The sequence below is a fragment of the Hydra viridissima genome, unplaced genomic scaffold, assembly GCF_058129835.1.
Source record: "Hydra viridissima isolate aposymbiotic clone 2 unplaced genomic scaffold, HvirCarnegie_v1 scaffold_15, whole genome shotgun sequence".
NCBI classification, from domain to species: Eukaryota; Metazoa; Cnidaria; class Hydrozoa; order Anthoathecata; family Hydridae; genus Hydra; species Hydra viridissima.
This window is the reverse complement of record NW_028324314.1, coordinates 7,971,925-8,241,599: the sequence shown is the minus strand read 5'-3', so window position 1 is coordinate 8,241,599 and position 269,675 is coordinate 7,971,925. Positions and strand designations below refer to the sequence as shown.

The window sequence follows — 269,675 nt, the reverse complement described above, 5'->3', positions numbered from 1 at the left end:
TATGTTTCATAGAATTCAATAAAAACCAAAGTTTTTTAGGGGGAGTTGAAAGTCAATATATCATAACTAAACCTTGAAGGCATTTTTTTGTTGAGCATTTATTTTTAAATGTAGGTATGAAGCGTGTAACCCAAAAAAAAGATGTGAAAGAAGAAAAACTACTAAAAAAGAGTATACATTAAATTTTCTTAAAACCAATTGTTAATTCCAATTCATCAATACGTAAAGATGAAATTTTTGAAGGAAAATTATTTATTCCTATGAAGTTATTATTCAATCATAAATACTTGATGCTTTTTTCCATGAAGTTTGCAAATCTCTGATGTTTCTGCAAAGTTTATTCGTTTTTTTCATTTTTCGTTTAATGATTACCTGGTACTTTTGAATAAGTCTCAATTTTGGGCTGTTGGAGCAATATCTGTTTTACCACAAAGTTCACATCCTTTTCTTCATACCATTGCATGACCAGTTTACTATGACATGAAGCCTAGTCAGACCAGAACACAACGTCCATTATCATGTGATCTAGAGAAAGGTAAAAGACGTTTTTGTCACTCTTTAACATATATTTGAATAGTAAGTTTGGACTCACTAATAAAAGGGGCTGCTTTTTTGCCACAACTGCGTATCGCTTCCCAAATCAAGACTTTTTGAGCACACTTATCATGTTTTGTTTATTTGAACATTTGCTTCTCTTCTACATTTGGAAATATCTACTTCTCTTCTACATTTGGATTTAACAGACAGCCCCAGGAAGTTATTGATAATTGTACTTGAGCTTTGGAATGGTTTTTCACGTTTTGTGATAAAAACGAATGAAGACCACATTTGTTTCGAACTTTGGCAACAAAAGTACGAGAAAATACTGTTAGGTTTTGCGCATTTTTTAAATGAGAGGCCATGTTGAATATTGAAAACAACAAGTTTTTTTATCAGTTTTTTATCTTCAAACCCTCCTTATTTTGCTTTCTTACGCTTTCTTAAAAATTGGTTAAAATATGAGTAAGTCTCGACCTAATGGCTAAGATCAAGTGTAGTATTTACCAAAGCGGTAAACCAATGTGATGAGCCGGTGGTACTAGCTAAATTATTTAGCTCAGGTAGAGAATCTGGGTTTTTATTTCTTGTCGCTTTATTTGCCTTCGTTATCTCGTTTTTTTTTCAATAACCCAGAGTTTCTCAAGACAGATCCGTCGTGGATAAAGATTTTATCTGTCACCAAGACGTTAAACTGGGTGATGTTGGAAAGCATCAAACATCCCACCCTTTGCTTTGGCATTTTAGCTGAGGGGAAGTAAAACTAAGTAAAAAAAAAAAGTCTGAATAAGTATGATCTGCCCATAAAGTCAGTTATTTTTCCCATAAATTTTAGACTTTTTTAATTCTACTTTATATTTTTTTAGATCAATACGCCAAGTTCTTGAAAGCCAATTCCAAAGAAACTAAATTCAGTCTCCAGTATTTGGCCTAAAAGGAGCTTTCAAAGAGTTTTTGTTAAATTTGTTCAGTAAAAGTGGGAAAGAAGACTCTGAGATTGAACCATTCCCTGTCAACGACAGCCTTCAACACTCACAACTTTGAAGCTTTTCTTTGAGCTTTATCCATTCAAAGAAGCTGAAGAAGAGCGCAATTGGATTGAAAATAGAACTTTTTGACAATAAAATTGATGTTCAGACAGTTCTACATGGATGGGAAAGCCAATGCAGTTCTGGGTGATAAAAAGAAACGTCTATCCATTTCTTTCCAAGACTGCCTTTGCTATCCTGAGCATTCCTGCAAGTTCAGCTTCCTCAGAGCGCTTGTTTAGCCCCAAAGAAGGAAAGAAATCGCATGGATCCTCTGAAAACTAAAAAACTGCTCTTGATAAAGAGTAACTATTCTCAGTTTGAGAGAAAAATGCTGCTCAAATTCTGCTCAGAAACCAAAAGCTCTTCATCAATTCCAAATGAGGAACCAAATGATGACATAGAGGAACCCCTGTTGATGCAATTAAAATTATGGACATGTATGGACATCGAAGAAGACAAAAAATTTGTCGAAAATGATGTTTAAACCTTGGTTTGGATTTCTTTCAATTTATTTCATGCTAAAAAATTCATGAAAAAACATTACATCTCCAAATTTTAAATGTTTATTTGGTAATTCATGTTAGGTAAAAATTCAAAGGTGAAAATGCTATATTAACCAGTGTTTTATTTCAATGATGACTAAGGCAAGTAATGTGTTTAGAAAGTTAAGTTTTGATACCAAAACTGCGTTTATTTTCATATCATTTAACTTGTTTCATTTATTCGTGTTGTTTAACTTACTGTGGGCTCGATCTGTTTAATTAGATCTTTAAATAACTCACATCTTTAATTAACTCACAGCTTAAATAAGTTTAATTTAGTACGTTTTTTAAATTTTATTTATACATTTCGCAGACTTCCAAAAATGCAAAAATTACCGTGAGCAATAACTCGCAGCAAATATTAGTGACTTTTAGCGATTTTTGCAAATTTTAAAAATCTTTTACTCATTTTCGGGACCCGAACCATGATAAAGCCAAAAACCAAACTGGGTTGGGTTTTCGGTTATCAAAAAATTCAATACTCGAACGGGTACCCAATAATTTATCGGATTTGGTTCCTTAACTGTCATTGGTCATTAATCATTTTGACCATTGTTCCGGGTTATCGGGCTACTGGACATTTAACGGGTCTAATCCCAAACGGGGCTTCGGATCCAAAAAACGGACCCGATGACATTTCCTACTAAGGAAACTTTTTTATATTTATGTTTTGATAAAGTTCAGTATCTTGTGGAAAATACAAACAATATACGGGAAAATACAAGGGCTTTGATCCAAGTTTTCTTTTGATTTTTGATAAAATTGTCTATTTTTTGAAAATATTACCAAATTAACGAAATAGTAAATAGATTTGTTTTATGAAAAAAAAAAAAATTGGAAGCAATAATTTTTCTTAAAGATTAGTAAACTTTAAAGGTGATTTGAAATATTGAAAGATTGAAAAAGTTGAGTTTTTTTTTTTTTTTACATACAAGTTATCAAATGATGATTTTCAGTGGAATACGATTTTTTTTCAGTGGAATACCTGAAAATACCTGAAAGACACAGAGGTGACTCTCCTGCAATGTGAAAACAACAAGACACACCAACCTTTAAATGCAGAGATTGCTAGGAAGTGGCTCTACGTTCCAGCAGCATCAAGTAGCAGTGAGAGGTTGTTCTCACAAAGTAACAAGATTGTAAACTCCAAAAATCAAAACTTGGACCCTAAAACTTTCATTTGACTCTAATAAAACATGAGCTAGTGAAGAAAAGGAACGAAAGTCAAAGCGCTGAAAAACAAATAGAAGATGTGGATGAAGAAATTGCAGAACAGGAAGAGCAAGAAAAAGAGAAAGAAGCAAGTACAAAACACTCTGTGGAAGCATCAATATCCTGCAAACATATTTGCACGTACAACGTCTGCAAAAAGAAGAAAACTTTTTGGTCTCAGCAAAATAAAGGAAGAGTTTCTAAAGGTTTTATTTGGTCTAAGGACCTTTTCCAAACTCAATCCGAGGCAACGGATAATCAAGACAATTATGGTTGCATATCTTCACAATTATGGTTACAATGGCTATGCATTTTGAACTCATGCTTATCATCAGGGGACTGGGACTTAAATTTTACTAAGGTATAACCAAAAATAACTAATGTTGTTGTATCCGTTTAGATAAAGATAGTTTATATATAATTCAATTGACCAAGTTGTAAGTTAAGCTTGATTACTAAAAGAATTTGTCTTAAAAAGTTGCACTGTTTCTAATCATACAGTTGATAAATGGATGCCTGATTGACTTGAAGTACATACAGATGATCTACAAATTGATTATAAATTTTCAAAGCTATTTATTCAACATTTTTTAGAAAATGTATAAAAGATAAATTATATTTTATGTTCCAACTTGTGATACGCAAAAAAGACAAGACTTTTGATTTGATGTTGTTGCGCGCAATCGCGCAGTCATTCAAGCCTCTCACGCTTCCTTCACGCTTTTAGTTGTTATATAAAAAAGAGCATTGTTACTTTTCTCTCTCTTACAAGAAATAAAGACCGCTCTTGCACTCTTAGTTATAAATAAAATTCCTTACATCGTATACAAGTACTACGACTTGGAGCCCACGGAGAGATGTTTTTGAATAAAGCACGGATGACTAAGATAAAAAAGGATAAGTTACGTTTATTTTTATTTTTCCTTTTTTTTTAAGAACCGTTTGGGATTTAAGATAATTTGTGAACAGTGCTCTACTTGATTGATTTTTTAATTACATCTAACATCGCTTCGATTAAAAGATAGTTTGAATTATTTTACAGTGATTTATTCGTAGCGCCAAAAACAGAAAAAAAAGGAAAAAATTTAAAGCATTAAGGCGACATTTTTACGTAATTAAATAACCATTATAAGTCATTTGATTTCCTATTACACAGTTAAAGAGCCATTTCGATTTGCAATTGCTCATGATTAATTATTAAATTCATATCACGCTCCAATCAGTTTAGATACTAGATTATTATTATTATCGAGTTATAAAGTTTGTTAATTTTGCCAAAATGTCAAACCTGCAATTAAAACGTAGACTTAGAACGATTAATATAAAATTATTAAATAAACTTTTTGAAAAATCATCCGAAATTCTATCTAATAACAATGACGAAAACCAATATCAAATTTTAATCGGTATTCGCGACACTATTAATGAGAAATTCACTAAGGTTATTCAATTGGATGAAGAAATTTCCTTGCTTATTGAAGATGATGATGAACTACAGCAGGACGCAGAATCATCTACAGAATTTACACTCTTATGTAAGAACGAGCTTTCAATTATTAACAGGCATTTAAAAAAACACGATCCCAAGATCGATTCTTTAAGTTTATCAAGCAATTCTAAAAATACAACAATCAAACTTCCTATATTAAAACTAGAACCATTTGATGGCAGACCAAAAAACTTGGTAACTTTTATAGAGAATTCTAATTGTGCAATCGATCTTAATGATGATTTATCTGACATCCAAAAAATGACTTACGCAACTTACTTAAGGGACCTGCCCTAGCCTCTTTAACCGGTCTCGCCTTGACTAACGAAAATTACAAGGCTGCATTAGAAATACTTAAACAAAGATATGGCAATAAGCAAGCTCTTGTATCATCACATATGCGTAAACTCTTGTCATTAGAGAAAATTCAAAGTATTAGTAAAATTGAAAAGTTAAGACAATTTTTTGACAACTTAGAAATACAAGTAAGAAGTCTCGAGAATCTGAGTATTAATAGTAATATGTACGGACCTCTCCTTATCCCAGTAATTTTGGAAAAGATACAGAAGAACTAACATTAATTGTCAACCGTCAATTTAATAACAATGACAGCTGGGATGTTAAATTAGTAGTTGATCTTCTAAAGACTGAACTGCGTGCGCGAGAACAAGCATTAATTAACTCATTAGATAAATCAGACAGGTTTATTACTACAGAAACATTTCACACTCGTGCAAATAATAGAGAATCAAATCGAATTCATTCATCTAATTCGTTTAACAGGATACCACATCGGTACAATTCCTATTCAAATAATACAGGTCAAGCTTCCTATTTTGAAAGGAACAATCCAAGAGATCTCCAAAAACTAAATAAATGTTTATTTTGTGACCAGCCACATAAATCACATTGATGTCGATCAGTTACGAATATTCAATTAAGAAAGAAAATCATCAGTGATAAAAAACTTTGCTTCAAATGTTTAGGAAGTGGTCACATACAGTGATATTTAAGTTCTAAATATAATTTCAATTTCCATTTTTACTTCGTTCTTGTAGCATTGATTTAATTTCTAATTTTAATTTTACTTCTTTTGAATCAGTTCTGATGAAATTAATTTCAGTTCAGTTCTTATGATTTTAATCATTTTAGTTCTTATTTCAGTTACTAAATCAGTTCATATTTTACTTCTATCAAATTTTACAGCAATTAGTAGTCCTAACGACATTTTTTTGAAAAAATTAAAGTGTAGTCTTGAAGTCTATGAATTTGGGTAACTTGTACTAGTTACATTCATTAAAAAAAAAATCCTATGGCTCCTTCCTGGGCCTTAAAAAAAGAAAAACTTGCCCCACCCCGGGGTAAGTTGGTGCAAACTATAAAAAAGATTGTTAACGTATTAGTGAGTAAAAATGTATAAAAATTATTTATTATTTCTATGAGCTAGTAGCAGTTAGTAGTTTGAGTATGAAGCCAAAACAACACCCCACCTTTGTTCCTGGTAACAAAACAACACCCCACCTTTATTCCTGGTAACAAAACAACACCCCACCTTTGTTCCTGGTAACAAAACAACATCCCACCTTTATTCCTGGTAACAAAACAACACCCCACCTTTGTTCCTGGTAACAAAATCCTCTTAAAAATTTTTTTGTAAAAAAATTTAAAAATATTTTTTTTGTAAAAATAAATTTTTTCAATATTGTTAGAAACAAAAATTTAAAAAAAAATAAATTTTATAAAGATATTTTTTGTTTTCCAGCTTCCCCTGTGAAAATTTTGCCAATAAACCCCAAAAGCTTTTCAATAAACTGCCTAAAGATCCTGAAAAACAATAACTACTAAAACAGCCTGACTGATAATAGTAAATCAATTGTGACTGGAATGTTTATAGCAGTTTTATTCATAGGACCCAAGATGAAATAGTCAATTAGGAAAGTTCCCTGAGATTTCTGATACTTTTTGATAAAAAAACTCTGCAGAAAAACGCAATTCGTCAACTTACTCCTGCTGACAACTAGTTCCGGTCTCCCCTATCATTATTTCAAAAAAAATGTAATACAAAAATTTCAAGAAAATTATTTAAACAATTTTTTAACTTAGTTACCATAGTAACCACCTTAGTGATTTTTTCATTCGATTGCGGCGACCAACAGTTAAAATTCCTTAAAGTGAAAATATCCTTTCTACAAACGCCTGTGATGCTGGGGCGGACAGTAAATCTTCAGCCAAAATTGCAATCTTGCTATACTTGCTTTTGTTTTGTTTCCAAAAGAGCAGGCCGTTACTTGGCAGCGCTTCATCACCGCTTATGTCTACCAAATATCTTGACAGCTGACTTGAAACAGTGAGGTTGTCTTGGTTATAAATTTTTCTTTCTTTTGTAAAGATTTTTTTTGACAAGGACTTAAAGCGCTTTATGGCAGCAAATTCACATTCAGATCCATTTGACTCAGCAGCAGCTTGTAATTCTTGTTCTACTCCACAAACTTTTATTATATACATCTTTTCTGTATGGAGCAAGGTGCCCATTTCCGGTGTGAGGATAAAGACAGCAACGGTTGGATCTAACAAACATGCAGCAGACGGAAGAGGATTAAACGTATCTGAGTCCGGCTGCAGAATTGATTGAAACTGTTGACGTAGATCTACAAGAAGATTCGCTGTCAAAGACTTGTTGGTAGGATATTCTTGTAAATGGCATTCCAAATTGAGTATAGATGGTAGAACCTGTGAAAGAGACTGGGCATCGGTCTGAAGTATATCTGTTTGTACTGCAAAGGGTTCCAAAAGTGAAGAAATGTTTTGAAGACGAACCCATTCACTTGCTTTGAATGTGTCGATTCCTAAATTTAAGTAAACCGTCTGAAATTAAAGTTTACTAATAACAATTGTAATAACTAACAATTATTATTGATATACGTCTCTTTTTTCCATACTGCTGTAATGTGATTTAAAAGGCAGGGTAAAGTATTTCCGTGTTATTAGTAAACCTAATTTAAAGACTATATACCCTGTCTTGTTTTTTAATGATAATGACTAATGAACTTTTTACAATTTATTACCATTTTCGTTTTTTTAGTTTGAATAAGGTAAGACACAATTTTGTAGACTTAATAAAATTCCGAAAATAATTTATACACACTAATAACATTAATAATAAAATAATATGTACCAATTTCTGTAAGAACTTCATTCACCGATGTCTTTATTTTAAACAGCCGGTCAATCATCTGATATGTACAGTTCCATCTTGAGGTGCAGTCAGTTATCACAGACTTCCCACACTTGTCAATAAGTTTCTCAATTGCCACACTTGATTTCCTAATTCTTGATACAACTTGTTTCTAAGATGGTTGCACTATAATGTTCATAAACTGGTTTTATGAGAAGCTGGAGTGTGTGAGCCATACAGGGCATTCGACGATATGGAATATGATCTGGCAGAAATAAATCAGTTTGTTCTGACTGAGACTGGATCTCTTCCTCATCAGTTTCATGTTCAGACTCGTCAGATTCAAACTCATAAGATTCAGATTCGTCAGATTTCTTAGCTGCATGCACTTCCTGTAAGAGCCTGATGGCTTTAATCATATTAGACCCGTTGTCTGAAACAATCAACATAACTTGATTTTCTCTAATACCCCACTTGTCAAGACATTTCTTTAAACATTCGGCAAGCATCTCACCCTTGTGGGGATGTTGGAGTTCCATTAAATTTAGGAAAGCATGTCGTGCTTTATCAATGGTGGTGTCATAGAAACAAGCAGATATTCCAGGGAACGATGGTGTGAGACGCTTCTTCGTCCAACCATCAAGACAAATTGTTACTTTGCGTGTACGATTCATCAAGTCTTTCAGTTGTGCAGATTGCAGAAGAAAACGCTCGTTTATCCGCTTGTTCAGTGTTGCAGACCCTGCAATATAAAATTTAAATCAGTTAAAATTTAATGCACATCAGTTTGTGTTTTTAGTTACTATAGCGTTACTTTAATGATACTATAATTACAGGCAAACATTTAAAAATTGTTTGGCATTGAATGAATTTAAAACAATAATTTAAAAATTTAGTTGTGTTAATTATAACCTGGCAATTTAAATTTTGGGTCAAGCGTTTTTATCATCTTTCAAAACGACGGCTGATCTAGCAATACAATTGGATAGCTGGTATTAACAATCATTTCAATCACGCTATCCTGACGCACTTAATATTCACTTGATTCCGTTGGCCACGCGGTGATTCAGTGTTCAAAGCACTCTCTTATTGTCTGAGTTTTTGTCTTTCCACTATTTCGGGAAGATATAGAATTGCTGTCATCAATTTTACGTTTCAAAAATAATTTTTTCTGCATTTCGTTTTTTCTTTTCATCCGTGTAACATTTGTGTGTGTCTTTATGTATTCTCTGAATGTGCGCCACCAAGTTACTGGAATTTTTTCCGGCAAGAGATGCGCCACATACGCTCTCATTATTTATGTCCTGTACTAGACACGTGGATTTGTCGTTTTTTTTATCGTAAACGAAGAATTTCCATACAGGACTGTTACGCTTCCTACCAGCCAACAACCTTGATAAACTCATTATTCTGTTATTAATTTGCAACTCTTAAGAATCTTTAGATGTTTATTTTATTTTACAACAAAAGATTGAACGCATTGAATTTATAATTAAGGTAATGACAAGTACGTTTTGTGGTCCATTGATACATTCTATAATCATTCCAAATATCATCGTTATGGTCAAACATGTGTGCCAATTTTAAAACAAGTATGCAAAATTTGTAAATTAATTGTCAAAAAAAACTAATTAGTGTATCGAAATTTCTTTTAATATTCAATAATTTTCGTTCGGTAATAATTCCTAATTCTATTCCTATTTTCGTTTTTTGATGCTTATATTCAATTCTATTTCAGTTTTCGTTCTTCAGATATATCCTAATTTTAATTTTTTCTTCACATTAACGAAATCAATTATTTTTACTTCTAATTTTACTTCACGTTAATGAAAATATCACTAGTCACATAAGTAAACAGTGTTTATCTCAAATAAAATGTTTTAAATGTGGACGTCATCATCAAGTTGCATTATGTATCAATACACAGAATTCTAACCTACAAAATCAATCTCATCATAATCAATCTGAAGGACAATTGACTTCAGTTGCAAAAGCTATCTTTGAAGGTCAGCCATCTGTTTTGCTGCAAACTGCATCAACTCAAGTTTCGGACAACGATGGCAATTTACATGATTGCAGAATACTTTTCGACAATTGCTCTCAGTTAAGTTATATATCACCCGAGTTACATTCAAAGTTAAAAGTCAAAACATTAGGTACGAAAGAAATATGTATAAAAACATTTGGTAACTACAATACAACAGAAATCTTAGAAAAAGTTGAGTTACGAATTAAATGTCTACTCGGCCGCACCATACGAGTAGTTTGCTACGTAAAAGATATATGTTCTCCTCTTAACGGAAAATATATAAATCTTGCTAGTGAAAAGTATAGACACTTACATAATCTTAAGTTAGCAGAAAGTAATTTGAGAAATGGTAGTATGAAAGTAGATGTTCTGATTGGAGCTGAATTTTATTGGTCATTTGTAGAAAATACAACCATTAGAGGCTTCCACAATGATCCTATTGCTTTAAAATCTAAACTAGGTTTTTTACTAAGTGGTCCAATTTTTGTTAAAAAAGTATTTGAAAATAGTGAGTCAGGTAGTTGTGTTAACACTGCACATTTCATGTTAGTAGAATCATCTCCTCCAGAGTCTTTAGTGAAACAAACCATTGTTGATGATTTCCGTTTCTCTCAAAACATCGTTATTCCAAGGTGGTACATTAATCATTCTAATAGTTCAGTTCTGAACATTTCATTACATGGGTTTAGTGATGCCAGTCTTAATGCTAACGGCTGTTGTCTCTTTTTGTTATATTCTTTTATTGATAAACGATACCACTGTTCACTAATTACAGCAAAATCTAGAATTGCTCAAGTTAAGAAAAGTACTATTCCTCGTCTAGAATTAAGGGTTGTTACTAGCAGAAACTATGTCTATTACTTTAAAAGAACGTTCTCCAATTTTTAATTTTAAAGAAGTTGTTTGCTGAACTGATTTTACTATTGTTTTGCATTGGATTAAACAGTAAAAAAAGTCACCCCTTTATTTAAAAACGTGTACAAAAAATTCGAAATACTTTTGACATTTCATACTGGAAATATGTTGACTCTGAAAGCAACCCGGCAGATATACTATCAAGAGGTACAACTCTAGCAAAGTTACATAATTACAAGCTTTGGTTTAATGGACCTTCATTTTTACATAATGATCCTAAAGATTGGCCGAAATTTGAGTTAACAAATCAACCTATGATTATGTTAGACGAATATTTAACCAATGTAATTACAAACGACATTCCTATTAATTTAGATATTATTGACATCAAAAGGTTTAACAATTATTTAAGTTTATTACGTACTACAGCTTTAGAAATGAGATTTATAAAGAACCTAAGGAAGAAGAAATCAAAAGAAGATTTAAATTTATCTACTTTAGATTCGACAGAAATTGAAGCCGTGCTAAAAATTTGGATTCAATATACACAAAAAACCTTGGCAAATACAAAAAATTATAAACAACTTCAACACGATCTAAATTCAAAAAATGTTGATGATGTTATACGATGTTATGAATGACTAAAAAATGCACCGATTACGTCAGATATGAAACATCCTATCCTCTTACCGCGTGATTCAGAATTTACGGACTATTTACTATCATCACTCATTAGTCATGCATAATGGAGTTAAAGAAACTTTAAACCAACTACGCAGTATGTTTTGGGTACCGAAAGCTAGAAATTATATTAAAAAACTTATTCGAAGATGCCATTTGTGCAAGCGTTTCGAAGGACTACCTTACTCTTACCCTGAAGCCCCCCCCCCCCCCCTTTGCCTTTAAGCAGACTTAATAATGTTATCGCCTTTTAAATTTACAGGCGTTGACTACGCAGGCCCATTATACGTTAAGAATATTTTTAAAGGCAATAATTTATATAAAGTTTGGATTTTTTTTTTTACTTGCTGTTCTACACGCTCTTTGTTTTTAGACCTCGTTCCAGATTTTTCAGCTGAATCTTGTGTACGAAGTTTACAACGGTTTATAGCGAAAGGAGGCGCGCCTACTAAAATCATTTCCGATAACGGCTCACAATTCATATCTAAAATTACTCAAGATTTCATTCATCTCGTGGTATATCATGGCATTTCAACGCTGCCGCTGCGCCCTGGTGGGGAGGATTTTTCGAAAGACTTGTTGCTTCGACCAAACGTTGCCTCCACAAAATAATTGCACATGCCCGCCTTACATACGAAGAGCTTCTGACCATATTAGCCGAAGTTGAAGCCGTTATTAATAATCGCCCATTTACATTTACATACGAAATGCCTGGACACCCCATTAACACCGAATCACATGTTATATGGTAGAACAATAAACTTTAAAACAATTAAGGAAGACCTAATAGAGTACAATTAAATACACATAGTAAATATATTGAGAGTGTACTAAATCATTATTGGAAGCGCTGGTGAGAAGAGTACATCACAGAGCTAAGAGAACATCACAAACATAGAAAAAGTAATGGCACAAATCAAACTGCATTTAATGACTTTGTATTAATTCATGACCCAAATGCTAAACGCGGTTTGTGGAAAACTGGAATAGTACAGAAATTAATCAAATCACATGACAAGCAAACTCGAGCAGCAGAAGTTAGGTACGTTGATAATGGAAAACCAATTGTCATCAAACGACCTATAAACAAGCTATATTTATTGGAAGCCTCAAATAAAACCATGGACAAAAAGGTTATTCAAGTGAAATTTTGCGATGAAGATGACATTGAACTTTTAATTAAAAATTAATGTTGGGCGAGGAATGTTGCGCGCAATCGCGCAGTTATTTCAGCCTCTCACGCTTCCTTTTAGTTGTTATATAAAAAAACGAGCCTAATGTTACTTTTCTCTCTCTTACAAGAAATAAAGACCGCTCTAGCACGCTTATTTATAAATAAAATTCTTTACATCGTATACAAGTCCTATGACAGATGTCATTCTTTTCAAAAACACGTGTTTTTCGTTCTTTGGAAGTTAAATGTTTTATTTTAAAACTTGTAATTAAATTAGCTTCTGTCAAGAAACAAGAACAGCAAAGAAAGCTTGAAACAATATAACAAGTTATGGCTGGTATTGCTTTTTTTTTTCTTTTTTCTTTTTATGTCAATTTATACTTGCTTTTCAAAATTCGAATTTTAATGGACTGACAGAAGCTTGTACTTTATTCGTTACTAGGGGAAAGGTGCCTTTGATGGCATAGCGCCTATGATGGCATACTGGTCATATTTCCAAAAATATTAGTTTTGGTGCATAAGTGATTAGACCAACATGTGTATATTAGTAATTCATTACTTCTAATAATAATTCGTCCCTCAGACATAAATAATGCTTTTGTAATCAACAAACATAAATTTTCGCATGTGGTGTTGTAGTTTTAATGCCATCATAGAAAGTCTGCAAAATGAATTTTAAAAAAATGCCTGAAATAAATTTTTATGCTCATAAAAAAGGTGATCAGACTAAGACATAGATGAATTACAAGAGTTTGAGAAACCAACACATTTGGAAATGAGATCTCCCTCATCAGAAGCTTCCATATGCATTGGATCTTCTGTTTCAACGAAAGGATAAGATCTAGTATATAAAAGTTGTGTCCGGTGCCTTTAGCAACCCCTAAAATTGAATTGAAAAGGGGATGAAAACGTGGAAAAACTGAACCTCTGAATACCACACCGGATATTCAAGAATTAAAAGATAAGGCAAAAGAAAAAGATAACAAAGAAAAGGAAAAATTAGTCAGAAAAACAAAAAGAATCACGGCTATTGAAGAAAAATACTGCAATGAGAAGATTAAAGGAAGTAATAATAAAATGAATTTCGAATCTAATACAGCAAATTTGTATTGGTATGAACTTTATTCACTGTCTTGCTCTAAAGAATCATGAATTTGTTGTCAAAAATGCAGATCTTGGTGTCATTGTTTATGTGCAGGCATATAGAGAAGTAGAAAAAAATTTATATGTGAACTATGCTTATAGACCAAATATTTATTATTAATTTTGTTTTCTTGATAATTTGTGTTTCCATTAATAAAAAACAAAAAAAAATTCTTGTTTGTCTATTTTTTTTAAAGTGTGCCATCATAGGAGCAGTTAGTTGCCTATGATGGCATACTTGTATTTTTTTTTAATAAAAATTCTGAGTAAAAATTCTGAGGCTCATTATTATTCTGTATGCTAGAGAGAATACACCCATGTCAAAAATTATTTTTTATGTTTTCAGGTAATGACTCAGAGAAATGTTAAAGTTAAGTATGCCATTATAGGCACCTTTCCCCTATTTATCAAAAACCAAGAAGTAAAACGCCGATGCTTAATTTAAATTGCAAAGCTGCTAAATAGCCAACAAATTTGCAAAAAACGGAAAAGATGAAAATTGCGAAAAACACGGAAAACTCGGTTTTTGTTTTCGTTTACTTTTTTTTTTTATTATATTTTTTTTTTTCAGCGAAAAGCTTTTAATAGAAAGTTTAAGACCATTTTTTCCGTGGTTTGTTTTTTCAAAAATTTTATGAGAAAAATACTTTTTCTTTTAGAAGATTTTTAACCACTCATTTGGTTCTGTATATTTTCATTAAATTACGTTTAACTGCCGCTAAATAAGTGTTTATTGTTTTCTACATCATACGTTGTATTTCTTTACAGCTAACAATAACCGCTTGAAAAAAAAAAAGCAAATATGTTTGCACTAAATTATGAACGTTTTTTCTGAAACGCTCTTAAAATAAAAGACTTAAAATCTCATGTTCGGATGTCAAAAGTCTGTCAAAAGAAATGAAAGACCAAACCAAAAGTTTATGCCGTATTTTATTTTGTACAGTTTTGTTGGGTTGTATATATTTCTTTTTGCAATACCTAACAACTTATAATCCGTTATCATCATTTACTCATAAAAAACTACCAAAAAGACTTATCTAGAATTAAAAAACTAGAGCTCGAAGAATTTACACCAGTTAATGAGAGCAGAGTTTGCAAAAGCTTCGTCTATGATGTGTCTGAGTGGACGTTGCAATATCGAAAGTTAAACGAGACCGTTGAAGACGAAAAGTGCAAAAAGATTTCTGAAGAGTTGTTAAAAGGTGGGACACTCAACATTTATTGAAACGTTTTAATTGCTACAAAGCTTTGTTATTAAAAAACCTCTTGCATCTATTGCTTAGGTAACACTGTTAAGCGTATCATACATATAAACGACACAATCGAAAACCGTGGGTGCACTAAACATACAGTTCAATGCAACGAAAGCGCACACTTCAACTTCATCGTCAATAAAAGAGTGAACACTCCACCCTGTTGCAGAGAAAAGCTGCTAGAGTTGTTAAATCACTTCTCACAAGAGTTGCAAAGACTGCATGTGTCCCATATGTTGGCATTCGGATCTGTGTTAGGATGGGTGCGAAACGGCAAAATGATACCTTACAATCGAAACGAAATACGAACCGAAAATACGAAACGAAAAAATGATATCTTACGATCGAGACATTGATTTGATTGTTGATATAGAGTTTTGGAATACTACATTATTTTTTAAGATTTTAAAAGAACTGGAAATAAGATACGAGCACAAATCAGTTTTCATGGATAATGGTAAAAAGTTATGGATAAGTTATAGCACAATCAATCAAAACACCATTAATGCATGGCCCTTCGAAGTTATAAGAAGAAGTGGAATAAGTCCGGCGGTAAGCATACCATATTCGGAATGGAACTGCAACCGTTAGAAAATCTTTTTCCAGAGCGCTATGTGAGCTTTGATAACTTGTGGACTTACGTACCCCGAGATCCTAACAGCTACTTGAACATTTTGTATAAAAATTGGGAAGGTGAGCTAAATTACTTGTATATAGAAGAAGGAAAATGCAGCGAAATGCCTTATAAAGTGCCTGAGCTCAGATTTGTAAACCGTTCTATGATAGTGATTGTGGTCACATTTTTTGTGGTGCTACATTTATTGACTTGTTTATGGTTAGCTTCACAAGTATGTCCACATTTGCTATAATCTTATTGATTTCGAGAAGTCATTTAATCAAGTTGTTGTTTTTTTAAAAAGACGTTGTCAGAGAGGGAAGTACAAATGAGGGAAGCAACTATAAGGCAGCTTTGGCAACTTTTAAAACTTTTTAAACCAGCTTTTTTATATAAAGCTTGCTGACTTTTTAAGCAAGTAATGCTTACTAAAAGATTAATCAATTAACACTCATATAAATGAACTAAAAAAAGTTTACGTTAGTTAAAAGTAATACAACAAAAAATATAAAGTTTTTGAATTTAAACAAATGTTACGTTTAGACTGCAGTATGGGCAGAATAGATTTACTCATTTTATCAGAATAACTCTCCTAAAGGAATATAATAACATGAATAGCTAGATAATCAGCCCCATGTAAGCTGAATGGTTCAGCCAATAGCTTTCTTTTTATCAATAAGTCGCTTAAGGATGGCTTGATACATGTTTCAATGAAAAGCCGAACCAGTTATTCAGTTTATAAAAAAGAAACTGCTTTGGGGAACTGTTTAACCCATCTAAAGGCAGATTTGTTTCTTCGCTCTGTGTTTAACGCATGGTAAATTGTTAAATACTTGTTACAAATGGACTGTCTGGCAGACCACTTTAGCCGTAGATGATGATCCATACCAGAGAAATGGCATCTGCTCTTATGAATGGGTTTGTTTGATTAGCACAGGGTGATGCAGTTATAGTTACACCGATTTGTTTGCTAACCACAAGAGAATGACAATGAGTAACAAACCTTTGTTAAAAATACAAGAACAACATAGTGCATGAATAAGTTAAAGCATGTGTTCCATCATACCATCTTTTTCTTAAACCAATAAATTCAATCTCTTTGAAAATGAGTCAACACACACCGATACGATGACGTCTTGATTAAGGTTTTTTACGATGACGTCTTGATTAAGGTCTTTTTCCTCAATGAGTTTTCTATTTCCTAAATGGTGAAAAATCCTCTAATCAGTCAAAACGACATACTTTGAATTGAAACTTGCGTGCCAAGCTTGAAGGAATTCTGCTCGTCGGAGTCTTTCTTGAGGATCACTTCTGCATAACGTTTATTCTTTCGACATTTGAATATTGATATAAGTAGATTATATTTAATATTGCAGTAGATTAGTAGTTTGTACCATATTTTGTTCACAGACTTCCGCTCAGAACAGTTAGATTCGGAGGAGTCTTCTCCGTAATCAACTTGATTGCCTTTATTTTAGTCTCTAGAGCACAAGAAGTTCCCCTCTTTTTTCTTTCGATAGATCTGGTTAATATTGGACATTTGTTTGGAGGTAATTACTCATTATTTCGCACTTATCTTCAGCTAAAATTAGTACAAGATTAACGTGTTTTTTTGCACATTTTCCAAGATGAAGTTAATCAAAACGTATATTCACTCAACAATGACACAGGATAGAATGGATGGTCTGGCAATATCAGTAGAACAAGCAATTGCAAAAGAATTGGACTTAGAAGATATGATTAAATCATTTGCTATTGTAAAAGCAAGAAAGGTTAAATTGTAAATAGATATTGAAAGTTCACCATGAATGTCCATAATAAGATTTATTTTTTTTATACGGAGGGGGGGGGGCAATTGATAAATGGCCACAGGTGCCATATACCCTTGAGCCGGCCCTGACTAGGAGGTAAATCATCCTGGCCAAAGTACAACTTGGTTTGTTAAAATTTTCTGATGATTTTTCAAGGTTTCATGGATTGAATCAGTTATGACATAAAGGTACATTAACACCATTAACCATAGCAGTTAATAATGGTTTTGCTGTCGGGCAAGCTTACACCACTCGAGGTTCTGATCCAAAGGGTGTGTTTAGTTTGAAAATACCTTTACTTAATATCTTTTGGATTATTTAATAATTGTAATAAAGTTGTATATGTTATTAAACATACTCTAACACCAACAAGAAAGTCTGATGATGGTGCTGTAGTAAGAAACAATGCAGCAGCTACTGGAAAAGCAACACTGAATAGAATTTAATGATGGATACCAGAGGTGACACCTTCATCCAAAGAAAACTTTACATTTTTAAAAACAATAGTACCCAAATTGACCTTACCTATTGCTTATAGGATGAGACAGTGTGAACAACTGGATGTACCTTCTTCAGCTAATTTTACTTGAAGAGTCTCTGTAGAGTCATCACCAAAGATATCTAGATTTGCTTTGGTTGGATTTAAAATTGGTGAAGATAATGATCAGCTTTAGAATCCTACCATACCTAATCAAGTGAGCTTGACAAATATTTTCGACTAAATTCTGCTGAACATTCTGCTGCTGATTATGACATTAGTTTTACACAACAAAAATTTGGTCATTATGACATGAATTTTACACAACAAATTCAAATGTTGGCCATGTTTAAATAAAAAAGAAATGATCGACTTGGTAATAAATCAAAATTTGTTAGACCCATTGGAACAATCGAGCGGAGTTCTATTGCTCTCAGCGTCACGGTGCAGAGCACTAGAGGTGCAAGAACACAATTCAGATTTTTTAGAAATTTTGACAAAGTTTTATCCATGGCTTAGTTATAGAAGAAAAAATCAAAAATCCTTCTCATTAAAGTCTGTAGAAACTGGAGAAGAATTTAGTTTTCCTTGTTCAAAGTTTTTAAATTTGTAAGTAAGAAAAATATATTAAAAGAACTTAAATCCGAATATTCCATTTAAATACACTTAATGAAAAATGATTTAAGAAACTTTGTTGCTTATAAAAATAACATTTACAAAATAAAAATCCCAACGGTAAAAGAATTGCAAATTGTTTTATAAAGTTTAGGTCTTAGTGAATATTCATAACTAAGGAAGGCTGAGCTTGAATTTATATGAAAAATGCGCTTCATAAATGAGCTGAGATTGAATTTATAGATGGTGTTAGCTCAATAAGAGCCAAAAAAACGGCCAATTATAAAAGTACTAAAAAATTTCATTAAAAATTAGGTGTAACAAAGTTATTCAAACTTAAAAAAGGCTGAGGTGATTAAACTTATATCAAATGCAAATGTTTTTCTAAATAATGAGGTATGTGATTTGATTGTTTTTGATGATGAACCTGTGATACCTTAAGCGGTACCTTCAGTGACTAAACCTCAGATAATAAACACTCGAACTGACTGGGGTAAGTAGCTAGACGATGTTGATCAGGAAATTAAAAAAGCAAAGAGAAAAAACCATGATTTTCAATTTCAAAAACAAATTAAAGAAATACACAAAAAACAAGTCAGACTAGAGAGAAATTCATGAATGCTATCAATCAAAAATGAAAACTCTGCTTTGAAAAAGTTTGCAAATATTTTTATTATTGATACCGATGCAGTACAAAGAATTAATGGTGAAATAGATAAGGATCTGCAATCTTTTCTCAAAAGTGTAAGATCAATAGCAAAAGATTGTCTGTTCCAAAAAGGCTGTAATCAACATGAAAAAGGAGAATAAAAAAGCCTTCGTTTGGTTTGTAAAAAGAGCCAAATACTCTAAAGATCATGATAATGAACGAGCTTCTTAAAAGCCATGAAAATGAAATAAATTGAGCATCTGTTATTGAGTAGACTGGGATTGATTATCCTGCAAATGTTAAATCTTTAGACAAGTTTGAAAAACAAAATCCAAAAATATCAGTGTGTATGATAAAGAAGGATAGGAGTTATTAGAACAAATAAAATATATGATGCTGACGTTAACATCTGATGCGTGTTCATTTTTTATTCACCTCAGAAGAAGTTAACGACGCAAAGATATCAAAGAAAAATCACTATTGTCAGATTACTGATATGAGTAACCTAATATCATCACAAACAACAAAAAAGAATTGTAAAAATATCTGTCTTAGATGTTTAAACCCACTTCATTTACAAGAATCATTAGATTAAAAGAGTTATACAAACCTTATAGTACCTTCTAGCTTTTGTTATTAAATAAAGTGTTTTGATGATAGTTTAGCGCTTTTAGAGCATCGCTCCGTAGATCCTTTGGATCTAGCGCCATTGTGTGGAGCACTATAGTTTAGCGAATCTAATGTTACTTATACTGCAACAGATGATGATGAAGATGCAGCACAAAATTTTGTTGAAATGTTGGAGCAAAATATTTAATTTATATGCAGTATTAAACAAAAAGAGCGTTACTTGTTTATAAAAGCGCGTTTAAAAAGTTTGAAAAGTTGCCAAAGCTACATTGCAGTTGCTTTTCTTTTTTTGTACCTTTCTCTCTGAAAAGTTTTAACTCTAGGCTCAGGATCTATAAAAGGTCTTTTACTGCATTTTCCTTCTTTTATATAGGAACAATCCAGCTCAGGTTTCCAATTCTTATACAAAATGTTCAAGTAGCTCTTGGGATCTCGAGGTACGTAAGTCCATACGTCATCAAAACTCACATAGCGCTCTGGAAAAAGATTTTCTAACGGTTGCAATTTCCATTCGAAATGTGGAATGCTTACCGCTAACCTTTTTGGCCTACTTTTAATAACTTTGAAGCTACTTCTAATAACTTTGAAGGGCCATACATCAATTGTGTTTTGATTGATTGCGCTATAACTTATCCACAGCTTTTTGCCATCGTCCCTGAAAACTGATTTGTGCCCATGTCTTACTTCCAGTTCTTTTAAAATAGCATGGAATGATGAAGTATTCCAAAACACTTCATCAACAATCAAATCAATATCTCGATCGTAAGGTATCATTTTACCGTTTCGTGCCCATCCTAACACAGATCCGAATGCCAACATATGGGACACATGCAGTCTTTGCAACTCTTGTGAGAAGTGATTTAACAACTCTAGCAGCTTTTCTCTGCAACAGGGTGGAGTGTTCACTCTTTTATTGATGATGAAGTTGAAGTGTGCACTTTCGTTGCATTGAACTGTATGTTTAGTGCACCCACGGTTTTCGATTGTGTCGTTTATATGTATGATACGCTTAACAGTGTTACCTAAGCAATAAATGCAAGAGGTTTTTTAATAACAAAGCTTTATAGCAATTAAAACGTTTCAATAAATGTTGAGCGTCCCACCTTTTAACAACTCTTCAGAAATCTTTTTGCACTTTTCGTCTTCAACGGTCTCGTTTAACTTTCGATATTGCAACGTCCATTCAGACACATCATAGACGAAGCTTTTACAAACTCTGCTCTCATCAGCTGGTGTAAATTCTTTAAGCTCTGGTTTTTGAATTCTAGACAAAGGCCGTTCTTGTAGTTTTCCATGAGTAAATAAAGCTAGTGAATTAAAAGTTATTAGGTATTGCAAAAAAAGATGCATACAACCCAATAAAAGTGTACAAAATAAAACTTGAGATAAATTTTTTGGTTTGACTTTCATTTTTTTGGCAAACGAAATTCCAATCATTAATTAGATTTTCATTACAAAAAAAGATCTTAAAATAAGATTTGGTGTGTAGATAGTTGTTTTTTGCATGCAAATTTATTTGCTATAATGAATTTTATTGTGTGATGGAGTAAACAGTAAATAAACATTTGCCAGCGGTTATATGTGTTTTAATAAAAATATTCTGAACAAAATGAGTGTTTGAAAAACGTGTTCTGAAAAAAAATAGTGCTTTTCTCATATAATTTTTGAAAAGCCTTCCTATAATTGAAAAATAATGCTTTAAAACTTTTCATTAAAAGTTTTTTGTAGAAAAGATATTATTGGTAAGGATAGTTGAAAAAAAAATTCTCAAAACGGAAGCTGCTTTTTCCGCGTTTTTCGTCTTTAACATTCTTTGCAACTTTTTTGGCTTTTTAGCATAAAATTCGATTTAAACCGTTAAAATGTTGTTTAATAAAAAATTTTAAAATTGCAAACTTAACTTAAAAAAAATGAAAAACAATTATTTTTGAAAGGAATAACACATCAAATTCATATTCATGTCTTTTGCGCACTACACTGGCCCTTTTTTTGGCCATAGTTGAAGAATTTTAGTAGAGTTTTTGAATATGTCCGTTTTCGAAATAAACTAGTAAATTGTTGAAAAAATCAGAAGAATGCGAAACAAAAAAGAGAACTCGATTAATACAATTATGTTTAACTCGATGAATACAATTATGAAGAATCAAAATGTAAAGATAGAATATTTTAGAAAAATTAATTTATTCCTATGATTCAATCATAAGTACTTGATGCTTTTTTCTATGAAGTTTGCAAATCTCTGATGTTTCTGCAAAGTTTATCTGTTTTTTTCATTTTTCGTTTAATGATTACCTGGTACTTTTGAATAACTCTCAATTTTGGGCAGTTGGAGCTGTTTTATGCACAAAGTTCACATCTTTTTCTTCATACCATTGCATAACCAGTTTACTACAGGGTGGGCCAAAGAAGAACTGCTAATTTTAAACATAGATAACTTTTGAAATAATCATTTATTTTGGTTAATTTTTTTTTATACATTAATTATATTTTATAGAAATTATGTGTTAAATATGACATCAGACAAATGTCCACCATTTTTCTCGATACAGAGATTGGCTCTTTTTAACTCGTTTTCCATTACAACACATAATGTTTCTGGTTGAAGGCTCAGTATTTCGTCTCGAATATTTTGCTTCAGCTGTCTAATAGTCTCTGGTTTATTAACATACACTTTGTCTTTTAAATATTCCCATAAAAAATAGTCGGGCGCAGTCAAATCTGGTAAACGAGGTGGTCGAGGGAAATCTGATTTTTTTTAAATCAGACGTTCGCCAAAAATTTCACGCAGCAGGTCTATAGTTTGTCTAGCAGTATGCGGAGTTGCTCCATCTTGTTGAAACCACAAATTAGGATTCTGCTCCACCATTGGCCGCAAAAGGTTTTCAATTATTGTTCTGTAAGAAGCTCCTGAAATCGATTCCGGCGTTCCATCCTCATTCTTGAAGAAATATGGGCCGATAACTCTAGTGGCCATAACACCGCACCAGACAGTACATTTAGATGGGTGCAATTGATGCTGGTGTATTGCCTTTGGATTTTTAGAGCCCCAAAAATTACAGTTTTGTTTCTTGACATAACCATTTAAATGGAAATGCACTTCATCCGACATCAAAACATTATTTAAAAAATCAATTTGTGTGGCTAATTGTGTAAAACGAATAGCGTATTGTAGTCGTTGTTAGTGATCTTGCGGTAGTAGTGTTTGCACAATTTGAATTTTGTATGGGTACATCTTCAGATCCAACTTTAAAATTCTACGCAATCTTGTTCTGGAAATGCCCAATCGGTTATAACGACGGCGAATAGAGACAGATGGATCATCTGCAAAACTCTGCCGCACAGTTTCCATGTTATCTTCAGAACGAATATTACGATGGGCACCTCGTCCAGGACGGTCGGCCACTGAACCCAGTTCCTCAAAACGACCAACTAAACTCCTAATCATGAAGGCTATGGGAGTTTTTCTGGAATTAAAATGTTGCCGATATTTACGCTGCGTCAAAACAATCGATCGTTGACAAGAATAGAAAAACTCGATAATTTTAACGCGCTATTTTGTTTCGTTGTATGGTTCCATAATGAATCTCCAAGAATTCAATTACAACCTAAAAAAAAGAGAAAAATAAATATATCAAAAAATTAAAAAGTTATTTCGGTTTTACATTAGTAGGTCTTCTTTGGCCCACCCTGTATGACATGAAGTCTAGTCAGACCAGAGCACAACCTCCATTATCATGTGATTTAGAGAAAGGTAAAAGACGTTTTTGTCACTCTTTAACATATATTTGAATTGTAAGTATGGACTCACTAATAAAAGGGGCTGCTTTTTTGCCACAACTACGTATAGCTTCCCAAATTAAGACTTTTTTAAATGAGAAGCCATGTTGAATATTGAAAACAACAAGTTTTCTTATCAGTTTTTTAGTGGCGTAAGAAAGGAGGGTTCGAAACCCTCCTTTCTTACGCCACTAGACTTTCGTTTAATTAATTTTGCTTAAGAGAACCGTTAAATGAAATAATTAATGGGATGTGTTTGCAATTCTTTTGCTAATCAATGTGGCTTCTATTTAGGTTTTTCCAATCCTTATGCATTATTTTTACCAAACATATTTTTTCTTTTGTGGTTTTAAAATTTTTTTATTTAATGGAAAGCTAAACATATTCTTTGAAACCACAATTTTTTAAGCATGTAGTAAACAAAATACCAATACAATTAAAAATTCATGAATACATTCACAGAAAAAAAAAAAGACTTATTTACTATTTCACATTTACTTTTTTCATACGCTTTTTTATAATTGTAAAACCCGTGTGTTTTTTCACTTATTTGTGTTATTGAACACAATCAAAATGCTTAATCAAATGTAAATGAAATTAAAATTATGGTCCTAAAGAAGTAAAGTATAGTAAAGTTTAATAAAAGTTTGGCCATGGTCAACTAAGTTAAGCATTGTCAGAGAACTTTCTTGTTTCATCGGCTTTGTTTTATTTTTTTGCTACAAAAAGTTAATTTCACTTTTAAAAATGTTTTATTTTTTTACGATAAATTAGTTTTCGCTCAAAAATGTGTAATTTTAAAAATGAATCCTGCAGTCCAGGATATCGCATAAAGTCATAATTATGCATGTCCTTCTAAATTATGCATATCATTCTATTTTAGGATCTCATAGTGACGAATTACTTTGTTTTTAGATCCTTAAAATAAAGTTCTTTGTTTAAAAAAATCAAGATGCCAAAATCTAACAATGTCCTTTGGGGTTTTTTTTGACGAAGAAGTTGTGCCAGAGTCTAATTATTCTCTGGCTGTGTGCAGAAATGTGGTCAAAAATGCAACAGTCATCAACATCTAAAGCTAGGTATCACCTAAACACCCAACACCACCTGGAAATGATTTATTTCAACATTAAGTTCAGTGAGGGACTTAAGTTCTGTTTTCAATAAAATGCGTTTCATTTTGGAAAGTTTCAATAAAAACTTAAAGATTAATTTCTTTTTTTTTTAATTTTAAGTTCAGCCTTTGAAATGGCAAATCCCCCAGCCTTTAAATTGACTCATCTCTCAGCCTTCAAGAGTTTTGTGGAGCTTTTTAATCAAAAGGCTTCAGTCAATGACCCTGCAACCTTCAAGAAGTTGATGGACGATGCTATCATGGGTATCAAGTCTGAACCTGATAAAAAATCTTCTAGATTGCTGGACGTCTATATTTGAGGATCTTTTGATTAAGGGGTGCAAATTGTTACCCTACTTTTCTTAGTATAAAAAACTCACATTTTTTAAGGACAACTTGGGAGAGACAACTGGTTTACATTTTTTTACAACAATTGTTGGCGAACTTTTTGAATTAACGTCTTATATATATATATATATATATATATATATATATATATATATATATATATATATATATATATATATATATATATATATATATATATATGTATATATATATATATAAATATATATATATATATATATTTATATATAATATATATTTATATGTATGTATGTATGTATGTTTGTATGTATGTATGTATGTATGTATGTATGTATGTATGTATGTATGTATGTATGTATGTATGTATGTATGTATGTATGTATGTATGTATGTATGTATGTATGTATGTATGTATGTATGTATGTATGTATGTATGTATGTATGTATGTATGTATGTATGTATGTATGTATGTATGTATGTATGTATGTATGTATGTATATCGTTTGCAACAACATGTGAGGAATTCATTGAAGTCATAGGTAAGATATTTAAAAATCTGTAGTTGCTGGTATGAAGACTTGTCGGATTATTAGTAATGCTCACAACTACCGACAATCTTGGTATTCAGGATTTTCGGTAGTTGTGAGTATTACTTTTTCAGTTGGGAGATTTTTTAGAGTAAGCTGTGGGTGCCGACTTCTTAAATGTGAAGTCCGCTAAGTGATTGAAGTTTTGGATTAGACAACAAAAACACCGAAATCTTATAAAAGTTTCGGTTCATTTCAGTAGTAGTTTGAACCGAAATTTCGGCCGAAACAGGAAAAGTAAAAAATTGTTGAAGCAGAAATTTCGGCTTCGGCCGAAATTTCGGTTTCGGCCGAAACTTCGGCCGAAGCCGAAAGTTTCCGTTCACTAATTGAGTTCATTAAGTTTGGTTATGTTCACCTCAGCCTGACGGGGGTGTTTAGTACCTTTTTTAGATTTTACAATGGTACACAAACGAGCATTTGAACTTTTTTTGAACATGAGCAAACTATTCTAACTAAGTTGGTGTTACGTCTTACATGGGTGTATGAGCTAACTTTTAATACATCAGCAAAAAAACTTGTAACACCATCGCCCAAAAATTTTTTGAAAATAAATGTTTTTTTTTAAAAAAAGAGCATTTGAAAATGTCTGTGCCCCAGCCGATTCAATTGCAACTGATGATCCGTTATGATTTATTTGGCAGCGACAGATAAATTCCAAATGGTTGTAAACAGAATTGTTTTTTTTGCATACCGTCATTCTGAAATCATAACATTCTCATGATATTATTTTCATATTAGCACATTTATCTGATATTGTAACACAGATCAACCCAATCAAACGCAAACTATCATGCTTTTGCAGTTGCTCTTGTTGTATACAATCAAAAGATAAAACGGCTCGCAAATCATAACATTTAATAAAAAGCATATATAATTGCTATGGCGCTGCTATATAAAAAACAATATTCTTATTAAAGATTTTTATAAAACTTTCAGAAAAAAGCCATGCCCTGTGCGATTGCATCATAAAACAACCCGTTAATGAAACCATATTGTTAGAGTAGCCACTGACACATTCGAGACTTCTATTTAAACAATGTTTCTCTGTCACTAATTCTATAGTTTTATTCCTGTTGATAAGAGTAATGAGATTTTGTACAAATATTGTGCTTTGATATTTGATGCTGCGAATATAATACTAGATCTTATTATGCATTTCATGTTACAGTTTGAAAATTCAAACGAGGAAACGTTGTTCGAAAAAAAAAAAATAATTTTGGTGTTATTTTTACAAGGATAAATGGTTTATAGTTCTATATTAGAAATGAAATACCAAACCAAAAGTTTATACCGTATTTTATTTTGTACACTTTTATTGGGTTGTATACTTTATTTTTTGCAACTTCTAACAACTTATAATCCAGTCTTAACATTTTCTCATGCAAAAATACAAGAACGGCCTTTGTCTAGAATTCAAAAACTAGAGCTCGAAGAATTTACACCAGTTAATGAGAGCAGAGTTTGCAAAAGCTTCGTCTATGATGTGTCTGAGTGGACGTTGCAATATCGAAAGTTAAACGAGACCATTGAAGACGAAAAGTGCAAAAAGATTTCTGAAGAGTTGTTAAAAGGTGGGACAATTAAGATTTTTTTGAGACGTGTTTTTCTTATTAATTGCTATTAAGCTTTTGTTATTAAAAAAACTTTTTGCATCTATTGCTTAGGTAACACTGTTAAGCGTATCATACATATAAACGACACAATCGAAAACCGTGGGTGCACTAAACATACAGTTCAATGCAACGAAAGCGCACACTTCAACTTCATCGTCAATAAAAGAGTGAACACTCCACCCTGTTGCAGAGAAAAGCTGCTAGAGTTGTTAAATCACTTCTCACAAGAGTTGCAAAGACTACATGTGTCCCATATGTTGGCATTCGGAGCCGTCTTAGGATGGGCGCGAAACGGTAAAATGATACCTTACGATCGAGACATTGATGTGATTGTTGATGCAGTGTTTTGGAATACTTCATCATTCCATACTATTTTAAAAGAACTGGAAGTAAGACATGGGCACAAATCAGTTTTCATGGATAATGGTAAAAATCTATGGATAAGTTATAGCGCAATCAATCAAAATACTATTGATGTATGGCCCTTCGAAGTTATAAGAAGAAGCGGAACAAGTCCTGTAGTAAGCATACCACATTCGGAATGGAAATTTCAACCGTTAGAAAATCTTTTTCCAGAGCGCTATGTGAGCTTTGATAACGTGTGGACTTACGTGCCCCGAGATCCCAAGAGCTACTTGAACATTTTGTATAAGAATTGGAAAAGTGAGCTAAATTGTTCTTACATAAAAGAAGGAAAATGTAGTGACATAGCTGTCAGAGAAAGGGTTTTAAGCGAACATGATCCTGTAAATCATTATCCGATAGTAATTATAGTCTTATTTATTATGTTGATTATAATGACCTGTTTATGGTTAGCTTCACAAGCATGCTCTCATTTAGTATATAGTTAATGGAGTTAGAGAAATCATTTAATGGAGTAGTCGTTTTTTAAAAACTCAGAGAGGGAAGTACAAAACTTTTTAAACGTGATTTTTAAACAAGCTTATTAAAAGATAAATCAATTAATATAAAGATAAATCTCAATCAATTTTTATTCATTTAAATAAAAACAATTTAAATTAGTTAAAAGTTAAAAAACACAATAAATAATAATAAAACACAATAAGTAATAATAAAACACAATAAGTAATAATAAAACACAATAAATAATAAAACACAATAAATAATAAAACACAATAAGTAATAGAAAAGCTAATTAAAACTAAAAGAAAACAATGCTGATTAAAATCACTAGAGCAAGTTCACGGCAATAACTTGTTAAGTGAATTCATTTTGTCTTTTAAAAGAGTCCCACAAAAATATTTTTTAAATTGTTATCTAAAGTTTTTGAATTTAAACAAATGTTACGGTTAGACTGCGGTATAGATTTACTCATTTTATCAAAATAACTCTCCTAAAGGAATATAATAACAGGAATAGCTAGATAATCAGCCCCATGTAACATGAATGGTTCAGCCAATAGCTTTCTTTTTATCAATAAGTCGCTTAAGGATGGTTTGATGTATGTTTCAATGAATAGCCGAACCAGTTATTCAGTTTATAACAAAGAAACTGCTTTGGAGAACTGTTTAGGCGATCTAGAGGCACGTTTGTTTCTTCACTCTGTGTTTATTGCATTGCAAACTGTTAAATACTTGTTGCAAATGGACTGTCTGGCAGACCACTTTAGCCGTAGATGATGATCGATGCCAGAGAAATGGCATCTGTTCTTATGGATGGGTTTAATTGATTAGCACAGGGTGATGCAGTTATAGTTACACCGACTTTTTTGCTAACCACAAGAGAATGACAATGAGTAACAAACCTTTGTTAAAAATACAAGAACAATATAGTGCATGAATAAGTCAAAGCATGCGTTCCATCATACCATCTTTTTCTTAAACCAATAAATTCAATCTCTTTGAAAATGAGCCAACACACACCGATACGATGACGTCTTGATTAAGGTTTTGCCACGAACGCAATATAGCAGTCTTCAACAATTGAAATTCTTTGAAGTATGTAAGTTGCTTTAACCATACTTATAAAAGAAAATTGCAGGAACTAATGTCTGGAGATGCAGCTGGCCATTCTTTCTTAGATACGAAATCATGAAAATTCCTTTTGCAGAAGGTCTTGGTGCCCCTTGCAGTGTGGCTGGCGGCACCATCCTGCTTGAAAAAGTATTATTCATTTTCAAATGTTGCTTTTGCCAACGGGAAGGCTGTATCATAAAAAATTTTTCCCCGCTAGAAATGCTGATTAGTTTTCCCATTTGAATTAACAAATTTTAGAACACAGACTTCACTTGATTCCGCCATACCTGATACTTTAAATAATTTTTGAAAATTAAAAGAAGATCTGCAATGTATGGCTTTTTTTTTTGTACTAATAAACATCTTTACTCTACCTTCCCCTGCCTCATCTAACTGGAGTTGGTTTATATAATGATCAACTCGCACCAAATTTAAAAATAGGCTAAATAACGGCAGAATTCAAAAGCTGGTTGCAGTTAAGAGATTTTAAAGGGTTATTAAAGTGTCAAGGCCAGGGCTGTGGAGCCGCTGTTCCGACTCCGACTTCGACTTCTTGATTTTATCATGGATCGACTCCAACTCCGACTCCCGACTCCTTCATAAGTAACTAATTTGAAACAACAAATTTACTGTTGTTAAATGTTAACATTGGCTATTTCATCTCTATGATACAAATAATCCAACCACTTAGTGCTTTAAACAATATTTATTAGAAAACAATTTCTGAACAAACAACTTTTTTGAACTTTTGTTATGCAATAAACATGTTTGAAACATTGTCAGTCGGACAGAAAGAATTTCTTCTTCTTTAAGTTCATATTCTTGAAGAAAATTTTCCACCAAGACCTGGATAAATTCGCTGGTGTAATTAGTTTTATTGTCTTTTACTGCCAATGTCAAGGTAACTAATTCATTTTTTTCAAAAACAAATCGGACATTGATTGCAGAATAGTTCACTCTGTTAAGACATACAGAGCGTCCCTTGAGAGATTCTTAAAATCTTTTTTTTGTTTAACAGCTTTTTCATTCACTAATTTTTTAATGCTCTCTCTCTCTCCGGAGAAACAAAGTTAATTGAATACTTACAGTCTTTCGGTTTTGTGAAGTAGCTCTTTTGTGCTTGGTGGTGGCACGCCTAGCTTTCTACTAAGAATATACATTACAGTGTCAGTGATGTTTAAGCAGGGGATTGGGGCATCATGAAGTTATCTAGTCTAAGGAATGGTAGAGGAGAGCACAGCGGAGGTGATTTATTATTCTCAGTGATAAGCAGCAAAATACCCTCTTATCACTGTTTTAAAGGCCTTAAACTAACATGTCAAACTCCTTGCCATCCAGTTGTTTCAAAGTACAATTCCCATTATATCTGGATATCCTACAACTATCAGAGCATCATGGGACTTGTAGTTTTGTTGCAACTGGGAGGGCTAGAGTTTGACACTTGTGCTTTAGACTGACAGAACATAAAATATTTTAATGAGTAACATCTGTAAAATCCAAATGAAAATTATGAAACTTTGAAAGATTTTTTTTAAGCTGGAGTCGGAATCGGTACAATTTTTTGACTCTAACTCCAGGCAAAATGAGCTCCGAATCCGACTCCGCAGCCCTGGTCAAGACAGCTCTTAAAGTAATAGCGGATAACAGGGATGAATGTTTGGATTCTGATTTCCACGGAAGATGTGGTTTGAAACAAAAACAAAAATGACAAAATTTTTTTACTTTACTTTTGCATTTTTTTTTAAGTGAATTTAATTCTCCCAACCAAAAAACAGCAGTGAAAATTTTTTCTTTTCCCTTTTTTCATTAAAATGAAGTTATAAGTGAAACTTCTAGTTGAAATGTATACTTGTTGATTTTTGTTCAATTTATGAATATTTTTCAAATTCAATAAATTCCAAAGCACTGACAGTTATTGCTGAAGCCATCACTAACATTTTAGCATGCACTAAATTAAAGGTGCAGAAAAAGCAACCTTAAAGGCCAAGGAGAGTTTTTTGAGGTCGGGTCAGCTGGTCAAAAAACTTCCTATCTCTCTATTAAGCAAATTAAGTGATGACAATGGAAAAAATATAATACCTATTTATTGTTTTATACTTTAGGACTGTAACACAGTTAAGTGCAGAAACAAAATAATAGTTTATTGCAATATTCCAGGGTCAAGTTTTATTATGCTTTTTGCATTTAATTTTTTGATAAAGACTTTTTTATTGATATAGTAGATTTCAATAATAAAGAAGCACTCAATCATACAGTGTCCGACAAAAAAAAAGCTTAGGTAAACTCTCAAAAAATTACAACAAAAAAGAATGACAATCAAATATTCTTTACAATATATATATTTTTTAATACTATTTCAGGAAGAAATAATTCATTTCAATAGTGTATCTTTAGTATTCTAGGAATATCTTTGGGCAAACTACAACCACATGTTTACGTCATTTTACTATTTGTCAATTAGAGCTTGACATATCGAATTCCTGACAAATTTTTGGCGAGTTGTGAAAAAAAATATTTATTGTGAGCGAAAACGTAATCCTAAATTATTTTTCTTGCTTCAATTGTCGCTTTTTCTATCAAAGCACCCAAGTCAAACAATGCGCCAGACAACTTAAAAAAAGATAAGAAAACAACTCACTGAGTTTGAAAAGGGCCAAATTGCGGCATGGCATGAAAGTGGATACACTGATCATGAAATTGGAAAAAAATTGAATCGATGGTGCACTACAATTCGAAGATTTTTTTTGTTCAAGTATTATTTGACGGGAAGTTTTAAACGCAAAGAAGGGAGCGGAAGAAGGCGTAAAACAACTGCCAGAGAGGGCAGGTATATACCTGCTCTAGGGTGGCCTGGACGTCAGTTAACATTTAGCCTCCGTTCGGTACGCACTAAACAAGCGGACACGTAGAAAAATTCTTGCCTGTTTTAAAGTGTTGTTAAACTGAAGAAACTATTTCAATTGGAATTCGGCAAAATGGAATCACTTTCTGGAGGCAAGTAGAATATATTGTTACGCACTGTTATTGCTAATTTCAATTTTTTTCATATTTAAATCGCGCGACAATTAAACATAAAAAATTGTAAATTTTTTATCTAAAATCGATTTTCTAATGTCGTTTTAAAAATTTAACCGCGGTTATCCACCTTCTTTTGACAAGGAACTGATAGTGTATAGTGTTAAATATAACATATTAAAAAACTGGCTGCCATTGAGTGCCATTTTAATAGTGAGACTAGTTTTTATGGAGGAATGCGTGGTACGACATTAATCTATTAACATAGATTAATGTCTGAAAATGGTCATGGAAATTAGTGAATTAACATTATTTAATGACACTAATTAGATTTTAATGCAATAATTTTTTATTTTAAATATATGCTTTACAAGTTACTTCTCATTCCGTTTTATGATAATCTCAACGTTTTATAAAATTGTCCTCAAAGAACTCTCAGCAGTTATAACTGTTTTTTTTACAGTGTCTTCCAAATCTTCAAATATGGAATTTTCAAGAAAAGATATATTCTTTATGGTGAAAGACAGTTTAAAATATATTCATAAAATATAATTTATATTCATCAATGATGAATATAAATTCATCATTGATGTTTTGACAGATACAACTTTCAAAAAACGGAACATGTGATACAAGTAAGCGAGGATGAAATGTCATTATTACGGTTATTTTCAAATTTTCGATCGAGATGGAGAGCAGCAGGAAGATGGGAAAATTTTTTTTCTGAAAAAAAATGAAGAATGGTTGAATGGCACCGTACAATTTTCAAAATTATCCAATACTGAATGCACAACACCTGAGAAGATTGTAAAGAATGATAATAAAAAAGGAAAATGTGGGCGACCTTCGCAATCCTTTGCTTCATCTAGTGAAAGATCAAAGAGGTGAAAGACTCAAGAAGTACGTTCTACTTTTTCTACAGAAGAATTGGCATATGCTGCTCAAATGAGTTTAAGGACTTTCGGTTAAGTACATGCTGCTCAAGTTGTTAAAGATGTCACGTTAACAACCCCAACAAGAGCCTCAAAATATATATCCGCTGTTAGTTCACAAAATGAAGTACCTTTAACCCCAGATGAAGCACTTTCTTTAGTGATCGAGAAAGGAAAATCAAAGCACTCTTATCAACTATCAAGAAATGTAGCTAGAGCACATAAATACAAATTATACCCATCATACCTTGAAGTAGAAAAAACAAAAAAACTTTGTTATCCATCAGTTGTGTACACAACTGTTAGTGAGTCGTGCGCACAAATTGAACTACAGGCTTTACTTGATCATACCACATCTAGAATTATACAACTTCAGGCTGATGTCATTAATACTCTAAATCCAGAAATTCTGCAAAAATTAGTACTTTACTGTAAATGGGGATGTGATGGAAGCGGCGGTCAAAGTGTTTATAAACAAAAACTTACTGAGACTGGAAAATTTGATGAAAGCATTTTTTATACTTTTCTTGTACCTTTACAATTAATACACAACAACCACGAGACGGGTGAAGCAACTATTGTGTGGAAAAATCCTAGACCATCATCTCCGCGATTCTGCAGACCAATATGGTTGCAGTTTGTACATAAGATGTATAGTCAACATTGAAAGAAGTTACCGACATTGAACTGCAGATTGAGGGTCTTGCACCATATGCTAATGAACAAAATGGAAAATCAATTTCAGTAACTTATTGTATGTCGTTTACGATGATAGACGGTAAAGTCTGTATTGCTGTAACTGGTACCACTTCTGCACAACGTTGCTTCCTGTGCAAAGCTTTCTCTAAAGAATTTAATGACATCAACAACGTTATAAAGATGGACATTACTACAGATAATTTAAGATTTGGTATATCTACATTGCATGCATGGATTCGTTTTTTCGAGTGCTGTTTGTATCTGTCGTATAAGCTAACAACTAAAAAGTGGCAAGCTCTTCGAGTGGAAGATAAAAAGAATGTGAAAATACGTAAGGAAGAAATGCAGACTCAATTTACGATAAAACTGGGGTTTATCGTTGATCGTTAGAGCTTCCATATCCAAAGTCTAGGTATGGAAGCTCTAACGATGGAAATACAGCGCGCCGCTTTTTTCAAAATGCTGCTATATCTGCTGAAATAAACGGAGTCGATGAAAAATTAATTCACCGATTTCATGTTATTTTACAGGTACTTTTGAGCGGGTTTGATAGAGATGATGAAAAATTCAAAAACTATTGTGTAAATACTGCCCATTTATTTGTTGCTTTATATCCGTGGTATTACATGCCTACATCTGTACATAAATTGCTGATCCATGGAGCAGATATTGTAAAATATGCCCTTTTACCGATTGGACAAATTTTTGAAGATGCCCAAGAGTCACGCAATAACGACATTAAAAACTTCAGATTACATCATTCAAGAAAATGCTCAAGAGAATCGAATATGAGAGACATTTTTAATAGGCTCTTATTAACATCAGATCAATTTATCTCGAGCATCAGGAAATTGCCCCAGAGACCGGTAAAATCTCTACATCAAGAAGCTATACAATTCTTAAAACAACCTGAAGTCACCAGACAAGAGACAAGGAACGATTTCGATTTAGATACAAGTGGTTCAACATCAGATTCCGAATCGAATAATTCGAACATTGATGAATATGACATACGTGATTTTTGTTACTAGGATTAAAGAAACAATTTTTTTACATATATGTGACTTAATCTTTTACCAATTTAAAAAAAAAAATAAAACTAAAATTACAAATTTTTGTTTTTTTATTAATAGTATAAATTTGGAAATAATTTTACAATATTTTTGCTCTAATTTAACTCCTGAATCATTAGCAATGACTTCGAAAACCAAACTACATGAGATTTCATATTTTCAACGTATGAACAGTTTTGGCCGCCATATTGGAGCCGCTATTTTGAATTTTTTAAATCTGACTTCAGATTCGTAATCAGCGACCTCGAAAACCCTTATGTAGGTAATTTGGAAATTTTGGCCACAAAATCAGGATTTCGTCCCACTGTGGGACGGTTCTTCGAAGGATCCATTCTATAGGGAAATTTAAATCTTACTGGAACGTTAAAAAACCATTTATTTCTGAAAGTAACCGGAAAAAAAGACTTCGATGGGCAAAGCAATATCAGAATTGAACAATCGAACAATGGAAAAATGTTTTATGGAGTGATGAGTCACCATTTTGTATGCGCTTCAGTGGACGGTCGCGTGTTTGGCGGTTACATAATGAACGTTACGATCCATTAGTAACACAGCCAACAGTAAAGCACGATAAAAAAGTGAATGTATGGGGATGTTTTACTTCATCGGGTGTTGGTCGTTTGTATAAAATTCCTGGTATTATGGACAGTAAAATGTACAAACAAATCTTAATTCATCAACTGATACCTAGTGCAAATGAGCTCTTTAAAGATAAAAGTTGGGCCTTTCAGCAAGATAATGACCCGAAACATACGGCAAACAATGTGAAAAATTATTTGAAGAACAAAAAATTAGTGGTTCTTTCTTGGCCAGCTCAAAGTCCTGATCTGAACCCTATCGAGAAACTCTCGAGTATATTGGATCATGGAATCAAGACAAGAGTTCCAAAAAATGAAGAAGAGTTGTTTCAAATTCTTCAAAATCAATGGAAGAACATTTCTGGGGAACTCTTACAATCACTTGTTGAGAGTATGCCTCTTCGGTGCAAGGCAGTGATCAAAAGCCGTGGCTTCACCACAAAGTATTAGTTTGTGGTGAAGCCACGGCTTTTGATCACAAAGTATTATTTCGTTATTTCAATAAAAATTCTCAAATTTTCGTCATCTAAGAATCAATGCACCAAATAAAAATTTTTTGTTTATTTTTTTCTATATCAGTTGTAGAAATTTAGTTGAGTTCTCTTGAATGTCTATCTAAGCTTTTTTTTTGTCGGACACTAAGCTTACACAATGAACAGTTATTTTTACCATAAGTTATTTTTCATTCCATTAATGTGTGATAAGAAAAACACCAATCATAATTTATAACACAGAAATATAAATCTCCACGGTGTTTTTCAATTTTACGATATAAGTACAGTGATGGTCCTTGCAAAAAAAAAAAAAGAAAAGAAAAGCAAACATCATTCACCAATTCCTTAAAATCTTAAGAAAGTTTTTCAATTTCCACCCAATCGGTTTCCTCCTCCTGGAAACATGGGACCACCACCATTACCACCATTTTCATTTCTGCGACCCATAGGTGCCTGTCCGAAACCAGCAACCCCACCTCGGCGATTGGGCAAGTACTTATAACTAAGATGAAAAAAAAAAAAGAACATATTCAGTATCAACAAGATTTTTAAGGTAATAAATTTCGTTGAAAAAAAAATAATAGTAGTGTACAAAGTAATTATATCTGTCAAGAAATTAATTAGTATCAACATTCATATTCTCATTACCGATTTTTACCATAAAATTTTTGTCACTTACAATAAAGAGGGTGTAGTAATAAACCTTCTTCCTCCGAAATCTTGCGGGTATTTAAACATGAGAAAAAAATACAAATGGCCGACAAAGATTCCAATGATTTCCATAAGACCCCTATTTGGAGAAAATATTGGAGAAAAATAAAAATAAAAAACAAAATATCAAAACAAATCTAAATAAAAATTTAGTAGCATTACCCTTGACCGAGAATCATATTAAATGCTGCTAAAACCCAAGGTAAGTACATGGCCTAAACAAATAAAAAGTATTCAATATTTAATGTTGTCAATCACAGCAAAGTAGCAAAGATGGCAGTCTCATCAATAACTTTTAAAACAATCTATAACTCACACTGCCACTTAACTTATTTGAGAAACAAATTAAATTAAACCTTGAATTGAGTTCCAAACCAAAAAGAAACAATTGTGTCTTTGTTAATTTGGCACCATATATAAAGCACACTTAAAATTAGTGCATCCATCAACAGCTGGAAAAAAAAAAAATATTTCAGTTCTTTCTGAAAAGTTCTTTCTGAAAAGTTCTTTCTGTAAGAACATCAAATGAAACACTTATTCAATATCGATTAATTAACAAGTGCTTCTATACCACAGCTACTTACCGTATGCAGCTGCAAATTTCGTAAAAAAACTAGTTTGTTGTCAAGAAATAATGCAGAATGAAAACTTGAAGCCAAAAAAACGTTTAATAAAAAGTGTTTAGAATTACAATTAACACATTTTCATTTAACATGTCCTCCCTCAGCATCAATTACAGCTTAAATTCGACTCCTGAACTTGGAACAGGTGGTCTGGATAAAGTCCTTGGGCATCTTGTCCTACTCCTTCTTGATAGCAGCCTTCAGAGAGTTGACACTGTTGTGGGGATGTTAACAACCCTTGATTCCACATATGCCCAGATTGAATAATCAAGGTAACAAATCTGGAGATCCAGAAGGCCAGAAATCTTTTGACCAGTGTTTTGATAGGTTCTCCTGGAGCCACCTCTGGGTCTTCTGGGATGCATGTGGATGTCCTGCTCACAGTTGATATTTTTGGGGATAGCGCCCTTCTAGCTAACCCGAAAAAGCCACCTATATGGGGTGATCATGGACACATGTAGGTGTCCAGAAATGGGAGTTTTGAAATCCATCTATTATGTCCGAGAAAAAAAAATCAATTTTAAGTTGAAACTTTCCCAATTTCTTTACTGTTTCGATTATTTACTAAACAAGCCATAAAATTGAAATGGGTCATTGGAACTTCATGAAATTTTATGCTGTTGTACTTATATAGTATGGCTATCAATGTATAAAATTTCATGCAGATATCTTGCTTGGTTATAAAGTTATAGGCCAAAACGTTTTGCAAAACCATACATTTTCACAGTGTTGGTACCAAAAGTTTTTAGTTTTGGTAAAAAAATTTTGCCCTGAATTTTTGTATGTATACTCTATAGGCAATAGGCAACAACTTTTGTTATTAGAGTTTCGGAATTAGACCATTAGCTAAAAAACTGTGGCTACAAAATCATTTCGAGCCCCAAAATTTCCTTATAAAATAGGCAAATCAATTTTCAATGAAAATGACAAACTGAGGTGTCCATTTTGCATTTTTTGCTACCCTGAGCACCAATCAATATAAAAAATTATAGAGCCTATTGAAAAATAACAAAAAATTGCAACTTTTAGGTCAGTTTTTAGATTTTTAAAAAATAGGCCTTTTTTGTGTACATTTTCTATGCATTAGTATAGGTTCAAAATGGAAAAGCTATAAGTAACCATGGCTTTTTTTGCATGAAAAACTAAAAAATAAAGTTAGATTGTAAAATATAATGGAATTCATGCACACATAACACAAATTGAAGGGGTTTTGCCCAATAAGTTAATTTTAAGGCTTCCTCTTCATGCACCTTGGGTCTTTAGTAAAGGTTCAAAGCTGAAAAAAACTTTTAGATGCAATAAAACTTGAATTTTAATCAGGTAAGTCACCTGAAATAGTTAATGCCACATTTTATAATTTTAGAATTATAAAATGTGGCATTTTTGGCAGAGTAAGACTATTAAAGGTGCTTGCTGCTGTAGTCCACAAGGTTGTTTTTAAGTCTAAGGGCGTATTCTGGATGAGATGGGAGTCGTTTGTATTGTTACCAATGATGAGAAAAGTCTTGATGAGCTGCTTCAAATAACTATTCGTTGTAAATTCCAAGTGGTGACATGTGGCGGTTCACAAAGTCTTTGATGTGGTGAAATACCATATGGATCTGGGGTGTGACAATAGCATTCGGGATGGCAAGATATGAGTCTTGAAATTGTTGGATTTTGTCAAAAAAGTCATCCTCAAGGTCTGATTCAAAGCAGCTTTTCACTAAAGCATCAAACTTCCTAAGCGCTTCGATGAATCTAAAAACTTGGAAAGCCGACTCAGCTTCTGCCAACTGTTGAAGCCTATCCACATTCCGAAGAAGTTTGCGACAATCGTTTATTTCAAACATCCCTCCATTTTAATGTTTCATGGGCTCAGTTTCATGTTAAGAGAAGTTGGCCATTTTTCGGCATTGGGCCGTACACTTTTCATCTTCTGAAAAATGTGGTTAACAACTCCAAGCAAAAGATGCAATTCCAGTGGAGGCAAAATGTCTGTAATGAGAGTATCATCGGCTTCAATGAGGATAGGTGGACGGACAACATTTCCGGTGTGTTTTGCCTTGGCAAGAATGCTCTTTGCACTCAAGAACTTTTATAGCTCTCTCTGAGTGACCCAAGTATTCTTAAGGCTCCAGCCTTCTCTAGATTTGTGAAATCAACGCTACACCAAGAGCAAGGGTGAGAGCTTGAGTGATCTTGAAGCCCACAGAGAATGTTGGCCAGTTTCAAGTCACAAGCAACAATGGCCTTCACTCTATCAACTTGAATGAGCAACCAAATTTGGCGGACATTTTCATAAGTCTCGGGAAGCTCATCTGCAACTGTCACAAGCATCTGGCACTTTACACCTGTATCTTTTGCAAGCCTGTCAGTCAAGAGACGCTTTTGAGGTAGGGACTCTTTTGTGGCTCTGTCGATGGCTCCCAAACAAAACTTCAGAAATCCCTTGCCACCATTGATTCTGATTTTTATAATTCGCTTAGTTGAAACATTTCGAGATGTGCTGATTGTGCGGATAAGGTCAGTGATGTTTTTACAGTGGGCAACAGTGTAATCTGAACAAGTTTCATCTTTTGCATTTTTATATTTGAGTGGGTAAAAAAATCACTCAGTTTTCGACCGGCAGCCAGAAAATGTTTGTTGAAATTCGGCTCAACAAGCTTTGTGCCTGAAGTCTGGTTTACTACTCTTGTCAATTTCATCATTCCCACATTAGATAAACCAGTGTTGAGCTGAACATTGACCATGTCTTGTGTCTTCAAAGCAGGAGAGATGGTTTTTGGTCTATCTCCACTTAGCCCTGTCATTACAAATTGGCTTACAAAACATTTTTCCAATTACTAAATTATTGAGGAGAAAAATGCTTCTTGAATAAAAATATTTGTCGTGTCAATTTAACATTACTTGAGGTATTCATTATTAAATAAAGTACCAGGAGTCACAGGAAGAGGTGGTCCTCCAGATGGTTTTGATAGCCTTACAGTGCCTTTTGGTGAAGCTGTTTTGCTTGCAATCATTTCAACAACTTCTTTGCCTTCATCTCGCTTCTTCATGATTGTCCGGCATGTATCACATACTCCTTGAGACACTCTTCCATCACCCAAGTCTAAGTTGATGCCATAGATTTTTGACAAACGCTCCGCTTGGAATGAAGTTATTTGCCTGGTATACTTTTTAAGGCAGGTTGAACAATTTTTCTGTTCTCCTCGTGACCTCTTGCATGATTTGGCATTGTGAGAAATTGCTTAGTCTCCTGTAAATGCAACAGTATTCAAATAGTTTTATCAGTCTTGAAATTTAAACTATCTCTTAGTTGTGCAAATGGAAAGAATAAAAAAAAAAAAAAAAAAAAACAGGCAAAAGTTTGTAGACTTATAAGCCAAAATATAATTGATGTTATTGACAATATATGCAATTGAAACGAATCAAAACTTTATCTGTATGCAGAAATATGGACGGTCACAAAAGTGAGGGTGAACCTTTTATTTGAAGATTGGTCTAAAATTAAAATATATTTATTAGGATTAAAATAGTTTTGATATAAAAGCAAACTATTTTCATATCTACTCTCCCTTTAGTTCATTTACCCACTTGTCATCTTACAGTATTTATATAGTATAGTTTGCATGAGTATAGTGCACACTCAACTTTTTTAACAATAAATATGGAATACATCTGTCAAATAAATATCATTTTTAAAGTGTGCACCTTTTTCTTTGATATTTTTTTGTAATAAATGTTCGCACTATACTCAATAAAATACAATACTTTTTACCACTTCCTACTTTTTCCGCTGAAAAACATTTCCATTTTAAACATCATAGACCAAAAACTTTCCTCAGAAGTTGAAAATGTAAAAAAAGAATCTTACCTTGATAATTGTAGTTTTGTTGAAGAAAGAAATTAATTCCAAATGCAATAAAATACAAGTTTTCAAAACAACAACAAGTGATATTTTTATGGATTACCTGTAAAATCCGCTTAAACCAAAAAGTAGGGAATGCCTTTTTTTTTGAATGTCTTTTTTCGGTAAAAGTTGTCTCTGTCAAAAACTACCCGTCAGATTTCAACCAAAATTTACAGGAATGCTTCTTAGTCTATTGCTCACATTGGGTTCAATTTATTACTCCATAGCTCAATTTTTACGGCCTCTGTAATGCTTTTTCTGAATGAAATTCATACGGACATAATGAAAGGAGCAAATTACTTAAAAAATCCACTATTTTAAAATCTACTTATTTTGCTAAACCCCCCAAACTGTTATGTGTACATGCATTTCATTATATTTTACATAGAGAACTGCTCAGGGTAGCAAATACTTCAAAAATTTCACTCAAAAATCAAATAATCCATATTATGAGGAGATTTTGTGGTTTTAAATGATTTTGTGGCCACAGTTTTTCAGGAATGGTCCTAATTCCAAAACAATGTAATAAAACTTGTTACTTATAACCTGTAGAGTATGCACACAAAAATTCAGGGCAATCAGACAAAATTTTTTTACCAAAACTAAAAACTTTTGGTACCAACACTGTGAAAATGTATGGTTTTGCAAAACGTTTTGGCCTATAACTTTATAACCAAGCAAGATATCTGCATGAAATTTTATACATTGATAGCCATACTATATAGGTACAACAGCATAAAATTTCATGAAGTTCCAATGACCCATTTCAATTTTATGGCTTGTTTAGTAAATAATCGAAACAGTAAAGAAATTGGGAAAATTTCAACTTAAAATTGATTTTTTTTTCTCGGACATAATAGATGGATTTCAAAACTCCCATTTCTGGACACCTACATGTGTCCACGATCACCCCATATAGGTGGCTTTTTCGGGTTAGCTAGAAGGGCGCTATCCCCAAAAATATCAACTATGTGCTGGAACACAACATTGTCATCTGGAGAGTAGTGAGGATCAATCCAGGGTTTGACATGGTTCTCCAGGATTTAAATGTACTCATTAGTGTCAACTTTCTGACCAGATTTAATGAAGACCAGAAGTATTTTGATGCCATTAGAAGAAATGAGCCAAACATCATAACTGAAGCCAGATGTTTGGTCTTAAATGTATGCTTTAGATGCTCTGGGACTGCCTAGACTGTTTGATGACTAATAAAATGATTGGTTCTGCTGTGTGAGACAGAATCAACAGTAAACAACTTCTCATCTGAGATGAGGATGATAATTAGTCTCTTCAAGATGTTCAGAAGTTTGTTTTGATCTTTCAAACTTTTTTCTTTGTCACTTGGGAAAACCAAGTGTTTCTTAATCCTGGCTCTTGACTTTGCCTTAAGATCCTGACCACATTTCTGATGGTGTGCTTACTGATAGATAGCTCTTTAGCCATATTGACTGTACTGGATTCCAAGAAATTTGACCCTTGACTGCCTTGATCTGCTTAGGAGCTTGAACTGATATCTTCAAACTACTACCAGGCTTCTACTCAATACACCAGTCATTTGAAAACATTTAAACAATACTTTGAGATGGTGCCATTGATGGCAAGGTTATTAATGGGATTATTCTTTCTACTCATCTTCACTTTTCGGCTGTTTTTTTCATTTATTTTTATTTTCAAAGATTTTTGTGTCAACAAAAACAAGCTACGTGTGTAAAAATAATAACAGAATATTTTTTTTGAAATCACCAAACTTATTATGAAAATTGTGGTCACATGGTATAGCACCGTGACATTTAAGTATAATACCATTAAAAAGAAAAAACAAAAAAACACTTACCATTAATTTCATGGCAAATCCAAGAAGCTGAAGCTTTTTTAAAGAAAAAAAAATAACTGTTTTATTTTACTAATTTAACTAAATACTAGTGTGACTGCATCCTCAAAAAATCAACTGCATGCAAGTATGATCACATTCTGTTTAAAATTAAGCGAAAAATTTTTAAAGTAAGAAGTTATACCTTAAAGTAAAAACAAAGTGGGGGAAAATCTTTGATATTTTTAGTACAAAAGATTTGATAATATGTAAAGAGCCAACAATACTGTTAATATGTAAAATAGAAGTTCAAACAAAATTTCATTCAGATTCAAATATACACATAAAGTAGATCTCTACTTAAGACAATAAAAAGAACTTTAACATAAGCATTTGACATTCAAAGGGTATGAAGCATATACTAATTAAAAAAATCAGACGAGTCTAAATTTACATCAGCAATGTATAAGTAATGTATAACTAAGTAATGTATATATAAGTAATGTATATATAAGTAATGTATGTATAAGTAATGTATATACAAAAACTGTATATATAAAAAATGTATAAGTAATGTATAACTAAGTAATCAATCCATATAATAGTCTAACCTAACCATTTATTTATCATCAGTGAAAAGATACAATTAAAGCTATGCTGTTAAATACTAAGAGAAAAAGATAGTCTGCTGGCTTCCCATCAAACAATCCTAAAGAGATTTTAAATACAATTTTAAAACCAATTATGCCATTGAAATTGTAAGACTTTGATAAAATTTACATAATTAAATTTGTGAATATCCTGTAATACTTTTCAAACTTTTACACAAATTTGACTAAAGCCAGAAATTTATTACATATTTTGAACTAAAGAGATCATCGTTTATTACAAAGTAACTTTACTCAACTTCTTGAAACTTCAACTTTTTCATAAAATAAAATTGTGTAAATAACAACAATGCATACTAACAACAATAACAAACAATTATTATGATACCTGTTTCAAGTCTTGTTGAATAACTGTATAAGAAAAACAGATTTATTAGGTAATGAAAACCACTCTGTGGACTCAGAGGGAAAAAAACAAAGGATGTAAACAACCTCCAAATCTAAAAAATGAAGAAAAGTAACTTTTATGAAGATTTGTTCAGAATTCTTACTATTTACTTAAATAAGTTCTTTAGTTAAAATAATTCTTTAGTTTCTGCAGTTATAAAAGGATTGACAGAAAAGAAAGATTTGCTCACTAATATTCATAAAACAACAGTTGTTTGAATTATTTGTTAATTTAGACTTAAACTGCAGTCAAATAGAATTTCATAATAAACATTAAATAGTGGTCATTTTAAGTACCATTTAATATTATAATCCTATTAGCAAAATTTATGATCATAAATTACAAAATTTACTGCCATTTTAATTTAAACAGCCTTTTGAAATGACTTTATGCTCTACAACTTTCTATATATACTTTGTGGAATAATATTCCTAAAAATTGCCACAATAAGAGGCATTAAAAAAAACAAGACCATTTTTATTGCTAAGTTTGTTTTAACAAAGAAAAGTTATTAAAAGTATGAAACCAACACAAATCAATTTTTTTTAAAACAAACAAAAAAAAAAAAAAAAAAAAGGAAATAAAACTCCACTGTCAACAAATATATTTTAAACTACAAAAAAATTTAGTGAGAAATTAAATATGAAAAATAATGATTGCTAAAAACTAAAGTCTTTCGTGCTCTGCTTGTGCTAAAAGTGCTACCCATATTGTTTGAGGATTGTCAAATTTTTTTAAAGGAACTCAAACTAATGTTACTAAAGAATCTGCAAGTGCTTCATTTGACAAAGCAAGTATATTGGTTCTTATGAAGGCTGGTGTATCTGTAAAAATTTTTCCTTCTCTGTGTTTTTCAGATTTTTATACTTACCATTTAACTGAACATGGCTTTGCTGTACAACAGAAATATAAACTTGAGTAAATCTCTAAGCATATAAATCATTAGTGAATAATAGACGTTGCTATTTGTTTTGCTTAATTAACTATGCTGTTGGTGTAAATAAAATACCAATTGGAGGTATGTCACTCGAGAACAATTATCAACTCTAACAATTCTAAGTAGTCATCATGAGGTTGAAATTCATGCATAATCTTCAGTGCATGTAATAATCCTCTTGGGAAAACTTCTGTTTTCCTAGGTGGCAACTTTTATTCAAAGGAGCTGATCAATTTTGAATACCGAAATCCAGGTTTGTAAATTAATAACTATTTCTCTTCTGTTGATACCTCTAAGCATTTATCCTAGTAAATGTTGACAGGAATTATTGGCTATTATTCACTTCTCAATTTTTTACCATCATTTATTTCTTTCTGAATCTATTCTGTCAGGCAATAATCAGGCAACTGATGCATAATAAAGTAAAATGCTGTAACAGTGCTACAATATGCAATAGAAGTTATCCAAAGGCATTTTATCTTATAAAAACAATTCAACAAACAATTTTTTTTTTTTTTTTTGCATGTATGAAAGAGTGAGAGGGCAACACCCAAATTAAAACTTGTGGTTCATTGATATATTGAACCACAAGTTTTAATTTGGGTGTTGAAAAAGTCTACTCATTTGCTGAAAAAGTCTACTAATTAAGGCAATCAGCTAATTATACTGCTTTATATTTTTCCTATATTTTGAGCGCTGAAATATAAGCAGTTAAAACCTCAGGAAATATGAGTTTAAATGGCTACTGGAACAACAAACTGTATCAAATAAAGTACTCACTTGAAACTTATAAACAACTAAATCAAAACTAAGAATCATGTAGTATGCAGACAAAATGCCAACTCTTCCAAGAAGAGGAAAAATTATTGATAGGACAAACCACCATCTTGATATAATCGGAATTGATCTGAACCAATCACCAATATCATTTTCAGCCATTTTAACAATATATAGCTAATAGCTATGGTATATTTATGTACATAAAAGATTTGACCTTTGAAGTAAGAAGCATTATTATTATTAATATCACCATGAAAACTGTTTAACAGATACAAATTTTTAAAGTAAATCATTAACACCTATATGTTTAAGGCTACAAAGCATTTTGTATTGTAATTATGTACAAGTCATATGCTTATAAACAACGTTACCGAGAAAATGTTTCAAAATGCCGTCACCGACACTTTTTTATTTTAACCGGAAAATCTTTACGGAACAATCAACCTATTTCTTGGAAGTAAAGACGAAAAAAAAACACAATGTAATTGTTTATTCTAACATTACTTTTTTCAGGCAACCATTTTATACTATTGATAAAATTTTATATCAAATTTCTATTCATTATTTTTACAAAAACAACGTTTTAGGTCCACGGGATTGCAATTTTTGAATTACTGAACAGTTTTTTAATTAAAATAAACAGAAATTCAAAAATATTAGTGGCCATTGGCTTTTTTCAAGGTTTTTTTTTTTTAATTTTTCTTAATTGATACCTAGCATGATATCGATCATATTAAGCATTTAATTTTTCCGTTAACAACAAATAAAGTACAAACGTCAATCAGTTGTTTGAAATAAAAATCGAGTTTAAAATAAGTTATTTATATCTAGATATGTGAAATTGTAAGATTCAAAATAAAATTTGCGATACCTCACGTGCATTATATTACTTTGTTTCAGCCCTTCAAAGCATTGCAGAATTGTTATTCAATCAAATCAATTAAACTTATTATTCAAAAATAACAAATTATGTATGAATATAAGTTTATGTCACCAAAATTTTTTTCTATTTTAAACGTATTATGAGTTTTTTTGATAAACTTTAGAAAACTCGATTTATCTTAAAAACTGATAAAGAAATTGTTGTTCATTCATTATTAACGAAAAAAACTAAACGTCGATGCTTAAATTATATAAATCTTATTGCTAAATTATAAATTACAATTAACAACTTAATGCCCAAAATTAAATAACTTCCTGGATTTTGTAGCAATCTTTTTTTTTTTTATCTAATTGTACACTCTACAAAAGTGTAGTTACATAATTTAACATTACAAAAGTCTTAGCAATCAATAGCCAGCGGACCTGCATTTTTTTTTTTACCGTTTATGCGCGGTACCACTATCAACAAAAATAATTTTATCAATTTTATTTGGTAATTATCAGTAAATCTTTAAATCCTTGCCTTTCCTAGACTTTCTTATAAAATACTTCAAAAAAAAAAAAAAAAGCAATTGTCTGAATAGAATTTAGGTTGCTGAACTCCTGCGTTCCAACAAAATTTAATGTTATAATATTATAAAACAAAAAGTATAAAAAAGAAAAAGATTTGGTGTTGCTTTTTACACAGTTACATTTAGAAGAACCTTGAAGCTTTAAAAAACATTAAATAAAAAGGTAGTATACAGTGCACCTTTAAAACTAAAAAAACACAGTTCAAAATTCTCATTGAAAGATTAATTTGTACAATATTTCATTTTCTTCACAGGCTTCAATAACGTTTGGAGAGATGCGAGAGGTTATCGCTTCAGAGAACTTTAACTCGTAACTTCCTTTTTAAAGAAGATAAAACTACAGAAAAAAATCTTCAAAAGCTACTCCATCAAAGCATCCACTTTTAGTGCAGAAGTATCTTGCTCCTTTCGGACCTTCTACACACCAAGTTGACGACAGTTTAGTACCCTTATAAACAACAAAAAGGTGGTAAAATCTCATTTGCTGCATTACCTGATATAATTACAGAAAATTTTTTTTTGAAGCCATTTGGATAGGTCATCCTCTGTATAGCCTTTGTATTTTCTGGTCTTAGCTCTTTTTTGCAATGACTTGACACCTGGAAAGAAAAAAAATTACTTTTAATTTGACCTTGAGATTCTCAAGAAATGAATTAAAACTACAAAAAGGTATGAATTAGCTCTGCTTATGTATAATTTTAGCATGGAGTTTTAGAAAGTATTGCTGTTGGATAACCAACGATATTGGTGGTAACTTTGCCCAATGTGTACAATGTGCAAAGTTACGTCAATTTTGCATAATGTGCACAATTTACAAAGTTCACGTCAATTTCTACCAAAAAAATACTTTATTTACAAGATTGTTAATCTTTTTTTTTTTTATATTTTAAAAAATGAGTTTTTTTTTTATATTTCAAACCAATGCCATAATAAACACTTTAAGCAATTTATTCACCTTTGAGTTAAATTTTGATCTGCTGCACAGAGAAAAGTTGCAAGAAATAATTTTTTTTCTATTTCTATGTTTAAACAAAATGACTTGTGTTGCCAGAAACCACGTTTTTAAAACTATTTTACACGAGTTTTGTATTGACACTAGAACAAACCGGTCGGATTCTAAAGTGATTTGCATTTGTTGTTCAAATTTTTAGCTTCAAGAGAGTAAAACATCTTTGGCAATCGTTGTACAAATTTACCAACGATTGTACAAAGTTACCAACGATTGTACAAAGTTACCAACAATTGTACAAAGTTACCAACGGTTGTGCAAAGTTACCAACGATTGTGCAAAGTAAGGCACATTTACGGTTATTTTCATTATCAGAGCGGTAACTTAATAATGAAAATTCCTCCTCTATAGATGATAGTTGAATGACTTCCTGGTTAAGAAGTTTACTCTTGCAAGGATCAGTTGGTGATTTAGATAGCAATGAATAAAACGAGTTTGAAGATAGAATAAACAACTAAAAAATCTCTCATTGTTTGTTAGCAAGAAAATTTAATGTTGAAAATTTTTATTCGAGTTTTAAGAGCTTCCTTTAACTACACCCTAATTGGAAGAACGGTCTTTCTAACTGCCAGTGCCATTACATAATATTTAATGAAGGCTGAAGAGATATTGCAAAATCTTTTTATAAAAGACGACGCAAAATTTTTCATTTCTTAAAAAAATCAAGCATTTATGGCAGTTTTATGATATTTACTAAAATCCTATTTGAGTTTTTTTCGTTCATTGACATTTTGCCACTTCTTAATCGTAAGACGATGAGATATGTGCATTAGAGCTTCGAAGCATCTTATTCATGCGTGTAAATTCGATAAACCAAAATGAGGTTTGGGAACGAATTTGGAAACGTATTCTATATAATTTATTAGGTTTAGGAGTCGCCTCCCAAATACAGCAAGTTTGCAATGACATTTCTAGCTTTAAACTTTATTTTTGTTAATTTTTATTTCCAAACTTTTATCTCCATTTCAAAATTAATTTCTTATTTTTCGATTAGAACTCTAGCATGCTGTTTTGAAAAAATTAGCAGTTTAAAATCAATATAGGCTAGTTTAGAAAAATTTCAAAAAGACTTTTCGTAGGAACTTTTAAAGAGTTGCTTGCAGCAAAATTACGATCCGACATTACATAAGGAAGTTGTAAAAGCACAATGCTCTCTAACCTTTTAAAACTTTGAACCAAATCTAGAAATGAAAGGGCCAGGTGGACCAAACAAACTTCATACTTTTAGTCAAAAATTTGGATATTGCAGAATTTATATATATATATATATATATATATATATATATATATATATATATATATATATATATATATATATATATATATATATATATATTAAAGTTAATGCAAATAACAAACAACTTTTTAAAGCATTTCAGCTTCACGATCAACTTTCAAGACTTTTTTAGCCAACTAGGGTTGATTGGAAAGCAGAAACAAATGTCATAAGGGATAAAATTTTCCTAAGGTATCCAACATTTTTAAAACGATTTTTCAACTGCGTTTGAAAATAAAATTAGTCACTTGGTGTTTGAGAAAACATTAGCTTGACATCACAAATCTCAATTAAGGATTACTTATGAAATTGAATGATTACTTTTTAAAATCAAAAATTTTTTTAAGATGTCTGAGTTTTTTACGTTTTGGTAAAATCAAATACGGGAGTTCAAACTTAACAACCCGCCACAATGTCTGCATCACGAATATTAAATTGCTGAAATGCTCGACATTTGATTGCGTGCTTAAATATTCTGCAATTGGTTCGAGCGAAAATGTACTTAAGTTAAATGTTGACTACTGACCAATTAAAAACGGCAAATGATACCAGAAAATAAGAATTAATTGAACGAAACACAGCTTTATAAAAATAAGTAAACGGTCAAAGTAAAAACCATGTAGTTACTAACAAAAAGTATCCTGAAGTTCTTCCTTCAAACGCTTGGTTTAACTTGAATGCTGTAAAACAATGGTAGTAATTCGCCAATTCAACGTTTATGAAATTGTGTTTAGTTTAATTACATTTTTGCACGCATGAGTAGATTTTAGAGTCCATCTGCAAGATTCGTGCAGAAACATCTGAGGTAGCTTGCAAAGTTGTCTTTTTAAAGATGAAGGTTTAAATACTCGTACTAAGGTATGAAGCTGTATCTTATATGATGTGTCAATATTACAAATTTTAACAAGGACCGGAGAAAATTGCGTTTTATAAAGCTGTAAATCTATTTAGATGATCTATTAATCAACGTAAGTCGATCGTAGATATTCGTAAAAGAAAATTTAAGATACGAGTTGTTAAAAAGTAAATTGTGCAAAATGATAGATGAGGTTTTGTTATGTTTTCAAATCAATATTTGTTTTTTTTACACATCTCTCTTATCTTAACTTTTGGAAATCAAAATATCAAACTGAACTTCAAAAGAGAATGAAAAGTTTTTCTTGCATTATTAAAAACCGACCTTATTAATATTATTATTACTATCACAGGCAAAGAAGCCAAGCATTCGGGTTAAATTTAAGAAACTATAATTTTTTGAACTACTTGAAATACTTTTGAAAGTTTAGACCGATTCAAAAAGGATATTAGAAAATTTTTTCTTTTGAGGTAATTGTCTCGAAGTCCTAATAAAAGGTATTGAAAAATAGTTAAGTATTTTTATGAGCAGGTAAAATAAATTTCTCTCAATACATTGCTTTTATGAAGCACAACGTTTTCTGAAGAACGATGGCTCTTGACGAGGATTACAATTTAAAAAATATGAGGGATAAGAAAACGGAGTAAAATGGTTGTAAAATGTTTCATTTTGTTTAAAAAAAAATTCATTTCGGTGATTTTGTCTCCCAATCAATTTTTGTTGCATTAACCTTAGTCCTAAATCGAATATTAATCAAGTTTTTAACTGTGGGGGTGAACCTGGTGGGACCTGGTGGGACCTGGTGGGACCTAGTGGGACCTGGGGTAAATCACTGCAACAAATGCGTGAGAATTTTATTGTTTTAATTGTTTCATACTTTGTGCTCTTTTGACAGCTTTTTTTTTTCCATTTTTAAAGCCAATCTCAACCAATCATTCTAGCGAACATTAAATCCCAGCCAATCATTCTCAGCGACTGGTACTTAAAAAATTATCATTAATAAAAAACATTATATGAAATTTAAAAACAAAATACCCTCATTTATTAGTAGTATTCTTTATTTTTACTGCTCATTTTTAGAATGGGTTCTTTCAAGATCCTTGTATTTTACATCTTTTTGGCAGCAACGGTAAGTTTTGATGATTTTGTAATCAGAAGGTTTTCTCAGGTTTTCATCATCATCATCATCATCATCATCATCATCATCATCATCATCATCATCATCATCATCATCATCATCATCATCATCATCATCATCATCATCATCAGTCTTCACTCATCAGTATATTTATAAAACTTCTCTTCCATGTAACATAAGCATAACCTTTAGTAATGATTATCATAAAACAATTTTAAAAAGAGTTATTCATAGTTAAAAAGTTAAAAATATTATCACTTGGAACGTTAATCTGTTAATGATGGCTCTCTATGATGATTTTTTACAGAACTTATGCAAAACAGAAGAATTAAATCTCGAAACAATCCTCAAACTTATTACACCCGACCCGGCAGATAATTCTCAACAAGTACCCACGGGTGAGTTCGCTCGTTTCCGTAGAAGTCGAATTTTGTCAGCTGACGAAGAAAAATTTCTTATTCATGACGACAAAAGAAATGATAAACGCGATGCAGACGAAGGTGACTTAAAAACATTTTCTGCCATAAAGTTGCCGGATTCAGCATCAAATGATAGACAAAATCACCCAGAAGCAAAATTACAGAAAAAAGGTGCTATTCAAGTATCTGGTTCACGACAAAATAAATCGATTGAGATAAGAGATGCTGCTGCGAAACTTAACATAAAACCATCTGAAAACTCTATAGCGACTGAACTTAAAAGCAGGAAAAGTACAATGTACAATGTAAAAGAATATCCAAAACAGCATGCTAGAATTCTAATCGAGCCCAACAGCTCGTTAAACTCTACTTCAAGAACAGCAAAAGAGATCAAGAAAGCAACTAAAAAGTCTAAACTAAACCGCCGATTTAAAGTACCAAACGAACAATCTGGATCGGGATCTGGAAGTGGCGAAGATGAGATCTCTGATGAAATAAGCATATCTGGAAGTGGAGAGGAAATAAATAAGAAATCTGTAGTTGTCAGCAATTTTGTTTTTAAAAATGAAACGAATGGCAACGAGCTAACTTTAAATGAAGCAGCTTTTCTTTCAAATCTAGCTGAAACTGGAAGTTTATCTGGCAGCGGTTCTGGATCTGGCGATATAGATGATATGAGCGGAGGTGAGGCAGGTAGTACAAGCTTAAAAGAAATTGTTCAAGAGAACGACGATTCTATCAAAAGATCTTCAACTACCAATCCAACAGCAAGTTACATTGATAGTCAAAATGCGAGCAATAGAGCATTGAAAACGTTTAGCAACCAATCTACTCCAACCATTGACGACAACGAGAAGCAAATAAACGTAACTCAAAACTTAAAAAATGTGTCAACAAATTCAAATTTCAAAGAAAAGACTGTAAATGTTGTTGATTCGAAAGACAATAATACCTCAAAACCTGTGATAATAACTAAAATTTATGACGTCGCACATTTAAGTGGTATGAAACGTCTGAACCAATCAAATTCTTCTATTAGCATTTTGGATCCTGTAAAGAAAGACTTTATAAGTAAACCTGATAATAACCGTTTGAAAGAACCTCAGCTTGTAAACTTTGAAATACCCGATGATGAAACGCCATCTTCAGAAAAAAAGACTCTATTACCCAAAAGCCAAAAAAATGTAACAAATGAAAATGATGACGATCTTCCCGGGAGCCGAGGTGCAGATTTTAGTGAGGATGATATACAAAAGCTTCAAGGAAGTATAGAGAGCGAAGATTTAGATCTTATGTCAAATAGCAATCCAAAAAAGAAAGATTCTTTACTTCAATCGCCGTCAATAACGGCTCCTAGCAACTCTACAGAGTTAGCTAATTCTACCCAAAGTACTGAGACAAACGAAGTTGAAGAGAAACCTTGGAAAACTATATACAATGACCAAGACCTACCTGGAAGTGTTGGTGAACTAAAAATGTCTGAGATTACTCCTGTTAACGAAGATGCAAAAGATTCTAGTATTTCAAACAACAAAGATGTTGAAATGAAAATAGCCAGCTCAATTGTTTCTTCCTTTGACGCAAGTATGAAAAAATCTGCAAAAAATGACACAAACAACGATGTTTTGCCAGGTGATTATGGCGATGAGACCCCATTAGAAGATTCTGATATATCTGGTATGTTCGGGACTGAATCATCTGGTAGTGAATCAGTGGGATCAGGTAGTGGATCAGGGGATCTAAGTGAAAAAATGGTTCATCAAATGCTTACTAAAGTGGCTCAAAATTCCCTTAATAGACAGCCATTAAAAATTTCTTTAGATAAACAGACCCCTGCTCTTTCATCCAATCAAACCATCACAGAAACAACTAAGGCTCTTGAAAAAATAAAACCTCTTGAAAAAATTCAACCTCTTGAAGCTTTAAAAACTCCAGTAAACCATACGCAAGTTTTAGATGTGAATCAGCAACCAGAAACTACAAAAGTTAGCATCTCTGAACAGTCTGGAGATTCAGTATCAGGTTCAGGTTTATCAGAAGAAAATGAACTTTCATCAGGATCAAGTGGATCAGGCGAAAATGATGTAGCTGCTTCATCCAAAATTGCCCCAGCCAAACAGGAAAAAATAGATTCCTCAACACCGTTAAAAACAGATATTGAGAAATCGGCTGATGCTACAAATATAAAAAATGTAGTTTCTCCGAAAATGTTTCATGCGAATCTAACTGTACCGTTTCAGTCATCAATTCACCCAGTTGAAGGAGATGCAACTTATTTAACTCCTGAAGAGGAAATATCGGATGCAGAAAGTGGAGAAGTACCTTCCATAGATAATGAAAGTGGAAGTGGGAGTGGAAGTGGAGTTGCAAACGCTCCCATTGCCCCTAAAAAGATTATTTCAAAAAAAGTACCATCTTTGAGCGTACATGACATAAAACCAGATGCCACATTGGAAGCAGAATATGATGCCAAACATGGTTATTCACCTATTAAAGAAGCTGATAATAAAATTAATCCAGTTTCTCAAAGTGAAAAAAACGCGAAAGCTTCTCAAAGGACACAAACCTCTGAAGCTGACGCATCCATTACTAGCAAATTTGACGAAGATAGCGTAAAAGGTATTTTTATCTCTTAACTGTAGAAACTTATCATACAATTAAAGTCATTTCTACCATTTTATCTAAAAACAATGAAAAAGTTTAATAAAAACTCAAATAAATACACTTTAAAACATTTTCAGAAGCTGAAGAAGCTGTTGTTGAGGATGTTCATGCGGGAATTGAATCAAATGAAGAAGAAAAAAAAACCCACAAACAACACCATCACCACCACCACCACCACCATCATGCTTCCAAACATGGAATGGTTGAAGGTACAATAGAAGAATCAGTGTGCACTAATAAACAGTTTTGTCCAACAGCGCCCATGTCATCTCCAACTCGTCATAACAAGTACACTGTAAGTTAATGTTTTAATTTTTTATATTTGCTTTATTTAGTTATAATTTAGATTATTGTTATAAATAACAGGCTTATAAGTTGTTTGTTACGTTATTTATCATATTATTCTATAGGACCCCAGAGTGATGCCATATGAAGGCGACATCGTCACTGAGGCTTTCCTTGAACATTTAATGGTTAGTCAGCTGCTGGAGCAGAATCTCAACCTTTTCTACACAAACATGGCTGGTCGACCAGGAGAGCAAGGTGATCCAGGAACTAAAGGTCCACCTGGACCACCAGGACAGCCTGGTTTAAACGGATATCCAGGACCGCCAGGAGATCCGGGATCAATTGGTAAATTTATCTTTGAATTGTATTATAACTTGCATCACTAAAATTGTCCACAAAAAATTAACATAAAATTAACTACAGATTTTTCTCAATTTTTATTTTAGGTTCCCCAGGAAAACCTGGTCCAAAAGGACCAATAGGTTTACCAGGTTTACCTGGTATGCGCGGTGAGATAGGGCAGTTAGGAGAACCTGGTTTAAGTGGCCCACCGGGAACTCCCGGACCACCAGGGCCACCTGGAATGAGAGGCTATGCTGGTGAACCAGAAACGTTTCCTGTAAGATGCTACTACAATCGTCTTTTAAAAAAATCTTCAATTGCTCAAAATGAATTTTAAAAAATTGAAATGATTTCAAATCGAAAACAAAAATTTGCAATTTTTTGTTTAGAACTGTAGTTACGTATGCGAAGGAGAGAAGGCATGGCTTCAATGTAAACAATACGAACAGATTAAAATACTAAGAGTATTTTGGGGGCGTGAAGAGGATCAAGTTGGTAAAAAAGCAGTAATATGCCCAAAACCTCCAGCTGGTCTCAGTTTGAAAGCACCATGCGAGAGTAATGCACAAAATGCTCTCAAAAAAGTCAACGGGCAATGCAATTTACAATCAGGTAAAGAAAAGCATGTATTACACGTCAAAAGTTCCTTTAACGACTTCTAATTAAGCTATGGTCTTTTAATTGCAGTAATAGAACTTCTGACCTTTAACAAACGAAAATTTTGATTTATCAGAGGCTTCATAATTTTTGGATGCCAAAAAGATACAAATAGATAATAATAGTCTCAAGTTATTTTTTAAGGGTGTATTGAAATTAAGCTCTTAGTTTGTGATTTAATTAGGTTGTGAGGTTGTTGCGTCCAACATTTTTTTTGACGATAATACGTGTGGGAACACCTACAAGTATCTAAAGATCTGCTACGAATGTATGCCAGATGAATCTAACGCAGTTGACGTGCTGTTAGAGAAAAGAAAACGAAGGAAAAGAAAAGTCAAACGAGGTATATAGCCTCAACTTTTTTAAACCATACACATCAACAAAAATAGAAGCGTATGAATTGCAATTTGTAGAGAAGTGGTGTGAATGGAAAACTCTCTGGATTTTTTTGTCAGTTGGGGTTTTTTATATGTTTTAAAAATGATTCCTAACCATTAGTCAAACTCACTAGTTTTAAATGGTTCTAAATACATTATATTTTAAGTTGTCGAGAGCAGTTACATACCTTTTTAGAAAATGAAAACTATTTTTGATTTTAAAACTTCAAACCACGTAAAAAGAGTTGAAGTGGATTTAAAATGAAATTTGGCCTGCATGCGCAAGTGTAAATAAATAGTCATTATACCGATATTAGTTAACTATAAAAGAATTTTTCCATAAAAAAACTTTCCATAAAAAAGAAGACCTTATTTTTAACTTTTTTAACTCGGCAGGTACTTTTTATTTTAGGCAGTGGCGATCTTTTAATAGATGAGCGAAGAAAAAGATCTTTATGGGACGACGATGAAATAACGAATGTACCAAGAGCAATATGGAAAAACCCATCACATCAATTGCAGCAAGCTCACAACAGCTAAGAGAAACCATCTTGATCAACTAATAATTCGAGAAGGTAGCTAGCTAAAGGCTCGGTTTTACATATAAAGACAGAATTTGAAGCGCGTGTTTCTTAATTCACGAATTCATTTCGAATCGCCACAAAATATCTGAGAAATCGAAAATATCAGCAAAACAAAAAAACAAAAAAAACAAGAAACAATTTAAATTAACGATTAAATTGCATCACCTTTTTACCCAAATCAGATGAAAGAACGATGTTGGAAAAGTTGTGAAGTGCGAGAATCAAATAAACATTTATCTTATATGCCAAAACGACACTAAAAACGATAAGTTTTCATTTGTGTAGTTTGTTAACGGAAACCGATATATTTTGCTAAGTGTTCAGTGTATTATTTTGTTGTTACTAATGGCAAAAAGATTGTGGAAACAACTTTTTTTGCGATCTTTCAAAAAAAAAAAAAAAAAAGTAATTCTAAATTTACTTTTACTCTTTATGTGGAGAAATGTCATAGAATGTATTTTTGTATGCAGCTTTTATATTGTAAATAATACGCTTTTAATAAAACTTCATCATACAGATGATTTTCTTCATTCACTTTGCAGAATGTCTAACGTTGCAGTAAGTTCGCATAGGGTTTGAAGAACAAATGACTGAAAATTGAACGCATCAGTGTTTTGAACTATCGCTCGTACGGTTTCTTTTTAAAATATTTTTCTTGTTGGCGCAAAACTTCTTTTCGATTAAGAACAGGGTGACGCTTAACCACTTCATAATCGCTTTTAGCTAGGCTGTTCAATTTTTTTTCCAAAGCTTTGATTTGTGACCCCCTGCATTAAAGCAAAATTCTTTCATTTGAAAGACAAAACTGATTTTAAGAGTTTTTCAAGCAACCAATAAATTTTTTCAGCAATAAATAAGATTTAGAACAAAAACCAAAATAAGAGGAGTGATTTACCTATCAACGGTGCTTAAAACCACACTCGACGAGGAGCACTTTTAAGATAAAAAGAATTGAAGTATTAGTGTTAAAATAAATATCTAACAATTTTATTGTTAAATATTATTTATCATTGGTTGATAAAAAAAAAAAAATAACATTTAGGCAATAAACAAAAAGAAAAAGCAAACATACTTCACGTTGCTCTTCCTGTTCGTTATCTTTAGCCCAGTCAACTTTTAAAGAAGACTTTAGCAACTGAAGACCGTTTAATTTTGCAAGGGCACGATTGGCTTCCTATTACAGAAAGAAAAAAAAAAGGTCTGTAATTCGTTAGGAAAATAAAAGTTACAAAATGTACTGGAGAAATAAATGGAAAATGTAAAAATGCTGGAGAAACAAAGGAAAAACGTACTGGCTGGGGAGAAAGAGAAAAAATGTATCACCTATAGAGAAAGAAGAAAATTTGAAAATATCCGAAGTGTTAGAGGAAAAAGAAGAATAAACTTTTTTTTGTTTAAAAAAAAACATTTCTCAATCAGAGTTTGGAGCTAAGAATTGTTACTCCATAAAATATTAATTATACTTTTATTATTCTTTGAAAAAAAAAAAAAAAAAAAACGTACAGCATCTTTTTCGAATTGAACAAAGCAAAAGCCCCTTGGTTCCCCTTTTAAAGGTCCTGTTGTGTGATAAACAAAATCAAAAAGCTTGACAACGCCGCAAGACTTTACCAGCTGTAGAAGTTGGTACCTCGTAAAACAAAATCAGAGTTTGAAAAAAACAATTACTAAGGATTAAAATTTAACTTTAAAAAAATTCATTGTAAACTCAAGTTTCACAAACGCAAGTCTATCCATTGAAAAAACTAGTACTTAAGGGGTTTAAAAGTGAAGGAAACCATTAACTTACTGAGTGACTTCTTTATCAATATTTCCGATCCACAACTTTCGACTTGCTCCCATACATATAATTTATTACTTCAATATAATATTAACAAACTTTATATACGAACAAGCAAAACAGCAATAGTATAAAATAATAAAAAAATTTGCGGAATATAGAATGGAAAGCTCATTATATTGTGACCTCAGCATTCAAACAGGTATATATATACTAATTAGCTGTGTGCAAATTTAAATGCTTATATTATCTGGAAAATAAAGTTATGCAAAATAACTCGTAATGCCAAAGAAAATAATAAATAAAAAAACGATTTTTTTAAAACTCTGATCAGAGAAAAAACTTCGATTTTGAAAGTTTTGAGAATTATTTATTTATAAAGGTATTACACTGTATAAATAACATATATCATTTATTTCTCTTTGCTCCAAAAAGATTTTTCAACTCTTCTACCGTGTGATCTGGAGAAGTAAAAGAAATGTTAGCAAATCCATCTTTAGCACACTTAAAACGATTATCATTTATTAGATAAACATTGATAGCAGATAACCAAATACCAAGAGACACATCCTCTCCCTACAAATATCAAAGCAAAGTAAAATTAGATAAGTGAACCAAAGGATCCACATTCAGAGCTTATGTCTTGTAAATAATTTGAGAAGAATAATAAGGTCATTTTTTTTGGAAATAACTGTTTAAAAAAGCAAAACCTTAAACTATGTCAAACTAAAAAATTGTATTAAAAGAAGAAAAATTTTGAATAACTTAACTGATAAATCTTGAGATAAAACTTGTTATTAGATATCCAATCAACAATATCTTTTGACAACAGATATCCAGATCCACAGGGAAATGGTGGATAGGTCAATGACACAAAATCTCGCTCAGCCCACTTCCCATGCTGATCCAAAGCAAAGTTCTGTCTGAAACTTAAAAATGTAATAATTTTTTTAACAAGATTTTTTTAATTTTTGATTTTGATAGATTTTAAGTATTACATAATTTTACCTTCCGATTACAACATTGTTCTTGCCATTTCTTAAGGTATCTTGGAGCATCTTTAAAATTGAAAGTGTGATTTTTTATGATAAAAAATAAATAAAACAGCAAACTAATTCAAGAGTTAACATTCAAAAGGGTCCACCTGTAAAATTGCTGTTACATTAATGAAGCAATCGTCATCAGTTTTTAAAACAAAATGAAATTCTTTTGTTGACAACCTAAAAAATGTAATTCAAGGAATTTTTAATTGAAATGATTGTTTTTACCATTGCTTAACACTGTAACACAGTAACACTGCATGCACAAATTTATTTTCAAAACCTATCACCACAAAAGAAAAAGCTGTTATGACCTAAATGAATAAACAGTAATGCCATGAAATTTTTTAAAATTTATGTTAAGTAAAAACTTATTCAAAGTTTCATTATTATGATGTTCAAAACAGAGATTAAATATTCTATTGCAAACATAATTGGAAAATCAAAAAAAAGGCACAAACAAAAGTTTTTCAGGCAAACTTAACAAATGCATAGTTGATGCATAGTTACATAGTGAATTTGAACCAACCAAGAATAAAACTCCAACATTTTCATTGGTAGCATGCGATAACTTTCAACCACATCAACAAACAAGATATCCCTATGTTCCAAATACTCTGTTTGCAATTCTCTTTCTTCTTCCTGCATTTTCTCTCCATATGTTCTATATCGCTTGATCTGCTCAAGACCACTTTCATCTGTTTCATTTATATCTATAACATCACCCACACATACAAAAATATTATTATATCTTTTAATCAAGATCTTTCAATAAGTACACAAATACAATAAAATAATATAAAATAGTTTTAGATTGTTAGCGATATTGAATATAGAACAAACCATATGAAGAATATTTAAAGGAAGGTCCAGCAATAAAGCAAGAAGTGTTATAATAATGGTTTTGAAATCCAGGGAAAATTTTATCAGTTGCACATTCACTGCGGTAAAGCTAAACAATGAAAAAACAACATTTAACTCTAGTAAAAAATTTCAGTAATAAAAAATAGACTTAACAAAACTTTTATTTATATATATATATTAGTGTGATAACAAAAAAACTTTTTTTATGAAACCACTTGCAATCAAGGAAAGTTTATGAGTAATTAAAGAATATAAATTGAATTTTTTTTTAAAAAAACGACATGTGTTTTTTGCTTTATTCAAAAGAGTATTAGTAATAACTAAGCAACTTTTATTAACAAATAAGATACAGAACAGCTAGCAATATGTCCAAAATGTACAAAAAATGTTTAAAAAATAGTTTTTGCTATGAACTTCAGGTTCAAAAATTCAATTTTTCTTGATTTCGCATGAAGTTCCTCCATCAGTTTTACAGCACGTTCAGCAATTTGGTTAGATCTGGGAATGTCAATTAATGACTCTTCGACTGACCAATGTGTCTTCAAACACTTAACTGCTTTCTTGCATTTTATCTTCATGAGTGACGTAAACAGTTCATTGAATGACGCTTCATTGTAGTGTTGCGAATGGAACCAAGCATTTGCCCATTCGTAGCAGATGAAGTCGCATGCTGGAGTGAGGATATTGCACCACTCTGGTATCAGTAATAATGCTATAACAGCATATATCGCACGTGAGTTCCACCTAGCCTGGTGTAAATTTGGGAGTTTCTTCCAGCTGATTATAGGCCAACGTGAAGTTGTTTTGTAATGACGATATGCCTGACATAGTTCAAATAAGAACTTAAAATCATCTCGCCATCCAGGGTTCTCGCCTGTGTTAACATCATCTGTAGCAACGAGGTGGTAATCAGCCTGAAGAGAGACATAGTTTTCTGTTAATTTGTTAATGAAGGAATAGTTGAGTTCTGGTTTGGTTGTTGGCTCTTGAATAAGAAAATCCATGACATGCTTCAGAAGGAGTTCAAGCACATGGTGCTGACAGCCAATATATTGTGGCTTCTGAAACCCCTTGCTCAAGACATCATCCTGTATGAGCTTTACAATCCCATGCAAACGACCAGTATTTACTGCGGTCGTGTCGCAGATTATCATGCGAATATTTTCCCAAGCATCGTATTCATCAATTAGCTGATGAAGTTCCTTGTGAATGGCCGCGGCAGAACCACTCTCACATTTAAGAATACCGAGTTTGATTTCGGTTGTAAAATTTTTCAGCAGAACAACTTGATACTCTTCCCCTTGCATTCTTTTACCATCAAACTGGAGACAATAGGGATCATTGCTTTGAAGTTTTTGAACAATTTTGGTTTTCATTTTCTGTCCTTCAGAGATTACTCGTTTCCAGACACCCGCCTGACTTGGAACCGGCACATCATGACCATGTTCAGTAATGGTTGCAAGAACGTCATGTGCTTTATGTGTAGAAATGTTGTTTTTCAGTACTAGTAAACCCACTGTTGTAGTGCTTGATCTTTGGTATTTTGGTTTGCATTCAGGAGAAGATGACGTGGAAGAAGAGGTTGGCGACTCGGGTGAAGAATCAGAGGTTTCAGAATCCAAAGATTCTGAGTCACTTTCATGTGTTTGTGTGGGTTGGGATTGAGAAGAGCTGGCTTGAGGTTGATTTGTTGATAGTCGGATTTGTTTTCTTGGGTGGATTGATTCCAAAGGGGCTTGTTTGATCATTGAATAACCAATCTTTCCTCCACTCTCAGCTTGCCTCTGGTAGAGCTCTTTATCCTCCGTGCTTTTCCATTCTCCATTAACGTTAGTGACATCAAATAACTGAGAAAGTGTTGCAGTGAATTTATCAGACAGTTTCTTTTTGTTTTTGTCATATAGATCAATCAGATTATTGAGCTTCTTTCTGATGAGTGTGCTGGATAATAGTGGAAAGTCTAGAATTTCCCTCCAGAGCAATTCTATATCCGTAATCATAATTTTGATTCAATTCAGTCGCCGTTTTTTGCTGTTGAACAGAAAAGTGAAGTTTCCAAGAATTTGACGGTTTGTCGGCATCCGTGTGAGATTGGTTAGCTTTTCAACAGATGGAATACTTGGATCTCTTTTATGTTTAGAAAAAGAGGGTAGATTCTTCATCCAAATATACCTGTTTGACTTTACACTGTTGCTGGAATTTCTATAAGACATTTTATTGACAATCTTGCACTGAAAACAAAAATATTCAAACGAGTTCACACTTCACACGGTATAGCAAAATACCGTGTGAAGTGTGTAAGTGAATATATTCAAAACAAAGATAATAAACAACATCTATCAACAAACTACTAAACTAACAACCATCTCTAAATGTCTAGTTTATAAACAAATGGAAACAGCTGACTGGAATGTGCTTAAAAGCAGTATAGAACGTCATATAAAAAGTCAGTGTGAAATTGAAACCGATAGTCAAACTGTGCAATGTGCGCACAAAAAAAAATAAAAAGGTGGGGGAACTTTTTTCAATTTTTTTAAAAACTGATGTTGCTACTGTCATCTACCTACAATTGTTCCTCTAATGTAAAGGGTTTCAGTTTCGTAATGAAAAATAATGATAATAGTTATTACCCCAATATATATATATATATATATATATATATATATATATATATATATATATATATATATATATATATATATATATATATATATATATATATACATATATAAGTTTTATATAACATTTTAAATTAATTAAAAACCTTTTTATACATAATCAAACCACCACCACTATCAACTATACAATCAGCATTTCCTAAAATTGGATCATCTCTTGAAACACCTTGCACAACAAGTGAACCATAAAAACCCTGAAATTTTCAATTTAAAGCATCAAGAAATAAAAGTAAGAGAGAACATTTTTGAGATTCTTTTTTTACCTCAGTCAATCAAAGTTTAAAAATGAATAAATAATCAAAGGCAGAAAATCAACAAGGTTTTAGAAGACATAATTTTTTACACTAGGTCATTAATTGCTGATTAAACAAAAGCTAAAAGCTTTTTTAAATTCCAAAGTTATTTTAGAAATATGAAAAATCTAGGAACTGACTTTTGGTAAAATATACTTCTTAGTTGGTTTATAGCGATAGAACCCATCTTTTTCACCAGAACTAAATGACATGAAGGCAGCCTCAGTGACAACATCCTATAGCAATTAATTAAAATTTTTAACTTTCAAGCAAAAAGATCTTTCTTACTGGTATACTTTTAACTGGTATTTCTAAAGTAAAAAAAAAAAAAGCAAACTGCAAATGAGAACTTTGAATTGAGAATTACAAAATTAATTTCTTTCATTTGCAACATTTTACATTTTAATTAAAAGTCCACAGCATAAAATATGAAGTCAAAAATCATAAATGTTAAAATTGTAAATGGTTAAAAAAACTTGTTGAAAAAGTTTTAAGACTTAAAAATATTTTTGTAATATGATTAATTACCTTGGTAGCATAGTTATATAAAATAACTTTAAGCAATCCTTTAATGCCATTTTGATCATGGTCATATACACCTAGCTCATGTATAATAATTGGATGATTGACCTAAAATACAAGAGTAAGAAATACTAAGACAAAAGCACATTGTGATCAATAGCATAATCAGAAAACCCTCAAGAAGTAAGAAGTACAAGTTTTATTGTTTGAACATTGACAGAGCTCAAGCAGAGAATTGCCAATTTCATTTAAACATACAAAATGCGAAGAATTAGGGAGTTTTATAAAAGAGAATTTGGCAATATTACTAAAAAATTATTAGTTTATATAATACAGTAGAATCCCGTTAACTCGGACTCTGAAGGGGTATATATTTTTTGTCCGACTTAGCGAATGTCTGAATTAAGCAAAGCTCTCGTTAAGTCGGACTCTTTGAAAATGTCAGACTTATTGAGATTTTGAGACTTATCAAATGTTCCTCGATATATAAATATTATATGCATATATATTGAACAATATAATCTTATGTGAAATATATATTTTTATATATATAATATCTACTATAAACGAAAAAAATCCAAAATTGATGTTCGTTCCACTAACTCGCACAATTCTTCTTCAAACAGCTTTGATGCATTCAAAGCTATTTGAAACGACGCAAAAGTAATTAATTTTCGAACGTTCTAAGTTTTGAATTTTAATCAATATTTTTAAATTTTTAATGTAATAGTTAATAACAAATAGAATTTAATTGAAGCTTAACTAAATCGAAAGCTCTCTGTGAAAATGTTCAGTTACGTTTAATTATATTTGACGCAAAAGTATTTTATTTTCGAGCGTTTAGAGTTTGGAATTTTGATTGAAGTATCGGAAGTTTTGTTATTACACGCACTTATATGCAAATTCAAAATAAAAGTCCTAGTTAAGCGAAGTTTTTTGCCGAAGGGACCCCAAAAAACAGTACTAGTTAGCGAATGGTCCGACTTAACCAAGGTACAACTTAAGCAGATGATTTTACAGTAAGTTGACAGAGAATGTGCAAGGGGAATTGAAATTCCATCCAACTTAATAAAAGTCCGACTAATCCAGGGTCCGAGTTAATGGGATTCAACTGTATTAATTTTCATATTAAATCTGAAGAGGTGTTTTTGTTTCCATATTTCAAATTTTCATCAACAATAATTTCTTGAAATCTTTTTCAAATACAAAATAAGAATAGAAAAACACAACAACAACAAGAAACAGCACAAAACAGTTTATAAAACTTTATAGTTTAAACTTATTACAAATCAGTCACCTAAAAATTTATTATTATAAGGAGGGAGAACTAAATTAAAAACAACGATCAGAAAAGGCATACACAAGATGACTCGTCAACTCTTCCTATAAATAAATGATAAAGCAAAAAGAATGGAGTTAAAAACAACAACTGAGAAAAGACTTACACACTGATAATTATTCAACCTGCCATATAAATAAATGATAAGAAGAAACGTTAAAAAAATAACTGGGAAAGACAAAAACACAAAGACTGGTAAACGATAAAGTGAAAAGAAGAAAAGTTAAAAACAACAACCTAGAGAGGACTTACACACGATGATTCATCAACATATCACATAGGTAAATGACAAAATGGAAAGAAGGAAAGTTAAAAACAACTGGGAAAAGATGTAAACATGAAGAATCATCAAATAGATGATGCCATATAAATAAATGATAAATAGGGATTACAAAGGAAAACAACAAAAATTATAAAAGCTCAAAAACTGTTTTACAAGAGTTCTAAAGAGAAGTAAATCAGAGTTTTTAAGAAAATATTTAAGAAGAATTTTAAAGAGAAAGAATTTTTGTGATTGAAAAATATTGGGATACACAAGAAGTTTTATAAGTGAATAAAAGAGAAAAAGAACAAGAAATTTTTGATAATCAGAAGAATGAAGAATTAAATAGAAATCAAAAGAAATACCAATTAAAGAAGAATAACCAGAAGCTTCAAATAAAGAAGAGATATTTGTATAGAAAAAGAAGAACAAAAAGAGGAGTAATTGATAAAAACAGTATCAAACACTACAAATAGAGTAAGAGAAAATTTATATTACATAAACATAATGAACAAAAGAGTACTAACCATTACGCTTTAATAGAATGTTTATTGAGATATATTGTATAATAGAATATACTGAGGACAGTAAACACAACCTTAACCCTTTAATGATTAAACCTTGTCCATTCCTAACCAACTTATCCCAATAACCTTGCCCTTTCCTAACCAAGTACTCCCCAGACCCTCAACCTTGATCCCAACCTACCATATACCTTTCCACATAGACCTAGAGCCCAAAGCTCCCTAATCCCTTACCTCATCACACTACAAACAACTAACAAACATAAACATTAATTATTATTTATTAAAAACGCCTTTCCTCATAACAGGTTGATCTTTTTCCTCATAACATGTTGATCTTTTTCCTTATAACATGTTGAAATATTCTTATTGATTTAAAAAACTCATCAAAACTGAAGCAAACTTGAGGAGATTTGAGGAAGATAAATGGTTTTGAAGGAGTTCACTAAGTTTTCAGGGGGGAAAGGCAATTCTAACAGAAGCTAAATAGATGTTATCATTTTGATGTTGCTAAATGTAAATTTTGAAACCTGATTTATAATTACCAGGTTTAGGCTATTAAAGGGAATACAAAAAGAAAGAAAATGTTAAAAAACAAAATTTTATAACATCTATAAAAACAGAAAATAAGAAAGCTTTCACTCAATGCTGCTCCAAATAACTGCTATTGAAATATTATTTCTTAAAAACAGTAATTTCTTTTAGATCATTTAAGAGCTCAATTTTATTGAAAATTGAATTAAAAAGATGATTTAGGTTACTAAAATTTTGTAAAATTATTAGTAAAACTCATTGACATTTTGAGGATGGAGTTTAACAAGACAATAGATGAACAGCATTTTTTTTTTTTTTTACATTTAAAAAAAATTTACTTATACAGAACAACAAGAAATTATACCTGAAAATCAAGTCCATACTGGCCAGAAATAATCAGATCAAAATTTTTTGGAGTGCTTTGTAAACAATGTGATGTAAATATTTCTATGATGATGCAGTATAAGTAAACAATCAGAAATTTTACATACAACTCTAATCCATACAAATTAATTTTTGTGTTATATCTAAATTATACACTTTTAATGTATTATATACCTTTAAACAATTCATTAAAAAACAAAATAAATATAACAGAGAAAACAAAAATGTGCTCTATGAAATGATTTCTAAGATTCTAGTAACTATATTAATCTGACAGATTGCCAAAATAAAATATAGTGAAGATGTGTGATTAAGCAAAGAGCTCAAATGTTTCCAGTCTTTTCAAATTTTCATTCATGCAAATGAAAGAAGCATTATGAAAAATACTTCTTTTTTTTTTCAATAAAGTGAATACCAAGCCTTAGTTGCTCATGTTTTATTTGTAATACATCATCTCTTTTATCAACTAACGCAAAAGCACCTTTTAAACCATACAGATCTCACAAAGTTACTGTAAGTACAAGGTAACTGCACTTAAAAACAAATATTTTAAGATGTATCACCATGAAAATGTTGTTTCTACTGAAAAAAAGACGAACAACTTTTGTTTTACTTGAGAAATTTTATTAAAGAAGGAAATTTATAACAAAGAATTCACACAAAAAATTTTATCGTTCAAAAAAGTTAAAGGAGACCTTTTACAAAAAAACTCTTACAAAAAAAACTCTTCTCTAATTTTAATCTAAAACTAAATGATTATTTTTTGTTCTAAAATTTTTCATTAAATTTTTTTTACCAGCATTAGCTTTTGAATAAGAATTAGCTTCACATCTGAACTCATCTAACCGATCTTCCACAGGAATGTTACATGGAATCTTGCTTACAATAAACTTTAGTAAAACACTAAAAAAAGTACAAAAAAAAATTAAATCCTCCCCATACTCTTAACCAACCAAAATAATGATAGTTAACCATAATAACCATTAACATTCATATTATTTATACATTATTATTAGCAATAACAATGAAACATGATAAACATAATCCAAACTAATTATAATTAATTATAACTAATCATAAATTACATTTACACTTAATCAAAATAAAAAAATTCTTACTTTGAGATGAGGGCTGCATCTTTAAATTCATTACGGATAATTTTTCTATACTCAAAATGATCACGAGAAGACAATACTCCAATTACTAATTCATGGCTACCCCCTATGAGATAATATCTATGCATTTGTGGTACAGCATCACAAATTACTATGCAAATGTATGAATACAGGGAAATTTGGTAAAAAAATATTTACTTTAGAGCTAAACAAAAGTTGAAACACTTGTCTTGTCAAAGGTGTCCTATTTTTACTTTTCGGCCAATGTCTTATTCTAAACTGCATGGTTTTTTTTCACATTAGAAAACATGAAAACATAATATGGTGAGAAGTCAGAAATCCTACTAAACAAACTCAATTTTTATTCTACAAACTCAAGTCTAAGCACTAAATCAAAAATTATTATAGAGAAAAAAATAAAAGGAAAATGGTATACCAAACAACAAGGCATATTTTTGCCAAGCAATCAAAATTGCAACAATTGCAAACAGAGCTGCTACACACCACCTCTTCATTGAGAGCCATATAATGTCTAAGAACTTTTTAGAACCAATAAAGCTATTAATATAATAGAACAATACCTTTCAAATGAAACAGAATTTAAAACTTGAACCATTTTTACAAAATGGGCAAAACAACTTACCATTTAAAACTTTACAATCAGATTATATAAAAAATTTGATCATAAAATTTAAAAGAATCAGTCTTAAAAAAAATCATTAAACTCACAATTAATTAATATCAAGATAAACATTATAAGAAATTTATTTTGTCAAAATAAATAAGTCCATTTGATTCTTGGGTTTTATCAAATAGTGTATATATAGAAATACAAATAAACTTCTTTTGCTAAAAATTATGCCTACTTTGAGTAAATAAGTATTCACAATAAACACTTGACATTTGAAGCAACTAAAAAAATCATCAGATGAAATACTCACTAGGGCCATTAGATCATCAGATGAAATTCTTACTAGGGTCATAGCAAAATAACAAAAAATTCTCTCAAAAACCTTCCTTTTTAATTTGAATTTTACATGAATAATCATTGGTAAATAAATAAATATTCTTGCAATAAAATATTCAAAAGGTTTCATTATTTCAAGTAACCAATCAAACTAAGATTCTAATTAAAAAGAGGGGATCATTATAGTTTTCAAGAAAAAAAACATTTTTTTTTTCTTATTTCTTTTTTATATTACTTTTAGTGATCCTTAGTGATTCCAGTTTCAATTCATCATGATTTCCATTTGAACAAGACGAGCATTAGAATCACCAGGCATACGATATGGTAATAAACCAGCAAAGGTTACCAAAGAACGTGCTTCATTACGTATACTTCTCAAGTACTAAGTAAAATTTTTAAAAATTATTATTTAATTTAATTAATTTGTAAGTAAAAGGTAAAGAAAAATTGGAAAACAAAAGCAAAAATGACTTGATTGTAAACACCATGAACCCTTACAGCATCTTCTTTGTCTTTAGAGACTCCCATAATATTAGCTTGAGATGCCATTCTTAAATTAAATAATTAAGCAATAAAAGCAACTAGGATTTCCTGATATCATTGTTTGATGTAATTATAATCTTTTTAGAAAGTATTTCCACATGGTATTTGGAAAAATATATATATATATATTTATATGTAAATGGAAAAGTCAATTTCTCTAAGAGAATCAGTAGTTATTGTTACAAACTTTTCCTTTGCACTTAAAAAACTAAGGTTTAGAGAAAGTGGGGATAAAGATAGAAAATGTATCAATTCATGAACATGTTATAGAAAGAAATTTCTAAGAAGAGCTGAATGAACAAGTTCATTTCTAGGTAGAACTTCTAGGTAGAATTTCTAGGTAGGAAATGAACTTGTTCATTTCAGCTCTACTTAGAAATTCTGAAATTTTCTCATGGCTGGTACTACAAATCATATTTTCTGACTTTCAATGTGCTCTACCTAATTGAAAACAGCATGATCTACTTTAACTTCACATTTTAACCTAAATGCAATATAATTTCTTTTTTGTACTCACATTTTTTATTACAAAAAATTTGTTTCAAGAAAAGTGTTTCTTAGTATTTAAACATTTTCCATATAAGAACAACTTTGTGGAACTTGCTTTATTAGAGATAGTAATCCTGACAACTGACATAATATGGTTTACATATGACAATATTAATGTACTATTAATGTAATACTGAAGTACACATGTACTAGAGTATTAGATTAATAGCACATTGAGTGTTCAACTTGATTGGTTACATGTGGAAAAGGTAGAATAAATTTTAAGAACACTTTCTGTGAAGTCAACCAAAAACTACTTACTTGCTTTTTTTATATTTACCATATAAAATACTCATAGTGGCTAATAAAACATCAGGCAAGCATTGACGCACCTTTTGAAGTAAAATAAAACAAAAATTATACACTTTATGTAACTAAATAAAACTATGTAACTTAGCAAGACAAAAGAAAGATAAATAAAAAGTGAGTAAAAATAAAAAACTTGATCAAACAATAAAACAAAAGGTTTCAAAGTTTTAAATGTTCTAAAAAACATGAGCATTTGCTGACATTTTATAGGTTTTATGAAAATGGTAAATTTACTAACATTTTTACAATTTTCCACATGTCTAACAACTTGAGGATTGCTTATAACTTTTTGTACACAAAAATTGTAATTGGATGGTATATAATTTATTAAATATCAGAAACATTCATGAATATAAAGATTTTTATAAATATTCATAATATAGTAGCTCAATTAGTAATATTTGAATAAAATCTTTTTAAAAAAGTTGTAAAAACTAAAAAAAAAACTCACTTCATCACTGTATTGCTTAAAAGAAGTAACTTTCTGTTCAACCTCTTCTGGTTTTAATGGTATTAACTTTATCTTCTGGATTGTCTGTAAAGAATTTAAAAAGATACAAAATAAATTATATATACATACGTATATATATATATATATATATATATATATATATATATATATATATATATATATATATATATATATATATATATATATATATATATATTCAAAAAATTACTTTTATGCAAATATTCTATAATTATTCTTCTTAATAAAGATTTTAAGTTCAATTTCATTTTCAAATAATAAAAATTTTATTGTTGATTGTAATACTATTCTATATAATTGTGTTAAAAAAGATTAACTTAATTTGAAAAGATTTATGCAAACATAGACTTTAAACAAGTTCCACCCACCCCTCCACCTATTTATTTAAAAAACTTAATATCCATATAAAATATTTATATTTGCAGAATGTATGATTCAATATCAAATGACAAGCTTGTATTGTCCTTAGAGCATCCCGCCATCAGAAATTGCATAAATGCGTAAATTCCGATGTGAGAAATAGTTTATAAAGGTGACTCCGATGTGATGCGATGGTGAGGAATGGTATCACATCAGAGGTGCAATGTAGCTGAGGCCGATGGGGAGAATTTCACGCACTCTCCGATATATTTCGAGATTTATGCATTATCGTACGATATTTTCACGTAATTTCACAATAAATCATATTTAAAGTGTAAACTTGTAATATTGTGGTATTTCTGATGTATTTATCTATAATTACCACAAACCATCGGAAAATAAAAAGGTTAAGTCACATCGGAGTCACCTTTATAAACTATTTCTCACATCAGAATTTATGCATTTACGCAATTTCCGATGGTGGGATGCTCTAATTGTCTATATCAAATGCCAAGTCATGGGCATGCAAACCTTTTCGAGTCTATGCCAAGATGTTTTGAATCTATGTCAAAAACGATTGGGGTCATATTTCATATTGGAATATTTTCATTGAAAATATTGCATAGGTGCATTTAAACTTTATTTAACTTTTTTCTTAGTAATTTTTTAATTACTTATGTTTAATATATAATATCAGAAAATGTTTTGTGTTTTTTTTATTCATTAATTATTGACTAAGAAAAAAAATTAAATAAGCTAATTGCATTTAAACTTGTAAGAGGCTTTCTAGTTTAAACTTTCTGTGTAAAAAACAATTTTCTCATTTCAGTTAGAATATAAATGTACTTACATCTAATGCTGTATCAAACTGTTGTTCGTGGTATAAATCAAAAAAATACATTAAGTCAATGAGTAGATAAAAAGTTGAACTTCTAGAGCGGCTTCCATTATGTCCTCGAGTCTTATAACGTTCAGCCACAGAGCGTGCTAATATTTGAATTCGCTCACGAGATGATTGAGGACTGTTAGCAAGTGGAACAAGCTTAAGAAGAAATAAAAAAGCTTTTAAACGTCCATTTTTTAAAAGTATTCATGCGAAGTAAAGCTTTAATGTAAATATGAGGTGGAAATTAGCTGAGGTGGAAAAAATGGTTAAAACCTCACAGAGAACAGAAGCACTTGATTACCTGAGAGAGAAGAGTTGTTAACAGTTCAAGAACCTTTTCATGATTCTAAAAACAAAAATTCACATGCACAAAAAAAGATTTTAACTAGCTAATATTTTTCAAACATAAGAAAATAGTGGCTTTCTATTATTTAGTAGTATATTAGAAAATATCAAAGGAGTAAAAAAAAACATACATCTGCTAAATCATAAAGCATTGTTGCATCTTCGAATTGTCCTTTACTCTCAGCATCTTTTGCAACAGTGCTCACAATATTGCTCACATCAAGTTTAAACTTTGAGATACAGCCAGACTAAATAAAAAATCATAATTAAAAGCTATGTAATAAACTAAATTAAATACAAAAATACAAAAATTTGTTAAAAAAATTTTTACATCATTAAAAGTGTTTGCAAAATTTTACAGATCATAAATTTTTGCATGATTATCTGAAAAAATGCTATATAATTAACTTATCAAACAAACATATTGTCACAACATAAGAATAGCAAGTTCAGATAACTCAACTTGTATTTTTATTACTTATTATAAAGTACATACTAATTATATAACTATTATTCTGTTACCAATTACTGAACTATTGACACTATTTATTCAAATATTGGAAACTATTATTTAAAAAGAACCAGTGTAAAACGAACCTTTTTTGTACCATCTGCTTTGATACAACCTAAAATTGTCTCAAACTGAAAAAGAAAATTATAAAAAAAGAAACCTTTAAACTTCATTTAATAATTGAAAATTTAGTTTAAATTTGTAAACAACCCCACATGAAGGAAGTCACAACAAAATGAGGCATAAAGTTCTAAACTAGAAAAAAAAACTCAATATATTTATAAAATGGGACTTTTAAAGCACATATTCCTATTAAACAGAAGGCCCACCTCTCTTGTTTCAAGGGCTAACTCACTAACACAAGATGCAAACAGGTTTTGACCATTAGGTCCAGTGAAACCCCTAAATTAAATAACATTTAAATACTTTCAAAATTTTTGAAATTATTTTTAAATTCTTACAAAAAAATTTGCAAAATTTACAGATAAATGTAGTAAATATATCAAATAAATACCTCAGAAGAAAAAAGTACTCAAGTGCCTCACGAGGATCAGTAATTTCAAATTTACGAGTGTAAATTGTTATTAATCTTGCATAATTCAAACGTTTTAAAGGAACTGCATCTAATGGGTCAACAGATACTATGAGGGAAAAAAAATCAGTTTTACTCAAAACTTTTTACAATGAGCAGAATGTAGATTTTACTAAGGGTAGTATTTTTAAGGTAATTTCTGATTTTCAAAATAAGCAACATTAAGAGTTAACATTATTTTATCTAAAAGGGTAAAGCTTTTTTAAAAAATCAATATTTCATATAAAACTTTTTTTTAAAAAATCAATATTTCATATAAAACTTTTTTTTAAAAAATCAATATTTCATATAAAACTTTATATGGACAAATCCTGCTTACAAAGTTGCATATGAATTAGGTCAGGCAACAAAAGTAGGTTACAGTTTTGCAACACAATAGACAAATGAACAGCATGGCATCGGCAATGGTCAATTCTTGAGAGAAATTCAATACCCTAAATAAATGGTTTAAAAATGTAAAGAAAGTTTCTAACTAAGTTATTAAAATGGAAATTTAAATATCAAAGTGCTTACTGCTTCAAACTGACCAGTGAGAAACAACACTTGACAGTAAAGGTAAGGCTGATCATAAGCCTTGAAATGGTTTTCACCTGAATAAAAAAGTATACATTTTAAAGTTAACATAAGAAAATTCAGTTAAAATGCATAACACATGGTGCATGAAACTTGGGAAGGTTTTACCATAATCTTCAAGCAAAAGTTTCTGAAGATTTTGCAGTGTAACTGACTCTTGATGTTGCAATGAGTCTTCAAATTGTACTTGATTGAGCTTAAGCCAAAGATAATCTTCTGTCTTCTTTATAACTTCAGGATGACTTTCTGTGTTATCACATTGTCCAATAATACAAAACAAAATTCTTTTAAATGGATCTGAACTGGTTCTAATACTTCGCTTGTATTGAAGTCGAAGTTTTGCTTCATTGTTGGGATGTAATCGACAATCAGGACTTGCTAAAAATTCCTTGAGAAAAGTCTTGAAGTCAGAGTACTGGGGAGGTAGAGCTTCTGCTGCTTGTTCTGTAGCTTTCACATCTCCACAGCGCAAACAAAAATAAACTAAAGGCCAAACAGGTACTCCATTTATTGTCCCATCCTCAAACCCTGATAGGTTTGTAGACAATTTAATCTTTAAATAACTCAAAACTAAATTATAAAGTCCAGGCAATCCACCAAGACATGCTTGCTGTAAATTATCAAACACACATTTTTCTATAAAAACTCTATACCGATCTTCCAAAAATTTTTTTGAAGATTTAACAAGCATTGCTTGAAAAATATTGGACTGACGGAATTTTCTTACATTTTGTTCATTTGAAGGAATGTCATTAACCAACTGGTCTAAAAGTAGCCATAGATTTTTAGCATTTTGATCTTCACATTTCTGACCAACTTGCTTAAAAGCATCTAAGAAAGAGCTGTTCTGCTTTTGTATAGTTGTTTCATTACATACAAAAAGTTGACGTGCAAATGACATTTCAAGAGCTGTTAATGAACTTCTCCCTTTTGTAAATATCAATTCTTCAAATCTATTGCTATCCAGTGGAAACAGCATGGTTTCTTTACCAGCAGTCAACAAAGAGTTCAAAATTTTTTGTTTCTCTCTCTCCCATTCATCTTCCAGACTGTTCCAAAAGTTTTTCTCTGCATTCTCAAATGTTTTTCTTTTTGTTTCTTCAATTGTGGCTAAGATAGCATTTTCACGCTCATTTTTAAGGAAACTGTGAACATCAGTTTCCACAATTGGCTCAATTGGTTCAAATGTTTTTGTAGCATCAAGAGATTCCAACCTCTGAGATAATTTAGGGAGTTCAACACCTCTGGAACTTAGAAGTAAGGAACTAAAATGAATAATTTAACATATAATAAAAAACAAACTAAAAAAATTTTTTTAAATTATGTAAAGAATTTTTATTATTGAAACTAGTAGTTCATCAATGTCTTTATGTCATAGATCTCTTTGTCATAGGTCTTATAGGTTGCTTATGTCATAGCCTCAAAACTGTTTTAACTAAAATCTTAACTGTTAATTCTTAGAAAGCATTATATTTTTAAGTTGTTGTGGTGTCCTAAAACATTTGTATTATACATATTGTATAAGTAGACAGGACTAGGAAAAACTAAAGACAGACTGATATCCAGCTCATCCCCTTATCATTTTTGTGTATAAAAATCATTTTTTTCAATATTGACTACAGGTACCTGAAGTAAAGTTTTAGTACATCTTGACACTGAAAAGATAAATAGGCAGATCAAAGAATATACTAGTGATCAATATGACTTATTAAGCAGTGTTTACACAAAGGGAATAATTTTCCTCAAGTTTTTATTTTGTTAAATATTTGGGTGCAAACAAGTTTGGCTGGTTTATAATTCCATAATAGTGTGAATTGTTATATAAACACTAGAACACTGAGTTGTAAAACAAGAAACAATATAAGCTTAAAGGAGTCTTCAATCTATAATAAAATACAAAACTTTAACATTCACAGAGATTTAACTTTTTTTACTTCACAAATACATTAAGCAGTTTTGAGGCCTCTGATAAGTAGATAATAAGACTTATTATTAGATTTGATTGACATTTTTAAGTCTTACACTAGGAAATTAAGAAATACCTAGTTTCATATAATCAATCATCAGAATAGTCTATAAAAAACATTTCAACACTGAATTTAGTAATAAAATAAAAAATGATAAAACAGAAATAATAAAATTGAAATGAGTTATTAAACATTATGTTACACTATGCAATCTCAATGTAATAAAGGATAGTTCTTACGCTTTAACATTTGAGGCTTCATCAAGATTGCCCCATGTTTTAGACAAAAGCCTGTTAGAAGCTTCAGCTAACTGTGGAAAGTTGCGTTCTATTCTTGGTAATTCACTACCAGTTTCCATATCAGCAGTTAGCTGTTCAGCTCGACGTAGAAGATCAGAAAATGAGACGTCCATTTTTTTATTAGTAGCTTGTATCCTATTGGAATAAATTTAAATTTTTTTCATTTAAACTTTTAAATAAAAATTTAGTTTAACATTAACTGTAATATGTTTGTGCAAAAAAAAAATAAATAAATGTAAATAAAAAACATTATTTTGAAGTTAGAAGCAATGGATCTACCTCTGTTATGTTTATTTATTAGTCACCATAAATGTTTATAAATGTTATAGATACCCTACTAAATCACAATTGAGTTTTAACACTTAAAGGAATTTATGATCTGCTGATTTTTTAGATGCTGTATAGTAATATTAATATTATCACCGCAGCATCCAAAATGGCAATAGTTGCCTGTTCTTGGGTTGCTACAGGTGTTATCAAACAAATGTAGATTACAACATCTTAAAAAAACCTAATCTATAAGATTGAGACCATCATCTGTCTTAATCTGTTCAAACCTGTTCTGTCTCAAACATTAGGGGAACCATTATTATAGACATTTTGGACTTAGGACATTACCAAAATGGAGTAGTCCTTCGTAAAACTCTTTCAGAGTTTATATCACCTTCATATTTGGAGCTGAAGAAAAGTTAATGTTAGTTGTCATCAATAAAATTAAGTTAATTTAGAAAATTTTTTGATTTAAATAACCTTTAAATACTGTAAAATTTGTGAATGTGCAAGTGTGTGAGTGTTTATTTGTAATACAAGTATTTCAAAAACAAATTCTTTACAAGAGCTGTTTGAATAAAACACCAGTTGCTATATGTTTACTGAACTTCAAACACAGTTAAATGTAGCAAAGAAACCTTAAATTTTGGTGATAATTCCTCCGATTGGGTTACTTAAATGAAAAGGATGGGAAAGGAAGTAGGCACATATGGTGTATAGTATATTTGTTGACGTTATGTTTTTTTAATTAAACTTACTATAGTAGCGGATGCAAGAAACTCTTTCATATTGATTTAAAAAACAACTATACATATCTAATTATATTAGGTTTATTTGCAATTCTATTAATTCTTAAAAGGTGAGCTACAAATGTTTTATCGATTTTTTTTTTTTTTTTTTTTTGTTTGTTTTTTTGTTTTTACTTTTCATTTTTCATTTTACGGTTAAAAATGATATTATTTCAGCGCGGTAAGTTGTTCTGCAATAGGTCCAAGGTGGTAAGTATTACAGACGGACTGAGAGAAGACAGAAATAAATCTTAATGTACCCTGTATCGTTTTCTAAAGACATTAAAAAGAGAAACAAAATAAGGTTTATTTTTAAGAGGCAAGAGTTGCTGCATAAATGCTGATACAGTCCTAAAAAAAAGTCTGGACTTAATATGTTTACAATAAAGCAAACAATTCTATAACTCGGATACGACATCGTAGATAAGTATATAATGATATTTACTAATCATCGGCACTAATCGAAATTAATTTTTTCAATGTGTCGATAATTTTTAAAAACATTAAATTTTTGTTTGAATTTAAATTAACTTAATACCAAAATATAAAAGTTTTATGAAATATAAAATTGAAATATAAACAATTTAAATAAAAATAAAAATCAATCATTATATTACTTCAAAGTTGTCTACCAAAGAGACTAAAACAATAGCAAATATTATAGCTAATTTTTGTACGTGTTTAAGATCATTTAGTATTGGTGTAAAAATTTTATCAAAAAAAATGGTGCTTATTTAAGAAGATATGCACTTTTACGTTTATTTTTGAAGAACAATGATTTTAACGATACTCTTGATATAGAAATTAAATATCGTCGCGGTCACCGAATCACAATCAAAGTCATTTTTTTCATGCTTTGAGAAAAATTAAAAAAACTAAATAACATCATTATTATTTCCGGTGTTTCACTTTGCTAATTTTTGCTAAAAAATAAAAAAAAAACTAGTTTCTGATTAGTTCATGATTGAGGCATTTGTGTCACAATATAGAAAAATCTATTAACTATAGATTACAACTACTAATTCAAAACCCCCCTAAAATGACTTAGGCGATTATGATTTGATGCTGATACATTGATCTGAACTCTCTTTTTAAACTGTGAGTTATTGTACGTTTCCAACTACAAGTAGGTGGTATTAGATTTTGAAACAAAAATAAAGGTCTTCCAAAAACGAGCTTTTGTGACTTATCCACAGAGAATAAACCAAGGAGATTAAATAAGAAGTCAAGAAGTAAAGAAGAGCTGTGTCCCGCAGCTTCCATGAAACTGCATTCTGAAGGGAACCGGAGTGCAGCATCACTTGTCCTAGACAATTTACGTCATCCGATTACGAAAGCCCACTGTATTAAAAACAGTAATTTACAAGAAAATAACCTTTCTTATTCTCGTGAGGAAAACTTGTCGATATTCTATGAATTAAAACTTGAGGGCATTGCAATTGAGGGGATCTGCTTTGGGGGCATCTGCAATTCGCATAAACTTAAGATACTTGTTTTGTTTTCCTTTATCTCAAATCCTCGATTCCCATAACTAAAAATTTTGTTTTTCTAAGTATTCACAATTGATCTGTGGGACTTGATTTTTTGGGTTTTTACACACTTGTTGCCGACAACGAGTAATATACACGTAAGTTCTTATAATATACACGTAAGTGCTTGTAATATACACGTAAGTGCTAATCCCAAAACTGCTGACACAGGTATACGTATCGCAAAAACAACCGTACCTCAAAAACCGCACTATTGGTTTAAATGACTAAGGATGTGGTAAGAGATTGAAGATACCAGAACTTTCATTATGGTAGCAAATCTTGTGAATAAAAGCGAATGGAATTGCAAATAACGAATACTTATGAATTAAAGTTGTTTTAAAACTTTTTCATGAACCAAAAGTTCAGTTAATCGCAATAAAGTGCAAACTTTACCAAAGAAACGTTGTACTTGTTTTTGTTTTGTAGAAGCCTAAAAGCGTATCAGAGATTAAGTTAGCAAAATATTGCTTTTCTATCACCTATGAATTATGAGTAAATGTAGAAAAAAGCTTTTTTCCGTCAAGGGGTCACTACCATAAAACTCATTCCGATCGGTATTCACGACCATTTCATGTGAAACCAACTGAAATGAGCGGATTGAAACTATAAACATATTTTTTCGTAATTTCCGCTAATTTAAGCGTAAAAACCCGATAAAAATTTACGCGATCTTTGTGTAGCGGAAATCGTAAATCCGATCATTTGAGCTAGCTTTTTTTTTTTTAACAGTTTCTTGTTTTGAAAACTAAAACAGAAATCAAAATCAATCTCAAACATTTCTCATTGACAAAATTAGAATAATAAGTTCCACATTTCGTTTTTCACTTACTTCTGTGGAAAAGCTGGATGTTTTAAGAGAAAATCTGGAAAAACTTTCATCAGTTGAGATTATCGTTCATCAGGTAAATATTTTAGGTCAAGCATTTTACCGATAATCTGGAGACTTATTTTCGCAGGTTTAGGTCTCGAGAATTTCTGTTTAAATTTAACGAGTAGTAAAATGGTTCAATACATGATATAGCATAATAGGTGTCTTTTGATTCAGCTTATTCAAATTCGAATTTTAGAATTAAGCGTTTGTAAAAACAGCTGTGTGTTGTAGGAAACTTTTATGCAAGGGCAGTTTTAACTCAAATATAACCCTTATTATGATGTCATGTTTATATTTGATAACACTTGCTGTTTTTTTCCTTTTTCTGGTTCACTTTGGATCACCGAGGTCGAAAAGATAATGCAATTGAAAAAAATGTACCTACATTAACTATGTACACCTTTATTATAAAATCAAGCCATTTGAAAACCATTAATAGTTTTGTCTAAGATACCACTAAGATTTGGTTAAATTTGTATTATGATGATTCAGATAAATCCAGCTATTGATACCCCCAGTAAGGGAAAATACCCCCCAGCTAGGTAAAATAAGTAACGATTTCCTGATGTTTTTAAAAAATTACTCTCAAAACTAAAAATAAATATTTTTTAAAAAAACTTGAAAAAAAGTAAGAAAGCAACTTTATAGTGATGTTGGTAAAGCACTACCTCGATGTACCTTAAAATAATATATTGATGTTGACGGTTTAAAGTACAATTAAGCTCTCTTTTGTTTGTTTAAAGCAAAAAATCTCTTGCACGGAGTGAAGAAAAACTTTAAATCGATGTTTGTTTTGTTTAGAAAATATACGTCAAAATGGCAGTTCAGAAAAAACGTGTATATTTTACATTTCAACTGTAACTTCTCACTTAAAATCTCTCCAATACTTAAAGATACTATAGATGTATTATTCAGAAGGTTACTTACCATTAAGAAAATGTCCTGAACATATTTTCGCATTTGTCTCTTAATTTAAATATTTATTTTGTAACATTCTGGCCTACTTTCTGAAAGAAATGGAATCAGGCATATTTTGTTATTGCAGTTCTTTGTTAAGTTTAAGAAAAGATAGATAAAATAACTGTATAAGCTCACTAATTAAGTGGAGTTATTTTCACGAAGAAAGTAACTGAGGTTGGGAATTTTCTCAGTCATTTCTTAGACGTGTGTAAAAATACAAACAAGGATTTTTTAAAGAATTAAAACAATTATAACAACCTTCATATAACCAGTTTTTAGGCGGGGATTTTTTTTAATAATGGCTATTTAGTCTTATCTTATAAAATATCATCGCAATTATTAGTTATGCTGAAAAGCTTAGCCGAATTTAAGACGTCCATTGTTATACAATAGATACACTAAATATACATTTTTCTACGTAATAAATCATCAATTTAAAGCTGATTCTACCAACTTGATTAACACATCGGCTCTTCTTTGTACCTGATTCAGTAAAAGACCATGAGCTTAGTCTGTAGGATCGGCAAAAAGGAATAAATAATATAGAAATAAGTATAGAAGTAAATATAGAAATAAATATATTTAATAAATCATTACTTAATCCTATTTTTCATAATATATCAAATATATATATAAGAAACTGTTCATTAAGATTACAAAATGTAAAAAATCTACACCATCTTTTGAACATCTGTTTGATAATTAATTTAAATGTACGCATAGATCAAGCTAAATCATTTTTTTTTTTTAAATAACTGATACGACGAAGAAAAAATGATACCCACTTTTCTAGATAAACAACTCAGGAGATGAGTTTTTTTTCTCCCTAAAAAGATTCAGTGCTAGTATCATTATCTAAAGCATAGAGAACCGCGGAAGCTGATTGGGCTCTCTTGTGGCCTTTTTTATTTATCTTGTCGCTATTAACTAAATTTTCTTTGGATAATAATTTATACTTTTTACTATCAAAAATACCACTTGAAACTTTTAGCAAGTCGCGTTTGGACACTGGCGTAGATAGATCGTCTAATGTTTTTTCATAATCAGTTGGTAAGCAGGCTTTATTGAGCTCATACCTTGCACGCCGTATAACATACCACATCAGAAAACCGCTAATACCAACTTGAATAGCAAAGATAAAATACCCGCCTGGTGAATTGTGATGTACTACATCTTCTATTGTTCGTAGTGAAGACCCCATGTACGTATTGAGTGCTTGCGTAGGTAACAGACCGGTAAAAGAAGCGAGAAGGCACCTGGTTAGGTCCATATTTGTAATCTAAAAGTATGAATAAAAAATAATTGATTTTATGAACGAACAAAAAAAGGTTTTGACGGCTTAAACTAAAAAAACTTACTGCAAAAAGACCATTCTGTAAACCAAACGGTATAGGCGTCAACCGTGTCAGAAATACAACTTTAAAACCGCGTCTACTTTCAACAACTCTTATAATAGCTTTTAAATGTTCAGATTCTAATTGAGATTGCAGGAAGTCTCTAATAAAAATTCTGCAGATTATTAAAGAAGTTGTAACACCGACGAGAACGGAAAAAGTGACTGTGGCAAGACCAATGAAAAAACCGTATAGATAGCCGGCAGCTACATTAAGTAGAATATATCCCCAAGTCATTGGAAAAGAAACGATTGTGAACATCAGCACAAATATGAGACCGCTAACCCAACCGTCTACACGTTGAAGCCACTCTAACAGTTCGTTTAAATACCTTCTGAAAAAAAATACTATCACGATGCCGCTTATACATATAAATAAAAATGTTCCGGAAAGATGAAGGCATTTTGAGCGTAAACAAACGCAACGACTGTCTAACACACGTTCAACTTCAGACCGTTCCCCAAAGCACTTCTGGCCAGGAGACGAGTTGTTGACTTCCGAGAGGTCTATTGATATATGACCATTCTTTTTACCCGAGTATATACTAACTTGCGGCAACAACCGATCGGATAAATTATTATCAATACTGACATTGTTCATGATGGCTAAACTTCACTGTTTAAATAAACATGACGACAAGCTTTTGAGTTGGCGATATTTTTATTGTTGTAAGTCTTTAGGAATTTTTAAATCCCCTGCAACAATAGAGTTTATGAAATTTAGATAAAATCGCACTAAGAATACAAGAATTTATATTAATTGCTTGTAACAAAAGTCAGTTGAAAAATAACATTGTTTAACGTACTTGTCTAATTTTATAAAACAGCAATCTATTAGACAATAGAAAGTACAGTTAAGTGTGAAAAATTACCTCTATTATCAAGATTTGTATTAAACTACGGAAATTATTATTTTGTAATACTTACAGTTGATATTTCCCGAAGCAACCAATAGAAAAAAAATCCTTTGAAAATGTTTTTATCTTTTTCTCAATCAAATATTTATAATTTAAGGTGAATTTGTATCTAGCCGAAACTATTTATTTTTGAGCAACCAGAAAATATAAACACTTAAACGAATTCTTGTTAAGTTTTAAAAAACAAATCTTAAAAACAATTTTTTATTCTATCAACGCATATTTTAAATTACATTAATACTTATAAATAAATAATAACAACTCCTGGTTAAAAAAAAAAAAAAAAAAAATTGTTCAGAAATTTCTTTCTGAGGACTCTAGTCAGGTATGCTATTGACAAAAAAAGCATGGTAAAAAGGTTCTATCATTCACCAGATAAAGACAATTTCTTTAAATTTATCTTTAATAAATCAGGAATACAAATGGAAAAAGTCTAAGCTATGAGTTGTGTTATGTACTTTTATTGTAAAATAAATTCAATGCTGAAAATAACAATAAAAAAGGATTTAATAATATATGATAAACATTTCATCTTTGTTCATATTTTAAAAAATACACATCAAAACAAATTTAAATAAGCTGTTACATTACAAAATATTGAACTTAGATATATATCAGTAAGGTATGCTAAAAAAGAGAAAGGACATATTCAGGCTGGGTAGATGGCATTAAATACTGGAAAAACAACATTTTAGAGTATCTTTTTAATAACTTCAACTGCTTTCTTTATTCAGGATTTAAAATTTTTTTTCCATTTTTCTCAGCTGTCCAAAATTTATCTCCTGATATTACTTTTTTATTGGGGGGCAATTTTTACATTAAATCAACAATTTTTTAGTAAGTTATTGTTTGTTTTAGTAACAAAACTTTTTCACACACTTACTTCACACTTTTCATCACTTACTTCACATACTTATTTATTAGTTATTTCATAAAGTTATCATTTAAAAAATTTATAATGAAAGTTGGAAAATTGGAAAAAAGAGCATTACACCGTGTTAGTTGCTTATATCATGATAGTTGTGACAACCTTATATATTTTATTTCTATTGCTCTCATTGGCATATGCTGATTACTTTAATTTAGTAATCAGCAAAAATCTTTGCTAATACAAGAAAACAAAAAAAAAAAAAAAAAAATGTGAAAAGATTACCATTAAAAATGAGTTATTACTAAATGATGCCTGAACTACAATAAGTAAATTACAAATTATTTGAAATTTAATTTATGCAAGATTTATGGCAAGACAAAAAGCAGCATTTATATTAGGATTTCACTTTATTTACAACAACAAATAAGAAATAACAAACATTTTAAAAGAAACTTTATTGATGGAAGAAAAAAGATATTTTTTTTTATTGCTTAATTTATAAAAGCTTGATTTATACTGATATATTTAAAAAAAAGTATTATCAGAAAAAAGTTGCGAGTTGCAAAAAATCTTTTTAATAAAAAAATTTTCTTCAATTATAAAAACATAAACACTGGGCGTTTCAAATAAAATGTTACGCCTAGGACATATAATACATAATTGAGAGCCTTTTACTCCTCCCTTCCTGATATGACTTCAATACATACATACATACATACATACATACATATATACATACATACATACATACATACATACATACATACATACATACATACATACATACATACATACATACATACATACATACATACATACATACATACATATATACATACATACATATATACATACATACACATACATCCATACATTACATTACATTACATTACATTACATTACATTACATTACATTACATTACATTACCTACCTACCTACCTACCTACCTACCTACCTACCTACATACATACATACATACATACATACATACATACATACATACATACATACATACATACATACATACATACAGTAACATTTCAGTAAAAGAAGAAACTGTCAACTAAAAACACTGCAATTTCGGTTATGAAAAAAAAATAAAAAAATGATCAATTTTATAAAATTTAAATCTTATATTTTAATTTTTTAGTTAAATAACACTTATTGTAGTGGTTACTTAGAAAAGAAGCGAGAAAATGTAAAAGTAGCTCAAGCATACCGAGTACTGATAGCTGCATTATATTTACAACTCTGGTAAATGCAAACGTACCTTAAAATTATGCATCTATTACTTTTTAGCACTATACATATGCAGTTAGAAAAAGCATTTGTTTACTGAGGAACTGATAAGTATTTAAAAACAAACTTGAGTGTGCAAATGTTTGTTTACTTTTAAAGCCGAAATTGTTTTTTAAGCACATACCTAGCTATCTATTCCTAACTTTAAACAACTCACTCGTAAATATCAGTATATAATCCCATTCTAGATTTTAGTATGAAATACGGATAAAAAGTCTAAATTTGTTTTTATGTAAAGTTTCTAATAAATAATGTATAGTCGTACCTTTGATTAGTGATAATGTTAATGATACGTAATGGTTATAAACATACGACCAAATTTGACCTTCAATCTCCGTCTTTAAAACAAGTTTGAATAAACGAGTTTTTAACCATATGTGCGCGCAAAATTCCAAAATCTTTACGGCGTTGTATCTGAACAAGCCAACTGCTTCTCTTTGAAATAAGATATAACAATACTATCATTATGACTTCTAAACTATATTGTTAATAAAATATTCTTTTAATATAATCACATTCGCTGTTACTAAACTAATAACTTGTCGAATGAGATATCAGTTGCAGTTTCTCACCATTTCTTTTCACAAATAGTCAAAAAAAAAAAAAGCAAATAAGTTTAGTAAAAACTGAAAACTAAAAAAAACTTAAAAAAAACAAAACAAAACATTAATTTTAATTTCCTGGGGATTCCTTAAAATCTGATAAAACAAGAATAATATCTTTGTTATTCTTCAAATGAATCTTTCATTTTTCAGTAAATAAAAGTAAATTTTATCATCAATTTATTTATATACATAGCAACTTAACAAACAACGTCACGATAAACGCAAAATATTGTGCGCAATGATATCGAACGCAATTTTGATTTAAATATTATAACCCACAGATCTTTGTCAATAAATAAATGCCTTTAAATGTTATTTTTGATAGCTCTTTATAAATATTATTTGCAGGTTTTAAAGATTGGAGGAGAAAAAATTATAATAGGGCATATTGAAAGTTCCGATGGAGTTTTTAATGAGCTACATTTTTAACTAATTTTTTTTTAAAAAAAGTACCAAGTATATTGAGATCATTTGGTTTCTAAATCAGAATAAAATATTCAATTATAAATTATGCAATTTGCATTACTTTTGAGACAAAAGAAACTTCCGTGAGTAAAATTACTGTTAACCAAAAAAAAGGACATATTTCAGTTGGTAACTCTGCCTTCCAATTACGACAATCCTGTTTTGCGTATAAATGCCTTACGAACTTACCTTAACGTGGCAATTTTTTCTGATAAAATTTCACTTTTCTTTGCCTTCGTTTAGTTATGCAATTTGACGTTCGTGAGACAAACCTTTAAACTACTACCACAGTTTTACTTTTGTTTAGAGAAAACAAAATTCTTCTTCTTTTTTTTTTTTTTTTTTTTTTTTTACACTAGTGCATGACGTTTATTACTGCAGTTGTTTTCATTGCAATTTCAACAGAAATTTTATTTAATAAATTTACTTCTGTTTTAGGTTTACCAAAGAGAAATTGAAATTTGGGCTTACAATATTCTGGCTGGCAATAGACATTGTAGAAACGTCTTATTGATTGGGATAAGGTTTCTGTTTTGTAAAATCAAAGATTGATCGACTTTAAGAGATGCACAAATTTAAACTAAACGAGGTTTATTGAAGCTGAATAAAAATTAAATTTAAATCAAACAACGTTAACAAAATATAGTCATAGTTAAACGAACAGAATTATTGTACCTAACAAAAATTATTGTATCTAACAAAAATTATTGTATCTAACAAAAATTTCATTATCTTGATTAACTAATAAACATTTAAAAAAGCAGTCTTGTGAATTAATTATATTAATTGAAAAACGAACAAAAAATATTTTTCATGATGAACCAGCTTATCTGGCAATGTTTGTTTAAAACTGTAACTGATATTATTTTTATAATCACAGAAATCAAAGTGCAAAGCTCTGTTGAAAACACGTCAACTCAAATATATCAAACATGGCACCTCATACACTCTTACTATATGTTTGATAAAGTTTGAATTAATTTTTTTGCATCTTGTCAAACAATGAAGTTAACGTTAAGCTTCAAAACAAAAATCCATAAGCTGTTGAACAACTACACAGTGGTCAAAAATGGCTCGTACGAATAACCTGGACAAAAAAAAATTTTTTTAGATGATAAATTTAGGAATTTTTGTTTACAAAATTTAAAAGGTCAAGCAACAGTTTACATTTTGATTTGACCTCAGTTTCGAACAGATCAACAACAAGTTAAAAGTTTATGCCAAAGTTTTTTTTAGTAAATTTGACACTGTTAAAAATAATAAAGTTTTTAATTAGTAAATGATTAAGAAAAAAGTTATCCCCAACAAAAAACTGCTAAAAATTGTAAACATTTATTACAAACAAAGTAAATAAGACCATTTTTTAAATTTTCCGAATAATTTAAGTAGTTAAAAAAAGGCTCAGTTTTTTAATGAGAAACTTTTAATTTTCTCGAAGATCAATCAAAGTCAATCAAAGATTCAAAAAAAAAATTGCAAAATTCAGTATGTGCAATCACATTAAAGTTATTTTTAGTAGCTTAAATTAGTGCTTTCACTCAAAAAACGATTTATGAAAAAACGGATTTTTTTCTTTCAAAAATTATATTGAAAAAAAGGTAATAATGATATCCAAGCACTTCTACTCTACACAAAATCTTGAAGCCTGGTCGTGAAATAATTGCAAATTTTGTGCTACATATTGGTCTTACCAATGAAGAGGCTGGAGAAGGAAACAACAAAATTTTGAGACATGTACGATTGTTTCGCCAACAAAAATCTTTAATGTTGTATAGCATGTCTGATTTCTTTCATAGACTTCATAGGATATCAGTGACCCAGTGACCCCCCTCGAAGTTTCATACAAAAAGAAACAGCTATATGAAAACGTAAACCATTGGCTACAACAATATTTTTGATCTTGAAGTAACCAATAAAATTTCACTACCAGAGATTGAAACAGAAAGTGATGAGACGGACATTGAAGATTCAGATGTTTAAAAAAACTAAAAAACAAATAAACAAATTTTTTTATAACTTTTTTTTATGCTTTTTGCAAATAAATACTTTTTTTATTTTGGTATGTTAAAGTGATGAGATGGACATTGAAGATTCAGATGTTTGAAAAAACTCAAATAGTAATTAAATTTTAATATAACTTTATTTATGCTTTCTGCAACTAAATATTAGCTTTATTTTTATATGTAAGATTGTGTTACTATACCGTCTCTGGTTTTTTTCACATTTCTCAACCAAAATTGATTACAGTGGTCAATTTGTTGCTGATTTATTCGAAATTGAGGCTAAATTGATATAAGTTATAAAATTTGACTTTTTAATCTTTAAAATCTTGTAAAAAAAAAATAATTTCCTTAGTTTGCCATTTAAAAAAAAAAAATTATTTGTGTAAGTTTGCCGTCTTTTGACCTCGGCCGTTTTTTCCCATCTTAAAATTATTATTTTTTTTTTTGATATGGCAAACTTAGAGATTTTTTTTTCATCTTAAAATAATTTTTCAGCCCGCAGCCAGAACAACCTAATCATTCACATGCATTCAAAAATATTTATCAGTTAAATTCTAGACTAAGTTTGAGGTAAGAAAAATTTTGTTTCTATCATTCTGAATTTTTCAGGGTGTGGGCTGCATTGTCAAGCAGCATTGGTTTTTGTTGTGTTTATTTACTTTTTTTTACCGTTATTTCCCCTTTTATTTTTCTATTTTTGCTGCTTGTGTAAGTTCATTTTCTAATTGTTTTTGTTTTTTTTTATCTATTTCCTTATTTCTAGTTGTTCAATTTTTCGTATTTCTTTTATTTTTCGTGTGCAACCAAGTTTTTTTTTTTTTTTTTGCTTTTTATGAAAATGCTTCTTACATCCTTGAGTAATTCTTTAAAAGACTTTTTTCAAGATTTGGCAATCGGATAAGGTAGTATGTCACTATCTGAATATTCAAGGTTGTACGAAATGTGAAAAAGAAATTTCAACTCCTTATTCAACAAGTCAACCTAAGTAACGTTTAAGAGCAACAGGCAGCAAAAGTCGGTTGCTCTTTTTGAGATATGAAATTCCTACAGAAGTTGTTAAAGCCAACGATTTATCCCCTTTTACAGCTGACTATAGTTGTTTTGCAGGTGTAAGCAAACATGTTTGGTTGGAAACAGCTAAATCTCTAGGAAATTTCCACGGCATTGGAATATGTAAATGATGCATATATTGCTATGACAATATATGCATCATTTAAATGCAATTCGCTAGTAGTAGACAACAAACCATTCACTGCTAGACATGATCGTGCATTTTATCAGCAACAAATTTAAGATTATTAGACACCTAGTTTAGATATATTGTATTGTAGGAATCTCATTTACTACTTCACCGTTTAAACCCACTTTTATGTTTTTTCATTTTTTTCGTAGACATTTTAGTTTCTTAAAAAAGCAGATCGTTCCCAGTTGTGTCAAGCAACTCCTTGTTTGCCAGCAAGAATTTCGCATTAAAAACAAAATTTGGTAAATATGCATTTTTGGGAAAAGCAGAACTATGTTAATTAATCAAAATATCCTTAGTTTTTTAAATGCCATTCCTTAATCATTCATACTCCAAATACAGGGTGATGTAATGATGCAGAATGACTTAATGATACAAGATGGCAAAATTTTTAAACATTTACCTGATTCAAACAGTAAGGTTACAAAGAAAGTTGCAATCTTAACCGGACCCATACACTTGTGTCGTATAGTAGAGGAGTCTTCACGCTTCACAGTGATAAATGGGGATTTTCATTATTATAAAGCAAGTTCCACTTTAAATTAAAACCAAACAAGTGCTGCACTGTACATTAAAAACCATTGTTTACAAAAAATTAGGCAATATCTGTTCAATTCATTCCTTCTTCTTTTTCTAGCAACTGCTTTCTACTAAGTTGTGCCCCTATTAAGTAAGTTTTTTTTATCAAGATATCCCGTACAAGTTTGAATACTCGAATAAACATTCAGCCGTTTATTCGGACCTTCTAAGTTGTACGTGGCATCTTGATAAAAACCTTTTTTACTAAAAAAAGTATTAATAGAAGCTCTGCTTGTTTATACTTTTTGTGTTGCTAGAAGATAAGAAAAGGTTAACTATAAATGAATAAGTTTTTATTAATAGGAAAGACACTTTTTTTTGAAATTATAAATTATTTTTTTTTATTTTCACCAGTTACTTACAATTTCATGTTTAACTATGAAGAATACTAAAATAACATTTTTTGATTTTCCAAAAGTTTACCATTTCTTTTTTAACGAAAGCCGATTTAAATATATGTTAACTATCTAAAACAACTGCCCTCGTCTACGTAATTTTTGAGCGGACTTGCACTTAATATATTCAGAAGAAAAAAAATAAAAAAAAAAAAAAGCGCAAAAAAAAACAACTTCAAGCCAAAACATCTAATTCGATAATTCGATAATTAAAACTGACAGATTGAATCAAAGTATTCAGAGAACTGACAGATTGAATCAAAGTATGCGATGAGTTACGTTAAAAAATAAAATACAGATTGTAATTGTTAAAATAGTTAGTTAAGATGACTTTTAAAAAGTTTATTTTACAATTCAACTTTTACGGCAAAACGAGAAATCGCAAAAAAAGGTACCTTGCTCAGTCATTTTATTAAATCTTAAAAAAAAGTTTATCAATAATATTAACATCTTGCTACCATTTCTGTTATCAAATACAAAGATTTATAAAACTTTGTATTATAAAAACTCAAGTGATCATGACCAACCAATCATTTCATTTTAGGTAACTAGGCTTCTAAAATGGAACAGTGAGTTTTTCAAGATAAAGTAGTTTTGATTTTAAGGTGTATATTATTTTAAGACTAACTGATAATTGCTGTGAATTACAATGAATTTACAGTGAATTTCAGTAAATTTACAGACAAATTTTGACCACAGATATTTTAATTTTAATGTATTTGATTATAAATTTTTAAATTAGTCATAATACGAATTAAAATGATCATTTTTAGACTTTTTAAATAACAACTTTTTAACATTTTAAGTTGTTGATGTAAAATTGTGCGTTGGGCTAATCTTATTTGTTATTACTTACTATTGTGTTACGAAACCCTGATAATGTAAATTGTTAAACTCGTGTCACGCTGTAGTTTAGACTCTAAAGTCTCAATTTGCCGGTAAAATAAAATTCTCTATTCTCTTTCCTACCACGAAATTCAGAATAGAGTGCCATTTTACAGGGAAATTCGTATACGAATTTCCCTGTAAAATGGCACTTTTTTAATTAAATTCTGATTTTCATTTAATTCATTTAACTTTTTTGATTAAATTCTAATTTTCATTTAATTGATTTCACTTTTTTAATTAAATTCTAATTTTCATTTAATTGTCAAAACTAAAAACAAGCAAAAATCGATATATCGATTTTTGTTTGTTTTTAGTTTTGACAATTAAATGAAAATTAAGATAAACTTATCGTTTTATAATTATGATTAAACTGCTAATTGTTACTGAGTTTCTTTAAAGAAAAAAAAATTAGGACTCAAACTGGGAATATATTGTGTGAGAAGAAAAACTCTACGATTATTTTACGGTTACCTTTACATGAATTGCCTTTAGAGTTTAAATAGTGGAAAGATAAAAAACTGAGATTTAAGTGCACAAAAACTAATTGTTTAATTTTGTTCTAACTTTCAATTCGAAATAATAAAAAATAATAACAAAAAATAATAACAGATAATTTCAAAAAATAACAAAAAATAGTTATAAAAAAATAATAATAAAAAATGTTATTAAAAAATAATGATAATAAATAACAATAAAAAATAAGAAGAAATAAAATACTAATAAAAAATAATGATAAAAACCAATAAATAATAATAATAATAATAATAATAATAATAATAATAATAATAATAATAATAATAATAATAATAATAATAATAATAATAATAATAAAATAATAATAAAAAGTAAAAGTAGTTTGTCCAGGAGGTACGACTAATTGTAATTTTCAGTGTTTTGACTTTGTTTTCTATTTAACTGCAGTCTTTTATATAAATAAAATAAACACTAACTAAAGAGGTCTTAGAAAGATCGCCGAAAATATATTGAGCAAGTTTTCAATATTTGAAATTGCTATCATTTATGCTATATTTTCCTAAAATGTGCGAGAATGTCGCTGCTCTGTAAACGCGCAAAAACATCACAATTTAGAAAAAACATGTAAGAATATCACAGCTCAGTAAACGCGCAAAAACATCACAACTTAGAAAAAACATGTAAGAATATCATAGCTCTGTAAACGCGCAAGAACATCACAATTTAAAAAAGACATACTAGAGAACTATAGCTTTTAAAACGCGCACTAACGTCACAACTAAAAATGAAATATTCACTTACATTTTTCGGATTTTTTTCTTCAAAGTTTCAACATCAATTTTTTTTTAGTTTCTTCAAAACGAAAAAAATAAAATAAAATGAAAGCAACAAATTGATTAAAAATTCTTCAACAATATTTTCAAAATTTTCAAATTGATTAAAAATTTTTCAGCAATACTAAGAGATTTACATGTAAATTTAATCAAGCAAATATGTAACAGGCCTCAAAGTATTTTTGCACAGAGCTTTCGTATAAAGTAAACTATTTCATCCTATCAACTGACGCAATCATAAATCACATGTTCTATACAAGTTGATTTTTTCCTTTTTAAACTTTTATAAACTAAGAAACGCCGAAATACAAAACTAGTAAACTTTGTTTGAGAACTAAAAATATTTACGTTAAAACGTGCTTTTCATAAATTCTCTTGTGAAGAGTAAAATAAGCGTTAAAAATAAACTTGCAAAGTTGACGCTGTGTGAAGTTTCCTCTTGGTCGGGGCTTTTTTTTATCTCAAAAGTTTATTTACATTTTTTTAATGATAAATGCATCCTTTGAATACTATTTCCTGCTTTTGTTTTTTCACAAATTGTTTTGATATCTTCAAAAACTTTTCAGATTTTATGTGCAAGAAAAGTTCGATTGATTGATCTAGCTTAAAAAAACCTTCATCAAAACATTAAACAGTACAATCAAAACGCAGATGATACAGTTAAAATGCTCTCTATTAACGAGATACATAGATGACCATCTTTGTGCACTTGTACATTAAGACCCTGGTATTTAGCGTTTACATATTTTTTATAATTGAATATGAATTTATGGTATTTAATTTTACATATTTTCTATAATTGAACATTAGTTTACGACGTAATTATTTTTTCACTCTAACTTTTAGATCAATTAAATGTAGAAAAACTTACATAACAATGTTTTTTTTTTTTGTTTTTTTTTTTTACATAATTTTTTTTATATAAAAAGAAAATTACCTTAAGTCAAATTTTTCTATATTATATAATATTTTGCTTATTAAAAACATTATGAGTTTAATAGCTTTTAATTTCATATATTATGTTCAAAATAGTTCATAGGTCGATGCACTGAGTAAAAAATGGCTAAAACTGTTTTTCTAATTTGAAATATGAATTTTGTAAAACTTTTAGAAACTTAGCTGACAGTAATTGCATTTTTATTCAAGAGACACTTCACGTTACATTTTTAAAGTACCGTACACACTCCGAAGACTGAGTAGAGTTTGTAAAAGATTGGAGGTAAACATTCTTAGAGAGTGACTTGTATCAGAATCTAAATACTGATCCTTACATAACCTGAATGCTGATTGAGGCATGGTAGACCGAAATAATCTTGGCCAGGTTCTTCGGCAAGAATAAAAGTGATAGATATTTCAGAGTAATTTACAAATCAGTGATAAAAGGGATGATTATCACTGATAATTACTTTTTGTTAAAGCTACTGATACTTAATAAAGTTATTTTAAAAAGTCTACACAAAACTAGAAAAAGTATTTTTTCAATATGGACTTCAAATATATAGATTACTTAGAGGTAGCTCCCTACACAGTTCCCTTAATAAACTGTTAAACGTTTCTTAATTTAGACCTCTACGTTGTTGCTTAGCAATTTTTGACCTGATTTTCCTCCTGTTCACTATTTTAAGTTTATTAAATCAAGACGTAGTTTGGATTACTCCGAAAATTCCCTCTCTTGGTTAGGAAAGGATCGAATAAGTATGAACGAACCAACTATCTAAAATCTACAAAGGAATCAGAAAGCTTTGCTTCAGCCAACAAACGGAACTTTTTGATTTCTTTGTAGTTTTTTAAACTTAAAAATGATAAATTTTAAGCTAGGATAAAAAGAGTCTTTCATTTGTGATTGGGGTAGCAAAGATTCACAACTGGAATAAATATGATCGGCCACTGAAGGAATATTTGACGGTATGAGAAAGAAATTGAGAAAAAACCAAGGGAAGAGAGAATACTTCAATAATAAACTGGGCTTAATGAAACAGTTTGATTAAGCAGTCGACAAGGATGGTCTTCGTTTCAAAATACAGTTTTTTTCTAATCTAAGTATTGAAAAATTTATTAGCTTATTGAAAAGTTAAAAGCCATTTAAGTGATTGATCACTGACAGCAATTTCACCAGAACATTAAGGTAACTTAGGAGAGATACCAAGGGATATTAAAATGCCTGAGCTGCTGAAATTTTAATTAATTTAAACAATTTTCACTCGAGACAAATACGGTACCAAACACTTCTATAAAAAAAAGCGAACCTGTTACTTCTGTATCAAAATCAACGTCAAACCCGCATGTTCATGACTAAATATTTAGCCTCTATATTTAATGGAATCTATTTCTTTTATAAAAAACATTCTTATTCAATAAAAAAGACCAAAAGTTTTTTTAAACTACCAATAAATGTGACTACACATATATGAAAACAACAAAAATAGATACCAGGCCACGTTCTAATAAAAATAAAGAAAAGTTGTCATTAATAAAAATCTATGTAAACACAACAATTCACTTTAGTGACTGTTTGTATTTCACACAGAGGTTTTAAAGTAACATCAAGATTGCATACTAACCACATTAATCCGGGCACAAATAAAAAAATAAGAACTATGCCACAATTATGTGGAAAAATATATCACGTCAAAAGATTCAAAAATCAGTAAACAACATACAAAATAGATTTTAGCACCTGGTATAATTTAATAATGCATATTATTTCTTTTACAATCTCAGATTTTACCATTAATTGCTAAAAAGAAAGCTTAATGTAACAAAGAATGGTATTTTGCAAGTCAATCTCAAATTAAACTGATAAGCTAATAACCTTCTCCATCATCTCTTTATTTACTTTGCCAATTGTTATTTTGATCTGCTTTACACGACTCAGTTCATACATACTCTCATATAACCCTTTTGAGTAATCTTCATTGATACTTTGCAAAACAGAGTACCATAACAAAGGTTCACAAACCTGTCGAACTAGAAGGTTCTTTATACTTCCAACACTTTCATAGGGTTTTCCGGTTACATTTGAATACAGTTTGATATCTGTTGTTGGATAGAATGTTACTTTCTGCAGAACCTCATTTAGTTGATCCTGTGCAGGTTGCATGTATGGAGTGTGAAATGCTCCATTAACATGTACTTTTGCAATCTTTACTTTGCTATTTTTCAGCTGTTAGTAAAGATTATATATGCATTATTTATTAGGTAAACATTTAGTTAACACCCCTTAATATAAATGATTCTTATAGGGACCTTTTACTTGTAGAAATGTGATCCCTAGAAAATTCATTCGTTCTTAGAAAAATATGTGGGACCATTTATTTATACACACAAACACAAGAACACACACACATAAAAGCTTAACTAACCAAAGCATGATCTTTATTCATTATCATATCTAGCAGATCAAGACTCCCTCCAACAGTTACACCTTGTTCAAACAGCTGGGTTGCCAAAAACAAACAATTCGAACTCCTCTTTGATAGATCAGCACATAGACAATTTACTTCATTTACAGTCAGCCCTTCTAAAGAAATCATTCCAGTTGGTGTTAAATTAGCAGCCATTTCCATTGCAGAGGCACGCACTTTGACAATCTTAAAAACTAAAACAATACAACAAGAACATTACAATACATACACTACTGAAAAAAAAAAAAAGGCAGTATAGCAATATAACCTTTAACTAATATTATTTAAAATTGCACTTAGCAACTTCATTTATGATAAAACACTATTTAAAAGAAATGTATCACTCTTAACTTTTGTCACACAAAAAAAGTTAAGAGTGATAGCTTAAACAAATCATGCACCCAAAGTTATAAATGGAACAAAAGTGAAAAACTTTTGAAAAGAATAATTTCTTTTAAAACATGAGTAAAAATTATACTTTTTTAACAAGAGATGCAAAAAGTGTTAATTATCTCACTATCATCATATTGTATGCAACCAGCAGCAGCCAATGCAGAGAGCTCACCAAGACTATAACCAACAATAGATTTCCACTACTTGAAAATAAGTTAATACTAAATATTTCAAAATAAATTTTATATCAATGAATATAAACTTCTTCTTCTTCTTACAATATTCCTTCATTTTACATTTAAAACTTAATTAATTTTAGATTAAGATCATTAAATATAAAATCCATCCCCCTTCCCCTTTGTTTTTCACCACAACTTGTCTTAATAATACAGAATAAATTATACAAACTGTTTTATCTAATCATTATATCAAAAGAAGATTTTAAAAAAAATACAAAATCAATGTTTAACTGTTTTGTACCTTGATGTTTTTGTCCAGCTTTAGATTTTCAGCTATAAGCAAAGTGGATAGCATTATTGCTGGTTGACTGTACAATGTTCTGGAAAATCAGATTAAAACAATCAATAAGAGAAATATAACAATATTTTTATGGATACAAGTTTAGTTTTTTTTTAAAGTTTATTAAAATGTCTACTTAAAAAAATTAATTTATTCGTTATTAGTTTAAAAATGAGTGATTTAAAAAATTCATTCTAATTTTTAAGTTCTATAAAGATGTTTATATAAGAGATGCTAAAAAAAATCCTTTAAAAGTTAAATCAACTTTAAGGTTAACAGTTACCTAGTTAGCAATTCTTTTGGTCCGTGCTGACATTTTTCTAGCAAACTATATCCTAGAATATCTTCACTTAAGTTGATTAAAGAGCTGTAAACAGGATTATTTCTGTTTGCTTTTGACAGCATCCCCACGAATTGGGTTCCTTGCGACGGACACAATAACAAGGCATTCTTTTGTTTCAAAGAAGTGCAGGTATGAAGACTAAAGTTTCTATTCAGCGCCTGTTTACTATTTGTATAAAAATTCCTTAAATATAATGCAGATTTCATCCCTTTATGAACACATTTAATAAGCCAAATAAATACGCTATCAACTTTGTTGATATTTTTACGTACGGGTCCTCGAAATCACGGTTACGACGTTCTACGTTAACGACAGCAATATCGAAAGAAATTTTTTTTTTATTAAAATCTTTCTATTTTTAACTTAAAAACTCCGATAAACTGGGGTGTCTTTGGCTCTGGTGGTGAATTTGGATAAAACAAGGTTTTTTCATTGCACTCGAAAAGCTCACTGCGTTCTTGCACGCGGTATTATGTTTGATGCTAGACAATTCCTTAGATAGTTGTTTAAACATTTCAGCATTTTATGAGTCGCTGAGTTATTCTGGCAAAAAGGACTTTATAAAAAGCACCCAAAATCAAATTTTTTGAAGTCGTGCAAAATTTTACATTGATAGCAGTCGCAATTGAAGGTAGGGGAAAACCTCAATGAATGGGAAGGTTTTTGCAAAATGCTTTTTAAACGTAGATAAAGTTGTTTAATATATACATGTTGTTAAATATATATATGTATATTTGAATATGTTTGATAACCACCGACTCTTGCTCAATGATATAGTAAAACAAAAAAATTGGATTTGCATTTGGCTATTGGTAAAAAGAGAGTTTTATTGGAGAATGACAATTGTCCCATTCATTAAGTATGTCTCAATGAATGGGACAAACATAAAAGAATTAAAAATAAACGTATTCAATTCAATCATTTTTCAAATTAGTTTATTAATTGTAAATGTAGCTAAATATACAGATACAAACATAAAGACCACACAAAAAATTTTTTTAACTTTAAACATTTTAGTTCTAGTTAAATTTCAATCAAAGCAGAACTTTCTCATTTTCGAATATTATATTTAGTTATTTTTATTTAAGTAAAATATTGCAGTATAAAAGTGTGCAAATAATACCCATTACCCATGGGGATAAAAGTAAGGGACTGCAGCATCCCTCTGCTGAGCTGTAAATAATACTTTGTTAAATTCATTCAATAGGTAGTATTTTGTCCCATTCAATATGCGCATCACTTTATCCAAAAATGATTAGTCACATCAAAAACAATTTTAATAATTAAGCTTGAATGTTTTACTCACAGTTGTACTAGAGACTGCTATCTATTTAGGCATGGTGTTTTATTTTCCATAACTTCAAAAGTTACTGGAAAATCAGAAAAAAATTACTTTTTACATTCGAAAACACAATAACATCCATTGTCATTACGGTCATAGAGCAATAGGATGGATGAGTCGTTCAGTTGAGTTCTTGTTTCTATCACTCTTTGTTACAGGAGTTTGAATATCCTTACATCGATGCTTCTATAAGAATTTGAGTTTGTCCCATTCAATAATTTTCCCATTGATTAAGGTTCTCCCCAAACTCAGAAAAATACTTTTAATCTTCATTCAATGGTGTTTAATCTTGCTAATTTTGGAAACCTATCAGTTTAGAATGTTTTTGTTATTAAGTACAAGAAGTTTAGGGTGTTTTCATGCCTCTGTTTAAGTCAAGAACAAGAACATAGTTATTTTCATTTTTTTTTACTTAGTATTTACACTTTGTCGTTTTTACAGATCAAAGTCAATTCTTTCTTATCAAGCTGATGTAAAAGCTGCATCAAAGCCACTCTAACAAGTAAAGATGGTTTTAGTCTAACTTTAAAAATTATAATCTTGAGAGCAAACTATAAAATGTGTGATTGATTATGATAATTATTACTACCATGCATATAAAAAAAAGCCACTATTTCAGGAAATAAGTTTTGTTCTTTTAGTTCATTCAAATTATGTTAATATTTTGTTATTACAGTGAGAAACGGGTAATAACAACGTTTTGTGGTACTTAATAAAGTGTTCAAACTAAGTAGTCAGAAGAGTAATATACAACTTATTGCTATTATTTTAAAAGTCCAAATCACCGATATTGATTCGGACTTTTTAAACAAAAGCAATAACTCAGTTGTTGAGTACAGCTGAAATGCATAGAATACCTCATTTTCTAGAGTTACAAAATGATTTGACGTTTCATACCGGACCAAACTTATTGGACTAATTTCTCTTACAGCCATCTTTCGGTTACTAAGTACATCTGAATAGTATAGCAACAGTTGTGTATTTATAAAATATTTTGTAATGATGTTTTGTATGTCACCGAAATTATCAAACCAGAACTAAGTAACTTATTTGCTAAATACATTAGAAACAGAAATTTATAATTAGGAGCAGTTCAGAAACACTTTCTGGTTACATTTTGATTGGTTATTTGTTGTTGTTGATCTCCTCAAGATACCGATAAGTTCAGACGAGCAGAAAAATGTTTTGCTCCACAAGCATAGTCGGCCTTTCTACAACTGAATTTCCGAGTAAAATTTTAAAAATATTTTTAAACCGATTAGGCTATTTTAAACGGACTCTCTAAATCCGTACAGGTGTTAGTCAGAAGACGTTTTTTTGCATTCCAGACACCTGAAACCATTATCACCTGTTGTCTCATTTTAGATGGATTTCCTGGTAAAACTTTATATTGAAGGAGAAAACAACTGTTTCGAAGCCTTCTGACTTTAGATCATCCCCTTATCCTTGACACAAACGAGAAGCACTATCTAAAATTCTTTGCAACTTTGTATCTGTTGAATAATCATCTTCTACTACCCTATGCGCGCATTACTGGTGATTTACTACTGCTCAGTGGTGATGGAGTGACGATCATTAGTGATCGCCACTCAATCACCTCTGGATCGCCGCGAATACATAAAGCTCAAACATTTAGATAAGATTTTGTCAGAGATTACTCAATGCGCATTTAATAGTGATTGTTTTGTTTGATCAATAATACGAAGTTTGAATTAAATATGGCGGAAAACTAGAGCAAGAACTATTTGATAAATTACATGAGAGGTTGTGGAAGTTTTGAAAAATTATTTAATACTAATGAGGTTTATCTTGAAAATGATACCGACTCCGTTTCTTTTTTGTCTTGCGTACGATCATCGTACATACCATTGCGAACTAAGCGTATGGATAACCTTTAATATTTTGAAGAAGATGAAGAAGATGATGAGAATGTCATTAGAAATCTTTAATAAGCAAGGTTTACAGATAACCAGTAAATAAGTACTCAATTACAACTATCAATCGCAACTAAATCACTAGTGAACTGCTTATAGAATCTTGAAAGTGATTTATTTAGCTAAAGATGTTATAAATATCAAACCAATGCGATACTTATCAACGTTAAAGGTTATTACTCAAATAAAAATAAGCTTCTTCAACATATTTACACTTAACAACAAGAAGCTGTAAAAATAGTCTACGCAAATAAGTTCCTGGAGGATACAACACTGCTGTTAAATCAACGGTGGTTATCACTGCTTATCCACGAGTCACCACTCAATCCCTGGTAATCAAAATTTTACAGATACACTAGTGAATAAGTACTAAATCGCTATGAATCACTACTAAATTATCAGTAACGCCCTCATAAGGTATGAATTCTTTTAATGACAAGCAAAGCTTTTTCTCTTCTCTCATAGCAATTTCTTCTCAATAACAGTTTCTTATTTTGGGCTGACCTAGTATCATTGCAATATGCGTAAGACAACAGTCAATTACTTTAATGCTGAGAATGTCAATTTTGTAACTAAGAAAAACAATCCAGCATTTTTGTACAGATTCTCACGCAATTGAAAAGTTATTTGAAGGGGAATTTTTTGAAAAAATAGTCGTACGGAAGTTAGGAATACATCCACTAAAAATGGCTTGTCAGAAAAAAATTGTGAATTACGATACTTTTTATTCCAATTTAATGAATTGTTTTTCCTTTTCTTTTTTTTCTTTTTTTTTTTAAATCCTTTTACGTCTTCTGCTCAGGATTTACACAAATCTCATTTTTCTGTGGTCACACGTCATCAAGTTTTCTTTATTTTTTGTAAAAGAACACAAAGCTCCTTTTTTATGTTTATCTACCAAAGCAGCCACAAAAGCATTTATGTTAAGTTATCTTAATTATTAGTTCACAAAGATCCTTCTTCCTTGAGTAATATTTTTCAGAGCATTTAAAAAACATACATGTAAGTCACGTGGAAAATGTGTAAAAAAAAAAAAAAAAAAATCAGTAATATAAATGGCTATAAAACTTAACTAATATCTCGCAATTCTTAACAATGTTTTTTCGTTTGTATTTAAAATTTTATGCCGAATGGGAACCACACCAAACATTTTTTGAGTGTCGTCTGAAATTATCCCTTGCAACACAAAAATTTATAGTGCTGACGATTTTAAGATTGCTGGTTGCTCCCAGAAAATCTTAGATCTTTTTCATGTTAAATTAGACGCAGTCGTCCATTTCTTCGTCTGCACGTACGCTTCACAATGAAAAGCAAAAAGCAGGAGATGCAGGTGATTGCACCATAAAATTTCACCTCTCCGATCACGTATTTCATCGGATGTGGATTTGCGAAAGGAATTGTAGAAGTACTTATATAGGAGCCCTAAACAGAAAAGCTACCGATTTTCTATGCAATTTCAAGTTTAAATCTATGCTAATGTAAAAATTATTAGGCTTGAAGCTATTGACACCTGTGATTTTTTTTTTAAAAGACAAAGTTTTTCTTACCGTTACTTTTTTCATTACTCTTGCGGTAAAATAAAATCACATTTTTTAGCAACAAAAGGAATAACCTTTAAGTAACTTACGTCATCGGTAAGGCTTTTGGAAAAAAGTTATCAGGTGCTAAACCCTTTCGAGGTAACGGAACACTCCATTTTATTGAAGGGCAACTTGGAAGTGTTTTTTGGAGTATCACATCGCTAACTTGATCGATAACTTTCGAATACAGGTGTAACTTGTTGCCTTAATAAATTATTTGTTAAGTAAAATTTTATTTTATTGACACTACGTTATTGTAACTATGCATTATATATACTATTGGATATTTGCTTTTATCATTGTTCAAACATAAAGTATCAAGTAAAATCAGAAAATTTTTAAAAAGAAATTAATGTTCTTGTACCTGGGAGACGAGAAGGCAACGTGTGCGGCTCAGTAATTTGCGCACCTTGCATGCTTAGTATTGACTTAGATATTTCCCCACCTTTTGTTGTATAATTTAACATTTCGTCGAACAGCCAGAAACAATCTAAAAAAAAAAAAAAAAAAGTTTTAAAGCTGGATGACTTTTTCATACAAATCTCATCCATATGCTAAAAAATATTCAAAAAAATAGCAAAAAGACAAAAAAAAGTTTTGTTCACACAAAAGTATCACCCTGTTACTAAAGGAATTCTTTTGAAAGTTTACCTGTTGTCATATGTGCGGAGTCCAAACAGTTTGAGTCACCGTACACAATTATTCGACCCGAGCTTCGATGAAGATTACTCGGATCATAAAACCCCATGATAGGCACATCAGAATCTGCTTTTATATCACCAAACAAAATCTCAGCAACTTGATCATCAAGTTTATTAGCTCTTATTAAATATCCTTCTTTAGGAAACTCCCCAATACTAGTACCAGATGAATAAGGGACTATGTATATAAGTAAAGTTATACTTTTCAAAGAAATTCTAGAACATTTATTTTATAAGATTTTCCAAAATAAAACACAAAACCTTAAATATACCTGGTTTATTTCCAATACTTAACTCTCCAGAATAAACATGATCAGTCAGTGATATTCCCCAGGGTTTCATTAGCTCATTCAGAGCAGGAATGTTTGCACCACCTGTAACTGGCATCCACCATTGTCTAGTATTTTCGTCATAGAATTGTATTTTTTCCATCACTTTAGTATTGTACCATTCCCCTAAAATGATTCATTTTACCATTGTAGCTATGACTTATCAGCTTTTATATGAATATATTAGACACCAGTTTTTTAAAAAACTTGAATAATCAGTTGTTTTTTTTTTTAAACAAATTATATGATATACCTACTACAATGACTGAGAGTTTATTTTGGAAAATATCTTTTGCTAACTTAATAATTTCTTCAGTGAAGAATTCTTCTTCAAGATCTATTAGCAATAGTACCCCTAAAAACATTTTAGCAAGATGAACCAGGCTGTTAATACAATCAAAAATGTTACAATGCAATTGAGTCATGTGAACTTATGGATTTTTTTCATGTAAAATCCAATACTGGTAAAAAAAATACAATGAAAAATGTTACAACGCAATTGAGTTGTGTGAACCTATGGAATTTTCCTGGTAAAAAAAACTGGTAAAAAAAAAGATACCTTTCAGAAACAGTTTTCAAACCACAGTTTTTTAAGGTCATAATTTGCTTCTCTAAAAGTCTTTTAAACAGGATAGTTGTAGCTGTGAAGCCTTTTGATGGGAAATGGGACTTTCAAGTGAAAATATCTCTTGAATCATGAGTTTAGAGTTCTAGATCTTGAAGTGACTTAGGAAATTTTACATGTTGATAAAATTTAGTAAGAAATAAGAATTAGCAACATTTACCAATATCTGATGATGTTTAAAATCACAAAGTTTTCAAAATTCAGCTATTAGTTTTAGAAAATTAGTGAGCATCACGAAACATGAAAAAAAAAAAAAACAATACACGAAACTAATTACATTACTTGAATATGAAAATTTACTTTTTTACTATTTATTACTAAAAACACATTTTAAAATAGTTGCGGTTTAAAAACAAAAATCATTTAAATCTAAAAAAGAAAGCAAAATAAGTTTTTTCATTGTTTAAAAAGTCTGATGAAGTCTCAATGCAACCTTAATGTTTTTGTTTTATGAGTTATTTTTTTATTTCACCTGGATCATTGGTTCTAATATCAAAGTGTAAGACTTGCATAAATATATAATGCATAAATCCAGAAATATTTTCATTTTAAAATATTATTTCTCATTAAAAAGCTGTCCAGCTTTAGCATACTAATCCAACTTCAAACTTTTTTTTTTACTTAGTATTTTAAATTTATAAGGCAGCCTTTTTTTTCCTGTTGAAATTTTGCAGATACAATTTTTTTCCCACTGAAACCTGATACTACACAGTTCTCATAACTTGTGCAACAACAAATATTGAATAAATGAGAAAATCACACACAAAAAAAAGACACACCGTAATCTTCGGCATCAAAGCATGTGAATGGTGAGCCTAAAAGTTTAGACAGTTCATTTAAATTTTTCCTATTGAAATGTAAAATTGTGAAACTATGTGATAGAATACACTGATTAAAAAACAAACAAACTGTATGATCAGCATAGAAAAACAACATTTAAAAGAAAATCAGCTCAAAAAAACATATAATTTAATACTATAATATAAATTATAAGATCATTTATAATATTATGATGTAAACAACATCACTCACCAAGCACTTCAACAAAATAGTCTTCTGATCGCAAATGTGTATAAAGATCTTTATAGTTAGTATGGATATGGTCTGCATTCCTATAAAAACAATTTAAATACAGCTATGCACAAAAGTTTAATTCAAATAAAGTTTTTCTTAAAAAAAAATATACATTTTTTTTTATATTAAACTTTAACAGAAATATATTTTAAGTTTCTTTTTGTTTGTTTTTTGCTATTTATGTTTGTATTGATAAAATATAGCAGGAAAAAAAAAATCACATCATCATCATCATCATCATCATCATCATCATCATCATCATCATCATCATCATCATCATCATCATCATCATCATCATCATCATCATCATCATCATCATCATCATCATCATCATCATCATCATCATCATCATCATCATCATCATCATCATCATCATCATCATCATCATCATCATCATCATCATCATCATCATCATCATCATCATCATCATCATCATCATCATCATCATCATCATCATCATCATCATCATCATCATCATCATCATCATCATCATCATCATCATCATCATCATCATCATCATCATCATCATCATCATCATCATCATCATCATCATCATCATCATCATCATCATCATCATCATCATCATCATCATCATCATCATCATCATCATCATCATCATCATCATCATCATCATCATCATCATCATCATCATCATCATCATCATCATCATCATCATCATCATCATCATCATCATCATCATCATCATCATCATCATCATCATCATCATCATCATCATCATCATCATCATCATCATCATCATCATCATCATCATCATCATCATCATCATCATCATCATCATCATCATCATCATCATCATCATCATCATCATCATCATCATCATCATCATCATCATCATCATCATCATCATCATCATCATCATTTATCATCATTTATCATCATTTATTATCATTATTATCATTATTATTATGTAAATACATAACTAAATAATATGTTATATATATGGAATCAAAATGTTTAAATAACATGTTAACAATTAAATATACCAGTCCAATGGATCCATTTTCATGTTAAGATTATCACGTGGAAAATAACCAGATGGATACCTTAAATTGTGATATTGATCCCAAAGAATACGTTTGCTTAAAGAAAAATATTTAATACTATTAACAATAAGGTTAAGAAGTTTTAAACATAATACAAAAAACACAATACACTAGTATATAAAAACCATAATACACTAGTATATAAAAAACATAATACATTATTATATAAAAAGCTTTCCAAAAAATAGAGTTTTTTAACAACCTGTCAAAATAAAGCAACATTTTTATTGATAATCAGTTGTTTTACTGAATTGCAGTTAGTGTTGAATGATGATTCTATCTTAGCTAAACAAGACTTTATTGAATCAAAATACTCAATTCTATTCCTATTAAAATCTAAGTTGACAAATAGTTACAAAATATCTTAAGATCATAAAATATAGAAGTTAATCTAACATTCAAGTGTCTTTTGAAACTCTAGATATCTGTTTCTGCTGTTACCCTGCAACTGAATCAAAGCTCTTTCAAGACCAGAAGAATTCAGCACTAGAAATGTAGCCCGGTAATCTCAGATAATACTTGCATACTCAACAACAACATGAACACTCAATAAAAACAAACTTCATTTGAAACTACATTTTATAACTATTTGGATAAAATGCACAAAACTCCTTACTTCCTTGGTGGTGTTGGTACAATATTTACTTTGACTGGAATTACAATCTTAGAAGATTGTTCTTGTTCACCTTCAGACTAAAAATCAATGACAGTTTATTTAAAAAGAAGTTTGAACTATTACACTGTTTTATTATAAAAACCAATGACTTTAAGTAATTATCAAAAATATTATTTTTTTACAAATATTAAGATAGGAAACAAACCTTAGGATATGATGTCACATTTAGTGTTATTACACCTTGAACAATTCCAGTCCAAGCCTCTCCCTCCTTAGATACAGTAAAATAAACAGCAAGGTAACCAGACCAAGGCCACAAGTTCTCTGAATATGCAAAAGCAACCTGAAAATTTTTTTACCATTAAAAACTGTATCTAATATTTAATATATTTGCAAAATATTCTTAATGTACGATAAAGTTTACTATTAATTTTTAAATCCTTTCAAATAATCTGAATTTGACTGCTATTTTGCAGAAAATATTCAAAAATTAAAAAAACCTTAACCAACCTCAAGTAAATGTCCATGATTGCCTATGAATGGCTCCCATTGTGGCTAAATTAATGTTAGATGAAAATACTGTTTATCTAATAACCTGGTTAAAGTTTTATCACATCTATCAACTCAACAAATTACTGAAATATCTTCTAAAAAGAGAATATTTTAAGAAGATTTAATTATATAACCAAAGAATATGTATCAGAATATGTATCAAAATAATCATTATACAATCAGAGCCCCAAAAATTAAACTTAAAAAAGTCAAATTGTTTCTTATAGGGTCATCATAACACAAACAAAACATGAATTGTAGCAAATGCAGACTTAAAAAAATAAAATATTTTGTCATTCTGCAGTAATGATTAGATCATCAAGAAACCATGGCTGAGATTTACTTCAAAACAATTATTCTTTAACATTTTATACTAGAACAGTTTTTTTTGTTATGTATATTTGATTGAAGTTGTGTATGTTATTGTTATGTATACTTGATTGAAGCCAGTTTGATAGGAAGAGTACCAACAAAGTTTTCATTTATTTTTGTACACACACACACACAGACACAGACACACACACACAGACACACACACACACACACACACACACACACACACACACACACACACACACACACACACACACACACACACACACACATACAGAACAGTAATTTTAAATACACCACAAGTACCTTTTCCTGTATCTTTCCTGTAACTCCCATTCCATTAAGAACAGTCATCTGATAGATAAAAAGTATAACTTGTAAATAGCTATAAATGAGCACGTACCATGCATTAGCAAATGTTCACTACAAAGTAATATTAACTAAAATGTATAAATAGTAAGTCAAACGCAAAGAATACAATCAAAATAGCTTACATTTACAACAACAGGCATTCCACCATGGTATAAGGGCTGGGAACAGTATGGCCACATATAAGGACAATCAGTAAAGTCAAGAGTATTAGGACTCACACTACAACAAAATCATTTTACAATGTATATATAAGAACTCATCAAACTTCTGATTAAAAAGCATAACAAAATATACTGAAGGCATGTTGATCTTTTAACACACCCTCTCTCCCCTAGATGATAATCATACCTGGCATGTGGTGTGTATTTACTCAAAACCTTGTAAGCTTTGATTAGATCTAACTTCCCATGACCTTAGCACAAAAAAGTTCTAATTGATAAGTATGATTTTTCATAATCATTCAAGTATAAATTATTTGTTTTTAGATAAAATACCTTGCTCAAACATATTAGCATCTGGAATTCTTGTAGCAGACTCAATTATTGTCTGTTTCACACTGGCAGGGTTTTTAACAACATTTTTTGATGCTACAGAACTAAATCATATAAATAAATCTGTTAGAAATTTGATCATTTTAAAATTCTAACTAATTACATTATCTTAAGGGAATAAAATACCTTAATAATAGAGCTAAAGCTCCAGCTACAACAGGTGATGCAACACTTGTTCCTGACAATGAACGGCATCCACCACTAGAATTAAAGTGCAGATATAACTTAAACTTCTTTCATAAAAATTAAAAATTATAAAACTAAAATGAAAAGTAGATTAAAAAATTTCATATTTTTCAAAACATTTTGTTTCAGTTTTAATGGCAATAATTTCAATAATATATTTTACATATAAAGACAAATTCAAACTATTATTACAAAAATAATATTAGATTTTTTACTTGAGATTTGAGCCTGTAACACTAGCTCCATAAGTAACAATATCAGGTTTTATGCGCCCATATCCATAAGGTAACTCCTATAGCAGGTTTGAGACAGTATATAAAATTACCAATGAAATGTTTTCTATGCATACTACCAATTCACAAACTCACAAACATTCTTCAAGGTTTATGAGTAATTATAATAACTAACAAGATTTCTAGTAATTACAATAACAAATAAAATCATTTCTGCAATTAAAATTAAAAGAACTGATGTTATTTACATGAGTAGTCATTCCTCTGGAGGAAAAACTGGCAATCTTGTCATCAAAACTAATTCCACCAACACCAATAACATCCATCTGGTCAGCAGGATTATTCAAAGTCCTGATAAAGAAAACAAAAAGAATTTTGTTAAAGATCTTTAAACAAAATTTTAAAAATATTTTCTGTTGTTTTAAATAGCTAAAATTAGATCAAAGAAACCTGATTTGCATCATCAAATAAAAAAAATCTACAATTAAACTACTAACTTATTAGTAGTTTGATGAGTATCTTACTTGTTTTAGAAATTTACAATAAAGAGAAGCCATTAAGGAGATATAAGAAATACAGTACAATCTCTTTAATTCGAATCGCCTTAATTCGAAAACCTCCGTAATTCAATTAAATGTAAAGTCACAGTGAAATGCGCTTAAGAAACTCTTTTATTTAACTTTCTATAATTTGAATCTCTATAATTCAAAAACCTCCATAATTCGATTGGATTATTTGGACCCTTTAGTGAGAATCTCTCTGTAAATCGATTTTTTTATTTTCTGACGTGTAAAAAGCTTGTTAACCATTGAGTTTTTTTTTAAATTTTAAATGTTATGAGTTTTTGAAAAACGATTAATGTGAATTATTATCTTTTGTTTAAAAAACATCATGGCATCAAAGAGACTGCATAAAGAAACTAATTTAAAGCGGAAACACGATGTTCTACTGGAATTGGAGAAAGGAAAAACAAATAGAGGTTTCGAAAATATTTGATATTCCACCTAACATTCTTTTAACCTGGAAAAAGAATAAAGGTAAAATCTTTGATGCTTTTTGCCAAGGAAATTTGGCTAAACGAGTGAAGATTAATATGTATTATCATGTCAACAAAGCTTTTTGTTGTTTTTTTATAAAATTTTCAATGCAAATAAATCTAATTAAAAAAAGTAAACTCGCAAATTTTTTGTATTACAGAGTTTGCTACATTTAGAACCATAGGAAAATATTTTTCATAATACAGAGTTTGCTACATATAGGAAAATATTTCAGAATCAGATTTTTTAGCTATCTCAAAATATACTTCTTTTAGTACAGGACATAAAAAAAACTGAGAAAATTGTTACATTATTTTAAAACTGAATTGTTTAATATAAACTTTCTGTTAATGGTGATTCAATCATCATTTTTTAATTTTATACCCTAAAAATAGTAAGGCACAAATTTTCATTTTAGACACTAAATGTTGCAGTGAATTTTTTTTTCATGAATTTAAGTTTGTGTATCAAAAATCATTAAAATTTAAGATAGTATCGTGTGAAGTTAAATTAACCTGACTCATAACTAGAATAAAACAATTTTAAACACTAAAAAAAACTAAGTGAAAAAATAAAACAATAAAGCAAAAAAAAAAAAAAAAAAAAAGGTAAATAAAAGATAACAAAAATGAAATTTTTTTCTTTAATTAAATCAAGATTAATACTTTTAGAATTCTTATTTACAGAAAGGTTGCTCTAGAAATGTAAGCTATTTTTACACTATCAAACTATGGACTTAAAATTTTCACAAATAATGAAACCTTATAAAGAAGCTTATACCCATATAAAGGACCATCATTGCCAATAGCAGACACCATAATGACATTATTTGCTGTGAGCTCCCAAACCTGATGAAAACAAAATAGTCAATTTTAAAATACCACTATCAGCCATTATATAAATTTGAAGCATACTTATATTCAATTCAGCAAATATATCTAATAAATTAATATATACTTCATTTATATTTATTTAACATGCAATTATATTTATTTGAATTTACATTTAATTAATATCTATTTATTTAATATTCATATAAATTTGTTCATCTAAACTTATTTAGCTAATACTTATTTAGTTAACATTTATTTAACTAATATTTATTCAAAACTTATTTAATTATTTATAATTTAATCAATACTTTTTGGATATTGGCTAACTATTCCTATATATATATATATATATATATATATATATATATATATATATATATATATATATATATATATATATATATATATATAATTGAACAAAAAGTAAATTTAATAAAGAAAAATTTTCTAATCATTATAAAAAAAAAACTAAAAGGAATACAAGAATAAACCTTATCAACAAAAGGTTTATCCATAAAATCTGGACCGCCAATGCTAAGATTCAGAATATCAATATTTTTCAAGATGGCATAGTTGAATGCATCAAGGAACCATGAAGTATATGACACCTACAAATATTTGTCAAGCATAGGAAACTTTCTAATAAAGTGCATGTTTTAACTAAAACTATAAAATAAAATTATAAAAGAAAATTATAAAATGAAATTGTAAAATAAAATTATAAAAGAAAATTATAAAAGAAAATTATAAAAGAAAATTATAAAAGAAAATTATAAAAGAAAATTATAAAAGAAAATTATAAAAGAAAACTATAAAATAAAGTTATAAAAATTTAAATACAACTTAGAAATATAATTTATTTGTTGATAAAAAAAAATAACCTTACTCTTATAAACAGAAAAAGACAACTTTACCTGCTTATTTGTAAATACCCTAAATATGTATAAATCTGCATCAGGAGCAAACCCGTAACAGTCTCGATCACTTGCAATAACACCAGCAACAAATGTTCCATGACCAACCTCTGAAAATTATGCAAAAAATCTATAAAAATATTCATTTCAACATTTGAACATCTATTTGTAAGATTTTAAATAAAAAGTAACAGAGCACAATCCCATCTTTTGAAATCAAAAGTAAAGATTCTTATTAATCCTACCATCATTTACATTTTTTTCTTCTGTCCAATCTGTTCGATCTTTAATATTCTTGAAGTGAGGGTGTGATTTAGGAAGACCAGTATCAAAAATTGCCACTTTAACATCTTTGCCTGGTCAAACAAGATTTAGTTTAAAATTATGCCAGGACTCAGATTTTGTAAGGAATTTTACAAATTATAGAAAATTTAAAAGGAAATAAGGTCTGATTATGTATTATTAATTTCTATGAGAGAATATATAATTAATAAAAAAAATTCATGAGTTAAGTAGAAAATTGATAAAAAAAATCAAGATTCTTTTACATAGAAAATATTTACATTTAAAATTAGTTTTACAATTCTTACCTCTATGCCCAAGTCCCCATAATATATTTGCTTGTAATACATGAGATATCTATATATAGTAATAGTTATCCATAAAAATTAACTAAAAACCTTTTTTTTTTCTACAGAAAAAAAGTATTATCCATGCTGTTAAAGTACCTGTCTTGGAATAGCTCTTAATAAAGTACCTGTCTTGCAATAGCTCTTAACAAAGTACCTGTCTTGGAATAGCTCTTAATATTTTTCGTGATTTAACAGAATCTTCATCAACAGACTGCAATAAAAACAAAGCTGCTATACACATTTTTTGGACATAAATAAGTTTAAAATTTAAAAAAAATCATAGAAATAATGTGATAAGTAAGAGTTAAATAATTTCATATTAAGATAAAAACAAAGGTTCAATAAAAAAAGTACTAGAGACATGAAACAGAATGCACAAAATTCTTACTGAATCATAACTTGATCTTTTCAGTTTTCTGAAACAAAAGTTAAACTTAAATATAAATAAATCAAAATAGAAAAAAAAAGAAAAAATTGATTGATACTTGATTTAGAAATTATGGTTAGAAGTGAAGCAGAATACGCAACTTACAAGTAAAAATAAAAAAATAAAATAAAAACATAATAAAAACAGTTACAAAATTTCTTTTGTAAAGAAAAATTGACAGAAATTGAATTTTTTAGTTTTATTCACTAATGTTTAAATTGATTATAAATAAATAAAATAACTTCCAAATTATACAATTATTAATTACATTAAATAATTCTAATTAACCTTGGAACCCAAGGATCAGCATCCATATGATAAGGATTGACATTTTTTAACACTCGTGCAATCTTGCGCTGCTCAGTCACCCCTTTGATTAAAAAATGCTTTTTTAATGTCAAAACTTTTGCTTCAATATCATCATAAATCTAAAAAAAAAAAAAATCTTGTAAATCTAAAAAGAAAAAATATCATCATAAATACAAAAAAAAAATCTTGATGTTCTTAAAAATGAAAGTCAATAAATTGATCAAGTTAAACACAACTTGACAGAACATCAAGTCAATTAAAATACAACACCATTAAACAAAACATTTTTAGAAAACCAGTATTAGATCTTGATTTAAATAAAACATTTCATAAAAAGTGTGATCATATGTTTGTTATTTTTATTTTATTTTAGTGTATAATACTTATATTATGAGTAATACATAAACATAAATATCTACAGGTTTAAAATTGTCCTCTTCAGTTTTAAACTAATAAGTTCCTTATATCTGCCTAATACAATTTTTTTAGCTTTATAATTATATCATAAATCTAAAAAGGCATTAGATATTAATCCAACTAAGACTCTAGCTTTAAATATAGATTTATAGTTAACCTGATTTTCCATTTGGAATCCTAAAACCAATCAGCTTTTCCTCAGAAACATAGTTTTACACCATATTTTTACTGTTTATACCAAAATAGACTTTTTAGTATTAGCAAAATACTATGTCCAGCATATAAGTAGCAGGTAGAAGTAGTTAAGGAGGGCAGCAATTGCAGATTGTCAAGATCATAGTTCTGGTTTGTACAAAATCCCTTCAAATTCTATCTGGATGAATTTTTCTAAATTCATTAACAACATTTGATCTTTTACAACCCAACAATTTTTCAAGATTTTTTTAACTTTTGTGGTGCTGTGCACAAAACTTCTTTTTAAAGATTTCAAGACAAAAATAGACTGTGCAATAGTAATTTTGCAAGAAAATATAATATAACTACAAAACTTATTTGCTACACATATCTGCATCAATGAGCTTTTTTATGTATATTTAGTAATACTGGTTATTTCCTTTCCAGCAAAAAATATTTTCTAAGATTTGCAACTACCTTTATCTGTAAATATCTTATGCATTAATTTCTTCTGCATTCAATTTTGTTTTTCATAAAATAATAAATTCATTGTGAGTAGAAAATAAGAGTTCCATGTCATTCATACTAAAACTATGCCATGGTAGTCCACTCTGCATTAAAATCATTTTTAACAGGAAACTATTGGTGTGTCAATGCTGTCTCTCTTAGGAAGAAGAGAGTAGCAAAAGATGTGATATATATATATATATATATATATATATATATATATATATATATATATATATATATATATATATATATATATATATATATATATATATATATATATATATATATATATATATATATATATATATATATATATATAATATACCATTCATTTTTGGATATTATGCACCAATAAGTATGCTAAATAGTTTAACCTACTTCATAGAGTAAAAAACTTTGAGTTAAGTTGAGTTGTTTCATTTAGAAAAAGTACTTTTAGGTGATAGGCATATTTTACACTCTATGTGTAGAACTCTATGTGTAGAACTCTATGTGTAGAATGTGCCTATTACTTAAAAGTACTTTTTCTTGATGAAACATGTAAGTAAAAAACTGAAAAAGTAGACAGGTATGATTTATCTATAAAATTTAGACAAATTTTTGGTTTCAAAATAAAAGAATCGGAAACTATTTTTTTATTTTTACCTGTAATAGTGAAAAGTCACTATGATACTGTGAAGCTGAGTTTTTCCTTTGTAGTTCTTTCCAAGAGGCTTCGTCAAAATTTTGCAATGCTTCAAGCAGTATTTCATTACGTTTTGAAAAATTATGATAGCCACTGAAGGATACAATGAACTCTATAATCAGAGGTAGTTTAAGAAAAGACACAGCTTCATTTTGTTTCCAAATATCAAAAATTATATTAAATATAACTTTATATTGTTTACCATTTGGTACTATACTGGAGCTATAGTCAAACTCCTCATTATAATCATCTGATAGGTGGCAAGGTTGTAATAACATTAAAAAAATTATGATAAAAACTAAGGTCATAATCCCAGTCATATTTATTTTCCAATATGAATTTTTAAATAAATAATCTAATTTTTTGTTTGTTTTTTTTTGTTTTGTTCTTTTGTTTTTTCAGACTTTTCTAAAGCAAAAAATATATATGTACTCTAGCTCTTCTAGTATCATTAGATAATAAACCAATATAATATTCAAAATAAGTAGCAAAGAATGAATTTCTATGTTTAGAACAGACACAACTGAAGAAGATAGCTGGTTAAGTAATCTTTATATCTAAAAGGCGTCAGGTTGTGAAATAAAGTTTAATTTAGATGATATAACAATTACATATTTAAGTTCAAATTTCTAAATTTTCAATTCAGTTTTTATTAAAAAGTTGATAAATTTTAGATTAAAAGTTAGTAATCATGTTAAAAATCATTTTGAGCGTGAAAATTGTGTGAAGTCTTCCTATATTGCGAAAGTCAAAGGTTAAAATTCTTGTTATGGATTTTAGTTTCTTTTTTAGCTTCTGTGGTCTCATGATAAATTTAACTTGATATAATGTTTTATGCTCATACATATAGTATGCGAGACCACGGCTTGTAAGACCAGGTGATAAGTCTTTTTTACAAATAAAAAATTTTCTTTCCAAATTTTTATCTCTACCACTGAAGACGATGGTAACTAATGGGCTCTGTCCATTTAACCCTAACGGTTTTTCGCTTTGTTTTCAAGGCAAACTAAAATATGAGTTATCTCTTTAATTTGCGTGTGTTTTTATTTTGCTGCTTTAAACACTCAAGGAGATAACTCTGACTAATAAAGCAGCGCTTACTTGATATCTTCAGTAGGTGGTTAGATAAAACTTGGAAAGAATCGTTGTCATGAGATTTGCCTCTCAACTTTTTTATCTTGCAAATTTCTCACATGACGTAGCTTGCTACATTCTTGTGATAGGAGTATGACTCTGTTGTTATTTGCATGATTCGAAAAAATTTTAATGTTGTTTTTGGCAATCTCTGCACATACATTAATGAGGTGTTTTTTTTTGAAGTGTCGACTAAGTATAAGATTTCTTCAAAATATAATCCCACATTTTTTGCACAGTTGACTGTCTTAGATAATAGTCTTTCGCTTAAAAGGTAAGAATGAAGAGTTATTGCTTTTAAGCCTAAAAGATTGATCCTGGTGTAAACATGTCAGCTGCTGTACACTTTATTTTTTTAAATAATTTTTTTTAAAAATTCGTTGAATTTTATTAGAATGAGATAAGTTATATAAGTCATAATACTTAAATGTATTTACTTTTGTTTAGTTAAATTAAAGTGATTAGCTAGAAGCAGATTTAATTCTCCTTCACTTTACAAAACCCACATGTAGAATATAATCAGTTGTCACAGTATACTTGTGTGCCATGCACTCGCAATATTCAAATGAAGGTAACTCAACTGACTCCCCACCTTTATATGATGCAGTAGTTAAAAAAGAAAATGTCATGAGTGGAAGTATCTCTCCATTATATCAACTGCCATCATATTCAGAAGTTGTAGTATTATCAGATCCTCCTCCAAGCTATCATTCAATATTTACAGATGCAATTATGACAGTTTTTGATTCTCAATCAAGTGGTGAATATATAGAAACACCTGCTATTAATAGATTTGTATCACGGAATAAAATACTAACAGCTGTGATAAATGGATCTTTGTTTTTTCTCTTATTGACTTTCATACTGTTCCTTCCATTAGCAATGATCATTATAGGTTTTTTATATATGCAGGAATGTCCAATTCAAAAAAAAATTCCTTTGTATCTTATTCTGCTGGGATTTTTTCAAATAATGGAATGTTTTGGTCGAATTGGATATAAGATATTTCACTCAAAGTATCATTCTCATACAAATTCTTTGCAAGAAAGATGTCACAAAAAAGATCCCTTAGTTTATATTGTTATTATTTGGTTCATTGTGGGAAGTATGTGGGTTTATCAGACAAATCCTGGATGTCAGTACTGTTACACTGGACTGAAATCTTTAAATCTTAATAATTCTTCAGTATCTGGTCCATATTTGTACTGCAATAAAGTTGTATACAACTTTTCTTTCGGAGTAATAACTTTTTATTACGGATTGATTGCAGTTTTTTGTTTTTTATTTTTACTTGACATTGTTTTGCGTGCTATTCGTAAGTGCTGTTGTACCCGACATATTGTTTAAAAAATGCAAACTCAGTTTTTAAGATAAACATATAAGATATATATACAAATAAGTTATTCTTAGTTAATTTTTTAACATTGATTTTGGGAGTTTGGTGAAAATCTTTGGTCCCTTTCTTTTAAAATTCTTAATAAAAATTGGGTAATCCAAACAGAGTTTATCTAAATTTTTGTATCTGAAGCTTATATGTAAAAAAAATAACGTTATAAAAATGTTTATAAATTTATTGCAATCTTTGTTATTAACTGTTTACATTAATTTTAATAAGATATTTATGTGTAATATATTATTTAAAGTTTAATATAGTTTGCTAAACGTTGTATTATTTCGATAACGAAGACGTTAGACAACGTGTCTGTAGTTAATTCTTTTTTTTTTAATACTAGCATTGAAATAATTTAAAAACTACCTATTGTCGTGTGTACTAATATTTCGTGAAGTTCTGAAAATCGTATTTTGTGGTCAGAATTGGCTATTTTGTGAGGGAGCAAAATCACGAAACGTCATCACAAAAAAATGTTTTAGTAGTTACCTTAAGTAAATAAAACATAAGAAAAAATCAATGCTGAATAATTTAATTCAAGAGACCAAATGAAACTTGGAAAAATGTCAAAAGCTGCATTTGCTCAAGTTTTAACTGGTTTACACAATCATTTTTATGACACGCTTTATGATTGTTTTTTTTTTCTACAAATATTATTTGATGGATATTTAAGAAGAGAAAAAGGCCAACATCTTCTAAATTAGTTTCCACTATTTTTCCCAATTCAACTGTTTTAAAACTACTAATTATTTAATGCTACTATCTGATACTTCTACTAATGTTAGCTTAATTTTTATTGAAGGTTGCATAAGGTTTTAAATAATGTAGTCTAAGATTTATTTTTGAGATTTTGAGAACTTAAAAGCTCAGATAGAAATGGTTCAAAAAAACAATTAGGGAAGCAACAAAATGCTAGTTAATAGATAAAAAGATTGATAAATTGGCTTGAATTGGAATGAAGCTGCCACTTTAAAATAAGCATACTCTCAAATTATATGTATAATGTCAATCGCGGAGTTTGCTGTGTGGTTCGTAGCCCATCCTGCTGGAGTTACTTTTCGTTTACAAGCATATCGTTTAATTCGGGTCAAAAGGAACTGATTATCATAGAGCTCACCCTTGACGGTAATGCCTCACCAAAGTCTTTTTTGAAGAAGTGTAGGCCAATGACACCACCACACAGTGAGTCAAAATTCAAAAAAACTGGCTAAAAACCCCCAAAAAAACAAATGCTAGGAACTAATAAATTGAGTTATAATGTAACTAAGACCAACAGAAAACTGGAATTAATTGCTTTTTGGTTAATTTCTAAGGATTCACTAACTTTTACACCTTTTCCCAAGTCACATTATTTTATTTTTTATTGCGACATTCGCGCACAAAATGTTCGCTTTAGTATCACTCTCTTAAGGTTGATACGGGTAAACACAGTTCAAAATTTAATTTGAAGGCATATGTTTAAGATAATTGGTAACAATAAACAATATTCTTGGCATTGCATTTTGATTTTAGATTGTCATTCCTAAGATCTTAAAAAAGTGCCCATATTGATTTTTTGTTGTTCTTGTTTAATCATGAATTTGGATGAAAAAGTAAGAGATCCCACGAGAATCCATGGCAGTTTTAACATTTTCCCATTGATAGGCATATATGAAAGCAGAAAATAAAAAATTCTGTCGCCCGAACTTGCCAAAATTCAATATACAACAAAAGTAAAATAAAAAATTTTATGTTAGTTATTTTCACACATTTTTCACACATTTTTCACACATTTTTCACACATTTTTCACACTTCATCAGCACTACAGAGGTAATTTTTCAAAGCTCAAAAGCTAACATTCAAATACTCATGCTCAAACAAATCATTTTAAATTTCAAACCTCAAAAACCAAAAGTTGCATGATCTGACTGCCTACTGCTTGAATTAAACGTTTAAAAATAAAACTTTCATACAAAATAACGAATAATAATTCATGGCTTACATTCATCATGAAAATACATTTAGCTCCTACCATTCAAGAGTTAGGAATTAATCATGAAAATTTGCTTGAGTCTCTTTTACTTGAGTTTCGTAGATTGGAAGATATAGACCGTGGAGGTATTGATTAACTTGAAATGATAAATCTCAAAAAAGATCTATCAATATTTAATTGAAAATTCAAATCTAAGTAACTGAAAAACTCAAGACTTCTGGAACATGAGCAAACCTGGTTGGATAAAGAAAAAACAGTTAACAGAGACGTTGCTGCAGGTCCAGGTAGAAAGAACAAGGGCTGGGAAGATTTAAGTGAGGGAAACAAAAGATTTAAGTAATAAATCAATTAAATTCAAACCAATTCAAAAAGTAATTTACTCACCTAAATACTTAATATCATCTTGTTTATGGTTACCAAGTTGGCTGAACATCCTGCTGAAGTATTGGCATTAACTTCAATAAGAAAAGACTCTGGAGATCTTACCAAGAAATATTTTGTTTTTGTCATAAAAAATATTACAAATCTTGGCAAAGTTAAAACTATGAAGGTTAATTTTGCAATAAAAATGAAGATTGAAGTTGCCTTAAGCTCAGTGTGATATTTCCGATGAACAGTATCAAATGATCAGAAATTCATCCATAATACAAAATGCTGATATTTATCCTTTACTTCATGAAATTAAGAATAAAAGACAGAAATATTATCCTGAGGGTGTAGCTCTGACAGAAATACCTGCTTCAACTTCTCTACGGAGTATGTTTAACAATACTCTGAAAAGTATACTAACTTACTGAATGTCAAAACTCAATGAGAATATTTGCTGAGAGTGGGGGAAAGTTTTAAGGTGTACTTCACTTTAAAGGGGGTTTTGATGGTGTTTCAAAGATGTGTATAAACAAATACATACCGATAGAAATATTGGCGAGGCCCAAGTTAATGAGCAAAGTCATTTTCATACAGCTATTGTTCCACTTAAATTAACCATCATGAAGGAAACAGTAGAGTTGAATAAGAAGCCCTCTAGTACACATTACTGTAAACCCCTGCATCTCTAATATCAAAGCAACACGCGTGTGTTGTACGCGCCTTAGATCACGTAAAATCTATTTTAAAAATACGTGGTATAGAGTTTATACGTGGTATTATATGGTATTTGAGATGGAGGGATCCAAACTTTTTAACTAAATCATTATTTGCGCGCATAAATGGGACCAAAACGCGTACACCCGCGTAACACGCGTCTAAAGTATGCGTAAGATTTATTTCTAGTAACAAATTTAGCTTTTCTGACCCAAAAGTACTAGTATTGATGTATCACATGTTTATATTTGAAGGTTATATAATTTTTGCCGTTTTTTTACCTTTCTGACTTTGCGCCAGCCCAAAATCTGCTCTAAACACTAACTTTTTGTTGATGAATTTTCACCTGGTGAGTTGATGTCGTCCCATATACGGAACTTCAGCTTGTTACCATTTAACTTTAACCAATCTTTGTTGGAAAACCCTTTAAAATAAGAAACGTTTTTGAAAAAAAATTGCTATATATGCAAAACCGATAATGATAACCAGAGAAAGACTTATAAGATTAATCTTTGTCTCTTTTGGACTGCCTTAATTTTCATCGAGTAGGTTTGTGTAATATCTATACTGAATATAGTATCTATACTGGTTGAGATGCATAGCTTGAAAAAACGCAGTTGGGAAATACTTTAATTACTAGTTATGGTTACTGTTAAAGCGGCAACTTTGATAGTAGTTTTTATTAATTCATTATTGGATTCAATAATGTTAAACGAGTTTAGTCAACTTAAAAGGTAATCTTATATAATTGAAAACATAAAAAAAGCATTTGCGAAAATTGGCAAGCAGTTCACATCTGCGTTTTAAGTCATGAAAGAAGTTCTGGTTCAATGGAGTAAAAAAAAATTATCAAAGATCTATAAGTACCAGAAAATAATTATATATTATGTAGGTGTTGGTGATAGTAAAGTTTCTTAAAGTCGTGAAAATAATCCTTGTCCTGAATCAAAAGTAAAGAAACAAAAATGTGTTGTTTATCTGCGGAAAATAATGGGAACACAATTACATGCAATAAACAGTTTCTGTTGAAGGAAAAACTCTTGCCGATGGAAAAAATATACCCGGACGTAAACGCCCTCCTGATCGAGTTAAAATTTCAATTCAGAACCATTAGAGCCAACAAATGAAACTTGAATGGTATGAAAATGGAAATGAAATTGTACAGTGGCACGAAGTCGAAAGGTTTATTTGGCTACAATTATTCATCACTGCTCCAAAAACGGTCCACATGAAGAACGTTAGAAGTATTGTTCATCAAATTCAACATGTAAGTACAAAACTGATATTGAAAATTAAAGTAATTAATTTATAAGTAAAGTTAAAATTCCTCTTGCTTTAAAAATAGAAATAAAAGATATCTTCAGTTATAAAGACCTAGGTAAAGATGCACTGCTTAACACATATCTTGATGGCGAAACGCAGAACCTTTATGGAGTGTTGAATAGTTTAGAAGCGGTGCCTTAAAGAAGTTTTTGTTGGAAAATTATTCATTGATATTACAGTAACGTCTGCATTGATATGTTTCAATCAAAGTGGGTGTGGTTTGTTGAGTGTTCATAAAAATTGTTTTGCAACCTAGAGTGTTTATGAATTGGTTTGCAACCTAAAGTGTTTTTGTGTAAATGGTTTCGGTTATTATGATATGGAACATGTAAAATGGTCTGACAAAAAGATAAGTTTTATTTATAAAAAGCCTAGAAAAAAAATCAAAGCAATAAAAAGGGTAATGTTAAGTATTGTTTTTGTTTTATGTCTTTAAATGAGTTTTTCTCAATTAATGTTTATTTTTAACTTTAATCTGGAATTGCTGATGATCCTTTTTGTCAAATTTTTTGAATCTTACTGGGTTCATTCTTTACTTACAGATCTATGTTTAAAGCTAAAAAAAAAAATAGTTTTTTTTACAACTTTTTCAGGGGGTAAAATTCTCTCTTAAAATTATAAACAACTTTAAATTACATTTTAGAATTATATTTGAGACTAGAAATATATTTGAGAATTTTATTTAGTAGATAGTGATATAGTCTCTTATAAAAAAGATTAGGAGAAAGTGGGCTTGAAAAAAGCCCGGAGAAAGTCCCTTTTTATTATGACTTCTTTTTTTTTCAACTTCGTTTAAAGATTTCTTAAACTTTTGAATAATAGAAACAAATTAACAACATACCGGCAAAGTTATCGACCATCCGCATGAACACCAGGTGAAGAACTGACATCAGCACATGCTCTGCAGAAATTTGGCCATTGGATTAGTGAAATGGAATACAAAGCCGTCAAATTGGTTGTAACAGATTTACTAGAATGTAATCCTGCAGTTAAGGACAACTTTTCTAGAATCCACTAGCGTTACTAGGTTGTTTTTAAAAATCCGCACAAACTAGAGGCTTAAAATCCACAAATGCGAAATGAACTAGTGAGCAATAGGTGAATATTTACCTCAGCTGTTTATAATGGTTTACATTTGTACAATACTTGATGAAATGGTGGTCTTGCCAGCCTTAGATACACATTCTACTTCTTATGGATGGAGTCAGCACAGCACAATAATCATTAATGAATGCATTAAGACCGTGCTTGCAGAAGTGAACATGTTTGTTAGTTTTCAATACTGAGAAGGTGGTGATAAATCTTTTAGCGGTGGTTTTCTTTAAGATGCTGTTTACTAGGGTTTTCAATGTTTTAAAAACCGGTTTTCCGGTTTTCTAGTGTATCTTTTTATTATGTATATTTCAGGGGAACAACAGCAGCAAAAACATAAATATATATAGCAACAATTTCATATACGTACATTGAATACAATTGAGCAGCAAACAAATAAGTCTTTTTAATGGTTAATTTTACGTTTCTTTAGACAATAAGCACGTAAAAAACATAAAGCATTGAGTGTTTCATCATTTAACCTTGACCTTAGTTTAGTGACAAATAGACTACTTGCAGAAAATGACCTTTCAGCCTCCACACTTGTTAGGGGACGTCCATTAAGTACGTACGCAGTAAAACCAATGCTTTTGGACCCCCCCTCCCCCCTTGTACGCACTTGTACGCTTTTAATACCCCCTCCCCCTCTGCGTACGTACGCGTTATTTATTTAAAAAGTATGACCTCCCCCCCCCCACCCAAAAAAAAAAAAGTTTTCAAATCATTAAATACAAAAAAGATCAATTTAGCTATTTATATTTCCACAAATGGTGACTTAAATAAATTGAAAATGTTATGGAAAACAGGCATGACTCTGCTTCTAATATTTCATTAGTAATCTCCTCACTGACTTCTTCACTTTCACTTAAATCACTCTCCATATCAATCTTTATTTTTTGTTTTTTATGTGCTTTCTTGTGCCGTTTCATTGCTGCCTCGCTCGGCCAGTATTTATTGCATTTGTCGCAAATTCCGTTTAAAAGCTTTTTTTCCAATGAAGGACAATACAGATCAAATGGTATAATTTTGTACTTTAAGCCTTCTGTAGGTATATCTTGTAGCAAAAGCCTATGCGTCAGAGGTGCAAAGTTTGAATGGTTTGATATGTTTTTAAAATATCGAGACGGTTCCATCGCTTTGTAACCATTCTCGCAGTACTCGTAGATGGCCGGAAATGGAATGAAACGTAGGGGGATGGTATTCAGCCAACTTGTTTCAAACGATGAACAACATAACTTGTCCTGGCATTTCAAAATTTTTAGACGGTATCGCGATTGCTGGCAATGTTTCTCTACCCAAACAGGATCAGGATTCGGCGGTTTATATGCTTTTCCAACTGGTACTGCCCGGCAATTAACAAGGTAACCGTCGATGACGGCTTTCTCCCAAACTTGGGGTAAAACGTCAGCCGCTTTTTGGAAATTTTCTACCTCCAGTTCTTTGTCTTTCCAGAAGAATCAAGGTGATCGCCAAAATAATCATGGGGAAGAACTATTCCAGCCAAATCACGAGAAAGAGATGCAATTCTTCTTTCAATGGGGTTGAAGGCTGAAAGCCCAGCTGCATTCACACCGTGAAGCAAGACATCTAAATCCAGCAAGCGGAAGAGACCAACAGCAGTTGCTAACGTTTTAGGGAAGCGTGGTGCCTCATCTTGAGCTCCATCAGTCTCCATTAACATAATTGGTTTACGTCTAACCATCTTGGTTTCAAAAAGCTCCCTAACATCAAAAGCATGTGTAAAAGCATTCGATGTATCGTGTTTCCCACTTCTTATGCGTATGAAAGTGTCTCCACTGTAGGATACATTTCCATTATTGTTAACTTCGCATTTGCCATACACCGATGGGATTAACTTGTGCTGTGGGCCAACGACAAAGTCATGATCCATAAGTTTGACCTTGTATTCCATATGCATCAGCAACGGCGCTTGAAGGCTTGCAGCAGTAAGACCCAACGGTACCCTGGCTTTATCATCATTGGACATGAAAAGCACAGCATTTGGTCCAAACAATTTGCAAACTTCAAACAGTCATCAATAAAAGATTTGGCAAACATTCTATCATCATTTCTTTTTCGCAGTGAATTTTCTGGACGTAGTAGCTTCACAGGAACTGTTTTTACATACTTTTTTCCATCATGAGTGTTTTCACGTCGTGGTAAAAGACGAAGGTACAAACCACTTCTACTCAAGTTGAACCCTATTTTTGTCAGCTCTTTCTGAAGATCATCCAAAGTGGAGACACTGCGAAGACATTCTGTTCTTCGACGCTTATCTGCTGCTGATGAATTTTGCACAATTTTTATGATTGTTGATAAAAGTTCTGGTTGATCAATTTCGAGCCGTGGTCGTCCAGGATGGTTTCGCATAAACTGTTACAAAGCACTTGATACTTCAGGGTTGTATTGACAAACTGTTTTGATGCCCTCTTTAAGTTTTTGTCTCCGTTTTCTTTGTCGTGCCGATTCACGAATCAATCTGAAAACAAAATATTACACAAATCTTTGATTCCGTTATAAAACCTTCTATACTTAAGGTTTCCTGGATTCTGCGAACTTTGTAAATCCTCAATTAGAAGTTCTTATTGAAAATTTGAAAAAAAAAATTTTGAAAGTTAAAAAAATTTTGAAAGTTACTGCCTGCTTAAAAGTTTGGTTTTTATGGCCAAGAAGTCTGTCTATACTTTTTAGCTCTATTCGATATATCTCTTAACATTTACCTGTCCAAGTTTGTTTTTTCTCTTCTTATGCTTTCTTTCACATTGACTAATTGTTTCCTCGTTACAGTAGACAAACCAGAATCGCGTAAGATTATCAAGGATGAAAGCTTTGATTTAAGATCTGAGATTTTCTTCCGACTTTTAACTTGCGCCGGATTTGCTCTTTCCTTCTCGTTTGATGTTAAATCTAAATTAGGAAATACCCAAAAATAAACTATTATAAATTCTTGACAGTTATAGAGATTGGATGTAGAGAAAATGGTCAAGTTGTCCAATTATGATGAATAAAACTATGCAATTGCAATATAGTCGTACAATGTAGTTTAATTACCAATTCGGTTGAATTCAATATATAGAAAATCACGAGAGAAAAAGTTTGTAAATTATTACAAAAAATGGCTTACTAAGTTCAATCCTTTCAGGTTCTGTCGTAGTTGCGTTCGGAAAACTTTGTATTTTATTTGACGAAGACGGCACTGGATGAATATCTTTTTTCTTTTTGCTAGGCGGTGATAAAGCATTTCCCCAGAATGACATGATTGATCCTTTTGACTTTTTTGCTTTCACTTTTAATTCGTTTACTTTTTTTTTCATACAAAGACTGATCATATTTTACTATTTTCCACACCTCCTGTGCGTGCTGATACTGCTTTAGTTTTTCAAGTGTTGAATATGCTTTCTTATATAACTCAAGGAGTTGAAGATACTTTTTCTCGTTCCCAACAAATTCGTTCGACATCTTGGGAGTAAGCAGTTTTTTTTTGTTGCAACGTTTTCAGTTATTCGATTAGAAAGATAAAAGTTTTTTGTTTATTTGGAAATAAACGATTTAATCATAAGATTCAGTGTCGTTAAAGCGAAGAACGTAAAAAAATAACCCGACTCAAATTAATTGGAGTTACATTTCGCAATGAAAGGTGTTGGTCTCTATTAGCATTAAAATTGTTTTTTTTTTAAATAATTGTTTTTTATAATCAGAAAAAATACATTTAAACTTTAATAAAAGTTTGAAGTAGTACATTGTTAATAAAAAGTTAATAATAAAATATTAATTTAAAATAATAAAAAATTAACTTGTTGTAATGTTTTAATTGAAAAGATAAAAACCAGGTTGCGTAATATAAAAAAAAGATTTTTTACATTCGAAAAGTTCATTGCTTTTTATACAGATCAAGTTTTAAAAATAATTCCTGAGAAAGATAGTCAAACCGCGTACTCGGGTGATTTAAGGCATGTCTCGTTTTTATGAGTGTTCGGTTGCACCACCAAACATTTCTTTTGAGCATAACTTTTTTTGGCAAACAATTCACTAAAATGAACATTACCAGGCAAAAGCTGTTAAAAATTAAAATATTAATTTTTTACGACGTTATGGGTTATGACGGATTTTGTCTTTTCTGAAAAAGAAGAATATCTTTAAAAATTAACAAAATGATCTCTATGCACATCTATTCCAGTAATTTTCAATCTAGTACACTTCGATAATTGTTATTATCCACTTATACAATTAGTGATTGATGGTACGATCAGAAAATCCGACGTTTTTTATAATCTTCCGGCGTCGTCCCTAACACTACTAAAAGAAGCAATCATCGTTAACGGCACTTAGAGCAATAAAGTCGATAAGAATAATTAAGATTTTTTTTGTCGGCTGAAACCATGTGACCAAATTTACATTTTATTAGACATGAAGTTTTAGATTTTTAAATATTTTGCAGCTGTTTCAAGCAAAACAAAAATCATTTTCTAGTTTGAAAGTTTTACATGAAAATATGTTAAACCAGTTGTTTTGTTGCTATGTTTATCTTTTTGTTATTGGTTTTTACTTGAAAATGAATTTAATGTTTCACCTAATCTTTTCTAATTTTTATGATTCATTTTCTGTGTAATATACTTGGTATATGTAGGAAGTACATACATGCATACATACATACATACATACATACATACATACATACATACATACATACATACATACATACATACATACATACATACATACATACATACATACATACATACATACATACATACATACATACATACATACATACATACATACATACATACATACATACATACATACATACATACATACATACATACATACATACATGCATTCATACATACATCTAATTTGTTAATTTTTCAATTACTACTACAAGTTTTGTGAAATTTTCATTTTTCAGCAAATGTAATAATGATAAAAAACAAGACAAGTTTTGAAAGTACAAGGAAAAGTTGCAAAATCCAAATGTTTTTCATCAATTATTTGTCTTTAGTCAACCTTGAAGCTTTTATTGGTGGTGGGTCTAAATAAAACCTATACAAATATAAAAGAGAAATTTTTTAAATTTCTTCCTTGAATTCCATTACACTTTTTTTTCTTTCATTATATGATAACTACATTATAATGTGTATAAAATACAAGGTGCTGGATTAATATTGACAATTTTTTAATCCTTGTTTCTCATATGACAATGAAAAATAAATATCAAGAACTCTTCAAAATGCAATGTATGGGAATGAGATCATAGTGTTAAGCAGATTTTTTCATCGCAAAGGTAAGAAATGATAAAGTTAAATACTAATTAATCTTTTTTTTTTACCAATAATTGATCACTTTAAATAATTGTATTAAATCTCACAATAGGGTTTTGCTAAATTTCATTCTTTCATCCAGCTTCTTTATTGTTAATTTTTAGAAAATACTTTGGAAAACTTTTGTAAGTTGACAAAGGCTGATATATCCAAGGTTATGTAAAGCATATGGTGGATCAGACTGATGGCAGGGCCAGTAAACCTAATTTTAATGCAATTTAAAAGACAATCTTTAACTGTATTTTGTTTTAGAAAGAAAATATTTTACTACCTTATGTTTATCTATAAGTTTTTATTTCCTAAACTCAAGTAAGTTATTATCTCCTGATTTGTTTGAGTCAAATGTTAAGATGTAGCCTGTGCTTGGGGTAATGAAAAGTGAAAAAATAAAATTATCAGGAAAAATATACACCAGCGTCAACCTTTAGCCTTTTTGTATTATAGGCAAGTGACAAATACCCTTTAAAAAGTCAAAAGACTTTTAGGGGGTATTTTACTACATTTTTCCTATTTCTACCATGCAAATTTTCAATTTCGCAAAAAAAAAAAAAAAGTGTACAAAGTTGAATAGGTTTGGAACATTTAAATTTGAACCTAAGAACATAGCTAAACTCTATAAGTGTTTTTATATGGAAGCTAAAATTTTAGGAGGCCTAAAAGAAATTCATCATTCTCAAAAAAAAAGTATGAAAATTTTTCAGTGCCAGTTTCTTCACATTCGTATCGAAGAAAGATCTAGTAAATTGTCCTATTTTTTCCTTTAAAAAAAATTTGGTTGAACCAATAAAGGCATTTCTGAGCAGTATTCTCAAAAAGGATGTAATATTTTGGAACCTCAAGTTCAGTAAGAACTTACACTTTAAATAGGTAAATATAATCATTTATATTTAATAAAAATAAAAAACTATTTTTTGTTAAATATGAATGTATAGATTTGATAGATGTATATTTTTATCTATTATCGGCTGTTTCTATAAAAACAATATCGGCCTTTAATAACGGTATATTTAACGTCTCACTCTTAATGAGATCAATCCCGCGAGGTGAAAACACGTCACACGCGTTTAAACAAAAATAACACGAAAATAAAACGAAAATTTCTCAGACTGGCCTTAAATCACCCGAGTACGTACTCGCTGTCTTGAACACTCCCCCTCCCCTTGTACGCATTTGAACGTTTTTTGGTAACCCCCTCCCCCCATACCTGCGTACGTACTTTATGGATGCCCCTTACTTGGATTGACTTCAAAGCCGTGTACAACAAATCTAAGTTGCTTGTTCGTTTTTTTGTTAGGTCAAATACTGCCATTTCTTTGAGCATTAGTTTGGAAGTTGATTCTACTTTTTGTTTCTTTGGTGAAACCCCTTGACTGTCTCTCTAATGGAGAACTCGAGCTCTTCTGACAAGGGAGTAAATTACTGTACTTGTTCCTGACTAGTTTCATTATCTGACAAGTTTTCCTCATCTATAAACTCACTTCTCTTTTGCTCAAACAAACGATTAAACAAACTTGATGCAGTAGTAGCAATTGCATTTCTCTTTGGCATGGAATTTTTAAAAATCTCATGAGTTACTCCATTAATGACATCAGGATTATTCAGATATTTAACTAAGTTTACTAATATAGCATTCCTCCTCTCAGTGACTCTTTTAGTAAATGAGTCAACTAGTTCTTGACTAAAGGTGTTTTCCTGGCTTTTTAGCTGCTTGAAAATGAACTTCAGAATGCCATCAGATGAGAGCAAGTTCGAATCTCTTCTGAAAAGTGCTTCAGCACCAACTTTGATTGGTTCTAAAGCATTTACTAGATTTTGTAGGGTGGTAAATTCAGACTCAGAAATCATAATGTCGCTTGATAACTCAATCAGTGACATTTGAATACATTTGTTAAGGGTAACAAATCTTGAAATCATATCTAGTAAGCTGTTCCAACGTGTCTTAGAGTCTAAGATTAGCTGCAGCTCCTTTCCAAACTCAGACTGGACATGCTTTTGCAGAATCATGTCATTTTTAACTGGAGACTTTCGAAACAATTTGACACATTTTCTGACCTTGTTGATGAGTTCTGTGAAAACCTCCCTGATCATTGGAAGAGCTGATGCACCTACTTCTGCTGAAACTTCTAATCCTCCTTCCTAATCGCTGTCATCATCTTCTTGGTCCTCTTCTAGAATAGTGACTTGCTCAGGTGTGCTATTATCTTCTTTCCTAGATTGTCTATATAGAACATCACAGACAGCCAAGTGGATTCCATGTCCGAGGCAGAGCTGATGGTCTGGTAAAATTGAGCTATCAAATTTTTTCATTACAACAGCTCCGTCTGTGGTTACTGCAACAATATCACAGGCAAAACGTAGCCCAAATTCTTTTAGCTTCTCGTCAACAATTACATAAAATTTCTCTGCTGGCATAGACCCATGTACCCTGATCATTCCAAGGTTCCAATAATCACCTTCCATATGAACATTTATGTTCATATATCTTCTGTTTCTGGATGAAGTATACTCATCAAGGGTTAAGCTAAATTTGTGACTAACAAGCTTCTTTTCTACAAACTGCTGCTGATATGTTTTCTTGATATCTTCATAATATTTCATTAGCAGAGCCTTAATCGATTTAGCATCTTTGGGTAATTTGTATACTTGTGTCTCTAGAGCTATTCTCAAACGTTGACTAGTTGAGAAAACACGAAAGGGCAGCCCAATACATGAAATAAGCTCAGCAAAAACAACATCAACAGGGTCCTTTGCCTTAAAAAATGAATCAATGGGTTTGATGACTTCGAGTTTCCTCTCAGGAGTAACAACTACAGCAAATGTGATGTTGTGCTTTGTCCTCAAATGGTTTCTCTTGGAGTTTGTGGTTCCTCCTTTGCACTTAATTTCTTGGCCGCAGAGCTTGCACTTGGCCAATTCAAGTTCTTTTGAGTGCAAAAAGTGCTTCCAAATTGATGTGTTATCCTTGTGGACTTCAGAAAACGACATTTTCGTTTTTGTGAAAATTTGTTTCACTTTTTTACATCACAAATTGCAGTAAAATTACTGTTAAAGTTCAAGTGGAAGCAAATTTAATGTTTTCATTTATTTTCTTGAGCAACTTCACATCAAGAAAAGTGGTTTAGAATTGCCAAATAACCAAGTAAATTTTGTACAAAAGATATACAGTATAATCTCTCTAGTTCGAATCTCTTTAGTTCGAAAATCTCCATAATTCGATTAAATGTAAAGTCACCTTGAAATGCGCAAAAGAAAAGTCAACTTTCTATAATTCGAAAATCTCTCTAATTCGAACTTTTATTTTTTCCCATAAAGTTCGAATTAGAGAGATTGTACTGTATATCCAAAACCGGTTTTGAAAGTAACATTTTCGGTTTTCACTTTCCAAAAATTTCAGGAAACCGGAAACCGGCTTTCCTTTCCCTAGTAGCAATATACTAACTTCCAAATCGTAATCTATAAGATAATAATTCCTATTCTTTCTCGGATTTTATAATAGCAAGTAAATAGTCCTTTATATTTAACTCAAATATATTCTAAAATTTTAAAAATACAAATGGTAATGTGCAATCAAACGTCGTTTAGAAAATCTTCTCTCTTACCACCTTTGAGATTCGTACCAAAGTGTCTATACTACTAGAATTATTCTCACCATACGAATCTTCTCTTTTTCTTTGAAAATGTTCGTTTTTTTCTGTTTTTTTTTCTTTACCTCTTCTTTCTGCTATAAAAAATCTCTTTTCTCTCTAAAATCTCTTAAAAATCTCTCTTTCAAAAATCCTAAAATCTCTTTTCTATTTCCCGAAATCTGCTAAATTTTATCAACTCTTCTTTTTCTTTTTCAATCAGCAAATATTTCTTAAATAAAGTGTTGATCTAACATAGACAATCAACTTTATCTTAACGTTAGTTCAGTGTTTTTATTTCGACTTCTGTGTCATGGTTCTCTGAAAAAGGTTTTCGCCAGTTCACTTTTATTTCAGCTGTCTCACACTTTTTATCCTTCAAATAAGTTTTATATGTTTGGGCCATTCATTTTCCCTCCTCACAATAAAACTAGTAAAAGCGAAAACGTCTGACGATGTTTAATGAACAGACGCGCTGTTGCATTTGATTGAAATGGTGCGTTCTCATGTCAATTACTATTGTTGCTTTTGCAAGAGCTATTCACTTGCTGAAACCAGAGGTATTTTTCTAAATAACCATGCCAAAGTGATTTTAGAAAAATTATCGGCTTCAGAAACGTCAACAAATCCCATTCCCACAGTAAATAAGAATTTTCATTTGTTGTTTCTGACTAATTCTGGAATAGATTTCACACCATCATTAATGTTTATAGCAACATCTATAAGCAAAAGAGATTTAAAAGAAACTACGTTTTTGCAAAACATCTCACCAACTGGAACAAATGAAGAAAAAAGCTATCAAAAATTAATCACAAGTATGAACTATTACAAAACTTTAAAAATGGTTTACGATTCTTTTCCGATATGATGATTGCTTTTTGTTTTTACCTTTACTAATAATGCTTTTGTTAGAAAGATGACAAAAACTGGTAGAAGTAAAGTAATGCCCATGTTTCCCGTATTAAAGGGTTTAATAACCACGATAGGTAGTAAATGTCTAAATCGAACTCTGATATTACAGGAACAAGTGTCTATTGTTTCTGTAACCTGCGACGTTTTGCTTAAAAAGTATCAAAGCCTGTTTTTATAAATATTGTGTCAAAAAAAAGATTTATTTAGATATTTACATTTACTTTTTAAAGTTAGAATTTTTCTCAGCAAATTAATATTAATTAACTATTAGTTAGACATTTATTTTGTGCTATTGAATTCGTACCAGGCATGGCCATCTCTACTTTGCCATGAAGATCCGAGAAATCCAATACTTGTAAATAGTTGCAAAAGCAATTATGCATGTGTCAGTGGTAACATTGAATAAAAAATTACAATAAGTTTCACTTACAGTGCTTTACCTTATAATATTTGTTTTTTGTTCTCCTATTACTTGTTATTCAAGAAAACATATAGCCAAAAACAGGTTGCTTATCAACCAAATTAAGCTTTTATGCACAGTGGGACAATAAAAAGTAGGTCTCGAGGAGTTACGAAAATCTCGTTTCATGTTTTAACATTTTAGGTTTTTTTACATCTTTTTCGATCTTTTTTGAAGAATATGAAATGTAGGTACCTTAAATTTTTAAGACTTGCTTCTAAAAATCTCTTATCTTTTGCACCATATTTCGCATTTTTGAATTTTTTTCTTTATGTAAACTGCTTATGTTAAATTTGTGTGTAATCTTTAGCAACTTTGCGGAGCGCATGTATTTCCAAGTTTTCGATATTTTTAAAGTCTCACCTTCAGCTCTACTTACGCTGTGCTCGACGGGAGTTTGCTCAATGTTCAACAAGTAAAAATGGTCTAACTTAAAAGACTTTTTTTTGGAGAAAAAATGAAAGTTCTATCTTTGTTGCTCTTGTTTTGCTTACAAAATACCCTTTGTCTCGTGCGAAAAACAAGAGAAGCATGTGTAAACAGAGTAGCTCATGAAATAGATATAGTCCAAATAATATCAGAAACTAGTAAAGTTCTGATTTGTAATAACGGCATTGAAGAATGGCTGATGAAAACAGATTGTAAGTTTCAATATCATACCCTTTTTTAAATCTACGAGATGTTTTTTGATATTCCAAAAATGTGTAAGGTTTAAGAAACTCAAAGATATTTGAAGTTTGTTGTTCTGATATCCAGAATTTATAAATAGCTTATTGAATATAGATACCATCGATTCCCCATGTGCAAAAGATGTAGTTCCATCCGCTGAATATCGTTCTATATATGCCGTTTGCGTTCAAAATGTTCCGACTGTATGTTACAAAGGGGACGGGTTAACACTAATCAACTGGCTTCATCATCCACATCAGCCATCAATGAGCGTGAGATCTCTGTTCCCTCATTCCTATAACAAATTGAATAAAGTAGAAAAAACCATTGATGACAAAGTTTAAAACTTATTTGTCGAAATAAAGAAACCATCACAATCCGATGAGAGCGTGTTATAATGCTAAGTTAATGTTTTTAATTATCTTACAATTGAAGCAAAACATAAGCTTGTGATGAAAGTTTTCCCTTTAAGTAAAAAAAGAAAACCCCTGCACCATTTATAAGAATTCAAACAAGTTTACAAATTAAATCTGCAATTTTAAAGTAACGAGTATAAATTATAAAATTAAATTATGTATATTGCATACGTTTAAATTTTTTAATAAATTTTTAAAGACTTAATGAGCTATCAAATTCCCAATATAAGTTATCTGAGGTCGCTAAAAGATTTAATCTGATAGTTTTTCAAAGCTTCAAGATAGTTTTTATAAGAAGTTGATTCAACAAAATAAAGGCTGCTAAAAGGACATTAATAAAGTTTCTCAATATTCTAATCACCTAATTGTTTAAAATGTTCTTTCGCAGTTGGATGCAGAAAGGTTGTTGTTGAAATGAGAATCAACTTAATGTTGTGGGAAGATAAAAGTTCTTAAATCGTATGCATTAATTTTTATTGAACTTAATAGTCTTAAATAGACCTTCGGAAACCGCAAAAAAAAACCCTAGACTTTATTTGAACTTAAGTTATTCCCTTTAATTTGACTAGCGTTAAGAAAATTAAGAATACTTCGTATCAAATACACGAAATAGAAAATGACTTTTGAAGAAAACGATACAAAACGAACTTTTTTTTTTTTTATTTTTGTTACTTAATAAAGCAGTGTTAAAAAAGGATGATGGGAATTATGCCTTTGCTTTGAGGGAATTTTATCAAACCCAATCAACAACTAACAATTGTTTTAGGTCCAAATAAATTCCATTCCTGGAAAATGCAGCAAGGGAATTAAATATACAATTCCGGTGATTTGTGCTGCTTTAGCAGGACTGTACAGTAGTCTAGTAATATAAAAATACTAACAGTAGATACCGTGGTCTGACCTAACAAAGTCCTCTGCTTTAAGAAAGTCCTAATTTAAGAAATGACAAATTTCGTATACATAAAAGAAATATTTGCGGAAAATAACTTTGTTGTTTTAACTAGATATCTAGTTAGATAAAATATCAAATTTTTTTTTCTCTAAATGTCTATTTTATGTATACGAAATTTCTCATTTCTTAAATTAGGACTTTCTTAAAGCATAGGACTTTGTTAGGTCACACCAAGGTTCTTCGACCATAAAAATGCCAAAATGTTATCTTTTATGTAATAAAACTCTAAGTAACGTCACGAAAAAGTACCGCCTATCAAGAAAGGAATTTCTAGATCATTAAGTTCATCATTAACTATATCAAGTTCATTCTTAGTTTAAAATGTTTGAAAATGAATGTGACCTAATCTTTTCTCATTCTTGTTTAATTCACTAAGTGTCCAGTAATTTGAATTAAAACTCAAGTAAAAAAACTACACTTTTTTCGATTACTTCCATGTAACTCTGAGAAAAAACGGTAATCTTGTCGAACTTTGATAAATAGACTTTTTAAACTTCAAAAAATTCTAAGTCCATCCGTATCAAAAAAAAAAAATCCGCTAAAAAAACTGTTGTTCCATGCTTACTTGTAAGCATCACAGCTTCGGTATGGAAAGTATAGTGTAGTCACTAAACCAGTCATTTTTTCCGGTACAAATACCGATACAGAATTGGCATCGGTCTCGGAAGGATTGATTTTTCCGATACCAACTTCGAAGTATCGTTGATGGTATCGTACATACGAGACTTCCGAGACACTGATACTTACTTATTTGTGCTATAGCTTGGATTATATAAGAACTCTCTTGAGTTCGTGAAATTGTTTTTGATCAGCTATTATCATATAAATGGTCAAAACCAAGTTGTTTTCAAAAAGATCACTTAAACTTTGAAGCGCGTTTTGCGTACGTCGTATAAACGAAAGAACTTACATCGGTATTATATTCCGCACTCAAATAGAAGCAAGTATTTGCATCATGGGCTACAAAGTATGAAACACTATTAATTTTAGCTTATTTCTTTAAGTATATAGATTTACAAACTATATATTCATACATATGAATATGCATTTACGTACATATACATATGGTAAGTTTGTTACAACCATTGGAAAGAATCAAAATTAGCAAGCAAAAAATTAAACTTAAAATTTATTCAAGTTGTTCTATTCGCTGTCTAAAGCTCTTCAATTCGTCCCATAACTCAGTTGGAAGATCATTAAGAAATTCATCTTCATAATATTTTTGAAGATCATTGAGCTGTGCAATCCAATATGCTTTAGGAGTTGACATTAATTCTTTCATATTGATATCCCCAAGTCCACTAATGTCAATACTTCCTTCTTTTGGTATTAAACCAACAGGAGACTCAACTGCAACATCTTTGTTGTTTACTCTGTCAAAAACCCACTGTAATACACGTATATTGTCACCAAATCCTTAAATATGAAAAAATGATTAATGTAAAAACAGAATAACCCCAAAAAAGTTTATATTTACACAAATATATTTAGATTAAATACCTGGCCATAAGAAATGTCCAGCTGCATCTTTTCTAAACCAGTTGACATGGAAAATCTTTGGAAGCTTGCGACCTTCTTTATTCATGCTTAACCAGTGTTTAAAATAATTACCTGCATTATAGCCAAAGAAAGGTCTCATTGCAAATGGGTCACGCATAATAGTTTTTCCAGAATGTTCAGCAGCAGATGTAGCCTCAGAGCACATTGAACTTGCAATGAAAACACCATGTTGCCAACTAAAAGCTTCATAAATTAAAGGCACACCTTCTGGTCGGCGTCCTCCGAACAATATAGCAGAAATAGGAACACCTTTAGGATCTTCCCAATTTGGATCCATCATTGGGCAATTTCTAGAAGGTGAACAAAAACGAGAATTTGGATGAGCAGCAGGTTTATTACTACCAGGAGTCCAAGGTTGACCCAGCCAATCTGTGACAGTTAAACCAGTCAAATCTATCTCTTCCTCCAAACCTTGAAAAGTGAAGGTTATTAAAAACCAAATATCAATCAAGAACAAATTAAAAAATAACAAAGTTAATAATCAAATCTAACAGTAACTATAACATCCCAATACCTTCCCAGTAGTAGCCACCATCACTAGTTGTTGCAATATTTGTAAATACAGTATCATGTGCGCAACACTCTTCAGCTACTCGGTTTGTCTTCTTAGAAGTACCTGGAGCAACCCCAAAAAATCCATATTCAGGATTAATAGCTCTTAAAACACCTTCTTCATCAAACTTCATCCATGCAATATCATCACCAACACATTCTGCTTTCCAGCCAGGAAATGATGGAGTAATCATAGCAAGATTGGTTTTACCACATTGGCTGGGGAATGCTGCAGCAATATATTTTTTCTCACCTTCAGGACTTGTAAGACTCAAAATCTATATTTAAAATTGTTTTTCAACTTATGCATGTTTTAAAAAAAACTTCTTTAAAGTTTTACTTTCAAACAAGTGTAAAGGCAAAAAAAAAACAAACTTTTTTACCATCATATGCTCTGCCAACCACCCTTCATCTCTTGCAATAACAGATCCAATTCTCAATGCAAAACACTTTTTTCCCAGTAATGAATTTCCTCCATAACCAGATCCAAATGACATGATTTCACGACGTTCTGGAAAATGTGCAATAACTGTTTGCTCAGGATTACAGGGCCAATGATAAGGATCTGTTGAAACTGGTAAAGGTTGTCCAACTGAATGTAGGCACTTAATGAAATCACCTTCTCCAAGAGAAACAAGAACATTGCTACCTAATCGGGTCATAATACGCATGCATAGAGCAACATAAGGAGAATCAGTTAACTGAATTCCTGGCTTAGACAAAGGTGATCCTAATGGTCCCATACTGAAAGGTAGTAGATACATAGTTCGACCTAGGTAAAAAAAATTTCATACTTTTAATAAAACAATTGTATTTAATACAACTAATTTAACAGCAAACTAATATAGTAATTAATTTTACTTAACAGTAAATTGTTTATTTTAAGAAGTAAACACCTTTTAATGCAACTTTAATGCAACCTTTTAGTGAAACTCGTACCTTTCATACAGCCATTAAAGAGTTTTTGCAGCTTTACATCTTCCTCATCTGTATCTGCCCAATATCCTAAATGGCCTTCAACACCCTCTTTGTGAGAAGGAAGTGTATCATGCATATTTTTTGTACAAATTATTGTTCGTGACTCAACTCGAGCTACATCTGCTGGGTTTGTTCGAACAGCATAACTTTAAATAATCACATACATAACATATATTTATATGTGTGAGTGTATGTATTTATGTATGTATGTATGTATGTATGTATGTATGTATGTATGTATGTATGTATGTATGTATGTATGTATGTATGTATGTATGTATGTATGTATGTATATATATATATATATATATATATATATATATATATATATATATATATATATATATATATAAGCAGTATTTATACAATAGTGCAAAAATTAACATAAAAAAATTAGCTATTTAAGATCTACCAGTTTTTAAACTTTTCTAGTTTTACAGCAGTGCCTTCTTCAACCAATAAGTTTATTAAAAAATCCCCATCTTCACTTGAACCATCACAAATGTGAAGAGATACAGGCTGACATAACTTTACTTTCTCAACCACAAAAACTTTCACTTTCTCTGGAAGATCCTCAAACTTCCCCCAGGTAACTGTAACATTATCAGGAAGTACTGCCATGCTTCAGATACTATAACTTTGGTGACTATTAAAAAAATAAAAAATATGCTTATAGTTTCATAACTTCCACCAAGTTGAGCTGAATCATGTTCGGGTAAAAAAAAAATTGTCGTTCAGTTTAAGAGGTATTACATTAGCATATCATTATTGAATTAACAGCTGAGAAGATATTTTAGATAAGTTAGTTCCTAAAAAAAGGAAATTTTAAACATAACAACGTATATAAACAGCTATCTTATAGAAGATAGCTTCAAAAAAACAAGCTAAAAGCATTTTAAAATGCTAAAAGCATTTAAAAATACTTTTAGCTTGTTTTTTATTAATCAAAAGTCTCCATAACCTACAGGGCGTCGCCTGCTCTCTCAGCAACATTTTTTTCGAATGTCTAACCAAAACTAAGGTTCTTGAAATAAACAGAAAGCTGTATCTTATTAAATAATTAATAGCTTCTTTTAAATGAAAATAAACCTTTATTTACTCTACTTTCGGTTGGCACAACCCAATAAAATATTAATAAAATTTTTATCAAGTAATTCCATCTAAATTTTAAAACAAAAACGTTATGTTATACTTGACGTACAAAAGTTTGATGTCTTTGACGTCATTGGCTTTTATTACGAAGCCCAGATAATCTTAGAACTATTCTCTGAAGCGTGAAATAAAGCACGAATGTAAGAAAACGTGCTTACGTAAAAGATACTCCCACAGGATCTTGTAATATTTGTTTATAAACATTAACTTAAGTTCTGCTTATAAGGGAATTGGAGTACTTTGTAACGGTTGACAAGACACTAGATTGTAAAGCTTTTTACGAATTTAATATTAACTTCTAACGGGACGCAACGACGATTTTTCGTGAACATTACTTTCTCTCTAAGCCCGATGCTATTTTACAAACTTATAAGATCAGAATCTAAAAAAAAATATTTGCAATTTTCTCAGGAATTAGCTTGTAAACGAATTATTAGAAATCAAACCAATAATGTCCTTGACCACACTGCCATGTCCGCCTTAAAGTACTACTTTCGGTTCGTTCCTCCCAAATTATATTTTTAAATAGACATTTTTTTAACAGACTCATGGAAATATTAAATGAAAAAAAAACGCATGGGTTTTATATCGTACTTTCGTCAGACATTCTAAAATACTAAATACAAGTTAAGAACTTATTGTTTATATTTCAAAATTTTCAAACCAAAATGCATAAATTTATATTTTATACACTGAAAAGCAGCATTCGGACTTTTTAAAGTAAAACTGTAAAATACCGAAAACATTTTCCTCTTTTTTTTTTTTTTTAATGTAAATTACCAAAAAAAAAAAACGTTGAAAAGAAAATCCGCACTTTTAATTTTATAGTATAGTGAAAAACGTCTGAAAAATCCGCACACAAGTTTAATTGAGAAAATAAAGTCTTTCGTTGTTTTTTTTCTTCACGTTTTTATTTTGCGGTAAAACTAATCAAGGAATCCTTAGTAAAGGCCGGTTTACGGTGCGTTAACAATATTACAAAATAATTTTAGGTTCTCGGACGTCCGAATTTAAAAAGGAGAGCGCAAAGCAAATAGTAAATTTAAAACAGGTTTTTATTGCGATAATATTACATCAAATTGGGACGTCCGAGAATATGGTTCTGCCTATGAAAGTGATTGTTGCATGGCGTTTCTCTTTTGATTTAAAATGCATATTTTTGTTGAGCGTTATGCTTAAAATTTCCATAAACTTAAGGATAATATATAAGCCTCTATACAAATGAAAAACTGATTGCATTTTAAAGCAGCGTTATTCAAAAACAAACAGACATTTTTTATTATTTACGTTAATAAGGTAACGTCACTTCTATTCATTAATGTAAATGCGATATTCTAAAGTTATTTTCTTTAAAAATCTCTTTCTGCAAGTTCTAGTTTCTTATTTTGCAAGTTCCAGTGGCTTAGCGACGGGGTTAAGGAGTGGTTAACAATAAATGTAAAAGCAGTTACCTCGTGAGCCATCACTGGCAGCAGTTCATTTAGATTTTTAAGTAATAGATAAATAGTGATATGAGAAAGAGTGAAGGGACATCACATTGATCAGCAACATCACATGTAACAAGATTGATTTTGCTTTCTTTTTAAGATATTTTATCTCAGAAGGATAATAGGAGTCCAACTTGAACAAATTTACAATGTGCATACTATTATAATTTATAGTCTGAGAGAAATGTATATCGCTAAAAGTCTGGAGGGGTAAGTGTAATAGCGACGTAATTTTTTTTCAAAGCAAAAAACTAAAACCATACAAAAAAAAAAAAAAAAAAAGATCAGTAATTATTTGTTACTGAAACAACGCAAGTATTTCAATTGCTGCACAAACCGTTCCAAAAACGACTTTACAATTTTTAATCTCGATTTATTGTTGATTATAAGAAAACGACGCAAACTTTAGTTGTTTGTAAACGGCAAATATAATCTCGTGAATGCATTGATTATCGAACTTCGGCGAGTTAACAGCCAAGTAAACAAATTTTAAAGTTGGAAATAGAATTTTAAATTCACAAATGTAATTGTCAGGACCAAAAACATAGTTTCATTTCACTGTGAAAAATGAAAGAGACTGCGTAAACTTTTTATTTGCTAATATTATTTTTTCACTTCTACTATGTAAATAATCATAAAAAGTTATACCACGCCAATATCCACGCCTCGGAAATCCTTTTAAAGATCAGTTTAGCTATTCTTTGATCATTTTAAAAATAGATGATGTGATATTTTGCGCTAAATTAAAATTAAATTATTTTATTAAAATTATTTCTAAATAACTTCGTGATTTTTTTAACTTAAACTTGCAACTGCTGAGATTTTTCTGCTAAAACTCCTCTTTACACGTTTGTACAACTTTACACGTTTGTTCTCTTTGTTTATATCCTTTTGATGCTGTAGCAGTTACGGGTACAACTCTGAACTTCTTATTTATCTTTACAGTTGAGACCCCATAAAATGTAAATTTAATATTAACTTTCGGAAGTTTTCGTATGTTGAGACAGAATCTTTTGTTAACTGCGTCACATTTTTATCACATTGCATCATGATCATCCAATCACATCATCATAACACCCCATAATTATCATCTTTGGTTTCACGATTTAATACTAATTCGTTTTGTGGAAATAGATTATCAAGGATGATCTATGTTGAAACGTATGATGTGTGATGATTGATAAACCTATATCGTTAATAGATGCTCCATCAACCATAATACCACCTTAATTGTTTGCCCATCCTATTGCTCAAACTTTTCAATCATTTTACGTGCAGATTATGATTTTATATACGTGCAAAAACTTAAAAATACAATAATGTTGATGTATTTAGAATAATTTACTAATTGTAAAATAACTTTTGTTTTAAAAAGAAGATTAAAGAGTGATTTCGGTTTTTCATATGGAAAATTACTCGGATTAAATTTCTAGACGGGAAGCAAGAACTATAAAACTAATGCAAATGCAAAAGAAATAAACTAGTAAAAATACTATTCTGTCTTACGGTTTGAGGCTTTTGTAATATTAACAATGCGCTAAGCTTTGTTAATGATTTGCGCTGTTTTTTAAGTTTACCACATAAGAACCTTTGTAAGTTAATGCATGCGGTTTTATAAGTTAATATCTTAAACTATGTTTATGTGAGATTTTGTATGCTTACAACGTGTTCGGCTTTACAAATTAAAAACGTGCGCATCTCTTAAAATAATATTAATAAAAACAACGACGTCAACAATATAAACATAATAATAAAATTAAAATCTTGATCAACAAAAAACTTGACTTTAGTTTTGTAGTCACAAAAGAAAAAAAAGTAAAGAATTATACTAAAAACGACAACATTTACAATGCCGTGAGAAAATAATAATAAAAAAAAAACCCAAAGTAAACTTTTTTTGAGAAAGAAAAAAACTGATGATTTATTTACAAAATTATTTCTTTAAATTAATGTTGCATTTATATCATTTTAGTTTATTCTTGTATTTGTTACTTATTTTTTGGAACCATTATTTGTGATTTACGAGTTTAATCAAAACTTATTTTGGTTATTCAAAAGACAAACAATAAGATAAAAAAAAAAATTTACCCTAAAAACCCTGTTTTGTAAAAAAACATTTTGAAATACAGTTTATCATTTCATCGAGCTTGCTTTCGTCAACACTTTTCTGCTATAGTAACGCAGGTATGACTGAAAAATCGGCCGAATAAGTTGCGTGATGATAACGCAGCTCCTTTTTGATTCGACAGTTTTCACCAAAAGAATAACGTGATCTACAATGTTCTCTTGTTGATATTGAATATCGCATGTATCTGGCTGTGCTCATTCAGTTGGACATCTTGCTTATAAAAAACATTCAAAATTTGTGGTATAACAGTAAAATAGGACCAATCACCAGAATTTTTTCGATCAGGTAATAATTCTTCTATTACAAATTGCAGTGTTTCATGGCGTCAATCAGACTCCTCTACAAGAATCTTTCGTCCTGTATGTCTGCGTATTGAACTAAAGCCCAATCACACTGCTGCTACTAAATTTTGCTAGCAAACTTCTCTCATAAAGTTTTAATTGCCACTAATTTGTGTTTATCTACATATTACTAGACAGAGAGATCATCATTGAACTCTGCAATTATAGAAAATAATGTTTATAACGTTTTATTTACAACAGATATTATAATTTCTCTTGCACGTAAGACATTATATATGTAATCAACTCTTACTTGGTGTTGTTTTACTGGGCATCATTGAAAGTAATGTATCTGGCGTAGAAATAAAAGATCGATTTCAAAGAAGATAAATTTTGACAATCGCTGTAAGTTAGAATAAATTTACGTGACAAAACTGCACGATCAGTAGAGGCACTTGCAGTCCTTAAACCACTTGCAGTCCTTAAACCACTTGCAATTAGATTGTCAAGCATATGCCCCAAAGCCATAGTTTAAACTTTATGGGTGATACTGTTTAGCAGAATAATCAGATAAATACCACATATAACTCTATTGGTTGTTTCAGCGTTTTCTCCCGTCTTTTACATTTATTAAGAATATGTTTTATATCGAAAACCTCGATTTAAAAACAGTTCTTGATATCAATTAAGTCACTTGTTGCTGAGTTAGAGCAAATCAAATGTTTTCTTTTCGTTTGTCTAGTGAAGCCATACTTGCTAGCAACCTCCCTATACGACACTTTAAAAGTATTTACTGGGCATCCTGCAACTGATTTTCAGTTAATTGTGTTCATTAATTTCCATTTGGTGTTTTTATTCTGATGTTACAACTGAATAAATCAAGAATGAACTAAATTAATTTTCTTAACAACGTTAAATACGCTCAAGTAGCAATCACCTAAATATGTCATCTAAAACTGGTCTCTGAAATAGATACACAAGAAGAGGTTTTTTTTCATATTACATGTAAGAAGCATAAGATCTGAATTATATTCCTCTGAAAATAACAAGGTGTTGTATATCCCGATTTTTAGGTATAAAGAAAAGAATGAGCAGTCGTCAAATATCAACAAAAATGGTTGCAGCTAATAAAAAATAAAAAACATTCCCAAAGGTTGTGAGGTAGACTGATGTAAAACTTTAAATTGAATAAAAGGGGGAAAGCACTGGTGGTCCGAAAAAAGGGAAGCCGTAATCCTTGAACAGGAAGGGAAATGGTTTAAATAATTCTTTTGTAAGATTTTCTAATCAAAGAAATTATAAATGAGAGGAAAGCTTAAAAAAACTAGACTTTCTATAAAGTATTTTTGTTTTGTAGTAAAAACTCACTTTACAGGACAACAAAACTTTGCGCATTTTTTTTATTAAGTATTTTCTAGCTTACGCGATATAGGCAATCTGCTTGAATTCTGCTTGAATTCTTGCGATAAAGTAATAAAAGCATTTTCGCGAAAAACAATAATTTTCCAGAATAATACAATAAGGTGTGACGAGAAGTCTGACACCTTTAATCGGACAAGCGCATTACTGGAAAGTCAACTACTTGAGGGTATATTAGGTGATATTCAATGGAAATACTGAGCTCTGATTGAACGCCATATTCATTCTGTACCCAAAAGTCAGTAACTAAATATTCTCTCGCTAAACAAAGTAAAAGAATCATTTAAAACTTTATCATCAAGCATTGTATTAAATGTCCTTTTATTTCAACTGAAATAACGATAATAATAATAATGATGATAATAATAACAGAAGAGAGAAAAGATGTTTTTAAACTGACTAGTCAACCATTTTTTATGATTTTAAATTTACACTTCAGTTTATTTAAGTTTATCAGTTTATATGATTACATGATTTTACCAAGTTGACATGATTTTTTTAACATTGGTTGTGAAAGATACCTATTGATGGAGTTCTTCCTGGTAGTATGATTCATTAGGCCATGCATGTTCCTTTGCTGGGTTTTTAAAGTTTATCACATTTTTCGTCATGTAACCCAAAACTCAAATGGATTAGATTGGCCGTAATTTCTGAACGGATTGGAATACAGACGCTATTTTCTGCAGGACTTAGTTATAATATATATCTCTTTAAATGATTTTAGCACAGCAAACTTACACTGTACTTAAACTATACTTATACTTCAATGTACCACGAAAGCCACGTCATAGGTATCCTAGAAACCACGTGGGTTTTGTAAAGATATTAAATAAAAAAGAAAAATTAAAATTTTTACAGAAGTACTCTAGATGTTTATTGTCCATAAAAATAACTAAACATAGCAACGTATAAGCAAAAGATGAATAGGTTAAAAAGGTTTAACAACTTTTTTTTTTACATTTAGATTTTAGAATTTATTTTTAGAATGAATATTATGAAAACATGATAGGAGAGACATGTTCAAAAAAGTTTAGGAATGTATAAAACCTGAAGCATCAAAACCAACCTGAAGTATTAGAACCATCATGTCCACCAGGATCTGATGGAGAATAAATGAAGTGAGCCTGCAACATTAGCGTGACAAGTTCTAACAAGCTGTAGGAGCTTTAGATGAGTTCCATTAAAAAAGCATCCAACCAACTAAAAAAAAACTGATTTCAAGAACTTCCAAAAATTCAAACAAAAGCTGTCAAAACCCAAAAAATCAAAGAAAGCCAAAAATGTGATAAATATTGTAAATGAGATTACGGAGAAAAACCACCAAACAAAAGAAAGATGCCGAAAATGTATTTACAAAAACAATTTAAAAGGTCTTGCAAAGGAACCAAGATGTCTGTTTCCGATAGAAGGTAGTGATTTTAACAGTGAAGAAGGTTCTGCTGAAGGGAAACAAAATTGATGTTTCAATATAAAGATATTGTTAAACATTTCAACAAGAAAGAACATAAGAACATCTTGTTAAACATTTCAACAAGAAAGAACATAAGAACATCTTGTTAAACATTTCAACAAGAAAGAACATAAGAACATCTTGTTGAAAGAACATAAAGAACATAATATCATCTGATTGTTAATAACATCTCATGCATTAGCACAGAGCTACTCAAATATTCAAAAAAGTATGAGTTTAATCTCAAACCATTAAGCCCAATAAAACCCTCAATCAAATGGTCTTAGTGGATTGGGTGTATATATTATATATTAAGAACCTAAAAAAGAAAACCAACGTTATTTAGTATCTACTTATAGCATTTATATTCTTACAAAAGTCTGAAGTATCTTTAGATTCATTTCTGATCATAATAGTCTTGTAGAGCTGTTTTTAATCATATCTTTTGTTTTAAAATGCACCCCCAAAAACCACACCTAGATTTCCACCATTTGAATGCAAGTTGAAAAAATTTTCACAGTAACTAAAATGTCGGTTTTGGACATTTCCTATATTACCAAATCCATTGTGGTTAGAATTAAACCAATATATATCCACTTTGAAATATTTCCTACTTTTATTTCTGCATTTTCTGACTGTATTTTTTGGGGTGACTTGGTTTTTGAGGTGCATCTCCATGTACTGTTGACGTATCAGTTGTGTTATTAATAAAATTACGAAAACAAAAACAACTTTCAGAACAAAATAAAACTTTATAACTGTAGCAAAATTACTGAGAATTTAATCGAAGTACTTTTATATAATGGAGTGCATCGTATTTACTTAACTAAAATGTATTATGCTTTCCTCATGAGGGCATTTAGTAAAGCAGTACCATGTTTAAAAATACTTTTAGTCGTAGAAAAATCTTTAATTAGTTCGACGAAAGGTGTTAGTTTTATAAGTTCGCTAGACAGTTTGAGTAAATTGTGTTCTGATGATAAAATTCGAGATATTTTATTGTTGCTAGTTACAAAATTTGATTCGTTTCCATAGGAAGAGAAGAGATTGAAAAAGAAAGTTAGGGGAAAACCTCAATGAATGGGACAGTTTTTGCAAAATGCTTTTTAAACGTAGATAAAGTTGTTTAACATATATATATTTAAATATGTTTGATAACCACCGGCTCTTGCTCAATGATATAGTAAAACAAAAAAATTGGATTTGCATTTGGCTATTGGAAAAAAGAGAGTTTTTTTGGAGCATGACATTTGTCCCATTCATTATGTCTCATTGAATGGGACAAACATAAAAGAATTAAAAATAAACGTATTCAATTCAATCATTTTTCAAATTAGTTTATTAATTGTAAATGTAGCTAAATATACAGATACAAACATAAAGACCACACGAAAAATATTTTTAACTTTAAACATTTTAGTTCTAGTTAAATTTCAATCAAAGCAGAACTTTCTCATTTTAGAATATTATATTTAGTTATTTTTATTTAAGTAAAATATTGCAGTATAAAAGTGTGTAAATAATACCCATTACCCATGGGGATAAAAGTAAGGGACTGCAGCTTCCCTCTGCTGAGCTGTAAATAATACTTTGTTAAATTCATTCAATAGGTAGTATTTTGTCCCATTCAATATGCGCATCACTTTATCCAAAAATGATTAGTCACATTAAAAACAATTTTAATAATTAAGCTTGAATGTTTTACTCACTGTTGTACTAGAGACTGCTATCTTTTTAGGCATGGTATTTTATTTTCCATAACTTCAAAAGTTGCTGCAAAATCAGAAAAAAATTACTTTTTACATTCGAAAACACAATAACATCCATTGTCATTACGGTCATAGAGCAATAGGATGGATGAGTCGTTCAGTTGAGTTCTTGTTTCTATCACTCTTTGTTACAGGAGTTTGAATATCCTTACATCGATGCTTCTACAAGAATCTGAGTTTGTCACATTCAGTAATCGTCCCATTCATTAAGGTTCTCCCCTATTTAAATATGTTTTCTAAGAAAGTTATTCAAATATGTTTTCTAAGCTTTTTGATAATAACAGAGATAAACCGTTTTCAAATATTTTAGACACATTGCACAATAAAAAGATGCAGAGAAAAATTGCTTTTTTTTCCAAAGGTCAAGAGAAAAGGTATCATAGAAAAAGATTTCTTTCCGTACATAGATTACGTCATTGAAGCAACTGTTTGTGCAAGCACATCTTTAAGGCTAGAATTGACGACCAAATGAACACTACACATGTTAAACTTAGTTCTTTGTTAAATTGTTATGTCAATTACTTTACACAAAAGATTGCTTATGCCAAAAGCGATAGATTAAAAGAGTTAATTCAGTGGATTTCTTTTAGCAAAAAAGATTTATCTGAAGTCAAAAGGTTTTCAATATGAAAATGAAATCGGTTCAAAGTTTGAATGCAATAAAAACTATCATGAGGAGCAAAATAACAATAGTAAAATAATTCAAAATTTATTAGAACTCGTTGAGTTTCATTTTTAGTACAAAAAAATTGAGAAGGAAAATTGAGAAGGAATGTTCAACGAAAAAATGTATTGACGATGATCAAAGAGAGAAAAACGAAGATGAAAAATACGATAGCGATTTAAACAAATTTAAAATAATAAATGATCTTTTAACAGAGACGAGAAAGATTAAAACATACTTAATACATTTACAAGAACTACGTCATGCCAGCACCCTGTGTAAAATTTACAACCACTATACAAAGAAATTAAATTGATTATCAAAGTATTGCTTGGTTTTTCGGCTTTACTTTTATGGGGAGGCTTGTCATCTGGATCTGAAGATAGTATTAGAATGTCTTTTTCACGTTCACTTCCTTCTTCGTTTTGAGTATCATCACTTAGACTTTGTGATTATTGAGTACGTGACTGACTAGCAAGCGTTTTGCTCTTTTAAGCACGCCCGATTTTAATTTTAAAATCGCAGCCTTTCTCAAATAAATTCAAGAAACGGAATAGGAAACAGTTCTGAAAACACAAAATGATCCTTTACGATCTTTGCTGGGTTTGGCTTACCTTGAATTTTTCCGTAACACGCAATTAGAGTCGAGCATTTCAAATAAACGGTAAACTACAGTAATTTTTCCAATTAGATTGCACGAACAGTATAAAGGAAATATATTAAATTTTGTTTAACTGACAAAAATACCAAGTGAAGATAGGATTATTTCAACTATTGGGGTTACATTCCTCTTTTGGTAATTTTTTAAGAAATATCAATTATTTTTGAAAAATATGGACCTTTTTCACACAATGCTCGATAACAGAACCGTTCGGTTTTCTTTTTTTTAACTGGTAATCGGGTCTGTGTACCGATTGGATCTATAATATTTGGGTACTAATAATTTAAATTACCCGAAATATTTATTCGGATTAGGTATGTAAAATTTCAACTACCCAATCTTATCGGTGTTGTCGGGTTATACCCGTTCGGACAATCCATAAAATAATTTTTGGCTTCTATCGGTGCCCTATACCCATTCCAATCGAGTCTCATTTGGTTCCTATCGGGATTTGGACATTCCCTATTATAAAGCACATTTAATCTAAATAATTAAAAAAAAAAAAGATTAAAAATTCATTAAAACTGACGAGATTTACTAAGTCTAAAAAAGAAGAGCGCGTGTGCAAAAAAATTCTCTTTTTTTTTGTATTTTACATCTTGCTAGTCTAATATTGCTTGCATCAAAATTTCTAGAAACAGAAAATTTATGGAAACAGAAAATTTGATACAAGAAATATTAGACTAGCAAGATGTAAAATACAAAAAAAAAAAGAAGTTTGAAGATCATAAAATGCTTTGGTTATGCTTCTCAGAAAAGGGTTTTTAAAAAACCTTATTTTTTGAATAAGGAGATTTCAATGAATCAGTATAACTTACATATTTAGGCTAGATCAAGCAAGACCTGATTAGGCTAAAAGTGTGATTTGAACCAAATTAATGTAAATTTCGTCCGTTAAAATGAAAATCCTGTAAATGTACGGGAATGTCACCTAATAGAAAACTTTTGGGTTGTTTTAAATAAGCAAGTATACAAGAATAATTAGCGAGCAAAAAATGTTAAACAACTCTACCAAAGGATACAGTATTCTCTTAATATTTTGGATATGAACCTGATACTACGGCTTTTTTCATCAGTCAAGTTAAGGCTTGATACTGTTAGTCATCAAAACTAGATAAATGTTTTAAAATAAACTTTGATGATGCCTTAAAAAAACTCTATTTGAAATTTAGTTTTATCTGAAAAGTTGAAAGAGGAATGAGCTTTCAAACTTTGTCCTATCTTTTTATTTGTTGCTCTTTATTTAAAACCCGACTTCTTCATCTCAGTACTTTAATTTACAAGGTTGAAAGCAATTGGCAGTTTAACGATCTTAGGGTTTCAAATTGTTTTTCTTTGAAAACATGTGGTACTAGTTGAACTCCCATAACTTTATAGGATAGCCTATAACTTTACATATTAATTTCTCTATATTTAGTTAAAAAACTTCAGTACTAGGTTTTTTTGGGGTTCATGACGTACTTGCCTACTGATCCATATTTTCTCTTTACTTGGAAATATTTTAGCGATTGTTATCACTGTAACAACTAAAAAGTCAAGTTCAAACTTTTACTATTTTTTTCATTTTGTAGTGCTCCATTATTAGTAAAGTATTCAAATTCTCTTCAAATTTAAATCTATAAGTTGGTCAAATTCAAATTGAATATTTCTTGATTTACATTTACATGTGAAACAAATATATTATTTAATATGTAAATTGGTAGCTATATAAATATATACACCCAATTTGTAAAGTTTTAATGATAACAAAAATTTTATTCGTTTAGCTTATTAATTTTCACTTACTGAAATTGTGGCTTCAACATTCTGTGTTTGTAATCATGGTTAATAAGTTTATTGGAAATGTTGTTAAAATGATTGAAATTTTAATTTTTTTATTATCCATTTAATCGTAAAACACGAATATACTGTAGATGCGACAGACAAAAAAAGGAAGCCAGATTTGGAATAAGCGTATCAAATTTAGCTTAAAAAACAACCCCTAAATTTAAGTCAGCAAAAATGTATTGACTAATGTTATTAGTCCACTGTTTTTTAATTGATCATTAGGGAACAATTGTGTTTTCAAATCTGTCCATTTTAAATGCACTTGTAACAAAAGAAGCCTTGAATAGAGCAAATTTACTTTTGCAAATATATTTTTAAATTCATGCTGGATGAATGACCATTTGTTAGACAATACGATTTATCAAATTTTCCAGTTGTCTTTTCCTCTATTTTAGCTCGTTTAAATTTCGATAAATTTAAACGAGCTAAAATAGGGGGAAAAAGATTTGTTTTTAAAAAGTTTGAATTTGAAGATATTCTTAATTTGAAAGTTCTTCTAATCTGTCAAACATTAAAATACAAAATTGCAAAATAAAATATGAGAGCATATTTTAAATCCAATTATCAAATTAATATCGGTTTCCTGGCAGTAGAAGTTTATCGCCATTTTGTTTTCGAAATTATCGAAAGAAAAAAAAGTTCTTAAATTTTATTACACACGATAAATTTTTTACTCATAAATAAATCTGATCAAAAATATTTTGTTAAATAAGAATTTCAAACCGGATGATGAGAATGTTTATAAAGAGATAAACATGTCTCAAATGTAATTATTCGAGAGAAAAGTTTTAAAAGTCATTAAATACTCAAAGCTAATCAAGCGAGCGATTATTATTAAAATCTTTAGAAATCTATACAAACTGGCATTTCTAAATTGCAAAAAAAAAAAAAAGAAAAAAAAAGAAGAATCGAGTGCGGGTTAAAAAAATCAAAAGACAAGTACAAAAAAAATTACAAATATATCTTATCACGCAAAGGCGAAAACCATATTACAAAACACTCATGAGTTTGCTTCACTAAACATGTTGAGCAAAATGCTGGCCTCTTTATCGATTTTTTAACTAAACAATTACGTCAATGTCTTTTACATATCCATTTAAAACTTGGTTTACATTTCACCAACTCAATCAAATCGCTGCCAGTCAACCAGCTGCACTGACAGCAATAAGCCCGATAACCTTAGAAACAGATTGCATAACAAGAGCTTATAAAAAACTACTTTTTAAACAATAAACTTCGTAAAGTTAAAAGTTTAAATAATGACAAACTCGCTTTATGCTGCTGAAAATTTAATTAGAATATTTTGTCATCTAGATTTTTCTAGAAAATTTTTTGTCAAAAAATTTAAAAAATAGACTTTAGTGAGTGAAGTCTCCTAGGGCAAAAATCCCCGGCCCAGAAAACTCTATTCCTTATTTAAGAAGTCTAAGAAATAAACTGAAATAAATATTCATCAAGAAATAATAATACAATAAAACTAAACAACTTTTTTCTTACAGACAAAAAAAAAAAAAATTACCATTTCTAAAAAGAAGTACAGACTTTAATCGATTAAAATCAGGATAGCTATTTCTAAACACTAAGTAATCACATTTGTCTTCTTTCCACTCAAAGTTATCAAAATATACAACTCTGTTATCACATGTCAGACAGTGTAGTTGATCACATAACCTGGATATAAAAGAAATCCCAGGGAAAAGTAATTAAATATTGACAATTAAAATCTCTTTTTATTTATGTAATTCATTAAGAACTTATTTTTATATTTGTATAATTCATTAAGAACAAAATTTGACATTATCTTTAAAAAAACAGTCCAGAAGTAACTTAATAGAAGAATCTTTTAACTTAGAATGGACTTATTCTGCACAAACTAATCGAGATCTTACTTTATACTTTTACACATTTGGTTGCATCAATGAAATCTCAAATATTTGGTATCTTTATTTCAAAGTTATTTTAAAATTTTCATCATAATAAATGATAAAACCATGGTATTAGTGATGTACTGTGATATGGACTATTGTAAAGACTATGGTATAGACTACAGATTATGGTATGGTATAGCATAAATAATGTAGTATAGTACCAATGACACAGACATTAATTCAGGGCTATGTTCAGTTTTCATAGTATTAACTCTATAATACCACTAAAGTTAATTAATTGTATGTTACAAATCTTTACCATATCAAATGATTAAACATTCTTTTTTAAACTTGGATAGTGAAAAGAACTTGTGTCAGAATTAAAACGAAATAGTACTGTAGTAGATTTCTAACATTTTATGAGAAAAAAAGTTGCGACTATTTAGAACATAAATCACTAGTTTTTTCGGCTAGTATTTTATTACACAGTACTGATTCTGCGTTGGTCTTAGCACCAGGACTACAGTATTCATCTCTATTTCAATCCTGTCTGATCAAGAGAAAGCAAGCTTACTTTTTAACTTAAGATCTGTAGTAAAAATTAGTTCAGCCTAAAAACACAATATTGGAAGATAATTTCATAATATTTTTTTGTCTGATAACAAAAAACTGTGTGTGATCAAAGTGATATATAGAACCTTAGTGTGGGAACATTTCTTACACAAGAAAACAGGTGAACTTGCAAATAGCAAAAAACTCCCAAATAGTACTAAAAACAGCTGAATTTCATAAATCATTTTCAAGTTAAGTATTTAATGTTCCAATGACTTAAACCATAGTTCCAGCTAAGTTTTATTAATTTATTAACTGTAAATACAGACTGAATTTATTAGACATAAGTACAGGTCTTAATTCATTAAATAGAGGTGCATGTCTGAATTTATTAATCAAAAGTCTGAATTCAAAATGTTAAAAGCACAGGGAAAAATTTGAATCTCACTTTAAATGAATTTACTATTAGATGTGGTAAAATTAAAACAAAAATCAAGTCATTCTTAAAAAATAAAAGCTTAGGTATCTTTCCATACGTGAGATCATTGTTTAATTTATCAAAAAAAAAAAAAAAAAAAAAAAGAATTCAAACATTTTATTTTGAATTATAGGTTTAAAGGTTTAAACCTTACACATATCATTTGTTTGAAATTTGTATGTTTGTTTTTCATAGTTTGTATTTTTTTTGTTTTTCTTTGAAAATTTTGACGAAATATTTACTGTACAATATTCCATATAATTGTGAGTTTTAAATACACATTTCAAAAAAGTAAATAAATTTCCTAAATTTCTAATTTTGTCTTAAAGAGAGAGAAAAACATTTTAAACCTTTTATTAATGTGGTTGGCAGCCCCCAATTGTATCAGTGTACCACCAACGAAAAGTTCAGAACATCTTAACTTCAGTTTAGATTCTTTTTCAGTTGAAGAAGAATTTTGAGAGTGATTCTAAAATAAAATAATACAAATAAAAAAATAAATAATTTCAGTGTAAATTTTTATTTCATCAATTTAACTATGATTTGGTTCAGTCGATTGTATAAACTACCATAGAAAGTAAATAATTTTTGAATTACAAAGAGAGACATAAAATAAGCAGATTCTGTCTAGGATTTATTTCTATAAACATAATTTTCAAAAAAAGAATATTGGAAACAACATAGCATAAGTTAACTAAAACACTTTTTTATAAAATTAATAATATACTATTTTAAGACATTTGTCTAATCCATCATCTTTCATAATTTCATCAACAAGATCATCTAGCTCACTATGCCTTGATCTACAAGTATATTATATAAAAACATTTATCAACTTATGAAATTGATATATCTTAAAAAGCATGCTTAGATGGAAACACATTGAGATGTTAACAATTTTAAAATGAACATGAATCTAAAGCAAATATCATTAACTATAGAAAACATGACTTATAGAACTTATCAAATTCATAGAAAATCACTTAGAAAAAACCAAGAATGTTTTATTTAACAATCTAGTAAATCTTTTTCAAACCTTTCTCATAGAACTACAGCAAGTAAATGATGTTTAAACTTGAATAATAAATTTTCTCTATAGGTTTGATACTTGCAATGTAACATTTTATAACATTATAGATCCCAGAGAATAGCATTTTAAATGTTTTTAAACTTTGTTTTTACTGACACTTTTGTTTTTTTATTTTGCTTTTTTCATTCAAAAATTTTTGAATCAAAAAATTTCTTAAGTGCCAAAGAAATTTTTTTAGCAGTTTAGAAAAAATTAAAAGCTGTTCAAATATTTTAAAAGGCCTTTAAAGAAATAAAAACGTTTTACAATATTCTGTACAAAATTACCTTACTGCAGCTTGCTGTGAATCACTAAAATCCTTTTGAAATTTTATTTTTGTTTGAATCCTATTAACATTTTTTTCTTCTTTAGAGCAATACTTTAGTTCAACTTCATCAAGCAAATCATCAATATCGTCCATGTGATCTTTTTTACAAAACAAGAAAAATCACCTAATTTTGTTATAAACTATTAATAGATAACTTTAAACGTCTTTTATATGTAAAACATACCTCAGTATAACATAAAATGTGCTTCTTACATAATTACTAAGCTACTGCCTATATTTATATACATAATAGTGCCTTAATGTAGCAGAATAATAAATGCATGTAAACAGGTTATTTACAGTTATTTGCTTGTTTTTTAATTATTGAATAAAAAATTTGAGCTAGAACGCCATTTTTATTCGTTACTATGAACGCGCTTAAGATGCTCAGATTTTAAAAATAATATTGAGACTGACTGAATGGGGTGCGATTCTGACTTAAACCTGATCTAAAACCGTGTGACGTTTAAGTTTTTGTGCATAGACAGTTTTCAACTAAAAAATTTTCTTGCAATGGGCAAAAACGAGTAATTAGAGAAATACTTAGGGTTAGGTTTAAGGCATAGAACCCTTAAAATGACTGATGGCGGCCAATCTCGGTTCTGCGAACTTGGGTCCATTGGTTTTATTAGTTTTTTCGCCATAACTTTGTTAAAGTGTTCCGTTTATTATAAAACTTTGAACACAGATTAGCATAAACCAAACTAACAGATATTGACAACCTGTTTAATACAACTTGTTTAGCTATGGTTTTTTTGAACGTGTTGTTTTTTACTACATGATATGCCAAACATTCAGTTCACTGCAGTTATACTGTTTTTTGCAATTTATTCATGCGTCTCAGATAACCAAATTCTTTCCGTTTGTCACTTTGATGAATAATATGAGCCCTAAGAAGAACGTATAAAAATTTACGGCAGGCCATGATGTTGTTAATGCATCATGTTAGTCACAAAGTATGCACACATATAAGTCACGAAAAGCAGTTAGATTAGATCCATTGTTAGGAAGAATGGCAATTAGACTGATCCATTGTGCTTCATGAAAACAATACGACTTTTCGTCATGAAGCAATACGAATTTTCACTTTCTATGACGTGATTTAGTTCTTTTGTCTTCACTCAAACGTCCTAATTATTTAGAACAACTTTGAGCATTAACAGTTTGCTTAGGTTCCAATAACTCAAAATACAATACACCTTTTATATCCCATCAAATTCACAACATCACTTTATTACAGTAGTCTCTTTTTGGAGTCGAAACTGTTGTTTGATCACAACTTAAACTCTGTTTTTTATTATTATGGTTCTAAAAATAAGTCTATTTCTTATTTCCATTAATAATTTTTCGTTAAAATTCTTTTTCCTAAACTTTGCTAAATCCAATTGTTCAATCGTCGAATCACGTTTCTTTCACTCAAATCTCAAACGGAATCCACTTTCAACTTTTTTTGAACTTTTTCCTAATTAAATCAAACTTCTAGAAATAATTGATTAACAAACTGAAAGCTTTTAAGCTAATTTTATTGTCGTTTGACGTGGATTTTCATTTGGGGCGGGAGTTAAGGTTAGTTTTAGTCTAACTAAAATTAGCCGACTATTTTTTAAGTCTAACTAAATTTAGTCGACCAACTTCTTAGTCAAGCTAAATTTAGTCGGCTAACTTTAAAGCGTAACTAAAATTAGTCAACTAACTTTTTGGTCTAACTAAAATTAGTCGACTAAAACAAGATTTAGTGCTAATAAAGACTGAATAACCTATACCATGAAATTATATGAACATAATATGAATTATGACAAATAAATCAATTTAAGGACATTTATCAAAATTTATTGTTTTTAAGAAATTTAAAATACTTAATATAATTTGCGATAATTAACTAATAAAAATGTTTTGTTTGTACCTAGTATTGCCCAAATTTTCTTTTATTGAATTAAACAAAAATTGGTTTGTTAGCAGAACAACTCCGTCAAAAACAGCTGATAATTTATACCAAAAACATAATTAGTTATTAGCATTTGAATATTAATTTTTAAAAGAAAAACAAAATTGAGAGTTGAACAAGATGTATGTTCAATTACACAATATAGAAATAATAAAAAACAGTTACCTAACTGTTACAATCTTATTGTCACTCTAAACATCTGCGTTTTTATGAGTGTAGAACGAAATAAATTAGGTATCATTACCTCAAAAAATCATTGCATTTAATTAGAAGCTGAAAAAATCCAGTTCTGAACCGCTTTTCATTGAAAGTTAAAACAAGCACTTAATAATAACGGGAGACTAATTAGATAAGTTTTTTTACAAAATTCCAGGTGTATGTCCCGGAAACCTTTCTCCAAAAACCTGAAAAACTCTGAAAATCGAACCTAGAAATAGATGTCTTGTAGATAAAAATTGCAACAATTTTAAAAAAGTATTTTTTGGGTAGCAGTAACAATATATTTTTTGCAAATTAAAAAATTTAGTCGACTAATATTAGTTATGCTAAAATGTCAGTCGACTAACTTTAGTTACACTAAAAATGTACTCGACTAATTTTATTTAGGCTAAAAAGTTAGCCTACTAAATTTAGTTTGACTAAGAAGTTTTTCGACTAATTTTAGTTACGGTTTTTTTTAGTTAAATTAGTTACAATTTTTAGTTGTCGTCACTACACTAATTTTCATCAAGCAGCTCTAAAAAATCATCATTTTTTGTTTCTCGTGGTCTTCCAGAGCGTTGCTGGTCTTTTAAGTTATAGCATCCACTGCTAAACCTAACAAACCATCCTTGACAAATTCTTACTTCTGGAGCATAAATTATAATAGCAGAACGAATTGCATTGAAAGCTTCCAACAACAATTTTCCTTTTATAAACTCATAAAGCATGCAATGTCTTAAATGAATTTATTCCACTTCGATTGTTTCAGATAAAATATTTCAAAAACAGTAAACTATCTTCACTTAAAGTAAATAGCCATACCAAACAAGAAAAAATTTTCTTTCAAATCATGTTTAACACAGTGATTATATTTTAATTAGCATAATTAACTGAAAAGTTTGACGATGAAAATTTTTACATGCTCCTAATATATAATGAAGATAATCGTCTAGCTGCAAAAATGTTTGCGCTACATACATTATGCATATATAGCAAAATTTTATATAAAATGCTAGATCTTCAAAACTGTTACTAGATATTTTAAAAAAACTACTTTTGTTACTTTTATTCCTGGGAACTTACTTCCAAAGTTCGGTGAAAAATGGACCACTTTTGACAAAGTTATAGCAAAAAATCTAAAAATATTGAAGGACCCAAGTTCGCTGACCCGAGCATGGTAGCCGTTAGTCCTTATTCTTAGGGGTCAATGGTTTAAGTTAAGGGTTCTCAAACGGTATCCTGGGAGTGTAAAATTTTTCAAATTTAGTTTTGACTTAAAACAATTTAAATCATAAAAAATTTTTTTATTTTAAATCAAGTAACAAAGAAAAATAACTAAAAAACATGTAAATAGTAAATGCGTGCCACCTTTTTTTTTTTGCCAAAAAAGTTGAAGATAAGTTTATTATCAGATGTTTGTATTCTAAAGAAGTAAAAATATTAAAGAGTTCTCTTCAATCTCACTTCTGCAGGGGTAAAACTTTGAGACAAATCTAGAACCAAGGCAACCAACGAACCATGATGTATTTCAGCATATACTCTATATTAATCCTGTGCGCAGTGGTGGCATCAAGCCAGTGTTGGCATCTTGGCTAAGCATCAGAAATTTGACTTTCAGTTAATAATGAATGATAATGAAGAAGTGAATAAACTTCTATATCAGTCATTTGAAATAAATTAAAGTTGAAACAGTTTTAATTTTAGACCTAAAAAAAATTTTAAAATTTCAAAAAATAAATTTCAATACCTCATATCTTCAAGATCTTCAAGAACTTCCAGAAAAACTCTTCCAGAAAAACTCTTCAAGCCATTTGGCATAGGGCTGAATTGCTATTTGAATAAATCTATTAAATTTTCTTTTCAAAAATAAAAAAATTTGTAAAAATATAAAACTTAACTAAACAGCATAAATTTGTGCTGCTTTAAAAGTATAAAGTTTTGTTTTTTAAAAATCTTTAGTTGATTTATTTTAAAAGAATGGTATCAAAATTTGTACTTTATTCATTATTAATGGCAAAAAACAAATGCGTAATACGCGTCTTAGGTACGCGTAAAGTTTATTTCTAATTACAAATTTAATACTTATAGTTTACTTACTTTCTTTTATTTATTTAATAGTATATTTACTAGCAGATTTATACTATACTACAACAAACCATAACAAATACTATAATAAACTATATAAATAATACTATAATGATAAAAATACTAATAAAAATTGGCTATAATAGTAGTAAAATAAACTATAAAAACTTAGAATTGTATTAGTTTATTATACTAAAGTAACAATCTATTATTAAATCATCAAAACGTAATATATTATTTATTTTCAGACATTCAAAATTTTCATTTTCCTACAGAAAGTCGGATTCCGGCTTACTTATTTTTCATCTGTAGTTTACTGCTAAATTGTTTTAACGAAATGGTCCCTTGGATGTCTAAAATGCGCTTGTGCCGTTGTAGCATTTTTAATTTACTGTTGTTTATAATTTTGCTGCGCAATTTCAGCATTACAATTTTACTACGAAGTAAAATTTTAACGTTGAAATTTTACTGTTAACACTACTCACTTTTTACTGAAATTTTACTGACTTTTTTAATTTACAGTTTGTGGCATTTACTTTTTCGGTGTTTTCAAGATGTACAAAGGTATTAACTTTCACGATATTAGTAAATATTTGAATGGCAAATGGTTTCCTGAACATAAAACGAGAGAGGAATAAAAACTAACTTTAAAAGGCAATTTAAAAACCTTGAGATTGTAGACAAGAAATTGATGTATAGCAAAAGAGATATTGGTAACTTGCGGAAAACTTATTTAGTGGAAACATAATTTTTTAATTAAATTAAAAACATAGCTAAAGAGGTTCATGAGGGTCTAGAAACTTCAGAGAAAGCTGTTGCATTTATTTAAATTTATTTAAATCAATGTCAGCGACGTCGAAAAACCTTTAACAAAAATCTTAGTGCCCTCTGGTTTAAAACCTGTAGAAGTGGAGCAACAAGTAATAATGCAAAAATAACTGAAGCTGAGCTTCTTAGCAACAAAACAGCAGTATCAGTAGCATCCTTTCTCTAAGGTTAAATGACATAACTGTTTTAAAAACACAAACCAATGATCAAAGTTGAGAGCTTTTAATCTCTGCATCCATCACATTACACGACATGACAGGTACTCAGTACCATGTTACCTCGGCTTACCATCCACAAGCCAATGACCTTGTAGAGAGACAGAATCAAACACTTAAGAGAGCAATCATCAAGGTCTTAAATGAAAATGTTAAAAGTTGGTTGTCAGTTTTAGATTGAATCTTTTTTACACTACGTGTTAAAAAAGATTCAATCTAAAACTGGCAACCAACTTTTAACATTTTTTGGTGCATGATTCAATGGGGCATTCACCGTTTTTTCTTATGTAAATACGACAATCCTATCGTCCAATCGATGTTAAGTACATAAATAGATTCAATGGTGATTAATGCAATCGTATATATGATAAAGAGAAAGAACAAAACCAAACTTAAACCATTTGTTGAAAATGAAAGAAATTCAAAGATGCGTGAATTATCTTTATGTAAATTATGGTAATCAAGATGAATTTCAACGCCGCCTCAACCTAATGAAACATCCCACTAAATATATTCGCTATAAAATTTCTGTAAAACAAGGGCTCAAAACACTTTTTATGCCAGATCTTACTGATGTAAAATGTAAATGATGTATCTTTGAAAACGCATGCATGCAAGTCTGATAGAATTGTTTTTTTAAACAATTTTGTTTTTGCTGACAGGGTTCTGAATGTCAGCATGTATATATTCGCGATCTGGTTGTGAAACACATGATTTTAAAACCTTGTTCCAGTCTCTCCTTAGGATATTTAGGTGATGACGAAGAAAGTTATCTCATTAAAAGTAGAATGGCTACAGATTTTATATGGGCTACATATGTAGAGATTCTTGGTATTGCAAATCTTATTGGAACTGATATAAATGTGTGGTCATTCACAAACAGAAACTAACAAGCCTCAAATATCCAGCATCCACTAAACTCGATCAACTAGCATCTCATAATATTCTTTTAGAAAATAAAAACAGCAATCATTTTAATGTTGTTTTGTCAATAAAAACTTTAAAATGAGAAAAAATTTCGTTAACCAGAGATGATGCCAATCTTATCTTTACTTAAGTCTTCGTAAAGTCTGTGCATTAGGCAAATCCAATAAGGGACTGGTAGGACAGCGAAATTCGAAACCTGTAACGAGGCATTCTTTTTTTAAATTTAGCCTCTGAACATTGTGGCAACTTAAATTATACCGTACTCAGCATTTAATGGTTAAAAACTTTGTTTACAGCACTTAAAAATTAAATTAATAAAACACCATTTGAAACTTGTATGTCATTTTGGTTGACTCTAGGGTGCATGCATTTACGTGGTTGCTGATTTAATGCTGAATCCCTCTTAAAATCCAGGACTTTTATACTTTTATACAGTGACTTTCCAAATCATTGGTTATGTAAACTAAAAATGGTTTTTCATGCTTCTTGTTCAAATGCGTTGTTAAAATACTTTTTGTAGTTAAGTATCTTCTTCTTGTAATAAGTATATCTTTTCAATGATCTCTCTTGTCATGACTATTCTCTCCTTCCACTCCTTCCCGTACAAAACAAAAATGACTCAAGGACTCATTCTTTTAAGTTCCATGGATGCTGAATCCAAAAACTTTCGCTAAGTGAGAGCATGTATGACACCGCTTGATTCAGCAACATGCATGAAGACTTTGTAATATAGTAATGACTGTAATAGTAATAATGATTATAATAATAATAGTAATAACTAATAAAAAGCATTCAAAAAACTATAACAATACATAAACTTATCATTCTGTCTCAAACTTTTACTATTATTATAAATACTATTGTTAATATTATAATAATCATTCTGTTTTTAGTGTTGATAATTCTATTTTTTTATTTTTTTTATTTTTTTATTTATTATTTCAACTCTAGCTAGTATTGCTTTTAAATCTTTTGTTTTTTAACTTTTTTTTTTTTTTTTTTTGTTTTTGCTTTTCTCATTATTTTTATAGTTTATAATGTTTTTATCTCTGTCATTGACATGCAATTAAAACCTCCTTTTATAAAAGTTAAAAATTCAAAGAGTAAGAAAATAAACCCAAATTAAGACTTAGAATAACACTAAGTTAATCAAATTATAGACTTCTTAGTTCTCATTACAAAAGATATTCGTCTTTATGAGTAAAGATATTTAAAATACTTCTTTAAAACTCATTTGAACATCATTTTTGACGTCTTCGCAGAGACCACATTCAGGGACCTTTTTGGCTGTAAATGCCAACAGCTGTAGAACATTTTCGGCTGAACAACATTTTCAACAGAGAATAAAAACAATAATCATTTTTATGTTGTTTTGTCACTAAAAACCTTAAAGTAAGAAATATTTATGCTTAACTTATATGTTGTTGGTTCCATTTTTTTTTTCATGTTGTTTTACAAGTATATACAGTCACGGTGTAAGTATATCTGAACCCGTTCGTCAGATAGATACGTCAATAATTTATGACTTTCAGTTATTGGTGAACTTATTTGATGTGTGTTCCTAAATGTAAAGTTTTCTAATGCTAAGAGTAAAGAAAAATGCATAACTTTACATAAAAAAGTGAATCTAAATCAAGCCTGGAAAGACTTATAGTAACTTATCATTTAATGTATGCTTTACGTAATAAAAGTTTCATAGGAAGAAGAATTGAAGAAGCCTTAATTTAATAAATCATGTACTTCCTCTTTTCTCCTCATTTATTATTCAACAATAAGTACCTCCCAATGATATATATTAACTAGATGTCTAACTTCACAAAAATTCCGTAAGAAAAAGTGAAACAAGTTTTTAAAGCTTTTAACGCCGGTAGTTGTTTTACTTAAACTGACAATTGTTCATTTCTGTTTTGCTTTTATTTATCATTGCGTCATTTCAGGCCAGCAAAACAAACCTGGCTGGCAAAAAATTTGCTTCACTCTGGAAGCGCGAGTTAGATACCTAATAAATATATATCATTGATGCCTCCTAACACTACATTCTTATCCACTCCACCCACAAACTTTAACATTTCTGCTTTACTTGATGACAGTAAAATAATGAGTGCAGTAAAATTTTAACGTTAAAGTTTTAACGTTAAGATTTTAAATGTTAAAATTTTACTGCGTTGTAAAATTATAACGTTAAAATATTTAACCAATCTAGCGTGGAAAGTAACATGTGCATAATATTTGCATAACGTAATAAAAGTTTCATAAGAAGAAAACTTAAAGCAGCCATAATTTAGTAAATCATGCACTTCCTCTTTTCTCCTCCTATAGAATCCTACAATAAGCTCCTCCTAATACTACATTCTTATCCGCTCCACCTAAAAACTTTTACATTTCTACATTATGACAGTAAAATGATAATGAGCGCAGTAAAATTTTAGCATTAAACTTTTACTGCGCAAGAAAATGATAAAGTTAAAAATTTACAGTGCAGTAAAATTTTAAACGGAGTAAAATATTGACATTAACACCAGCGGGGAAATAAATCCTTCGATTACTCCTATACGCCTACCTTATAAGCTTTGCCAAACATTAAAATAGTGTATTTTAATCTATTGGTTTTTTTTGTTTTTATAAGCAAATATTTAATGGTAAAATCATAAATCAATTCACACTTACTTCTGTTAAATTGTAAGAGCTGTATGAGATTCGTACAATAACTCACGTGACTTGTTTTTCTGGGAACACGACTTTGAATATTTTGTAATATGGAGGAGCAGTATGTAAAAGTTTATTACTATAAGAATATTATTTATATAACAAATTGTGAGAGACATCGTTAAACAAAAATAAATAAGTTAACATGTGTCTTAATCTATTTTTGTATAAAAACTGAATGAGATTGGAAGTGACAATAAACAGATGCACCACAAAATAATGTAAAAAATACTAATGATAATGATAATAACAACAATGATAATAACAGTAAAAAATTATTATTAACAAAACTAATGTTATTTTATAATTGCTTTTTATTGTTTATGAAGTGTTTAAACCTATTTTTAGGCAATATTGGAAACACACCATTAAACTAAACATTAGGAAAATCTAAGGGGTTCATTTAAACAATTTCATTTCATTTTTACCCCCTACTTTTACATATAGAATTACCTTTTGTTGTATACAGTATTTATTGGTGTATATGTCAAGGCTTTAAGCCATTAAGAAGGAGAAAAAGAAAGTATAAGTCAAGCCATTTAGAGCTACTTAGTAAAAGATCCCAACTTATAAACAAAATTTACTTATGACAAGTAAAGTATTAAACTTTTTAAGATCAAATATAAAAGAGAAATTATCTATGGTAATTTTACTTATACAGTAGGTTTTCAAATAAACCAGTATATACAGTGTATATAAATTTTATACTTGTGCAAAAAAAAGAAGTTTTATTGAAGTTTTCTTTTATAGGTATTTTCATCTTGGTAATCAGACACATAAAGTTCCACGGGAACTTCATGCTCTGAACAGGAAGCGATTAATTGAAAAAGTTAGGCCAAAGGTATCAACAAGTCCTGCATTTATCATTTTGCAAGGTGGTGAGTCAAAGACTCAATATTGCAGTGATACAGAAATTTTATTTAGACAAGTAAGTATTTAGACAAACAAGTTTTCAACTTAATTGAGCATATAAGAGAAAAAATAAAAACAACAGTTCTACTGGGGCAAGGGGCCAATATTTAAAAATTTCTAATTTTTTAGAATAATGCATTAAATTTAAGTAGAAATTAATGATATTCTTTTAAAGCAGTATCTGGAATAAAATTAAGAATTAGCTAGATTTACATTCTTAATGTACTAGTGTTTGGTTCAGAAATGAACACAAGTTATTAGAAAAGATACTAAATTGGTTAGAATAGAGTTATAACAACTATACTTGTTGCAATGTTTTATGCTATTAGGTTTGTAGATAAGTATTTTTACTTTAAATAAATTTTAATTTTCTAATAAGATTTTTGGTCTTTTGAAGGTATTCTTAAACACCTGGAAAATATTTAACTTTCATGTCATTTTTAGGAATCATTTTTCCATTGGTTGTTTGGAGTGAAAGAACCTGACTGTTATGGTGCAGTTGAAATAAGCAGTGGAAAATCTATCTTGTTTGTGCCAAGGTTGCCTGAGTCATACATTGTGTGGATGGGCAGGTAAGTTTTAAGTGTGTTTATGTTTATGTTATGTTTGAGTCTGTAACAAGTATGTAGTATAAATAGAGATTTTTTAAAATTAAACATGAGTGATGTTGTATTTATGTTTTAATGTCATTAATTCAACAAGTTGGTGATGCTGTGCTCTTAGTTCAACTTTACAATTTTTGTAAATTTTGGTTAAATATGGATCAACAAAACTTAAATTGAAAATTATTTTTAAGTGAATTGATTTGACAAAGAGAAGCATGTCAATCATATATTTGTTAGCATGTATGATGCATTGTATTTTAAAGACCATATATATACTTTTGATTTTTCTAAATTTAGAATTCATCCTACAGAACACTTCCAGAACTTATATGCTGTGGATGAAGTTTATTTCACAGATGAAGTAAAGCAAAATTTATGTCTTATGTCTTAATATTAAAAAAATATATTTTTAAAAAAATATAGTTTTTGTAATTTTGTTTATGTGTGCTGTAAGTTTTTTTTGTTTCTCTTTACGAAGAAAATGCTGCTACAGTATTGTTTCTAAGAAGGCTTTAGCCATAAGCTAAAAGTAGTGGTTGATTAGAAAAGTTAAAATTAGATAAGGTATCCTAAGAGTTCAAGTAGCTGTATGCTTTTATGTTCAATACGTAGTTTTTTTTATGTTTTAGATCTCAAAAATTTTATCATCAAAACATGCTGCGTTGCTTCTTACTTTGGTGTGTTTTTTTAATCTTATGATTATTAAATGAAATGGCTTCTTTTTTTTGGTTCAGCATTTATTTTGATGTTTTATTAATACTAGCATGGTCTTAACACAGATAGTGGTAAATATACATCTGAGGCAAAGTTTGATGGTATAAGTGGGTAGGTGATATTTTTACAACTTATTTTTTCATAAGGGTCAAACAGTTTACAGAAAATTTCCAAACAATTTTATATTTATGTTTAAAGTTAAAAAAACTCCCAAATTATACTTTATTTATGTTTAAAATTAAATGTAATTGAGTTTTTAAATTACTATATTTACAAAATTTTTAGTTTTTAATATATGGCAGTTTTTTTTATTTCTATTTCAGATTTCTTGTAGATAATAAAATTCTGTTTCCTGAAATTACAGAATGGTTAGTTATTTTTTATAGTTTATTAAATTATTAACCTGTTGATGGGTTGCTCTTACAATTTAACATATGTTTATTAAGTCGTGTATTCAAGACTCCATTTGAAATTGATGTCATTCGCTACACAAACAAAGTCAGCAGTGAAGCCCACAAAGAGGTGAAAAAGAGTTTCAGAAGAATTTCATTGTTTTTATTTTGATTGCAAAAGATGTTGAAATTTGGTTATTTTTCTGTAAAAATTTCACCTTTGTTGTTTGAATTATTTTCAACATTGTTTTTCCTCATCTTCAACGCTATTAATTTAAAGCATGAGTTTTCTGTTATCAAATAAATGTTTTTGTAAATTTTATTCAACCTGATATTTCTTTTAGTTTACCGTTTATTTTTCTTTCTAGGTTATGAAACATATTCGTCCAAACATGAAAGAATATCAACTGGAAAGGTAGCCATTTTTTAAAATACTTTAATTGTAACATCTTCAAAACTTTAAATGATTTTAATTGCATCATCAATTTTTTTTTTCTTAAATAAACATATAATTTACAAAAAATATTCTTTTACTCTCCATTTTTATTATCTCCATCTTCATTTCCCTCTTCAATGAAGAAGCACTAAAAATTGAAATAGGCGAAGAAAAAAAAAACTGTAAAAAAAAATTAAATGTCATTAAGTGAAATAAACTCAATTGTTAAATTATTCTCAATTTAAGGTCAAAAGTTTTTATCAGTAGTTATTTTTGACTAAGCATCTGAGTTTGATTAACAAGTAATTTGTAAATTTAAGGTCTATTCAAAAGTTTATCAGTAGTTATTTTCGACCAAGCATCTGAGTTTAATTAACAAGTAATTTGCGAATTGGCAAAAAATTTAAGCTTAAGTTCTTGGGTAGTTGTTAAGCTGGATGTCAAGCTAACCAAACATCAATTTTTGATTTCTGTATATTATCATCGCTAACATATTACATTAATTGATAGTTACTAACGTACTACATCACAGCTATCTATTCTTTGGTTATTTCTAGAGCATAAATACATTTTATATCAATTATACCTAAAATAAAGAAGTCTTAATCTATCTTATGTTTCTTTTTAGTTTGTTTGAACATTATGTTCATGCCCGAGGCGGGTGTAGACGAGTTTCTTATTGTTGTATTGCTGCCAGGTAAGCATTTTAAAGTATCTTTGTGAATGTGTGTGATTGATAAATACTTTACTCAATAAAATATCTGCATTATTTTCAGTGGTGTAAATTGTGCAACATTACATTATGGTCATGCTGGAGCGCCGAATGATAAAACAATTGCTGATGGAGACATGTGGTGAGCTTTGATTGTTTCATCTTAAAATAAAATAGATTGTTAACTTGTTGTTTTTTTTTTAACGTTTCTCTATTGTTTTCTTCGTAATTTTCTTTTGTTGTCGGAATGCTTTCTAGTGTTTCTTACTTCTTTCATATTGAAATTATCAAACTACAAGTATTTCTAGACGAAAATTTTGTTTTTAGTTTGTTTGATATGGGAGGCGAGTATTACTGTTACGCATCTGACATAACCTGTTCGTTTCCTTGCAACGGGGTTTTTACTCCTAAGCAAAAAGTAATATATGAGGCTGTTTTAAAATCTAGCTGTGCAGTTATAAATGCTTGTAAGCCAGGTAATTAGTATTATTCGAATGCTATTTTTAAAATTACTCTTTTTTGCTGAAAATTTAAAATAATTTTTTAACAATCCAATTTGATTTAGTTTTTATTTAACTTTTGATTGGTACACCCTAAAAAGAAAGATTAAAACTGTTGGTGTTACGTATTTAATGAAACTTTTATTCAGAAACTTAAACACTATTTAGTGAGAAACGGCCAATCAACGGCATTCCAATTTTTGAATAAACACTGCTACAGAACTACTATGGAAAAAAAAACAAAAAAAACAAAACAAAAAACAAAAATAACAACAAACAAAAAGAAAAGAAACTAATAATAAAGAATGCACTAGCGCGTTTAAAAGTATTTTCTAAGTGTCGCTGCTTAACTTTGGTTTTTTGATGCATGGTTCTTCTGTTCCGCTATCCCTTATGCTTGTGTTTGACCGCGATTCTCGCGATTCTTTTGGAGTGATTGTCCCGAGTTTTCCATGTGGTAGGTTTTCCTTGTTTTTCATTGGTCGAAAAAGTACAACATAGATTCTTGGAGCGAATATAAACAAAAGCGTACTTGTTGCAGACATTATGTTAATTATTGGAAGCATAATCTTTCTAAACAAAGATATACCTCCAAAATGTATGCATGGTAGTACAACGATCCATTCAATCGCCATTGTAATCATGCATAACATTATATTCCTTGCTTCATTATAGTTTGCTGGAACATTACGTGCTAATATGGCTTGATAAGTACATGCTGCAATAAGCAAACTTTGGAAAACCCAGCACAGACTTAATATATTTATATTGAAACTGCATTCTACAAGTAAGTATGGTTCTGCATCTTTGTCCACATGTTTTAAATATAAAGGTGGATCTTTTATAAATGCTGTTGCAAGTGACCCTCCGACCTGTACTAAAACAATCGATGAAACGATAACTCGCTGCCATCTTGTCCTAACGAATTTCGATATACCTAATGCAAATAACAGAAATATAGTTGAGTAAACTTGTTTTTGATATCGAAATGTACAAGGCTTAAAGGTTTTCAATTTGAAACTTATTATTAATTTCTTACCTTTGTATAATACATCTATTGTGAATATTCTGTATATACGATTCGTCTTAACAACTAAAGGCCCAACAATCAGACTGGAGGCGAAACTTGACACTATGACATTTAGTACACATGCCACTTCCATAGGGTGCTCAATAACGCAATACGGCGTTGTAAACGAGAGAAAATTTCCGAGCAGCATCAAATAAGACATTTCTTTTCCTGAAGCACGAATCATGTGCGTGTGACGGTACTTAATGAACGTCAACGCCACTAGGATGACAAGCAATTGGCCCACGGTTGCAGTCACGATAAGTGCGATGCTTATTTTTTCATTCACTAAGAGAATTTTCTCTGAAATCTTTTTACATGCAGAAATGTTAGATGTTGGTGTAAAAAAAGGTGGACACGATTCGCAACATCCATCTGAGTTGACATACTCATCTTTCTTGCATTTGATGCAAATCGAGCAACAATCTTGAGGTAATGTTGGGACCTTACCCCACCCTAACGAACATTCAGAATTGCACGAGGAGTTAGAAAAGATCCATCGAGATAGATTTATGATGATTATTTTTTTCTCGTCTTTGCTGTTCCAAATACCAATTAGCCGACGCTCGAGTTTAGTTTTTCCTTCAATTTTAAAAATCTCATACTGACCCATCACTTGACCTTCTTGATTGAACTCAAATCGATAGCCAAGTGCGCTGGCAAATGTTGCGTTTTGCATTTCGGAAACGAGTGACCTAATTTGATTTTTTTAAAGCTCATCCTTTAGTAAAAGATTAAATAACAAATATTCAGAAAAAAATCAACAAATCAACAACCGTTTATTAATGCGTTTATTATAAACGTTTATTAATTTTATGTTCACAAGTTTTAACTAACCTTGGATCCTCAACTATGCACTCCAGACCTTGAGCGCAGTTGTAACGTTTTGCTAAAGCATACGCCACCAAATTTACGGCGTCTATGACGTACGGTATGAAAAAAGAAAACTCTTTTGATTCCATGCAGTTTTCTTTTATGCATTGTTCTGTAATGGGAATTAATCGATGTGCTTGTTGGTTTAAAAAATGCGCTTCGATAAACTTTTTGTATTCGCGAAACAATTTGCTTCTAAAGAAATTTGAGTTTGTTGGTTCACAAGAGATAATTTTCATTTCGGTGAGTTTAGTTTTAAACATCTGACGAATGTCCATGGTCATGTCTACTCCTTCTGTAAATATCCACGTGTAGTCTGAAATATTTTCATGAAAAGCCCGCGTTAAAACGGTGCTAGCAGATTCTTTATGCACAAAGAGGAGAACACCCTTAACTGTAGGTTGTGACAATAATTGATTCTTGAATTTATCATCTTCCTTTTCGATTGATTTAAATTCAATTATAGCTGCCAAACAAATTCGCTCGGATTTCTTCTTCTGAAAGTTTTCGTTATCCAATTGTTTTAAAAAAGATTCAAAAGCTGATTTTCCGTAATCAGTGGAACTATCGTATACTACGAACAATATATTCCATTTTAGTTTTTGTATCAGAGTAATAAGCATTTTTACGAGCAATTGGTCATTTGGAATAGTCCTTACGAATAAAGGGTACACTGTTTTGTCGCTAAGACTTGTGTCGGTTGCTGCATAACTTACAGATGGAATCCCAAATAAATTTGTTAGTGTTGCTATGCTTTTACTAATGCTACTCTTCTGCATGCCAACTACTGCTACCGTTTTTGGTAAGTTAAGTGACTGGTCAGCAATTGAATTTCTCGGAAAGTCATTATTTTCTTTCTGTCCGCTAGCATTGAATTTTTTCTGGTTAACAAAATCCGTATTTTTTTCACTATCCGTGGAAATGATCACATTATTTGCAGTCACAAAATCAAATCTCATGCTGCTTCGAATCCCTATCTCTTCAGAATCACACGAGTTTTCGATATGGACACCTAGTGTAACATTTGTAAGTATATTCGGGTTATTGTTGATTCGGTCAACAGCAAACAACATTGCCCAGGCTTCCTGTAAGCCTTTTGCACTTAGGGATCCGTCGCAGTCTTCAGAAGTTTTGATTGTTTGACTAGTGTTGTTATTCCTTTCATATGTGGTTGCGTTTTTTAAAATTTTATTTTGTTTAAAGTCAAAACTGTGCATTGTTTTCATTGGAAACAATCCTCCAATAACTACATCCGCCAGGCATTTGTCTTTTACTTGAAGGTCTTGTGCGAAAATAAACGATAACATTAGAATCACATGTATCGATTCGGAAATCATATTCTGAAAAATGCTTTTGTATTTACTTTCAGCGTTTCCGAAGTTGCACGCCCACTCCGGTTTTGTGCTCTCTTTAAATTCTTATATTGCGTTCACAGTTGATTTTTTACAAATCGACATCTGTTTAATGTCAGTATAGCTGCACAAACATTTTTTGAGTCGGGTTGACTTTTTTTGATTTTAATCTTAAAAATAATCATCTTATTTACGTGATTCAGGCTGATAATTCATATTTATATTGGTTCAATTGTTTAAGGTTCAATGATTGCTACTCTTTTTATTATTATTATTTTTTTTTTTTGTAAACAAAGCCTAAAAAATGAACGAGAGAAATATATCAGTTATTTGTTCTCTTCATAAATACCGCTGTAATTAAAGTATTTTAACCTCAAGATTTGATTTTAAATTGCAGATTTTCATCCCAACAAAAATCAATTGCTTAAAGTTACTTTCTTGTATTTAAAAGTTTCATTTCGCTGTCTCTACTCTATCAAACCATCAAATGATTATTATATGAACTATAATTCAGGAGTTAATTGGGTTGATATGCATCTGCTTGCCGATCGCACCCACCTTGAGGAATTGAAAGCGATTGGTATATTGCAAGGAGACGTCGATGAAATGATGAATGTGCGGCTCGGTGCTTTGTTTATGCCGCACGGCTTGGGTCATTTTATGGGATTGGATGTTCATGATGTGGGAGGATATTTAGCTGTAAGAATTTTTTATTTAAGAAGTTTTTTTTTTTTTTTTTTTATGAAAAAAAAAAATGGAACAACTATTTTTGATGTTCATTTTTTTTTTTATTTTGTTTTATCTTTAGGGTCAAGAAAGACCTAAAGAAGCCGGTTTACGAAGTTTACGAACTGTGCGGGATCTGGAAGAAAATATGGTTATCACTGTTGAACCAGGAATTTACTTTATACCGGAGGTTTTTACTTATTTTTTGTTTGCATAAGTTTTTTTTTTAGCCTTCTTTATAATATCGGCATATCTTTATATTATTTTCCTAAGATTGTTTAAAAAAATGTTGATAGTTAAAATTATTTATTACATATTTTTAGCTGATCAGCAAATACTTAGATGACCCAACTCATGCACGTTTCATTGTTCGAGAGGTCATTGAACAGTATTATGATTTTGGAGGGGTAGCTTTTTTATTTTTTTTACAACTTGTGTTATTAAGTTAATATTGAATGAATAAATGGTTGAAATTAGGTTTTCCCTATTCCTTAAGGTCCGCATAGAAGATGATGTGCTGATAACTGCAAATGGTTGCGAATGTTTGACTGACGTTCCGAGGACAGTGAATGAAATAGAGCAGCATATGGCGTTAGGAAAACAATCTAACATTAACGTGTTATTGTAGAACGAAATGAGTTTTGCAATTTTTCTTTATACTAGTTGTTAAATCTTAAAATTTAATTTCATCTTCGCGAAATGCACAAGTAAAATGAATGAAGTTTTTTTCGTAGAATTATATAAAAATACTTGTGCATAATAAATATTTGTGAGAGATTAATTTATGAAAATTTATGAAAATTTTAATTATATTTAAATATCTAAATTAATTTCTTTTTTTTAAAAAAATGCGTGATCTTTTTGAAAACACTTTTTCGTAGATTTTTTGAAAACGTCCATATGCCATAGATTTCACTGGGATGGAAATTTTCATTATCAGTTTACACCTCAAGGAGTATCTTAACAAGCAGAAGCATGGCCGCCGAGAGGGGAGGATGGACGAGGAAGATTCCCGGGGCTCTGTGTGTAAAAACAAATTTTTTAAAATAATTTTCGAAAGATTTAAATAGTTTTGACTTTTAAAAGATTTAATTAACTTTTAATTTTTAATTTTCAATGACCAGAGCACGTTTCTTTTGGTTCTGGGTATTTAATTGATCATTAATGAGGGCCCCTTAAGAAAACTTCCCCGGGCTCGAAATTTCTCTCTGCTGCTATGGGCAGAAGATATGCGATTTTCAAAAATGTATTCACTATGGCACAAATATTTGTAGATAATGCAAAACTACCGGTAAGATAAACTGTTTCATTGATCTCAGATTTTTTTGAACTCACAGCTTATGACGCCTAATTCTAGTTTAGTCCAGCAAATCTTGTTTCTGGACTGCAGTAGCCATATTTCTAGAAGTTAGTAATCCAATAGATTTTAAAAGTTCTACTCTTGATACAGCACCACCATTAAATTGTTGTACGGTTTCGGCAACAGTTTAATGGCTGAAATTTCTTTTATTCGACTGCAAAATTTAGTCTGACAAAAGAACTCCACCTACAGATTTTGTGTGAGATTTAGCAAGCAGCAATTAAGAAGCTTTGAAGGGATTCGAAGAAGGGTCTTTGAAGGGTTCGTTTGAAGGGTATGTAAAAAGAGGTTTAAAAAATCAATTAATTTGGAAGCCGTTTAATAACGCTAAACTATGATCAGTTTCTCCAATACGTACACCAAGTGTCAATATGCTTTTGGACAAAGAGAATGTTGCTCATCTAAAGATTTTGAACTTCCTGTTAACTTGTTGTTACGGATAGTTTACCAATAAAATTTTTATTTTATCTCATTTGTTTGCCTATTGCTTACAGATAAGATTTTTGATAAAATGCAAATTTATTATGGGGAAGCTATCCGTAACAACAATAAGAATTATGTAATTATTATAGTCTTTTTCTAATTATTACTGTATTTTCATCTGTTAACTTTATACATTTGTTCTTCTTAAATTCACTAAGACCAGTTCCCATCCTCTTCTGAACATATCCAACACTTTCCTTTTTTTCAACTTCCATACCCATTCCCATAAACTTCGTTACATCAATATCTAACTTTCCCAAAGCTGTGTCTTAATTTCCAACAAACTTAACATTTTTAACTGCTTGTTTTTTTTTAATCAATTAAATTGGTAGATTTGTGCCAACAGTCTACATTTATTCTCGAAAACGATTTAAAAATGAATCGATGAATGTTTTTTACCAGAAGATTTTTCTGAGGAGATTTTTGTATAATGAAATTTTACAAAAACCTTGCCAGACATCCACAAACATTTTGCGCACTATTCCAAAACATTAAAAAAATTCGCTAAGTACAGTAAAGAAAATTGATGAGTACAGTAACCATGAGTGCTTGGTAGTTTTCTTGTAGATTCTATACAAAGTGCGAATAATTTTTATCATCAAGAATCAGAGAAACCAACAAGTTTGGATATGAGATCTCCAAAACCAGAATCAAAAATTAAAATTATAGTATACAAGAATTATCCCCTAGCCTGCTATTAGTCATAAAATTCCAAGAAGAAGGCCGCAATTATGTAGGAAAATTGGTCTTCTGAATACAACCTACTGATTGTTTGTACTCTAAAGACCAATTTTCCTAAATTTTCGCGCCACAAGAATTGAAAGCCAAAGAATTAAGAAGTTTATATAAAGAAGAAAAAAGTTAAAAAAAAAAATAATAAAATAAAATTTGTAGAAGAAAAATACAGCCGTGATGTTGAAGAATCTTATTCATGTGATGAGGAAGTTGATGACAAATCTTACACAACTACATAATTGTATTAAAAGTTATTCGCTTTCTCCTTCAAAAAAAACCTTGGATGCCAAAAATGAAGATCTTATTGTAAAAGCGCGGGTATAGACAGGAAAAAGAACAATATGCTATACGAAATACACACAGACACAAATTATAGTCTAAGACTTCAGGTAATAGATCAAGGAAATGTCGAAGTTTGGTAGTTCATAATTAGCACATTTTCACTCAAAATATATAAGAACCGTATACAATTCTTCTAACAATCAAAAAAAAAAAAAAAAGAATTTTGTTCAAAATATCATTTTATATAAAATTTTTATTAAAAAGTGTTTACCTTTGCACCTCTTTTGTATTCTTGTGTTAATGTAATGCAAGCTTATAGTTTTCATCATATTTTTTACAAGAAGTGCGCCCAAGCTGCTTTTTTTCTGATAAACCGAACCTGAACGTTTGCCAAACCCGGCTACAGAATCTTTTGATTTTGAAATTTTTCGAAGTGAAAGCAACGATCAACACGGTTATATCAGCAAAGCTTGTTAAGTTTAATAACTTTGACGCTGTGTTCTAAAGCATTTAATGTTGAAAAGCAAAAAAAAAAAAAAATAAGACATCAGTTAAGAAACTTTGTTTGGAAAAATATAAGAGATTTTTAAAAGACTATTGAAGGTAAATTTACTTTAGGATGGCTGTTTGTGGTGTTAAAGATGTAAAAATGCAAACGTGTTTTCTTAAGTCTCACTTCGAAGACGAGATTTATGTAGTAACACTAAAGTATTATTTATGTTAAAATGCCACTAAACAAAAATATACTTTTAATTAAAACCAACTGCAAACTAAAACAGTATACTGTTTTAGTTAGGTCGTTTGGTTAGGTCGAGCTTTGGGAAATTATTTGGGAAAAATTGCAGTTTTAAAAGTTGTACCGAGTAGGTACGAATGCGTGCTTCAACTGTACATTAGATTAGTATAGATTAAATGTTTAAGTATACTGTTTAAGTATACTTAAACATTTAATCTATACTAATCTAATGTACAGTTGAAGCACGCATTCGTACCTACTCGGTACAATTTTTAAAACTGCAATTTTTCCCAAATAATTTCCCAAAGCTCGACCTAACCAAACGTTTGGTACAGCTCTAGTTTTCATAGTAAATTTTATGGCCTGTTATTCATTGCAAATGCAAAGATAAAACAGACTTATGTCTGTTTTTGTTTTATGTCACTTTTATTTGTGGTTGCTGATTACCATGTTAATTACAAAAAAAATGGAACTTAAACGATTGACGGTGGAGTACGAATTTATGTAAAAAGAAAACCTTTTTGATTTATATGAAAAGAAAACCTTGTACCTTTGTTCTTATCATCTAATTTCGTTTTAAAGTTTTCATGATGCCTAAAGCAGGTAATTGCATATGAATGCAGGAGTTACAAAAGATTTCATGATCAAAAGGAACTAGCAAGCTTTAGTTTCCTGATTCGTACTTTACATTAAATTAGATTATGTAGTTTAAGGAAGTTTGGAAGCTGTCTGGATTGAGGTTCAAAAAAATGACTTTTCTAACGCCCTTTAAAAATGAATTGTTCAAAAATGTCTAATACGTTGAGGTTTAGTATTGTACAGCATGATAATTGTAATGATATAATTGTAATGTTGTAATTATAACGATGATTCCAACTGAATGGTATACCATGTCTAAAAAAACATATCGCTTTAAAACTGTTTTACAATAGATTTCATTTCAGAATAATCAATTGTAAACGGAGGAAATCAACATTAAATCTCTTTGTAAATATTTTTCACTATTCTTCGACTTTTAGGAATATTGAGGATAACTGACAGAGAGATTTAATATTGAGAAAGATTATTGACGAAGAGATATTAATTTTCTTATACAAAATTCTGATGTGAAAAAAAGTATAAATAGAGTTTCATAAGAAAAAACAAACCACAGATAAAAATTGATAAGAAGTTATCATTATGTTAATTGTTGTTATCAGTTTAGGAGTTTGTACCCTTTTTTATTAATAATAGTTATTAGTAATACAAATGTTAAAATACTTCAAGAAAAAATATTGCGATAAACATTTCAGATCATTATTGCGATCACATGCGTTGATTGCACACGCGTTGATTGCAATAAACTTATTTAAAACAACAGTCATCTTTTTCTTAATGCCAATACTCTATTGTTGTCAAGCTCTTTTGATATCAATACTCTGTTGATACTGGTTAGTGTGATGAAACTCTGTTGAAACTAATGCCAATACTCTGTTGACATTGAGAAACATCAAAGCGTGTTTCTTTGTCGACAAAACATTTTTGAATTATGCACTGTAACATTTGAAATGATAAAAAAACTAAGCATAATATTGTTTTGTGGACTTCATCCTGGACGCTTTAGCTTATGTTTTAGGTCATTTCGAGAGATAACGTTAATAAAACCCTTAAAGGACGAAAACTATTTTAGTGTTGTGCTGTGGTACTAAAGCTTACCGCATGCTGTTGGTTTATAACACTCTGTTACAAGTTCAAACTAAGTAAAAGTAAAATTGAGATGACGTCAGTAAAAAATAAAGGAGTACTCAAAAGGTGGAAGAAGTGCGTTTTGCGTAGTGCTACGTCATAGAATAATTAATCACACATATTTCTTGCGCGATTAGAAAAACAAAACATCCCAAAGATTTTTTATAAAACAATCTTTTGTATCCTCTGAAAGATAAAAGAACGTAAAGATCTAAATGAATACAAATACTGTTGAAAAATAAGTGTTAACAATAACAAAATGTTGATGAGAATTAATGATAACAAACGCGACTTTTAAAAACTATAACGCTTGCGACTTCATTGTACAATTGAGACGTAATTTAGTTTTTTTCTGTGACTTTTTCTATGGAAGAGGTTCTTTATTTATCTTAAAAAAGAATTTTCAATTGGTTTTTAGAAAACTTTTACGACTCAACAATAACGACTTTCGACTTCTATTTCCTGACGTATTTAATTTTATGTAGAAAACAATTAGGTTTATATTCAAAATATCATTTTTTACTATTTTTGTAGCAATCTTTATGAAAAACATTGAGTGCAGCTGTTTTTAATTTCCCTCGGGATAACTTAACAACGCATATACTTCCGATTATCATTTATTGGTACTGTATTTTCTTCGCTAGTACAATGTTTTTCACTATCGGACACTTATTTCGAATTTGCATAATTTTAATAATTTTTAGTTATGTTTGTTTTGATATTTATAAACCTCATTCTGACGTATTTATCAGTGTAACGCATTATCATGAAATAAATTATATAAACAATCTCCGATTTTTCTTTTGAAATAAAGAAATGTTTACCTCTGTTAACATATTTCGTGATTTTCGTACATAAGGAGTATTCTTTCTTTTTGGAAACAACGGTTTTGTTAAATAGATTTTCTTTTTGGCAATGGATTCAGTATAATTATTATACAAAAGACAAATGTAGCAGAGGAGAGTAGAAGTGCGATGAAAACACCATGTTAATCTGTTTGTTATGGTAACCAGCTTTTTATAGTAACCGGTTATTTGTTATAAAATAAAAGTTACATCTAAAAAATATTTTCGATTTCGAAGATTTTTTTTTTATTATTATTTTAGTTCTGATAAAAAGTCAGTTTTAAATTTTTGATTTTCCACTGGTAAAATAAAAATTTGAAGAAAAAAACAAAACAGCAATAACATATTTAGTAGTAGCATTCTAAAGTTTTTATTTTTACTGTTACAAAGTTATTTTCATCTTTTAAATTCTACCACATAATATAAGCACACACAAACAAGCATAGCACAAATTCAGAAGTGTAGAAAATCAGTCTTTAGCAGCAGCCCATAAATCCGGCAGAAGTCAATTAGTGTTCCTTTCTTGCTTTGATATCCGTTTCAAATGATTTGATCCTTTTAAAAAAGTTTGGAAAGACTATGTTTAAAATTATTTAAGATTTTATATATGCGCTGATGTTTTTAAGCGCTGCTTTCTTTCCGGAAGTTAAATTCCAAACTTCATTTTAAAAGTAACATCTTTGTCAAACAATGTTTTGTTCGGAAAACCATGTTTTTAGAATAAATTTTTTAATTTTTTAAATATTCTTCGAAAGACTGTTTACTTTTGATGGAAAGTTTATATTTTTAAATTTCAAGGTTTAAATTGCAGGCGTTTGATTTAAGTGTAAAAACTGGAGCAACAGCTACTTGACTTCGGTTTTTATCATTGACTTGACATTTTTTATATCCAATACATTTCCTACGGTCCTGGTGCCTGTTACCTGGTGCAGGCGTGAATTCTAACTTCCTACATCTTTATCTAATTTTTTGCATTTGAAAGTTTGTCCTCCCATCTCCTTAAGTTAGTTCTCTTATCTCCTTAAGTTTGTACTCCTATCTATTAAGCTTTAATGAAAAACATTTACCGACGCGAATGACAGTAATAAAAAGTTTATTGTCATTCGCATTGGTAGATATTTTTCATCACAGTATGCAATATCTTCCAACGCGAAAGACAATAATGAACGTTTTATTTTTACTACTATTAATCTATAAAGTGACAGACATCTGTTAAACTTATATAAACTAGTTAATCTAGTTAAAGAAATTTTTGACAAAGAGTTTAAACCCCGTGTTATTAGTTATTCATTCGAAAGAGATGAAGTTCTTAAGATAAGTGGCTTCATTAATGGAGAGCAAAAAGCAAATGAGATTTATCTTGTGCGAGCTTTAAACATTTATTAGTAATTAAGCTTTTGGAAAATTCACGAAAACAGTTTAGTTTAAGCAATAATGTAATCTAGAAAATGCTTATATAATTACATGTATGCATGTAATATATATATATATATATATATATATATATATATATATATATATATATATATATATATATATATATATATATATATATATAACATAAGTGTATTACTTTGCATATTATATAACGTTAATTGATAGACATTATCGCATGGAACATCAATATATTGAGTATTATTATATAAGCTATTATTGATAAATATTTTTCTAACATATATACTGTAATTAAAAAGATTACAGTTTAACACGTAATCGGTTAATATAAAAAGTTACAGTACTTTGAAGTTTGTAGAATATTAACAGAATGTTAATATATAATATATATATTAGTCAATTCTCAGTATAATAGTTTGGGTTCACCAAACTATTATACGAAGCAATTTAAAAAACGCGTGGAAAAAAAAGGACATCGTTTTCACAAACTTTTGAATAAACTTAAACTATTAAAAGCATTTCACATTCCATAATTATATTTTAGCAGAGGTTTTAGGCAAGCTGTTGAAAGTTAAGGGCATAAACATCAAACCAGTAATCTTGCTTAATTGGTTGCGAAATGTTTCATTTATAAATTTTTAACATTTTATTCAACTTCCTCAACAACCCTATATGTTTGTTTTCAAGATTTATTAAAGATAAGTGCTTGTTATTGTAATGCGTGTGGTCGTGAGGGGTCGTAGTAATAAATTTTTTATTGCTTTTTTTTTTTTTTGGATGCAAATCCCGCTTCTGACTGTAAGATTGAATTTTATTTGTAGTTTCAACACAAAGCATTATTACCTTGTCTTTATCTACTTAATACCAGGTTAAAACAAAACCTTTTTAATACCAGGTTAAAATAAAACGGATTGCATGAAGGACATCTTTTAGTGAACATTTTTTTCAGCTTTGAGTGAACATTTTTTTAGAAGATAAATCGTGAAAGAGGATGACATTTTTCAAGTATAATTCGCTTCAAAGATTTTTTGTTAATTTGCTTTTTTTTTTTAATTTATAAACTTTTTGTTTGAGATTGTTCCAGGCTATCAGATTTTATTAGTCTGGTTGTATTAATAAATGTTTATTTAGTAGATATTTTTATAAAGAAGTTGCAATTATAGTTATTTAATCCATAGTTTTTTATATTAGATTCTGGAAAAGAAATTCAAAATATCAGAAGTAAAAATAGGAGGAATTATAAAATATTTGTCTTGTTCTAATCGTGATTTTAATTTTTTTTTTTTAAATGAAAAAGACTATGACGACAAAAATAAATGAAAAATTTGATCAAACCGTTGACGTGCCAACATCTGATCCTGACTTAGCAAGCGCTATTATAGCAGCTGGGAATAAAGTTTTAGACGACAGAAAAAGAACGAAGCCACCGAAAAAGAAAAACCTTGTCAAAAGATTTTTTGCAAAAAAATTTAATAAAAATGGAACGTTACATCAGACTTCAACAGAGCTGCAACCAGAATTAATCGAGACAAACGAGCTGGAGCTAATTAAAAACTGTCCTTTAATAAAAAACCAACATTGCGGTGGACAAAGACGAATCGCAATTGCCGAGAGAGGCGAAATAGATCGTTTACTTGTGTATGAAACATGCAAAAACTATTCTCAAATGCAATTTTTAAATCAAATATAGTCGAACCACGCGCCGTTTGTCGTAAAAACAAGGTATTTATTTTTTAACATTCATAAGGTGCATTTTGTTATTGTTTAAAGTTAATGAAACAAAAGTTTATTGACGATTTAGCTTCAATGTTTAGCTGGGATCTAACTTTAGTAAATTTTTAATGAAAGTAAATATAAAAATGAGAAATAAATTTTTATCAATAAATTTTCTCTTAATGTGGATTGCCTCTCAAAGAAAGGCACCTTTAAGGTCGTCTTATATAATACAGTAAACATACTTTAAAAAAGCAAGAAACTTACACATGTACATATTTTACATTACTGAAGATTATTCAACATTTTTTAGAGTTATAAAAATGTTGCTCTTTGCAAACGTCTGACAAAAATCTTTGCGTAGAACACGCAGCAAGAACCAAATTAGTTACTCACGTCCACTTACCAATAAAAATATCTGATTGGAGTTGTTTGAATAAGTTGCTTAATTTTTGTTTGAAAACGCAGCTGTTAAAAATTACAATTTTAAAGGTAATAAAAAAAAAATGAAAAAGTTAGATTTCTTCATCTATCTGTTTTTTTTTTGTTTTTTTTTCGAAAAGTATTTTCTTTTTAGATTTGAGAAAACGAATGCGCCAATAAATACCGTTAAATTGGCACATACTAATACTGCCTGTTTGAGGTATATTACACTGGTACTCATCCGACAGTTCGCGTTTGTTAGAATGTTTAATTGAAAGACTACATTTGAATTGACACGTAAAATCCGACTAAAAAAGCTCTATTTAACTGATTCACGCGTATTATTTTTCAAAACATTGAGAACTGATTAACAATCAGTTCTCCACATTTTGGATCATCCCTACGACTACAGATTTGTTTTCAACTTGTTTTTTGGTTTTCTATCTAAAAATTTGATTTTTCAAGAAATATTCAAATGATAAACGTCAAACTGATGATTTGAATAAATTATGTATATATATATATATATATATATATATATATATATATATATATATATATATATATATATATATATATATATATATATATATATATATATATATATATATCTTTGTATGTATGTATGTATGTATGTATGTATGTATGTATGTATGTATGTATGTATGTATGTATGTATGTATGTATGTATGTATGTATGTATGTATGTATGTATGTATGTATGTATGTATGTATGTATGTATGTATGTATGTATGTATGTATGTATGTATGTATGTATGTATGTATGTATGTATGTATGTATGTATGTATGTATGTATGTATGTATGTATGTATGTATGTATGTATGTATGTATGTATGTATGTATGTATGTATGTATGTATGTATGTATGTATGTATGTATGTATGTAATAATTCTTCTATGATATAGAAAGAGCTATTAAATAGTCGTTCGTAATAGTTCTGATTTAAATCAAGTTTATAACTTTTTAGTTTAGAACTTTAGTATAAGTAAAGGAATTACTATAAATTGGTTTAACACATTTACTTAAAACGTTTATTCTGTTTAATCTACTTTTTTTTTAATTTAAAGCATTGCATAAGAATAATTTAATCTATAATTACTTTTATAATTATAACCACTATACGTTCGAATCAAAAATTCTTTTTCTGATTTTTAATATCAGCATCAATTATTGATGCATTTGACGTTTTAGGCATTCCTTAGCATAATTTTTAGTGTTTTTTTCACAGAAGGTTTTATTGCATTAATTGCTTGCATTCGTTTTTTTTTATTTAAAGGCGGTTTTTCACTAAACGAATAATTAGGGAAGATAAAAATTTGATTGGTGTGCGGAAAATACTAACAAAAGAAAAATGAGATCAAAATACACATCAATAAGAACCCTGATTTAAACTGTTAGTGATTCTTAAAACAAAACACCATAAGACTAGGGTGTACATTCTTGTCTAGTAGCCCTATTAGTAGTAGATTTAAACTGTTTATTCTTGGTCACTAAATAAAAGGTCATACAAAAAAAATAACCATATTAAAGACATTTGAGTCTATTTTTTGTGAATTTTCATTTTAAAAATAAAGACTCTGTTAAAATAATTTTATACGAAAAAAAGGTTATAAAAAATGTAACAAAACTATTAACTATTTGGTTAATGATCAATTTTTTTTTAATTATAAATTTTATTCAATTCTAATTATTCAATCATTTACTTATTATCATTATTATTATTATTATTACTATTACTATTATTATTATTATTATTATTATTATTATTATTATTATTATTATTATTATTATTATTATTATTATTATTATTATTATTATTATTGTTATTATTATTATTATTATTGTTATTATTATTATTATTATTATTATTATTATTATTATTATTATTATCATTATTATTATTATTATTATTATTATTATTATTATTATTATTATTATTATTATTATTATTATTATTATTATTATTATTATTATTATTATTATTATTATTATTATTATTATTATTATTATTATTGTTATTATTATTATTATTATTGTTATTATTATTATTATTATTATTATTATTATTATTATTATTATTATCATTATTATTATTATTATTATTATTATTATTATTATTATTATTATTATTATTATTATTATTATTATTATTATTATTATTATTATTATTATTATTATTATTATTATTATTATTATTATTATTATTATTATTATTATTATTATTATTATTATTATTATTATTATTATTATTATTAATCAAGATACTAAAAATGAAATATTTAGAAAGGTCATTTAATAAAAAAACGGCGAATGTTAAAGTTAAAAATTAAATAATACTTTTTACCAAAATAATTAGTAGTTACTTAACAAATTTTTTTTACCAAAATATAAATTAGTCTAGATTAAAATCTAAAATACTTTTTGATGCGTTTTGTAATTCCGCAATCATTCTTTTACATACAAATATTTTAAAATCCGTTTATACATAGACCTCTAACTCTGCTATTTGAAGATATTGATCAGAAGTAGGTACTTTTGTAATTAGAACAAATCGCACCACCTCAGAACAATTAAAAACTTGTTGCCAACTACTTGTTAAATTTGCTAACTGTTTGTAATCTGCATCTTTATCGCTAGCACTTATCATTAACTTATAACCAATCAATCTCTGTGACATTGTTAATCTGTTTGTCACCTTGATGCTGTTGATTTTATATAGATATAGTAAATCAACTTTCAGCCAGTTGACTGTATCTATGTCAGTTTGAGAATAAGTCATGATGTCGTTGTCGATTGCCATTTTAGCGATGGTGGTGTAGCTAAAAGTTGATGATTGGGAAACTGAGCCAAAGCGAGCCACATTTTTGGAACCTAAATAAACAATGGCATCGTAGTAGTCATTTCATTTTACTTGTTTATTTTGAAAAAGATTCAATAAAAAATCCAGTCGTGAATGAGTTTAGCTGAGAATGAGATCAGCTGAGTGAATTTTGTCTGCTCGTTTGATATACTTTAAAGATTTAAAAAAAAAAAAAAAAAAAAAAAAAATTGATTTACGCAAAAGTAGGAGGACAAATTTCCGGATAAAATTGCTTTCAAATTTTTATTTTGGAATTTCAAATTATTCCCTCATTATTTTTGGGATTTCAAATTATTCCTTCATTATTTTTGGGATTTCAAATTATTCCTTCATTATTTTTGGGATTTCAAATTATTCCTTCATTATTTTTGGGATTTCAAATTATTCCTTCATTATTTTTGGGATTTCAAATTATTGAAAACCCAAAAATAGAGAGGGAATAATATTAGATATATACTCGCTAAAAATGAATCCCCTTCAAGCACAAGGGCTTACTTAAGCACACATAGGTATGTGCGTTGTTGTCTTTACAGACATCTCTACACCATTCTGTACTTAAGCATGGATAACTCTGCTCACAATATGGTCCAACCTTAAAAGGATAAGAAATTAAGAATTAAATGAGAAATTTAATAAACGCAGCATCTATTTAAAAAGAGCTATAAATGCGACTAACGTTTTTATCATTCGTTGAATTGGTCACCAGTACATCCCAATCTATATTTGTTGTCTCTGTTCCTATAGAAGAGATTAACTCGCATAGACTTTCATCTTTTTTGTGGTTAGCGAGCAAACATGCAGAATTTGTGATACACGATAAACCACAATCTACTCTTGTGATGGAATGCAAAACTTTATCAACTTCTCCTTTTATGTATCGGTAAGGAGAAATGTTAAAGCTTGCGTAATAAACACACGGTAGCCGAGTAACAAAGCACATAACAACTGTTTCATACATAACGATAAATAACAACCTAGTTAACAAAAAAAAAAAGACCGTTACTCAAAACTTAAATCGTTAGAACAATGAGAGATGTCGTGAGAACACTGTGCTAAAAAATTTCAAAAAATTTTATTCGAATTTTTTAACTTTTGAAATCTTTTGAAAGCGAAATTAACAAATTCGGTATTTTAAAAAATATTTAACACTTCATAGTCTGATTAAATAATATCTTTCAAAAAAACCTTTAAATGTGAAATAGCAACATAAATGTTGAGTAACTTACCATTTCGTTAAATCGGAAATCATTTTTTCATGATAAAAACGAACGACTTTTTCCATCGATTTTTGAGACGTGCAATGTCTTAAATGTATAAGAAGTGCTTTTGGTTTATTTTTGTAAACTTGTTCAAATATGTATGTGCAAGTCATTTTTTTATTTTCGACTGCTTAGTTACAATTCATGATTATTTTTAACGCTTAATTTACTTTTAAAACCGTAATACGTTGTATAACATTTTGCATATTGCATTATGTTTTAATTGCAACATATTGTATGAAACAGTGTACGTGCCAATCTGTTACCTTACCACTTTAAATTAAATGGAGATTTTATAGAATCATTGGTATCATAAAACAAATGTGAGCTACAGGAAACTTGCAAATCGCTTATTACGCGCTAAAAAATGCTTTCGGAATGTCTTTAATTTCGCTATTTTCTTTTCAAAAGAGTGAAACAAATCGAAGAACGCAAAGAAAGGTCTTTTTTTTGTGGGTGATGAATATTTACTTGTTAAGTAATTACATTATATATAATTTAAAGTGCGTATTGAAAAATAAAAAATTCATTGTTTTCCTTTAAGTTTCAACGTTTAGTTATTCGATGAGGTTAAAATGGTTTGTTATTTTTCTTATTTTTTTCTTATTTCTTTTTCTTAACTGTCGCTTTCCTTGTTGAGATGCATGGTCCCTAAGAAATTTTTTTTGTAGTTAAACCAGTTTAAATCAAAATAAATGCAAATTGGTTTTGGTTCAAATTTGTGCAGAAGTAGAGTAAAAGCGGGTCAAACCGATCACCGAACAATAAAAATCAAGTAACTAACTTTTTTTAAAATTTTTAAACTATTTTTTTTAAATAAGATAAAAAATACCAACCAGCACATTATTTATTAACTTTTTTTTTTTTTAAATTGTATTTGAAAATATGAAAACTAGAAGAAAAAAAAAAGATCGCTTTTAGCAGAAAGTCTGTTAAAACCGATCAATATAAAATACATTTCATAAATTTAATATTTTATATATGTAAATGTATATATTTTTATATTTTTTTTATATAGCATACAGAAATAATAAAAGATTTAAGGTTTACATTTTTTACAACAAAAAAAACCTGAACCCATTACAAAATTTTTGGCAAACATGTTTTGTTGCAGAACCAAGTAATGCAATTTGGATTCTCGCATGACATCATGTCTGAATGTAATTCTTTTTTACACTTTCTGCATTTAATAACTTTTCTTCTTTTGGATAAAGGTGTTGTAATCGGTTCTATATTTTGAGTTACTTCTTTTTCTGAAGGGTTTGCCAATTGCATTATGAGTTTGCAGATGGTTTTACGCTTTTTAGCTTGTTTTTCAGCTAATTTGAGTTGCTTAACTTCTGCTCTTTTTTGAGATGTTCTGCAACACCGTGTTCTGTAATATATTGGCCAGCAATTTTTGGAATATTAGGTTGCCTCGATTTTTTTACATGAGACTGATTTATATCTTGAAAAAAACTCTTTAGCTCATTTTCCATTTCGATTTTCATTCTCTCATGTAGTGCTCTGTACTTGTCGAACCTGGAAGCTGCTGTTGCTGGTTTAGAAGATAATGCTAAAGACTTTATTGTTTGCAACGGCGTTGAAGACGTCGATTGACCAAACGTTTCGGAGATAGCTAATGCATGTTGATTGATTTTGCTTTTGTTAAGTGGAAATAACCCAGTATATTCAAAACCAGCAATAGCGTGCAAACGTGTAAAACACTTACCCCTCTCATACACCTGTTTGAGCAACGTAGGAAAATATTCTTTATCTAAGTTTTTGCATTTTGTGTCTTTGTAATATTTGGTAAGAACTGCCTTCCACACTTGCTTAACATGGCAATAGACACCTCTGTCCAGTGGCTGAAGAATGTGAGATGAGTGGGATGGTAGACAAATCAAATTTATTTTGTTTTTCCGACATAGCAATACAACTGCTAAACTGACGTGAGACGACATGTCCATCAAGATGTAAAATATGAGTACCACTAATAGCTTGACATTCTAGTATATACACTTCCTTCAACCATTCAATAAATGTGTCATGCTCCATCCAACCAGATTTAGAAATTGAATATTTGGTGCCAGTCGGACCACTTAAAGCCCACTCAGCTCTAAAGCTTCGTTTTGCTTTGTATACCACGAATGGTGGTGTAAAGTATCCATCAGCATTACAGCAATTGTTCACTGTATAATGGATTTTTTGATTGTTACCAGTGAGTTTCAAAACACGCTTTGCACCTTTTCGACATACTACAGTTGCTTTGCCTTGATCACCACAGAAACCCGTTTCATCGCAATTCCAAATGTGACAACCAGAGGTTATCCCAGACATTTGATATTGTTTAATGACAACTTCAAAATAATTATCAATTATTTCTTGTATTCAAGAAGCGGATCTGACAGATGCTAAAGTGTGAGTTTTTCTTGTGGAAATTTCATTAGACCATCGGTTTATAAATGCATAAAACCAGTCTTTGCCAGGCCTGCCGTTTTTAAATAGGCCTAATTGATTTGTACGAAGAAGGTAACCGCATACGAAGTCCATGACATCATTTCGTGTTAAACCATAACCCCAATCACATAGGAACGCATGCACCATAATTGACTCTTTTTGCTGTGAGAGTACTGTTGTTGATCCTGACCCCTTGAAGCTAGCATTGTTGTTGTTCTTGCGACCTATTAGAGTTGAGAATGGAATGCCATATTTGAATGCAGCTTTTCTAATTGAAGTATTTTTTTCTTTTATATCGTTTAACGCAGCTTCTATATCTTCTTCATTGCATGACTTTTTACTTGTTGTCATCTTGAAAGTGAATAATTAATAAATATCATTGAGTCATTTTTGTAAAATAACTTTATATAGGAAGAACCCGGAACTAACACATGAGAAAATCCAATAATTTAATTCACCTATGTGCCTAATTTAAAAATTCACATACCAATTAATAAAGGAATTTAAAGTAAAAATGTGAATGATCGGTTTTGCCAGAAAAAATTTAATATTAATTTTTCTTACTTTTTTGTCTAATTTTTAATTATAAAACGAAAAAAAAAATTATGTAATCGGTATTAAAATTAAATTTTCTACAAGATAGAGGTAAAATTATTTTTAAACGAATTATGGTTCCAGAATTATTACGATAGCAAGTAAAAGAAAAAAGCAAATTTTTACAACTCTCTTTTAAACTTTTTTAAAAATAAAATGACTGAAAAATGACTTGGATTTTATTTTGACACATTTGAATAGAGGAGATGGTTCTCTTTCTTCTGGTGTTTTTATTTTTTAAATATTCCTATCAGTTCCGGTTTTATTTAAATTTTTCGATCAGTGATTGAAAAAATAGTATGATCGGTTTGACCCGCTTTGACTCTAATGAGTTGGATAGTCTTTTGTATAAGTAGTATCCGGACAATATCTTGGTGTGGAGTTCAAAAGCTCAACGCGTCGAAAATTTGTTTGATTCAACAGTTTTTGTTTAAGTTGTTAACCTAAATAGTCCCAAACATATTCAATCAGATAAAGATTTGGACGTTGTGATGGCTCCAAGATATGGACACTTTTTGATTGTAACAGTCTTGAGGCTGATTCTGCTGTGTATTTTGTATTATATTTTGCTGATAAATACATTCAAATGACAAGAAGAATTTCCGAAGAAACAATCACTAGAAATGTTACAGTCCAAAAAAAAAGGTTTAAGATTACTTAAGTTAAAAAATATTTTGTCAAATTCACCCTAATTACGGATTAAGTTTTGCATAACAAAATCATATGCAGGTTAAGTTTCGACATGCTCGTCATGTCGAAACTTTTATATTTTGAACTGTAACATTTTTAGTGATTGTTTCTTTGGAAATTCTTCTTATTAGAGAAAAATCTTACGAGCCAGAAGCTTTGTGCTTGGGGTTTTTTTTAACCGCTAAATGAAGTCTTTTGAAGTGACAGCTGACCAATTCTCATTGGATAAGTCTTCATTCCCAGGTTTTCTGTGACTGTTTTGGATATGGTTTTATGATATACGTTAATTTTTTTTGGCCATGGAGCGCGTGAACTTGCTTTGATTTTAGTCAATCTGTATAACGACTTCGGTGACAAGTGCCTCATTTCTTTTTATGTCGTAGCGACGGGCGTGTTTTTCCAGAATCTCCGCAGCATCAAAATCGATTTTTTACTCAGTAAACAGCTCCTATGTAGCTTTAAGAAGAACAACAATAATCGCAGCTCGTTTGTAATATTTAATGGACATTGTATTTTTACTTCTTTTACTATTGCAGATTTTAAAAGATGATAGTAAAATATTAAATTACTATCATATATAGATCTATATAATTAAATTTAATCAATTAGACATTAATATTTGTCCCTATTTACCGACGCCATCCGGGGTATATACATGTTAAATTGTAAAATCATTTTGTTGGAGAGACTTCTTCAACTCTTTAAACACCCACCTGATGCATTGTTTAGATCAGGGCAACACACTGATTAACTGATCAATGTGACATGTCGTCAATCGGTTTTACAATATTTTATAATTTTACATGTGCAAAAGAAATTAAGGAGACCGTGCTTCAAAGGTTCAGGTCACTAACAGCTAATCGATTTGAAATGGAACTAAAATGTTTGTATGTCTATGGTAAAGATGTCACAAGGTGTGATGGAGAGACATGGAAATATTTTCTTAGGTAATTGTTATGCGATAAAATTATAAAGTTGTTTCACATTTTTTTTCTTACGACTTTTTTAGCATGCCAAATATAAATATTTGAATTTTTATATATATATATATATATATATATATATATATATATATATATATATATATATATATATATATATATATATATACATATATATATATATATATATATATTTAAAATACAGATACTTTAAAAGTATATATGTTAAAAAAATTGATAACACTTAACTAGACAGCCAATTTATATTTTTAGAATACGTAGCATACATATACAAGAGAATATATATAAATACAAGATATTAATAATATAAATATAAAGCAAACAACTTTTCGTAAAAAGCAAGAACTTTTGCTAATTTTTAAATGCGAAGCCATAATTACATTTTATCTTCGCTTAACCCATAACTTTACCGAACGAACTTTACACATCGTAATATAAAAAACAAACATTCAGCATTTATCGCTGAACTTATTTCTAAGTTATACATTTATTTTATGGGCTTCTTTTATAAGAGAAACTATACGGTATATAATGTAATAAATCATCAGGTTTATTTTTCCTTTTAGTGTTAAAACTATATAGATTGAGAATCTTTTAAAATGAAAAACAAATTTAAGACTTCTCTCTGGCCTTGAAGGCAATTTCCACTTAAAAAATGATTATAGTGTAATTACTAAGCATTCATATCATTCAATCTTTCTCGAAAACTTTTTAACTGAACCCATAGTTCTTGAGGAAGGTCATTACCATATTGATCGCTATAATATTTTTCCAGGTCATCAAGTTGTTCACTCCAATAGGGCGTAGGTACTGACATCAATTCTTTGAAGTCAATCTTTTCATTTAGTCCATTCAAATAAAGCCCTCCAACATCTGGTAGCAAACCAACCGGCGAGACAACAGCATTCACTTTGCCGCAAACCCGTTCCATTATCCATTTTAGTACTCGGCAATTTTCACCAAACCCTAAAGAAACAGCCACAAAGCTTTATTTACACTAGAAAGTGGAAGTTTCTAAACCATATCGTTTCTAACTGACCACAAAGCATGTTTTTTTTTTCTCTTAACTTTGCTTGACCATATTGTACCTACCTGGCCATAAGAACTTTCCATTTGAATCTTTTCTAAACCAGTTTACATGAAATATTTTTGGAAGTTTATATCCTTGACCTTCCATGTTCAACCAGTGCTGAAAATAGTTACCGGCATTATATCCAAAAAACGGTCTCATAGCAAAAGGGTCACGCATTATTTTTTTGCCAGTATATTCTGCAGCCGCTGTAGTCTCAGAACATAGAGAACTTGCAATGAATACCCCGTGTTTCCAATCAAACGCCTCATAAACTAATGGGACACCTTCCGGTCGTCGTCCTCCGAACAAAATAGCTGATATTGGAACTCCTTCCGGATCTTCCCATTTGGGATCCATAATTTTACAGTTTTTTGCAGGACAACAAAACCGGGAGTTAGGATGAGCAGCTTTACTATTACTCTGTGCATTCCATGTTTTACCAAGCCAGTCTGTTATTTCTACGTTGCTGAAATCTCTTTCCTTTTCAAGACCTTAAAAAGAAAAGATTTGTGCAACTTCGTTTAGGCATTTTTTTTTCCCAAAATTTTACTTTATCATTAAAATCTAAAATCTCACCTTCCCAAAAGAATGTGCCGTCACTAGTAGATGCAACATTTGTAAAAATCGTATCTTTTTTACAGCAATACATGGCTTCAGGGTTATTTTCAGTTGATGTACCAGGAGCAACACCAAAAAATCCATTTTCAGGGTTGATTGCTCTTAACTGACCGTTTTTGTCAAATTTCATCCACGCAATATCGTCCCCGACACATTCAGCTTTCCATCCTGGAATGGTTGGAGTTATCATAGCAAGGTTGGTTTTACCACAAGCGCTAGGAAATGCTGCCGCTATGTAGATTTTTTCACCAGCTGGGTTTGTAAGACCAAGTATCTAATTAAATAATAAAAATGAACAAGTAAAAACACACACTAAAAACTAATATATGACATAGTAGACTGCAATATCAACACAGCAGGGTTTTTCAAAAAAAACTTAACTAGTAACCAATAAAAAAAAAAAAAAAAAGTGAATTACTGCTATAATGTGTAATAAATTTGAATAAGTGTTTACTGTTAGCAGTACCATTAACGTAGTTTGAAATGCTTTTGCTAAATATGTTAAGTAAAAAATCTTCTTACCAACATGTGTTCTGCAAGCCAACCTTCATCTTTACCAATATAAGAAGCAATACGTAATGCAAGACATTTTTTTCCGAGCAAAGAGTTCCCACCGTACCCTGATCCAAAAGATATGATTTCACGTCGAGCAGGAAAATGTGCAATGATTGTATTTTCTGGATTGCACGGCCAATTATAAGGATCCGGAGCTGCAGGAAGTGGTCTACCAATTGAATGCGAGCACCTTATAAAATCGCTATCTTTAAGTACTCTTAACACATCTTCTCCCATTCGAGTCATTATACGCATGGAAAGCGCCACGTAAGTAGAATCTGTAAGTTGTATCCCAATCTTTGAAAGCGGTGACCCAACGGGACCCATACTGAACGGGATAACATACATTGTTCGACCTGTTATTGATTCAAAAAATGTTTTTCAAATCTTAACCTTTCATTTTTTAACTTATATATTTTCTAAGTGCACAAAATATACCTTTCATACACCCGTTGAATAAGTTGTTCAGCTTGGCATCGGTCTCGTCTATGTCTGCCCAAAAACCAACTTGACCCAGGACTCCATCTTTGGTTATTGGAATAGCTTCATTTTTATTTTGCGTGCAAATGACAGTTTTAGATTCTACGCGAGCCACGTCAAGTGGGTTTGTTCTGACGGCGTAGCTAATGGTTGAATGTAAAACTTGTCAATGACATTAAAAATGTTCTGCATTCAGCGAGATTTCCGTAAAAAAAATTTTGCAATTTGTACGTGCAATGTGCAAACAAAACTGATCATAAAAATTTTTTTTTTACTAAAATTTGAGTCAAGTTTGATTTATTTGTTCTATTTGGAAGTTTTGTGTATCTCTAACAAATATTTGTTATTTTTTTGATTATTAAAAAGCCGCGCGGAAGGGAGTAAAAAGAGGAAGAAAAGGAAAAATTGGTTGGTTTCAAAGATGTGGGTTTGTCAAATAGACAAATTATAAAGAAAATCAAAATGTGTTATCATGTAGAGAATAAATTTGTAGATTTATGTGAAAATTGCGACAAAAATCACCGTAAGGCTGGAAATTTTAAAAAATCACTAGAAAGTAATATAGATTTTTTTGCGCCTGGCATCGTCTTGAGTACCAAAAGCAAGAAAAATACGGACTGAATTGGAATTACCTGTGACCACAAGACGAGTCTAATAATCTTTGTCAACAATTCCAGTGAAAAAATCACTGGAATAAAAAAATGTTTACAAAACCGCCATTGACAAAAAGCGTAAAGATGCAAGGTTCTAGTTTGCCTAAGACCGTATGACATGGATGCAGAATGATAAAATGTTTTATTTTCCGACAAAATAAAGTTTAACTTTGATAAACCTGATGGTTTTAAGTATAACATGGTATAATTTGATAAAAAAAAGTACCATTTCTATGAACTGCTGCTTTGGAGGACGGACAGTAATGACATGACCTCATTTAGTTTCCATGGAGACACTCCAACGTGTTTTAATACAATAAAAATGAATGCAAGGAACTAAGAAGATCTGTTAGATGAGATTTAAATCGAATTTAGTGAAGGTTTTCATGCAGTGGATTTTCCAAGAAAATAACACGATTCACACGGTACGAAGTGTAAAAAAAATAGTTCTGAGTAAAAAATATAAGTGTTTTTGATTGGCCATCACGTTCACCCAAGTTGAACCCTATTGAAAAATTATGAAAAATATTGGCACAAACTGTATAAGGAAGTTTTAGACAATGTAATACAATCTAAGAACTTAAAACTTCTATCCACCAAAAAAGGATGACGTGACATTTCGAATGTTCATTTGGAAAATCTGATAAAAAGTATGAAAAGCCGAATTTGGAAATAATTATTTTAATTTGATTAAAAAATTTGTGTTAAAACAAAAAATACTGCACTTTAAGATTTATTACAAAAATTTTAAAGTTATACTTTTAATGGAATTATAGAAATTTCGTGTGTTTTTTTTGAAATATTTTGCGTGTTTTTTGAAACTTTTCGCGTGATAGTTGAAATTTTTGTGTTATACAAAGTAGATTAATCATTTTTTTCATTAAAAGTGTTGCGTGTTTACTTTTTCATTCCAAATGTTAAAATTGATTCCTGATTCTAAAATAAAAAAAAAAAAATAAAAAAAAAAGTGCAGATTACATGCATTCATTTTTATGTACAAAAATATGGAAATGTTGTTGACTGTATTTTCCTTGAGTTTAAAACTTGATAAGTTTTGAATTGTAGAAAAAAGCTAATTACGGATCAATTATATTGTGTTATTATTATCATTACAAAGATAATGTGGGGTCTGCATATCGTTTGATTTCCGTATTGTTATTATATTCCGATACGATAGCCGAAAAAAAAAGTGTTATCTGAATAATTACGAAGAAAATCGGTAAAAAAATTTTATTCGGTATTGTAGTTAGTTTAAATCTCGGTATATACCGGAACTCTCGTCAATCCGATAACACTTTTTTTCCGCTATCATATCGAATCGAAAACGATACGGAAATGAAATGATACGCAGACCCTTAGTGGGTATAGCGATGGCAAAAGTCCGAAAAGAGACTTAATATTAACATTTAACTTCCTTGATAGATTTCTTAGTATACTGGCACGATTCTGTGTCACGTAACATACAAAATAAAAAGAAGCGCAGCGGCTTAAATACAATCTTAGCTATTAGCTAGCACACAACAAATTACGGACCAGATACGGACCAATTAAAAAAAACAATTACGAACTCATAAAAAATTAATTACAAACTAGTAACAAACCAGTTAACGTGTTTATGCAACTCCACTGCTGTTCCATTCTTAACTAAAAGTTCTGCAAAGCTTTTTCCTTCGCTTTCGGAACCATCGCAAATATAGAGGCTATCGGGTCGAAAAAGTTGAACTTTTGAAACAACGAAAGATTGGACCGCAAATGGCAAAGATTGGAATGTTCCGTTTATAACTTGTACTGGGCAAAGTATGAAATTCCCCTTCTCTGCATCCCTTTCTTTTACTTTCCGATTTAAAACCTAAAATGCATTACCATATATATTACAGATTACGCGTGGTAACAATATGATATATACCATTTCCACGCATAATGATATATATTAAAAGTAATACACCAAATAGCCCAGAATGTGTGCTGATACAGCTTTATCAAAACATCGAATATTATTTTGAAATTTAAATAAAAACTTGCAGTTTGTTAGACTTCATTTGAACATGCGCCTAATAATGAGCAACCCTGCCCCCAACCCACCCCATCCCATAAGTACACAATACCTTACAACTTTTCTTTTTACTTTTCTAATTTTGTACGTTATCCTTTGGTCTATTAGTTTTGGTTTTATTTTAGCTTTTGCCCAAAATGTTTTTGAAGTTTCTGGAAAATCCATAATTTTTAGCACAAAAGAAGCACGACTCAAAAAAAATTGGAAAAGAAAAGATTCAATGCGTATGAGATGACTAATGTCTACTTTTAGTTTATACGAAATAGATAAATAGATGATAGCCATATATAAAAATGAAATTTAAATCGCTAAAAAACTCTTCATGAAAAGGAAGTAAAAATACCTGAGTTCAGTATTAAACATATATAACATAAAAAAGAATGTATAGAAAAACGTTTAAAAATAAGAAGAATATAGTGGGTTCAACAAGCGCCTGCTCTGTTTGAACATGATAGTTCAACAAACGCTTTCTCTGTTTGAACGTGAGAACACAATTGTCAAGACATCATAAAATTCCTTTTCATATGTTAATTTAAAATGTTTTAGTTGAAAAAAGATAAAAAATAAATCTTACCATAGTTTTTCGGCAAATTAATAAACTTAAAGATAACGATGGTTAGAATAGGCTGTTTACAGGTGAGTTCGGTCGAAAACTGGCTGGTGTGTGAAATTTAATGAGTGATGATCTTCGAGAATCTTTCAGTCGATAAAATTTCTCTAAATGTAATTATCACGTAAAAACCGAAGGTGTGTTAGTATGTGTGTCAAAGAACAATATTTTTCTTTCAAATTTTTAGCGTCATAAGCAACTACTAATGACGTATAATTTTCAAATATTTGTGACGTATTGTGCGGCATGAATAAAGAGAACAATGGAATATAAAAAGCCGTTTGATTTTCAAGTTTAGTGAAAATTTTGCGATGCGATCAGTGAATATTAATTTCAATCTATATTCATCAATGCAAATATACATGTACTCTCTCTATGGCAAGCTAAAATGATTTCATTGCTTTTGTTGATTTCAAACTTTAAAACCCCTGGTAAAATTGGTCAATCTATATTATGACGAAGAAAAAATGATTCTTTTTCCTAATACGCGGGATGGTTAGTTCCTCGATATCTTCCATTAAAGCTTCCACTAAAGCTTAGCATAAGTTCAATACCATTATTTTTCTGCAACATTCTAACACGCTGCCATAAGCTGTACGTTGAAAATAAAAATCATATAGAACAATATAAACCACGTTGGTCATGTTTATGTAAAAAGCCTAATCAAAGTATTTTTAAAGATAAAAGAAAAAAATAACGCTAAAGAAACAGTTGAAAAAATTTTAAATAAAGGTGAGGATTGAATAAGGCTGAAATGAAATACGAGAGGGAAGAATAAAAAAATGGGTATAACCAGTTAAAGAAGAAAATGTCATTCAGAAATAATGTAGTATTGTCGTTTACAACGGAAAATAAAAACGCATTAGTATATTAGTAAGGATTTAAGGGATTTTTTGTGCAACAAAGAAAAGCCAATACCCATTTTTTACTGTACGTGACAAACTTTTCTGGAAGACTGGAAATAAAAATTTCATAGGTTGTGTAGGCCGGCTTAGACCGATAAAACTTTTCATTGATGTTTTAGGAATGGTTTGAAAACATCTTTCCAGCCTTTACATTTTTTAAATGTTAAGACAAACTTAAGAGGTCAAGGTACAAAAATAAATTTATATTTAATACTATTGGAAATTGCAAAAGTTGGAAATAAAAATAAAACATTAGACATTAAAAAAAAAACGTTAGATATTTCATGTAATTTTGATCGAATGATGATTACAATCAAAAGAAATAAAACAGAAGAAAAGCAACTCAAAAATACTTCAATCATCGAAACATGGGGGTTACGTATTGAAAATTTTGTTTAGTTCTTCGCTGAAAATCTGTTCTAATTGTTTTAGCTTAAAATTTTAATGTGAAAGAAATCCTTCAATTCATTATAATAGACAAGGCTTAAGAAGAGGCGAGTTCTAAGTAAAACATTGTAAACTCTAGATTAACCTGCTGTTATCTTTTGTCTAGATCACCCAACTTGACAAAAAACCTCTAATCAATTATTACCTGCTGCTGTTTCATCAATCATGCAAACCAAGTCGAAATGCAGCTGATTAAGAAAAGAGAATCTAAAAAAATATGTTTTTATAAGCTGCTATTTTATTTGTATTAAATTTGCTCCTTAAAACTTTGTCAGCCAACAATACTTCGATTATTCTTGCAGGAAGAGAAATAATTTGTTTAACTTAATTATTTTTAATATAATTCACGTGTAGTTTTCAAACTTTTTAACGCTGTACAGTAAAAGGAATATTGAAAAACCTGGCCAAAAGTTGAAAAGTCAGCTGATTTACATAAAAATTTGCGTATAGAATATTTTTGAATTACTGAATTCGAATTTGACATTAAAGTTGCAATATTCTATATAGCCAAGGCGATCTATACTGAAGGCCTATTCATCGCGCAACCGTAAGCCGTGACTGGGGGCCTATTATTTTTACGGATTATCAGCAACTCTGCTCTAAAATTATATTTTGGAGTCAAAATATGACTGTTAATGAGCTTAGTTTATTTAGAAATATTTACATTAAAATGTAAAAAAAAAAAATTAAAATTTTGAATTAAAAAAAACAAAAAAACAAAGAAAATATTTGTAAAAATATTTTAACAACAACAGATACAAATCATTCTTTTCTTAACAAATTTATAACTTTAAAACTTTTAATGCAGGTTTATTAGATCTTGGTGTAATTTGTGCACAAAAATTGTTTAAAAATATATTAGCAAGTGTGTTAAAAGGTTTTTGATTAATCTCAAAATAGTAAAATTCAGGAACCAGCAAAAAGATGTCACTTAAGGACTTACGACAAACTTAATCTTTTATCGAATGGAATAAGACGAAGCAAAAAAAGATTGTCTGGTGGAATTTTAAGACCACCACGATCTATAGACTTGAGGTACTCACCAAACTTTGTGATATTTGATTGAACAAATTGTTTTCATTATATTCATTTCTACATACATAACCAGCAATATAAATCAAAGACATTTTGGTAGTATCAGAAATTGATAACTCTAGTTTTTCTAAATTGTCAAACATTTCACTACCTGCTTCACATAAAAAAATATGTTCAAGAAGCTCAGTGTGATTTATATGCAATTTTTTTATAATTTGTTGAACATTTATAAAGTAGCCACCCCTAGAATCTTGTCTCAATTTCCGAAATTCTTTTTCTAAGTGGTAACTTATAAACATACCAAGAAGAACATAATCATGAGCTGTTGCTAATAAATATTTACATAGCTCAACAATACCATAGCAAGTATGGTGAATCGGTTTTGCAGTACCATTAGATAACTGCTTCACTCTTTTGCCATTTTTACAACACATTTCTAGAGCCATATCACCAAACTGAAGTAGAGTATTAAGACGGCAATCATAAGGATTACAAATAGGGGCTTCTAGTGGATCATTGCGTCTTACATCAGTTCCACAACCTTTCACATTCAAAATTTTCTACCAGGTTATTACTTTATTTACAAATATTGCAGTATCCTTAGAATTTGAATTCTAAGGATACTGCAATATTTTGAGGATACTGCAATATTTTGAGGATACTGCAATATTTTGAGGATACTGCAATATTTTGAGAATTGAGAATAGGTCAGCAAGGTATGATATGTCTTATCTAAAAAAAATTTAAGGCAAGTAGATACATTTTGCCTTTCAATGGGCTTGGGAGCTATTGCAATTTCATTCAAGCCTGAAAATTTGAATAACTTTTCTGATTCTAATTGATATAAGCATTTAAGGTTTTCTCATTTAGCTGTTCTTTGAATACCATTATCACTGTACACTAGTTTCCCGGTTTTTTCTGTAAGCCATAGATTCCTAATGTTTTTCAAAAGTTAAACAGTAAATACATCCCATCTTCTGTTTTCCAAGGTTTTTCTGGAATAGTATGATAACATTTTTAAAATGCTTGGTTTACACAATTATTATCAGATAAAAACTTTTACATCGCCAGATGATGATTTTGTAAGTTTTATATTGGAGTTTATTTGTTCAAACAGAAAATTTAAACTTAATTTTGAAATTGGAATCATCTTATACAGAAATTTAGGACCACCTTTGAGACATACTATCATAATTCCCTACACAGTTTTAGACAATAATGATGGACCATCTAAAGATTTTCCAAACAATTTTCCACCATGCTAAAGCATCATTTTTTTGACATATACTTCATCATGAATAATTATACAAATTTTTTGTTTTTCTTCAACGTTTTTGAAAACTGAGTCTAAGAAGCTAACACCATCATTTTTGCAAACTTTTGATGTTATGCATGTCAAAGTACTAACTGATGGCAATTGAAAATCGTTTCTTAGTTTATTGTATAAAGCACGAGATGTTTAAAAATATTCAAAACTACGTATAATTATATTTGATTCATTTTTTTTTCCAATAAGCTTTGCAGACATAACTGATATTTGTTGCTGAATAATGTTTTTCTTATGATCTATTTCCATGACATTTAAAAAATGTAGTATTTCCTCAAACTTTGACCAAGAATCATCAATATTTATACAACCTTTACACAAACTTTTTATGAAATATTTAATTCCACAATGAAATGTTTCAAACTTAAATTCTCAAAAATTTTAACAAGAATTAAAGAAAGGAATGCCATCATAAAAGGTAATAGATTGAACATTGTTTTTTTAATCATATATGTTATTACTGGAACAGAATAAACCCTGATATTATTTAAAACATTTTATAAATCAATATATGTTGCTGTATCAGCCAATAAAAAAGTGCGAAATTCATTAGTTCAAACATTTCTAACAATGCTTAAAGATTTCTGTGTTGTGCGATGATGTGGTAATGGAGTAGGTACTTGACTTGAAGGGATTCCTGGCCACACAGATGGTGGCATTTTTGGTCTTTGTTTTCCTTGAACAGTAACTTTTTCAAAAACTGCTGGCCAATGTAATTGGCAAATAATAGTTTCATCTGAAACTAAAAGATTGGAGTTTGGAATACTTTTTATCCAAAAATTTCTTTGTTCCTTATCTTTAGGAAAGCGATAACAGGTATTTTTTTAAAGCTATTATTGTTTTTGGTACTTTGATAATTAGTTTTGCAGCCATATACACAACACTCTTTTGGCCTCTATAAAGTATAATTATTTAAAAGAATATAAAAGTATGTAAACCATAACATAAGATTTTCAAACACTTTTTTGTCAAATATAATAGATTACTACCCATATCAGTCATAATGAATGTATATATATGTATGTATGTATGTATGTATGTATGTATGTATGTATGTATGTATGTATGTATGTATGTATGTATGTATGTATGTATGTATGTATGTATGTATGTATGTATGTATGTATGTATGTATGTATGTATGTATGTATGTATGTATGTATGTATGTATGTATGTATGTATGTATGTATGTATGTATGTATGTATGTATGTATGTATGTATGTATGTATGTATGTATGTATGTATGTATGTATGTATGTATGTATGTATGTATGTATGTATGTATGTATGTATGTATGTATGTATGTATGTATGTATGTATGTATGTATGTATGTATGTATGTATGTATGTATGTATGTATGTATGTATGTATGTATGTATGTATGTATGTATGTATGTATGTATGTACACTGTTCTCCAAAACATTAGCAACCAAATAAAATTTAAAAAAATTTCTTGTTTGATTACTTATAACAGCAATTTTCTTTTTTTAACCACGCTTTAAATGAAAAAAATGGTTAATGTTACATATGAGAAAAAAGATTTTAACATAATAAGACTACTTGAAAAAAAATAAACGTGAACTTTTGTTTGAATTGGTATTTTAACGCAAAAACGTGGTCCTCCAAAACATTAGCAACTTTTTTAAAACTACCCTAAAAAATGTTAATATCAATAGTTAATGGCATATCCTTTACTTTTTAGGATCAAGGAACATCTTCTCGGCATAGACTTTACGAGTTTATTAACTTTTTCTTGTATAATCTCATTCCATGCGGTTTCAATAGCTTTACATAGCTCATCGACGTTTTTGAAGGGTCCTTTGTGTTTTAGGGAGAGTTCAACTTGGTACCATAAATTTTCAATTGGATTGAGATCAGGTGATTGAGCTAGCCATTTGATTACTTTAATTTGATTTGTTTCAAACCATTCTTTAACAAGTTTAGAGGTGTGTTTGGGGTCGATGTCTTGTTGAAATGTCCATAAAAGAGGCATGCTATTATCAGTATGAGGAACCACTTTTTCCTTGAGAATATCACGATAAACATACTGATCCATAATGCCATTTATTCGGTAAATAGTTCCAACTCCACTAAAACCAGAAAAACAACCCCAAATCATTGCACTTTTTCCATCACCATGCTTGATTGTTCCTCTTGTGTATTTAGGATCTAAGCGTTTACCTTTAGGTCTACGTACCTTTAAATTTCCATCAGGACCTTTCAAATTGTACTTTGATTCATCGCTCCAGAGTACTCTATTCCAATCATTTATAGTCCAGTCTCTATGAGAATTTGCAAACTCAATTCTAGCTTTTCTATTCTTCTGAAAAATGAAAGGTTTTTTTTCTGTTCTAAAGCTCAAAAGTCCTGAAAGTTCTAACCGTCTACAAACTGTATTTTGAGACACGGAAAGCTTCAGTTCTTTAATAGCATCATTAGCGCTGTCAAAATGATTTTTTTTAACATGACGAATAATTTTTCGATCGGTGAAACGACATGTTTTGAGTGGTCTTCCGCCCTTATGTTCTGTTTCTAAAGGACTACCTTTATTAAATCGTTTGATTATTCGACATACAATTGACTTGTTAATCGAGTATTTCGTTGCGATTTCCTTATGTTTGTCTTCTTTCGTGTAATCTTTTACAATACGTTCTCGAAAAGCTAAATTACTTGTTTCCTGCCATTATAATCCAATGCAGCATATATTTGCGATCTTAAATTTATATTGTAATAATTACAACACTCCATATTCATCTCTGGACAAAAATTAACAATTAGCTAATTCTCATTGGTTAAGTACTAATAATTACAACTCTAGAATTCCCTTGGGCATTATTTCCACACTTGTCCTGCTGATTTTCCGTGAGTTTTTGAGAGTAATTATAAAAAGTTGCTAGTGTTTTGGAGGACCACGTTTTTGCGTTAAAATACCAATAAAAACAAAAAAACAAGCTTAATCATTTTCAAGTAGTCTTATTATGTACAAATCTTTTTTCTTACATGTAATATTAAGCATTTTTTGTATTTAAAGCGTAATTAAAAAAATAAAATTGCTGTAATTAGTATTCAAAGTAGAAAAAATGCATTTTTTTATTTAGTTGCTAATGTTTTGGAGGACAGTGTATGTATGTATGTATGTATGTATGTATGTATGTATGTATGTATGTATGTATGTATGTATGTATGTATGTATGTATGTATGTATGTATGTATGTATGTATGTATGTATGTATGTATGTATGTATGTATGTATGTATGTATGTATGTATGTATGTATGTATGTATGTATGTATGTATGTATGTATGTATGTATGTATGTATGTATGTATGTATGTATGTATGTATGTATGTATGTATGTATGTATGTATGTATGTATGTATGTATGTATGTATGTATGTATGTATGTATGTATGTATGTATGTATGTATGTATGTATGTATGTATGTATGTATGTATGTATGTATGTATGTATGTATGTATGTATGTATGTATGTATGTATGTATGTATGTATGTATGTATGTATGTATGTATGTATGTATGTATGTATGTATGTATGTATGTATGTATGTATGTATGTATGTATGTATGTATGTATGTATGTATGTATGTATGTATGTATGTATGTATATATATATATATATATATATATATATATATATATATATATATATATATATATATATATATATATATATATATATATATATATATATATATATATATATATATATTAGACATGTCCAAAAAACAACTTTTTTTAAAAATGTCTGAGCACAGCCGCTAAATGTGTTCTTTGTAATAAATTAATACTAAATTTAAAAAATTTTTGAATAAAAAAAATTTTTAGGGGTTGCTCAAGACCCTTAAACATCAGACAAGTCCCTAATATTTTGAAAAAAAAAGTTTTTTAAAACCATATCATGTTGGGTCTCAAAAGAAGTGAAATTTTATAAAAATTTCAAAAATATTAACTATTTTATATAAAAATTACCAGTTCAAATTTTATGAATTAAAAACTATCGTTTTTTAACGAAAAATAAAAAAGTGAATATTTTTAAAGTTTTTTTTAATAAACTTTTTAATTTGTGTTTTTTATAAACTTTTTTTATTTATTTTTGAAATTTTTATAAAATTTCACTTCTTTTGAGACCCAACATGATATGGTTTTAAAAAACTTTTTTTTTCAAAATATTAGGGACTCGTCTGATGTTTAAGGGTCTTGAGCGACCCCTAAAAATTTTTTTTATTCAAAAATTTTTTAAATTTAGTATTAATTTATTACATAGAACACATTTAGCAGCTGTGCTCAGACATTTTTAAAAAAAGTTGTTTTTTAGACATGTCTAATATATATATATATATATATATATATATATATATATATATATATATATATATATATATATATATATATATATATATATATATATATATATATATATATATGAAGACCACACTGGAAAAACGATCAAGCTTCATTTTTGCTTTTTTGGGGGTTTTTCCTCCTGTTATATTCGGCTGCAGTTTAACGATATAATAATTGACTATATCACTAGAAAACCGATCAAATTACACAGATATTTAGCTTAACAAATAAGTAAGCTATGGTGTGAGCTAAAGTGTTTTGAAGTTTAAAATCTAATTTACTCAAAACAATAAAAATGTAGCTGGATCGTTTTTCCAGTGTGGTCTTCATATATATATATGTTAACACCTAACACACAAAGGAGTTAACAAGTCAGTAAAAATACAGTGTTTTAAAATTTTTTACAAAAATTTATAATTTAAAAAACATTGATAATGCAAAGTTATTGGAAATATAAAAGAATAAACAAGATCAATTTGAAAAAGTTAAAAATTTTCTGCCAAGTTTTTTAATGAGAGCTTTTCATCTTCGCAATTTTTAGAATGTTAAAATAGGCCCCCAGTCACGGCTTACGGTTGCGCGATGAATAGGCCTTCACTATAGAGCGCCATGTATATACCAGATTCAAAACGCAGGTACTTGTTAAAAAATATATTTATATCAGTGAAATTACATTTGAATAAATTTTTTGAGATATTTAAATTAGATAAGTTTATATGGCGAACCCCACTGGGAGTATAGGAGCATAACAAACATATGACCTTGAATTTATAAACAGGGACGCTCTTGAGAAGTGCAAATTAAATCTTTAACTGCATTTGTAGCACACAAATGTTATTAAAAATTTAAGGTGGCTACCCACTATTAAAATCTGAAAAAATAAAAAAAAGTGAAATTTTTTTTATTCTTATTTGTGGAAGGTTTAACCTTTATAAGCAATAAATGACGTACAACAATAGTATAAAAGTTTTATAACTTACCCTAATTTTGTTTTTTAAAAAGGGGCAAACTTATAAAGTTTTGAAAAATTCCATAGCAACGGCCTTAGCGACAGTTGAAAATTTTCTATCTTCTAACAAAGATATCTTTAGTTTGGTTTAATATTTTTCTTTGAAATTTTTTACAGAGATAAAATGTAGTTAGGTGAATGTGCTGAGCTAAAAATATTTACACTATGGCGTCCTATTCAAATAAAAATTTGGGTAACTTGGGCTATTCTGGTATTTAATTTAAGCATTACACTAAATTGCAAATTCCAGAGCATTAAAAAAAATACATAATTTTTTTTTGACTCAGCACATAGTTCATACAATAAACAATGTTTTTGAAAAGTTTGACTTAATTTGAAAAATTTGGCAGTTAGTTATCCTTGTTGAAAAATATGCTGTTTTTAAGTTGCTGTTGTTAATTATGCACATAATTAATGACGTAATGTTGAAAATATGAAAAATTTGTATTTTTTTTTATCTGTTTTGATTCCAATGCTACTAAAATGTTTAAGTGTGAGGTAAAAAAGCGATTCTATCAATATTTTTTTTAAATAGTGGGTCACCTTAACTTGCACTGAGTTGCAAATGCTAATTCGGACGAACTGAATATGGTACGCATTTCCTCCGTTTTTCAGCGTTTCGTTCGCTCATTTCGTTCGCTTGGACAAAATTTAAAAGCGATCGACGCACTTGAGTTTTTTTTTTCTCTTCTTTTTTTGAACAATATGAAAAACTTTGTTTCTTTTAAACGATTTGAAAACTTCAATAGGGAGAAACTTAAAATATCTTACAAAAATCTGGAATATATATTGAAGCTTTCAACCACCAGTCATGTGTTTTCAAATCTTTCATATTTGTGGAATTATAAACTTTCCATTTTAATTTTAATTTTATTAAGACTTTTTATACCTAACAAATTTAAAACTAAAATGAAATTATTTATAAAAACTAAGGATTTTTCGGTTTTTCCTAACAACTGTTGGAACCTGGAAACAAGTTTGCCTTCTTATACACAACTGTGGTTACAAAACCTGGAAACAAACTTCCCTTTTTATACACAACTGTGATTGCAGAACCTGGAAACAAATTTCCCTTTTTATGCACAACTGTGATTGTAGAACCTGGAAACAAATTTCCCTTTTTATACACAACTGTGATTACAGAACCTGGAAACAAATTTGCCTTCTTATACGCAACTGTGTATGACTGAAAAAACTTAAGTTTTTTTTTTTATCTAAACCTGAAAGTAATTGTTTTTTCAAACATTTGAAAATTTTAACAAACAATTTGTGAAGAATCTCTTTGTGAACCTTTGAATGTAAAAGTATTGAACTAAAAAAGTCATATACACATTATAATTTTATAAAACTGAAGTTTAAAATTAGACAAATAATGCAAAGGAGAAATATAAAAATACGTACAATTAATCTGTAAATATAAAAATATATATCTTTAAAAAAAGTGAATTCCATCATTTTTTATGTTGTTCGATTGATTCTTTTGAAAAAAGTCTGCAATTTTATGTGTGTTATTAAATATTTTGTTACTTTATTGAATTGTACTAAATCAATTTTCTACAAAGCCTTACACCTAAGTCTATATGCAATTTTACTAATTATTTGAAAAAAAGTCCCCAATTTCGATCCTTAAAGTTATAAAGTAAAAAAAGGTGCTTTCTTTCATGAATCAATAGAACAGATTTTTATGAACAATATCCAAAATTAATTAAGTAGGATCTCGGGGGTTCATAAATTCAACGTTGTTTGAAATTAAAGTTCAAGGAAAAAAATAATCCTATTATGTACATTTTTGACATCTACTTTTACAAAAAATTTGCAAAATTTAAAAAGCTTTACTTAAAAATTATCTAAATAACTTATTAATGATAATTAACATTTTTTTAAGTACAATTTCGTTGTTTTACAAAATCAGAAAAAGCACGTTTTCATTGTTTTAAGTTGCAATATCGACGCGTTTAAAAAGATTTTTTTAAAAAAGTTTGGCTGCGTGGATTTAGCTACTAAAAAAATTTATGAACTTTCCTCTTAAGAAATAAAATGCTCTAGCTATTTGTTTACATTGTTACAAAATAATAAGTTTAAAATAACTTTAATTTTTTTTTATTTTTGACGAAGTTTTTTGAGAATTCACCCACTGTTCGCTCATTGTACCTTGATAGACTGCATAAATTCTTCTTGTATAGTTTCTTTTAGTCCGCTATGATTATTTCACATTTTTAATGATTATTTAATCTAATTAATGTAATGATAATTGATTATTTCATCTTTTCTTCAGTAATGGTTATTTCATCTTTCCTTGAGTGATATGCAATTAATATATATACAATAATATACAAAAATAATCAAGAATCGGAGAATATACAAAAAACCCAGATATAATGAATTATAAACACACTCCAGAATTGATACATATATGCCAGAAACAGATAATAAAATTACTTTATATCACGTTTATTTACTTAATCTGTGTGACAAAATATGTTAAAATTTATGTAGGTAGATCTCTATCTTTTTATATCTTCTATTCCTACATATTCTTAGTTTCATATTCATCAAGTACAGGTAAATTGCTGTAGAATGGAAAATTGTTATAACTCTAAAGCACATTTTAAGAAAACAATCTTTCTCTTATCATAAATTTAGCTATGTATAAAATTCTTTGAAAAATAAATCTTTAGTACATTTTTACCTAAATTGACTTACTAGAGTTTTTCTTGCATGGATTAGTCTGTTGTTACAACAATTATACAACTATACAGCTTGAGTTTATTATTGTTTCTTCTTTCTTTCTTTTTTCTCTCTTGAGATTACCACACTCATGTTGCTGATAATTTTACCAGTTTGCTAATTTTAAACATTTTGTATTTAATGTGAGATGTAGAAGAATTAAGGTGTATAGATCTTAAATTTGTTGATTGTATTAAAATTGCAAACTAAACGTATGCTTATAAATACTGTCTTGCAGACGATTTTGGAATAACCTGGAATTCAATTCAACATTTTCATTCATTTCCATATCCAAATATTTTAAATGGTAAGTTTTATACCACTAAGTGTATTACAAGTATATTTTGCCTCTTGCTCAACACACATTTTTTAGAATTTTTTAATATATTGCAGTGCACAAAAAATGTCTATAGCATAGTAATATTGTATTTTCATATGGTTTTATTCACTGAAGTCTTAAAGTTAGATTTTGAAGTCTTAGAGTTGGATTTCTAGAGCTAATAAAACAAATAGGAAGTAACTATGGTGACCATAATATTGGTGGCAGGACCCCTTGATATTTAAAATAGAGGTTTCTTCTAGCCTGAGAAGAATAGCAGACTAAATGACCTAATAGTTATTTATTTTATCATTTAATATGCTAACCTTCTCAGATACTTAATCAAATGTAATAAAATGCTTACAAACTGTAAATATCATTTATGTTACTTAATTTTTGAAGGTTTTGTTTCAGTTTACTTAAAGTGTGTAATAATTAGCGGAAATGCTTCATATATTATAAAAACCTGATATTTGATAAATCTATGGTTTGATGTTCTGGTAATTCTTTAAATTCATTTAACATATTTCACAGTTATTTTATTGTGGGATATATATAGTATGTGTAGGTATCAAATGATAGAAATTGTTGAAAATCTATGCATTTTTTCTGGTATTTCATTTGCCTATCATAATTTTTTGTTATGCTTAATATAAAAGAAGCATGTCTTTGGAAAGTGTGCCAAAAGAGTTGCGTCATTTGCGTTCCTGTTTACTATGTTCTATGATAAAGACATTAGAGCAGTTTGAAAGAGATGGTTGTGACAATTGTGAGCGCTATCTCCATCTTAAAGGAGATCATGAAAACACTTTATCATGTACTAGTGCAAATTTTAATGGAATAATTTCCTTAATGACCCCTGAAGATAGCTGGGTTGCTAAATGGCAAAGAATCGATAAACTTAGACCTGGCTGTTATGCAACATCTGTTCATGGAAAGCTACCTTCTGATATTGTTAAAGATTTAAAGTCAAGGGGGATTCCTTATAGATCTCGAGATACATCTAGTAATTGAAATATTTGTAGACTGTTGTTTTACTTTTTCCCAGAACTATTATCAGTAACACTAAATACAAATTTAAAATGTAAAAAATAAAAATAACATAGTAATTCAAGTTTTGCTAAATTGATGTCTTAACATTATAAATAGGGCTCAAAAAAAAAAAAGAGTTTTTTAAATTGTGGGAAGTTTTTCTTTGTGGTTAGTAATTTTACTTTTTTTTGGAAAGTAATGTTTTTGCTGATGTCTTATATGCTACATGTGTCTTATTATTTTAAAAATGTTATATTCTTTATGTGCATAGTTTCCTTTTAGCTATAAAAATTTTTTTTTTGAATTTTTGACTGAGTAAACCTAATTTAAGTTTTAAATTGATGTTAAAATTGAATTTGGTCAAAAATAAAGTTATTGTGAAATTATTATTATTAAAATAGATAATACATAAGCTTTGTTACAAAAATTGCTCAATTTTTATAAAATATTTTGTTTAATTGGAGATTAAAGATCAATTAAAGATTTAATGAACCAAGCACTTACCCCACGGCCATTAAGTGTTTACTACTATGATTTGGATGATATCGTTACAACGCAGGAAAAAGTTCCTGTGCAGTTTGAACTACCATGTTACAGACTTGGCTTCTTAGATCCTAGTACCTCTGAAGAGCATCTTCAACAGGGAACCAAGATAGAAGTACCTTGTTGGCTTGCATTTGAACTTTGCACACGTAGGAGGCTCATTGCATCAGTTGAATTACCAAAAATATATAATGAAAGTTTCAGACAGATATTTAAGGCAGATCCCAATGTATTAGATTTGCACAGATTGGGACCATACTTTTATAACTTTGGATTTAAAATGTTACATTTTCAACATGTGGATTCAGGTATAGTTGCCAGAACTCTTCTGGAAATTTTTGTGAAGCGATTTCGTCAAATTATGGACAACTGTCAAAATGCATCTCATCATAATGTAATCAGAATGAAAGCTAAACTAGATGAAATGGAAGTTATTTTATTTGACAATGGACAGAGAGCATTAAAAGATTTTATTGAATGGCAGCTAGGTAATGTTGGCAAGCTATTTAGTTCGATTATGCTAACTTCACAGAGAAAAAGAAAAAGAACTGATTTGGAGGAATAATAATATTCTCACTATTTCTTTTAGTTATATTTATTAAAAATACCTATTATTTGAACTTTTTTAATTTTGTTTGATTTTTAAGATAAGTTGTAATAAAATCACTGCCTCCCTTTCTTTCTAGATTGGAATAGTTTATGAATTTTTCTTTTTTTTTTTTTTTGCTGGCAAACAAAATTTTATTGTAAAGAACATCTTAAGAAACAAAAGAAAAGAGATTTTATGTTGTTTGTTGCTCTAACTTATGGCTTCAAATAATTGTCTTGAAGAATTCCGTTTTATTTGAATTCACAATACATAAAAATACAAAATCAGTGGCATCCATGCATCTAAAAATAAAGAAAATAATTATATGTTTGTAATCATGCCAGTTTTTTTGAATTTTAGTAAGTGCCAGGCTCACATAATACATTTAAAATGAAAAGAAAAATTGAATCAAACACAAGTGCTGGTTTGGTCAAGATAAAAAAGAAGAAGTTGAATACAAAAAAAGTGAAGGATTTTGTTTTTCTTGGCTTTCAAATTTGTCTATTATTTTACAGTTATTTCATGTTATATTTATGTTGCTGTATTTATGATAAAATTTCTTACCAGTATTTTTTCTGTTGTAATCCTCAATGCTCTATGTTTATTCTTATCTTAAATTTATTTATTATAATCTTAATATTTTTATTTGATAAATGTATTTGTTTCTATCTAAATATTTACATTTAAAAAGGTTTTTTTTTTCTTTCTTTTTTTTTTTTCTATGTAAATTTTTAAAAGAAAATTATTTCAGAAGTTGTCAAAAGAAATTTGCTAACACCTGTGTGAAGAAGTTTGTATTTTTGCTTTTTACAGAGTAAACAACTTTTGAGTGTGATAATATATTGTTTTAGAGAGTATTTGATTGATTTTTACATGTTCATATAATTTAAAGGTAGTGTCAGCTGAAGAAAGGCAAAGGAAGAAAACCTCTCTTTATAGTGCACCAACAAGCGAAGAAATAAATCAGCTGAGAGAAAATGAGAACTTATATAAAAGTAATTTGTTCAGAATGCAAGTAAGATATATGTATATTTTTTTTACAGTTCTAGTTTTTGAACCAACATAGGTTTATTGTTGTCAAGAAAATCCTTTTATGAAGTCAACTTTTTAAATAATGTAAAAATTTGATACATGCTAACATATGTTAATATGAAAATATACATGTAGTAATACATTTGATATTCGTGCATAATATATTTTATAAGTTAAGTTTTTTTTTTTGGCTGGCAAATAAAACTTCATTCTAAAGAGCATCCTGAGAAACAAAAGAAAAAAGTTTTTATGTTTTTTGTTGCTGTATATTTGTTACTGTAGTTTGTGACTTCAAATCCTCTTGAAAAGAAAAAAAAGTTGAATCAAATACAAGTGTTAATTTTTCAAATTAAAAGAAGAAAAATTTATTATAAACATACACTTGTATCAAAATATAAACAAAAGTTCCTAAAAATATATATTTTTTTAAACTATATATAAATATAAAGTTGCTTTAAATAGATTCAATATCTCCTGGAAGAGGTGTGCTTTAAAGATAAAAAAGCGAAGAAAGTGAGCATGGCACTCCATTCACTAAATTCTTTCATTAAAGGTACACCTTCTCAAACAGATGAGCACAAGGTGATTATTTTATTCACATAGTTTATAAAACTTCCTGGAAAACGGGTAATGCCTGAAAACCTTTATAAATTTAACTTCTATTTAGTTATCTGGTAATTGTCTACCAATTGGTGTGGAGTTTCCTCTTCCTGATTATATTCCAAGAGCAAAAGTAAAAGGAAAATTTAAATACATTGCTCCAAAAGAAATTACAGTTATAGGGAGTTATCTTTTAAAAACCATGACAAAGCCAAGAACATCCATCGATATTGCTGTTGAGATGCCATCGGTAATAGTTAGAGAATGTTTTAGAGTGTTTGTGTGTCTATATATATAATATATATATATATATATATATATATATATATATATATATATATATATATATAGTGTAAAATACTTTTTTTTGCTTTCACTATCCATTGTTAATTTTTTTATAGGATTGCTTGCAACCTCGTGATAACTTAAATTATCGATATTATTTTAAAAGGGCTGCATATTTATCATGGCTTGCCTTTTACTTGAAAGATTGGGAGTATACTGATTCTGTTCATTATGCCTGCTATTATGATCAATATAGACCAACTCTGCATTTAACTCTAAAAGGTTTTGTAATTGGTGTAAATAATTAGTTCCTCTCAAATAGTCAAGAGGGTGGGCACAAAATTCATAATTTACAAAATGAAATGTAATGAATGAATATATTATGATTGAATATTATTTTTTTAGGAAAGGTACTGAAAAAGTTTTCAATAAACATTTATTTGTCCATTCCCAATGGAATATTCAAATTGTCACGGTTCTCACCTTTAAAAAATAACATCAGATCAAATTGGTTTAATGATTTGGATGATTCAAAAGCTGAAGATTTACGTAATTAAATACATAATATTTTGTTTTGGTTTTTGTTTCCATTATTCATAATTCTAAACTTAATTTGTAAGATTACAAATATTTTGTAATCTTGCAAATTAAATATAGAGTGTTGTAATGTGCCTCTAATATTTGTTTACTTAGTTATTTAGTCTGTAATCAATTATTTATATATAATTGTATAAAGTTCTATTTGTTTTAAAAAAAATCAGGTCATTAATCTTTCTTTTAGTTATATCAACTCCTCATTATAATAGTGGCATACTTTCTGATATGCTCTTTGAAGATCACTTAAAGGTTTTATATGCAGCATTGAAAGAATCTCCAGCAATTCGAGAGGCTGTATGTCTCTTTAAAGTATGGCTCAAACAAAGAACATTTAAGGTTTGAATTCTGTTCTTTATTAAATGAAGCTCCTTAACTACTTGTTTATGAGTTAGTATGTGGTAGAAACAAGCATCTAGAATTCTTGTTGTAATGTAAATCTATTGATTTGTAATATAAGTGGTAAGGGAAAATAATTTATATACTATAAGTATATTAAATGATTGTTGATAACATAGTTTCAGATTTTTTAAGTTAATAAAAAAAGAGTAGAGTATACTTCTTTTAAAAATGTGCAAAACTATGAGCGTTAAAAAAAAAAGAAACATCTCTAAATAAAATCTGATATTGAACTAAGATGAGGTAATGCACATTAGTATTTGATTTTAATGTCACCAATCTACTATTGGTCACTATCTACAATATCTAGTGTTTCACTAATACCATTAATCAAATCCATAATACTTTTGCTGATCAAAATTTAGTATAACAGTTTTCGACCTTTAAGAAAACATTTCAAGCAAATAAATTTAATGAAAAATATTATATAATATTTTTCATTAAATTTAAACTTGCCTCAAACCATCTCTAGAAAACTATATAGTTTTCTGGGGATGGTTTGAGGCAAGTTTGGGTGAATTGCCTTTCTAACACATTTTAAAAGAATGATAAATAAAATAAAAAATGTTATATAAAAATAAATAATATTAAATATGTGTGTATATATGTGTGTATACACTCATACATATACATATATTCACATATGTAGATATAAAAACTAAGGCAGGATACTTGTAAAAAATATTAAGAATTAAATATCAAGCACTAAATTTAATTAATGTAAATAGTATAAATGCATAATGATATTTTGTTTTTTAGGGTGCTTGCACATTTAATGGATTTGTTGGTTCCATGTTTGTGGTATATTTGCTTAAAAAGAAACATATCTCTTTTAATCTTAGCTCCTATCAAATATTCAAGATTATAATGCATTCCTTGGGTAAAAAGTCATAGAAAATTTGTTCAAGAAAATTCTCTGAAAGTTTTTATAAAAGTTTTGAAAAATTGAAAAAAAATATAAAATTTTTTCTTTCTAGACTATTTTCTCTATTTCAGCAATATCGGACTGGTCAAAAAATGGCATCACACTTTGTGAAGACACTGATGTAAGTTAACACTTGTTTTTGAGAAGAATTTCATGCTTTGACAGTTTGATTTGAAATCTTAACTACCTTGAACTTTATGTCACCTTGATTACCTTGAGCTTTATGTCATCTTTAAGCTCTGCTAAAGATTCTGAATATACTGGTTTAAGGTGTAATTTATGCTTTTTATTTAAGTTACTTTCAAAATTCACTTAAAAGATTAGCTTAACTATTATAACATCCATTAAGTTATGAGTAAAGTTTATTTCATTAACAAATTATTTAGCATTTGTTATAAACCAATTATTTGAATTCTTTAGAAATCAATAGTGGATTTTCATGAGAAATTTGATGTTGTGTTTGTTGACTCAACTGGAGAACTGAACTTGTGTTCAGATATTACTAAATCAACTTATAGCATGGTAATGAAGTTTTGTCTTATTTGCTGGTTGCTTTTATCATTTTTCAAGCTTGTTCTTTTCCTGTTTGCTATTTTTACTGAAATATTAGTAATAAAATTTTAAGTAGATAATAAAAGTAATTGTATAAATGTTATAGATTGCATATGTTATGTAAAGATTTCAAGTTTTTAGAAATTTCTTTAAGATTTGTTACCAAGCAAAACTATCATTAAGCATTCTTGACAATTCTTCAGTGAGTGGCTTTGATCCATTGTTCATCAAACAGCAGCATTTTCTTCAAGTTGCTGATCACTCTTTCCGGTTATTTTTGTTTTGTTTTGTTAAGCAATAGAAAAATATATGAGATAAATTTTGTTAAGCAACAGAAAAATGAGATAAATTTTTTAGAAAAAGTTATAATTTGATGCAGTTAATATTTAAAAGAACAGGACTTGCGAAAGCTTCATTTGAGGCAAAAAATATCCTTTATCCTTAAATAGTTCACAATCTTTAGTTTATCTTATTTTTATTACTTAGATAAGAATTTTAAATAACTTATTCTAGGCTCTTTTTAACTCAACTGCTTTAATATTACACAGGATGATGACTTTTAATTTTTAATCTTATGACCTATTAAGAGTTTTCAATCTTGATGAGTTACGTAACAAGCTGATGGGAAACATTCATAAGACTGCTGTTATGGATTATGGAGGAGACTGGTTAAAGCTTGTTCCAAAATTCGTCTCAGAAACTCTTGTCTCTGGACTAGACAAAAGGCTACGGTTACTGTTCGAGAAACCTGCAGAGGAAAAAAAGGTGTTTTTCTGGTCAAAATTACTTAAGCATTTAAGTTATAAAAATTCAAAAAAAAAAGGGATATGTGTAAAGTGAAATTTAAATAACAAAATTATTATAAAGAAAAAAGTTTTTCAATCAAAACAAAAATTTTTCTAATTTTTTTTCATTAAAATAAGTTTTTGCTACCTTACCTAAAGTAACCAAAGAAATTATCATTGTTGAGAAATTTTTTTTATTTTTAATGAAAACCAAAACTTTAATGTTTGTAATAACAACCTTTATATATAAATATATATATATATATATATATATATATATATATATATATATATATATATATATATATATATATATATATATATATATATATATATATATATATATATATATATATATATATATATATATATATATATATATATATATATATATATATATATATATATATATATATATATATATATATATATAATCTAGTAACAGTCTATTTATATTTTATTTTTATCATTGATTTCTTCATTTTCAGTGGCCAGTTACATCTTCAAAAGAAATTAATGAGTCAGAGCAAACTCTTTGGTTTGGTTTACTGTTAGATACGCAGTTTTCAGAAAATACTCTTATTATGGGACCGCCTGCAGATCAGCCAGAGGTTTGTAAATTAAACTATTTCAGATATAATAATCTTTGAGACATTCAAAACAAACAAAAAGTAATAGAGGCTACTTCTTCATAAATTTTATTAGGCTATATTTACAATTACGTTGTTTCATTATTTTCTGTTTTAACCGTTAATATTGGTGATAAATTGTTTGTAACAGTCGTTGAGTTTGATAAACTTACAGAACGGTTGCTTTCTTTTCTTTCATAAATTCCAGCCATCATTGTTAGAGTTGGATTCATGGTATAAAGTGCTAGTTGGTTCATTATTGTATCAAGCTCTTTTGATTTGTTTTTTTTTTTATCTCTTTTTGTGACTTTGCGATAATACATTGTAATTATCTTCATGGCATATAGACCATATAATGTGACAACTGATATACCTTGAAATGTAAAACATAAGGTGTACAGTTGTTTTTGAGTATGAGAACCTAGAATATAAGCTATTGCAAGTCCAGCTGCAGCCAGAAAAACTGTTACATACATGGTAATGCCAATACTTTTTATTTCACTGTAAGTTTCTGGCAAATTTCGTGTTTTAAATGCCCAATAGGCACATGATAGCATTAAAACAAAAGGAAAGATAGCATTTAAAGCCATGTTTCTACTAGATGAATTACAATGGTGTTCTACATAAGTAGATTTGTATTCTGTTACAACCACTGGTTGACTGGTGTTTAATATCCAAAAAACTGCCATTGTCAGTTGAATGCCAACCATCCCAACCGTGAGTAAAACCTGAGAGGTCATTGAGATTAATATTAATCCCCGAAATTTAGGTTTCTCAGAGCTAAGAAAAATTCTATATATCCTGTTAGTTTTTAAGACCAATGGAGCATAGCAGAGTGTTAGTGGCATACCAAACATAAGCTTTTGAGCATGGCATGCAATTGGTGATGGTTTTTGAACATAAAGTATAGGTGTTATAGACATAAGGATTACCCCAACTAAGGAACATAGTTGGGAATTACCTTCCCTTATAATTAGTTTGTTACGGTTTTTTAAGTACACACCCATTAATAGAATGGAAAGAAGTATTATAGTGCTTGAAATGGAGATCACAACATATGCCAGTGTGTCAGTCATGCTCATTGACACTTGAGATAGTGGGTAGCATTCTTTTTGTTTTTCATTTGTTTTTGTTCCTATAGCACATTTTGAACAAACATTGTTTTCTATAAATTCTTCTGGATTGCAAAGGCTGCAAGTCCAACAGCACTCACTTGTTTGAATTTTAATTTGGTTCTCTTTACATGAAGAGCTACAAATTGATTCTTCTAATTCAATACTCTGATTTATTTGTAATGCAGTTCTATTCTTTGAAAATTCATCGTAGCTCCAAAATCCAATAGGTTTAAATTCACCTTTTTTGTATTGGTAAATATCGTAGCTATCTTCCACACTACCAAAGTCATTAAACATGCGTTTTTCAGTCTGTTCATTTTCTGTTATGTTATATAAGTGATCATTTAAGTAAACATCAGTGAATTTTTTACCATCTGTTGTTGCACATGATAAGTCTTTGTCCTGTGGGTTCATTTGACACTCCTTTAACCACTTGCGGATAGCATAAGCAGCAGCATAAACTGATTTGATGACTGGTCTGACTGGTGTGTATTTATTGTAAGTATAATTTTCATAATTTGATTTTAAGTACTTCTGAAAATCATCAGGCATTGGATTGGTTATTTGTATAGTAAGCATTCCTTCAAAGTATGGTTGAACTGATTCTGGTATGTGCAACATAGTCCCACAGGATGTACTAAACACAAATTGAAATTTCTTTAATTCATTCTTATATTTTTCAGCTGCAATGAAAAAGTACTGGCAAGATTCATAAGTAAAAAACACAAACACAGTTTTAATATTTTTGTGCTGTAACAAGGAGGCAAAGGCCTTCTCATAATCATGCTGCTTTGAGTCTTGGTTGATTCTTTCAATGTGTTTTATGCAAATGTTTTTGCCTATAACTTCTTCTAAGTTAAGAGTCATTGATGCTCCATCTTCATCTTGTGTCTGAAGCACAGCAACTATTTGCCAGTTGAAACGCTTAGCTAATTGAAAAAGTAATTTTGATTGATATAGGTCTGATGGCACTGTTGAGAAAATGGACGGATAATCTCTTCTCCTTGAAAATTTGGTGCTGCTTGCACCATAGCTTATAGTTGATTTTCTTCCAACCCATAAAAAATTTGACCAAAACTCTGAAAGTTCTGAAGAGTAAGGCCCAATAGACAATACTGATTGCTTTGAAAGAGCACTGTAAACTGATATTTTTTGTTCTACACTATAGGGCACATATCTGAGAGTATGATTGTATAAAAATTCTGGGTTTTTGTTAATCTCTATAACTGCAAACCTCATAGCATATTCATATGTGTCTCCTATGTCAAGGGTATTTATTGTGCATCTTGTTTCATTAATTTCTGGCATACAATAATTGAATATTCCAGCTATATCAATGATAAGTCCTAAGTAAAATAAGGTTGTTATAAAGTAATTGTATTATCAAGGCTTTATTGTATTATCAAGGTTTTATCAAATTTAAAAAGATTTGCAGCAAAAAATAAATTATTGAATTACCTTTAACTGAAAGAAAATATCCCATAAATATTAGTAAAAGGATAGTCATTCTTCAGATTTAATTTCAAAATTCATTTTTTTTTTTACTTTTGGATAACCATGAGAAAATTTCAAGTGAATAATATTCATCTGCAATTTTGTGAAAGTTTATGCTTTTTTATATGTGATGTGGAAAAGTAAATAGAGTTTTTTTTTTTTAAGTCTTGAAGGAATTTTAAATTAAACAAACATTCCAAATGTTTCTTATTTCATATTTAGAAGGTGCTATGATTTGTTTGTTTACATTTTTAATCCAGTTGATTGTTTTGCTGTAATCCTCAAGTTGAAAGCAGTGTTTGATTGAGATTTTGTCTTTCTGAAACATACATCAAAAACAATATTTGACTGTGATTTTGTAATTTTTGTTTGATGTTTTAATGCTAGCTGAGTCAAAACATATGTTGAAGTTTATGTGATATTTTAATGCTCAATATTTTCATATATACTTAAAGATGCAGCATTGCAATCATTTTTATAAGTGAAAATAATTTTAATAAACAAAAGGTTTCTTTAACAAAAACTATTGACTTTCAAAAGATTTTTTCAGCTGTGTTTTACATAATACAGTTTTGATTTGAATTGTTAAAATAACCAATCAAAAAACAATCACCAATCAAAGTCTTATTTCTAGGATTGCTATTACATAGTTCAATAAAACCTCCATCTGTTCTTATTCCTAGATTTTTTTGTATTATTTCATAGCTGCCATTTTGTATCTTGGTTTTAATGTATTTACTAGTATTCAGCAAATAAAAGTTATTCATCTTCTAAATTATTTACAAATTATTTTGATTGTAAATTTTTTTAGCATATTTAGTATATTTAATATTATTGTGGATATATGATTACTAATATTATAACCAATTTGTTAACATAGTTTTAAGTTATTATTATTATTATTTTATTATTGTTGTTATCATTGTTACTAAATATTGTTATACAAAAAGGTTATTTATATTGCACATTTTTTAAATTTTATTTGTTAATATTATAAGTAAATTGTTATGGTAGTAAATTTATTATTATTATAAATAAATTGTTGTTAAAAATTTAATAAGGTTATGAATAAATTATTTTTAGTAGTAGTTTGTTAACATTATAAATGTAAATTAATATTATTTATACTTATTTACTATTATTATATTGTCAATATATTTTACTTTTCTTGATAAGTGGTTTTTTATAAGCTTAAAAACTTTTTTTAAAACATATTGAAGTTTTCTAAATAACTTCATTTAGGCCAAAAAGTTTCGTCAAATTTGGGGTTCAAAGTCAGAGTTGAGGAGATTTCCTGATGGAAGCATAAATGAGGCTGTATTGTGGTCTTGTGCAAACAAAGAAGAAACAAAGTTTATTTGTAAACAAATTGTTCAACATCTTCTACAGCTGTAAGTTTTTTTCTTTGTAAATTTAAGTTTTACATGGCACAAGATAATTAAAAATGAAGAATTTATTTGAAAATCAAGAAGTCTTTTTTTTGTTTCACTTTTTTGTGTGTGTGTTTTATGTAAAAGTAGGGAGACAAAAATATTTTATGTAAAAGTAGGGAGACAAAAATATTTTATGTAAAAGTATGGAGACAAAAATATTTGATTTTTCAGATTTTGGATAAAACATGATGAAGTTGTTATTATGTCAAAAATAGAAGTAGTACCAATTTTAAGTTCACAAACATATACTGTTTCCAAATTATGACCAAAGATCTGGTGTAATGTCCTAAAAGTTGATACATAGCTGCAATTTTAAAATTAAAATTAAATTTGAACCTCATAAAAAAATCTCTAACGGATTAAATTTTTTTTTTTAAAAAAAGGTACCTTTCTATTTTAAAGGGATGTGAAATCAATATCATGAAATTTTGCTGTTAATATTGCTATTACAGTTAATAATATTGTTATTATAGTTGTTAATCCATTTCAAAGTTCAAGGACTGATTAATTCAATAAGATGGATTCACTTCAAGTTATTCCATATCATTCCATTTCATATGATATTGGGGTAAATGTACATATACATTGAAAGAAAGACTCAACAGAAGAAATTTTTGATTCATTTAAAAGAAAGGTGGCAGAGCCCCAACTGTATGCCATATACAGCATTCTCAGTCATTAATTGTGTTAGGTTCTGTTCAAATCGTGAAAAATGTCTGCCATCTTTATAGAAATGAAAGAAAAAATGAATACAGAGGTTTATCAGCCTTTTCAAAAACATGTAATACAATGGCTTAAGAAGGCTTTATCAAATGAGAGTTGTTAGAGTTGTTTCAACAGAATGTAGCTCTTAGGCTTGGTCAGAAAACAGTCAACAGCTCTTAAAAGACAATATGGCCAATTTTAGACTTAAAAACTTTCAGCCTTTTTTGAGCCCAGATTTAAATCCACTTGATTTTTCAAACTGGAGTGTTGTGGAGACAAAACATGCAAAAAAGACCATAGAAGTCTCAGATCTCTCAAGTCAACCATTACAAGAGCATGGAACTCTATGTTAAGAGAATATCTCATCAGTATTTGTCAGGCGTTTCCTTTCACATCTAAAAGCTGTCATTGAAAAATATGGAGATCTAATCAAATCTTAAATTAAGCAAGGCATTTATATTGAACTTTCCTTTTATAAATATTGTTGAAAAATTTTATTAATATTTGTAAGTAAATTTGTAACTATTTGACAATAATTGCTGGTACATCCAGTAAATATCTAACTTTCTTTTCAGATTTCTATTTTTCAAGAATTTGTATGGCAGAAGGGCATGCACACCATTGATGAATGTTTAAAAAATTTAGTCAATTTTTTTTATTGGTTATAATCTTGGGGACAGTATAGAGTTATAACCTGAATCAAGGCGTTTTTTCTTTTGTTAATGTAAAATTTACAACTACCAAATTTCTTTAAAATCTTTCAGATGATAAGTGCTATAACTGTTCTAAATTTATTCAAAATCTTTATGTAAACAAACACATCCATTAGTTTTTGATTGAACTCTGCCCATATTTTCAGGCATTGCAGTATACCTTTTGATTGTATTCTTTATCATGGTGGAGAATTTAATGTTTGTCTTAAAAGAAAATGGATTGAAACTCAGGAACCTGTCAAAAGCAAATACAAACCTGGCTGTGGAGAAGAAGAAGGAATCAATTTCATAAAAACATTTGAAAAGCTTTGTAAAGAAATCCATGCAATTGAAAGTTTGCCTTTGAAAATTAATTCTATTGATGGAGTAGATCCAGCTTTCCGCATGACTGAAGTATAAAATATTTTGCTGCTCTTTTTAAAATTTTTACAATATCTATGACATGTTTAATGCAGTATTTTGCAATTGTTTATTTTTCTTAAGATGTTAAATTTTCTTAATCTAAGAAGTTAATTTTGATATATTTCATTTAGGTCAATACTCCTTTCCAGCATAATTTAAAGGCTGGTCAAAGCAATAATCATATTATTGTCCCTAAGGTTGGGAAGAAGTTGCCTCATTGGTGTCCTGTTTTTAATGGTATTTATTTGCATCTGTTTTGATTTATAAAGTTAAATTAAAATTACAGAAATAGATAAAAATGATGGATGTTTTTTGCAGTTGTATTACAATTTGAGACAAGTGGAAAATGGCCTGATGATATCTCTGCTATTCAACATATAAAATCTGCATTTCACATTAAGTTAGCTGAATGTATTCGTAACTACATCAAAATACCAGCTGTTGCTTCACCTGCATTTGTTGATGTTTACAAGGTATTTGTTGTATTCTTAGATTGGAGTTTATTCATGGTTTGGTACTATTTCAGTAGCTTGATATTTGCTCTTAGGGCTTTTGCGTGAAATAGATTTTTTTTCCTGTAAATGATTAGATACTAGAATGTTTTCTTTGAAAAATGTTTGTTTTAGAATGGATATGTTTTTCGCATCTCTGTCGTACATTATCGTGAGATGATTTTGTATCAAGAAAATTTAAATGTAGGTTCACTGATTAAAAAGGAGTGTGAGATTGCTGCTCAGCAATTGGATATTGCAATTGTAAAAAAACCATTGCACAACAGTCTAATTAATAGGTATTAGGATTAACATATTATAATAATATATAACAACATATCATAACATATCATAACATAAGAGGTCAAAATTTTGTTTTTTCAATTATTTATCATTTTATTTGATTGAATGATTCCTTTTTTTTTTTTTAAAGCCTTAACAGCCAACATCATGCCTATGCTTTGACTGTCAGGTTGGCAAAAAGATGGGTAGCTTCACAAATGTTTTCTGAGTTTTTACCAGAGGAAGCAGTCGAGCTTGTTGTTGCTTACTTGTTCCTAACACCTCATCCTTTAGAAGCACCCAGGTAAGTTTTGTTTAGTAAATTAATTTATTGAAAAATGATGAAACTGTAGATAATTTTTATTTATGTATTGATGAATGCCGTTTCTAATCAGTGATCAGTGAATTTAGATCTCATATGTGTGGCTTTGTACGCTTCTTAGAGTTCATGTCTAATCATGATTGGAATATTGAACCAGTTATTGTAAACCTCAATGAGCAAATTACAAGTAAATTTGTTTAATATTATTGAATGTTTAGAGTTGAGCATTTTTATGTAAAAATCTCCGCTAAATCTCTGGCAAACAATGTATTAACTTAAAATCATTATTGTTTAGATGAAGAATCTGAAAAAATAAAAGAAAACTTTGAATTAAATAGGGATCAACTCCCAGCAATGTTCGTAGCTTGTTCATACGACCACCAGGGGCGAATATGGACAAAGAACGTAAACAAGCAGGTGAATAAGTGCAATAATTTGTGTGCGCGTGCATGCTTGCGTGCGTGCGTGTGTGTGGATTTTGAGATTTGTGTTTATTACTTTTTTGTTAGTATTTGTTTAATTTCTGTTTCTTTTTAGATTTTATATCGTTTGGCATTACTAGCTGCTTCTGCATTACGATATGTTGACTCCAACTTTTGGACAAATAATGTTTTTGTTGTTGAAGTAAGTGTATTGTCTAAATTAGAAATATTTACTAAACGTTTTAAATGAGTCATAATGAAGAAGATGTCGACATTTATAATCATAATGAAGAAGATGTCGACATTTATAATCATAATGAAGAAGATGTCGACATTTATCTATAAAAAATTTTTTTGGATTTTAAATGCAAAGAACTTTTAAGGTGAAACTTCGATTTACATCCATAATTAAAATAATGTTAACTTTATACTTCTATCTTTATTTTGTTTTCTACTTGTGAGACATATGTTTAGCCCATCTTTCGACCACCCATGAGCGATTACCATGTAGTTATCGAGTTAAATAAAGATATGGTTCCTCTTTACTATCTAAATATTGATTCTACTCTTCGTTCTAACCCGTCTGCCATTAAAGAATCAATTGCGAGCACATCGATGCCTGTTGTTGACTTCAATCCGCCTAAGCTGTATCTAGAAGAATTACGTGTAAATTTTAGCTTGGCTTGATTTTTATTTTGATATTTCTTATTAAATATAATTTTTATAAAAATTCTCTGATGAATTTTCTTTTTTAAAGATCTCTTGATATCTCTTTAGAGTGCGTTCTCGGAGATCGCTCTGTTTTTCTACGATGCTTATGGAGGCACAAACATTGGAGTTGTTTGGAAACTAAGTGCGTTATCTCCGCAACCTTTCAAAGTAATACTTTTATATGTATAAGTGTGAAGTTCTCTTCATCTATTCTTTGTTTCTTACATGGATCAGTCTTTTTAGATTTTACATGCTCACTACCAAACCCTTGTGAAAACAAAGGCAACAAAAACAAATAAAAAAGTAAGTTCATGCATTTATACCATAACCTTAAATGAGAAGCCATCTTTAACTGAATAGATTTTTTAATGCTCTGTTTACAATTTTAAACAAATTTTGTCTTATACTCAAGTTTCTTGAAAGCTAGTTAATAAAATTATCAATGCTACTTTGCACCACTAAAAATGGCATGCAATTAGTAGGATTGCTAGTCGAATTATTGCCATGAGTAATTGTTTGTATTTGGATTTCTTACGGATTTTTTATAAATTCGACGTTGTTCATAACTAAATCAACAACGGTAAGAAAATAATTTGGGTTTTTTCCTTTTATGGCATGTCATTGTAGAAGAAGGTTTGGCTTAGTACACATCAAATGTAACGATATAACTTACTTTGACATAATTACTTTTGTAAAATATTACTTTTGTTATCATTAGATTGCGCCAGGTTCAACGCCGTTGTCTACACCGAACATTTCAGCGATTGTTGATGACTTCAAAATTATTGGTAAGGGGCTTGTCAAAAATGTTATTGTCCTAAGGAAAGATTGAGTCTTGAAATCAAGTAGAATGATATCTACCTTGGAAGCGATTGAAAATCAATTTGATGGTCCACTCGCGACAGTAATTCAAATTCGAACAATAAATTTTAGAAGTTTTTTTTAATTCTCAGTTATTATTGAGATAAAAATACTCTATGTCATTTGATTTCTTCAAACCATCGGTTTAGTCCTAGTTTATAAACAATTGTAAAGGAATTTAGGCCTGTAATAACGACCTGCAAATTATTCACGAATGTCACATTTTTAGTGAATAGAAATTACTTGATAAAATTAAAAATAACGAAGCAGATCTAAACTGTTTAAACTAAAAGTTAACCACAAAAGAAGTGCCATAACTAATGAAAATTAAGATAAGAACCCTGTCAACGATTTCTTCTTACCTTACAGGTTATATACGTAACTCATGATCTACGTACCATTTCAACCAATTATTCTCTTGCAGCAATTAAAGGTTACAAAAAATACATTTCCGTTTTACAAATGACATGAATCCTTGTAATTGGATCTTGAGAAAATGTACAATGTAAAATCTGCATATTCATACAGCTATTCACAAAAGATTAAACGATTGCAGAATTTTTATCAAGTATGTTTGGTTATTGTTTAATAAAAAAAAACTGTAAAATGATATCGAATTAATTTTTTTTATTATTTAAAGAAAAAGTAATTAGCTTTAAAATGAATATGGACATATTATAAAAACTTTAATATTTAGTTAGAAAAAAACAATTACAAAAAATCATATAGGAAAAATAAGAAGCACAAAAGTTTAAACGAATTGCAACATTCGAACAAAAAATGAAAAAAAAAAAGCAAAATTAATATTTAAAGTATCCTCCTTTGTTTTTATAGCAAATATAAACTCGTTTATGCATTGATTCAACTAATTTCATGCACATCATGCGAGGTACCTTCAGCCAGTACTCATTCAAGTGTTGTTTCAAAGGCTGAGTTGATTGAACTTCATGGTATGTCAGTTGATTGTCGATCCAAGACCAAATATTTTCAATTGGGTTGAGATCTGGTGATCTAGGGCACCAGGGCATCACATTGAACTTTTTTTTCAAAAAATATTCTTTGGTTGAGTGAGCTGTGTGAGCTGAAGCCCCGTCTTGTTGAAAGATAAATTGCTTGCTTCTGCCCTACAAGTGTCTGATTAATGGAACTAAACACGTTTCCAAAGTATTCTTGTAGTTGTATTGATTAATTCGGCCTTCGTACAGCTCACAGAAGCCTATACCTTTGTGAGAAAAACATCCCCAGATGCTAACCGAATCTCCACCGCCTTGTCGACGATGTTGCAAAAACCTGTCTGAATATTTCTCAGTTGCAAATCTTTTGACATAGACTCTCCCCTTGCGGTTTACGACTTGAAAATTAGCTTCATCACTCCAAAAAACTTTTGCACACTGTTCTACAGACCTTTCTTTGGACCACACTCGTCGTTAACGTTTATCCGTGATTGAAAGAATGGGTTTTCTAGCAGCTGTTTACGGTCCAATACCTTTGTCCAACAACGTTCGTCTCACGAGCTCTCTGCTAACTTTTGGATTATTTTTTGACTCGTTGAAGATTTGTGCTAGCTTTTTGTTGCTGAGTCTGGGTTTTTCTCTGCTCATTCTGAATATACCTCTTTTGTCACGGTTGCTGAGTTCGGATGGTCTCCCAGTACGCAGCATGTCGGAGACGTCCTTGGTAAGTTCCCAGGTTTTTATAGTTTTTCGAACGCAAGATTCAGAAACGTGAAGTATTTTGCCTTTTTGAACGTTTGTGTGATTTTTTGTCCTCGCCATACCAATAACTTGCCACTTGATCTCACTAGATACTGTTTTTCAACCCATTTGCACAAAATTGAAATTAATTTGAAATTTATAATATTTCTAGTTGATTTTTAATGAGTTAAAAGCTGCATAATGATGTTGCGATAAATTTTTTGATTGTAAACGATTCAATTTGACTTTATTCAAAAGTAAAAAAAACTTTCGCACCGGATTTATCAATTAATTAGCAAATAATTGATCCTAAATAAAATCGTTTAAACTTTTGTGACACCTCTTAATTTGTATCACCTACCTTTTAATGAAATTTTTGAGTAAACAGTGATGAGTCAAAACCTACTTTTTTTTATTTTGTTAACAAATAACCTTGATACAATATTGGAAAAAAATTATTTTGAAACCTTTTTCCGTTAGATTTTTATTCAAGAAAAACCGAAGATTAGATCTTAAAATTCTGTAATCGTTTAAACTTTCGTGAATAGCTGTATCTGACTAAAATATTAATCGTACAAAAAAATGTATGTAAATTTATAACTATATATAAGTCATCTCAAAACAATTTTACACCTTATTAATTTTGAAATCAGTAAATTGGAAACTTATGAATTTATTTTTATTCATAGAGGACAATGTCTTTTTATATTACGACGCGAAAAATCATAAATTCTTTCGACCATATTTTAAAAACAAAGCAACATTTTGACAATGTCATTAAATTTTTACAAACTAATTCTGCACTGTATGGTCATTAAACCCTGTCACGTCGTTTTTCCACCACCAGGGCCAGGTCACAAGTAAACATTCAGTCGCTCTTGATTGGTCTTCTTCACATTTTGTGGGCTCGTAATGGCACTTCTTGAGCTCGTAAGAGAAAATATTAGTTTGGAAAATAAAAGATTTTTTCGTTTACATTTTATTCGTACAGTAGAATCCCATTAACTCGGACTCTGAAAGGGTATATATTTTTTGTCTAACTTAGCGAATGTCCGAATTAACCAAAGCTCTCGTTAAGTCGGACTTTTTGAAAATGTCCGACTTATTGAGATTTCGAGACTTATCGAATGTTCCTCGATATATAAATATTACGTACATATATATTAAACAATATAATCTTATGTGAAATATATATTTTTGTATATATGATATATACTATAAACGAAAAAAGTCCAAAAAATGATGTTTGTTTCAGTGACTCGCACATTTATTTTTCAAACAGCTTTAAAGCATTCAATGTTATTTGAAACGACGCAAAAGAAATTAGTTTTTGAACGTTCTAAGTTTTGAATTTTAATTGATATTTTTAAATTTTTAATGTAATAGTTAATAACAAATAGAATTTAATCGAAGCTTAACTAAATCGAAAGCTCTCCGTGAAAATGTTTAGCTATGTTTAATTATATTTGAAGCAATAGTATTTTATTTTCGAGCGTTTAGAGTTTGGAACTTTGATTGAAGTATTGGAAGTTTTGTTATTATACGCACTTATATGCAAATTCAAAATAAAAGTCCTAGTTGAGCGAAGTTTTTTGCCGAAGGGACCCCAGAAAATAGGACGAGTTAGTGAATGGTCCGACTTAACCAGGGTATGACTTAAGCGGATGATTTTACAGTAAGTTGACAGAGAATGTGCAAGGGGAATTCGTCCGACTTAATAAAAGTCCGACTTATCCAGGGTCCGAGTTAACGGGATTCAACTGTAGTTAGGAAAAATTCTAAGTTAAAATTTTTACCTGCTGAACAAAAATGAAAGTTCCTCAAAGTTGTATTTGGTTATTTTGCTTTAAAATTCCCTAAAACGATTTGTGATAAAGAAGATGTGTTAATAGCTTGTGAAAAGTATGATCAATAACTTTATCATTTTGAGTGTCACTTCTTTTAGAAAGTTTCGTTCATTACTACTTTTCTGTTAGAAAATTTAGCACTATTCTGCTTCGTGAAATCTAGTTTTGGATCTCGTTTTTGTTACAATTTTTAAGGTCTAATTTGGAAAATCTGAAAATATCTGGTGGTGCAGCTATTTTTAGATTTTTAAAATCGAATAGATCAATTTAATCATTTTCCACAATTCTAAGGGTGAAAAATGTTCCAACTTTTCCGTACTCATCAAGTATTTTGGTCACTTCAACACAAGTATTTTCAGCTTAACTTTTCAGCATCAAGTATTTTGCTCACTTATCGGATTTCATTTCTTGATAGTAAAGTAATGCGAAACACCAGTTATTCTTCGAGTTATAATCCCAAGTAGGCTGCTAACAATTATCCGAGTTATTATCCCAAGTAGGTTGCTAACAAGGGTTGAAGGGAAAAAGGGAAAATACCCGCACAACCCTTTAAACTACTAAAGTCCTAACCTAAATCTTAAACTACTCATCAAATTATCATCTTATATAGTATTGTTCATTTTCCCTGTGTGTAAATGGCATCTGGATACAATTTTTAGAATTATGAACTTTTCACAAACAATTTTTTTAAAGAATAATTTAACCGTTAATAAATTTTTGATGCTTATTCTACATTCAAAAAAGACTTACTTTTTGCAATTCGAATTGCTTTCATACATATCTCTGAAGCCTTGCTGTATACTTTAAGTCGGTAAAATATTTGAGCAAAAACTGGAGCTCAATATCTGAGCAATAACTTTGCCTGGAGTTATTTACTAAATCAGGAAGACCTGGTTATCCAAATATAGAATTAGAGAGTCTAATATATCGTGGTGAAATACCTTGCCTTTTTCCTCTCAGTAAGCCCTCAAAGATGCAGACTTTAAGAGACATTTAATATCCCATTTAAAAGTAATTCTTTGTGAAAGTCAAAAGTAGCTGTTCGTAGTTTTCAGTTTTCTTAATTCCCCAGAAAGTCATGAACTTCTGCAACAAAACTGTTGCAAACTTCTGCAACAAAACTGTTGCAAACTTTTGTTCTCTTCAGCTTCATGCTGAACTTGTTACACACGGTGATCTTCCTTGTTTGTGATTTTTTCATTGACTAGAAATATGCAGTTCTCCAACACCTCCAAGATCTCTTACCAAAAAACTCTCGGAGAGATCTTGGAGGTGTTTGAGAACTGCATATTTCTAGTCAATGAAAAAATGTTTCATAGAACATTCTAAATACTTCCGATGAGAATTATGTGAAGAGTTCTAAGATCCCGAGTGATCAGCAGAGTTTGTGAATCATTTGATAATATTTTACTCTAATTAGAATTAACAAAAAATGTAAAAGTTCTCCCTTCGTGTTAACCTAAATGTGAAAGTTACCCCATCCGTGTTAACTCAAACGCACATTAATTTTAAAATGATACATTTGAAAAACATATTTTTTATGCAAAATTATCTTTTGTGTTCTTGTTAATGCTGTATTTGACGCATTTAGATTGAATAATGTAAAATGTATTCAAGGTTAATCACTTTTGAAAGAATTTCCAATAGAGATTCAGCTGGGCATTTTTTTTGTTCTTTTGTTTTATGTCCTTAGACCATATGTGATTAGAAATCCCTTTTGAAAAATACCCCCCGCTAGACCTTTAGAGCATAAAAATTGGTTTTATTGAGCGTAAAACGTATCTATTCAAAATTTGGTTTAAAAAATACTGTTAATTTTTTAAGCGTGCTTGCAAAATAAATTTCAAAAAAATCATCAATAAATCATAGATCATAATAAATAAGTTATTACCTTTAAAAATAAGTGATTCAAATAAGTTCAGAAAAACGTTTAGTTCTAAATAAATCAATTCTACTTTATTTGCTTACTAGTGTAAAACGGCCTTTCGTAAATATTACTAATAGCATGCGTTAAAAAAATGAACGCAGTTCGTTAACGAATTAAAGCCTTTACTACAGTAAATATTTATTTTTAAAAGTTATCACTTAAGCAATAAAAGTCTGGCCATAATGTAAGTCTGAGGTAAAGAAGAATTAAAAATTTACTAAAATAGTAAAATGCAAATTGAAGATTTTGAAAGGAATTTGTTGCTTGGAATACTGCAACCATGGCATCATTATTCTCAACTTTATGCTTGATTTTAGGATCAGAGATTCATTATTAGAAACTCATGATTATAACTTAACATTATGTTTTTTAGCTTTAAAATCAGATGTTTGAAAATTTCACAGTTACAAATATACAGTAATTGGCTTTTTTAATATGCGATTTAAAATGTTAAATTGGTAAGTAGATATGATAAGATCTTAGTCTAATTTAAAATTCTAAAATTTTGTATTTTATTTTTTCTTCATTTATCTAGGTGTTTTTGTCAAATATTTTTTGAAACAGCCGTTATGTGCTTCATTACACGACTTCCGTGCATTCATTACGCTTTCTTCAACATTGCAAAAGACTGGTACTTAAAGGGTGACGTCAATAAAACGTTGCGTTCTATATCAAGGATAGACTGCGGAACTTCTTGCTTAACTAATCCTTTATGTATTGCTTTCAACTACAAAGCAGATGAGAGTTTATGTGAGATGATTTCAAGCTCACAACTGAGAGAAACAAGAGTGGGTTGGGATTTATTGACGACAAACATGACCAGTGATAAAAATGTAAGAATTATTTCTTAGAAATATACTAAGGGAAGAGTAAATAACAGTTTACAACTTACAATTTTTAAAAACAAAGAAAAACTAATTATTAATAACTAAATATAAAGTTGGTTAGGATAGTTCCTAATGAATGATAATAATTGTAAATAATAAATGATTGATTTTAAAGTTTTTCGAAAAAAAAAAATGTTTTAATTCTCTTTAATAGGCTTTTACATATATACATTATATATATATATATATATATATATATATATATATATATATATATATATATATATATATATATATATATATATATACAAACACAATTTAGTGTTACATTTTATGCTGATCACAAATATACAGTGTATCAAGACTACAGTATCTCATGTTTCTGTTATTGGAGGGGGGGGGAAAAAATTCATGATTTTCTCATTTTGTAAAAAAAATAAAAATGAGAAAATCATTAAGAATGTTGTATTCAAAAGTTGTTTTGAAAAACTCGAAATTTAGCGCGTTATTCATTTTCATCTAAAAAAAAGTTTGGAATTTTTTTTTTATTTAAAAGGTTGCCTGTGTCATGTGACATGAACTAAAGTGAATCAGTATTTCGCAAAACTAAGCGTTGTAATAAACGTGTTGAAAAATATTTTCTAAAGAATTATTCCTTTTCTAGATTTTTTACATGGCATTATTATTAATAAATACTTTTCAATTGGACTTTGTTAACATAAGCCCAACTTCAGTACTTTGTTAATAATTAATCAACAATTAATTTAAAATTTTACTCACTCTCTAAAACAGAGCTATTTGTGATAAGCTTGCTTGGTCCTCGTTGATATCCTCCAAGTTGAAGTGTAGATTTACTTTATCAGCTGATTTTTTTTCCGCTTCTTAGTTACTTTTGATGAGACTGGTGTCTGCATCTTAGCAACACTGCCTCTTTAAAACTTCTGACGCTGCTGCAAGAGCACGTTTGTGTTGGATACTCAGAGAGATGAGTGTGTTTGATTGGAAGTAGATCGGTTAGGTTATCAACATGTATTTGTTGTGGATGGCGAATCAGATAATACAGGTATTGAATCTAGTCAAGTTGATTCTTTTTCTTGTTTAATAAATCAAGTGAGAAAAAGTTTACTGATTCGTTTTCGGTTAGCGTCTTGTTTAGCTCTACTACAGAAATAACTGGTAGGGTACTACAATTGTCCGAAGGATAAATTCCTTGAGCAATATTTCTTCGTGAAAATGACTTCATTAACAGCTGCTCTGCTTTAGCCAGTAGGTAAAGAGACTTCTTCAGCCTTATGAACAATATACCATCTCACTAACTTTCAAAGTCTTAAAAATAGAAACATCTAAGGGCTGAAGATGATCAGTATTATAAGTAGGTGTGCTTATTAATGTCATGTTTTGATTCCAAGCTGAATAGTACTATGGGAAATGTGTGATTGAAACTCATAAAACTTCATCCTTGTTAGAAAAAGTCTTTGCTTCTCATTTCTCGTACTACTTGGTCTTAGACGTCTTTAGAAATGGAATTCTTGGTTTGAATAGGCCTTGAATACACATAGTCCATAAATAGTCTATAAATCCTCGTATTTTTTCCTCTTTAAGGAGACAAATAAAAAGTATGCTAACTTGTTAAAAGTGTTTTTTGACTGTTGATGATGATGACTGACGTTATAGCACAAGACTAATATTCATCTTTGCAAATATTTCTCAGCCACGTTTACACTTTCAAATTTTGCAAATTATACTGCCTATAAATGAACAAGATGAACATAATGTCTTGAATTTCGTACCAGATTGAACTCGTAATTCAAACGTAAATGACATTAGAGCTATTTACGTTAAGCCTTTAATTATTACACTCAAATATCTTTTAAAAAAGGAATAATAGTTAGTGAAACAAGACTCCTTAAGGAGTTTACTAAAAAAGGTCCGTTAATACCTTTACGTTAAAAAATTTGATCAGTTTACCACTTTCGAAAGCAATACTATTATGATAAAGATAATTCTAACCGGAAATGTAAACAAGATGCCGTTCGTTTCAATCTAACCACCTAAAATTTAACCATAAATATTTTACACATTGATAACCAAAAAGGAAAAGAAGACAACTCCCAAAACAAAGAATCTAATAAAAAACGTCAGAAAATGCGAAGGCGAAAGAGGAGGCTAGAAGTGGGGAAGCTGAGTCAAAATCATAGAAGACATACGGTGGGGACATATGGGGTAGGGAGATTTGCAGTTGGATACGCCGTGATCATTAAAGAAAAAGAGGAAGAAGAAGGAAGAGGAAGAAACAGTGTTATTGAAATTTAAAGTCGAGAATTCATTATTGATAAAAAAGATTATCTAAAGGAAAAAGATTGGTGTAATTAAAATTTAAGAAATAACGCTCCCAAAGAAAAGTACACGCGTAATGTAATAAAGTCAAAATGTTACTGTTACAAAGAACCTTGAGACACATCCCAATAACTTTACACAACCTTCCTCCCAAACTACGTATCACTAACATCCCCCATAACCCTAATTTAAAAATAACTGAAGGTAAAAAAAAGCGGTGTAAAAAAGATCTGCCTCACAATGTAATAAGCTATAACTTCAAAAATTCGAAAAAATTGCTTTAAAGTTGAACTAGTAATTTGTCGTAAGAGTCAAAATATATTTCTATAAACTACATTTATAAATAATGTACATCATCGTTAGTTAGCACTTAGAAAAACGAGATAAAAAAATTATTTGCTGCTTGTCCACCGTCGTTCTCTAACCGTGAGCATCGTTTTTATTTTTAAATAAAATTCTAAATAAAGCTCTTGCTATACCGGTTTTAAAAAGTGACGTATCAAGGTCTGACAAAAACAACCAGAACGAAATGTAAGAACAAATCTATTTTATATTTGTGTCAAAATTTTAAAGTCAAAATCTTTTTTTAAATAATTGTTATTTAAAGTTTAATTTCATCAGGTTGGACCATTCTGCGAACAAAGCTATCCATGTCTAAGTAACGAATGGTGTCGAGATGTCTGCCAGGAAGTCAACCATATCTACATTTGCTTAAGTAAGAATCTTTACAGAATTGAATTATTTTAGAGTGATACTTAACCTGTTTTATAAATGTCAACAAATTTATTTTGTTTTAGTTAATAACAAAGTAAACAAAAAAAAAAGTATTTTAAATTTAAAACAAAGGTTCATGTTTTTGCAATCTTTTAGCCAAAACCTTTAAATCAAAGTGTCGTGAATAAAGTCTTCAAGACGTAATTGAAGGTGTGTGAAGGCGTGTTTGAAGGTGTGTTTGTGTGAAAGCGTGTTTGGAGGTGTGTTTGTGTGAAGGCGTGTTTGAAGGTGTTAATATTTTGTAGATGCTAATGAGTGTAAGTGTTAAGGTATTTAATTGTTAATGTATAAAATGTGTGAAAATGACGCGATTGTAAAAGTGTATAAAAAGAGTGTGTATTTTGTAAAATGATAGATTCGCAGTCAGATGTAAAATATATTATCAAGTTCAAAAAGTGACTCTTTAGTGTCTCAGGGAAAGTATAAATAATTCCCCACACTATTTGGTGGCGACTACTGCCAGGACGAACGAAACCTACGAGTTAGCGAAGAATGGACCAAGAGCAAATTTATCAGAGAGAAATCAACATGATAAGAATAAACATTAAAAGCATAGAACGCAACACGATTAATGGCGACAAATCAAACATAATCTTAGCGCTGGACAAAATAACAAATTTATTGGGAAGATTTGAAATGGCAAAGGATGAGCTGACCAGAAAAATGCTCGACGACGGCGAAAACATCGATTCGGTAGAAGAATGGCTTTCGAAACCAGTAATGGAAGTAGAAGCAGCGATTGAAATCAAAAACAAAATGGTGGACAAGTTGGATTCGATAAACAAAAGCGAATGCGTCAGAAAATTCGAGTATGAAAAACAAATCATGGAACAGCAGTTAACGATTCAAAAAGAAGCAGAACAAGCCTCATTGAGAAAACTTCAAAGCGAAGAAGAATGGTATCTAAAGAAACTAAAAATGAAAGAAACAATGCGTAAATCACTTGGAAACGAAAACGAAGCAATTCAGCAATCCGTCAAGCTTCAAAAATACACAATCACAAAATTTAATGGCGATTACAAAGACTGGTTACGATTTTGGAATCAATTCACGGTAGAAGTCGACAACTCAAACATATCAAACATCAGCAAATTCAATTACTTACTGGAACTCGTCGAAGGAAAGCCCAGAGAGGACATACTTGGTTTACCACATTCGTTGGAGGGATACGATGAAGCTAAACGCATACTACAAGAAACTTACGGAAAAGATATTTGGGTTCACAAAGCATTGATTAAAGATTTGGAAGGATTGACGGCTATACACAGCACGCACAAAATCAAAGAAGTTCACGACTTTTACAACAAGCTTGCGAGAACGGTACGAACATTGAAAACTATGCAGAAACTTCAAACGGCTCAATCATTCGTGTATTCATTGATGGATAAACTTGGACCAGTTCGTGAAATACTCACACAAAACGATGATGGATGGGAAGAATGGGGACTGGAACAACTTGTCGAAAAGTTGCAAAAGTACATTGAAAGGAATCCGTTGAACTCAACTTTTAACCCAAGCGACGAACAAACAAAGGGCGATAAAAAGAACACAAACGTGCAGTCAAGGTCCTATGAACATCGAAGCACTACATTCAAACAGTACAATGGCGGTCTTTATGACAAAGAAATCATGGCAACTAGTGGTAAGCATGGATGTATCTACTGTGGGTTACAAAATCACAAAAGCGAGGATTGTACAAAAGTGCTAACTGTTGCAAGACGCAGGGAGATTTTAACAAGCAAAAGATTATGTTACAACTGCGTTGGTTACGGACATTCGGCGGCAAATTGTAAATCAAGAGGATGCAGAAAGTGCAACAAAAAACATCACACGTCCATTTGTCAAGATGGGAACGCAACGATGGATGGTAAAATGGAAAATAAAAAAGAAACCATGGGAGCGGTGCTAAATGCAAGTACAACTATTCACCCGACAGTGATTGCAAAAGTAAATGGTGAAAAAGCAAGGATAATGTTGGATACGGGTGCTGGAAGTTCCTATATATGTACAAACTTGATTACGAAACTAAAGCTGAAACCTACACGAAAGGAATATAAAAGTATTGAACAGCTCTATGGAACGGTGGACAAGCGTGTGGAAATCTATAACGTTACGATAGAATCAACAACGATACCGGAATTTCGAATTAAAGTTGAATGCACCAACGCAGAAAAAGAAACACTCACCTTTTTACCCAATCCGATGATTAAGGATGTTAAGAAGCATTTTGCAAGACTAAGGAGACTGAAATTTAGCGATGATGAAGGGAGTGACGAACTTCAACCTGTTCACATTATACTCGGTGCTGCTGATTATCAACGTATAAAAACCACGGAACCGGTAGTTCTCGGAAAAAATCCGGATAAAGATCCAGGAGCAGAATTAACTATGTTGGGATGGACTCTTTCTGGGAGACGAACACAATTGAGTTCTGGTATTGAGAAAAGTTTCTTATTGAACACTGGTCGTGATGAGTTTGAGCAAATGTGTAGTTTAGAAGTACTTGGATTATCAGACACAAACAGTGAGTCAATGTTCCACCAAGACTTCAGCGAAAAACTGCATCAAACCGACGAAGGTTACTATGAAACCAGAATGCCGTGGAAAAAGGGTATTGTTCAACTGCCAAACAACAGAAATCTGGCTCTTAAAAGATTGGGAAGTGTAACAACTCGATTGAAAAAACTTAAAAAACTAGAACAGTATAATGATATAATGATGGAACAAATCAATGAGGGAATATTGGAAATGGCACCAGAAAAACCTACGGGAGAAATTATTCACTACGTTCCTCATCAAGCAGTAATCAAAGAAAATGCTCAGTCAACGAAAATGAGAATAGTTTATGACTGTTCAGCTAGGAAAGACGCTCAATCACCTTCATTAAATGACTGTCTAGAAGTGGGACCATCGCTGCAACCTTTGATATTTGACATACTCACACGAAATCGGATGAATAAACTCTGCGTGTTAGCTGACGTGAAGAAGGCGTTTCTACAAATTAGAATACACGAAATGGATAGAGACGCACAACGCTTAATTTGGTATAAGGACTTAAAGAAAATGGAATTAACGGAGTTACGATTTACAAGGGTGATTTTTGGTTCAAGTTCAAGTCCTTACATTCTCGGCGCCACGATTAAAAAGCATATATCAAAATACAAGGACATTTATCCAAAAACGGTGCTTGCTTTGGAAGAAGATACTTATGTCGATGATATACAGGCAGGTGGAGAAACAGAAGAAGAACTTATCAGGTTTAAAAATGAATCAACGCAAATTTTAATGGAAGCTGGGTTCCAGCTGCACAAATGGCATAGCAACGTCAGCAATCTGGAAAGCGACGCTGAGGCTAAATCAACAAAAATACTTGGGATTCCTTGGAACAAGGAATCGGATCAACTATCGATTGACTATACGGCATGCATCACTATCGGAAATAAAGGAGCAATAACAAAAAGGAAAATGCTATCAGCTCTCAACAGTGTCTTTGACATATTGGGATTTAGTGCACCTGTATTAATCACTGGAAAATTACTATACAGTCGAATATGCTTGTTAAAACTCGGTTGGGATCAACAAATTCCAAATGAACTTTTAGAAGAATGGAAAACCTGGATCAAGGCAATAAACATCAAGAGAACTATTTCAATTCCGCGGAGTGTCGTGTCTGGAAGAATCATTGAAATAGAGCTCCATGGATTTTCAGACGCAAGTAAATCAGCAGTATGTGCATGCGTCTACATTGCAGTGAGTCATCAATATTCAAAAACAAGCAACTTACTTGTAGCAAAAGCACGGATTGCACCAAGGGATCTAAGTATTCCTAGACTGGAGCTGGTAGCAGCGCACACCTTGAGCAAGTTAATGAATCATGTTAGGAAGACATTAACCAAGTATAATGTCATTGAAGTATATCATTGGGTTGACAGTACTGCGGTACTTTACTGGTTAAAAGAAAGGGGCAGTTGGTCACAGTTTGTCAGGAACCGAGTTCAGCAGATCTTATTGAATGGAGAAGTAAAATGGCTATATGTCCCAACAAAAGAAAACCCAAGTGATCTTGGAACAAGAGGAGTGAGTCCTGAGAAATTATCAAGCTTGTGGCTAAATGGACCTACGTGGTTGAAACACAAGGAAAATTGGCCAATCCAACCAGAAATAATCGAAGCGCCGAATGCATCATGTGAAACTATTAGTGTGAAAGAGAACGTCGGTATGGCAACTGAAGAAATAAAGGGACATAATATATTTAAAGAAATATTGAGTAAACACAAGTATTGGAAGATCATAAGAATATCATCCTTCATAAAAAGGTTTATATACAATTGTCGAAATGAAGTAAAAATAACAGGACCGCTAAAAGCTGAGGAGATGATGGAAGCGGAGTTAATGAACATTAAGTTACTACAAGAAGCTGTTGCAATAAAGTCCGATGTGGAACTTAAACAGGATGAGAAACAGCTTTGGAGATGTCACGGAAAAGTCTCTGGGTATAATCCGATATTTGTACCAAAAGGATTCCAACTAACTCTAAGAATTATTGAGCATCATCACGCAAAAACGCTACACGGGGGAGTAGGAGATACAATGAGTAGCATAAGAGAAAGATTTTGGATACCGAATTTAAGAGTTGCCGTAAAAAAGGCACTTCTCAACATCGGTCGAATTGAAAACAACATTAAAGGGAAAGATGGAGTTATTCGTGGCTTTAAAATACGACTGGGAAATGGTTATGTAATTGAACGACCAATTCAGTTGGTGTGTGACTTGGAAATGAGTTGTGGGGCAGAAAGCGAAATCAAATCGGACGAGAATTTGGAAACCAGAGCCGAAGAGGATACCTTGAAAAGAGAAACGAGACTGGCGAAATTGGATGCAAGACAAAAGATCAATTACATCATGGAAGACGAGATGGAAGATAGTTGATTAAAGCCGAAGTCTCAGCTTTAATCGGGGGAGGGTGTCGTGAATAAAGTCTTCAAGACGTAATTGAAGGTGTGTGAAGGCGTGTTTGAAGGTGTGTTTGTGTGAAAGCGTGTTTGGAGGTGTGTTTGTGTGAAGGCGTGTTTGAAGGTGTTAATATTTTGTAGATGCTAATGAGTGTAAGTGTTAAGGTATTTAATTGTTAATGTATAAAATGTGTGAAAATGACGCGATTGTAAAAGTGTATAAAAAGAGTGTGTATTTTGTAAAATGATAGATTCGCAGTCAGATGTAAAATATATTATCAAGTTCAAAAAGTGACTCTTTAGTGTCTCAGGGAAAGTATAAATAATTCCCCACAAAAGTCCTTGTAATTGTTGGTTAGCTTTTATCGATTTGGAAAAAACTTCAAATTCAATTTCAAATTAATTCAAAATTTTAATTAAACTTTTGTTAAAAAGTTTATTTTAAAAACATGTTTTTTTGATTAGTTTCCCTACCTTCTCAAACCTTCATACCTTCTTTTTTTCATAGCAATAATCACGGCCTGCAAAACGAAGAAACTTATAAATAGGTTTTTGGGTTTTTTCAATATGATCAAATAAAGTTTGAAACGTTTCTATTTAGAGAACAAAAACGTCGCAAGCTTGAGTAGGGTGTTTCAGTCATCCACTTACAGTTATAACACCCGTCCAGAAATGGCGATTGATGGTGATTTGCAGACGACATCTTATACACAAATGGATCCAGTAAACTGGCTTAAAGTAGATTTGCTATATATTTATAAAATTACCAGTATCAAAGTGATCAACAGATTGGTTTATCCCGAAAGATTGATTGGCTATAACTTAATGACAAGCACAAAAGATGAAAATTATCAGCAACTTGCAACGCTAACTAAAGATTGGCAGCAAACGTTTAGCTGCTCAAATAACGTGCGCTTCGTACTCATTACAAAGGTACCCAGTAATGATCAATATCTTCACGTTGCGGAGATCGAAGTCTGGGTTTGAATCGTATTATCATTTATAATTGTATTATTATAATGACAGGTTAAATGACTTTTTTACTGAAAACTTTGTAGAAAAAACTAATTGATGACTATTTAACGTTTGTAAATATTCGTAAAAAACTAGATGCTGAACTAATAAAAGCTATTTAATAACATACTATAAATCAATGATAAAAGAAAGATATATTATAGACGAAAGAGCGTGCAGCTGTAAATTTACTAAAACTATGCAAATAAAGTTATACAAATTACTGTTACTATAGTTACACAAACGACTGTTGCTAAAGAAATGCTGTTCTACTAAAAGTTATTAAAAGTGTTGGACGTTTTTTACAAATGTACAACAAAAACTGACAATTTAAGAAAATTAGAATTTGAAGCTCAGTTTATGGCAAATTAAAAATACCCGCCTCACATAAGAGGTCCAACGGAAATATGATTAAAAAGAAATTTAAAAGATAAGTTTTAAGGAGGGATACGAAAGAAAATTATTTAGAGTTATTCCAGTAAAGATAAAATCAAGAAACCTGATAGAAAATACAAAAATTTATAAAAAATAAAATTCATACCGTAAAAATATCTTATTTTGCACAAAAATTTGACTTCGTAATTTTCATCAATAAAAAACTGTTTTAAACTTGTACTATATTGATATAAACCAGCAAATCATTTACTTAAGAAATCTAAAATCTATTTTAATTGTTACTTTATACAAATTAAAAAAGTAATTTTTCAAGATTGTTTAAAAAATGTACCATGTTAATCAGGGGTCTGGGACAACATTACCTAAATAAGAATAGCTTTTTGATACATGATGGGATTGGTACTAAGTAACCTCTTTTTTTTTTACTTTATGAAAGACTAAGAACTCTAAGGTTTAATTAGAAACAAAAAATCTATTTTAGTATTATTTTGCCCCATTGAAAGTCGAGCACTATTTCATTTTGTTCGAAGATTATTGGGATGTTAGATGACCAACAACATTTTGTTGTAACTTTGTACATTGTGCAAAGTTACCCCAATTTCCACCAAAAACGTTCTTCAATCACAAGATTGCTAATCTTTATTTTTTATATTGACATTTGGTTTAACACTTAGTATACTACATAACCAATGCCATATCAAAAACTTCAAACAGTTTATTCACTTTTGAGTTCAATTCTAATTTTCTGCACAGATAAATAACTTTTTCCTGTCTATTTCTATGTTTAAATAAAACGACTATGTTGAAAAAATGGCTATGCTATGCTATAAACGTTCTATGTTTAAATAAAGCTCCAGCCTACCGAAATGTAGTAAAAAAATGAAAGTATAAGCTCCGAAGAGGGCCTTAATGAATTTCTTCATTTTAAAAGAATAGCCACTTTTTATAATTAAAGTAGTTTGTAGTTTTTAGTAATTAGAGTACTTTGCGCATTTCCCCAGTGCCTAAACAAGTCCGCATCTACATACTACAAATCCCTACCTAAAAAAACCTTACAGCATGCATATTTACTCATACAGACCTTTTTAAAATGAGTTTTAGCCCCCAGAGCTTATATGGATGAAAACATATACAACCTGACATAACGGTCTGCAAAAATTCTTTGACAGTCTTGAAAACATGTCACAAGAACTAAACGTTACCAAAGAGACAAAGTTAAACCTATTCACACAAGACCCTAATCTGAAACAGAGAGTCCTCTTAAGTCCACCAGCTACCTATACAAAAGCAGTCAGGATAGCAAGAGTTAACAACTTTTTTTATCAACGATGATAACGAACAAATAATTGAGTTGTGAAAACCAAAATTGACCAAACTACAGCCTAAACCCACGAAGACAAACACTGTAACATTTGCTGACAATGATGAACCTCCACAAAGAGCTTACAAAGTGATTTAGCCAAGCTTGCCAATGCGACGAGAGCAGTTGCCTGAGTAAAACAAGAGCTAAGACAACTAAAATTTAGCTCATCCAAACAATGTAGGATAATCATTCTACATCAAAGAATAGTTACCCAATACCCCAAAACCAACCCACCAGCTATAACTGTCATAATACAGATCATAAGGCAAGAAACTACAACCGAGCCTTACATGAACCCCTGATTCCGTTACCTAATAACCCACCGCGTGAATTCTACAACTACGGACCTTCTTGGAAGAAAATTGTCAATACCTGCAATTCCAACTAGTCTACATTACAACTAAATTGCCATAGAAATCCAAGGTATAGTATTACCGAAAATGATTGGCGGCACAACGAGAGGAGGTTTAACGATCGAGGATACAATCAGACCCCAAACAATAACACGAACAAACCCTATACCCTAGCCCTATCGCTTTAACAAGAATACCAGAAAATACCACCCTAAAGCACTTTAAAATTAAATAATACCCGTAGTTCAATAGATAACAGTCAAGTAAATTTTACTTCTTATGGTAATGATTTAGATAACCAAAACCTTACAAATCCTCTCTTCTTAAATAATGAATTCCAACTTATGAACTACAGCTTCCCCAATTGTAAACTAAGCATAAGAGAAACTTAATACCAAACCCACCCAAAACAAAGAACCCAAAATAAAAATCCAAAAATCATGCAAATACAAAAAAAGAGAGGGAGAGGTTAGCGAAAGTGATGAAAGACAAGGTACACTCATATAAGACACACGGGCGGGTATACAAAGGGTTAAGAGATATACAGTCGAATGCGTCGAGATAAAGAGCCATTAAAAAAAAACGAGAGAAGAAGTAAGAAAAAGTTTTATTTTAAAGTTAACAACTTTTTTTTGATCTAAAAGAAAAAAATTGTGGTCATCAGAATTAAAAGAAGAAAAAAAAGTGCGCAAAGAAAATAAAGCACATAGTATGATTAAGTCAGAGAGCTACCATAATACAAAACCAGAAGATATCCTCACACCTTTGCACAGCCCATCCCTTTACCCTAGGAAAATAAACGTAAAAAGACCCGTAAAAAGGTATAAGGCCCACCTCGCAGTACAATTTTATAAATTTTGGTTCGGATTGGCTGTGATGTTTATATTAAGTAATTACATACCTTAAGTAATTACATAAAATTTGTTGTAAAGAAAAAAGTTACGTAAAATTTGTTGTAAAGACACATATTGAGTGAGCGGATTTAAATGGTTTGTAGCAAAAAGGTAAATTAGGGAAAAAGTTCCCAAAGTAATGAAGAGAACTTTTACATTGAGTTTGATATTCTTATGGTTGTATTGTAGATGAGCTTCGTTGTATTCCATTTTTATGAAACCTTTTTATTTCATCCTTTAGGATAAAGTGCAAAAGTCTCATAAAACGAAAAAAGTTTCATAAAACGAAAGTTTTAGTAGACTAACAATGGGTTGCTACAAAATGGCTGCCAACAATGGGACTGCCGACAAAATAGTTTCAGAAAAAATAGCCAACAGGAAAGTAGTCAGTTCAATAAACAGTTATCGACTATTTTTTCAGAAGTTATGGAGTTAGCAATTGTTATTTCAGCAGTTAATATTTGGCAGACATTTTGCGGCTGTTAACTCTTATGGACTCGACCCCTACTTGATTGAGCTTTTTTTTCCTTACTGGGGGTTTGCATATGCTCTTTATTTATTAAAATTAAATGGTCTACTGCCTTCCATTTATAATATTTATTTATTTAAAAGGCTAGAAAAACATCCAGCAGATACTTAATACAATTTGAAATGTCAACTTTAAATTGAAAAGGGACACTGAGAATATAAGAGCGAATATTGAGACTTAGCTAAAAAGTGAACAATTGAATTAGTATTACACCGAGCAGAACGTTATTCCAATAATAAATATCGATTCTTAAAAAACGAATGTTGACGCCAGGCTAGAACTTTGAGAATTAGTCTTGAAATACACCGAGCAGAAACCTCTTCAAATTAAAAATGTCAATTCTTAAAAAACGAATATTGACACAGGGCTAGAACCAGGATAGTTAGGCTAAATATACACTGCAATATGAATATTAACACTAACCTAGATATTGGAGAATTAGGTTAGAATTACACCGAGCAGATATCTATTTGTAAGTGTCAATTTTAAAACTTTTTCTAGCCTAATGTAAATATTTACATTAGGCTAGAAAAAGGAGAATTAGGCTAGAATTAAACCGAACAGAAACTTATTCTATTTAAGAATGACAGCTTTAAAATGAATTGAGACTCTCGGCTATAAAATTGAAACCTTAGGCTAGAATGAGACCGAGCAATTATTTAATCCACTTTAAAACGATCATTGATACAAGACAAGGAGTTGGATTGTTGGGCTGAGAAATGCACCGAGCAGAAACTTAATTAAATGTCTAGTTTATTATATTATTGTAGTATTATCAGTATTATTTGAGGTATGATTAAATATAAATTTGTTTAAACTGATGTATAAAAGAATAAAGGTTTTAAGAGATAATATTTATGACTTGGATGTATCAGGTAAATATCATGTGAGGTAAATACTATGTGAGGATGGACTGTATAACGATCTGGTACATATGTGTCAATTGGGCGTAAAAAATCTTTTCATCTGCTTCAGTCTATAATTTCTTCAGCAACATGAATCTTTAATTTAGTCATCAGTTCAAAAATATTTTTACTACTCCCCAATCCCCGGGGATTATTTCTTCCCTGAGGCATTCACTATTTAGTCTTCACCAAGCAACGCAAAAATATTTGCAAATAAAACAAAATTTATTTTATTTTTTTTTCAATTAGTAAATTAATCTAGACTTGATCTTTGACACGATAATTTGACCTTGGATACGCTTTAGTGATATAGAAAAAAACAACCTTTCATTACTCAGCAAGAACTCTTAATTGAACGGTTATCTGCTCACCATCTGTAAAAAGAAAAGAACATAAAAAAAAAAGATCGACAAAAACAACTTGAAAACTGAGTATATTATATATTATATACATAATTTATCGAGCTGTTTGAGAAATAAAAAGGAAATAACGCTTACCACTTCTTTCTTTTTTTTTTGTTCTTTTTTTTTCATTTTTCTTCTAAAAAATTAGACACCAACCGTTAAAAAAATATCTTTTAAAAACAATAAATTATGTAAAGTTTAGAGCAAATAGCACACAAATTACATTTGCGTAGTAAAGCGTGACACAGTGTGCCAAAATACCAAAAATAATTGTCAATATTACACGCTGAAAATTTGTCATTATGATCGAAATGTGTTCATAGCAGAAATATTTATTAAAATTAACATTAAGCATCAGTTCCTTTCATCAGGTATTTTGACGAATTAACTTGATGAGTATCATGAGTATCAGGGTTTTTGATAGTTTTTCACTATAACCATGTAGTTTTAAACATCGCATAAACTCCCCCCCCCCCCCCCTCCCAGTACCTTTTACTTATCTTTATATCTTCCAATATATTTTGCAATATCTTTTGCTATTTCCATTAGCTTTTATTTATGTGAGTTTATAATAGTATATTGTTTAAAGTTTATAAATGAATATGTGACGTAAATGTTTTGCCAAGTTTTGCCAGGTTTTGCCATTAACAAAGATATGTAAGTTGTATATTGTGGTTAATGCAAAAATACTTTTTTAACAAGCGGTTTATGCAACTTTTTAAGTATCTTTTATCCGAATTGCATAAGTATGAGGATGTAACAAAAATATAAGACAATGAAAAAACATTTTTTCGTTTTGTGTTTGGTAATTGTTGCTTCCTTACATTTAAATTATTATTACATTTCTTTAATATGTTAATTTTTTTTTTTTATATATAGTTGTTTACTGGAAAAAAGAACAAAAAGTAAAACTTTACAACTCTTTACGAGATAATGTTTCTATTCAAGATAAAAAATCATTTTTTGTCAAAACTTTGATTTGCTGTTTAATTAGAACAACAAAAATACTTTTTTTTAAAATTGAAGACTTTTTACTTTTAAACATAAAATTACTGAGACTTTTAAACATAAAATTACTGAGACTTTTAAACATAAAATTACTGAGACTTTTAAACGTAAAATTACTGAGACTTTTAAACATAAAATTACTGAGACTTTTAAACATAAAAAGAAAACAGAGAACAGTCAAACAGAGGACAGTCTGTTGATGGCCTCCGTAATTTAAGTTAAGAACAGTCGTTGTTTCTAATTTGTCTTATTCCACCTTTAGATTAGATTATGTTAGAGGAACCTTAACTGATAATTGGAGGAACGCAGAACATTCTTCTACTTTACATTGTCAGCCTCAAAAATTAAAATTTGAATAAAAATCAAATAATATAGTAATAGTTCAGTCTTAGTTAAAAAGCTGATTTCTGAAACGGCCTTTATCGCAATATTTGACTTCAAAAGGGCTCACTATTTTTGAACGCACGCCGAATTGATAAGAAAATTTTTCCCCAGTTTCAAACTTTTATACAACCTCTAATCTTTGTGTCATAAGTTAACAGATGATTAGAAAAACAGCAAACCGATTGGTCAAAGAAAATGAACCGTGTCAATCAATCTAAAAACATCAAAATATCTTGAGAATAATTTAAAAATTCCTTTCAACTTTGTCATTCATTCTAGAAAATAACCATCATTAGCCATACGGAAATAAAATTGAGTCTAAAAAACAAGCATAAGGCATTAATCTGAGGCGATAGACATAGAGGATTATAGCAAATTTCATTGCTATAGTTATTTCTCAACTAAAACTAAAGTAAAGAAACTTATTTCGTTGAACTTTAATATAATTATTCATGATGCTAATAAGATTATAAAAATGTTTTTAAAAAAAAAAAAATATTTTTCTATTTTTATACTAGATGAAACAAATGAACTTCAATCTAGTTCCAGTGAAAAAAACACCATCGAAGTTTGCAATTTTTAGCCCCTCCTTGATTCATCAATTCAACAACATGATATAGTCTTTTTACATTTCTCATTTAAGCATTATTGCTAATTGTAAATGTTTACATAAATGCAAGACTGTATTACATGGATTGTTACTGTATATCGAAAATGCCTACTTAACTGTAAATTAAACTAAATTGTTTTTTAACTGCGACATTCTATGAAAATTCAAGACCGAGTTTAGGAGCCTCAAAAGAATTTTTTCTGTTATTCTTTTACAACGCGATTAGGAGGTCATGAGGCATATTTTTTCACTATGAGATTTAAAAAGTAAATGAACAAAAAAATCCCAAACCCTAAATATTACACTATTCTCTGGCTAAAAGCCTTTTTCTTTTCTTCTTATCAGAAGGATGTATTAGATAATTATCATAATTCAATAAGAAAACTGAATGCTTTGTTATTACATTATTTATAATTTTTAATGTATGATTAGATTTAGAAAAAAGTGATTGAGTAATAACATTTAAATTAGTTCACATATTTCAAAACTAATTAAATCAAATGACTTATGTGCGTTAATTTTTCATTTCCTTGAACTAGAATCAGTTAAATATGATTAAAATGATAAATGTATCAGACTTTTATTTATAGACTTTAAGAATAGGTTTTTAAATGGTCATTAGTTAATTTACGCTTTTAATTTTATGGTCGTAACCGTTCTAACTTTCTAAAAAAAGAGTAAAAATTGAGTTCTTCAATATTCTTACTTAAAATTAATCACGTTTAACAAGTACAAAAGAAATGCCCCGAATAGTTTCTCATTTCACGGGCTACCATACATAACAATAACGCTCGACTCGTGGTTTTCGCATTTATTCAACCAATCACACTGTCTTTTAGCAACAAGGTTAACGAAAAATGTATGTCCGCTCCAACTGGAACGAAGTCCACAACCAAATCTTACCACATGAACCATTGTAATTGGATATCCGAAGCTAACTGCCGTGCTCCAAGCTTTATCCATAGTGGGCTTGGCTTCCTTAGCCTAAAAATAAAAGTTGATATACTTCTACAACATTTAGAGTGTTAATTATTCAGGTTCTGGATAACCACCAAAAAATAAAAATTTCAGAATTTTGATAAAACTTTTAAAATTGTCTATTGATTTAAATTAGTAGATATATTAATATAAGTAAGTATTTTATACTTGTAACATGATTTTTCACGTTATTGCAAGGTTTAACCCTTGAAACTTTTGTGCTAACACATGTTTTACAGTACTTTTTTACATATTTTCAGACAATTTTTACATACTTTCAGACAATTTTTACATACTTTCAGACAATTTTTACATACTTTCAGACAATTTTTACATACTTTCAGACAATTTTTACATACTTTCAGACAATTTTTACATACTTTCAGACAATTTTTACATACTTTCAGACAATTTTTACATACTTTAAGACAATAGAGCTATCCCAAAACAATGAAAGGACAAAAAATCACTACAAGCTTAAATTGATCTGGATATATTAAATTGCTCTTGAAAGTTTGAAGTAAAATACTTGAACCAATCTGAAGCTGAATTCTGTTGCAGGCCAAGAGAAGTATCAATAGATTAGTTGCTAGTTATGCTTTTTTTATACTTCTACAATTTATACAAAATATGTTAAGTTATTACAATTTATACAAAACATGCAAATTTTTGAAATGAATCAGGTAAAACTAAGTTTACAATTGTTAAAATGGATCATTAAAAAACCTTATATCCTCAATATCAAAAATTTGATCTTTTCAAAGAATCCCTCTTTTTTTTTAGTTGTTATTCACCTTAATTTTAAATGAGCTTTTAGTATTTAAAATTTTTGTTTGTTAAAAACTTACGTAATTAGTAACTGCATTTTGTACTGCTTTATTTATTTGATTCATTTTATCGCCAGGGGGGAACCTTGAACTTTTTTGGGCCCAACCAACAACAACATTTCGACCATGTTTTCGAAAAATACTCACAAACCAACCTGTAACAGAATGGGCATCGAAGCCTGATACTTCGTTATAAGAGTTAACTGTAAAATAATAGGCAGGATATAACTGGCTCAATGAGTCCTTTAATATGTTTCTGAAATCATCATTGGTTCTTCCGACGTATCTGATCATTTCTCTTTCCACTTCACCAGTCAAAATTTCTTGAACAACGTATTTTTCTTCGCATGTATTTCCTCTCCAACCTAATGGACAAGAGCATCTAAAAGTACAAGAGATATCGGTAATGTCTGTACACGTTCCGCCGTTTTTACATGGCAGGCTTAGACATTTTGGCGTGCAACAGGAATAGCCACCACCAAAAATGTTGTTGCAGAATTGCTGTTTCGGAACACAGTTATCGTCCCACCCACAGGTATTTTTGGTAAGTGGATTGCACGTCTTGATTCCAAGATCAAGTTTTTTCGTTTCGCAATAGTTGTAATAGAGTGGAGCCATCCATTTTAAAATATCTTTGTAGTTAATATTTGGATACCTCTTCATGTATGAGCTAGAAAACAAGTTTAAGAGAGAACTCAACTCCATTTTAATTGGCATAGGTGATTCGAACTTTTGCTGAGACCAGTCTATCAAACTCTTTGCTGGTTTTGAGCCGTACGATGTAATGTATTCCCTAGTAAAGCCTTCCACGGTAGCGCTGTTGACACTATTTCCCAAACTATTGCAGGATTGGCTCGTTTGTCCAAAACCGACACCTGATCCTAAATGAACATTAAGTCGTTCTTGATTGCACTTCTCAATATTTTCATCGTTGTTTCGTTTGTATTCAGCTTGTGAGTATCGCCTTGAAATAGCAGTTCTTGCGCCCATAGTTGTCTGAAACAAAGTATTTTTTTTTTACAAATAAAATACTTTTAGTTCGATTGGGATATTTATGCAAACAACTTTAGGTTAAAGCTTTTACCTGCTGAAGAAAATGAGTTCCAAATTCTTCAATAAAACTGTTAAAAACTGACTGCCTTTGAGATATGGGCGCGCCATCTAACTTTTTAACTGCATTTAAAAAGCCTTCTGTAAAAGGAGGAGGGTCGAACGGACTTATTCTAACTGTATACGTGGAGCAAGTGGCATCATTCATTGTTAAAACTCCTGGAAAAAAAAAGCATTACAAGAATTTTAATTTTTAATTCTTTTTTTGAAAAAAATACAAAATGTTATAAATTAAAATTTCATGAAAAAAAAAACCTTTATTTTTGGTAAAAAATTCTTCATTCGTTTGATAATCAGAGCTTGACGAAAATGCTGCATCAACAAGAGGCGGAACTTTGGTTTTCATGCCAATACCCTCAAGCTCTGCACTGACCTCAGTTTCCATGTTGGATGTGAATGTGGTTCCCTGGGAAGATTTCGCCCCAACTTTTTGTTTGTAACCAGACACAGTTGTAATGATATCCGTACTCAGTGTCAAGCTGCATTGAACAACCTATGAAAATAATCCAAATTTTGATTTTTCTCGAAAGAAATTACTGATTTTTTTTAGAATAGGTTTTACTTGTTTAACAGTTTGAAAACTGTGAGAAGAGAAAAAGAAACGAGGAAAGAAAATTACCTGACGGACAGTGACACCGCCATGCAGCGCGTATCGACCTTCCGCTGTCAGGTAGGTTGGTACAAAAATGTAACCTGTTGAAAAGCCGGGATCTTGTGTGAAACCTGACGCGAACGGGTTACCCAAGAGAATGTTGTAGCCCGTCATCACTGATACAATATTTGGATATGGTTCATGGCTAGGATTGCACCAATCTGCATTACAAATTCCTACGGTTTCGATTGCGTTAAGACTGCTCAATAGAAGTAACAACTCTGCAATCATTTCTTTTTTTTCAAAGTTACTAGCCGTAAATAAGCAGTAACTGTTGTCACTTCGAGATGTTTTTTTTCTTATGAAAGAAATTATTTTCAAGGTTTTTATCTGATCATTAAAACAAAGATAAAATTTCATTCAGATGACAAAAGACTAATCAAATTACAAAAAAATTGAAATGTAGTTTAATTTAACCAATCAAAAACAATTGTTCAGAACTAATTGCTCGGGACCTAAAACAATAAAAGTTAAATGTAATGATAGTTTTGATTTTTACAAGGAGCGTTAATGTAATATTAACAGGAACTACACTATTATTGCCTTTGCAATCTTTAAATTAAAATCCATTTATGAAACGTAAACTTTTATGAAGTTTATATTTTAAAGTTGATTTAAGGAAAAATCACAAGGGAATTTCCAATCAATAACTGTTTTTATTATCCTTTACTTTATTATCCTTTATTGCTTCTAATAAAATCAAATGTAAGTTTAATAATGAAGAGATCTCACTTCGACATTTTTAGGGACAAACCGTAATGCTTCTGAGCCCCTTATTCAGCTAGCTTCATTGCGACGTAAAAAAAAACTTTACATGCATAAATCAATTGAATCAAATTTTTATGTTTTAATGTTTTGGAACTAAAAGTTTTTTTGCGAAACTTTACTTATTCGTCGACATTTAACAGTAATTAAATGATATATGTCTAAAGAGGTTTTTTTTATTTTTTGTTAAAAGTAAAAACAATTAAATAGTTGAATGAGTAAAAAGAAATAGCATGCTGTTGATTGAAATTTTTGCAAACGACAGCTGAATTTGCAGAGTCTAGATCAGGTTGGCAATCACACTTTTCACAGTCACACATGAATTTATTGAAAAGCGTTTAATTAAGTAGGGTTATTAGCTTCTTTTTCAAATCTTCTCCAAAACTTTTTTCAACGAATGAAAAATCAAAGAAAAAAAAGGTTTTGTAAGAAAAAGAAGTTAAACAACTTTATCAATTTTTATGAGAACGCAAGTTGTTTTATAAGAACACAAGTTAGAACTTATAGAACGCAAGTTGTTTTATAAGAACACAGGACTAAAAAAATTTAATAGCAAGATGATGTTACTTATGTGCAAAAAAAGGCAAATTTAAAGTCACAGTTACACAAAGTCACGGTTACTGCTATAGTTTTACTGTTATCTTAATTATTTTATTGACTTTTTTAAATTACAGTTTGCGACGTTTTCAAGATGCACAAAATATTAGCTTTCATGATCAGGAAATATTTGAATGGCATGAAGTTTCCTGAAGATGTAAACGAGAGAGGAAAAAAATAAAACTTTAAAAGGCAATATCAAAACTTTAATATTTGTAGGCAACAAATTGATTTATTGCAATAGAAATATTGGCAAGGTGAGGAAAACTTACTTCGTTGGAAACGTAAAATTTTAATTGATTCAAAACTTCAAAAATAAATTTAACATTATAAAAATTATTTATTTCTAACTTACATTTAAATTGAATTATATAAAAAAATGAATTTAAATCTAGCCTGGAAAGTAACCTATTACTTAATGTATTAGTTTATGACAGTAAAATGAAAACGAAAGCAGTAAAATTTTAACGTCGTAATTTTACTGAAAAATTTAAACGGAGTAAAATATGACATGGGACAAAAGGTTGGCGATACAAGGTTATTGAATGACTAGTGACTTTTTTTTCTGCTTTATCGTTTTAATATAAAAAGGGATGCTCAATAAATCATACGTTATTTTAAAAAAAGAAAATTGAGATTTAAAAGGAGAAATTAGACAAGAACTTTACATCGAGAACTATCATGCTTTTTCAATGAAATTACTAATGAATTTTTCATAGAGAACTATGGCGGTTTTCCACGCACTAATGATATTCACCTAAAATCTTGAAAATATCTGTGAAAATCAACAAACGACTTTTTAACAAAACACTCCATACACTCCTAGTGAATATTGATAGAATGCTTGATATTTATGGGTACGAGTACTGGTCAAGTATTAATGCCTATACAACAAGCACAAGTGTACGGGCATTTCCATTACCTACTCTTACACAAGTACGTACGGACATTACTCGTACAATGTGTGGTTGCCTGTACACGCTTGATGGTTTTTTTGTGCATTTTCACTCATAATCGTATATACCTGTTAAAAAAAAGATTTGAGGCTTGAAGGGGTTAAAAAATCTCAGAGTGAACTTTTACTGTTAAATAAAGTTTCTCAAAGAGAAAATTTTTGTAATCCCAAGAGGAGGCGGAACTTCTGTCTTTTCTTCTTCTCCTCTTGCTCCGTGCAATCAGAAACTCTCAATTTTTAATAAAATTATAAAGTTCTCAGTTCAGAGTTCAGAAATACCCTCCCCATAATAACTGTAAATTAAGGAACTTTCAGAGTTCAGCTCTTATTGAAGTTTTTGATTTATTCAACTAATTTGTGCTAATTGACCCATTCACCAATTCTGATAAAACAATTGTATAATTCTGTATATGTGTGTGTCTGTTTGTGTGTATAAATGTATATAATTTAAATAACAGCTGAAATATCGTATCATTGTATAAAATTTACCGGTCATATACGGGCATCCTAAAGGTATTGGGTAAAAGGAACGAGCTTTTACGAGTGCTAAAATATTATATTTATTATATATTACATTTTTTTATATAAGTAATCAGTGGCGGATCAAGAGGGGGCTAGGGGGGGCTATAGCCCCGGGCCCCACAATTTTAGGGGCCCCGATTCAAAGCAAATAATTTTTTATTAACTTTGAAAATTAAATCTTTTATTAACTTAAAAGAGCCAAAGTTAAATTAACTGTAAGAAGTGATGGTTACAACCACGTAAATAAGTTATTTGGATTTCTATTGAAGCTGTTAACTATTAGTACCATGGATTTGCAAGTTAGCGCGAAAAAAATTTAAGGCGTGTACTCAAATGATTTAGAAGATAGTTTCATATTTGAAATAGAACAATTTGTAACATTATTAAAGTTGCAGCCTCCGGGGTTTTTTTTCGCATAAAAAAGATAAATCTGAGACTGAAAACACATTGATTCCTCTGCATGTTTTTAAATTGGATTGTTGAAACCGATATTATTGATGTATTTCCAAATGTTTATATAACATATCGCTTGTTTCTAACTATTCCCATAACAAATTGCGAGGCTGAGAGATCATTCTCTACTCTTAAAAGAGTTAAGAACATGCACCGATCAACAATGGTCCATAGTCGTTTAAGTAATATAGCAAGATTAACTATTGAGTCAAAATTATTAGAAACTTTGGCATTCAACGATGTGATTGCAGAGTTTGCGGGGAAGAAAAGCAAAAAAAAAAATCACTCAACTTAGTTCAATAAAATAAATATAAAATTTGTATATAAATAAATATCCGTGATAGCGTTTTCAAGAAAGTCTTTGTTTTACTCATTTTTGTCGTTGTTAGTGGAACGGGGCCTCCTACTTTAATTAGCCCCGGGCCCCGAAAAGTCTTAATCCACCACTGCAAGTAATACTTGTATATGCCTAAAAAATTGTACGAGTTATATACAAGTATTTGTATAAATTATGTTAGTTTTAACGGGCAATATTCCCTGAACTTGCCCGCTTATCGAACCCGTAGACCTCGAGTATTCTGTGGCTACTAGTAAACGAAGCATCACACAAGCTAGCATCAGTAACACCCTCACCACAACTCACCGTATTTTACCAAAAACCATAAACCACTTTTAAAAAATTCAGCAAACTTTTTGTGTAAACAAAAATTTAATTGTTAAATGTTATTTAAATTTTCCACATCAAAATTAAGAAATACCAAAAATAATAAAGAACCAACGTCTTTTCAACAATAATAAACTCTCAAAAAAGGTTGAGATTCTAAAAATTAAAATGTTTACAATAATGCTTTGAAAAATGTTTACAATCATGTTTTGAAAAATAACAGTTTCAAAAGGTTTGAGATTGCATTGAGATCAACACTCCATCAGTGGTGCATTGAGATCAACACTCCATCAGTGGTGCATTGTGTGGGTGTTATGATTTCTTTTTGATTAAACACCTATCAGTAGAAACTAAAAACTTTACGTGTTTGATATTTGAGATGGATTGGATAATATTATTTGAGAATCAAAACTGTTTACAAAACTGATTTTAGAGGTTTTTTTATTTAAAATATGCAAGGAGTGTAGAAATAAAATTGGACCAGAATTGCCACACCAGTTAAATTGTACATCGAGACAATAAAACTGGACGGACAATAATGATAATGGTAAATATATTGTATAAAACCAATTATTTTTTTGTTTTGTTTGTTCATTTTAGTTTTTGCAATAATCCTTTATGTGATGAGCCATAGGCGCCGAGTTCACGGGGGCAACAGGGGCAGTGCCCCCCCCCCCCCCCAGGAAATTTAAATTAGTAATATATTATCACGGATTATCTCGGGGGCGAATAGATACTCTCGCCCTCATGATAATCCGTGATAATATATTATTAGTATAAATTTCCTGGGGGGGGGGGGGGACACTGCCCCTGTCGCCCCCGTGAACTCGGCGCCTATGTGATGAACAATATTTTGGTATAAAACGTTTAATTTCTAGATGTGAGAAGTTCTATAATTCAGCATTTTAAAATTTGAAAGAAAATTTGAAAGAAAATTTGAAGAAAATTTGAAGAAGGAAATAAACTTAAGTTTACAAAGAACATTTTTTTTTTACTGTGCAGCGACAAAATAAAACATTGTTAGCTGATTCTTCCACACCAATTTTTTGAGATGGCATCCTTTAAAATATCAGATAACCGGAAGGCATAAGTAAAGAGAGCTGCAATCGTGGTAGAGTAAATTGACTTATTACAGCAGCACTTGTAGTAGATTAAATTGAGTCTCAATCCAACCTGAAAAAAATAATTGTACTTCTATTTGTGAATATCAACCGATATTCTTGTGCGTTTGATATGGAATTAATAAATATATTTTTTTGAATTGAAAGTGTTTCTCCTTCCGTGTTTATAAATTCATGACCCTGGTTTGCAGCTAACAATGAAAAATTTATTTTTCAGTGCATCCATCGTACAGTTTGAATGGTCCAATCCTTTGTCGATGATCATAAATCTAATTGCTAAAGTTTGAAAAATTCAAAATTATCAGCGATGTGTAATGGTAAGTGTGTCAGGCATCCACTCAGAGATCGTCCAGGTTCTTGATGTTCATGGAACTTTATTTTCTCAGTTGCAATAAAAATAGAAAAGCTGGATTTTAGTGTGCAAGCTGGATTTTTAGTGTGCAAAAAATAGTGCATGTTTTTGTCAAACATACAAATTTCTTTGTTTTCAGAAAGAGTAAGTTCATGTGGTAACTCATTCTTATGCTTAAAAGAGCTTTTTTATTCTTAGTTTTTGACCGCGCTAACACATCCCCCATGGTCAAAATAACTCAAATTATCGCTTTTTTTAGATTTGAACTTTTTTTTTTTGGCCCTTGAGGGTATTGATAAAAAAGATAATATTTTTTTTTAATGCTCAGAATCTCATAGAAAACATAAATTCCAATATACTATATTCGATTTTAAAACTTTAATCCGGTTTAATGGAACGAAAAATTAAACCAGTCCGCTTAACTTATTTCAACAGCTCCTTAGTTAGATGTCGTGTTTGCAGTTTATAAATTAGTTTCTGGTGTAAGAAAAGGTTGATAGTTAGTAGATTAAAAGTTAAAATTCTTTTCTGGAATTTACACCCCAGTGTTAAGAGATAAAAGGTAATAAAACGTTCACTGTTTCTTGTTAAATAAATGGCAGACACATCACAGTTGATATTTTTGGGGATAGTGCTCTTCTAGCTAACCCGAAAAAGCCACCTATATGGGGTGATAGTGGACACATGTAGGTGTCCATAAATGGGTTTTTTGAAACCAATCTATTATGTCTGAGAAAAAAAAAATCAATTTTAAGTTGAAAATTTCCCAATTTTTTTACTGTTTCGATTATTTACTAAACAAGTCATAAAATTGAAATGGGTCATTGGAACTTCATGAAATTTTATGGTGTTGTACCTGTATAGTAAAGCTATCAATGTATAAAATTTCATGCAGATATCTTGCTTGGTTATAAAGTTATAGGCCAAACGTTTTGCAAAATCATAGATTTTGACAGTGTTGGTACCAAAAGTTTTTAGTTTTGGTAAAAAAATTTTGTCTGATTGCCCTGAATTTTTGTATGTATACTCTATAGGCAATAGGCAACAACTTTTGTTATTAGAGTTTTGAAATTAGACAATTTGCTAAAAAACTGTGGCCACAAAATCATTTCGAGCCCCAAAATTTCCTTATAAAATTGGCAAATTGATTTTCAATGAAAATGACTAACTGAGGGGTCCATTTTGCATTTTTTGCTACCCTGAGCACCAATCAATATAAAAAAATGTAGAGCCTATTGAAAAATAACAAAAAATTGCAACTTTTAGGTCAGTTTATAGATTTTTAAAAAATAGGCCTTTTTTGTGTACATTTTCTATGCATTAGTATAGGTTCAAAATGGAAAAGCTATAAGTAACCATGGCTTTTTTTGCATGAAAAACTAAAAAATAAAGTTAGATTGTAAAATATAATGGAATTCATGCACACATAACACAAATTGAAGGGGTTTTGCCCAATAAGTTAATTTTAAGGCTTCCTCTTCATGCATCTTGGGTCTTTAGTAAAGGTTCAAAGCTGAAAAAAACTTTTAGATGCAATAAAACTTGAATTTTAATCAGGTAAGTCACCTGAAATAGTTGAAATAAAGAGTTGAAGAAAACTCAAATATTAGAGGTGAAAGCTTTTAACTCAAAAATTTTATTTTCTTCTTAAATTGATAACTTAACAATTTTCTCTCAATCACAATTTAAGTTTTTTTTCTTGATTCAAGAAGTGTTACTTTCTAATTTAATTAAACAGTTCTAAATAAGCTGCACAATTTTAGAATTATAAAATGTGGCATTTTTGGCAGAGTAAGACTATTAAAGGTGCTTTTTGCTGTAGTCCACAAGGCAGTTTTTAAGTCTAAGAGCGTATTCTGGATGAGATGGGAGTCGTTTGTATCGTTACCAATGATGAGAAAAGTCTTGATGAGCTGCTTCAAATACCTATTCGTTGTAAATTCCAAGTGGTGACATGTGGCGGTTCACAAAGTCTTTGATGTCGTGAAATACCATACGGGTCTGGGGTGTGACAATAGCATTCGGGATGGCAAGATATGAGTCTTGAAATTGTTGGATTTTGTCCAAAAAGTCATCCTCAAGGTCTGATTCAAAGCAGCTTTTCACTACAGCATCAAACTTCCTGAGCGCTTCGATGAATCTAAAAACTTGGAAAGTCGACTCAGCTTCTACCACTGTTGAAGCCTATCCACATTCCGAAGAAGTTTGCGACAATCTTTTCCTTCAAACATGCCTCCATTTCATGTTTCATGGGCTCAGTTTCATGTTAAGAGAAGTTGGCCATTTTTCGGCATTGGGCCGTACACTTTTCATCTTCTGAAAAATGTGGTTAACAACTCCAAGGTAAAGATGCAATTCCGGTGGAGGCAAAATGTCCATAATGAGAGTATCATCGGCTCCAATGAGGATAGGTGGATGGACAACATTGCCGGTGTGTTTTGCCTTGGCAAGAATGCTCCCAGCACTCAAGAAGCTTTTATAGCTCTCTCTGAGTGACCCAAGTGTTCTCAAGGCTCCAGCCCTCTCTAGATTTGTGAAATCAACGCTACACCAAGAGCAAGGGTGAGAGCTTGAGTGAGCTTGAAGCCCACAGAGAATGTTGACCAGTTTTAAGTCACAAGCAACAATGGCCTTCACTCTATCGACTTGAATGAGCAACCAAATTTGGTGGACATTCTCATAAGTCTCGGGAAGCTCTTCTGCAACTGCCATGAGCATCTGGCGCTTTCCACCCGTATCTTTTGCAAGCCTGTCAGTCAAGAGACGCTTTTGAGGTGGGGACTCTTTTGTGGCTCTGTCGATGACTCCCAAACAAAACTCCAGAAACTCCTTGCCACCATCGATTCCGATTTTTTTAATTCGCTCAGTTGAAACATTTCGAGATGTGCTGATTGTGCTGATAAGGTCAGTGATGTTTTTACAGTGGGCAACAGTGTGATCTGAACCAGTTTCACCTTTTGCATCAGAAGCCTTTATATTTGAGTGGGTAAAAAAATCACTCAGTTTTCTACCAGCAGATAGAAAATGTTTGTTAAAATTCGGCTCAACAAGCTTTGTGCCTGAAGTCTGGTTTACTACTCTTGCCAATTATTCCCACATTAGATAAACCTGTGTTGAGCTGAACATTGACCATGTCTTGTGTCTTCAAAGCAGGAGAGACGGTTTTTGGTATATTTCCACTTGGCCCTGTAATTACAAATTGGCTTATGAAACATTTTTCCAATTACTAAATTATTAAGGAGAAAAATGCTTCTTGAATAAAAATATTTGTCACGTCAATGTAGCATTACTTAAGGTATTCATTACTAAATGAAGCACCTGGCGTCACAGGAAGAGATGGTCCTCTAGATGGTTTTGATAGCCTTACAGTGCCTTTTGGTGAAGCTGTTTTGCTTGCAATCACCTTTGCAGCAATCTGTTCTGCAACTTTTTCATCTTGAGCAGCTAGCCCTTTGAGGTTTTCACGAAACGTGGATTGGTTACAATTGTAAGGAAAGCCTTTCCCGATGGGACTCAGACAATCGTTGCAGCGCACAGTGGGCCCTTTCTCATCAGCTCGAGAAACATGTAGCGGATGTTTCTCATTCAGCTTTAGACGCCCAATCCTGCAGACAAGACAGTCACAGTTTTCGCCACTTGAAGTCATACAGTGATGGTAGAACAACTTCTTTGCCTTCATCTCGCTTCTTCATGATTGTCCGGCATTTATAACATATTCCTTGAGGCATTCTTCCATCACCCAAGTCTAAGTTGATCCCATAGATTTTTGACAAACGTTGTGATTGGAATGAAGTTATTTGCCTGGTGAACTTTTTAAGGCAAGTTAGACAATTTTTCTGTTTGACCTCGTGACCTCTTGCATGATTTGGCATTGTGAGAAATTGCTTAGTCTCCTGTAAATGCAACAGTATTCAAATAGTTTTACCAGTCTTGAAATTTAAACTGTCTCTTAGTTGTGCAAATGGAAAGAATTTTAAAAAAATAGGCAAGAGCTTGTAGACTTATAAGCCAAAATATAATTGATGTTATTAACAATATATGCAACTGAAACAAATCGAAACTTTACCTGTATGCAGAAATATGGACGGTCACAAAAGTGAGGGTGAACCTTTTATTTGGAGATTGGTCTAAAATTTAAGCAAGCTTTAAAGTATATTTATTAGGATTAAAATAGTTTTGATATAAAAGCAAACTATTTTCATATCTACTCTCTCTTTAGTTCATTTACCCACTTACACATCTTATAGTATTTTATATAGTATAGTTTGCATGAGTATAGTACACAATCAACTTTTTTAACAATAAATATGGAATACATCTATTAAATAAATATCATTTTTAAAGTATGCACCTTTTTCTTTGAAATCATTTTTTTTTAAATAAAAGTGCGCACTATACTCAATAAAATACAATACTTTTTACCACTTCTTACTTTTTCCGCTGAAAAACATTTCCATCTTAAACAGAATTTTTTTACCAAAACTTAAAAACTTTTGGTACCAACACTGTCAAAATCTATGATTTTGCAAAACGTTTGGCCTATAACTTTATAACCAAGCAAGATATCTGCATGAAATTTTATAAATTGATAGCCTTAGTATACAGGTACAACACCATAAAATTTCATGAAGTTCCAATGACCCATTTCAATTTTATGGCATGTTTAGTAAATAATCGAAACAGTAAAAAAATTGGGAAATTTTCAACTTAAAATTGATTTTTTTTTCTCAGACATAATAGATTGGTTTCAAAACACCCATTTATGGACACCTACATGTGTCCACTATCACCCCATATAGTTGACTTTTTCGGGTTAGCTAGAAGGGCACTATCCCCAAAAATATCAACTGTGACATTCGATAAAATTTAATTTACTGATCAACATGAGAAGAAACTAGATTTACTGACCAACATGGAAAGAAACTAGACTATGAGCGAGTTAAAGGTTTCGCAAGATAATCAATGGGATACATGGCATATATATCCAAAAAAAATAAGTAAAAATATTATTCAATAAGACTTTTACTCTTAGAACTTTCGAATACTTTTATTTCATTTTCAATCATCAAATTAAACAAAATTTAAATTCTTCTTCATCATCCCACCACTACTGTTGTATCTGACGTAAATTCATAGGGAGGAACTTCAAGATTTAATGGTGCAGGTCCTTTCCTAATTCTTCCAGAGGCATCATAATGAGAGCCGTGACAGGGACAGTAATAACCCCCAAAATCTCCTGCGTTGGAAATTGGTACACAACCGAGATGGGTGCAAACTCCAAGTATTACAAGATAACTTGGATTTTTTACTCTATCTTCATCCAATTGTGGATCGCGGAGGCTCGCAATATTAACAGCACGCACTTGATCAATTTCAGCTTGAGTTCTGTGGCGCACATATAGAGGTTTGCCTCTCCATTTAATGGTAGCATTCTTACCAGGAGGAATGGTTGTCAAGTCGACCTCTACTTTTGCAACAGCCAAGACATCAGCAGAAGCACTCATTGATGATATAAATTCAAGGGCAATGTTTTTGCCAGCATGAGCACTAGTAACTCCTAGACCGGCAACCATAAGGTAAGTGAATGCTCGACGAGAAATATCACTCTCAGAGCTTTTTGATGTAGGGTCTTTGGTAGAATCTCGTCGATAAGAAGTAAAATCTGGTACTGATATATCAGTGTGACTAAAGCGCTGCTGCATTTTTCCTTTAAGAAAAAAAGAAAAAAAAAAAAAAATTAAATACAATCATAATATATAAAATCAATCGGACAACAGAAGAAACACCATCTGTTTCATCAATTGTTTGATTATTATATGTTAAACTATATTTGCAAAAGCATGAAATCAGAAATTATGTCAATAACACCGCCTGAGTTAACCTCAGATACAAATAGCTACGTTTGATTTATGGCTTTTAAAATCTATACTAAAATTCACCATGATATATAAATTACATGCATATAAGTAATTTACTTTCAGTGAAATATAAATATGATTTCTTATACCACATAAATATTACCTATGAAATGATAGTAAAGCAAATAATGTTAAAAGAAAAGTCCTGTCAAGATGTAAACAATATTAAATTGTTAAAAACAATATTATAAATAACTTTTGATAGGATATACTTTAATTGTTGATAGCATATATTAAAGAGCCTATAATAAAATCAAAAATATTTAAAACAAGAGGATTTACACTGTTTATACCTGGTTATGTTTACAATCTTTTGTAAACAATTTGAACCTAGACTACATTAATTTGAACATGAAATGGATGCTTTCAGAAACGTTCATCGGTAAAAATTCCTAAATGTGCAGCTTCCATGATTACAAGTCATACCACATCTGTCATAGCAATTGCATGTTGTTAAAAGAATCTTTGAAAATACTTCGAAGACCTCAAGATTGGGTTCCAAAGTGTTTAATATGTATTTAGAATACTTTATGAACTCTTTCAAAAACTGTACTATGGACTGCAATTAAAAAAGGAAACACAAAAATTATAATCTTCACAAATATTATAATTTTCAGTTGTGAACTTCTGCTTTCACTCTTCAAATTTTAAGAGTAAAAACATTATCCATAGGCAAGGTCTTAAACAGTTGAATACTTCTCAAAAATAACAATAAAATGGTTTTCCTCCCAATAAAAACCTGATTTTTGTTGGCAGGAATATGATTGATGCAGAAGATCACAACTGAAGATCATGATTCATGTATAAGGAACATAATTTATTTAAGTTTCCTTCACAATTGCAGCCCATAATGCAGTTTTTGATGGATTTCATAAAATATTCTAAATACCTATTTAACACTTAGGTTTTGAAATCCAATCTTGAGGCCTTCATAAGTATTTTCTGAAATTTGTTGATTTCATGTTTCTGCAAATAAAACTGTAAAAAAAACTTATGCCAATCAATTGATGAAAAAAAATCTGGTAGTTTTTATGGTTCAATTTAAGGATTTTTAACAAAATAAGAAATGCACAGTGATGCTAAAAGTATTTCAATCAGTGATTATAACAGAAATATTAAGTAATGGATAACTTCAATTTTTATTTTAAATATGGTTAGCACAAAGAATTGTAAAGACAGTGAAAACGTAAAAATGCTGACTCCTTTCTAAAGCATTATGAATTTTAATAAAACGAAATTGATATGGCTTAAGACCTAAACTTTATGTAATAAATTAATTATAAATATTTAAAACTGTTTTGGTGTGCTTAATTTTTAAGGCATTTTATTTTTGCTTTGGACTTTTATCTTTTTGCTTTTGTCAACATTATTTTGCTCAGAGGCTTGTAACAAAAACTTGCAATATTATCCAATAATTGATTACTGAATAAACATTCTAGTTGAGGAAGTAAAATTCACTTTCTGTAATTTAAAAGTATAAATTTTTTTCCATAAAAACATCATTTAAATATTCATTCTGATTTTTATATTAAAATATAAAAAAAAGCTTAGAAATTGAAAATTAAGTTTTTTGAAAAAAGAACAGAATAGTAATGTATAGTTCCTAATATAAACAGGTGAAGCAATCAGCATACACAACAGACTCTGAAATAGTTTTATTAAAGTTAAGCTAACAAAATTAAAGAAAACACTGTTAATCTCAAAATTTACTAGTTTTTCAAAACTAATATGCTTGTATTACTTCTTCAGATCTTGACATGAATGCTTTAATTCAGATATCATAAATTTCTGCTCATGCCCTTTTACATGGCTGCTGATCTTATATACAGAGCATAACATTTTGGCATATATATTTTTACATATTCAATACACATTGCTTCAATTAATGTTTTATACACAAAAACAGCAACAGCAACAGCAGCAACAACAACAATACCAACAAAAACAACAATAACCATGAAAATCATGTTATAATTTTTCATAAAAAAGAAAAATGAATTCACTTTGTAAAAAAATTATGTTTTATAATTGATTTAGATCCTAAAAATTGGTTTAAACTCTTTTCTGTAAACAATAATAAAGCTTACACAAAATATTTAAGAGTAAACCAAAGCATAATCAAGACATTGCAGGTAAGCACAATGGCAGAAATGCAGGCATTAAACTATGATTAACAACTTAAAAAACCATTTGCATAACAGTTTAGAAAATCGTTTATGCATTACTAACAGGTTGTGTTCAGTAACTATATCATGTCAGCTCAGTCATATATGTAATAACAAAGAAGGACAAATCTCAAATTGTAACTCTCAATATTACTTTACATAACTACAACTGTTTGGAGTATTCCTATGTAAAAGTAATTTAATTTAAAAACAAAAAAGAAAATCTAAAAGTTACATATTAAGTGAATACCTAATCCTGTGGAAAGTAGTGACAAACTTGAAGTAGGACCGGACACAGCACTAAGTTTATACATTGGCTTTGTAAAAGCATGCGGCTTCGTTATATCAATTGTAGTAGGAAGAACTACTCTCGAATTGCTAACGTTAATAAGCTTCGGGGAAAGGTGTTTGGAAAAACTTAGAGACAAGTTTCGACTGGACATCATTTTTTCTTGTATGATGTTGTGCACAGTTCATCAACACCACAGAGTTCTGTAACATTAAAACCCTTTTGAACGGTTACCGAATGATTTTTGCATATATCACTTATTTCTAAATAACTGGGTAACGCAACTCTTAATTTAAAAATTTATGCAGAATTAAAAAACCTGTTGATATTCAGTAAAATAAAGTGATTTAACGCATAATTTTTAGTAAAATTGCCATCAACATAAACCCTTTTTCATTTTTGATCAAGTAATCATTTTTATTACGAAAAATTCATTTTGTACTAAAAAATCTACATTTGAGAAATCTGAACTTAAAAAACAATAACATTAATTATTTGGTTGGGTGGTTAAACTAACTTTTGAAACTGTTACTTTGCTGTGTTTTTTAAAACCAAAATCTGTCAACATTAAAAAATGTCAACATTAACTTTTGCATAAAAATTTCTGTTTAAAAACGCAAGAGAACATTTATAAATAATAACCTCGAGCGACATTGTGAAGTTTTTTAATCTATCAAGAAGAGTCTACAACATCAAAAAACGTCTGGTGAGCGATGGTAACATAAAATGAAATCCCAGCATTGATAAAAAGTGTTCAGTTTCTACCAAAATTTTCGTGACCTGCATCAAGAGGAACGCCTAAAAGGCTATGAGGGCAATGGCCACAAACATGAATGTGTCAGAGAAGACTATTAGAAGAGTGGTAAAAGATTGTATTGAAGCCAATCTCAAGTTAGGAAAAAAACATTCTTTAGATTCTCAAGAAAAAAACTCTAGTCGTCTTCCGAGTTGAGAAGTGTTTCATCGTTAGCCATCACAGCATCAGAGCAAGCATGTAAATTTCTATGGGTGTTAAAGAGCACCTAATGAATGTTCTTCAACCCCATTCGTTCACTCAATACGAGTCAACTTTAATAATGATAAAAACTTTGTCTTAATCAAGGATGGAGTACCTTATTACACAGCAAACTTAGTCCAAGTTCAACCTTATTACACAGCAACTTGGTGCAAGTTCAACTAAGAGTTCAACCATGAGCTTATATCAAGCAATACCCAAACTTAAATACTTAAAAACTTAAATAGGGTGCTTCATCAAGACTTCTAGGGACAATCTTTCAGCTGACTACATCTAGCACACTTGTAAGAAATTCAGCTCTTGTCTGGAGGCTGTAATAATAAAGACCATCTGTGAAGATTTTTCGAACTTTTAAATGCTAAATTAAATAGTAAAGGTATGCTAAACTATCATTTAAGCAGTAAAATTAATATTATCATATTTTTATATGGGGTTGCAATAAGCTGCCACTGTTAAATCAAGTTCTATCAGAAAGACTTGTATAATTTTGCAAGGATTTTTTGATTTTAAGAATACTGGGGTAGATTTGAAAAGAAGATGAAATCTGTGTAGATTTCAAAGAAGTTTTGATTTATCAGTCTGCAAAAGATTTTTCCATTTATTCTCGAATAATATTTTGTGTTTTTACATAGAGTCATATCATTTTCGTGTATGGAACAAAGATTTTTCCACACTGTATATATGTATATTTAAAATAAAGTTGCATGCAATTAATGATTTCCTAGCACTAAAGAGTTTTTTTATTTTAGAAAGATTTTTTCAAGTTTAAGGATAATTTGTAAGATGATAAAAACTTAGTGCCCTAACTTTCAATGCCACATAAAAACCTAACGTCTAAAATATTCAAAATTCAGCAGCGGGCCGATATCAGAATTTTTAGGGTGTCAGAACTAATTTTAAATATAGAATTGATAACTTTCTAATGCAAGGATGTGTGGGTTTCATTCATTCCGTTTTTTATGTAACATACATTTTGGGTGTGGTAAATACTTGTATAAGTTATGTATTGTATAAGTTATAAAATACATATTAAACTATAAAAAAAATTTAATAGGGATTTGATGCAAAATAGTGAGGTTGACATCCTACACAAAGAGCGAATATATGGGTCACTGTTTCCGCATTAAGGTCCTTTTTATTTCTATATTTTAAAACTTGTTGATAAAATGTTTTTGTAAGTTTTTGTAATCTTCATTAAAACCCTCCTGGGTCTACTCAGACGGAATGCTGACAGGAGCTGCTTTCTCTCTGATAACCTGAGTACTGTGAATCATCTTATGAAGAACTAATGGCAAAGGATACCTGGGATATAGTGTAACATGCTACTCTGTTATACCTCTGTTGAAACTGTAGTATATTATACAGGACTAACAGGATGTTTTGAGAAAAAAATAAAAAGAATGATGTAAAACTTTTTTTATATTATTTGAGCAGTAGTTCATGATCTCTAAAAGCTCATCGAGCAGTGTTTCTATCATACTTAGTACTAGAACCCAGACTTTTTGGTACATCAACGAAGCGACCTAAATTATCCTTCGTCTTTTGTCTTACAAGACTTTTCCTTAAAATTTGGTTTAGACCTCTCACCTCTCTAGGTATTTATCCAGGAATGCAAAGTGAGTTGTAGCCAAACCGCAACTACTGAAACCCAAGGAAGAGCCTTAATTAAGGTGACAGTAAAATAGACGCTGCATGTGCATTCTTTTTATGCTTAACATAATTTAACAACATGATGGTCATGGATGGTTGAGTTTATCTCAGATTTGGCAAATAAAAAAGGTAGCATAATGCTGAATCTTGAAATCAGTTTGTTTCATTCTAGATACGTTTCAATAGTTTTTAAATTTAACAATTTATATGATTTTTAAATAAAAAGCTCTTTTTAAGCTTTTTTTTCTTTAAAAGAAATTTTTTGTTTTTTAATTTCTGGTCTTTTAGTACCACCATTTTAATCAGAGCTTTGACATAAATTTTTAAAAGTACTAATTTTTTTTCAAATCAAATGAAAGACTAGAGTTTCATAAATAAAACGCAAAAAACTTCTAAATATATCGTGTTTTTTTTTTTCAAAAAAATTTATTTCTGGTGGTTTGTATAAAAAATATTTTGAATTCAATTCGATCTATAACCTCTAAATTGATGGCGTGAGGACAATGTTCAGGAAAACGCAAATCTAATTTAATTTCAATATTTCTTTTCAGATATTTTGCAGTTCTGACGTTTTATTACGCTGAGGGTAAATCCTTCCGTTCTGATATCTTTGCATTCTGGCATAATTTTGTACTAATAAAGGAGATTAATAATGAAGAGGTGTAGGCAAACTTCCTAAAATCTCCTCTAAGATCCTCTTAAAAATTGTTTAAGTTGGCCTGAGCTTTTTTTCTTGTAAGTTTCCTTTCCTGTTTACTACGCATGCGCGTTTCAAAGTTTATGTTATACATACAAGTCCATAGTCTACTCATAACAAACTTCTTTCATTTTTTAAAATACAGCAGTGCAA

At 30.1% G+C, this 269,675-nt stretch overlaps 26 protein-coding genes, 1 long non-coding RNA gene and 3 pseudogenes across 46 annotated transcripts; 11 read left to right on the top strand and 19 right to left on the bottom strand.

Moving 5' to 3' along the window:
* Positions 1 to 7,263: 7,263 nt before the first annotated feature.
* Positions 7,264 to 8,525, bottom strand: LOC149878489 (uncharacterized; annotated as a pseudogene).
* Positions 8,526 to 12,285: 3,760 nt separating this feature from the next.
* On the bottom strand, positions 12,286 to 21,357 carry LOC149878487 (ribitol 5-phosphate transferase FKRP-like). Its single transcript, XM_090072548.1, has 3 exons — positions 21,024 to 21,357; positions 20,263 to 20,942; positions 12,286 to 12,342 (listed from the first exon to the last, which is right to left on the bottom strand). Exons 1-3 carry the CDS (start codon positions 21,355 to 21,357, stop codon positions 12,286 to 12,288), a joined length of 1,071 nt encoding a protein of 356 aa, XP_089928674.1.
* LOC149878488 (uncharacterized) lies at positions 13,409 to 17,521 on the top strand (annotated as a pseudogene).
* A 5,158-nt stretch (positions 21,358 to 26,515) lies between the features above and the next one.
* LOC145193286 (uncharacterized) lies at positions 26,516 to 28,212 on the top strand. Its single transcript, XM_080070735.2, has 2 exons — positions 26,516 to 27,297; positions 27,391 to 28,212. Exons 1-2 carry the CDS (start codon positions 26,967 to 26,969, stop codon positions 28,188 to 28,190), a joined length of 1,131 nt encoding a protein of 376 aa, XP_079926861.2. The 5' UTR covers positions 26,516 to 26,966; the 3' UTR covers positions 28,191 to 28,212.
* An 8,121-nt stretch (positions 28,213 to 36,333) lies between these two features.
* Positions 36,334 to 46,158, bottom strand: LOC145193450 (derlin-1-like). Its single transcript, XM_090073273.1, has 8 exons — positions 45,916 to 46,158; positions 44,139 to 44,250; positions 43,787 to 43,851; positions 43,167 to 43,193; positions 37,174 to 37,269; positions 36,980 to 37,032; positions 36,786 to 36,896; positions 36,334 to 36,608 (listed from the first exon to the last, which is right to left on the bottom strand). The coding sequence occupies exons 1-8, from the start codon at positions 46,072 to 46,074 to the stop codon at positions 36,473 to 36,475; spliced, it is 759 nt and encodes a 252-aa protein (XP_089929399.1). The 5' UTR covers positions 46,075 to 46,158; the 3' UTR covers positions 36,334 to 36,472.
* Positions 46,159 to 50,410: 4,252 nt separating this feature from the next.
* Positions 50,411 to 57,495, top strand: LOC145193131 (uncharacterized). Of its 2 annotated transcripts, none has more exons than XM_090072751.1 (9): positions 50,411 to 50,512; positions 51,591 to 51,639; positions 51,956 to 54,686; positions 54,809 to 55,026; positions 55,142 to 55,364; positions 55,466 to 55,638; positions 55,751 to 55,973; positions 56,203 to 56,361; positions 56,808 to 57,495. In XM_090072751.1, exons 2-9 carry the CDS (start codon positions 51,592 to 51,594, stop codon positions 56,933 to 56,935), a joined length of 3,903 nt encoding a protein of 1,300 aa, XP_089928877.1. In that variant the 5' UTR covers positions 50,411 to 50,512; position 51,591; the 3' UTR covers positions 56,936 to 57,495. The 2 variants fall into 2 exon arrangements, with proteins under 2 accessions (XP_089928877.1, XP_089928876.1); XM_090072750.1 differs by having other exon boundaries at positions 50,456 to 50,622.
* LOC149878486 (putative RNA-binding protein 18) lies at positions 57,337 to 58,910 on the bottom strand. The gene is made up of 5 exons (XM_090072752.1): positions 58,769 to 58,910; positions 58,483 to 58,609; positions 58,052 to 58,153; positions 57,875 to 57,912; positions 57,337 to 57,746 (listed from the first exon to the last, which is right to left on the bottom strand). Exons 1-5 carry the CDS (start codon positions 58,819 to 58,821, stop codon positions 57,599 to 57,601), a joined length of 468 nt encoding a protein of 155 aa, XP_089928878.1. The 5' UTR covers positions 58,822 to 58,910; the 3' UTR covers positions 57,337 to 57,598.
* Positions 58,911 to 59,107: 197 nt separating this feature from the next.
* LOC145193139 (UDP-GalNAc:beta-1,3-N-acetylgalactosaminyltransferase 2-like) lies at positions 59,108 to 68,964 on the bottom strand. 6 transcript variants are annotated; one of them, XR_016447573.1, is made up of 14 exons: positions 68,751 to 68,962; positions 68,318 to 68,420; positions 67,996 to 68,102; positions 67,180 to 67,262; positions 64,163 to 64,264; positions 63,923 to 63,945; positions 63,775 to 63,835; positions 63,428 to 63,535; positions 60,643 to 60,751; positions 60,310 to 60,512; positions 59,904 to 59,979; positions 59,768 to 59,817; positions 59,530 to 59,688; positions 59,108 to 59,335 (listed from the first exon to the last, which is right to left on the bottom strand). XR_016447573.1 is itself a non-coding variant. In XM_090072765.1 (14 exons), exons 1-14 carry the CDS (start codon positions 68,827 to 68,829, stop codon positions 59,284 to 59,286), a joined length of 1,296 nt encoding a protein of 431 aa, XP_089928891.1. In that variant the 5' UTR covers positions 68,830 to 68,964; the 3' UTR covers positions 59,108 to 59,283. The 6 variants fall into 6 exon arrangements, 4 of the variants coding, with proteins under 4 accessions (XP_089928891.1, XP_089928890.1, XP_089928892.1 ...); XM_090072765.1 differs by having other exon boundaries at positions 60,329 to 60,512; positions 68,751 to 68,964; XM_090072764.1 differs by lacking the exon at positions 63,923 to 63,945 and having other exon boundaries at positions 60,329 to 60,512; positions 63,775 to 63,870; positions 68,751 to 68,963.
* A 350-nt stretch (positions 68,965 to 69,314) lies between these two features.
* LOC145193062 (nuclear pore complex protein Nup93-like) lies at positions 69,315 to 76,839 on the bottom strand. The gene is made up of 14 exons (XM_090072763.1): positions 76,646 to 76,839; positions 74,548 to 75,704; positions 74,380 to 74,456; positions 74,186 to 74,300; positions 73,789 to 73,915; positions 73,604 to 73,676; positions 73,361 to 73,405; positions 72,895 to 73,011; positions 72,720 to 72,764; positions 72,383 to 72,574; positions 71,134 to 71,217; positions 70,635 to 70,705; positions 69,780 to 69,831; positions 69,315 to 69,663 (listed from the first exon to the last, which is right to left on the bottom strand). The coding sequence occupies exons 1-14, from the start codon at positions 76,816 to 76,818 to the stop codon at positions 69,544 to 69,546; spliced, it is 2,448 nt and encodes an 815-aa protein (XP_089928889.1). The 5' UTR covers positions 76,819 to 76,839; the 3' UTR covers positions 69,315 to 69,543.
* Positions 76,840 to 81,687: 4,848 nt separating this feature from the next.
* On the bottom strand, positions 81,688 to 93,114 carry LOC149878485 (transmembrane protein 64-like). Of its 4 annotated transcripts, none has more exons than XM_090073099.1 (4): positions 93,061 to 93,114; positions 85,873 to 86,042; positions 82,485 to 83,215; positions 81,688 to 82,405 (listed from the first exon to the last, which is right to left on the bottom strand). In XM_090073099.1, exons 3-4 carry the CDS (start codon positions 83,118 to 83,120, stop codon positions 81,953 to 81,955), a joined length of 1,089 nt encoding a protein of 362 aa, XP_089929225.1. In that variant the 5' UTR covers positions 83,121 to 83,215; positions 85,873 to 86,042; positions 93,061 to 93,114; the 3' UTR covers positions 81,688 to 81,952. The 4 variants fall into 4 exon arrangements, with proteins under 4 accessions (XP_089929225.1, XP_089929226.1, XP_089929227.1 ...); XM_090073100.1 differs by lacking the exon at positions 93,061 to 93,114 and adding an exon at positions 90,327 to 90,971; XM_090073101.1 differs by lacking the exons at positions 85,873 to 86,042; positions 93,061 to 93,114 and adding an exon at positions 85,579 to 85,691.
* A 2,584-nt stretch (positions 93,115 to 95,698) lies between these two features.
* LOC149878484 (putative malonyl-CoA-acyl carrier protein transacylase, mitochondrial) lies at positions 95,699 to 98,034 on the bottom strand. Of its 3 annotated transcripts, XM_090072926.1 has the most exons (5): positions 97,692 to 98,034; positions 97,370 to 97,448; positions 97,014 to 97,089; positions 96,455 to 96,690; positions 95,699 to 96,255 (listed from the first exon to the last, which is right to left on the bottom strand). In XM_090072926.1, exons 1-5 carry the CDS (start codon positions 97,955 to 97,957, stop codon positions 95,884 to 95,886), a joined length of 1,029 nt encoding a protein of 342 aa, XP_089929052.1. In that variant the 5' UTR covers positions 97,958 to 98,034; the 3' UTR covers positions 95,699 to 95,883. The 3 variants fall into 3 exon arrangements, with proteins under 3 accessions (XP_089929052.1, XP_089929053.1, XP_089929054.1); XM_090072927.1 differs by lacking the exon at positions 97,692 to 98,034 and having other exon boundaries at positions 97,014 to 97,092; positions 97,370 to 97,425; XM_090072928.1 differs by lacking the exons at positions 97,370 to 97,448; positions 97,692 to 98,034 and having other exon boundaries at positions 96,975 to 97,068.
* Positions 98,035 to 101,991: 3,957 nt separating this feature from the next.
* Positions 101,992 to 115,588, bottom strand: LOC149878483 (membrane-bound transcription factor site-1 protease-like). 3 transcript variants are annotated; one of them, XR_016447557.1, is made up of 30 exons: positions 115,384 to 115,588; positions 115,142 to 115,293; positions 113,375 to 113,514; positions 113,048 to 113,075; positions 112,814 to 112,870; positions 112,618 to 112,666; positions 112,273 to 112,383; positions 112,028 to 112,137; positions 111,605 to 111,721; positions 111,061 to 111,128; positions 109,492 to 109,594; positions 109,226 to 109,302; positions 108,951 to 109,025; positions 108,768 to 108,868; positions 108,622 to 108,685; positions 108,396 to 108,492; positions 108,208 to 108,255; positions 107,527 to 107,571; positions 107,222 to 107,359; positions 107,017 to 107,093; positions 106,797 to 106,886; positions 106,341 to 106,436; positions 105,295 to 105,374; positions 105,042 to 105,077; positions 103,891 to 103,992; positions 103,581 to 103,763; positions 103,259 to 103,486; positions 102,972 to 103,097; positions 102,655 to 102,811; positions 101,992 to 102,449 (listed from the first exon to the last, which is right to left on the bottom strand). XR_016447557.1 is itself a non-coding variant. In XM_090072705.1 (29 exons), the coding sequence occupies exons 1-29, from the start codon at positions 115,499 to 115,501 to the stop codon at positions 102,437 to 102,439; spliced, it is 2,796 nt and encodes a 931-aa protein (XP_089928831.1). In that variant the 5' UTR covers positions 115,502 to 115,588; the 3' UTR covers positions 101,992 to 102,436. The 3 variants fall into 3 exon arrangements, 1 of the variants encoding a protein (XP_089928831.1); XM_090072705.1 differs by lacking the exon at positions 106,797 to 106,886; XR_016447558.1 differs by lacking the exons at positions 101,992 to 102,449; positions 102,655 to 102,811; positions 102,972 to 103,097; ... (4 more) ...; positions 105,295 to 105,374; positions 106,341 to 106,436 and adding an exon at positions 106,603 to 106,685.
* Positions 115,589 to 116,450: 862 nt separating this feature from the next.
* Positions 116,451 to 117,747, top strand: LOC145193383 (uncharacterized). Its single transcript, XM_080070843.2, has 2 exons — positions 116,451 to 116,589; positions 116,763 to 117,747. The coding sequence occupies exon 2, from the start codon at positions 116,862 to 116,864 to the stop codon at positions 117,660 to 117,662; it is 801 nt and encodes a 266-aa protein (XP_079926969.2). The 5' UTR covers positions 116,451 to 116,589; positions 116,763 to 116,861; the 3' UTR covers positions 117,663 to 117,747.
* A 6,169-nt stretch (positions 117,748 to 123,916) lies between these two features.
* On the bottom strand, positions 123,917 to 126,584 carry LOC149878482 (uncharacterized; annotated as a pseudogene). The gene is made up of 3 exons (XR_016447659.1): positions 126,301 to 126,584; positions 125,897 to 126,083; positions 123,917 to 125,655 (listed from the first exon to the last, which is right to left on the bottom strand). The product of XR_016447659.1 is annotated as an uncharacterized LOC149878482 (transcript).
* A 531-nt stretch (positions 126,585 to 127,115) lies between these two features.
* Positions 127,116 to 128,776, top strand: LOC149878481 (uncharacterized). The gene is made up of 2 exons (XR_016447657.1): positions 127,116 to 128,460; positions 128,602 to 128,776. It is a non-coding gene; the product is annotated as an uncharacterized LOC149878481 (long non-coding RNA).
* A 1,857-nt stretch (positions 128,777 to 130,633) lies between these two features.
* On the bottom strand, positions 130,634 to 131,482 carry LOC149878480 (uncharacterized). The gene has a single exon (XM_090072547.1). The coding sequence runs from the start codon at positions 131,480 to 131,482 to the stop codon at positions 130,634 to 130,636; it is 849 nt and encodes a 282-aa protein (XP_089928673.1).
* Positions 131,483 to 133,889: 2,407 nt separating this feature from the next.
* Positions 133,890 to 134,546, top strand: LOC145193389 (uncharacterized). The gene is made up of 2 exons (XM_080070848.2): positions 133,890 to 134,133; positions 134,276 to 134,546. Exons 1-2 carry the CDS (start codon positions 133,950 to 133,952, stop codon positions 134,503 to 134,505), a joined length of 414 nt encoding a protein of 137 aa, XP_079926974.2. The 5' UTR covers positions 133,890 to 133,949; the 3' UTR covers positions 134,506 to 134,546.
* A 1,963-nt stretch (positions 134,547 to 136,509) lies between these two features.
* Positions 136,510 to 139,729, bottom strand: LOC145193505 (phosphoenolpyruvate carboxykinase [GTP], mitochondrial-like). The gene is made up of 7 exons (XM_090072571.1): positions 139,585 to 139,729; positions 139,032 to 139,265; positions 138,581 to 138,765; positions 138,025 to 138,413; positions 137,604 to 137,919; positions 137,030 to 137,500; positions 136,510 to 136,945 (listed from the first exon to the last, which is right to left on the bottom strand). Exons 2-7 carry the CDS (start codon positions 139,238 to 139,240, stop codon positions 136,659 to 136,661), a joined length of 1,857 nt encoding a protein of 618 aa, XP_089928697.1. The 5' UTR covers positions 139,241 to 139,265; positions 139,585 to 139,729; the 3' UTR covers positions 136,510 to 136,658.
* A 12,543-nt stretch (positions 139,730 to 152,272) lies between these two features.
* LOC145193248 (cilia- and flagella-associated protein 418-like) lies at positions 152,273 to 156,131 on the bottom strand. Of its 2 annotated transcripts, XM_090072859.1 has the most exons (6): positions 155,937 to 156,131; positions 155,712 to 155,850; positions 155,083 to 155,158; positions 154,706 to 154,824; positions 152,977 to 153,128; positions 152,273 to 152,635 (listed from the first exon to the last, which is right to left on the bottom strand). In XM_090072859.1, exons 2-6 carry the CDS (start codon positions 155,843 to 155,845, stop codon positions 152,532 to 152,534), a joined length of 585 nt encoding a protein of 194 aa, XP_089928985.1. In that variant the 5' UTR covers positions 155,846 to 155,850; positions 155,937 to 156,131; the 3' UTR covers positions 152,273 to 152,531. The 2 variants fall into 2 exon arrangements, with proteins under 2 accessions (XP_089928985.1, XP_089928984.1); XM_090072858.1 differs by lacking the exon at positions 155,937 to 156,131 and having other exon boundaries at positions 155,712 to 155,925.
* An 8,366-nt stretch (positions 156,132 to 164,497) lies between these two features.
* Positions 164,498 to 173,776, top strand: LOC145193605 (xaa-Pro dipeptidase-like). Of its 2 annotated transcripts, none has more exons than XM_090073001.1 (16): positions 164,498 to 164,720; positions 165,410 to 165,587; positions 166,016 to 166,143; positions 166,474 to 166,537; positions 166,806 to 166,853; positions 166,940 to 167,001; positions 167,214 to 167,258; positions 167,337 to 167,412; positions 167,651 to 167,697; positions 168,347 to 168,415; positions 168,495 to 168,572; positions 168,758 to 168,906; positions 172,739 to 172,923; positions 173,033 to 173,140; positions 173,274 to 173,357; positions 173,447 to 173,776. In XM_090073001.1, the coding sequence occupies exons 1-16, from the start codon at positions 164,710 to 164,712 to the stop codon at positions 173,576 to 173,578; spliced, it is 1,464 nt and encodes a 487-aa protein (XP_089929127.1). In that variant the 5' UTR covers positions 164,498 to 164,709; the 3' UTR covers positions 173,579 to 173,776. The 2 variants fall into 2 exon arrangements, with proteins under 2 accessions (XP_089929127.1, XP_089929126.1); XM_090073000.1 differs by having other exon boundaries at positions 164,688 to 164,880.
* Positions 169,070 to 172,344, bottom strand: LOC145193606 (metabotropic glutamate receptor 3-like). The gene is made up of 3 exons (XM_090072999.1): positions 170,837 to 172,344; positions 169,970 to 170,694; positions 169,070 to 169,867 (listed from the first exon to the last, which is right to left on the bottom strand). The coding sequence occupies exons 1-3, from the start codon at positions 172,207 to 172,209 to the stop codon at positions 169,263 to 169,265; spliced, it is 2,703 nt and encodes a 900-aa protein (XP_089929125.1). The 5' UTR covers positions 172,210 to 172,344; the 3' UTR covers positions 169,070 to 169,262.
* Positions 173,777 to 184,986: 11,210 nt separating the features above from the next.
* Positions 184,987 to 186,867, bottom strand: LOC149878479 (uncharacterized). Its single transcript, XM_090073177.1, has 4 exons — positions 186,759 to 186,867; positions 186,209 to 186,506; positions 186,028 to 186,124; positions 184,987 to 185,543 (listed from the first exon to the last, which is right to left on the bottom strand). The coding sequence occupies exons 1-4, from the start codon at positions 186,812 to 186,814 to the stop codon at positions 185,152 to 185,154; spliced, it is 843 nt and encodes a 280-aa protein (XP_089929303.1). The 5' UTR covers positions 186,815 to 186,867; the 3' UTR covers positions 184,987 to 185,151.
* A 5,220-nt stretch (positions 186,868 to 192,087) lies between these two features.
* Positions 192,088 to 199,296, bottom strand: LOC149878478 (phosphoenolpyruvate carboxykinase, cytosolic [GTP]-like). 2 transcript variants are annotated; one of them, XM_090073028.1, is made up of 8 exons: positions 199,015 to 199,296; positions 197,482 to 197,624; positions 196,456 to 196,703; positions 194,160 to 194,344; positions 193,689 to 194,077; positions 193,125 to 193,440; positions 192,569 to 193,039; positions 192,088 to 192,442 (listed from the first exon to the last, which is right to left on the bottom strand). In XM_090073028.1, exons 2-8 carry the CDS (start codon positions 197,482 to 197,484, stop codon positions 192,150 to 192,152), a joined length of 1,905 nt encoding a protein of 634 aa, XP_089929154.1. In that variant the 5' UTR covers positions 197,485 to 197,624; positions 199,015 to 199,296; the 3' UTR covers positions 192,088 to 192,149. The 2 variants fall into 2 exon arrangements, with proteins under 2 accessions (XP_089929154.1, XP_089929153.1); XM_090073027.1 differs by lacking the exon at positions 197,482 to 197,624.
* Positions 199,297 to 209,555: 10,259 nt separating this feature from the next.
* On the top strand, positions 209,556 to 226,697 carry LOC149878476 (nucleolar protein 6-like). 2 transcript variants are annotated; one of them, XM_090072424.1, is made up of 26 exons: positions 212,016 to 212,288; positions 212,716 to 212,838; positions 213,318 to 213,437; positions 213,523 to 213,705; positions 213,857 to 214,022; positions 214,146 to 214,289; positions 214,522 to 214,673; positions 215,493 to 215,613; positions 215,730 to 215,779; positions 216,079 to 216,180; positions 216,365 to 216,480; positions 216,798 to 216,975; positions 217,484 to 217,606; positions 221,476 to 221,624; positions 223,231 to 223,477; positions 223,618 to 223,723; positions 223,805 to 223,959; positions 224,113 to 224,276; positions 224,411 to 224,563; positions 224,671 to 224,768; positions 224,877 to 224,998; positions 225,119 to 225,205; positions 225,478 to 225,669; positions 225,781 to 225,882; positions 225,958 to 226,017; positions 226,433 to 226,697. In XM_090072424.1, the coding sequence occupies exons 1-26, from the start codon at positions 212,214 to 212,216 to the stop codon at positions 226,544 to 226,546; spliced, it is 3,402 nt and encodes a 1,133-aa protein (XP_089928550.1). In that variant the 5' UTR covers positions 212,016 to 212,213; the 3' UTR covers positions 226,547 to 226,697. The 2 variants fall into 2 exon arrangements, with proteins under 2 accessions (XP_089928551.1, XP_089928550.1); XM_090072425.1 differs by lacking the exons at positions 212,016 to 212,288; positions 212,716 to 212,838; positions 213,318 to 213,437; ... (2 more) ...; positions 214,146 to 214,289; positions 214,522 to 214,673 and adding an exon at positions 209,556 to 209,647.
* On the top strand, positions 210,323 to 210,757 carry LOC145192752 (transcription elongation factor SPT4-like). The gene has a single exon (XM_080070076.2). It carries the CDS (start codon positions 210,323 to 210,325, stop codon positions 210,671 to 210,673), a length of 351 nt encoding a protein of 116 aa, XP_079926202.2. The 3' UTR covers positions 210,674 to 210,757.
* Positions 211,179 to 212,226, top strand: LOC149878477 (DNA replication complex GINS protein PSF3-like). The gene has a single exon (XM_090072426.1). The coding sequence runs from the start codon at positions 211,179 to 211,181 to the stop codon at positions 211,797 to 211,799; it is 621 nt and encodes a 206-aa protein (XP_089928552.1). The 3' UTR covers positions 211,800 to 212,226.
* Positions 217,612 to 220,373, bottom strand: LOC145192744 (metabotropic glutamate receptor 3-like). Its single transcript, XM_080070066.2, has 2 exons — positions 220,198 to 220,373; positions 217,612 to 220,085 (listed from the first exon to the last, which is right to left on the bottom strand). The coding sequence occupies exons 1-2, from the start codon at positions 220,244 to 220,246 to the stop codon at positions 217,714 to 217,716; spliced, it is 2,421 nt and encodes an 806-aa protein (XP_079926192.2). The 5' UTR covers positions 220,247 to 220,373; the 3' UTR covers positions 217,612 to 217,713.
* A 5,675-nt stretch (positions 226,698 to 232,372) lies between the features above and the next one.
* LOC149878475 (uncharacterized) lies at positions 232,373 to 241,986 on the top strand. 2 transcript variants are annotated; one of them, XM_090073185.1, is made up of 4 exons: positions 232,373 to 232,501; positions 232,579 to 232,876; positions 235,829 to 235,922; positions 241,535 to 241,981. In XM_090073185.1, the coding sequence occupies exons 1-4, from the start codon at positions 232,479 to 232,481 to the stop codon at positions 241,918 to 241,920; spliced, it is 801 nt and encodes a 266-aa protein (XP_089929311.1). In that variant the 5' UTR covers positions 232,373 to 232,478; the 3' UTR covers positions 241,921 to 241,981. The 2 variants fall into 2 exon arrangements, with proteins under 2 accessions (XP_089929311.1, XP_089929312.1); XM_090073186.1 differs by lacking the exons at positions 232,373 to 232,501; positions 232,579 to 232,876 and adding an exon at positions 233,387 to 233,933 and having other exon boundaries at positions 241,535 to 241,986.
* Positions 241,987 to 249,476: 7,490 nt separating this feature from the next.
* On the bottom strand, positions 249,477 to 253,525 carry LOC145193370 (uncharacterized). The gene is made up of 5 exons (XM_090073143.1): positions 252,327 to 253,525; positions 251,963 to 252,200; positions 251,682 to 251,866; positions 250,619 to 251,593; positions 249,477 to 249,776 (listed from the first exon to the last, which is right to left on the bottom strand). The coding sequence occupies exons 1-5, from the start codon at positions 252,717 to 252,719 to the stop codon at positions 249,555 to 249,557; spliced, it is 2,013 nt and encodes a 670-aa protein (XP_089929269.1). The 5' UTR covers positions 252,720 to 253,525; the 3' UTR covers positions 249,477 to 249,554.
* A 9,291-nt stretch (positions 253,526 to 262,816) lies between these two features.
* On the bottom strand, positions 262,817 to 266,397 carry LOC145193213 (cytochrome b-c1 complex subunit Rieske, mitochondrial-like). The gene is made up of 2 exons (XM_080070649.2): positions 266,122 to 266,397; positions 262,817 to 263,495 (listed from the first exon to the last, which is right to left on the bottom strand). The coding sequence occupies exons 1-2, from the start codon at positions 266,315 to 266,317 to the stop codon at positions 262,885 to 262,887; spliced, it is 807 nt and encodes a 268-aa protein (XP_079926775.2). The 5' UTR covers positions 266,318 to 266,397; the 3' UTR covers positions 262,817 to 262,884.
* Positions 266,398 to 269,675: the final 3,278 nt, after the last annotated feature.

Bases quoted from the DNA above. Each gene is read 5' to 3' on its own strand.
- LOC145193606 (XM_090072999.1), bottom strand. From the start codon at position 172,209: ATGATTTCCGAATCGATACATGTGATTCTAATGTTATCGTTTATTTTC. The intron at 170,695-170,836 runs GTTAGTTAAAAC...AAATCAAATTAG, and splicing joins TGCATAGTTGAGGATCCAAG to GTCACTCGTTTCCGAAATGC. The intron at 169,868-169,969 runs GTAAGAAATTAA...TATTTGCATTAG, and splicing joins AATAGATGTATTATACAAAG to GTATATCGAAATTCGTTAGG.
- LOC145193505 (XM_090072571.1), bottom strand. From the start codon at position 139,240: ATGGCAGTACTTCCTGATAATGTTACAGTTACCTGGGGGAAGTTTGAG. The intron at 138,414-138,580 runs GTACGAGTTTCA...TTTTTTACCTAG, and splicing joins CTTTAATGGCTGTATGAAAG to GTCGAACTATGTATCTACTA. The intron at 137,501-137,603 runs GTATTGGGATGT...TCACTTTTCAAG, and splicing joins TGGTGGCTACTACTGGGAAG to GTTTGGAGGAAGAGATAGAT.
- LOC145193213 (XM_080070649.2), bottom strand. From the start codon at position 266,317: ATGATGTCCAGTCGAAACTTGTCTCTAAGTTTTTCCAAACACCTTTCC. The intron at 263,496-266,121 runs GTATTCACTTAA...TTTTTCTTAAAG, and splicing joins ACTACTTTCCACAGGATTAG to GAAAAATGCAGCAGCGCTTT.
- LOC145192744 (XM_080070066.2), bottom strand. From the start codon at position 220,246: ATGACTATCCTTTTACTAATATTTATGGGATATTTTCTTTCAGTTAAA. The intron at 220,086-220,197 runs GTAATTCAATAA...TATTTTACTTAG, and splicing joins ATATTTTCTTTCAGTTAAAG to GACTTATCATTGATATAGCT.
- LOC149878478 (XM_090073027.1), bottom strand. The intron at 194,345-196,455 runs GTTTGTTACTAG...TTCAACCATTAG, and splicing joins TTGCATAAACACGTTAACTG to CTACGCCGTCAGAACAAACC. The intron at 194,078-194,159 runs GTATATTTTGTG...AATCAATAACAG, and splicing joins ATTCAACGGGTGTATGAAAG to GTCGAACAATGTATGTTATC.
- LOC145193131 (XM_090072751.1), top strand. From the start codon at position 51,592: ATGGGTTCTTTCAAGATCCTTGTATTTTACATCTTTTTGGCAGCAACG. The intron at 55,365-55,465 runs GTAAATTTATCT...TTTTTATTTTAG, and splicing joins AGGAGATCCGGGATCAATTG to GTTCCCCAGGAAAACCTGGT. The intron at 56,362-56,807 runs GTATATAGCCTC...TTTTTATTTTAG, and splicing joins GAAAAGAAAAGTCAAACGAG to GCAGTGGCGATCTTTTAATA.
- LOC149878484 (XM_090072926.1), bottom strand. From the start codon at position 97,957: ATGAAATCTGCATTATATTTAAGGAATTTTTATACAAATAGTAAACAG. The intron at 97,449-97,691 runs GTAACTGTTAAC...CTGATTTTCCAG, and splicing joins CCAAAAGAATTGCTAACTAG to AACATTGTACAGTCAACCAG. The intron at 96,691-97,013 runs GTGAGATAATTA...GTATTGTTTTAG, and splicing joins TTGCATACAATATGATGATA to TTTTTAAGATTGTCAAAGTG.
- LOC149878477 (XM_090072426.1), top strand. From the start codon at position 211,179: ATGAACCAAGCACTTACCCCACGGCCATTAAGTGTTTACTACTATGAT.
- LOC149878487 (XM_090072548.1), bottom strand. From the start codon at position 21,357: ATGATTGGAATTTCGTTTGCCAAAAAAATGAAAGTCAAACCAAAAAAT. The intron at 20,943-21,023 runs GTGGGACGCTCA...TTTATTGCTTAG, and splicing joins TTCTGAAGAGTTGTTAAAAG to GTAACACTGTTAAGCGTATC. The intron at 12,343-20,262 runs CCTTTTATAGAT...ATTTAATTGTAC, and splicing joins AAGGAAAATGCAGTAAAAGA to TCTATTAGGTCTTCCTTAAT.
- LOC145193605 (XM_090073000.1), top strand. The intron at 167,413-167,650 runs GTGAAAAAGAGT...TTTTCTTTCTAG, and splicing joins GCAGTGAAGCCCACAAAGAG to GTTATGAAACATATTCGTCC. The intron at 172,924-173,032 runs GTAAGAATTTTT...TTTTATCTTTAG, and splicing joins ATGTGGGAGGATATTTAGCT to GGTCAAGAAAGACCTAAAGA.
- LOC145193383 (XM_080070843.2), top strand. From the start codon at position 116,862: ATGCACTCGCAATATTCAAATGAAGGTAACTCAACTGACTCCCCACCT.
- LOC145193139 (XM_090072764.1), bottom strand. From the start codon at position 68,829: ATGAAGAGGTGGTGTGTAGCAGCTCTGTTTGCAATTGTTGCAATTTTG. The intron at 68,421-68,750 runs GTATACCATTTT...ATTATCTCATAG, and splicing joins AAAATATGCCTTGTTGTTTG to GGGGTAGCCATGAATTAGTA. The intron at 60,752-63,427 runs GTTTTTAATTAA...TTCATTGTTTAG, and splicing joins GTTTGATTATGTATAAAAAG to CTTTACCGCAGTGAATGTGC.
- LOC145193286 (XM_080070735.2), top strand. From the start codon at position 26,967: ATGGTTTATAGTTCTATATTAGAAATGAAATACCAAACCAAAAGTTTA. The intron at 27,298-27,390 runs GTGGGACAATTA...TCTATTGCTTAG, and splicing joins TTCTGAAGAGTTGTTAAAAG to GTAACACTGTTAAGCGTATC.
- LOC145193450 (XM_090073273.1), bottom strand. From the start codon at position 46,074: ATGGCTGAAAATGATATTGGTGATTGGTTCAGATCAATTCCGATTATA. The intron at 43,194-43,786 runs GTATCTTTTCAC...AAAAAGCTTCAG, and splicing joins TTAACAGCATAGCTTTAATT to CTTCTTGGATTTGCCATGAA. The intron at 37,270-43,166 runs GTAAGTGTTTTT...TTTTTTTTCCAG, and splicing joins GATTTGCCATGAAATTAATG to CTGTTGATGGATGCACTAAT.
- LOC149878479 (XM_090073177.1), bottom strand. From the start codon at position 186,814: ATGGAAAAAGTCGTTCGTTTTTATCATGAAAAAATGATTTCCGATTTA. The intron at 186,507-186,758 runs GTAAGTTACTCA...TTTGTTAACTAG, and splicing joins ATTTCCGATTTAACGAAATG to GTTGTTATTTATCGTTATGT. The intron at 185,544-186,027 runs GTAAGCCCTTGT...TTGTTTATTTAG, and splicing joins ACATACCTATGTGTGCTTAA to GTTCCAAAAATGTGGCTCGC.
- LOC149878485 (XM_090073099.1), bottom strand. From the start codon at position 83,120: ATGAACAATGTCAGTATTGATAATAATTTATCCGATCGGTTGTTGCCG. The intron at 82,406-82,484 runs GTAAGTTTTTTT...TCATACTTTTAG, and splicing joins TACAGAATGGTCTTTTTGCA to ATTACAAATATGGACCTAAC.
- LOC149878475 (XM_090073185.1), top strand. From the start codon at position 232,479: ATGCGATTTAAAATGTTAAATTG. The intron at 232,502-232,578 runs GTAAGTAGATAT...TCATTTATCTAG, and splicing joins CGATTTAAAATGTTAAATTG to GTGTTTTTGTCAAATATTTT. The intron at 232,877-235,828 runs GTAAGAATTATT...TAATTTCATCAG, and splicing joins ACATGACCAGTGATAAAAAT to GTTGGACCATTCTGCGAACA.
- LOC149878480 (XM_090072547.1), bottom strand. From the start codon at position 131,482: ATGTCGTTTTCTGAAGTCCACAAGGATAACACATCAATTTGGAAGCAC.
- LOC145193370 (XM_090073143.1), bottom strand. From the start codon at position 252,719: ATGAAATTTTATCTTTGTTTTAATGATCAGATAAAAACCTTGAAAATA. The intron at 251,867-251,962 runs GTTTTTTTTTTC...TTTTTTTTCCAG, and splicing joins ATTTTTTACCAAAAATAAAG to GAGTTTTAACAATGAATGAT. The intron at 249,777-250,618 runs GTAAGTTTTTAA...TTTTATTTTTAG, and splicing joins AAAATGCAGTTACTAATTAC to GCTAAGGAAGCCAAGCCCAC.
- LOC149878483 (XM_090072705.1), bottom strand. From the start codon at position 115,501: ATGACTGGGATTATGACCTTAGTTTTTATCATAATTTTTTTAATGTTA. The intron at 112,667-112,813 runs GTACTTTGTTAA...TACTATATATAG, and splicing joins TAAGAGCTATTCCAAGACAG to ATATCTCATGTATTACAAGC. The intron at 112,384-112,617 runs GTAAGAATTGTA...TTGTTTGACCAG, and splicing joins ATGGGGACTTGGGCATAGAG to GCAAAGATGTTAAAGTGGCA.
- LOC149878486 (XM_090072752.1), bottom strand. From the start codon at position 58,821: ATGGGAGCAAGTCGAAAGTTGTGGATCGGAAATATTGATAAAGAAGTC. The intron at 58,610-58,768 runs GTAAGTTAATGG...TTGTTTTACGAG, and splicing joins ATTGATAAAGAAGTCACTCA to GTACCAACTTCTACAGCTGG. The intron at 57,747-57,874 runs GTAAATCACTCC...GCTTTAATGCAG, and splicing joins GTTTTAAGCACCGTTGATAG to GGGGTCACAAATCAAAGCTT.
- LOC145193389 (XM_080070848.2), top strand. From the start codon at position 133,950: ATGAAAGTTCTATCTTTGTTGCTCTTGTTTTGCTTACAAAATACCCTT. The intron at 134,134-134,275 runs GTAAGTTTCAAT...TATTGAATATAG, and splicing joins ATGGCTGATGAAAACAGATT to ATACCATCGATTCCCCATGT.
- LOC145193062 (XM_090072763.1), bottom strand. From the start codon at position 76,818: ATGGACGTCTCATTTTCTGATCTTCTACGTCGAGCTGAACAGCTAACT. The intron at 75,705-76,645 runs GTAAGAACTATC...TATTCATTTTAG, and splicing joins GAAGCCTCAAATGTTAAAGC to TTCCTTACTTCTAAGTTCCA. The intron at 71,218-72,382 runs GTAAGTACATTT...AATTCTTTACAG, and splicing joins AGTTTGATACAGCATTAGAT to ACAATCCAGAAGATAAAGTT.
- LOC145192752 (XM_080070076.2), top strand. From the start codon at position 210,323: ATGTCTTTGGAAAGTGTGCCAAAAGAGTTGCGTCATTTGCGTTCCTGT.
- LOC145193248 (XM_090072859.1), bottom strand. From the start codon at position 155,845: ATGGACGATATTGATGATTTGCTTGATGAAGTTGAACTAAAGTATTGC. The intron at 154,825-155,082 runs GTATATTATTAA...ATTTTATTTTAG, and splicing joins TAGACAAATGTCTTAAAATA to AATCACTCTCAAAATTCTTC. The intron at 152,636-152,976 runs GTAATTTTTTTT...TCTGTTTCTAAG, and splicing joins TGTACTTCTTTTTAGAAATG to GTTATCGGGCTTATTGCTGT.
- LOC149878476 (XM_090072424.1), top strand. From the start codon at position 212,214: ATGAAAAGAAAAATTGAATCAAACACAAGTGCTGGTTTGGTCAAGATA. The intron at 217,607-221,475 runs GTTTGTAAATTA...AACTTCATTTAG, and splicing joins CGCCTGCAGATCAGCCAGAG to GCCAAAAAGTTTCGTCAAAT. The intron at 225,206-225,477 runs GTAAGTGTATTG...ACATATGTTTAG, and splicing joins ATAATGTTTTTGTTGTTGAA to CCCATCTTTCGACCACCCAT.